The sequence below is a fragment of the Carcharhinus amblyrhynchos genome, chromosome 4, assembly GCF_965287045.1.
Source record: "Carcharhinus amblyrhynchos chromosome 4, sCarAmb.v2.hapA, whole genome shotgun sequence".
NCBI lineage: Eukaryota > Metazoa > Chordata > Chondrichthyes > Carcharhiniformes > Carcharhinidae > Carcharhinus > Carcharhinus amblyrhynchos.
In genome coordinates this window covers 137,298,650-137,587,007 of record NC_137327.1, presented here as the reverse complement: position 1 = coordinate 137,587,007, position 288,358 = coordinate 137,298,650, and the positions used below count along the sequence as shown (strand labels likewise).

Below are 288,358 nucleotides of genomic sequence, written 5' to 3'. Positions count from 1 at the left end.
AAGTTGGGGTGCATTTTGGTGATAGTGACCACAATTCGGTTACGTTCACCTTAGTGATGGAAAGGGATAGGCATGAACCTTGGGTCAGTAGTTTTAGCTGGGGGAAGGGTAATTATGAGGCTATTAGGAGAGAATTAGGAAGCATAGGTTGGACTAGGAGATTACAGGGACTAGGAACGTCTGAAATGTGGAGTTTTTTCAAGGAGCAGCTACTGCGAGCCCTTGATATGTATGTCCCTGTCAGGCAAGGAGGAATTGGTCGAGCAAGGGAACCGTGGTGCACTAGGAAAGTTGATTCGCTGGTTAAAAAGAAAAAGGAGGCTTATGTCCGGATGAGACTTGAGGGCTCAGGTAGTGCACTAGAAAGCTTTAGATTGGCTAGGAGGGAGTTAAAGAGAGAGTTAAGAAGGGCTAAAAGAGGACATGAGAAGACTTTGGCTGATAGGATTAAGGAGAATCCTAAGGCGTTCTATAGATATGTTAAGAACAAAAGGTTGGTTGGGGCAAGATTAGGGCCAGTTAGAAACAGCAGTCGGAATTTATGTGTGGAACCGGAAGAGATTGGAGAGGCATTGAACCAATATTTCTCTTTGGTGTTCACGCAGGGGGACATAAATGTAGCTGTGGAGAACACTGGGTTACAGGGTTGTAAACTGGACAGTATTGCAGTTGATAAGGAGGATGTGCTAATTATTCTTGAGGGTTTGAAAATAGATAAGTCCCCTGGGCCGGACGGGATTTACCCTAGGATTCTCTGGGAGGCAAGGGACGTGATTGCAGAGCCTCTGGCTCTGATCTTCAAGTTGTCGTTGGTCACCGGTATAGTGCCAGAAGATTGGAGGTTAGTGAATGTTGTCCCATTGTTTAAGAAGGGGAACAGAGGCTTCCCCGAGAATTATAGACCGGTGAGTCTTACTTCTGTTGTGGGCAAGGTTTTAGAAAAAATTATTAGGGATAGGATTTATGGTTATTTGGAGAGTAATGAATTGATTAGAGATCGTCAGCATGGTTTTGTAGCGGGTAGGTCGTGCCTTACTAACTTTATTGAGTTTTTTGAGAAAGTGACCAAAGAGGTGGATGGGGGTAAGGCAGTTGACGTGGTATATATGGACTTTAGTAAGGTGTTTGATAAGGTTCACCATCGAAGGCTTCTGCAGAAATTGCAGATGTATGGGATTGAGGGTGATCTAGGAAATTGGATTAGGAATTGGCTGGCGGATAGGAGACAGAGGGTGGTGGTTGATGGTAAGTATTCGACATGGAGTTCAGTTACGAGTGGTGTGCCTCAGGGATCTGTTTTGGGGCCACTGCTGTTTGTAATTTTTATAAATGATCTGGATGAGGGTATAGTTGGGTGGATTAGTAAATTTGCTGATGACACCAAAGTCGGAGGTGTGGTAGATAGTGAGGAAGGGTGTCTTAGTCTACAGGGAGACTTGGATAAGTTGCAGAGCTGGGCCGAGAGGTGGAGGATGGAGTTTAATGCGGAAAAGTGTGAGGTAATTCACTTTGGTAGGAATAACGGATGTGTAGAGTATAGGGTAGGACTCTGAATAGTGTGGATGAACAGAGGGATCTAGGTGTATGTGTACATAGATCCCTGAAAGTTGGGAATCAAGTAGATAGGGTTGTTAGGAAGGCATACGGTGTCTTGGCGTTTATTGGTAGGGGGATTGAATTTAGGAGCCGCAGCGTCATGTTGCAACTGTACACAACTCTGGTGCGGCCGCACTTGGAGTATTGTGTGCAGTTCTGGTCCCCACATTATAGGAAGGATGTGGAGGCTTTGGAGAGGGTGCAGAGGAGGTTTACCAGGATGTTGCCTGGTATGGAGGGGAGGTCCTATGAGGAGAGACTGAGGGATTTGAGGTTGTTTTCGTTAGAAAGAAGGCGGCTACGAGGGGACCTTATTGAAACATTTAAGATGATTAGAGGTTTAGATAGGGTGGATAGTGATAGCCTTTTTCCTCGGATGGAGAAAGCTAGCACGAGTGGGCATAGCTTTAAATTAAGGGGTGGTAGTTATAGGACGGATGTCAGGGGTAGGTTCTTTACCCAGAGGGTGGTGAGGGATTAGAATGCCCTGCCTGCTGCAGTTGTAAATGCGCCTAGTTTGGGGGCGTTTAAGAGATCCGTGGATAGGTTTATGGATGGTAAGGGTTTGGTTTAGGTTAGAGGGTCATTGTTTTTTAACTGGTCGGCGCAACATCGTGGGCCGAAGGGCCTGTTCTGCGCTGTAATGTTCTATGTTCTATGTTCTATGTAAGTTGCCCCTTAGTGTCATGGGGATTAGTATGGTAAATACATGGGGTTGCAGGGATAGGGCATGAGTGAAAATTAGATGGCGAGGCCTTAGAGGGTCAGGTTCAGCACTGTTCTCAGTATACTCTGATTCTGCATTGTTCTTGTAGATGGTCCAGTAAAGCTTCTGATCAATTATAAGCTCAGATTGTAAATGGTGAGTTTTTTTTATATTAATTCTTGGGACGTGGACATCACAGGCAAGGCTGCCGGCTACGGAACAATCTGGATTTCCTGGGAAATTTTCACCCATTGCAAGATGCTTCCAAAATAGCTTAACTCGGTCAGACTCACCTACACTGTGAGACTAGAATTACATAGGCATCAGACTGAAAGAAAGTGGCAGATTCCCTGCCAGTTTGCTGAGAATATTGGTGAACCAGTTAGGTTAAGAATCCAGAGGCCCAGGCTAACACTGTAAGGACACTGCTTCATATCCTACCATGGCAGCTGATAGAATTTACGTTCAATTAATAAATCTGGAATTGAAAGCTCGTTCCAGCAATGGTAACTATGAGACTATCATTGATTGTTGTAAAAAAAAACATCTGATTTACTAATGTCCTTTAGGGAAGGAAATCTGCCGTCCTTCCCCAGTCTGGCCTACATGTGACTCCAGAGCCCCAACAATGTGGTTGATTCATTAGTGCCCTCTGGGAATGGCTCAGGAAGCCATTCAGTGCAAAGCCAATTAGGGATGGGCAACAAATGTTGGCCTTGCCATTGACACCCGCATTCCATGAAGGAATATATAAACATCATTTGTTTTTCTAAGACAATCTGATAATTTCATGGGATTTACTGATTTGGTAAAAACTGAATTCAAATTCTCAAACTTTGAAGATGAGATTTGAACTCATGTATTTTGGTTCAGATTTCTGAATTACTAGTCCAGTAATGTAATCCCAACATTACTGCACCCATAGAGTTACTACTAAAGGTTAGGGTAGGGTAATTGGACCTTTTGTTGTTGGAGATTAAGGTAATTAAGAAGACACAGGACTTGCTTGCCTTCATTGGTTGGGGCATTGAGTACAAGAAATTATGTTGCAGCTATATAAAACCTTGGTTAGGCCACATCTGGAGTATTATGTACAGTTCCAGTTGCCACACTACCAGAAGGACATGGAAGCTTTGGAGACAGTGCAAAGAAGGTTCACCAGGATGTTGCCTGATCTCGAGAGTGTTGGCTATGAGGAGAGATTGAATGAACTAGGACTGTTTTCACTGGAAATCCAGAGGCTGAGGGGAGACCTGATAGAGGTCTACAAAATGAGGAGAGACACATAGACAGACTGGATAGTCAGAGGCTTTTTCCCAGGTTGGAGGTATCAATTATAAGAGAGTACAGGTTCAAGATGAGGGGGGGAATCTTTGAGGGAGATGTGTGGGGAAAGGTTTTTATGCAGAGTGGTGGATGGCTGGAATGCGCTTACAGAGGAGACGGTAGAAGCAGACACATCAGAACATTTAAGAGGCATCTGGATGGGTGCATGAATAGGGACGGAATAGAAGGATATGGATTGAGTAAGGACAGATTCTTTTTAGCTTAGGGCATCATGATTGGCATGGATTTGGAGGTCCGAAGGGCCTGTTCCTGTGCTGTACTTTTCGTTGTTCTTTGAGATGATTATCACTTGGTATTTTTGCAGCAGGCGGATGTGACTGGCCACACGTGGATGATGCCTTGGTCCTACAGTGGGCTGGTGTGGGCTGCATCATGTTGTATAGTGTTGCAAAGGAAGCTGAACATTTTTGGACCATCTGTGAATGGTTCCACTCCTACCAGAAGACTATTGTTAGTAGTAGAAGGTGGTGGACCCAGTGAACAATCCTAAGGAACTCAAACAATCAATTCATGTGACTGTGATAATAATTATTACCATCCGTCTTTGGGCTAGGTTTGACGTGAGCACCAAAGGAGTTTCTACCTGATCCCATTGACCTTATTATACAAGGGCTCCCTGACCTTTACTTGTGATGGAAACTGCCTTGGATTTTCACATCCAGGTTGAGCAGCAGGAGGAAGGTTCGCCACATGTGCCCACATGTGGTCCCATCCAGGCAGGAATTGAACAATTCCTTTGCTGGCTGAAACTTAGCTGCCAAAATAGAAAAAAAGTGAGAGTTTATATATCCTGTGAATGCACCATGCTCGCCTCCTTTCATTTAACATCAGCGGCTGATAGCTGCTGGACTGCTGAGCTATGTAACGCAGCCAGCAATCGGCCTCATTCCTTATATTTTATAGACCAAATGGCCATAAACGAACATGATGACCAGGCTACAGAAGGGGCCACGTGTTATCCTTGGGAGCGAGGGCAGAACACAAGTGTTGTATATGAGGACAGGCTAAGTCAGTTAAAATTATATTCATTGGAGAAGAGTGAGAGGGGATCTCATAAGAACTTATAAAATTCTTACAGGGTTAGACAGGGTGGATTCAGAAGGAATGTTCACCATAATGGGGGAGTCCAGAACTAGAGGCGATAACTTGAGGCTTTTAGGATTGAGGTAAGGAGAAATTTCTTCACCCAGAGAGTGGTGAATGTGTGGAATTCACTCCCACAGAAAATAGTTGAGGCCAAAGCGTTGCGTGATTTGATGAAGAAATTAGATCTAGCTCTTGTGGCTAAAGGAATCAAAGGGATATCCGGGATGAAGGGGGTATTTGGATATTGAGTTCGATGATCAGCCATGATCATTATGAATGGTGGAGCAGGCTCGAAGGGCTGAATGGCCTCCTCCTGCTTCTAGTTTCTATGTTTCTGTGTATGTAACTGTTGAGCTTAGGAATGAATGTTGAATAAGTGTTAAATGAGGTCCTTAATGTTGGTGATTTAAGGAATTCACAATATCCAACACATTTAATTTGTGTAAGGAGAAAAAGAGTCATGATTTTCCTACAACTCAAATGGAAATACTCCAGTCGATTGCACATCTTCAGAATTACAAGTCCCTGATATCAAGTGATTATTTTGGACCATCTTCCACTTCTCCCCTCCCCTGGAAAGAAGCACAATCACCCATAAAGCATTGGTAAGGTTAGTTACAGGTTAGAATTTGAAGCACGAGACATTATCCATGGTCTCGGCCTTTGGGCTAAGATGCAAATGAGATCAAGCCTTGGAGGAGGAGCTATGCCTACTCCAATCAGCTTGGATCGTGTAGATCAAGCCCAAGACAGGAGGTGAGAGCCCTGTCTTGTCAGCTTGGATCGGGAACGTCCCAACTTGTCAGCTTGGATTGGGAATGTCCCAACTTGTTGGGACTCTGAATCAGACTTGATTTGATTGGATTGGAATAAAAACAAAAATAAACAATTAAAGTATTGGTTGGGGGGGGGTGCAGAAATGCGGAGGACAACACACTTCGTATCTTCCCTTACGTTTAGGAGTCAGCCTCAAGGCAATTAAAAAGTAACTATTTGCATCTGTGTAATTAGTTCACTAACTGTTCTGAAACTGCTGGAAGTGCCAATGTACCTTAAATCAGCCGTTATATTAACATGCTGTGTACAATTTCCCAAAGCAGTCTGGGAGCAGACAATTCATATACGAGTTCTCCTTGCTGTGAATTATTCTGTGCTCCAGTTACACCAACAGGCCACAGCTAGACTTCCTGATTCTTGTAATTATTAGAGCAGAACGTCATAATACAGCAACAGGGAAAGTTCTAGTCTGCTGCTGGGGCTGCCTCTAACCATCAGCTTTGAAAGATTGAAATGTGATCATGCGTGATCAAGAGGCACTGGATGAGATGCAGTTAGTTCCCTTCGTGAAGCTGGAGGTTATGGTTCTGCAGAGCGTACTCCCTGTTAATAGTCTGGCCAATTGTCTCTCTCCTTGCTAACAGTTGGTTGGTGGGGTCAGTGTGCTGATGTGGCAGCTGGATAATGCAACCCTACATTGTCAACTAAATTTTCCACTTGACTAATTAACACAAACAGTGTGACATTGCTTGAACATAAGAACATAAGAAATAGGAGCAGGAGTAGGCCACCTAGCCCCTCGAGCCTGCCCCGCCATTCAATAAGATCATGGCTGATCTGAAGTGGATCAGTTCCACTTTCCCGCTTTCTCCCCATAACCCTTAATCCCCTTGCCTACCAAAAACCTATCTACCCGTGACTTAAATATATTTAGCGAGGCAGCCTCCACCACTTCAACAGGCAGAGAATTCCAGAGATTCACCACTCTTTGAGTGAAGAAGTTCCTCCTCAACTCCGTTCTAAACTGCCTTATCTTGAGGCTGTGCCCTCTAGTCCTGCTGTCCTTTCTGAGCAGGAAGAACCTCTCCACCTCTACCCTATACATCCCTTTCATCATCTTATATGTCTCAATGAGATCTCCCCCATCCTTCTAAACTCCAACGAGTACAAGCCTAGTTTATTCAGCCTCTCCTCATAGTTCAACCCCCTCAACTCTGGTATCAGCCTAGTAAACCTCCTTTGCACTCCCTCCAAGGCCAAAATCTCCTTGCGCAAGTGCGGCGACCAAAACTGCACACAGGACTCCAGCTGCGGCCTCACCAATGCCCTATACAGTTGCAGCAAGACCTCCCTACTTTTATATTCAATCCCCCTCGCTATGAAGGCCAGCATCCCATTTGCCTTCCTGACCACCTGCTGCACCTGCAAGCTGGGTTTTTGCGACTCATGCACAAGGACCCCCAGGTCCCTCTGTACCGTCGCCTGCTGCAGCTTTTTGCCCTGTAAGTAGTAGTCCTTCCTACTATTATTCCTGCCAAAGTGGATAACCTCACACTTGCCAACATTGTATTCCATCTGCCACAAGATCAGTTGGTGCTCCCCTGGAGATTATTTTCCTCATTTTGCTGCATTGAGCCAAGAAGGTAACATCCTGTCCGCCCCCGCACCCTCCCCCCCCGCACCCCCCGCCCCCACCACCACCCCCAGTTCCACCACCCCACTCCTGCAAAGAGCTGACAGTACCTTGGGGGATGATGCTCCCAAAAGTGCTGAATTGGTGGGAAAACTGTTCTGGATAATGAGTGTTTTCTCAGTGCAACTTCACTCTCGAATCTCTGTGCACTGCAGAGGCCACAATCGTGAATCTCATTAAAAACCCGGGGACGGGTCCTTGGGGCCAACTCGCACCGGAGTCTGACAGCACCGGACAGCACAGTGGCCCTGATCAGGGTCAGTTTCCCTGTTTGCTGGCCAACTCGATCACTGGTCAACCCGGGACCCCCATAGAGCTGTCCCTCCAGCACCCCCCCCCACAGTCTGATTGCTGCCCCCACAACAATTCCCGGGCCAGCCCTGACCCTCCCCACCCTGGAGCGCCCTGATTCGAGCACCGCCCCCTCCCCCTGCAGTGGTGATTCCTCCCACCCCCTCACCCCAGCAGACCACCTCCTTCTCCCTAAGCCCCACCCCAGCGTCAGATCTCCCCCGGGAGGCAGACATGCCTCTCACTGGAGGCAGGCCATCCCAGGCAGACCCAACCCTTCGCCCCCACCACCGCAGCCTAGCCCGATGGCTGCCCTCCCTCCAGGCCAGACCGATCCCCCATGCAACGTGGGCAGTGGGACCCTCCCACCCCCACCGATCACCCCTAGGCCCCCAGTGGGCAGTGCCAAGGTGCCTCCTGGGCATGGACACTTTGCCCTTTGGGCAATGCCAGGGGGCACAGGCTGGCACTGCCAAGGTGCCCATAGCCAGGCGGCACCACCTCGTGCTGCCCAACCCCCTGGGGAGCCCCGATTGCTCCTCCTTCATTCCGGTGGGCTTTCCTGTTAGTTCTCCGAACGTGGGGATTTAGTCTAAACCCTGCCAGAGTGAAGTACCCCATGGCGGGGTGGGAAATTCTATTGGGACTGGTAAGTTCCCATTAATGACATGCAAAACATACTTAAACTACATTAGAAAAAGATTCAATGGACTTACCTGTCTTCCCGAAACAGTTTCTAGTATGGGCTGGACTGCGACTGCTCTCCGGCTCTGGGAGGTGCGCATGTGTCCCTGGCTCATGGGCAAATGACAAAAAAAGGCGATTTTCCCGACTGGACCCACGAGGAAAGGTGCGGGTCTCAGTGGGAGAACCAGGACCTTGAACACTGCTGAGTCAGTGAATTAATGGAGAAAATAACAATTTCCGTTGGATATGACTGGGATTAAATGAAAAATTATTTACTCATCCTTCCAAGGACTTCAGAATCTCAATCTCAATCCATTTTGTTAAAAAAACATTTTTGTGCTCAATAATGGTTTTCGCACTAGGAAATGGATATTTAAGCGTTAGTGTCGGCATCATGCATCCCTTAGTCACAATGTGGCTATCTGACAAAACTCCTTTTATTCTGCACCTCCAACAACTTTTATTTATATTGCACCTTTAAGACATGAAAGCATCATATGTGTAAAACTAGATTTTAAAAGGTGTGGCGGGGTGGGGGCGGGGAGGAAGCGATCTTACTGACGCGTCACAACAGCCAATGGGCGGGGTGAGCTGGTAAGATTGTGTGAGAGGCGAAAAATTGGGTTCACGTCCAGTTTCTCACTTTTTGCGATCATACTGGCCCCAGATTCCCAGGAAGGTCGTGAGGCTGATTTTAATATTTCAATTTGAATTTGTATGTTATTAGTGAGCCTGTGATGGAATCATCCCGGCTGACTTGTCTTAATGGCTTCACCAGTGAAGGTCCTCACTGGAGAGGGTCACGTGTGATCTCCATCAATGGGGACTTGATGTGGTGACCTCACTGGTAGGACCGGAAGCCATTGAGGCCCCCCCCCACCTCGGGTGGTTGAGGCCAGAGGAGGAAGTGCCCTATGACCCCGGCAGTGGCAGCCTGGTACCTTGACACTGCCAGCCTGGCATTGCTCACTGAGCATTCTGGCACTGTCCATCAGGGATCAGCTGGGGTGGCGATTGACTGGGACGGAGAAGTGGGAGGTGATTGGTTGAGCTGAGGATGATGATGGTGAAATCAACCAGAAGTGGGTGCTATCCAGGGGAGAGGGGTGCCTGACAGATCTTTGAGTGCTGTGCAACAGAACAAAAAGATCTGCACATGTGCAATAGTGCGCACTAGTGTGAGCAGCTGGCTTTCTGTTGAGAATAGACTGTCCACTTCCTCTACTGGCAGGAATCAGATTGTGCATCACTTTTGTTTAAGATTTCATTTGTGGCCTCACCAAAAAAACAGATCTGAAACTTTCTTTGAATTTCCATTTCAGCACACCACCTCCCACTTCTCATTTTCCCAATTGTTCAGCATTTAGAAATTTTTTAGTAAAAATGCCCCACTGAGCCAAAGACAATGTGGAGATAAAGTTGATTTTTTTTATGCAATGATCAATGACACCCAGAAAAATCCTGCCTGGATGCGGAGAGGCTGTGGTTTTTTATTCATTCAGGGGATGCGGGCAACGTTGGCTGGGCCAACACTTATTGCCCAACCCTAATTGCCCTTGAACTGCGCGGCTCGCTCAGCCATTTCAGAGGGCATTTTTGAGAGTCAATCTCATTGCTGTGAGTCTGAAGTCACATATAGGCCAGACCAGGTAAGGATGGCAGATTTCCTTCCCTAAAGAACATCAGTGAATCAGATGGGTTTTTGTGACGTCGATAATGGTTTTGGCTGGAATTCTCTGCTGTTCACGCCAGTGGGATTCTCCTATCCTGCCAGCAGTGCAGCCCCGCCCACAGGTTTTGCGACGGCATGGGGTGACATCAGTAGGAAATCCTATTTCAGCACACCACCTCTATCGCCAGCAAACACGCAGCTGGGAGGCCAGAAAATCTCACCCTTTCCTGATCATCATTAAACTTTCGAATTCCAGATTTTCACTGAATTCAAATTTCACCATCTCTCGTGGTGTTTCCCCTTGTAGAAGAATCTAGAACTTGGGGTCACCATTTAAAAATAAGAGCTTGCCTGTTTTAAACTGAGATGAGGCAAAATCCTTTTTCTCAGAGGGTTGTAAGTCTTTCAGGAACTCTGTTCCTGAAAAGGTGAATTGAGCAAATTAAGGAATATTTTTAAGGCAGAGCTACATAGATGCTTGATTATCAAGGGGGTGAGAGGTTGTTGGATAAAGGTGGGATGCAGATTTGAGGCTACTATCAAATCATCCATGATCTTATTAAATGGCAGAGCAGGCTCGAAGGGCCAAATGGCCTACTCCTGCTCCTTTATCGTACATATATTCATATGTATATTACATAGTACAAAATGTTGTCAGAGATGCTGCACTTTATGACTTTCTGATGACATCTGAAATAGGTTTATCACAGGGTCTAGGAAAATGGCACTTAATTGTAGCATTCTTCAATTAAGTTAAACCATACCACAATTTATTTATATATAAATAAGAACATAACAACATAAGAAATAAGAGCAGGAGTAGGCTATCAAGCCCTTCGAGTCTGCCCCGCCATTCAATAAGATCATGGCTGATCTGAAGTGGATCAGTTCCACTTTCCCACTTTCTCCCCATAACCCTTAATTTCCCTGTCTATCAGAAACCTATCTGCCCGTGACTTAAATATATTCAGCGAGGCAGCCTCCACCACTTCAACGGGCAGAGAATTCCAGAGATTCACCACCCTTTGAGTGAACAAGTTCCTCCTCAACTCTGATCTAAACTGCCCCCACCTTATTTTGAGGCTGTGCCCTCTAGTTCTGCCTGAACTAGCCTGAATGTCTGTGAACTGCAGGTTATGGTCAGATTTGGCGATGACCATATAAAAGTGTAATAACTCCAGCAAAAATTTTAAAAACCATTGCTTTTGAGTAATATTGTGGCTATCCTGAATGGAGTTGGGCAAAAGGAAGGTTGAAAGAGAACTGACCAGTTAAACTCTGAAGAAACAGTTGTGTTTGAGGAATACCTGAGCCACTCAGTGAGGCAATCAAGGATTATGAGGACAAGTGGAGTTGAGGATTATTATATCAGAGCAGCCATGATCTCATTGAATGTTGGAGCAGATTCAATGGGCTCCTTCTGCTCCTATATCTGATGGTCTTATGGTTATTGCAGAACCAGAGCATCAGACTTCAGCTGGACGTAACTGCAAACAGGCACACATGTTTGTTCCCTTACCCAGTGATTCTGGTGCTTTGTTGCTATGGAGATGCTTTGCAACAGGGATTAGTCAAAATATTCAGGAGAATTGCTTATGATTAAGGAAGTCTTCCCATGGAAAATGAATGAGAGATGTCTGTCTGAGAACACTGGAATCCAGCTACCAGCCTCAGGAGAAATGGATCTATTGGCTCTCACAGTCACAACCTGATTGCTATGGGTCTCCTCCTGACCTTTAATTAAAATAAGTAACAACCAGATTGTTCTGATATAGGGAATAGATTTATTATAGCAAATACTATACTTGCAAGTACGTTTTTACACCTATAGAAACATATCAGGGTTTAGGAGAGCTAGGAGGGGGCATGAGAAGTCCTTCGCGGGTCAGATCAAGGAAAACCGCAAGGCTTTTTACTCTTATGTGAGAAATAAAAGAATGACCAGGGTGAGGTTAGGGCAGATCAAGGATTGTAGTGGGAGCTTGTGCTTGGAGTCAGAAGAGCTAGGTGAGGATTGAATGAATACTTTTCTTCAGTGCTCACTAAGGAGAGGGGCCATGTTTTTAAGGATGAGAGTGTGATACAGGCTGATAGGCTGGAGGAGGTAGATGTTCTGAGGGAAGATGTATTAGCAATTTGGAAAAGCCTGACGGCCGATAAGTCCCCTGGGCCAGATGGGAAATATCCTAGGATTCTTTGGGAAGCAAGGGAAGAGATTGCAGAGCATTTGGCTTTGATCTTTGGATCCTCACTGTCCATGGGGATAGTGCCTGGGGACTGGAGAGTGGCAAATGTTGTTCCTATGTTCGGAAATAGGAATGACCCTGTTAATTATAGGCTGGTTAGTCTTGCTTCGGTAGTCGGTAAGTTAATGGAAAAGGTCCTGAGGGACAGGATTTATGACCATTTGGAAAGATGTAGCTTAATCTGGGATAGTCAGCACAGATTTGTGAATGGTAAGTCTTGCCTCATAAATTTGATTGAATTCTTTGAGGAGGTAACTAAGTGTGTAGGTGAAGGTAGAGCAGGTGATGTCTCATACATGGGTTTTAGTAAGGCGTTTGATAAGGTTCCCCATAGTCGGCTCATGAGGAAAGTAAGAAGGTGTGGGATAGAGGGAAATTTGGCCGATTGGATAAGTAACTGGCTGTATCATAGAAGACAGAGAGTGGTGGTGGATGGAAAATTTTCAGACTGGAGACCAGTTACCAGCGGTGTGCCACAGGGATCAGTGCTGGGTCCTCTGCTATTTGTGATTTTTATCAATGACTTGGAGGAGGGGGCTGAAGGGTGGGTCAGTACATTTGCTGATGGCACCAAGATTGATGAAGTAGTGGATGAGGTAGAGGGCTGTTGTAGGCTGCAAAGAGACATTGATAAGATGCAGAGATGGGCTGAAAAATGGCAGTTAGAACATAGAACACTACAGCACAAACAGGCCCTTCGGCCCACGAGTTGCGCCGATCACATCAACACCTACCAATCCATAGACCTATCTATAACCCCCAATCCCATTAAATCCCATATACTCATCCAGAAGTCTTTTAAAAGACCCCAGCGAGTTCGCCTCCACCACCACTGACGGCAGCCGATTCCATTCACTCACCACCCTCTGAGTGAAAAACTTACCCCTAACATCACTTCTGTACTTTCCTCCCCGCACCTTAAATCTGTGTCCTCTCGTAGCAACCATTTCAACCTGGGGAAATAGCCTCTGAGAATCCACCCTATCTATTCCTCTCAACATTTTATAAACTTCTATCAGGTCGCCTCTCAACCTTCGTCTCTCCAGGGAAAAGAGTCCCAGTTCCCTCAACCTAACTTCATAAGGCATGCCTCCCAGTCCAGGCAACATCCTTGTAAATCTCCTCTGTACCCTTTCAATAGCTTCTACGTCCTTCCTATAGTGAGGCGACCAGAACTGCGCACAGTACTCCAAATGAGGCCTGACAAGGGTCTTATAAAGTTGCAGCATTACCTCCCGATTCCTAAACTCAATCCCTCGATTAATGAAGGCCAGTACACCATACGCTTTCTTGACCACATCCTCCACCTGCGAGGCCGATTTAAGAGTCCTGTGGACCCGGACCCCAAGATCCTTCTGCTCTTCAACACTACTAAGACTCCTGCCCTTGACAGTGTACTCGTTCATCCCGTTGGTTCTGCCAAAATGGACGACTACACATTTATCCGCGTTGAAGTCCATCTGCCACTTCTCCGCCCAGTCTTGCATCCTATTTATGTCCTGCTGCAACTTCTGACATCCTTCCAGACCATCCACAACATCACCGACCTTCGTGTCATCGGCGAACTTACTAACCCATCCCTCCACTTCCTCATCCAGGTCATTTATGAAAATGACAAACAGCAAGGGTCCTAGAACAGATCCCTGGGGCACTCTACTGGTGACTGACCTCCATTCAGAAAAAGACCCATCCACAACCACTCTCTGCCTTCTGCAGGCAAGCCAGTTCTGGATCCACAAGGCCAAAGCCCCTTGGACCCCATGCCCTCTCACCTTCTCAAGAAGTCTTGCATGGGGGACCTTATCAAACGCCTTGCTGAAGTCCATGTACACCACGTCCACTGCACTTCCTTCGTCAATGTGTTCAGTCACATTTTCGAAGAACTCAACTAGGCTCGTAAGGCACGACCTGCCCTTGACAAAACCATGCTGACAATTTCTGATCATGCCAAACCTCTCCAAATGCTCATAAATCTTGTCCCTCAGAAGCCTCTCCATCAGCTTACCAACCACTGAGGTCAGACTCACCGGTCGGTAATTTCCCGGGCTATCTCTGTTCCCTTTCTTGAAAATAAGAACCACATCCGCAATCCTCCAATCCTCCAGAACCTCTCCCGTCTCCATTGACGACACAAAGATCATCGCCAGGGGCTCTGCAATCACCTCCCTCACCTCCCACAGTAACCTGGGGTACATCCCATCTGGTCCTGGCGACTTATCTATCTTGATAGAATTCAAAAGTTCTAACACATCCTCTTCCTTAATATCCACATACTCAGTTGGAGTTTAACAGTGATAAGTGTGAGGTGATTCATTTTGGTAGGACAAATTTGAATGCAGATTACAGGGCCAATGGCAGGGTTCTGAGGAATGTGGAGGAACAGAGAGATCTTGGAGTTTATATCCATAGATTCTGAAGGTTGCCACTCAAGTGGATAGAGCCGTGAAGAAAGCTTATAGTGTGTTAGCGTTTATTAACAGGGGGTTTGAGTTTAAGAGCCGTGAGGTTATGTTTCAGCTGTACAGGACATTGGTGAGACCACATTTGGAATATTGTGTGCAGTTCTGGTCACCTCACTATAAGAAGGATGTGGAGGCATTGGAGAGAGTGCAGAGGAGATTTACCAGGATGCTGCCTGGTTTGGAGGGTAGGTTGAGGGAGCTGGGGCTTTTCTCTTTAGAGCCGAAGAGGATGAGAGGTGACTTAATAGAGGTTTATAAGATGACGAGGGGATATAAGAACATAAGAACATAAGAAATAGGAGCAGGAGTAGGCCATCTAGCCCTTCGAGCCTGCCCCGCCATTCAATAAGATCATGGCTGATCTGTTGTGGCTCAGTTCCACTTTCCCGCCCTCTCCCCATAACCCTTAATCCCCTCTCTTATCAAAAACCCATCAACCCGCGTCTTAAAAATATTTAGCGAGGCAGCCTCCACCACTTCAACGGGCAGAGAATTCCAGAGATTCACCACCCTTTGAGTGAAGAAGTTCCTCCTCAACTCCGTTCTAAACCGCCTCCCCTTTATCTTGAGGCTGTGCCCCCTAGTCCTACTGTCTTTTTTGAGCGGGAAGAGTCTCTCCACCTCTATCCTATCCATCCCATTCATCATCTTATACGTCTCAATGAGATCTCCCCTCATTCTTCTAAACTCTAACGAGTACAAGCCTAGTTTATTCAGCCTCTCCTCATAGCTCAATCCCCTCAACTCCGGTATCAGCCTAGTAAACCTCCTCTGCACTCCCTCCAGGGCCAAAATATCCTTGCGCAGGTGCGGCGCCCAAAACTGCACACAGTACTCCAGCTGCGGCCTCACCAATGCCCTATACAGCTGCAGCAAGACCTCCCTACTTTTATATTCAATCCCCCTCGCTATGAAGGCCAGCATCCCATTCGCCTTCCTGACCACCTGCTGCACCTGCAAGCTGGGTTTTTGCGACTCATGCACAAGGACCCCGAGGTCCCTCTGCACCGTCGCCTGCTGCAGTTTTAATAGATAGATAGATAGAGTGGACGTGCAGAGATTATTTCCTCAGGTGGATGTAACTGTTACTAGGGGGCATAACTATAAGGTTCGTGGTGGGAGATATAGGAGGGATGTCTGAGGTAGGTTCTTTACTCAGAGAACGGTTGAACTGCCTGCTGTGTTAGTGGAGTCAGACACTTTAGGAACATTCAAGTGGTTATTGGATAGGCACATGGAGCACACCAGAATGATAGGGAGTGGCATAGCTTGATCTTGGTTTCGGACAAAGCTGAGCACAAAATCGAGGGCCGAAGGGCCTTTACCATGCTGTACTGTTCTATGTTCTACATCAGCTTCATATTAAAAGAAAAGATAACAATGCTTTTACTTAACAATCACTGGAGGCCATCAATTAAGAGGCAGATTACATCTTGTTTTCTATTATTACAGGAATAATTATTGCCATTATGTGAATTTTCTGTTACCCTATGCCCAATAAGAAGTAGACAGAGCATAACAGGATATAATGCAACATAATGGGAACTAGCTAGAGATGATATTGCAAAAACCAGTGTTCAGTGTCTCCATCGTGTTACCAATGCCAGTATAATTGGTAAAAGATTCCTTATTTATGAAATATTCCAACGTATTTACAGGAGAGGATGGTAAATCAAAGGGAGCTTTCTCAGACTGCTTTCTGTAATCAGATAAAATTAACTTCTGAAAGAAAAGAATTATATATTTAAAAATGATTTCCACAATGTTTAAATGCTTGTTGTGTATACTCGTCCAGTACTATGTAGCCTTTTGCATAGTGTATTGGTCATCCAACTCGTGGAAAATCTGCCAGCCCCTGTAATGTGGAGATTGTTATACGTGGAACCACAGGAAGTGGGTGAAATCCTCAATGAGTACTTTGTGTTGGTATTCACCAAGGAGAAGGACATGAAGGATGTTGAGCTCACGGATAGGTGTGTGAATGTTCTTGAGAACATCAATTTGTAACTGTGCAGGTCCACAGTTCCTTAAAAGTGGCAACACAGATGGCCAAGGTGATTCAGAAGGCATATGGCATGCTTGTCTTCATCAGCTGGGGCATTGAGTACAGGAGTTGGGAAATCATGTTGCAGCTATATATAGTCAAGGTTTGGCCTCATTTGGTATATCGCACACAGTCACCACATTATCAGAAGGACGTGGAAGCTTTGGTGAGAGGGCAAAAAAAGGTTCACCAGGGTGTTGCCTGGTCTCGAGGGTGTTCGCTACAAGTAGAAGTTGAATAAACTAGGATTGTTTTCACTGGAAAGGCAGAGGGTGCGGAGAGATCCGATAGAGGTCTACAAAATTATGAGAGGCATAGACAGGGTGGATAGTCAGAGTGGAAGCATCAATTACAGGAGGGCACAGACTTTAGGTGAGAGAGGGTAAGCTTAAGCGAGATGTGCAGGGGAAGTTTTTCATGCAGAAAGTGGTGGTTGCCTGGAACCTGCTGCCAGGATGTGGTGGAAGCAGGTACATTAACAACATTTAGGAGGTGTCTGGATGTGTACATGAATAGGGAGGAAATAGAGGGATACAGACCGAGTAAAGACAGAAGGTTTATTTTAGTTTGGGCATCATGATCCGCACAGACTGTGCTGTAATTTTCTTTGTTCTTTGTATTGGTTGTTAGTTTTACAATCACGTTAGCTGCAAAATCTGATGAACTGAATCAGCAGACACTCATCAGTGACTTAGGCCACAGTGTATCTGATGGGCTGTTATATACGTTCTGTAAATAGTCTGGCTCATTATGAATCAAAACATGAATCTCTGTGCTTGCACTTTTTAATTCACTTTTGGGATGTGAACATTGTTGATATGGTCAGCATTTATTCAGGAGGTGGTGCTGAGTCACCTTCTTAAACCACTGCAATTTGTAATTTATTTTTATTCATTTGTGGGCCATGGGCGCTGCTGACTGGCCAGCATTTATTGCCCGTCCCTGGTTTCCCTTGAGAAGGTGGTGGGGGTGAGCTGTCTTCCTGAAACGCTGCCGTTCACATGCTGTGGGTTGACCCACAATGCCATTAGAGAAGGAATTCTTGGAATTTGGCCCTGCGGTAGCAAAGCAACGGCGATATATTTCCAAGTCAGGTTGGTGAATGAACGATGGGGGAGGGAGTGAATGTTTCTGGTGGGGATGGGGTACCAATCCAGCAGGCTGCTCTATCCTGAATGGTGTTGAGCTTCTTGAGTCTTGCTGGAGCTACATACTTCCAGGTAGGTCAGAAGTGAGAGCCCTGGCTGATTGCTTATCTCCATAACTTTGGTAGTTGACTAAAATAGTTATTCATTATCCACCAGCCTGGATAGCGAGGGCTATTTGCCTCTGAGTTTATCTACTTTCCCAGAAGATTAAGGAAATTTGGCATATCGGCTATGACTCTCACCAACATTTACAGATGTACTACAGAAAGCATTCTTTCTGGTTGTGTCACAGCTTGGTCTGGGCTCCTGCTCTGCCCAAGACCACAAGAAACTGCAAAAGATCGTGAATGTAGCCCAATCCATCATGCAAACCAGCCTCCCATCATTGATTCTGTCTGCACTTCCCGCTGTCTCGGCAAAGCAGCAAGCATAATTAAAGACCCCCACGCACCCCGGACATTCTCTCTTCCAGCTTCTTCTGTTGGGAAAAAGATACAAAGTCTGAGGTCATGTACCAACCAACTCAAGAGCAGCTCCTTCCCTGCTGCCCTCAGTGTTTTGATTGGACCTACCTCGCATTAAGTTGATTCTCTACACCCTAGCTATGACTGTAACACCACATTCTTCACTCTCTCGTTTCCTTCTCTATGAACGGTATGCTCTGTCTGTATAGCACACAAGAAACAATAATTTTCACTGTGTGTTAATACGTGTGACAATAATGAATCAAAAATCACAGCCCGATAGAATCTGCTCATGTATACACAGCCTCACTCTGAACAGGGATGATTAAATAGAAATTAGGAGCAGCAGTTCTCACTAATTTCTTTTTACAACCTCCCTGATTTGGGGAATGTTGGAGGATAATTACAATCAAGACTGAGACATCAGCTGATTCAGCCCAGGGATCAAACCCAGGGTCGTTCTGGTCTGTTTATGAATCTGTTAACGGTGTTTTTCTTATGTTTGCACTTTTGCATCTTACAGTGACCTTTAAGAAAGATGTCACATCAAGGCAGTAAAATAACAAATGACACCTGCCTGTGGCTGTGTGCTGATTGCCAGTCACTGGCAGAACAACCTTAGTGACGTTTATTAAGAAGACGGTGAAACAATCACAGAAACAATTCATCTTGCTCACAGGGAACAGAACATTGATTTCTGTTTTTAGCTTCCATTGGTTCCGTGTTATAAAGTCTAAAACAAAACATGAAAAACAGTTTGCTCCCCAAACAGAAGGCATTTTAGTCATAATTAATTATTAATATTGTCATCTTATTGAGACACATTATGAGTTGTGTCACAATATGGCTATTTTCGCTATAATTTTATACTCTGCATTTCTGTCTTTGCATTTAAATGCCTTTGTTATTGTCCATCATCTCATTCTCCTGTAGTCATTTTCATTGAGCAAGGGTGTGTTGGGGGGGGGGATGGGGGGGTGATGGAGGGTGGGTGGAGTTGACCAAAAGATTCTAACTGCCGAATGAGTGTGAAAATGGGAGAATTTCAGATCCGTTCAAATGAAATCATACACCACTTAGTGCAAAATTTGGAGCACGATTTGATTCCTGCCAGTAGGAGGAGGGAGAGGGGTCTAAACTCACCAGAAAGCCGGCTGCTCCTACAGAGGGTGCAATCATGCATGCACAGACCTCCCCGCCCGATCAGCCGCCCACCCCCACCGGACATCACCCTCCACCCACTCCCAGTTGATTGCACAACACTCCGTCCTGGCTGATCCACCCCAACCACACCCTCCCTGCCCACCCCCCCCACCACCACAACAGCCCAATCGATCACTGCCCCAGCTGACCGCCGGTTGCAGATTGACTGGTAGCTTCCCACCCCAGCTGATTCCTGGTTGCAGAGTGTGCAGCTGCCCCCACCCACCACCCCTTAGGTCCCGGTGAGGACCCTCATCAGTAATGCTGATACGGTAAGTGAGCCTGGATAATTGTGTGCTGGGCTCACTAATAATATTTGAATCAACATTAACATTGATTTAAATATCGAAATCAGCCTCACAGAAATCCAGGCTCGGGTGGGCCCACAGGGGGCAAGAAACTGGGCGCGAACCCGGTTTTTTGCCTCTCCCGCGATCTTATCGGCTCACCCCACACATCGACATGCGGGATGAGCCAGTAAGATCACTCCCTTTACTTTCCCTCTGGTCTTTCAAACCGTGCACTTTTCCAGCTGAAATGACGTGCTGCCCACAATACATCACAACTACCATTTTAAAAGATTCTTTCATGGTATATGGATGTCGCTGGCTAGGCCAGTATTTATTGCCCATCACTAATTGCCCTTGAGAAGTTGGTATTGAACCACCTTCTTGACCTGTTGTAGCCCGTATGCTGAGGCAGACCCACAGTGTTTCTGGGGAAGGAGTTCCAGGATTTTGACTCTGACGGTGAAAGGATGGCGATGGTATTTCCAGGTGGTAGATCTGCTGCCCTTGTCCTTCTAGTGACAGGGGGTTTGGAAGGTGATGTCTAAGGAGCTTTGACTGGTAGAAGCTGTGCAAGAACAACCCAGGGTAACTGGCATAAAAGGCAAAAGACGTGGATGCTGGAAATCAGAAACTAAAACAGAAAATGCTGGATAAACTCAGCAGGACTGGCAGCAGCTGTGGAGAAAAACAGAGTGAATGTTTCAGATCTCTATAATCCTTCTACAGAACAGAAGCAATGTAGAAATGTACAGCATCATGTATTTGGAAGGTGGGTGGAGGAGTTGGGGCATAAAACAAGACCAGGCAAAAGGAGGAAAAGGAGATAATGACAATTATGTCCTGGACACAAGACAAAGGAGAGTGTTCATGGCGCCACTAATGGATGAAGCGGGCTAATGGTTCAAATGTGGACAAAAGAACTGAATTTCAGAGGTGAGGTGAAAGTGACTACCCTTAACATGGTGAATATGAGATCAAGGAACCCCAGAAAAATTGAAGCCAATGGGAATAGGGGAATCTGCCGATTGGCCAGAATCACATTTAGCAAAAAGGAAATGGGTTGTAGTCATTGGAGGCCAAACATCTCAGGACAACAGTTTCGCATCAGGAGTTCCTCGAGGCCTGTGACCAGTGGTGTGCCTCAGGGATCAGTGCTGGGCCTACTGTTATTTGTCATTTATATTACTGATTTGGATGAGAATGTAGGGACATGGTTAGTAAGTTTGCAGGTGACACCAAGATTGGTGGCATGGTGGACAGTGAGGAAGATTATCTCCAATTGCAGCAGGATCTCAAACAATTGGGCCAGTGGAATGACAAATGGCAGATGGAGTTTAATTTAGACAAATGCGAGGTAATGCATTTTGATAGATTGAACCATGGCAGGACTTACACAGTTAATGGTAGGGCATTAAGGAGAGTTACAGAATGAAGAGATTTAGGGGTACAGGTTCACAGCTCCTTGAAAGTGGAGTCACAGGTGGACAGAGTGGTGAAGAAGGCATTTGGCATATTTGGTTTTATTGGTCAGAACATTGAATACAGGAGTTGGAACGTTTTGTTGATGTTGGACATTGGTAAGGCCACACTTGGAATACTGTGTGCAATTCTGGTCACACTTTTATAGAAAGGGTATTATTAAACTAGAGAGAATGCAGAAAAGATTTACTAGGATGCTACTGAGTAATAAGGAGAGGCTGAATAGACTGGGACTTTTTTCTCAGAGGCTGAGGGGTGATCTTATAGAGGTCTATAAAATAATGAAGGGCACAGACAAGGTAGATAGTCAATATCTTTTCTCAAAGGTAGGGCGGTCTAAAACTAGAGGGCATAGGTTTAAGGTGAGAGGGAAGAGATACAAAAGTGTCCAGAGAGGCAATTTTTTCACAGGGGGTAGTGAGTGTCTGGAACAATCTGCCAGAGGTAGTAATAGAGGTGGGTACAATTTATCTTTTAAAAAGCATTTAGATAGTTACATGGGAACGATGGGTGTAGAGGGATATGGGCTAAATGTGAGCAATTGGGATTAGTTTAGGGCTTTTTTAAAAAAAAGGCAGCATGGACAAGTTGGGCCGAAGAGCCTGTTTCCATTCTGTAAACCCCTATGGCTCTATGAGTCTATAAGGTAGTTTTCTAGGCTGTGGTTCTGGTTATAATGCCTTCATTCTTTAACATGCCTGTCCAGAAAATGAGAAAAAGCTGACCAATATCTCTGAAATACTGGCAGCACAAATGCAACTCTAATTGTGTACTGAAATCTTTGGCAGAAAGCCTCCTGTCTCATCCAGTCGTGTAGCTACAGTCGCAGGATCAAACTCCCTGTTATCAAGACAAGGTTTGGCAGCAGAAGGGTTTTGTGGACAGAGAAAACTATAACTTTGACTATCTTAAATAATCCATTTTTATTCCTAGGTGTTGAAGGAAGCAGAGGTGGGTCAGGATTATCAACACAATGTCTTGGAGAGCAGGTCCTCAGTCCCAGCAAAAAATCGGATTTGGTTTTTAATACCTAAATGCATTGATTTGAAACGCTGGTGCCAATTGGAATGGATGGATGTAAAAACGAATTCAAAAGTCTTCCATAGATATGTATAAAAAGTAAGTGTTGAAAAGTGGACTGGGCCTAAAGGCTAAGGTATAAAATGAGTACTTTGCATTTTTGCTGAGGAAGACGGTGCTGCCAAAATCATAGTGAAGGACGAGGTACACGTTCCAACTTCCAGCTCTCCAAAATCTTCTGAAGATCAGACATCTTTGAAATATTCCTCTTCCGTTTGAAATTCAACTCAATGAAATGTGGACTTACTGTTCAAACACAAGGCAATTTGATAAGGTTCTAATTCTCGATGACGCGCTAATTAACAGTTTCATCATTTTGTTTTATAACGGTGTGTCAGTCTCGTTCCCGTGCTTCAGGTCCTTTAAAACGGAGATGAGGAAAAATTTCTTCAGCCAGAGAGTGGTGAATCTGCGGAACTCTTGGCCGCAGTGGCCAGATCGGGGGATTGAGTGTCTTTAAGACAGAGAAAGATCGATTCTTGATTAATGAAGGGGTCAGGGATTATGGGGAAAAGGCAGGAGAACGGGGATGAGAAAAATATCAGCCGTGATTGAATAGCGGAGCAGGCTCGATGGGCCGAGTGGCCTCATTCTGCTCCTATGTCTTAAGGTCTAAGATCTTAAGTCCACTGTAGTAGAGCTGGTCAATGAACTGACACATAAACCACCCTTTCTCCATGGCTAGGCTGCAGCACACTCGGGCCTGGTGAATCGTCAATGCTGAGCCTGATTCTATGCCACCCGCTAAGGTACAACATCCGAGATGGTGCTTGTGAACATCAGGTGGCTGTTCTGCTACGTCAGCTGATTTCGGCCTTCCTCCTGAAGCTGCTGTATTGGGCAGGTGGCATTTCTTGAGTATCTGAAAGCAGAAACTCAGAAGAGGAAGGATGGGTTATGTGGTGAGAAGAGGTTTGAGGCTACACTATTAGCAGCTTTGTTATGGCTGAGATGGGGGAGTGTGCAGTATATTTGGCTTCACTACTTCACAGGTCACACCATAAATGTGAATGTTTACTTCACTTACCAAAATGGCCATTTGTTTACCTTTGCTATAGCTAGACCTGGAATAAAAGTGACTTAAACCAGGCTTCTTTCAATAACCCCAGAATAATTGATTAATTAAACAAAAGGTTCTTTTTTAAGACAAGCTGCAAAACTGTTTAAAATACAATTTGTAATCCAGAAATGTAACATTTTATGCCTTTTAAAATCTCAACCTCACAGAAGTTGGCATAAGAGATGAAGTTCGAAAAGGTCTTGATGCTGTCGATTTGGTGGTCACAGTAGTGATGGGAAATCCTTTCCAAAGGATCTTTATTAAAACACTGTAGTTGTTGACTCTTACTTGTCACGGCTTTGCTTTCAAAAGGCAGATGAATTATACTGAAATGATCTTTTACTAGCGGAAGGTAAATACGTATTCTGGACTGCAAACAATATGGGGAGAGAGAGAAGCAATTTTCCTTCACAGCTTGTTCTCCAGACACACACACAGTTAAAAACAAAATGATCATTCAGAACTCATCCCATGTTTTTCAGCCTATCAGCAGGAGCTGAGGGCCTAGCAATAGCAGGTTATAAAAATTTTGACTCAAATAAACAAAGAATACTATTTATCTCTGCAGGTGTCTTGTTGGTCATTTAGTCGACGTCATGCGATTTCTCAGAAAAAGCTGCAGCTTGCTCATAAAGTGAACTTGTAACCTTTAAAAAAAAGCTCAGGCGTGTCCAAATAATTCAATATTCTTCTACTATTTTAAAGAAACATATAGTTATTGGAAATATGGGTTCCTAACACTTGTGCATTGTGCTTGTACATCAGGAGGGTGGGGATGAGGTGGGAGTTGAGAATGGCTATAAATTCATCATCCTCAGCAATGACAGATGCAGTGGGTTTACTCACAGCCAATACTCCAGGATGCAGCAAACTGTCCATTCTTTAGGCCTCAGGAGGAGCCGGTGTCCTTGCTCCCATCAGTTTGCTTTGCTCCTGCTGGGTTTGGGTCAACTTGTCCTGCAAGAAAGAGGGAAGAATGTCACTGACTTTATGTTGTTATGATCTTTCTGCCTCAGCTGAACAGTTAAAGGATTATGGAAGCAGCAGGGACAAGGATGTGAACTTGGTGTCATTGGAAGATTTGTGAAGGTGAAGCGGATCATCTGAAAGTTTGACTCAAGTCCTGAGTGCAAGGCACTGCAGATGGGTGACTGGTGGGGGTGTGGTGCATTGAGAAGTGTCCTGCATTGGGTAGGAGATGTGTGAAGATACAAGCACTAACCCTGTCCACCAGTGTGAGATCCTTCAGCATGTTGCAGCATTGCTCTTGGGTCCTCCTGTAAGGACCAGATTCCAGTTACCTTCAGAGGGTGACCCTTCAAGGCCTCATTGCTCCCCACGAAAACATAACCCTTTTTCCTCATGTTGGCTTCTACCACTGAGGCTCCACAGCATTGCACCTGTGAACGTCATTGTGCTCTCTCTTTCTCGCTGTTTCAATTGTTCAGCTCCTATCTATTGCTAGCGTTAGCAGCTTCCTTCCAATGAGCGTCAATCTCCTTCAAGGTGGGAAGCTGTCTTTAAGTGGAGCAGGCTGGCTGCAGCCTTGTGTTACCAGAGCATGCTGCCTGGCACCCTGCCGAGCATTCAGATAACCAGTGGCACAGGCTCCACTTGGACCAAAGCACACAGCTTGCATGCTGCCTGCCCCAGTAGGATAATCAGTGCACTGCTCGTGTCTCGCGGCGGCCCCCCCGCCCAAAAATGGGCTGAATGGAATTTTAAATCCTTGGAATATGAGGAACAGGGAAAGACAATTAAACACAACAAGGCTGCCCCTTCTAAAAATGGAAAGCAAAATCGAGAAAATGCTGGAAATCTGAAGTGAAAGCATGGAATGCTGGGAGCACACAGCAGGTGAGTCAATATCTGTGCCCGTCCTGTCCCCCTCAGGTGATAAGTGACCTTCTGTGTCCAGCATTGACCACTCCGTCCCTTTTTAATCACAGCCAAAATGAGCAGCAGGGGCTGTCCAGGAGGGGATTGGGATGGGGAGGGGTCAGGGCTGGCTGGACAGGGGGAGCAGGAGATCAGTGGGGTGGGGTGGTGGGTGGGGCAGGGGGGACAAAGGAACTGGCCCGAGGAAGTCTGGGAAGCCAGCAATTGGGGGGTTCAGGAGGCCAGCAATCAGGGGTGTTTCGGGCTGGCCAGCGATTGGGGGGCCATTGCGCACGCACCTCTCCCTGCTCTGACAGACTGATGCATAATGTGGAGATGCTGGTGTTGGACTGGGGTAAACACAGTAAGAAGTCTCACAATACCAGGTGTTGTGATACTTCTTACTGGATTGAAACATGGAGGGTGTGGAGAGTCTGCAGAAGGATCTAGATAGGCTGGGCGAATGGGCCAGGAAATGGCAAATGGAATTCAATGTTGGCAAGTGCGAGGTGGTCCACTTTGGTAGGAAGAATGGTAGGAAGGACTATTACTTACGTGGCGAAAAACTGCAGCAGGCGACGGTGCAGAGGGACCTCGGGGTCCTTGTGCATGAGTTGCAAAAACCCAGCTTGCAGGTGCAGCAGGTGGTCAGGAAGGCGAATGGGATGCTGGCCTTCATAGCGAGGGGGATTGAATATAAAAGTAGGGAGGTCTTGCTGCAGCTGTATAGGGCATTGGTGAGGCCGCAGCTGGAGTACTGTGTGCAGTTTTGGGCGCCGCACCTGCGCAAGGATATTTTGGTCCTGGAGGGAGTGCAGAGGAGGTTTACTAGGCTGATACCGGAGTTGAGGGGATTGAGCTATGAGGAGAGGCTGAATAAACTAGGCTTGTACTCGTTAGAGTTTAGAAGAATGAGGGGAGATCTCATTGAGACGTATAAGATGATGAATGGGATGGATAGGATAGAGGTGGAGAGACTCTTCCCGCTCAAAAAAGACAGTAGGACTAGGGGGCACAGCCTCAAGATAAAGGGGAGGCGGTTTAGAACGGAGTTGAGGAGGAACTTCTTCACTCAAAGGGTAGTGAATCTCTGGAATTCTCTGCCCGTTGAAGTGGTGGAGGCTGCCTCGCTAAATATTTTTAAGAAGCGGGTTGATGGGTTCTTGATAAGCGAGGGGATTAAGGGTTATGGGGAGAGGGCGGGAAAGTGGAACTGAGCCACGACAGATCAGCCATGATCTTATTGAATGGCGGGGCAGGCTCGAAGGGCTAGATGGCCTACTCCTGCTCCTATTTCTTATGTTCTTATGTTCTTATACACAGGCGCCTGCTCAGCGTTAGGTTGTCGGTCTCTCGGGTGGGCATAGGTCCTGCCCCCCACTTACCAGAGTGAATCCCACTGAGGCATTCTTCAATGCTGTTTTTTTTGGGAGAATCCTGACCAGTGTCTTGTAACATGAGATCTGAAAGGGAAGCAATGTAAACCAAACCCGATGTAAGGGAATGTTGCTGTTGCTTGTTTATTTCCAGGGTGTGTCCCATCAATTTTCTCCCCTGAAGACAATGACCTACTCACTAGCAGCCCTGTGGTACCTTAACTTTGATGTGGGTATGCCGGCATTGGACTGGCGTAAACACAGTAAAAAGTCTGACAACACCAGGTTTTAGTCCAACCGATTTATTTGATAATAGACTCACAAGCTTTCGGGGTTAGCCCCTTCGTCAGGTAGACCATTCTTCACACGTGAGATTAGGCAAGCTATTACACATAACAAGGCACCAGAGATAAGCCCATCTCTGTTCTAATTTGTCACAGACACTGCTTGAATGTACCACCTTGGTCTGTTTTAGGTGACATTTTGAACAGGAGATGATCGCGTAAGAAGAATTTTCTCTCCAATTTTAACATCATTCCAATTAGGCAATTGATTGATTTCATTCATTATTTCTGACAGCAGTCTGAACAGAATTTTCCAGAGTTTGCAGGTCTGTAATGTTCCCCTTCTGGCCCTCCTGCCTGCCTCCAGATCATCTACACTATTATGGAGGATGCCATTACCGCATTTAAGGCCCTTAAGTAGGCAATTAGAACCTCACCTCCCCACTCCACCATGGGACCACCCACACTAACCAGGTCCTGGGCTGGTGGGCTTTGAATTTGGCGATTGCTTGTAGTCCTAACCCTGACCACTGCTGCCATTGGAGCTGATGGGACTACCCAGCTGCCAGGCATTTTCACAATGGAGGACTCTAGTGCTCTCCCAATAGGAACAGATAATACAGAGGTAATAGAAAGGAGGAACTTAGAACAATCGTCATCAGTAGAGAAATAGTACTCAACAAACTATTGGGATTAAAGGCAGGCAAGTCCCCATGATCTGATGATCTATATCTAGGAAGTGGCAGAGGAGATAGTGAATCCAGTGGTTATAATATTCCAAGCTTCGCTGGATGCTGAGATTAGAGTCAGTTGGGACTTCCCAACTTACATTGTTGAGGCTCATGTTCAAGGAATGACCATTTAGATATAATCACACTGAAATAATTCTGCAGAGGCCAGTGTCCCTTCACCAGATTCCTTTTATTTACAAAACTCTATTCCACTCCCAGAGTGCTTCAGGTACAAAGTCAGAATTTGGAGTGCCTGTGGACCTGACACTCCCAAATTTAAATACAATTCCGGCCTCAGGTGACGGTGTGGAGTTTGCACGTTCTCCTGATGATTGTATGCATTTCCTTCGGGTGCACCGGGTTCCACCCACAGTCTGACAGATGTGCTGCTGAGATGCATTGACCATGGTAAATTGCCCATTAGTATCCGGGGGGGGTTAGCAGGGTAAATATGTGGGGTTACATGGATAGGGGCTCAGTGGGATTGTGGTAAATGCAGACTCAATGGGCTGAATGGTCTCTTTCTGCTCTGGAGGGATTCTATGATTCTATAACAGTAGAACTATATAAAGCCCAATTTTTGCTATTGCACCATCCACCATATCATGCTTCCTGTACAACTTCCATTTTTAAAATTTGAATTTATTGGTTGCAGTTTTATAGATGTGTTAAAAGTAATAGCCAAAAACAACCTACTCTGGAAACACAGCTCCTAAATTACCTCATTGTCACATGAGGAAGTGTGTGTCACAGCTGGTACTGAGTCTCCCACGCAGTGGAGTATTACAATGCATGTTTTTATGTTCATATGTTAATTTGTCAGCACGATTTTATGAAGTAAATAAACCATTAGCAACAGACGCAACTGGTAATAATCCAATCCCATTGCCACAACAATCAATCACTTTGAATTTCTTAATTTACAAACCTGCTCATGAGAAGGGTGACAATTGTGCTTCGACTTGTTCTTTAGGCTTCAGGAGACTCTGGCTGGAATTTTACTGCTACGCCAGCCTCTGAATTGAGGCGGACACGGATGGCAGAATGCAATTTTCCGTTGGCCTCGAGCAGGATTTTACGAGTCTCGACCAAGCGAAGTCATAAAATACTGGCCTCTGACCAGACTGAATAAACTTCTAATTTTGCATGCTCCCCCCTGTATCGATGAGTTACTGTTTAAGAAAGTTAAAAGATTGTTCCACTTTACAGAATTTGCATAAAGCATTTGGACAGATTTCATCTTAACAAAATGAGTGGCAGCTAGTCTGAATTAGCTCTGATGTCACTGAGCTGAAAGGCCAATGAAACTGGCATGAGCCTGTGGCAATCTTTTCAATGATTCAATACTCAATACAACATCACTCTGGTAAATGCACACACCAGTTACATGCATTCTATGATGCGGAGATTTCGGTGTTGGACTGGGGTGGGCACAGTAAGAAGTCTCATAACAGATTTATTTGGAACCACGAGCTTTCGGAGCACTGCTGTTTCACTCACCTGGTGAAGAAGCAGTATTCCGCAAGCTCGTGATTCCAAATAAACCTGTTGGACTTCAACCCGGTGTTGTGAGGCTTCTTACATATATTCTAGTATATGCTGAATAGAATCCTTCCACTTTAGGCTCTGCAAGGAGGCTTGTAAATGAAAAGTAGATAATAAAAATAAGAATTTTGGGGGGTTGGGGGGGAGTGGAGAGATAGTGATTCCCACTGTGGGTGGGTTGGTTGACAAGTGTAACCTTGTAGTGCTCAGCTCATTGTATACGTAGCTGTGAGGAGATCATCTGCTAACCTGTCCTCCCTTCTTTGGCCATCCTCCATATAACCTGCACTACCACCACCTGATCTCAAGCTTAGACTGGCATTTATGGACTCTCCCTAAAGAGGACCAGGCAACAACATCTCACCCTTACTCAGGGAAGAAGTCTACCCGGGGCACATTAGTTATGTGAAATGTGGACATTTTAATTTCTTGCTGGTGGGGAACTTAATTTGGAGGTGGAACTTTGAGTTGGCCTTGCAATAAACATGGATGACCTGCTAATGCATACAAAAGGAGGTCCTGAGATTGTTTGTCGGGAAGTTGAGCTCGCCTTTAGCCTGCCTTCAAGATCCCAAGAATTTAATTACTAGAGTTCATTCTGCCATTGGGAAATGGATTTCTGGCCTCCTGCTAAATTAAACTGTCCCCCAACCACCAGGCTTCCCACTGCTGCTGGGACCAGAAGGTTCTACCCATTGGCCCTGAATTCTCTTGTTTTACAGTGTCATTACACTGAAAAAATTAAAGAAGCTTGTGCTTAGTGCAAGATGCTGCCAATATGATGTTTCCCTATTAGTCTTGGACATTCTAGTTCCTGCAGAGATTATTTGCATTGGACCACCACTCCCTGAAGATGCTGTGACCAGGAATTTCCTGTTTTAATGCCACAGACCGCACTGGCAACTTAAAAGCTTTGCAAACACAGCCACTCCTCCAGCCATCAGATTCAGGAGAAAGTGACGGGTTTGGGAGATTTGAGATCCCCCCCCCCCACACCCGCAACCCTACTCCCACCCACCTCCCCACCCAACACAAACATTACTTCCAGCTTCAGAAATATTTCCTTGAATCACAGTTGAACTCAGTTGCCACAGGCCAGCCTGAGTTGCCATGGGTTTTCTGACAGTCACCATGTCATGCCTGCTGCCTCCCATAGAGATGGTGTAAACCTGCTGTTCCTCACATTTGGAACATGGAATGTGATACTCAGAGCCACCATCTGTCTAATTCTGCAGTGTCTGGCTTTTGCGTTGCTGGGTCTAGAACTTGCTGTAATATAAACCCGGAAAGCACATTCATGTTTTTTAAAAGCAGAATTTACTTGACTTCAGCACTGTATGGTGTCGATCCATAAAATACTGAGGTAATAAAGGTTCTAAATTGGTTTTCATCAGTAAGGCAACAAAATCAGGGGACACATAGGCTGCACCTGACAACATAACAGGTGAATCATACCCAAAATGTGTACTGTTGGGGGGGTCGGGGGAGTGTGGGGAATGGAATGCAGCAACTACTGGACTCATCTTTATTCCCTGAGTAGCTTCATTTATAAAGGGTAAGCATGAACTGGATGGTGTTGTAAGGTGTTGGTGGATCTTAGTGAAGTCTTTGTAACCTTAGGTAGGTTAATTGTATGCATGTTATGGTGTATTATGTTCAATTGAAGCATTCGAGAAGGCATTAGCTGATTATTTGAATAGAAACAATGTACAGGGGTCCAGGGAAAAGGCAAGAGAATGGCACTAAGTTATAATGCTCGTTTGGAGAGACAATGTAGACATAATGGGCCAAATGGACTCTTTCTGCACTGTGCCAACTCTATGATTCTGATTCTGTATTTATTAACTGCAAGAGCTATATAATACATATGAAGGGTTCAAGCTAGGAACTGTTTCCATGCTTGCTGCGTAGACAGCTCTGTACAACATTGGACTGACCTGTAGGTGTGGGTTGTGTGCTCTTTTTCACCACTGCCTGGGTGATATTGTACTCTGTCCCATGTTAATCCAGTATGTGCCAGAACCTTATACTACAGCTGGGTGTAACATCCAACTGTTGAGCACATACCCATAAACGAGAACATGTAACATCATAAAGCACAGGCCTTAATGGCTTCTGGCTATTTAAAAAGGTCCACAAGTCACACTTAATTTGTGCTGCTATCATGACCAAAAAACTGCCCCAGCTAATATCTACCCCAATTTGAACTCTTTAAAATATATGTATTCAGACTTGAAATACTTTTCTGATGAGGGAAACCCAACTTCAAGAATGCAGGTTGCATACAACAATGGCATTATTTGCTTTATTCTTTCTGAAGATGTGGGCAATATTAACAAGGCAACATTAGCAATGGAATTATGGAATCATAGAATAATTACAGAAGGAGGACATTTGGCTTTTCGAGCCCATACTGGCTCTCAGCAAGAGAAATTTAACTAGTCCCACTCCCTAGTCCTTTCCTCACAGCTCGTAAGCTTTCTCTAACAAGGTCACATGTAAACCAGCCCAAGCAGACATGCAGGTTCTCTCTTGAAGAGCATAAATGAAGCATTTAAAAAAGAATGCAACGGCTCAGCAGTTTGCATTGTTCTTCAATATCATAAAGTTTTAAACGTTTACAGTTTATTTATTAGTGTCACAAGTAGGCTTACATTAATACTGCAATGAAGTTACTGTAAAAATCCCCTAACTTACCACGGTGGGATTTGAGCTACCACATATCTGTGATGCCTTCCAATTCAAGCCATAATACAACTCCTTTCCAGGAGGGTGGGTAAAAGTGCTGAACTTTGTGTTAATGTTGGGCCTGAGGTTTTGTTTCTGGCCTGTATTTGATTTGATGCTCAAGTAATGTGAAGCATGTGCATTAAATTTACAATGCCTACAAAGTAGGATGTGTATGAAACAAACATGTAGATGAAATTGTCCCATGTAAGCATACACCTAGGTAAAGCCTGAAGGAGTATGCATGAAAATGTATAATTCCAATGAGATACTCAGGGGCAATCTTACCAAAAATATTCTAAGTGCCAAACAAGCATGAAAACAGGAGAGAAACGTGCCCATTTTTTAGGTGTGCTCTTAGACACAATCTTATGCAGCATAGAGAAAAAAAAGCAAAGTGTGATTCATGCCAGTAGGGGGAGTGGAAGCAGTCTATTCACACCAGGAAGTTGGCTGATGAATGTTAGAGGGCACCATTCCACATGTGCCTTTGGTCATACTATGAGATTTGTCACTCCCCCTGCCCCTTGGATATTGCTCCCCACCTCTACTCCCCGACTGCTGGATACCCCGGCTAATTGCTGCCCCAATATGCCCCCTGGACTCCTGCCACCCCGACTGATCCCCAGTTGCAGAGTGTGTAGCTCTCTGCCTCCCCTTAGGCCCTACCTATTTCAGGCCTCACATCCTGCCCCTTGGTTGTGCCCACTAGCCAATGGGCAGTGCCAGATTGCCTGGTGGGCAGTGGCAGATTGGCAGTGCCAAGGTGCCAGACTGGCACCACCAGGATCCCAGGCTGGCAGCACAGGCTGGCGCCAACCAAAGGGGCATTGACCCCCCTCCCCCCAACCCTGACCATCCTGAGGCTTCAATGGCCTCCGATCCCACAGGTGAGGACATCGTGTCTGGTCCCCATTGCTGGGCATCAGGTGTGGTCCTTCAGCATATCACTTCACAGCACCTGCAGTATTGCAACGGGTGAGAAACTGGGCGAGAAGCAATCTTAACATCTCAGCACGCTGATCGAGCTGTGTGACGAGCTGGTAAGCTCCCCCCCACCCCCACACAGTCTGGTGCAGTCACAAATAGTGCTTGATCTGTGTTTTAAGTGAAACTTGTGTTCCCAGTACCCAGAAAATGACAGCTGATGGCTTCAATCAAAAGCAGCGTTTGCATTGCCAACCTTATTCCACTGAGGAAATCAGACAGCAATCTCAAGAGTATGCTTCATCAGTAAAAGTAAAAAGAAAAACTATTTGGACAGCTTTAAAACTATGAAATATTAACCAATATGCCACATGGAAATGTATTTGACTTATAAATTTCAAATGACATTTAGGGTTAGTGCCAAAAACTGACACAGATCTGGCTCAGGCATACTGCTGCACTCTTAAACTTGATATAATTTATTAAAATTTTTTTTCTCTTGAGATCGAATTTTATGTTTTTGGGAAATACATAAGAGGAAAGAAAATGTTTAAAAAGTTGCCAGATTGTTAATAGCAGCACGAAGGCTGTTTAAAAAAAACTGGCAGAATATTACAGATCTCATAAATCTTTCGAGATAGGTTAGTTTGAAACATCACGGGAAATTAGGAAAAGGCAGACGTGTCAAATTAATTCTTCACATCAGAATACTGGACAAAACCTAGCCTTGAGTGACTCCGATGTATAATTGATGGACAATTTACCGCACAGCTGCTTTGAGGAAATGCAAAGCATTAAGTGTCGGCCAAGCTGCTACCCCGATTGCATAGAACCCAACATTCTCAATAACATTTGTTGGAATAGGGGAGCCTTGGTTTAATAGTTTAAGCCTTTTGATTTGATTTGATGTATTATTGTCACATGTTTTACCACCCAGTGAAAGGTATGGTTTCTTACATGTTATACAGACAAAGCATACTGTTCGTAGAGAAGGAAACGAGAGAGTGCAGAATGTGTTGTTACAGAATTAAGGTTTAGAAGCATAGAACAAGAGCAAAAGAAAGAATTAGAAGGTATGCTGGGCACAGCTTGCAAGACGTCGCCTCACTCCAGCCTCATAGGCATGGAGCTTGTATCCAAAGTCTTGAGAATTTTCAATGAGAAAGTTTCCAGCTCAGAAAGAGGCCACTTAACCAACGTGTCCACACCAGATTAAAACTAAATTTAAAAAAACATTTTTTATTGGATTTTTCGTATGGTGTGCCTTGCCTTCCCACTATGTAAGGAGTTGCCTGCCCCACTGTCCCTTAATGCACAAGGAGCATTAGTAGGACTTCTGCCTCTCACTCAAGAGGAAGTCCACCTCAGAGTACATCCAGCAATTCAGTTGGCTGGCATCACGTGGTCCCTGCACCACCAGAAGCTGTGGTGGATGGGACCAAGACTACAAGCAGATGCCAAAGTCCAAGTTCTGGGAATCCAGGACCAGGCATGTATTTGGGGTCTCAGGGTGGGGTAGGGAGGTTAAAATAACTCAGCAGCCTTGTGTCCCTTCACCAGATTCCCTATTCTTACTAATTTATCTCCACTCCTAAGAGTACTTTAGGTATGAAGTCAGAATCTGGAGAGCCAGTAGCCCTGACACTCCTCATTATCTACACAGATGAGACTCCCTGATTGAGCAGGCGATCATTACCTCAATCAGGCAGCACATATTCCAAGAGGGCCTTAATGGCCTCATTGAGGTCATTACAGAGGTGAGGCCAGGTGGATTGAGACAGGGTAGAAGATTGCAGGGGTGCTGAGAAGAGGTCAGTGGGGAGGGAGGAACTGCATGGGCTGGTCCTTTTTGGGAGTTAGGGGAGGTTGCCCAATGTTAAAAAGTGACTGTTGGTGGAGCCCCCTGTCTCACCTGCCCCCCAGCCCCCTCTGCCCTTCCTCCCATTGCCTGAGGCCTGAACAGTGTTACATTTTGGGATTCCTCCTTGCCCCTGAGCTCCTCCTATCAGCCTGAAAGTTGAAGCTGAGCAGGGAATGGCCCTTTAGCGCTTGATAATTGCTCAATTAAGGGGCTCAATTGGAGCAAGGGTGGATTGTTAGGCCTAGGCTTCACTTGTCCCAGTATAAAATTACAGAGAGGTTCAGTGGGCAAGAACCTAGTGGAAAGATCATCTCAGAAAGTTTTTGGCCAAGCCCAGCTTGCAAAATCATCGACAGAGAATGTAAGATTATGCCCTTGAACTCATATGGAATCAGCACTTAGGCACTGATTTTACCGGTGCGCCCCCAGGCGAGGCTCGCAGAACAGCATTCGCCATTGGCCTTGGGCGCGATCTTATGAGCCTCGGGTGGGGGGGTGGGGGCGCATGCCGGTAAAATTCTGGCCTCAGTGTCAGCATCAAGTATTTCCAGGTTAAAGATATCGTGCTAAAGTTTTCCTGCGGCAGTAATGTGTTTCAGTCCAACGTTGGAAGAGAAATCTATTATATCGTCTTACCTAGAACTTACATAACCAAAATGCCGTTTGGCTCAAATGAGCTTGTGTTTCTGCTTCACAATCGCCCACACCCACCCTATTCCATTTAATCTTAACAGGATATCCTCCTATTGCTTTCTCCCTCATCTACCACGCTAGTTTTGCCCATTGAATGCATTTATTCTATTTTTCTCCACTCCCCCATGCATAACGTTTCCATTAACCAGCTGTCCTTATGAACTGTCTGGGCAAGATTGTGAGTTTTATTACAATCTGTGCTGATCTGAACCTCATGTATGTAAAAGTGCAGTTTTTGTGAATCATAACCAATCATGATTCAGCCTTTTAACTGCAGGAAGTGAGGGGAATTGGGGGAAGTAGGCTGAATTTTTTTTTTATGATTCTTTTGCCAAATTTGTTGCCCGTAGTATATATAAATGATTTGGAGGAAAATGGAGCTGGCCTGATTAATAAGTTCGCAGATGACACAAAAATTGGTGGAGTTGCGGAGAGTGAAAAGGATTGTCGGAGAATATAGCAAGATATAGACTTTTGGAGACTTGTGCGGAGAAATGGCAGGTGGAGTTTAATCCAGACAAGTGTGAGATAATGAATTTTGGAAGGTCTAATGAACATAGGAATTATACTGTAAATGTAGCACCCTTAAGAGTATTGACAAGCAGAGAGATCTGGATATACATGTCCACCGATCACTGAAAATGGAAACGCAGGTTGATAAGATAGTCAAGAAGGCATGCTGCATGCTTGCCTTCATCAGTCAGGCATTGAGTATAAACATTCACAGGCCATGCTGTAGCTGTACAGAACGTTAGTTAGGCCTCATTTAGAATATTGTGTACAACCCTGGTCGCCACGCTCCCAGAAGGATGTGGATGCTTTGGAGACAGTACAGAAGAGGTTTCCCAGGATGTTGCCCAGTCTGGAGGGTATTAGCTATGAGGAGAGGTTGGATAAAAGTAACAGGTGGAATTTTCCCATCCCACTCACCATGGGAACCATAGTGGGTGGGACAGAATATTTGCCGGACAATGCAAAGGTCATAAGAACATAAGAAATAGGAGCAGGAGTAGGCCATCTAGCCCTTCAAGCCTGCCCCGCCATTCAATAAGATCATGGCTGATCTGAAGTGGATCAGTTCCACTTTCCCGCTTTCTCCCCATAACCCTTAATTCCCCTGTCTATCAGAAACCTATCTACCTGTGACTTAAATATATTCAGCGAGGTAGCCTCCACCACTTCAACGGGCAGAGAATTCCAGAGATTCACCACCCTTTGAGTGAAGAAGTTCCTCCTCAACTCTGATCTAAACTGCCCCCCCGCTTTATCTTGAGGCTGTGCCCTCTAGTCCTGCTATCCTTTCTAAGCGGAAGAATCTCTCTACCTCTACCCTATCCATCCCCTTCATTATCTTATACGTCTCTACAAGATCCCCCCTCAGCCTTCTAAACTCCAATGAGTACAGACCTAGTCTATTTAGTCTCTCTTCATAGTCCAACCCCCTCATCTCTGGTATCAGCCTAGTGAACCTCCTCTGCACAGTACTCCAGCTGCGGCCTCACCAGTACCCTGTACAGTTGCAGCAAGACCTCCCTGCTTTTATATTCTAATCCCCTCGCTATGAAGGCCAACATCCCATTCACCTTCTTGATCACCTGCTGCACCTGCAGACTGGGTTTTTGCGACTCGTGCACAAGGACCCCCAGGTCCCTCTGCACTGTAGCATGTTGCAGCTTTTTGTCTTTTAAATAATAATCCCTCCTACTATTATTTCTTCCAAAGTGGATAACCTCACACGTGCTAACGTTATACTCCATCTGCCAGGTCCTCGCCCACTCACTCAGCCTATCCAGATCCAGAGGTCCATTGACCTCGAGCAGGATTTTCCAATCTTGGGACGAATACGGCTGGAAGATTCCACCCAATATATCAATATGATTGGATAGGATTTACTTGAGGATGGTGTTTCCAATTCTCCTTAAATAAGGGGGTGGTCCCAGGACATTTGCAAACGTTTCACCTTCATTTAAAATATGATTTGTAGAGCTCCAGACCGGACTCTGGTTGCCTCCAGATGTGCCAACTTATTAGATTATTTACCCTATCTCCTGAGAAATCTAGCAGAAGAAGGTGTCCTTGCAGCCCTAGAGGTGAGTCACTCCAACTTTAAAAAGACTATTTCAAGAACACATTACTCTGGAGCAGAAAAGCCGGTGGAAACCTAAGCTCAGTCAGGATCTCTGCTTTTTTGACATCAGGCTGTTTCTATCGTCTGCGTGCCAAGTGAAGAAGAACTGTGCCACTCAGAATGGAACATGGTGGCAATGCAGTGCAGTATTTAAACAATTTGCTCGTAATTAAAGATAACTGGACAAATTGGGAATTAGATTTCTCATTATGAGGTATTTTGTGGACTCACAAAGTTATCATGAATACTGAATGGCAGTGGTGTTATTCCAAGGCAATATTAGAATGTAGCGTGCTCCAAAATTTGTGAATAAGTAATGGACATTGGCTTCGTGGCTACGGAGAATTTTGTACAAAATGCTACACTTCAGATAGAATTTTGTCATCAAGATCTGGGATACTTTATTCCAACCCCCTCGATACTACCTCATGGTATAAAAACAGATCCAGCTGAGAGCCTGGGCAGAGTTTTCACACGGGCTATGGGAGCCTGATGACCAAATGGGAGCCACACTTACTGAAAGAAGACCAGGCTGATTGGCCCAATCACAGGGCAGCCCCACTGGGAGAGGCGGGCGCTGCTGAGGCAGGTCATCACCACAAGGATGCCTCAAGATGGGGACTCTCTAAGAAAGATTAATATAAATGAAAATCCCCAAGGTGCCAAGTTGGTGGGACCCTCAGCGGAGGGAGAAACCCCTTAAACACAAGGATTAGTGATGTGGAGCTTTATTCGATATTGTGAGCCCTGATGTTCCTATTTCCAGCTTTGGTCCTTATTCTGTACAATAAGCCCTGATGTCTCTACTTTCAGCCATGCTCTCATGCCCCCCCCCCCAACACTCCCCAATACCTCAACTGCCTCCCCAGGCCAGGCCACCCCACAGTGGGGTCATCTCCCAGAGCTGGAGGCCTCCCTATACAGTAGGAGGGCTCACTCTGCCACTGACAAAATGTTGGCAAGGCTGGAAAATGATCTCCAATTGGGCTTTTAAGTGAGTTACAAAAACAAAATACTCCAAACGCTGGAAATCTGATACAAAAACATAAAATGTTGGAAATACTCAGCAGGTCAGACAGCAAGTGTTACAAACCCAGCACATTTCTGTTTTCTTGAGCTCTGATGAAAGTTCATCATCAGGTTGTCCAGATCATTCTCTGGTTGGGTTTTGGGGTGGGGAGCGGGAGAAGAGAGGCCCGATCATTTTCTGGTAAAGGGGGAGGGGGGGGGCGCAGGTGGGTCAGATGTATCTCTGGTGGATGGGGTGAGGGAGGACAGATTGCTCTTCAGTGATGGGGTGGGGGGTGGTGGGAGAAGGACAGATTGTTGTCTGGTGGGGGATGCGGAGGCCCAAACTTTCTTTGGTGGTGGGTGGCAGACAGAGACAGGGGGGGTCTGCTGACACTCTGTGGACGATCGGTGGGAGGGAAGGGAGTCAGAGGGTCGGGATAGGTCTGGGTCGTGGGGTGGATGGGTGGGTGGATAAGGGGGACAGTCATGTTGTCGGGCTGGGGGTGATGTCTGTGGGGACCATCACTCCCGCTTTTCACTCCTGGACCGCATTATCCATTTTTTGCAGCCCGGGAGTGATGTGACAGCGGTGCGATTTTCAAATTTTTTTCTAACTGCGTATGCACAGTTTAAAGCTCCAATCATTTCGGGCTCGATAAGCCCAGCCCACGGTGTGATTGACTCGCAATTTTCTTTTCCACCTGAAAGCAGATTTCCAAGTCAGATCCGAATTGTGCCCACATTCAGCACTTAGAAAGAAAATGGTAAAATTAGACCCATTGGGTTTATCCATTTCTGGGATTAATTATTATTCATTGGTGTTGACAAAAATGAGCTTTTTTTATCTGCCTTTCATCTCAAAGTATCTTTCATAAAAAATAACTTTGAGGTTAGATATTCCTTTAAAAGAGAATCCTTGGATCTAACATTCCCCACCCAACAATGCTTTACTATAGATGTATGATCTAAAGTCACAAAACTAAAGTGTCAATTACACAACAGTTTATTTATTTATTAGTGCCACAAGTAGGCTTATATTAACACTGCAGTGAAGTTACTGTGAAAATTCCCTAGTTGCTACACTCCAGCACCTGTTCGGGTAACTGAGGGAGAATTTAGCATGGCCAATGCATCTAACCAGCATGTCTTCCAGATCATGGGAGGAAACCAGAGCACCTGAAGGAAACCCACAGAGATATGGGGAGAACCTGCAGACTCCTCACAAACAGTGACTCAAGCAGGAATCGAACCTGGGTCCCTGGCACTGTGAGACAGCAGTGCTAAGCACAGTGTCACCTTACCTCCTTCCATCCTGTCCTTCAGCTCGAGAAATTATCAGTCTATCAAAGCTAAAAACTGAAGGAGTTCCACAGTTCTGAAGTCCCAGAAAAGAACAATAAGAAGAGGGGGATGTAAAAGGAGTGGGGGAGTTGCACTACTGGTTAAGGAGAATATCACAGCTGTACTCCAGGAGGACATCTCGGAGGGCTCATACAGCGAGGCAGTATGGGTAGAGCTCAGGAATAGGAAAGGTGTGGTCACAGTGTTGGGGGTTTACTATAGGCTGCCCAACTGCCAGCAGGAGATTGAGGAACAGATATGTAGGCAAATTTTGGCAAGGTGTAAAAGCAACAGGGTTGTTATGGTGGGAGATTTTAATTTCCCCTTTATTGACTGGGACTCACTTAGTACTAGGGGCGTGGATGGGGCAGAGTTTGTAAGGAGCATTCGAGAGGGCTTCCTGAAACAGTATGTTGATAGTCCAAGTAGGGAAAGGGCCATACTGGACCTGGTATTGGGGAATGAGCCCAGCCAGGTGGTCGATGTTTCAGTAGGGGAGCAGTTCGGGAATAGTGACCGCAATTCAGTAGGCTTTAAGGTACTGATGGAGAAAGATAACTGTAGACCTTAAGTTAAGGTGCTAAATTGGGGGAAGGCTAATTGCAACAATATTAGGCAGGAACTGAAGAATGTAGATTGGGGGCAGATGTTTGAAGGCAAATCAACATCTGGATTGTGGGAGGCTTTCAAGTGTAAGTTGATAGGGATTCAGGACTGGCACATTCCTGTAAGGATGAAAGATGAGTATGGCAACTTTTGGGCATCTTGGATAATGAGAGATATTGTGAACCTAGTCAAAGAGAAAAAGGAAGCATTTGTCAGATCTAGGAGGCTGGGAACACACGAAGCAAGTGTGGAATACAAGAAAAGTAGAAAGAAACTTAAGCAAGGAGTAAGAAGAGCTAAAAGGGGTCATGAAAAATAATGAAGGAAAATCCCAAGGGTTTTTATACGTATATAAAGAGCAAGACGGTAGCCAGGGAGAAGGTTGGCCCACTCAAGGACAAGGGAGGGAATCTATGCATGGAGCCAGAAAAAATGGGCGAGGTATTAAATGAGTACTTTGTGTCAGTATTCACCAAAGAGAAGAACTTGGTGGATGATGAGTCTGGGAAAGGATGTGTAGATAGTTTGAGTCATGTTGAGATCAAAAAGGAGGAAGTATTGGGGTTCTTGAGAAATATTAAAGTAAACAAGTCCCCAGGGCCTGATGGGATATACTCCAGAATACTGAGAGAGGCAAGAGAGGAAATTGCTGGGGCCTTGAGAGAGATCTTTGTAACCTCATTGGCCACACAGGAAATTCCAGAGATTGGAGAATAGTCAATGTTGTTCCTTTGTTTAAGAAGGGTAGCAAGAATTATCCAGGTAATTATAGGCCAGTGAGCCTTACATCGGTGGTAGGGAAATATTGGAGAGGATTCTTCGAGACAGGATTTACTCCCATTTGAAAATAAGTGGACATATTAATGAGAGGCAACATGGTTTTGTGAAGGGGAGGTCGTGCCTCACGAACTTGATTGAGTTTTTCGAGGAAGTGGCGAAGATGATTGATGAGGTTAGGGCAGTGGATGTTGTCTACATGGAGTTCAGTAAGGCCTTTGACAAGGTCCCTCATGGCAGACTGGTGCAGAAGGTGAAGTTGCATGGGATTAGGGGTGAGCTGGCAAGGGGGATACAAAACTGGCTTGGTCATAGAGGACAGAGGGTAGCAGTGGAAGGGTGCGTTTCTGAATGGAGGGCTGTGACAAGTGATGGTCCTCAGGGATCAGTGCTGGGACCTTTGCTGTTTGTAATATATATTAGTAATTTGGAGGAAAATGTAACTGGATTGATTAGTAAGTTTGCGGACGACACAAAGGTTGGTGGATTTGCGGATAGCGATGAGGACCATCAGAGGATGCAGTAGGATATAGATCAGTTGGAGACATAGAACATAGAACATAGAACACTACAGCACAAACAGGCCCTTCGGCCCACAAGTTGCGCCGATCACATCAACACCTACCAATCTATAGACCTATCTATAACCCCCAACCCCATAAAACCCCATATACTCATCCAGAAGTCTTTTAAAAGACCCCAGCGAGTTTGCCTCCACCACCACTGACGGCAGCCGATTCCATTCACTCACCACCCTCTGAGTGAAAAACTTACCCCTAACATCACTTCTGTACTTTCCTCCCCGCACCTTAAATCTGTGTCCTCTCGTAGCGACCATTTCAACCCGGGGAAATAGCCTCTGAGAATCCACCCTATCTATTCCTCTCAACATTTTATAAACTTCTATCAGGTCGCCTCTCAACCTTCGTCTCTCCAGGGAAAAGAGACCCAGCTCCCTCAACCTAACTTCATAAGGCATGCCTCCCAGTCCAGGCAACATCCTTGTAAATCTCCTCTGTACCCTTTCAATAGCTTCTACGTCTTTCCTATAGTGAGGCGACCAGAACTGCGCACAGTACTCCAAATGAGGCCTGACAAGGGTCTTATAAGGGTCTATGACTTGGGTGGAGAGATGGCAAATCGAGTTTAATCCAGACAAATGTAAGGTAATATATTTTGGAAGTCTAATTCAGATAGGAAATATACAGTAAATGGCAGAATTCTTATGAGTATTGATAGGCAAAGGGATCTGGGTGTACAGGTACACAGATCACTGAAAGTGGCAACGCAGGTGGAGAAGGTAGTCAAGAAGGTTTACGGCATGCTTGCTTTCATCGGCCAGGGCAGTAAGTTTAAAAATTGGCAAGTCATGTTGTAGTTTCATAGAGCCTTAGTTAGGCCGCACTTAGAATATAGTGTTCAATTCTGGTCGCCACACTACCAGAAGGATGTGGAGGCTTTGGAGAGGGTAAAGAAAAGATTTATCAGGATGTTGCTTGGTACAGAGGGCATTAGCTATGAGGAGAGATTGGAGAAACATGGTTTGTTCTCACAAGAGCAACGGAGGTTGAGGGGAGACCTGATAGAAGTCTACAAGGTTATGGGAGGCATCGACAGAGTGGATAGTCAGAAGCTTTTCTCCAGGGTGGAAGAGCCTAGTACTAGGGGGTACAGGTTTAAGGTGCGAGGGGCAATGTTTAAAGCAGATGTACGAGACAGACTTTTTACACAGAGAGTAGTGGGTGCCTGGAACCATTGCTGGTGGGGCGGGCAGTAGAAGCAGATACGATGGTGACTTTTAAGGGGTGTCTTGACAAGTACATGAATAGGATGAAAATAGAGGGGTATGGTCCCCGGAAGGGTAGGGGGTTTTAGTTCAATCAGGCAGCATGGTTGGTGCAGGCTTGGAGGGCCGAAGGGCCTGTTCCTGTGCTGTAATTTTCTTTGTTCTTTGTGCTTTGTCTCACAGCACCAGGTTAAAGTCCAACAAGTTTATTTAGTATCACAAGTTTTTGGACGCTGCTGTTTCATCAGGTGAGTGGAGTGAGGCAGCAGTGCTCACTCTGTGCCACCGTGCCATCCTACGGAACTCAACTATAGATTGCAGTGTCAGATTGTTTTTGAAACGTTTCTGTGTTCATCCATTGGTGAGAAATTAAACATTTATAACTGTTATTTTTTTTAGCTGTTACGTCGCCTACCAATGGCACAAAATGGAGTCTGAAATGCGCATCCGCATTTTTGGTGGTACTTGTGCCAGATGTCTACTTGGTAATTCTGTTCACGCTCACACCCAACAGCCATTGGCAGCACTGACCGATTGTGACATCAATCAATGTCTGACGGTGATCTCACGCCATGCTGGCATTTTCTAAATTCAATACTCCAGCTTTCACCCTGTCTTAACACTGCATCACTGAACCCCGTGATAAATAGCACGAGAAACCCTCGACCTCATTTCATGTGAAGACCACCTATTTCCACCAAATCCTGCTGCTGAAAATCTCAACTATGCCTTGACACTTGACTTGAGTATTCTAACACACTCCTGACTGGGATCCCATTTTCTATCCTCTATAAACTTGAGGTCTTTGAAAACACTGCTGCCAATGTCTTGCCTTGAACCATCTTCCTTTCGCCCATTATCCCCGTACTCACTAACCTACATAGGAGATTGGTCAAACAGAGTATTGTTTTTAAAATTCTAATCTGTTATTTTGAATCCATCCATGACCTCATCCTCCATCTCTCTGTAACCTCTTTCAACTTCGTAACCCTTCAAGATACCTGCACTCCTCTAATTTTGGCCTGTTCTGCATTGATGTAGAGATGCCAGCGTCGGACTGGGGTAAACACAATAAGAAGTCTCACAACACCAGGTTAGAATCCAACCAGTTTATTTGATAGTAATCTTCCAAGCTTTCAGAAACGCTGTTCCTTCGTCAGGTGTGTGGAACGTTCTGATCAGAGAAGCGCATATAAAGTCACACACAATTTATAGAATACTGATTAGAATGCAAGTCTTTACAGCTAACCTGCTATTCAAGTCTTAAAGAAGCAGACAATGTGAGTGGAGATAATATTAGCATAGGTTAAACACAGGACAGTAAGTGAGATTTTACAAGCCCAGGCAAGTCACGGGGGTTACAGATAGTGCGACATGAACCCAAGATCCCTGTTGAGACCATCCTCATGTGTGCGGAACTTGGCTATCAGTCTCTGTTCAGCGACTCTGCGCTGTCGTGTGTCGTGAAGGCCGCCTTGGAGAATGCTTACCTGAAGATCAGAGACTGAATGCCCGTGACCGCTGAAGTGTTCGCCAACACGAAGGGAACAGTCTTGCCTGGTACTTGTCGAGCGATGTTCATTCATCCGTTGTCGTAGCGTCTGCATCGTCTCCCCAATGTACCATGCTTCGGGACATCCTTTCCTGCAGTGTATTAGCTAGACAACGTTCTCCAAGGTGGCCTTCATGACACACGACAGTGCATCTTTGGACTGCAGGAGGAAATCAGAGCACCCGAAGGAAACCCATACAAACAAGCGGAGAACGTGCAAGTTCCACGCAGTCGGTCACCCGAGGCTGGAATTGAGCCTCGGTCCCTAGCACTATGAGGCAGTAGTGCTAACTATTGTGCCACTGTTCTACCCCAATCGTATTCCTTTTAAGATCATGTCCATGACCTTCCCCATCATCGGATCTGACCAAATGCCTTTTTACACCTGAGAGGTTGTAATATGTACAGTAACAACCTGGGAAATGTGCAAGATACTCACATCAGCCTGTGGTTTGGCTTTGTCCTGAATTAGGAGATGTGATACAGTGTTGATGTTGGCATATCATCCAGATCTGCTGTATTTAATCTCGTAATTACATGCTGATTAGACGAGCGACTATCTCTGCGAATGACTCAGCTGGAGACGGTATTCCATTGTATGGACCAAAGATCGTTGTTAAAGGCCTGTGGTCTGTTAACAAGGTAAATTGTTTTCTATGCTGATAGTGATGAAATCTTTTGATTCCAAAAATTGGGTGTCATTTTGTTTAGTGTTTGCCAACATTCTCCAAGTGAAAGCCATTGATCATTCATCTCTATTTGACATTATACAAAAGGCAGCTGCATCCACCTCATTGGGTGATGTGTCACATGTGAGCTGTATTTTTAAATTAGGTTTGAAATGAACTGAGTCTTCTGATTTCATGCATATTTTTGACTTCATTATATGCCTTTTCACAGTCTTTTGTCCAAGTCCATTGTTGGTTTGCAGGTAATAATGCATGGAGTGGGTTTGATATGGTAGTGAGAGCTGGAATAAATTTTCCACAGTGATTGATGAGTTCAAAAAGGATTTCAGTTGTGATATATTCTGTGGTCTAGGTGCATCTATAATGATAATCATCATCTTCAGTTCTTTGTGGAGTGCATCCTTATCAACCATACGGTCTAGATAACTTATGATAACTTGAAAAATTTGCATTTTTTTATGTGAAGATTTTGCTTCTCTAGACACCGCAGTGTTGCTTCTAAGTTCTGTAAATAAAGCAAAGTTTATTTATTAGTGTCATAAGTGGGCTTACATTAACACTGCAATGAAGTTACTGTGAAAAACCCCGAGTCACCACACACCAGTGCCTCTTCGGGTACATTGAGGGAGAATTTAGCACAGCCTATGCATCTAACCAGCACGTGTTTCGGACTGTGGGGGGAAACTGGAGTAGCCTGAGGGAACCTACGCCGGCACAGAGAGAGAGAGCGCAGACTCAGCACAGACAGTGACCCAAGTCAGGGATCAAACCCGGGACCCTGGCACTGTTAGCAGCGCTCATCAAATGCTCCTTTACATCTCGGCCTGTGATTAAAATGTTATACAAATAATACTGGACACTGTTAAGGCCACTTAGGGTTTGGTTCATTGATTTTGGAATAAGGCCAGTGCCAATGTTATTCTGAACAATAGATGTTTGTATCAGAACAACCCTTTGTGAGTAACAATCGTAAGAAGTGGTTGTGACTCAGTTTCCACCTTCATTTGGAGGTATGCTTGGGAAAGTCCATTTCATTGAACTGTTTATCACCAGAAATTACAGAGAATTGGTCCTCAATTAATGGTAAGAGTTTCTGGTCAATACATAGCACTGAATTTATTGTTGTTTCAAAGTCACCGTAAATTCTTACCGAACCATCTAATGACAGAAACATTTGGAGTTGCCCAATTGCTCGTGGTTATGGACTTGATTATTCCTTCTTTGATTAATATTTCAATTTGCACTTCAATTTTAAGCTTGATAGCGAAAGGCACAGTTCTTGCCTTTAAGCATTTTATGGTGCTATCAGTCATGCCTCGACTCCAATCATTTCCCCTAAAGTAATTTCAAACACCTTCTTGCATTTTTCTAAAAATCTCTGCAATGTGTTTTTTTCCAACAATCAATTAGATGGTACAGTGGCACTGTAGTTAGTACTGCTGCCTCGCAGCGCCAGAGACCCGGGTTTGATTCCTAGCTTGGGTCATTGTCTATGAGGAGTCTGCACATTCTCCCCATGTCTGCATGAGTTTCTTCCGGGTGCTCCGGTTTCCTCCCACAGTCTGAATGACATGCTAGTGAGGTGCAATGGCCATGCTAAATTCTGCCTCAGTGTACCTGAACAGGTGCTGGAGTGTGACAACTCGGGGATTTTCACAGTAATTTCATTGCAGTGATACTGTAAGCCTACTTGTGACGCCAATAAATAAAAACTAAAAGGACTAAAAACTAATTAGATGCCAAATTAGATTGATTTTGTTTAACTACGCTCTTCTGAAAAGTACAGAGAAATTTCCTTTCACAATGTGTAATGGCAATTTTTCAGATTACTCTTTGTTTCAACTTGCACCTTTATATAACCTTGCACAGACCCTACCTGTTCCGTGTAATTCCTTGGAATTATATGAGAAGACTTTAACGGTGTGCTCCAGAGCTTTTGTTGATATTAATTTGCGAAAATAAGAGACACAGTGGCTCCCATATCTACTTCCATTGTAATTTTGTTCCCAATCAATTTTGGACGGACCCAAAATCTTTGTGTATCGCCTTAGTTCTTTGATTTCTGTAGACATCATGTTTTCTTGAGAATCTTCATTGTCTTTGGTTATTCTAAAGGCTTTTTGTGTAGATTTGTGTGTGTTCTTGTGTTTACCCCTCTTCAAGGTTTGAGAATTCCGTCTGGTCCAACAGGCCTTGGTTATGTGACCTTTCTTGCCACAATTATGACATTTGTTTTCTTGACACCAGCATTCCTGTGAACAGTGCCCCACCTGAGTACATCTATAGCAGGCTTATGTGTGTCTTGTACATTTTGACACTAGCTCTGATTTGGGGAGCTTCTTTATCAGCCAGTTTCATGGACACTGCAACCTCAACAGCAAGTTTCAGTGTTGAAGAGCTTTCAATGAGCCATTGTCTTTTAATTGCTTCATTTCAAAGTCCACAAACAAGTCTGTCCCGCAGAACGTCTTTGAGGGTCACAACAAACTTCCAACTCTTTTCTAAGACAACAAACTGTAGAATATTTTCACCCTCTTCTTGACTCCATCGATGAAACCTGAATCTCTCCTCTACAATTAAAGGGTGAGAACTGTTCTTCATGTCAATTCCTTGTAAGTGTTTGTACCAGGTTTGGCAGGATTAACAAAACTTAATAATAGTGAAGATTTTCCATCCTATTACACTCAGGAAAGTTGCTACTTTAATTTCATCCAGTATTCTGTTTACAGCAAGTTAATACTGAAATCTCTCTTTGTAGGTACCCCATGACTCCGCATTCTCAATCAATGATTCCATAGTTTCACCTTTTCCTTTCATCGCTGTCACCTTCTCTTCAAGTTGGAGTACTTTCTTTAACTTTTCCTCCCCTTGAATTTCTTTTCTCTTCCATTTTAATTGGAATTATTTCTGTTGTTATTCCTTTAAGAATTTTCTTGGCTGGACTGCCATTTTAAGACTTTTTTTCTTTTGCAAGTACCAATCTGCATTGAAACCAAGAGATTTCAGCTTTAATTCTGCTTAATTTTGGTTAAAATTGCATTATTTATTTTCTTTTTTGAGAAGTTGCATTTCAAAAACAGGTTTCTTTCTCTCTTACTGAGTTGGAGGACCTGGCGCTACAGCCCATCACCTCCGAAGGTGCTCAGCTGGAAAAGATTCCCTAGCTAGGAGTATAACATCAAGGGTCGGAGTCTTAGCAGTGTAGAGGCTCAGAAGGACCTTGGAGTCTGGGTCTATAGGACTCTTAAATCGGTCTTGCAGGTGGGGGATGTGGTCAAGAAGGCGTATGGTGTACTGGCCTTCATTAATCGAGGGATTGAGTTTAGGAGTCGGGAGGTAATGCTGCAACTTTATAAGACCCTAGTCAGACCCCACTTGGAGTACTGTGCGCAGTTCTGGTAGCCTCATTACAAGAAAGATGTGGAAGCTATTGTAAGGGTGCAGAGGAGATTTACAAGGATGTTGCCTGGATTGGGAGGCATGCCTTATGAAGATAGGTTGAGGGAGCTCGGTCTTTTCTCCCTGGAGAGATGAAGGATGAGAGGCGACCTGATAGAAGTATATAAGATGTTGAGAGGTGTAGATCGGGTGGATTCTCAGAGGCTATTTCCCAGGGCTGAAATGGTCGCTATGAGAGGACACAGGTTTAAGGTGCTGGGGAGTAGGTACAGAGGAGATGTCAGGGGTAAGTTTTTCACTCAGAGGGTGGTGGGTGAGTGAAGTTGGCTGCCGTTGGTGGTGGTGGAGGCGAACTCGTTGGGGTCTTTTAAAAAACTTCTGGATGGGTACATGGGATTTAATGGGATTGAGGGTTATAGATAGGTTTAGTAGGTAGGGATATGATCAGCGCAACTTGTGGGCCGAAGGGCCTGTTTGTGTTCTATATCCCATGTTCTACGTTCTAGCTTCAGTAAGTAAACTTGTTTTTACACAGCTTACTCCCTTACTTTCACACTTTGCTTGTTTTGGGGGATTTTGTGCCCACCAATTGTTTTAATCACCAAGTATTACCATTGATGCTCTGGCTGAAAATTGTTTTCCATTCTCACCAGTGACTCTCCGACTGCTCCTGAGGTCACGGTTGAGTCAAAAGAAATGAGGGAATAGTCCAGAGTGCTTCTCGTCAACTTTAAAATGAACGTACAGCCTTAGCAAAGGATGAAAATCCATTTCCAATGGTCAGATTTACTGCACTTCAATCAATGGTGGAGTATCCTTGTGTTGGAAAACACACCTCATTGCCAGTTTTGTCTAAAACTGGTCTTTGGCGATGACCTTGCTGAAAAACACTCTCTTGCTGTTTTGTACTAAAATGGTCAGCTCACTTCAACAGCAAAGATAAAAGGCTGCCACACATTGGGTTAATGAACCAGTTCTTGGAGCTTTATTAAGTGGGTGTTGCTCGCTTACAGTCAGTTAAGTTTATTTATTAGTCACAAGTAAGGCTCACATTAACACTGCAATGAAGTTACTGTGAATTTCCCCGTAACAAAGAACAGTCCAGCACAGGAACAGGCCCTTCAGCCCTCAATCATGTTTACCTATCTAAACCATCCACTTATATCCCTTTATTCCCCATTTGTTCATGTGCCTATCAAGAGAAGTCAAGGGAAAGAGAGGGAAAATCTACCAGGCCTCTGACAATGTCACCATGTAATCATGTGACACACTACACAGTGACGAATTGGTTTACAATTCATAACATTTACCCTCAAGGACTGTGGAGGCTCAATAAATTAACGTGTTCAAGGTAGAGGTTGAAAGATTTTTGGGTATTAAGGGAATGAAGGAATATGGGGATAGGATGGAAAGTGGAATTGGTTTAGAAGCTCAGCCCATGATCCTATTTAATGGCAGGGCAGACCAGCTGAGCTCTATGGCTGACTGCTGCTCCTATTTCTTATGTTCTTACGTATTCAATCCCATTGGAGCTCCAGACAAAATTTGCTGTGTTTTGTGCTCCAAGATCTGCCAGTGCAAAAAGGTACCTCTGAAAACACCCACACAGGCATTTACTTAAAACGATTATTTCCCACTGTAAACAAGACCACAGAATGTCTCAAGGACAAATACTTCCCATTGATTTCATTTGATACAACATTCAAAGCATATTAGTCTCTGAAGCTTCAGACACTGTGTTATGTGATAGCTGCGTCATTCAGTTAGTGCGTTTTAATCAAATTCATTAAACAGTGCTTTCACTTTTCAGTGGATCAAATGCTTTAAGAGAGGTCTGAATATGGTGTGCAACACACATGAGAGGCCCGATATTTAATAGAAGATGGAGCAATAACTGCAAAGGACCAGACAAAATTAGACTAGTGGCTTTTTGCTTCTTTTTGACAAAACCCAGCTGTAATTTTCTTCACAGCGGGTTTGCAGTGTCCAGCGTAAAACCAGCACAAACAAAATAAGGTGATCTGGGAAATCAGATATCGAGTTGCAGATTCCCTTGTGCCACAACATTTTAATCTCACCCAGTAATGACAATGGATCTGTACAAGAATTCTGTTCACGTTGACTGAATGCAGCATAAGCCTTCCTAGCGATGGTACAAGCAGACTTACAGCACAATTGGTTCCTGAAAACTGCACTGAGTTGAAGTGTCATCAGCCTGAACTGATTTTCCCAGAGGAACAATGGGGGATCGGTTCCCGAACCAAGGCTGACAATCACTCATGGGGCACCCAGGAGTGTTAAATGCCCACAACTGTTGCTGTGTCAAGTTGCTGAGGTGATATTGATGCTTGAATGCCTTAATACAAGTTCCACGGTTAGTCTGGAGGATATAATGAAGCCATCAATCACTGTCAGTTGTCTGTTTAACCTTGAACACTTGTGAGTCCGAACACATATTAAATACAATTTAAATGTATCAATGCATTACAATTGCAATAGTTGAGCCAAAAAAAATTAACTGAATAACACTCTCATCTTCAGCCTAATAAAGACAGGTTGTCCTATCCAGTCACACAGACAGGCGACGCAGAATGTCCAATGTGCATGTATGAATATGCTAGCATGGTGTCATAAAGTCAAAACCAACATTGTAAAATTGAAATGGGGTGTCCATTTATAAATATAATTTGTGCCATTCATCATAGCTCGAATGCGATAAAATCGAATGCCACCAGGATATACTTATCGCTTTACATCCTCTGGAGACCCACAAGAAAACAGTGAAGAGTACAGAATCGCAGCTTGCTCAACATGCTGCAGTTAGACAGGAATATAGACCCAGTGGGCTACGGAGCAAAAACTCTTCCAAAAATCACAGAAAAAGGGCAGCGGTTTTTTTTTAACTGAATTGTGAACAGATAGGTTGAGGGTAAAGGGGAGTTGTTGCAATCACAAAGTGGTTTTCCAACATTTTCAAAAGCAGTTCAGGATCAGGAGACGTGCCAGGAGCTGCTCCAGGCGCATCTAAATCCATCCCGGCTTCCTCCCGAGGTTCCCTCCATCACACACGCCAGTTTTCTATGAATTTGATTCAGTCCACGTGAAATCATGGAACAGCTGCAGGTGTAGGTTAATTTGCAAAGTCCTCAGCCCTGACAATATCCCGATACTATTGCTGAAAGCCTGTTAAGAGCTAACTGTGGCCCCTAGCCAAGCTGTTCCACTATAGCTCCAACATTGGCATCTATCTGACACTGTAGAACATTGCCCAGGTGTATCCTGTCTATAAAATGTAAGACAAATCCAATCTGGCTTGTTACCACCCCTTCAGTCTCCTTTCAATCAGCAACAAAGGGAATGAAGGTGAAGACTGGCCAGCAGCTAGGACAGTTCAGTCCCTACTCTGACTGAAGTCTGCGTAACAGAAACCAAAGTCCAATTTGGCATAGCCAATATTAAACTCAAAACCTCCGGTATTGCCAGTGGTGAATGTGCTGCTTATAATGTTGTTGGATCTGCAGGTAAGTTTTGGCCCTCCTCACCCAATTACTGCAACATTATGGCAACTCCCAAAGCTTTTCTATCTTCCTAGCTTTGTCAGTCGCAGCTTGAAGCAGAAACACCTCAGGGTCCACAAGAGACTTGTGAACTGAAAATCTCCCCAAATTGCAAAAGCAGCAATGGCCCAAAACAGACCTGTCATTTTGTATGGGCAATAGAAACTTATAACATCCTAACAGAGTTAGACAGGGTGGATTCAGAAAGAATGTTCCCAGTGGTGGGGGAAGTCCAGAACTAGGGGTCATAGTTTGAGGATGAGGGGTAAACCTTTTAGGACTGAAGCCAGGAGAAATTTCTTCACCCAGAGGGTGGGGAACGTGAAATTGACTGCCACAGAATGTAATTGAGGCCAAAACGTTGTGTGATTTCAAGAAGAAATTAAATATAGCTCCTGGGGGTAAAGGGATCAAGGGATATGGAGGGAAAGGAAAATTGAATTTGGTGATCAGCCCTGATCAAAATGAATGGAGGAGCAGACTCGAAGGGCTGAATCCTGCTTCTAGTTTCTTTGTTTCTATATTCTCGTCAGTGCTCAGGGGTGAGTGTGTGTGTGTGTGTATGAGAGAGACTATACATGTGTGTGTATGTGTGTGTGTGAGAGTGTATATGTGTATGCGTGTGTGCATATGTGTGTGTGTTTATGAGAGAGACTATACATGTGTGTATGTATATGTGTGTGTGTGTGTATATGTGTTTGCATGTATATATATATATGTGTGTGTATATGTGTGCATATGTGTGTGTGTATGTATGTGTGAATTTGAATGAGTGTGTGTGTGTGCGTGTATGTATATATGTGTACGTGTATGTGTGTGTGCATATGTGTGTGTGTATGTGTGAGTGTGAATTTGAATGTGTGTGTATGTGTGTGTGTGTGCATTTGAGTGTTTGCTTGAGTGTATGTTTGACTGTGTGTGTGTGTGTGTGTGTGTGTGTTTGAGTGTGTCTGCGTGTGTGTGCATGTGTGTGTGTGAGGTTTACGGGGGATTTGTTGCTTTTCTTCTGCCAAAATTGTTCCTGCGAATCAGAGGGAAAGTCACTGGCAGTTCAGTGTCACACAGCTCCACAGAATGAACCTGCAGCCACTGTGTCTGTGTGAGTATTTGTGTGTGTGTGTGAGTGTGAGTGAGAATGTGTGTGTTCGTGCACAGAAATATAAACAGGACCATGCCTGGCGAATAGCAGCATGCAGGTATCATTTCGTTTGGACTGGGGGATGTGGATTGAATGTGTTCTGATTGTGAGGTCAGGGCCTGATTTTCCCACTTGTTCCTGTTACCAGTGAACATGTAAAGAATCATATCACTGCCTCTCTTCATTAACATCTCAGCTTACAGGACAATTCATTATAAACACATGTCTCCATTAAACCTCTCCCAAATACACCAATAGTGTGACTGCAGTTCTGGTGCTTTGACAGCTTGGTTTCAATGTTTGAATATCATTTTGACTGCTCGTCTCAGCCTTGAGATGTCGGCAGTGAGGGTGCGGTACCTCTGCTTGATGGGGAGGGGGAGAATCTGCACAGGCTGTGCATGCTAATTGCCAGCTGAACCAACTATACAATGAGATCAGTTTGAATAGGACTGTCCCTCGTCACAGAGCCTTTTACATTTGTAACCAAGTTAATAATTGAATTTTAAGGTGTGAAGTGAGCTGGTTATGTAATCACAGTGATTGGCTGTGGTTGAGGCTACCTGATTCATTGGTCCAAGAGCGTCACCAGCAGGCATTCAGTGGCACTGCGGGCTTAGTGCAATTCAAGAACAAGAAACGCGAGCAAATGAGGTGAAGGAAGTCTTCACACAACATGTAACAGGCTTTTAAACAGATCCGTGCTTTTGCAGAATGTTGTAAATTGAAGCTTTATGGATATGTTATTTTGGATGGCTTCCCTTGCACTGTTACCTCTGGTGTCCCACAAGGAATCTCCCCTGGCTTCCTCCTATTTCTCATCTGCATGTTGTGCTTTGGCAACATCTGATAACACAGCATCAGTTTTCACCTGCACACTCACCCAGGTCTGCCTCACCACTAACTCCCTCGGTAGCTCCATTGTTGCCGTACCTTTGGCATCCAGGGAGGCTGAACCTACTGTTTTCAGTCCCTGTCACTGACCCTGTTCTCCCGCCACCGACTTCATTCCTCTCCTTGGTAACTGCCTGAGGGTGAACCAGGCTATTTGCAGCCTTCGTGTCATATTTGACCCCGAGACGTGGCACAGTGGTCAGCACTGCTGCCTCACAGTGCCAGAGACCCGGGTTCAATTCCAGCCATATGTGACTGTCTGTGTTGAGTTTGCATGTTAGAACCATAGAACTCATAGAACCCTACAGTGCAGAAAGAGGCCCTTCGGCCCATCGAGTCTGCACCGAACACAATCCCACCCAGGCCCTACCCCCATATCCCTACATATTATACCCACTAATCCCTCTAATCTACGCATCCTTGGATACTAAGGGACAATACTAAGGAGGCTTATGTTCGGATGAGATTTGAGGGCTCAGGTAGTGCACTAGAAAACTTTAGATTGGCTAGGAGGGAGTTGAAGAGGGAGTTAAGAAGGGCTAAAAGAGGACATGAGAAGACTTTGGCTGATAGGATTAAGGAGAATCCTAAGGCGTTCTATAGGTATGTCAGGAACAGAAGGTTGGTCAGGGCAAGATTAGGGCCAGTTACAGACAGCAGAGGGAAGTTGTGTGTGGAACCGGAGGAGATTGGAGAAGCATTGAACCAATATTTCTCTTCGGTGTTCACGCAGGGGGACATGAATATAGCTGAGGAGGACACTGGGTTGCAGGGGTGTAAAATAGACAGTATTACGGTTGATAAGGGAGATGTGCTGGATATTCTTGAGGGGCTGAAAATAGATAAGTCCCCTGGTCCGGATGGGATCTACCCTAGGATTCTCTGGGAGGCTAGAGAGGTGATTGCAGAGCCTCTGGCTCTGATCTTCAGGTCGTCATTGGTCTCTGGTGTAGTCCCGGAGGATCGGAGGATAGCGAATGTTGTCCCATTGTTTAAGAAGGGGAACAGAGACTTTGCCGGGAATTATAGACCGGTGAGTCTTACTTCTGTTGTGGGCAAGGTTTTAGAAAAAATTATTAGGGATAGGATTTATAGTTATTTGGAGTGTAATGAATTGATTAGAAATAGTCAGCATGGTTTTGTAGCGGGTAGGTCGTGCCTTACTAACCTTATTGAGTTTTTTGAGAAGGTGACCAAAGAGGTGGATGGGGGCAAGGCAGTTGACGTGGTATATATGGATTTTAGTAAGGCGTTCGATAAGGTTCACCATGGTAGGCTTCTGCAGAAAATGCAGATGTATGGGATTGTGGGTAATCTAAGAAGTTGGATCAGGAATTGGCTATCAGATAGGAGACAGAGGGTGGTGGTTGATGGTAAATATTCATCATGGAGTTCGGTTACGAGTGGTGTGCCTCAGGGATCTGTTTTGGGGCCACTGTTGTTTGTAATCTTTATTAATGATCTGGATGAGGGTATAGTTGGGTGGATTAGTAAATTTGCTGATGACACCAAAGTCGGAGGTGTGGTAGATTGTGAGGAAGGGTGTCATAGTCTGCAGGGAGACTTAGATAGGTTGCAGAGCTGGGCCGAGAGGTGGCGGATGGAATTTAATGCGGAGAAGTGTGAGGTAATTCACTTTGGTAGGAGCAACAGATGTGTCGAGTATAGGGCTAACGGGAGGACTTTGAATAGTGTGGATGAACAGAGGGATCTAGGTGTATGTGTACATAGATCCCTGAAAGTTGGGAATCAAGTAGATAAGGTTGTTAAGAAGGCGTACGGTGTCTTGGCGTTTATTGGTAGGGGGATTGAATTTAGGAGTCGCAGCGTCATGTTGCAACTGTACACTACTCTGGTGCGGCCGCACTTGGAGTACTGTGTGCAGTTCTGGTCCCCACATTACAAGAAGGATGTGGAGGCTTTGGAGAGGGTGCAGAGGAGGTTTACTAGGATGTTGCCTGGTATGGTGGGGAGGTCCTATGAGGAGAGACTGAGGGATTTGAGGTTGTTTTCGTTGGAAAGAAGGCGGCTAAGAGGGGATCTTATTGAAACATATAAGATGATTAGAGGTTTAGATAGGGTGGATAGTGATAGCCTTTTTCCTCGGATGGAGAAAGCTAGCACGAGGGGGCATGGCTTTAAATTAAGGGGGGGTAGCTACAGGACGGATGTCAGGGGTAGGTTCTTTACCCAGCGGGTGGTGAGGGATTGGAATGCCCTGCCTGCTGCAGTTGTAAATGCGCCTAGTTTGGGGGCGTTTAAGAGATCTATGGATAGGTTTATGGACGAAAAGGGATTGGTATAGGCTAGTGGGTCATTGTTTTTGTAACTGGTCGGCGCAACTTCGTGGGCTGAAGGGCCTGTTCTGCGCTGTAATGTTCTATGTTCTAATTTCTTAGCATGGACCAATCAGCCTAACCCGCACATCTTTGGACTGTGGGAGGAAACCGGAGCACCCGGAGGAAACCCACGCAGACACGAGGAGAACGTGCAAACTCCACACAGACAGTGACCCAAGCCGGGAATTGAACCCAGGACCCTGGAGTTGTGAAGCAGCAGTGCTAACTACTGTGCTACCGTGCCGCCCTCATAGTATAATCATAGACTCATAGTTTCCTTACAAGGGGGCCATTCAGCCCATCGAGTCTGCACTGACCACAATCCCACCCAGGTCCTATCCCTGTGACCCCACATATTTACCCTACTAATCCCCCTGACACTAGGGCTCCCTGTGTCTGTGTGGGTTTCCTCCGGGCGCTCTGGTTTCCTCCTACAGTCCAATGATGTGCAGGTTAGATGGACTGGCCATGCTAAATTGCTTCTATAGCATAGGCTAAAAGGATTAGCGGGGTAAATATATGGGGTTGCTGGGATAAGGCCTGGGTGGAATGCTGTTTCGGAGAGTCAGTGCAGACTTGATGGGCCAAATGGCCTCTTTGATTTGATTTATTATTGTCACGTGTATTAGTATACAGTGAAAAGTATCGTTCCATGCGTAATATACAGTCAAAGCATACATTCATAGAGAAGGAAAGAAGAGAATACAGATTGTAGTGTCACAGTCATAGCTAGTGTGCAGAGAAAGAGCCACTTAATACAAGTGCAAGGTAGCTCCATTCAAAAGTTTGATGGCCTCAGGATCGCCAAATCTGTAAGAGACTGAAGTAAAACATTGTTAGAGAAGTTGCTTTGCTCCAGCACCATCTTGGCTTTTTAACTCCTTCTGCACTGTCGGGATTCTATAAGATGCGCTTCTAAGCAGATACCAAAAGCTTGGTAGCAAAGATATAGATGAGCATTCATCACAGATAAGCTAAGGTGGGAGTGAATTCAGGCGATACTAAAGATGGTCTTTGTGATAGTGTGGATGTGTGTTTACATACAAGATGTCCGAGGTAGATTCTTTATTCAGAAAGTGGTTGGGGTGTGGAATACACTGCCTGCTGTGATAGTGGAGTCGGACACTTTAGGAACTTTCAAGCGGTTATTGGATAGGCACATGGAACACGCCAGAATGATAGGGAGCGGGATAGCTTGATCTTGGGTTTGGACATAGCTTGGCACAACATCGAGGGCCGAAGGGCCTGTACTGTGCTGTACTATTCTATGTTTCTATGTAAACACACATCCACACTATCACAAAGACCATCTTTAGTATTGTCTGATTTCACTCCTGCCTTAGCTTATCTGTGATGAATCCTCATCTATGTTTTCTCTACCAAGCTTTTGGTATCTGCTCCAATATCTCCCTGCGTAACTCGGTGTTTTTCTTTGTACTGCTGCTGTGATATACCCTGGGACATATATTGCCTTCAAAACACTATGTAAATACACTATATAGAAATTGATAGCTATAGTGTTTGCACATGCCTTTTTTTGGTACTAATGTAATTGTTTCTTTTGCCAATGGTTTGTGTGTGAATAGGATTGGTGGGGAACCGGTATAACATCACAAGAGACCTTGTAGAGTTTGGGTTTATCAGGCTTTCCAGCAGATGGTAAAGGTTGTAATCCCCTGCCAAATAATCTGACCTGTTCTTTGGAGCTAATCTGGCGTTAATATGTTAAATCAATCAAAACTGGTCAAGAAGGCATGGGGTTAATGCATCAGGGTATATCACAAAGGCACCATTCAGGAGATTTCAACATTACGTTGAATTTCTAAGAAAAACAGCAAGACTTCTGAACTGGAAAATCAACTGATTTGTCAAATCTACAAAAAAACAATAGTCCTACCTCAAGTGATACAGAAGTCTGAGCTCATGTACCAACTGACTCAAAAACAGTTTCTTCCCCGCTGCCATAAGACTTTTGAATGGACTTACCTTATATTAAGTTGATCTTTCTCTACACTCTAGCTATGACTGTAACACTACATTCTGCACCCTCCCCTTTCTTTCTCTATGTATGGTTTGCTTTGTCTAGAAACAATACTTTTCACCTGTATACCGATACGTGTGACAATAATAAATCAAATCAAATCAAACCTTGGATTTTACCTGTTCAGCGCAGACTGTGCATTGGAAGAGATGGGTATGTTTCATGTCAGATGGAACAGTTTTGATAGTGCAAGATCTGCCTCGTCTACTCAGCCTCTGCGGCTGCTGTGCAATCCCTGGAAGTGGCACTTGAATGAACTTGTTTGTGTTTTGGGTGCAAGGTCGATCGTGCAGTAACCAGCTGCCCCGCTGGATCTATTAATGCCGCCCTTGATGGATTGGATACACACCACTGATTGTAAGCCCTTGCCTGGAGAAATTATGCCTTTGGTAAATGCTTCCTGCAGCTGAGAGAATGAATGAATTGGCTGCAGACCCCAGTGTGACATTTGATCTGGATGATACAACGTAGTTCAGCTGACAGAAGGTCACCCTCTGTACTGAGGTCAAACCAATTGTCTCTCTCAGTATTCCAGGAGCGTTCCCTGCAATCAGCTGCTTACCCCCTGACGTATCAACTCTCCCCTAATAACCTGGCCAAGGACCAATGGAAAGTCATTGGACGGGTGATTGACAGACTGAAGTATGCCAGCTGCTGGTGGGAGTCAAACTCATTAAATCGACATAAAGCAAGCATCTCAATTATTATTCCTCTGCATTATTGTGAGACCACCACCTCATTATTAAAACACAGGGAATCAAATTGCAAAGAGATACTTCACCAGCTGGATTGTTAAATAAGGACACTGCACCCCATGACCCTTTATTTCAAAGAAGGAGCCTCCTCAGTTGGATGCTATTAAACATCAAACAATCACAAAGTATTATTATTAGCATTACCACACTTTTCATTTGCTGTTGCAAATGAATGCACATACACTGAGATGACGAGAAATTTGTAGGAATGTTACACTGGTTCAGGAACCATGCACGTTTCAGGGGGATTTTTCTATATTCATGATGAAATGTAATAGAAAATTTCTTCAAACCTGATGAAAATTGTGTGAGCCGATATAAATCATTACTTGTTTGGATTCCCGTGACAGTGGAAGCCCAGTTGACCTCGCTGAAGGGATTTGATTCTGCTTTGAGCTAAGATAGTGAGTGCTGGCAGGCTATTTAACTACAGAAAGAGTCACAGCTGAGACCACTTAAGTCTTCTCCCACACAGCCCGATACAAGGCATAGCCCCGTCAGAAAGGGATCAAAGACATTTATCTCCCGGTTTCGTATTCTCCTGAAGGGTCGCTGTTGAAAACACGAACACAAACCTGTCTTTCAGTTTAAAGTTATTAGTGTCACCAACAGGCTTACATTAACACTGCAATGAAGTTACAGTGAAAATCCCCTGGTTGCCGTACTCCGGCACCTGTTTGGGTACACTGAGGGAGAATTTAACATGGCCAATGCACCTAAGCAGAACATCTTTCAGACTGTGGGAGGAAACTGGAACACCCGGAGGAAACCCACGCAGACACGGGGAAAATGTGCAAACTCCACTCAGACAGTGACCCAAGCCAGGAATCGAACCTGGGTCCCTGGCACTCTGAGGCAGCAGTGCTAACCACATACCACCATGCTACCCACGCAAATGCAGTGCATTTCTGGTACTTTGTTTTATGTTTGCATTTTTTTAAGAAGTTAATTGCAATGATTCATTCTTCTCTCCCGACCTGACATTTTCTCCTGTCTCAGGACAACAATTTTATTTCAGCCCTCTGAGATTCTTTCATAACTTATCAAGAGAGCTCATCAATGTAATGGTCATTTGTGGCCAGCTTTATACTGCGTGCGTGCATACTGGGAACTGGATTTATTGCTTCCATACACATTTCATATAAAATTATTCTGACTGACAGGGAACCTTTCATGCTATCAGATCCTGGGCTTGGATTCAAATCTATATCCCAGAATCATAAAAAAAACTCCTGCATGATTTGATTGAGTCACTGGAGTATGTCGAGTGGAACTGGACAGTTGTTGTTAGGCGTGGAAACAATGAGGTGTGGTGGGAGCTGTAAATAGGCAGTCTTGGTGGTAACTGAGATGTGCAATTTGGAACTTAGACGGGGTCATAAAGCAAATTTCCTCCTCCAGGTGTTCCGGTTTCCTCCCACAGTCCAAAGACGTGTGAGTTAGGTGGATTGGGCATGCTAAATTGTCCCAGGATGCATAGGTTAATGAGATTAGCAGAGAAAGTATATGGGATTACGGGGAAAGGGCCTGGGTGGGATTGTTGTCGGCGCAGACTCTCTTCACTGTGGAGATTCTAAACAAAAAATTTGATATTTCATACTGTTCTGGTTTAGCCGGGGTGGAATGCCGGGCAAGATTGCTGAATTTTACCCTGAATCAAACAGGATATTTCAGCAGATCTGGCAGCATCTGTGGAGAGAGAAACAGTTAGTTGTTAGTGTCTATATGAATCTTTTCAGAGTTCTAAAGCAAAGTCATACAGACCCGAACCATTAACTCTGTTTCTTTCTCTACAGATCTTGCCAGACCAGCTGAGTTTACCCAGCGTTTTCTGTTTTGAGCTCAGATTTCCAGCACCCGCAGAGTTAAAATAGGAGTTAAAATGGGCATGGAACTGGGAGCATGCAAGGATCTTAGAATGGGAAAGAAGGTTGATGCTGAGGGCAGCTGGGTTCAGGATGTACATTTTGAGAAAAGGGGATGTGACATTAGCCAATGGCAGATGGACAGAGTCTAAAGAAATAGTTCCATTTATGGTGGAAGCCAATATTGGGTCATGATCTCTAATGGGTGGCATGCTGGCACAGTGGTTAGAAATGCTGTCTCACAGCTTCAGGGACCTGGGTTCAATTCTTGGCTTGAGTGACTGTGTGGAGTTTGCACATTCTCTCCGTGACTGCGTGAGATTCCTCTGGGTGCTCCGGTTTCCTCCCACAGTTCAAAGATGTGTGGATTAGAGGGACTGGCCATGCTAAATTACCCCTGAGTGTCAGGGGGATTAGTGGAGTAAATGGATGGTATTGCAGGGAAAGGGCCTGGGTGGGGTTGTTGTCAGTGCAGGCTCGATAGGCCAAATGGCCTCCTTCTGCAATGTAGGGATTCTATTCTATGAAGGAGAGGGAATTATATGGTGCGGAGCCAGCACTGAGTGGAGATCGATGGCGTAGGAGATGCAGGTGGGCTTGATGAGTGTAAGGAAAGTGTAAGAGGAGCAGAGGGATTTGATGGGATGGAAAAAAACAGCCAATCCACTGGTCCGCCCCCACACCAAACTGTCATGTAATCCCCCGGGAGATAGTGGAAAATAGATAAAAAATCATTTTGAAAATTCTTCTCTGAAATTGTGACCTCCCCCAACAGTCAGAGAAAAATACAGGGAGATATACAGAATAGTCTCCACTTGCCTGCATGAGTGCAACTCCAACAACAGGAGAGAAGCTTGATGCATTCAGGACAAAGCAGCTCTGCCTTATTGGTATCCCATCTTCCAACTCCCTCTAACAGTGATGCACAGGGATAGCAGTGTGTACCATCGACCATCAGTACTGATGTACGGCAGGAACTCACCAAGTCTCCTTAGGCAGCACCTTCCAAACCCACAACCACTACCATCTAGAATCACAAGGGCGTTAGCTGTATGGAAACACCGGCCCCTGCAGGTTCCCCTCCAAGTTACACACCATCGATATTGCTGTTTGTTTGCTGTAAAATCCGAGAACTCCCTTCCTTATAGGATGGGGGGCCTTTTGACAATGGATGGACTGCTGTGGTTCAAGAAAGCAGCTCACCGCCATCTTCTCAAAGGCAATTCAGGATGGGCAGTAAATGCTGGCCTCACCAGCGATGCCCACATCCCATGAAATAATAAAATAAAGAAGTCAGTGTGTTGGAATGATGACAAGGAACGAGAGGGTGGAGGCATTTGCCAACTAATTGTCTGCAGAATTTCTGAATGCCCACCTGCACATTAAACGACATTGAAGGCTCAGTAAGATCAGTGCTTTGGACTTTAACTCTTCTAATACTCCTGACCGAAATTCTGATCTTAATTCTTTTCAAACAAGAGTGTTTAAATTGGCTCAAACCATGCCCAGGGTTTATGCACCCACTTACAGTTAGTTCTTCCAGGTGTGTGACCGCACTACACTGATCCCTGCCTTGGCAACAAATTCTAAAACCTCCTTAAAATCCTTACTCTTCTGATGCTGATGCTCCCCTAATACCCTCTCTCTTCTCAACGGAATGGCTGGCGGTGGCAGGTGAAAGGGCGGATGGCATTGGGGGTGTGATCGAGGAAACGGGTGAAAAGCACTGAGCGATAAGCTGGGAAACCTCGGGCTGCATTGGACTTTAAGAGACAGAACGGGAAGGAAAGCCTGGGGGTTTCCTGGGAGTTTTATTGAATTCTTCACAGTATAATTACAATCTTTGGGCATGAATGGGGAGATATGGGATTCTTGGTGTGAATCAAACAATGGGCCATAAACCTGGCCAAGCAGTGGAACATAGAGAGTGATATACATGGTTATGTGAGACCAGGAAGTTGGCATGGCACGGTGGCACAGTGGTTAGCACTGCTGCCTCACAGCACCAGGGATCCAGGTTCAATTCCCAGCTAGGGTCACTGACTGTGTGGAGTTTGTATGTTCTCTTTACGGGTTTCCTCTGGGTGATCTGGTTTCTTCCCATATCCTGAAAGACGTGCTGGTTAAGTGCATTGACCCAAACAGGTGCTGAAGTGTGGCGACTAGGGGAATTTCACAGTAACTTCATTGCAGTGTTAGTGTAAAGTATATTCATTAGTCACAAATATGGCTTACATTAACATGCAATGGAGTTACTGTGAAATATTCCTAGTTGCCACAGTCTGGTACCTGTTTGGTCAATGCATCTAAGCAGCATGTCTTTCAGAATGTAGGAGGAAAGCGGAGCACCTGGAGGAAAGTGGGGCAGCACGGTAGCACAGTGGTTAGCACTGCTACTTCACAGCTCCAGGGACCTGGGTTCAATTCCTGGCCTTGGGTCACTGTCTGTGTGGAGTTTGCACATTCTCCTCATGTCAGTGTGGGTTTCTCCTGCGTGCTCCGGTTTCCTCCCACAGTCCAAAGATGTGCAGGTTAGGTTGATTGGACGTGCTAAAGTTGCCCCTTACTATCCTGAGATGCGTAGGCTAGAGGGATTAGCAGGTAAATGTGTGGGGATAGGGCCTGGATGGGATTGTGGTCAGTGCAGACTCGATGGGCCAGATGGCCTGTTTCTGCACTGTAGGGTTTCTGTGACGAAACCCATGCAGACACAGGGAGAACATGCAAACTCCACACAGAAAGTGACCCAAGCTGGGAATCGAACCCGGGTCCCTGGTGCTATGGAGCAGCAGTGCTAACCACTGTGCTACTGTGCCATCTCTCCCCCCTGCCACTTACAAATAATGCAAGCCTAACTTGTGACGGATAAATAAACTTTAAACGATGTTTGTTGACCCAGAGGCTCTTTGAGTGGTGCCAATCTGCATGTTATTTGTCGGAGAGCAAAAGAGAATTGCTGGAGTGATCAAAAGATGCGGGGCAGGACGGGGATTGTTGGGATTTAGCCCTTCTTTCCCCTGAATTGTTGAATTTTGTGTGTTTATTGTGTAACAAAAAAATTCTGTCGGGGTGTGAACCGTCATGTCAGTTGCCGTTTAATTCTGATGACCTCCCTAGGAATCTTTTTCGGAAGGATGCCTGTGAAATATATTTTGTGCAGGTGGTATCTGCCATGCGTGGTACAAAAATGAATTGTAAAGAGAACGAATAAAAAGCCCGCTGACATGTTTTAGTGAGATTCGCCACATGAAAAGCAAAGCCGGGGGTTGGGTTGGGGAGGTGGGGGGGTGCGGGGGGAGGTTGTCTGAAATATTGTTGTAAAGTGGCCACAGTGTGGCAGGATTGATTCACCCAATCTCTGTAAAGAGCGCGATAGAAGCTTGCTTCCTGTGTCCCTGGCTGGAATCCAGGTCTCTTGATTTACAACGAGGCTGGAAGAGCCATGAAAAGAATGATATCATCTTGTCCTGAGGTGAACTTTCATCTTTGACCTGATGCAAACAATGCTTTTTTTTTCGAAAAAGCAAACGGCTGGTATTGAAAAAGAATACAGGGCACACACAGGGAATGAAGTACAGTGTAGGGATGAATGATTAAACAGCAAAGCAGCACCTCCTTCCGATATCTAAACTAAGACAAATGCCACACAACAGCATGTAATCTACTCTAGGTGATGGTTGAATGGATTTTTGTCTGTGTGTTCAACCACAGCTCACCAAGCATAAATTTGTTTGCATTATGAATTGTGATAGGGTTATGCAGAGTTATTATAAAATGTATAGCCTGAGAAGGAGTTGTGAATGGGGATAATGCTCCTGCTGACCTGAAGGTATCTTCAGCACTATCGCTGTGTAATGCCACTCGATGTCCCTCGAAGGAGTTCTTTCTTGCTTGTACACTGATGAAGATTATCCTAGTGCTGTGTGTCAGTGCTGTCACTTCAAGCGACACATGTATTCAGCAGCCTGTTTCACGCAGAGGAAGATGTCATAAAGATTCTAGTACTAACAGTAAGTGCATGGCTGAGGTGACGTCAACTTTAAACCTGACACCCTCTTCCCTAAAGTGTGAGTGGAGCAGAAGCGATAACGTGATCTGCTGGGTTGCCTGTGTAATGTGTGGAGGCTTCCACAGCACTGCCTAATGCAAAAGAGCTCCGCATCAATACTCAAAGCACAGAAAGAGGATATTCAGCCCATTGTGCCTGTGTTGGCTCTTTGAAAGATCTATCCAATTAGTTCCATTTTCCTGCTCTTTCCCCATAGCACTGCAGAATTCTTCCCTTCCAGTATTTACATTTGTATCGTTCTGACATTGGTTCCTCTGCCAACTCTGGGGTTAGTTCCTACAATAAGAAAACCATGACAGTGCAGACCATCTGCAGTCCTTTTTCTCCCAGGAGGATCTGCAACCTCTTAAAGTGACTGTGGAGATCTCGTACTCTGACAAAGGGTCATCCAGTCTCGAAATGTTGGCTCTATTCTTGCTCCACAGATGCTGTCAGAACGGCTGAGTTTCTTCAGCATTTTCCGTTTTTGTTTCAGATTCAAGCATTTGCTGTATTTTGCCTTGATCAGTGGAGTTCTCATGTCCATCAGAGAGCTGCACCCAGTGGTTGGGCTGTTCATCATTGGAAACACTGTAGCAGGGCTACTAAACACTAGTGCCAACCACTGAACATCTCTGTGGCTCAGGGCTCCATGCCCACAATGAACATCATCGCAGTGTGCCTGGGTCAGGAGCAGTGTAAATTACAGAAGACAAACTACAAGTCCAATCCTCATGGCAAATAATGACTTTACTCATGTCTAGCATTTAAACCCTTGTGTCTTTAATTATCGAAACAAGTAAAGTTTCTCACCAGAGTCGTACGCTATACAGAATCAAAATGAATCACCAGATATAAAGATCCTTTGTAGTCTCTTCTGTTTGAGCATTACTCCAAAGACACGAGGACAAAACACTGCTCACAGTAATAAGGTATTTGCATCCTCTTTAAGTGTGAGAAGACTTTCAAGAAGGCTGGTGGGTTATTAGAAAATCGGAAGTGGTTACTATGATATGTTGGCCTTACAGATTAGAAAAGAATATGTCCACCACACAAAAATGATTTTGAAAGACAAAAGATATCCATGTTAAATTCAGTATCGCAGTAGTCCTGAAATACAGTGTTGTTTTTATAAAAATGCCCTTTTATTCATGTGTTTTGGCCGTGAAAAGTGTGTATCACTGGTCCAGATATTTACCCTCTGAATAGAAACCTTTACACCATAATCCGATAAAAAAGAATGCGAAGGAGGCTCCTTTGTTTAAGGTAATGCAGATACAAAAATAATGGAGAATTCTCCCTGTTGCAATTTTGCAATTGTATCGGTAGATGGCAAAGGGCTTAGTGCTAATCATAGCAGGTGGACATCTGAGAGTCCCACTGCATTCAACATTTAAAAAAATAGCAGCACGAGAGAGCCTAATTAACATCAGTGTAAATATCCATCGCAGGACAGGCTGAAAGATAGGTTATTTTTAATATTCCTTCAATACTGTACAGTTTCATATGAGCATAACAAACCACAAAACAATAGCATATTCCCTATTAAGCTCACTCCTTCCCCAGAACATGGATAATTTGCTTCACTGGAGATTGTAGCTTACCGATATAACCTGAGAGAAACGGTTATGAATTTTCCTTGATTCTATGTACGTCATGAGTTGGATTGACGCCCACAGTTCACATGATTCACATCTGGCCAGTTTCCTCACACAGATGATTTTTCAATGATTTTAACAATGCAGAAGAATCTTTTAATGGCAATCTTTGGCCACATTTGGTGCTTGGGCCTCCAAACCTATTCTAAAACTGACATTTCCACTACCTTTGTCCTCAGGGCCAAGGTTAAATAAGAATGTCTGTAAAAGCTAGGCGCTGATCCCCTTGCTACACTTGCACTTTTTGCCTGGAATAACCTGTAAAATCACAGGAAGTACATTCTTAAAAACCAAATTTAATTGCCACATATCTGATTTGTAAACCTCCTTTACAATCCTACTTTAATTTCTATGAATTAGTTACAAGCGGCTGAAATGCTGTGTATTTAATACTCTTCTAGAGACAGCAGAAGAATGTAGGAGATAAATAAGCTACAATTCATGATGAATGGAGTTGGTGGAGCCTCCGCAAGTCAGGTATCTTATCTGAAACCTTTGGGTTGATTGCTTTTCAGATTTCAGATTATTTCAGTTTTTTGCCACCGCATATAGTCCTAGGCCTACTTACAGAACACTGAACAAAGCCTAGGCTAGCTATAGACCAGAGTGAATAAAATGGCTAGAGAAGTAAGATGAACCATGGAATAATAACTACAGGGTGTGGTCAGTGAAGTTCGTGTCAGCTTGCTCACAGACTTCCCTCACTAAGGAATGATGAGGTTCCAAGAAGTGGCTATTTTGAATGTGTTTGGACTTCAGATTTACAGATAAAAGATACTGCACTCACATCACAAGGGATATGGAAGTCGCAGTGCAATTTTAATTAGTTCCTTGAATAAAATGCAAGGTTTAGATGAACAATGAAAACCCACTTCAGAGCAAGTTGGAACACTCTTAAGTGTTCAGAATTAGGTTTAAGTTTATTTATTAGTCTCATAAGTAGGCTTATATTAACACTGCAAGAGGTTACTGTGAAAATCCCTTAGTCACCATACTCTGACACTCTGTTTGGGTACATTGAGGGAAAATTTAGCATGGGCAATGCACCTAATCGGTGCATCTTTCTGACTGTGGGAGGAAACCAGAGCACCCGGAGGAAATCCATACAGACACGGGGAGAACGTGCTAACTCCACACAGACAGTGACCCGAGCCAGGAATTGAACTCACGTCCCTGGCATTGTGATACAGCAATGCTAACCACTGTGCCATCATGCCACCCATAAAGCTGCCTAATAAACAGGAGACACAAAAGTAACGGGTTAGGTTTGTTTCCCCAGTCTGCACAGAGTTTGCTGACCTTAGTCTGAAGAATGTTACAGCTGACTTCAGTGCCCTTGAGCTAGAAAATTTTCAAATCAGCAAGAATTTATACAGCTGACTCTTCTCCGGAGATTATTACTGCTTTATTCTTTATTACTGCTGAAAAACAGGCTTGTGGATGCCAAATGAAAGCAGGATTGAACTAGGCTGTGATGACCACCCTCCTCCCCACAAAATGTCACAAGTACTAAGGTTATCCATTTTGACTCGTGTGTTTTGCAGATGCCTTGAGGATGTACTGGAGGGCTCTTAGATGTTGGTGTCAGCTACGGCTCATTTGGTATCACTGTCAGCCCTGAGTCCCAAGGCTCTGGGTTGAAGTCCCACCCCAGGGCTGAGCACAAAAATCAAGGCACAAGTAAGTTCAAAGAACAAAGAACAACCCAGCACGGGAAAGAGGCCCTTCGGCCCAACGAGCCCGCGCTGCCGCATCCTCCTACACCTACCCTGCCCTGTGTGTTCCCTCTATGTGAGGGAGTGTTGCACTGTTAGTGATGCCATCTTCCGGATGAGATGCTAACTGGGGCCTAATCTATCATCTTGAGCGGATGTAAATTATCTCAAGGGAGTTCTCAGTTCCCTGGCCAATACTTATCCCTTCATCAACATCATAAAAGCATTTTCTAGCCATTATTATATTGCTGTTTGTGGGAGCTTGCTGTGTGAAAATTGAGTGCCATGCCTCTACATTACAACGATGGCTACACTTCAAAGACTTCTTGATCAATTGGGCCAGTGGGCTGATGAATGACAGATGGAGTTTAATTTAGATAAATGCGAGGTGATGCATTTTGGTAGATTGAACCAGGGCAGGACTCACTCAGTTAATGGTAGGGCGTTGGGGAGAGTTACAGAACAAAGAGATTTAGGGGTACAGGTTCCTAGCTCCTTGAAAGTGGAGTCACAGGTGGACAGGGTGGTGACGAAGGCATTCGGCATGCTTGGTTTCATCGGTCAGAACATTGAATACAGGAGTTGGGACGTCTTGTTGAAGTTGTACAAGACATTGGTAAGGCCACACTTGAAATACTGTGTACAGTTCTGGTCATCCTATTATATATAGGATGTTTTTAAACTAGAAAGAGTGCAGAAAAGATTTACTAGGATGCTAGCAGGACTTGATGGTTTGAGCTATAAGGAGAGGCTGGATAGACTGGGACTTCATTCTCTGGAGCGTAGGAAGCTGAGGAGTGATCTTATAGAGGTCTATAAAATAATGAGGGGCACAGATCAGCGAGATAGTCAATATCTTTTCCCAAAGGTAGGGGAATCTAAAACTAGAGGTCATAGGTTTAAGGTGAGAGGGGAGAGATACAAAAGGGTCCAGAGGGGCAATTTTTTTCACACAGAGGGTGGTGAGTGTCTGGAACAAGCTGTCAGAGGTAGTAGCAGAGGCGGGTACAGTTTTGTCTTTTAAAAAGCATTTAAACAGTTACAGGAATAAGAGCGGTATAAAGGGATATGAGCCAAACATGGGCAATTGGGACTGGTTTAATGGTAAAAACTGAGTGGCATTGACAAGTTGGGCTGAAGGGCTTGTTTCCATGTTGTAAACCTCAATGACTCTATGACTATGACTTCATTGGCTGTAAAGCACTTGAGACATTAGTTGGTTGAAAAAATGGTGATATTAATGCAAGTCTTTCTCATTCTTAACCCAAGGAGCTAAATCCCAACAGGGTTGGGCAACAGAGGGTAGAAAAATAAATGGGAAGTTTACAAGAAAAGGAAAGATATCAAAGAAACAGACATTGTGAATGCACATAAACTCTCTCCAAAGCTCTGGTGATTTGCTTTGAATGCTGTGGTTCATTGATCAGTATTTTATTTTACATTTCTATAGGATGTAATTTGCTTTCAAAGTGGAAAATCTGGGACTCTCGCCCTCAAAGGCTGTTGAACGTAAGTCGAATAAAAACACCAAAACTGAAATTGATAGATCGCTTTCAAAGCAAAATTCTTCTGACGCTGGAATCCAAAACAAAAACAGAAAATGTTGGATGATTTCAGCAGGTCTGACAGCATCTGTGGAGAGGGATTAGAACTTTGATGAAGGGTCATCCTGACTCGAAACGTTGGCTCTATTCTCTCTCCAGAAATGCTGTCAGACCTGCCGAGATTTTCCAGCATCTTCTGTTGATAGATTTTTTTGTTAGGCCTAGATGTTAAGGGTTATGCAATCAAGGCAGATAGATGAAGTTCAGATTCAGATCAGCAATGGTCAAATTGAATGGCTCATAACAGGATTGAGGGCCTGATTGGCCTTACGTTTCAGATTCTTTTGCGCTTAATGACATTGCAGCAGCAACACTAACACTGGGGGTATTTGATTCAGCGGAGAATCCATTTATTATCGGGACCTTTGCTTTACCAGAATCCAATTCTATTTAGCGTTGAATAAGTTTACGCAACTTTTAAAGCTGATTTCTACCCGATTTGATGAAAATGGGAAGCCAGGCGGAATGGGGTAAATATACAAAGAAGTTGCTGTTGTCTTTGATCAGAGTCATTGCCTTCTGGTCAAACTCTGTGGCTCACTATGGGGGATTTTATAATTTTCCATGTTGAGTCCTGGATTCTGCGGTTCCATTGTTTCTGTGATGACGCATAATCTACACCGGAATGGACCCAAAACAGTGCAGATACAAAATCTACCACTTAACCTGCAATGTGGAATTTGCCTGATATATTGTCAAAGTGTGGTTAGATATCATCCAACATTGGGTCAGCTCCAACCGCTGATTGTTAATACAAAGAGATCAATGTGATATCCTGGAACAGCAACAAAAAAAAGATTCTGTCCATGAATAAACACTTGCTCATTCAAGATAATATAGTCTTTTGGGAACAGAATGCTTTTATTATCTAAATATTGTTATTACTGGGCAGCACGATGGCACAGTGGTTAGCACTGCTGCCTCACAACACCAGGGACCTGGGTTCAATTCCGGCCTCGGGTCACTGTCTGTGTGGAGATTGCACGTTCTCCCCATGTCTGCGTGGGTTTCCTCCAGGTGCTCCAGTTTCCTCCCACATTCCAAAAATGTGCGGATTAGGTTGATTGATCAGGGTAAATTGTCCCTTGATGTCAGGGGGATAAGCAGGGTAAATATGTGGGGTTACAGGGATATGGCCTGGCAAGGATTGTGGTCGGTGCAGGCTGGATGGGCTGAATGGCCTCCTTCTGCGCTGTAGGAATTCTATGATTCTATAATTATTTAGGGAAGATGGTTGTGATAATCTCATTGAACTAGTAATCCAGAGGCCCAGGCGGATGCTCTGGGGTCATGTGTTCAAACCCCACCATGGTATCTTGTAGAACTTAAGTTCAATTAATAAATCTGAAATATAAAGCTAATCCCAGTAACAGTGACCATGGAGCTACCAGGAATTATTGTAAAAACCTATCTGGTTCACTGATGCCCTTCATGGAAGGAAAGCTGCCATCGTTACGTGGTCTGGCCTCCATGACAGCAGATCCACAACAATGTGGTCGACACTTTAACCGCTCTCTCAGCTTGTGGGAAATTAGGGATGAGAAACAAATGCTGGTTTTGGTCAGTGATGCCCATGTTCCATGAAAGAATAAATAACATTTAGGCAAATGCTTTCTGTTCAATAAAAGGAAATTATTTCAAGTCACCTGCCATTATGTCAAGTTTTACTTCTTAATCGCTGCTCTGCAACCAATTGATACGCAGGTAAAGAAACAGCTTTTGAATCTATTGGTATGGATGCTACCATCAAAGGATTCGAATGATTAAGATATGTCACCAGCAAATCACCTGCTGGTTCGAAGCTAGCAATTAAGTAATTAAATGAATGCACTCTGGCAACTTTGTGTACATTATCGACCAGCTTCAAGTTCTCTCTCAATCCTGTACACGCAGTCCTGAGATTCCAGCTTGCCGATTCCAGAGATGGAATCTTCTTTTCTTATTGTTCTGTTGTTTGCCTGGAGCAATGGATTCTTTTCACTTGTTGAGCATCCACTGAGGCAACTCAGCATGTTACCTGTTGGAGTGGGGACTGCCTGCCGTGAGGTGGGCAGTGGCTGACCCAGTGGAACACAATGGTCCAGCCCACCATAGCATCTGTTCTCTAAGCTAGTCAAGTTTGGCTCATCACTCCTATCTGCTGTCTCCCATGCTGTGTTCATGCTATGCAGCAAGATTGGAGTACCTTCATCAGGGCGCAAACCTGGGCAAATTTTACAGACGCTTTGCGCTACCTATATTTCGGAGTTGACAGTCTTCTTCTCGAGTTCCTCAGGTGAGTTCAAAGCAATGCAATGCACTATGTTTGGCAACAGCTGGATTGCAAGAGTTTCTGGAAAAATCATGGAATTTCTATATGTGCAGAAGGAAGCCATTTGGTCCATCAAGCCTGTACCAACAACAATTCTAACCAGCCCTATCCCTGTGACCCCACGTATTTACCCTGCTAATCTCCCTGACACTAAGGGGCAGTTTATCATGGCTAATCAACCTAACCTACACTCTTTGTAAAGATGGCATATCCAGACCGAGGATCCACTCCAGATCTTTATCAGGGTTTTATTCCCTTAGTCTTCATCTCTTCTGAGCTATCCACATGGAGCACTTTGTCCATAGCCAGCAGATTGGTTCAAGAATGCAAGGACGTGTCCACATGCTGCTGTTTAGAAGGGATTCACTTTTCTTCACACTCCAGACATTTATTTTTCTTGCTTCAATTTCTTCCTTCTGGGATTTTTTATGTTCCTTGAACTATGGTCTAGCTCCTAAGAAGCAGCTTAATCTTCATGATTTATTATTCTTTCATGGTATTTGAGCATCGCTGGCTATGCCAGCATTTATTACCTATCACTAATTGACCCTGAGAAGATGGTGGTGAGCCACCTTCTTGAATCGCTGCAGTCCATGTGTTGTAGGTAAATCCGCACTGCAGGAAGGGTTGCAAGATTTTGATCCAGTGAAAATTAAAAAAATATTTTTTAAAGTTTATTTATTATTGTCAAAAGTTGGCTTCCATTAACACTGCAATGAAGTTACTGTGAAAATACCCTAGTCACCACAATCCAACACCTTTTCGGGTACACTGAGGGAAAATTTGACATGGCCAATGCACCTAACCAGCATGTCTTTCAGACTATGGGGGAAAACTAGAGCACCTGGGGGAAACCCATGCAGACATGGGAAGAATGTGCAAACTCTGCTCAGACAGTCACCCATGCTTGCCCTGTGAGGCAGCAGTGCTGACCACTGTGCCACCGTGCCACTCTATGATGTAGCTCCAAGTCAGGATGATGTATGATTTGGAGGGAAACTTGTAAGTGGTAGTGTCTGTGTTGTCCTTGTTCTTCAAGGTGGCAGAGGTCAAGGGTTTGGCAAGTACTCAAAGTAAATGACAAGTTGCTCCCACTGTGAATTGGGGGGAGTAAATAATTAAGATGGTGAATGAGGTACCAGTCAAGTGGGCTGCTTTGTCCTGAATGCTGTCCAACTTCCTGAGTGTTGATGGAACTGCATTCATCCAGGCAAGTGGAGTGTACTCCATTACAATTCTGATTTGTGCTTTATAGCTGGTGGAGATGCTTCTGATAGACGGAAAGGGAATTACTCTCCACAGAATTCCCAATCGCTGACCTGCTCTTGTAGCCACAGTATTTATACAACTGGTCCAGTTACATTCCAGCTCAGTATTAATCCTCAAGATATTGGTGATTCAACGATGGGTGTGCCATTGATATCAAGATGATTCGGTTCTCTCTTGTTGGAGATGATCATTGCCTGGCACTTAGGTGTCACAATTGCTGTTGGTCACTTATCAGCCCAAGTGGGAATATTGTCCACGTCTTGCTTCATCTGGTCACGGACTCTTTCAGAATCCGAGGAGTTATAAATGGTAATCCACACCCTACTGTCATTAGCAAATTTCCCAATTTCTTATATGATGGTGGAGGGAAGGTTTTGATGAAGCAACTGAAGATGATTGCACATCAGCGATGGAGGGAGTTAATGATTGTGACTGGGATACCAATCATGTAGGCTGCTTTGTCCTGGATGGTATTGAGCTGCTTCTGTTTTTGCAGCTGCACGCATCCAAGCAAACGGAGGGGATTCCACAACACTGCTGACTCGTGCCTTGTAAATGGTGGACAGGCTTCGGGGAGTCAGGAGGTGAATTACTTGCCAGATGATTCCTAGCTTTTGAACTGCTCTTGTAGCCGCAATATTTATATCGTTAGTTCAGTTCAGATTCTGGTTAACGGTAACCCACCAGGATGTTACTAGTGGGGGATTCAGCAATGGCAATGCCATTGAATGTCAAGGGGCGATGGTTAAATTCCCTCTGGTTGAAGATGATCATTGCCTGAGTTATTTACTGCAAAACAAGTCAAAGGACTAATTACTACGAATGTAAATAGCAATTACATAATGTCAAAAGTACTTTATACTAATCTCTTTGGTTTCCACAGGAGAAGGTATATATGTATTGTTTGCTACTGGATTGCTTACATGGCTCTTGAATTTTAAAACACAATTGAATAAATAACTATTTAAGTATAGGATTGAGGTTGTAGGAGCTAACTATACAGGAAATTGACTACTCTATATTAAAACCCTACTACAGTGAATGGGAGCTCATGTGTTAGGCGGTTGGACAAAACTGAAGAATAGACATTTGGAATTGAAAGATATCCAGAATTTTAATTGATTATTTTTGGAGTTCAAGTAGTATTTATGCAGAATGTTCTCTTAGGACATTGAATAGAGTCCATAAAAGTCGCCACAGTCCCAGATAGCCATAGGCTGCTCTGCCCTTTAAGGAGGAGAGCTGGCTGGTGGTGATTTAACCTAAGGATCATCACATCTCAAGGGGTGGGGGGTGGGCATGGTGGGGGGTGGGGTGGGGTACAAGGTTGAGAAGGCAGGGCCTTCATGATATCTCAGGCAGGAATTGTACCCGTATGTTGGTATCACTCTGCATCATGAACCAGCCATCCAGCCAATTGATAGGGAAGATGAGTAGAAGGAGAACAGTAACAATGTAAAGACAGAGTCCTACAAAGCAGCACCTCTTCTGTAATTTCCCTCAGGTTCCCATGAAGGAATCAGGCCTCATCCTGTTGAGCTAAGTTAGATAAGAGCTCCCAATGGCTCAAATTAAAAATTCTCACCCTCATATTTAAATCCCTTTCTATCTCCATCGCCCCCTTCCCCCTGAAATCCTCCTCAACTCGATGTTTTTGTTAATGTGATCCCTTGTGTATTGTCCCATTATTGATAACATGCCTTCATCTCAATAGATCCACACCCACTAAAATCCTCTATTCCTTCAAATCTCTCCCCTCCTTTAAAACCATCCTAAATTCTCATCTCTTTCACTCAGTGTTTGAGCACCTCTCTTAATATCTCCCTCTTTGCCTTAGTGTCCATCGTCTATGTTGGTTGGCCTTCCCTTGCATTTAATATGTTGTGTGATGATCTAATGAAGATTGAGAGATCAGGGGATCAAGGGATATGGAGCTGAGGTACGCATCAGTCTTGATCTAATTGGTTGGTAGAACAGGTTTGAGGAGCTGAATGGCCCATTTATATTCCTACTAAGGCATTTTATAAACGTAGGTTGTTGACTGAAGCTAGAAGAAACTGCACTTCCTTTTGAAAATCTCATTTCCTGTTCTCACAGGGTGTCAATTTTCCAATTATAAATCCCTACATTCTCTGTTATGGAAAGACTATTCATATCCTCCTGCCAGTTGTGATGCTGTAGAAGCTCTATCTTGCACTAAAAGGAAACTGCCACTCAACAACCAAATCTTCTTTTGCTTCACAGATTGTCCAGGTTTTGCTACATATCTGTAAATAACTAATAGTATTATACAAAAATACAACCAGAATGTATGACTTTTAAAAATGGGCTGAATTATATCTGTGCACCATGGTCCAATAATTGCCCTCTTCCCCTGTTTTGTCTAAATACAACACTTTGGTTTTGACTTCTTGGGCGGGATTTGGATGGGGCAGGCTCAAGGGGCTAGATGGCCTGCCCCTGCTCCTATTTCTTATGTTCTTATGATTTTATGGCCTCACTTGTGCGAAACTGTAAATTCCTGGCCGAGGTCAATGGATGTTTCCATTGTCCGCTCCTTGTCCGCTCCAATTCTATGGTGGGCAAGACAGTGCTTAGGTGTAAGACCATGGGAACCTGACCCTACAGGCAGCACAGTAGCACAGTGGTCAGCACTGCTGCCTCAAAGCACCAGGGGCCCGTGGTCAATTCCTGGCTTGGGTCACTATCTGTGTGGAGTTTGCACATTCTCCCCATGTCTGCCTGGGTTTCCTGCAAGTGCTCTGGTTTCCTCCTGCAGTCCAAAGATGTTGATTGGCCAGTACTGAATTGCCCCTTAGTGTCAAGGAGGCTGGCAGGGTAAGTATGTGTTTGTTAGGTGCATCGGCCATGCTAAATTCTCCCTCACTGTACCCAAACAGACTCGGATTATGGCAACTAGGGGATTTTTACAGCAACTTAATTGCCCTGTGAATGTAAGCCTACTTGTGACACTTATAAATAAACTTTAAACATGCTCACATGCAAGGCTGAAGTCAGAATTGAAATGAAAAGGAAACAAACCTTGCATTTATATTTCTGCACTGTAGGGTTTCTATTCTGTGGTTTCTTTAATAAGCTCGTGATGTCCCAAAGTATTTATGCAATGTGTCCACTGATGTAAAATGGAACGCACAGCAGATAATTTGCACACAGCATGCTTCCACAAACAGCAGAGTGATACTGACCTATTTGTTAGTTGAGGGATTTGTATTGATCAAGATGAATTCCCCTGCTAGATTTCAAAAATAACGCCATGGCTTCTTTAGCATCCACCTCAAGAGGGTAGGCTTTGTCTCATTCCAACATCTCATTTGATAGAGGGAACCTCACCCAGCACTGCACTGAAATGGTCACCTAGGTTGCTGCAGCTTTGGGAACACATGATCCTCTAACTCAGAGGTAACAGTGCTGCCACTACAATGGACAATCTGACATCGACTATTTTAAGGGAGCTGTTGATGCATTTATTTAAGTAGAGCAGTGAGCTATTTGAACCTAGAGGACCTGGGTGTGCAGGTCCACAGATCCTTAAAGGTGGCAACACAGATGGAGAAGGTGGTGAAGAAGGCATATGGCATGCTTGCCTTTATAGGACAGGGCGTAGAATATAAAAGTTGGCGTATGATGTTGCAGCTATATAGAACATTGGTTAGGCCACATTTGGAATACTGCGTCCAGTTCTGGTCACCACACTACCGGAAGGACGTGGAGGCTTTGGAGAGAGTGCAGAAAAGGTTTACCAGGATGTTACCTGGTATGGAGGGTCTTAGCTATAAAGAGAGATTGGGTAAACTGGAGTTGTTCTCCCTGGAAAGATGGGGGATGAGAGACGCCCTAATGGAGGTGTATAAAATTATGAACATAAGAACATAAGAAATAGGAGCAGGAGTAGGCCAACTAGCCCTTCGAGCCTGCCCCGCCATTCAATAAGATCATAGCTGATCTGTCTTGGCTGAGTTCCACATTCCCGCCATCTCCCCATAACCCTTAATCCCCTCTCTTATCAAAAACCCATCAACCTGCGTCTTAAAAATATTTAGCGAGGTAGCCTCCACCACTTCAACGGGCAGAGAATTCCAGAGATTCACCACCCTTTGAGTGAAGAAGTTCCTCCTCAACTCCGTTCTAAACCGCCCCCCCTTTACCTTGAGGCTGTGCCCCCTAGTCCTACTATCCTTTCTGAGCGGGAAGAGTCTCTCCACCTCTATCCTATCCATCCCATTCATCATCTTATATGTCTTAATGAGATCTCCCCTCATTCTTCTAAACTCTAACGAGTACAAGCCTAATTTATTCAGTCTCTCCTCATAGCTCAACCCCCTCAACTCCGGCATCAGCCTAGTAAACCTCCTCTGCACTCCCTCCAAGGCCAAAATATCCTTGCGTAAGTACGGCGCCCAAAACTGCACACAGTACTCCAGCTGCGGCCTCACCAGTGCCCTATACAGCCGCAGCAAGACCTCCCTACTTTTATATTCAATCCCCCTCACTATGAAGGCCAGCATCCCATTCGCCTTCCTGACCACCTGCTGCACCTGCAAGCTGGGTTTTTGCGACTCATGCACAAGGACCCCGAGGTCCCTCTGCACCGTCGCCTGCTGCAGTTTTTCGCCACGTAAGTAATAATCCTTCCTACCATTATTCCTACCAAAGTGGACCACCTCACACTTGCCAACATTAAATTCCATCTGCCATTTCCTGGCCCATTCGCCCAGCCTATCTAGATCCTCCTGTAGACTCTCACCACCCTCCGCACAATTTGCCTTTCCACCAATTTTGGTGTCATCAGCAAATTTCGACACCCTACACTCAGTTCCCTCCTCCAGATCATCTATATAAATGGTAAATAGCTGAGGCCCCAGCACTGACCCCTGGGCCACTCCACTAGTCACCATCCGCCAATCCAAATAGCACCCATTGACCCCTACTCTCTGCTTCCTATTGGACAACCAGTCCTCTATCCACGCTAACACCCTACCCCCAACTCCATGCCCCCTTACCTTCTGCAATAACCTCTTGTGAGGTACCTTGTCAAACGCCTTCTGAAAATCAAGAAAGACCACATCCACCGGCTCTCCTCTATCCACCGCCCTAGACACATCCTCATAGAACTCCAGTAAATTTGTCAGACACGACTATAGGGTGAACAGCGGGAAACTTTTTCCCAGGTCAGAGGTGACAAGGGGTCACAAGTTCAAGGTGAGGTGGGCAAAGTTTAACACAGATGTCAGAGGGATGTATTTTACACAGAGGGTGGTAGGGGCCTGGAATGTACTGCCAAGCAAGGTGGTTGAGGCAGACACGCTGGGATCGTTTAAGACTTATCTAGATAGCCACATGAACAGACTGGGAATAGAGGGATACAAACGAATGGTCTAGTTGGAAGCATGAGCGGTGCAGGCTTGGAGGGCCGAAGGGCCTGTTTCCTGTGCTGTATTATTCTTTGTTCCTTGGGCATAAAAATTGATACAAATACGTTGAATGTTTGCTGCCACACCAACGAAGTTTGTAACCAACTGTATATTGCTTAGAGAATGACAATGGTCATAATAGTCAGTGAGAGTTGACTCTCTCTGTCTCCCATTAGTCAGGTAATTGAAGAATATTTGACTCTAGTTCTAAGTGGAGTATTTCCAACTAATATGCTAAAGTTTAATAAAACCATTTCCAGATGATCCAACACACTTTCTACAAGAGCACTTAAGAGACCCCAGTCTGGTTCATCAATTCCACTCAATGTTCTTTATCTTGACTCCTTTACTGTGGCCTCCAAAAGTGGTTCAAACCATATTTCGTCGACAAGTTGAAATTCATGTTGCATTTTTGATCTGAACTCTCTACAGTTTAAGAGGCCTTGTACTGGGGTGACACAACTGCATGCTTACATTGTTCTGCTATCATGAGGCTGGATAAGGAACAAAGCTTGGCTGTGCCCGACAGGGAATGGCCGAGGAGTTTGAAATGACTCTCCGCCTCATGAGACTGTCCTGGAACACAGCAACCAGCTGCTGTGACTGAGGCTTTGCCAGAACCCAAATGGGAGCTGATTCTGCAGCAGGTTGCCCCAGTTCAGGACAGAAGCATCTACACCCTGGCTGCAACTTACGTCGATAAAGAGAACGTGGAAGTTTTAGCTCCTGCTTCTGTTGTGCTGAAATGATGAGATTTACTGACATTGAAAGCAATTATTTAAAATCCATTCTTCTGAGGGTCTGGGCCGACTGTAATTTCACCCCTTAGTAATGGAGGGTTAGATCAATAGTCATTTCAGGGTGAGAGCAAAAGCTATTACATTCCATTCTGTGACTTGGAACGTGGCTTGTATAATTCTGGAAATCACCTCAAAGAAATTTGCCTCAAATGATGACATCAAGAAACACGAGGTAACAAAACCAGCGGTTTAAACAAAAGTACAAAGTAGGTGGGAAGAAGGATTAAGTATCGCACTGATAGAGAGGGTTGTCTTATAAAAACATCAGAACATATTTTAATAAACTGGTTAATGTTGGGCCAACAAATTGTTCAGAAAATGCACGCACAATGACACTCGTAACTTCATTCAGGGACAGAATTGTGTATATATATATATGTATAAATATCAATCTCCATGAGATTGAGTGCAGGCCCCTTTTAGGGCCCCGTTGGTTGAAACTAAAAGCAGAAAAAATCTCCCCTCCCTTTTTGCTGCAGAGGTTTTTTTTATCAGATATTAAACAGGAGAGAAGGAGCCCCTTTCTCTGAGCAAATCAAACATTGCTACAGCTTCCTTTCTGACTGTGATAATGTAACTCTGTTTGAAATATAAAAACAAAGGTGCAGAATCTTGGCCCATGCTGGGCTGATGGTTTGGACGGGGGTCACACCTGCATTACAATGAGTGTGGAGTCGCCGCAGAATCCCAAACCTTTGGTCCCCAGTCTTCCCTTTCTGCTGACTACAGGACTTCTCCAGGGTCCCAAAGCCCATCGGATCATCGCTGGAAATTACAGCTCAAAGCAAACACTAGGGTCAGAATGTAAATCTGGGAAAAGTAGGGGCGGGTGGATGACACTTGGTGCTGTCATTTTTCCTTTTCTTAAATAACTGAAATGTCCATATCGTGAATTTACCTCAAGCTGAGCAAATCCAGATGTGTGTGAACACATGTACATGTACAGTACCACTCTGCATTTGGAAAGCGTTGTAGGAGCTATGAGGTGGAGCTGTCACCAAACAAACTGACTGGACAAAAACTCCTCCCATTCGCTGAGATTTATGCGAATAAACTTGCCATTGATATGTCACTGGGTAAATATTTGTAATTTTTTAAAAAAGTTTTTTTGTTAATGTCACAAGTAGGCTTACATTAACAATTCAATGAAGTTACTGTGAAAATCCCCTAGTCGCCACACTCTAGTGCCTGTTCAGGTACACCGAGGGAGAACTTAGCACGGTCAAAGCACCTAACCAGCACGTCTAAATATTTGTAAATGTGGTGGAAAACTGCCTCATGTGTCATTGGCAAAGGGCCAGTAGTCATTTGAAGACCATATTGTCCTGTTACAGCCTCGGATCATTGACATGAAACAGGGAAATGCAAGGTGCAGTCTTTGGGTGGGGAAGTGGTGGTGAAATCAGAACCTATGTCACTGCCTGTGAATATTTTCAATAAGGGAAAACCTTTTACCTTAAAGTGTCTAGTAAACAAGTAATAAAAACTATTGTCTACATGTCACTATAGATAATCAAGGACCCTACGCATCCCGGACACTCTCTCTTCCATAGGGAAAAAGATACAAAAATCTGAGGTACCAACTGACTCAAGAACAACTTCTTCCCAGCTGCCATCAGACTTTTGAATGGATCTACCATATATTAAGCTGATCTTTTTCTACACGTTAACTGTGACTGCAACAATACATTTTGCACGGTCTCCTTTCCTTCTCTCCTATGTGCTCAATGAACGGTATACTCTGTCTGCAAGGGGATTAAGGGTTATGGGGAGAGGGCGGGAATGTGGAACTGAGCCACGACAGATCAGCCATGATCTTATTGAATGGCGGGGCAGGCTCGAAGAGCTAGATGGCCTACTCCTGCTCCTATTTCTTATGTTCTTAAGTTCTTATAGCCTGCAAGAAACAACACCTTTCCTTGTATCCCAATACCTGTGACAATAATAAACCAAATCAAAAAAAAGTAATTTCATGTGGAGCACCTTGAAATGTTCTGAGGTGTGTTAATGCCTTTCTTTTGGGGCTGTATGGTGGCACAGTGGTTAGCATTGCTGCCTCACAGTGCCAGGGACCTGGGTTGGGTCACTGTCTGTGCAGAGTCTGCACATTCTCCCTGTGTCTGCGTGGGTTTCCTCCGAGTGCTCTGGTTTCCTCCCACAGTCCGAAAGATGTGCTGGTTAGGTACATTGACCATGCTAAATTCTCCCTCAGTGCACCCAAACAGGAGTGTGGTGGCTAGGGGATTTTCACAGTAACTTCATTGCAGTGTTAGCATGAGCTTACTTATGGCACTAATAAAATAAATTCTTTTTCAAATATCAGCAACGGTCCCTTCGTGTCGAAACCGAACTCAACAGGATTTATTGTGGTCCGAAAGAAATATGATTATTCTCCGAGAACATCATTCACCAGCTGTCTGGAGTTGTTAGAATGAGCTCGCATTATACAATCTCACGAAGCAACAATGAATCCAGTGTGTAAACTGGCAGAATTGGTGTTCCAATTGCTTTTTGACAACAAATAAAATGTTTTTCACTTTTCATTCACAGGGGGGACGAGGTCTCCCTGGGTACACTCGTTGGCTGGTTTGGGTAGATGTAGGGGAGGGAAAGGACGCTGACTCGCACTAGGACCCGAGGAATCCAACGTTTCCACAGTGGTGGGTCTGGCTAGCCCGAGTGCAGACAACAAAAGCAGACTGGGATTGTCTTTCTCTCTGCATCCACACCCTGTCCACACTGCACACAAATTGGTGAGTTGCTCCTTTGCTTAAGTTAAAAAAGAAACCGGAGAAATAAACAAAAAGAAAGCCGCAGTCTGGTATCTATCTCTCTATATAGATACCCGTGCACAATTCTTTGTAGCACTTTTATCGAGCTTGGCGTTCTGCAGTAAGATATTGACTCGCTGTGAATTGAGAAATGATTTATCTCAGTGTCTCTGCAATTGATATATGGAGACGGTGGGATTTCTCTTGTACATTTCGTGTTCGTTCCCACTCGCCTGGTATATTCTCACCTTAAAGTAGTCATTCCTTAGCATTTTTTCGGGATTTCTGGACAGGAGTTAACATTTCCAATCCAACCAATTGGAAATACATATTGCAGATTGAAATGAATAGACAATGGTGCCTTTCCTTCAAGTGGATCGCTACACTTTGTATATTTTTTTTCCCCATTGAATGTGAATTTGTATCTAAACCTAGGGATCTTTCACAGCGAGCTTTACATTTCTGTTCTTTAACCGTGCGGTGGTTTAATACATCGCTGTAATGAATTCCCTTTGTTAAGATGCCTTTGACAGTAACAGTTCAGAGGGCTTTTTTTTCTCTAACTGATTCTGGCTCCTTTGTTAACAAGTGTTTAATGTGAGCCTTCCGTGCGATGTGTCCAGTTTTACCTTTTTTTTCTCTTTTCCGAGTCGTTTATGAATAAATGAATACATTTTATTGGTAAACCGTTATATTAGATACACAGTACATAGCAAGAGAGAAGCCCCTCCCCAGAAATCGTTACCTTAAGGCATGGGGTCAGGGATAAATTGCCGCTTGTGTTTTAATGTGTGACTGAGAAAGGTACAAAAGGTTGGTTTTGGTGATTTTTTTGTCCCCTTTTTCCTTTAGAAAGAATTGTGTTCTAGTGTTGGGTCACTTTTGAGGATCACTTGCGGTTGGAGCCGGAATGAGCACATTTTGAATTTTTTTTTAAATGGAGGCTGTCACTTGGGTAGATTTTGCTCCATTCTCTGAGGCAATGTCACACGGATTTGGTTCAGCACAGCTCTCTGTTTCCACACTGCCTAACCTACCAATTCCCCTCTCCATTTCCAGTCTCGGAAACAGCACCTTCTGCTGCACCAACCTGACATTTCCACTTCACACAACAGCTTAGTCTCAAGGCAGACCTGAAAAATCCGCTATTACCAAGCTGTATGTGTGTGTGTGTGTGTGTGTAATGATACTGGCTGGACTTATCTAAACCCCCCCCTCACTTCTGAACCCACTCAGGTGTCACAAGGGAAAGGACTTTCTCCCCATGAACATGACCTGGTCATGTAGTCATGCCCACAGGACGGAATGAAAGCTTGCCTTTGGAATGAGGAAGTTTGCATTGAAACCATGTTTTTTTTTTCCCCCTGTGGGCTACACGAACAATGCATAGAAATAGTGCTACGGGTTGATTTGTATTGCTTGATGGATCATTAACAACAACTTGGGTTGTAATTTACTGGAAGCTCAACTGAGAGTGGGTGTGACCCCCACAAACCAAGCAATCCCCCACCCCATTCAATCTCTAACCTATATCGCAGCACCAATTAACATCAATGTTGCCAATCTAGAGAGAGGTTAATATCAACTAAATTTCCTGCTCTCATGTCAGTTGGATGTTGAGGGAATGGAGGAACACCTTTTTAATGGCATCCCATCAATTTATTAGCATGTCCATTCTCTAGGCAGAGATAGATGTTGACCACTGAGGTACCAGCGCAACCCATGGATCAATCCATGCTTTTAGGACAGGAGGAAAAAAATCAGTGGAATTCCAAGTGACATCTACATGTATTCAGCACCGATATCCAATCCCTGTCAATGTCCAGTGTATCACTGCTCAACATATGGTTCTGTTAAATGGAAGTTGGTTAAAGGAACATTGGTGCATTTAGTCCAAAGATGGGTAGCATGGTGGCACAGTGGTTAGCACTGCTGCCTCGCAGTACCAGGGATCCAGGTTCAATTCCAGCCTTAGGTGACGGTGTGGAGTTTGCACATTCTCCCTTTGTCTGTGTGGCTTTCCTCTGGGTGTTCCAGTTTCCTCCCACAATCCAAAAATGTATAGATTAAGTTCATTGGCCATGGTCAATTGCCCCTTGGTATCAAGGAGATTAGTAGGGTAAATAGGTAGGATTACAGGGAAAGGACCTGGGTGGGATTGTTGTTGGTGCAGACTCAAATGGCCAAATGGCCTCTTTCTGCACTATAGGGATTCTATGATATGCAGGTTAGGAGGATTGGCCACGTTAAATCACCACATACTCACAAGGGATGTATAGGTTGGTGGATTGGCCATGTAAAATGTTCTTTTGGAAAGTCAGTGCAGGCTTGATGGGCCAAATGGCCTCCTTCTACAATGTAGAAATGTTATGGTTAGTGAGTGAGTCTAGAAGAGGCCTAGGCTATTTTCGTCATAATGACATTACACTGAAGTGATTATACTGCGTCTGTGGCTATCAAATCATTAGATGAACTCATCAGTCCTTTGTTTCCTATGTTCACTTTGTAAGTACTAGCTTGGCTCGGTAATGGAATTCTTATCTCTGATTGACTTTGAGGGCTGAACCTGTAAACTAGAGAGACACTTCCTTCTGGTGCTGAAGGGATTCAGTATTATTGGTGATGCTATTGTTGGATAGTCTGTTCAAGTGGATGTAAAATAAGGGAGTTCTCCTGCTTCGTCTCTAAATGATTGTTATCAAAGGCAAATTAATGGCATTCATATCAGCTTGATATATATATCAGTTCATTCAAATTGGCTGTCATGTTTGCCTATATAACTATAGTGACTGGACACCACAAATAATTAGTTGAATGTATAGTGAGTTGAAATGTACATTATGCCCTTGGGACCATACAATAAATGAAAGTCCATTTGTTTTCAAAGTGGATTGCTGTAATGTTCCAATTTCATGAAATTGTATTCACATGAGGGCAAATTAATCTCATGGGGAAAAGAAGCTCTTAAAGGAGATTGTAGGGTAGGGGTAAACACTGGGAATTGTGATTGTGCATCCTGAATTGAACTGATTTCTACCCATTCAGTTCACTAATGATATGTATATTTAAAGAATTCCGTTTTGCTGATTTATGTCTAGCTATTTCAGTAACCAATTGGTTTGGGTGTTTTATTGTGGATAACATTGGTGGAAATGTGATTAATGTGCTTATGGTCCGTTTACCGACTGATTACGGGTTGTCCAAACTTCCTTAGTGTCTGAAAAAGCAGTCACTGCACTCAGAGATCACAAATTCAATTTTCTGATTTCATCTATATGTTAAAAACATGTTTCAACAGAAATTTCCTATTTAATCTGGCACTAGCTATTAATGAATGATCTCAGCACTAAATGAGCTTGTACAGGATAGAACAAAACTTTACTTTTTAAAAAAATTAGAACATTTTATAAAATTAAAGGGCTTTTAAATGTCATTAAATGTAGGCTCCTATAGAAAATTAGGCAGAAGATAAGCTCTCAAAAGCTTTTCTTTGTGAACTTTAATTTTGTTGAGTTAGTCCACCACTGGCAAATGGAATGCTTTCTCAAGTCAGAAATTGAGTACTGGATATAATAGAGCTTGATGCAATGCTGAGCAAAGCTCCCTCTACTGTATGCCAACAATGTGGTTCATTAGAAATCGACTGCTCCAGTGTAATATTTCCATTTCTAAGACTAGACTCCTGTGGTCTTTGAGAAAGGTTGCCAAACCTTTTTGCATGGAAGGAACATATACAATGTGGGGATAAAAATGGTGCCAGTGCTCCCTCCCCAACTTCAATACATATTCCCAGCAAATTAAAAATGTCTACTTAAATCAGAATTATGAACCAATTATTGGAGAAGTATTCTGTGCTTTAGACTTTTTAGCTGCCAAGGATTTTCTTGATTTTCACAAACTCTTGCTGTGCGTGAACTTGAGCCTTATGTCTATTGCAGGTTTGTTTGATCTTCAATTCTGACCAATTAACCGAAGTATGTTCCAAGATAAAGAGCTGGATTTCGGCCATTTTGACGAAAGGGACAAGACACGTTACTCAAAGGGTTCAAGGATGAATGGCTTACCCAGCCCCACACACAGTGCTCATTGCAGTTTCTACCGCACCCGAACCTTGCAGGCCCTGACCACTGAGAAGAAAGCCAAGAAGGTCCGCTTCTACCGCAATGGGGATCGGTACTTCAAGGGCATCGTGTATGCAATATCTGCCGATCGCTTCCGTTCCTTTGATGCTCTGCTGGCAGACCTGACCCGAACCCTTTCCGATAATGTGAACTTGCCACAGGGAGTTCGCATCATCTTTTCCATTGATGGGATTGGGAAGATTACCAGCCTTGATGAACTGGAAGAAGGTTAGTACCTCAGTGTAAAAGCAGAACTCATCTCCCCTTGTTTTGTACAATGCTGTTCTGTTTAGCTACTTAAGGGAATATTGCTGGATAACTGATAGTTTCTTATTCAGAAACATTTTATTCCGACGTAACAATGCAATTTATGATGGGTAAGTTGAGATCTGAGGGTCATGTGATCTAGTTTTGTTTAGGTTTGCATAAATTACGCATATAATCTAATTGTCTGACCAGTTTAAAAGGGAGGATTGTCGTAACTTGGTTGAGTTGTGACACAATAAAGCTTCTTTGTAATTTCTGGAATTTTGACTATTCTTCTGTATCCTAGTATTAAAACCATTTCTATCCCTACCCCATGCTTTCTTTGCACCAGTGCTGAAATTCCTAATAAAGTACCAAAAATGCCATTGGTTCGCTGATGTCTGTTTGCTAAAATTTCCACTTTTGTATTGATTATCAATGTACAATGGATTTTGATTAACAAGTTCAATTTTTGTACAAGGGTTATCATGTATTATTATCTGCATAATTACATGTTTAGCATTTACTTTAGTAACATCATTTCAATCTTGGTAGTTGTATTGCCAATTTCACACAAATTGTAAGTAGCGAGTTCCAAGTGATCATTGATCGAGTCTCCCTCATGAACTTGCCGTTGGATAAGGTAGCAGGAAAAATAAGTCAACCGATTGAATTGTGTAATTTATTCCTAAAATGTTGGGTTCGTGAAAGACTTTAGAATTTGCTTTTTCTCCATCTATATTGGGGTGGGATTGTACATTATTTTTAAATTGCTATTTTAAAGGGTTCCAAAGAGCAATTCTTGAGGCAATGGGAAAGGGTAAAAGGTTTAAAAGAGGGACAGTCAGTGTTAAAGATAACCTGTCAGCCAGTTCCTCACCTTTGCTTTGTGTTTCCATTATCAACAGGACCAGAGTTGATCTGCAGTAGTGAGGATGACTCCCTTGGCTGCCTCTTGTCTGATACATGGGAACAGAATCCTGCGATCAGCAGAGTGTGAGCCCAGCATTGCATCATTTACCAGTGACTAGACTGGCACTACACACCAGCGGCAGCTGTGTAATAATTCCCTTCAACATGCAACTGTCCCACCACATTCCACACTATAAGGAACTGTGTTAGCGCAAATATTAATAGCTCTTCTGGCTAAAATTAGTTAGTTAAAATTCTGTGATTCAATAGTTCAAGTTACAATGAAGAATTTCCTAGGTGTAGCAAGTTTTGATAGAGGGAAAACAATATATTTACTGAGTAATTATGTCACAGATGAACTTCTTCATTAAGACTGAAGAGTGGGAATTAACCATTTCATAGTCTTAAATAGTTCAGTGGACCAGCCTTGAGGCTGTATGTAATCTTTTTGAATTTGATCTTGCCATTAGGCAACAAAGCCTCTAGGTGGGATTTTCCAGCTATCCCAAGGCCAGAAATTCCCGCCTGAGGTCAATGGACCTTTAAATTTTCCGCCAAATGTTCTGTCCTCACCCACTACGATTCCCTCAGCGGGTGGGACTGGCAAATTCCACCCATTCTTTCTGCCTCGTTTGATTTGGAGGTCTTGAATCAATCTTGCAGTGTAAAAATACCTTGTTTGTTTGTGTTTGTGTCTTCATGGTTGTATGCAAGCAAGGAAGAAAACAAAAAATGAACGTACAAACACACCAATTAGGAGCAGGAGTGGGCCACTTGGCCCCCCCCAAGCTCCCCAGTCATTCAATAAGATCATGGCTGATCTGATTGTGACCTCTACCCCACATTCCTGCTTACCACCAATAATCTTTTATCCTCTTGTTAATCAAGAATCTATCCATCTTTACCTTTAAAAACATTCAAAGACTTCTGCGTCCACTGCCTTTTGAGGAGGAGAATTCCAAAGACTCATGATCCTTTGAGAGAAAAAATTCTCCTCAAATCTGTCTCAACACAAGAAAAACAAGCAGGAGCCGATTTTTAAACTCAATACTCTGGCCGATGAAGGCAAGCATGCCGTATGCCTTCTTGACTACCTTCTCCGCCTGCATTGCCACTTTCAGTGACCTGTGTACCTGTACATCCAGATCCCTCTGCCTATAAATACTCTTAAGGGTTCTGCCATTTACTGTATATTTCCTGTATTAGATCTTCCAAAATGCATTACCTCACATTTGTCTGGATTAAACTCCATCTGCCATCTCTTTGCCCAAGTCTCCAACTGATCTATATCCTGCTGTATCCTCTGATGGTCCTCATCACTATCTGCAAATCCACCAACCTTTGTGTCATCCGCAAACTTACTAATCAAACAAATTATATTTTCCTTCAAATCATTTATATATATTACAAACAGCAATAGTCCCAGCACTGATCCCTGAGGAACACCACTTGTCACAGCCCTCCATTCAGAAGTGCACCCTCCTACTGCTACCCTGTCTTCTTTGACCGAGTCAGTTTTGTATCCACCTTACCAGTCCACCTCTGATCCCGTGCGACTTCACCTTCTGCACCAGTCTGCCACGAGGGACCTCGTCAGAGTCCTTACTGAAGTCCATGTGGACAACATCCACTGCTCGACCTTTATCAATCATCTTCACTACTTCCTTGAAAAACTCGATCAAGTTAGTGAGACATGACCTTCCCTTCTCAAAACCGCTTGATACCAGGGAAGGTAGTGGAAGCAGATACAATATAACCTTTAAGGGGCTTCTTGACAAATACATGAATAGGATGGGAATAGAGAGATATGGTCCCTGAAAGGCTAGTGGGTTTTAGTTCAGTCGGGCAGCTTGATTGATGCAGGCTTGGAAGGCCGAAAGGCCTGAGCCTGTGCTGTAATTTTCTTTGTTTTTTGAGTCAGTCACCAGGGCCTTCAAGCCTGCCCACCGTTCAATATGATCATGGCTGACCTACGCTGGTTCAACTCCTCTTCTCTGCCATTTCCCCATTGCTCTCTATTTCTTGATCTATCAAATATTTATCCACCTCCACTTTGAAAATTTCTAATGATCCAGCCTCTACCACCCTTTGAGGTAGAGAATTCCAGAGATTCAAGAAGGAATTCTATGACTCTACGCCCCTCTGTTTTAAATGACTGGCCCTTTATCTTATGGCTATGTTTCTTGTTTGAGACTCAGCTACTAATGAAAACATTTCACCATCAACCCTGTCAAACCCTTTAAAGATCCCACCACGGCAGACATTGGAATTTGAATTCAACAAAAAAAAATCTACCAATGACCGTAAACCATTGTCGATTGTCGGAAAAACCCATCTGGTTCACTGATGTCCTTTAGGGAAGGAAATCTGCTGTCCTTACCTGGTCTGGCCGATGTATGAATCCAGAGCCACAGCAATGTGGTTGATTCTCAACTGCACAAGGGCAACTAAGGATGGGCAATAAATGCTGGCCAACCAGCAATGCCCATGTCCCACTAATGAATATATTATTTGTCTGAATAAGCTCACTCCTCACTCTTCTAAACTCCAAAGAATACAAACCTAGACTGGACTGCTTCTAATGTTCCTATATTCTTTTATAGGTAAGAGGACCAAAACTGTACGCAGTATTCCAGGTGAGGCCTCACTAATGCCCTGTACAATTGCAACAAGACCGCTCTACTTTTAAACTCCAACCCCTCTGCTATAAAGTCCAAAATGCCATTTGTCTTCTTCACTACTTGTTGGACCTACCTGCTAGCTTTCTGTGATTCATGCATGAGAACACCTAGTTCCCTCTGTACCTCACTCACCTGCAGTTTCTCACCATTTTGATAATAATCTGCCTTTTGATTCCTCCTACCAAAGTGCATGAGCTCACACTTCCCCACATGAAACTCCATATGCCAGGATTTCGCCCAGTCATCCAATCTATCACTTATTTCATTGCAAAATCACAATGTCCTCATCACGACACGCGCTTCCACCTATCTTCATGTCATCGGCAAATTTGGAAACCTTACATTCTGTTCTTTCCCCCAGGTCATTAATGTAATTAGCGAACAATTGCAGGCCAAGAACTGATCCTTGCAGTAATCCACTTGTTACATCTTTCCAATCCAAAAAAGGACCCATTTATTCCAACTCTCTGTTTTCTATGTGACAGCCAGTTTTCAATCCATGCTAACAGACTTCTCCAGTTTTATGAGCTTTTACTTTATTCACCAACCTCTTATGCAGCACCTTGTCAAATGTCTTTTGGAAATCTAAAGACACTACATCTACAGGTTTCCCTCTATCTACTGTTCCTGTTACATCCTCAAAGAATTCAAGCAAATTTGTCAATTTTTTCATAAAACCATGTTGACTAGGTTTGTCTACATTCAGCTTTCCTAAAGGATTAGCTATTTCCTCTTTGATAAATGATATTAGCGTTTTGCCAGTAATAGATGTTAAGCTAACTGTCCTACAGTTTCCTGCCTCCTGCCTTTCTCCATTTTGAACAATTGTCTGTTTTCCAATCGTCTGGTACCCTCCCGGAATCTAGCAAGTTATGAAAAATTTGAACCAGTGGGTCCACTATCTCTGCAGCCACTTCCGTTAAAGCCATAGCATCCGTGTAGTTCAAGTCCTGGTGACTTGTCCACATTTATCATTCTCTGATACGCTATCCCTTGTGATTGGGATTTTTGTAAGTTCTGTCATGTTACTTGAGATGAGCTCATCTAATATCTTAGAAATATTTGCAATGTCTTCCATAGTGAAGACATGCAAAAAATTTATTTAGAATATCTGCCATTTCTTTGTTTGCTGTTATTAATTCACCAGCCTCATTCGATAGAGATCCCACATTTACCTTCACCGCCATTTCCTATATATCTATACCCATTGAAACTCTTACTGTTTGTTCTTATGCTGCATACAAGTTTTCTTTCAAAATTCATTTTCTCCCTTCTTATGAGTTTTTTTTGTCTTTTGTTGTTGGACGCTAAGAACTTCCCAGACCTTTGGTCTACCACTAATCCTTGCCACTTTGTATATTCTGCTTTTCAATTTAACATTATCCCTGACCTCCTTTGTTAACCATGGATTTTGCCTTCCTCATGGAATCTCTCTTTTTGATTGGGATAAACTCCTGCTGAGCATTTTGGACCATCTGTTTGAGTATCTGTCACTGCTGATTGACTGACCTGTATCATAAGTTGTTTACCCAGTTCACCTTAGACATAAGAACATAAGAAATAGGAGCAGGAGTAGGCCATCTAGCCCTTCGAGCCTGCCCCGCCATTCAATAAGACCATGGCTGATCTGTCGTGGCTCAGTTCCACATTCCCGCCCTCTCCCCATAACCCTTAATCCCCTCTCTTATCAAAAACCCATCAACCCGTGTCTTAAAAATATTTAGCGAGGCAGCCTCCACCACCTCAACGGGCAGAGAATTCCAGAGATTCACCACCCTTTGAGTGAAGAAGTTCCTCCTCAACTCTGTTCTAAACCGCCCCCCCTTTATCTTGAGGCTGTGCCCCCTAGTCCTACTGTCCTTTCTGAGCGGGAAGAGCCTCTCCACCTCTATCCTATCCATCCCATTCATCATCTTATACGTCTCAATGAGATCTCCCCTCATTCTTCTAAACTCTAACGAGTACAAGCCTAGTTTATTCAGCCTCTCCTCATAGCTCAACCCCCTCAACTCCGGCATCAGCCTAGTAAACCTCCTCTGCACTCCCTCCAAGGCCAAAATATCCCCCTCGTACCATAATAACTGCTCTTATCTAAGTTGAAGTCACTGGTTATGGATCTATGGAGATCACCCTCAAACTTTATCTGGAATTCTATCAGATTGTGGTCACTACCCTCTAAGGGGTCCTTAAGCACAAGATCCCTTACTAATCCTTTTTCATTATACAAACCAAATCTAAAATAGCCCATTACTGGGTAGGTCCCGCAATGCATTGCTCTGAAAAGCAATCCCTGATGCACTCCACAAATTCTCCTTCTGTGCTATCCTTGCCAGTTTTGTTTGTCCAATCAACATGCAAATTAAATTCTGCCATGATAATTGCAGATCTCTTTAATCATGCCCTTGATATTTCCCCATTGATGCTCTGACTGCTTGAGAGGTCTCATTTTGGGGGTCGTTGGCTATTCCCACTCTTGTCTTCCTTCCCCTACAGTTCATGATTTCAACCCAAACTGATTCCACATCACTATCCACTGCATTTATATCACGACTCATCACTGCTGTGAAACCTTCCTTGATTAATGATGCTGCCCCGTTTCCTTTTCCCTTTGGCCAGTTCTTCGGAACATTGTAGATCCAGGAATGTTGAGCACCCAGCCCTGGTCACTCTGCAACCATGTTTCAGTAATAGTTAATGCATCATACTCATATGTTGCAATCTGTGCTATCAACTCATCTATCTTGATGCAAGTGTTTATTGCATTTAGATAAAGAACATTTAGCTTTTGATTTTTAGCGGTTTACAACTCTAGATTTGCTTTGCGTTGCATAGTTTTGTTACATTTCCTGCTCCGGCCTGCAACACTTTGACAGTCATGTTCCCCTCACTATCCTGTGCCATTTCTCCATCATACACCCTGAATGTTAAACTTTCTGTTCTTGGAACCCCACCCCCTCCTAGTTAGGGCCATTGTATGAGTCCTTGGTGTAATATAATATTCATATGATCTTTCCCTACCTGTAGCTTTGTCTTGACTCAAACTGATCACCAACCTGCACACCTACCTTTAACTCTGACTTCCTAATTTTCCACACAACTGAAACCTCACCCCCATTCGTTAGTTTAAAGCTGTCTCTACTTCCGTAGTCTCCAAGAGTACTGGTCCCAGCTTGGTTCAGGTATAGGCTGTCCCAATGGTATAGTCCCCACTGTCCCCAGTACTGGTGCCAATGTCCCATGAACTGATACACACTTTTCCTACACCAGTCTTTGAGCCATGTATTCATCTCTCTAATTTTTATGTATCCTTGGCCAATTTGCCCATGGCTCGGGTAGTAATCCAGAGATTAGAACCACGGTGGTTCTGTTTTTTTAATTCATAGAATCCCTGCAGGGCAGAAGGAGGCCATTCAGGCCAGCGAGTCTGCACCAACCACAATCCCACCCAAACCCTATTCCCTAACCTCTCACGTTTACCCTGCTAATCCCCTGACACTGGGGTCAATTTAGCATGGCCAATCAACCTAACCCACACATCTTTGGAATGTGGGAGGAATCTGGAGCAACCAGAGGAAACCCATGCAGACATGGGGAGAATGTGCAAACTCCTCACAGAGAGTGACCCGAGGCTGGAATTGAACCCGGGTCCCTGGTGCTGTGAGGCAGCAGTGCTAACCACTGTGCTGCTCCATTATATACCCCTAATCATTAAACCTTCTGTTCTTGGAACCTGCTCTTCAGTTCCCAACTCCTGAAACTGCCTCCACAGAACCTCCCTCCTTGTTCTACCCTTGGTCAAATGAGTTACCCCATATTTTCAAACTGTGATCCCTAGTTCTGGATTCTCCCACAAGAAGAAGCATCCTTCCCGCAGCCATCCTGGCAATACCCCTCAGGATCTTAAAGGTTTCAATCAAGTTGCCTCTTACTCTTTGATTCACCCTCAGGATCTTAAAAGTTTTGATAATGTCACTCCTTACTCTCTTACATTCCAATGGATACAGGCTTAATCTCTCCAACCATTCCTCGTAAAACAGTCCATCAATTCCTGATATTAGTTTGGTAAACCAGGACACAGAAGTGGGCTGTTCAATGGTAATACAAGGAGCAAACACAAATACTGACTGACTAACTGATCAGAGACTATCTGAAACTCATTGTTCACTAAGTAATCTCACTATCAAATCAGTGATTTAAATGAGTTAAAACTCCACCATTAAGATGTGCAAGTTATTGTTACTCTCTCATTCATATAATTATCTTATTGATTGACTGCTGTTTTGTGTTGACTTTGGCTTCACTGAACATTTGTTAATTGACTGAAGTTCACAATAAGGGCTTGGTCATCAAAAGTTACAGCCCGTGCAGTGATACAGACAGTGAAAAGCATTGTGACCCTTCGTGTTAGAAATTTTATTGCATTTGGCATGATTTGCAGGGAGTATTGGCCTCGAGCCCAGCGACTACCTATTGCCAAGTCTTTGAAAATATCCGTTATTTTGGTACCATTTTCGTGTTAGAAAAATATATATGCTAGTTTCTCATAGATAAGATAAACAGGATATGAATTTCTCTACGGAACTGTGTAAGTAGTGTTAATTGGGTCTACATTAATAGCTCATTCTACATTAACTTCAGGTTGGCACGTTAGAATCCATGTGCAACATAGTTAGTATATTTTGTATATGCACAGGCGTCACTCCCCCCTGAAAATCTGAACACACTCATTGTCTCAGCAAAGCAGTCTATAAGTGCAGCTCTGGCATGAATAAGGTAGGATATAGAGATTGGGCAGGTACTGCTGGTCGGAATTGTAGCCTAAAGGAGAGAAGTTATGTTAAGTTAATGACCCCCCTCCCAAACCCACCATTTTCCATTTATTTAGTTTTGAATAAAATTGAGAGCGGAATGTGGGTAAAGCTGATAGCTTTGTAAGCGAGTATTTAATGGCATCTGTGTGAAACTCCTTGGCCCACATTCTGCATTAACTTGTCTGGCCTTCATCCTGCACTTGCTTATTTATGCGACAGCTAACCGCTTTGTTAATGATCTCATTATGAATTTATTTTCTTTGGAGACATGATTAAATTTACAGCCTTTGTTCTGCATTTAAACCTGGAAGCTACGAGTGCCTGAACTCAAGAGCCTGAAAAGGCTAGCCTTTTCATTAGGCAACTTTCCTCGCTGGCGGAGCGTTTTGATATGAGTTTGCTCTCGCTAAACAAGATGGATGATTATTCACATTTCATGCAGCAGTTAACAAGATTACACTTGGCCTTCAGTGAAGGCGACAAAATAAATAAGTCCTTAAGACAGTCAATTTAAAATTCCTCTGCTTCTGCTCCCCTAATTGGTTAGTGGGTACGTGCACCAGCTGTTTGGGTTGGAGGCTTACAGACCAGCAGGTTTGATCCCTTCCACTGTGTGGAATTAGCTGAGCTCAGCTGGTGTGGCAATAGTAGAGACATAGCCAAGTGAGGATTTGAGTATAGGAGTAGCGATGTCTTGCTGCAGTTATACAGGGCCTTGGTGAGGTCACACCTAGATTATTGTGTGCAGTTTTGGCCTCGTATTTTGAGGAAGGACATTCTTACTATTGAAAGAATCCAGCGAAGGTTCACCAGTCTGATTCCTGGAGTGGCAGGACTGACATATGAAGAGAGACTGGATCGCCTGGGCTTGTACTCACTGTAATTTAGAAGAATGGGAGGGGATCTTATTGAAACATGTAAAACCCTAATGAGACCAGACAGACTAGACGCGGGACAAATGTTCCCGATGTTGGGGAAATGCAGAACTAGGGGTCACAACCTAAGAATAAGAGGTAAGCCATTCAGGACTGAGACGTGAAGAACTTTTTCACTCTGAGAGTTGTGAACCTGTGGAAGCTGTTGGGGCCAGTTCATTAAATATGTTCAAGAGGGAGCTGGATGAAGCCCTTGCGGCTAAAGGGATCGGGGATATGAAGAGAAGCAGGAGTGGGATACCAAAAGTGCATGATCAGTCATGAATGGTGATGCATGATCTAAGGGCTGAATGGCCTGCTCCTGCACCTATTTTCTATGTTTCTATAATTGGTCACAGTGATTGTACCTGGAGAATCAAGAAAGACCAGTACAGGGATCGAACTCACGACCTTTAGAAAAATGGGTCAGGGTTCCTATTCCTCAGCTCTGACCATTAACGTATAGTTCTTGTTGTTAGAGCATCTTCAGACCCATTCTGTCTTTTTTACCCATTGGGGAGTAGTGGGGGAAGTGGCGGAAGGATTTCTGAGCTGATCATCAGCCCGTTGAACTCTCCTTTCGTGGTGAACAGGTCCTGGTGTTGGGCTCTAACATGGAGCCTCTGGTCCTGCAGTAGGGATGCTATCACTGTGCCACAAGGCCTCCCTGTTAACCTGCAATGAAATGCGCACACGTGTTTGAGGGGGGCAGGGGTGTACTTGGCTATACAAATCCCTATGATTGAGTAGCCTGTCACCAATAAGTGTCCAAGTTCAAAACAGGGAGAATAAATTCTAAAGTAAGATACCAGAGAGCAGCCAATAACTTTATCAGCAACTGTATCCCACATGAGCTGTTGTTTGAAGGGAGGGATAGGGATTGAAACAAAATGAAGACTTCATAGAATGTGAAAGTCATTGTATGCCAAGAACCATGGAGGTCTAACAGTTAACATATGAAACCTATGTGGTGTGTTTGACTCAAGAATGCAAGAGTACCAAACACCGGGTAATTTAAATTTTTTGCAGCTCTTTTTGCTGGCATCAGCTATTTCAGTTGTTACCTCCTACATTTCCTGAGTCCAGATTTGGTCTTTGCTGTACTAGTGTGTGTAAAGAACTAATAAAAAACACATGAAGCTGACAGATTCTGGCAAGATCCAGCCACCCTGTTTAAACAAATGGAATTGTTCACGTAACAAACGAGAATAAGCTTCAAAGTGGAACATGTCGGCAGTCGATCATTCTGTACTCGGAAGAGGACTTTCAGTAGACACATCAGAGGAGTCACAGGATTAGATGAATAATTGATAGGTCCCTGTGGTCAGCAATATAATCACTTTACAGACATGACTATTTCACAATGTGCGTACTTGTTCTTAAATAACAGCTTGAATTATTTCTCTTGTTACTCACTACGGCCCCACCCTTCCCCCACACCATGCATTTTCTGTTTTCTTCCTGTCCACAGCCACTCTTACCAACTTCACCTTCATCAGCCAGGAGAAATAGGCAATGAGGTCCCAAGCCTCTCTATTACTGCTGCCATTGTTTGAGCCACTAAAGCTTTGACAGCTGATAGCTCAGGCTGCGCAGAGTTAGCAACGCAAACCATCTTTTCTATTCTTCTTTTGTGAGGTCCTGTATCACTGTTGGAAACATGGGGCTCCCTCCATGCCTACTACAGTGGGATTGTTCTGAATCTGTCAGAATAAGCATTTTTCCACAGCTCCCTGATGACTCAGTGTATAATGTGCAAAACCAGTGTTGGACTGAACTACGCAGAAAAATCCCAGAGTCAGCCCTGCTGTTCTGTGTTAGTTGATCTCGACAGGAAGAACGATGGGATTCCTTCAGTTGATCTCCGTAATTCCAGGGCAAGGAAGAGGAAATATACAGCAGGAATTCTGGGCATGGTTGCTGCCTATTAACAACTCAAAGTTGCATAGGTGGAAGCATAGGATAAGATCACAATTAGGTTTGGCCATGGTACGTTAAGGACTAATGATCCCTAGGCACATAACGACCTAAATTTACATCTGAATCATGGATGTTAGATAGTGGCAGGCCCTGATTGAACTTTAAAGTAGCTCCAGATTGGAGGGGATAAAATAAACAACAGTATATAAAGTAGCACAAACATGTACATAGAACATAGAACACTACAGAACAAACAGGCCCTTCGGCCCACAAGTTGCGCCGATCACATCAATACCTACCAATCTATAGACCTATCTATAACCCCCAATCCCATTAAACCCCATATACTCATCCAGAAGTCTTTTAAAAGACCCCAGCGAGTTCGCCTCCACCACCGCTGACGGCAGCCGATTCCATTCACTCACCACCCTCTGAGTGAAAAACTTACCCCTAACATCACCTCTGTACTTGCTTCCCTGCACCTTAAATCTGTGTCCTCTCGTAGTGACCATTTCAGCCCTGGGAAATAGCCTCTGAGAATTCACCCTATCTATTCCTCTCAACATTTTATAAACCTCTATCAGGTCGCCTCTCAACCTTCGTCTCTCCAGAGAGAAGAGCCCCAGCTCCCTCAACCTATCCTCATAAGGCATGCCTCCCAATCCAGGCAACGTCCTTGCAAATCTCCTCTGTACCCTTTCAATAGCTTCTACGTCCTTCCTATAGTGAGGTGACCAGAACTGCGCACAGTACTCCAAGTGGGGCCTGACAAGGGACTTATAAAGTTGCAGCATTACCTCCCGACTCCTAAACTCAATCCCTCGATTAATGAAGGCCAGTACACCATACACCTTCTTGACCACATCCTCCACCTGCGAGGCCGATTTAGGAGTCCTATGGACCCGGACCCCAAGGTCCTTCTGCTCTTCAACACTACTAAGACTCCTGCCCTTGATAGTGTACTCGTTCATCCCATTGGTCCTGCCAAAATGGACCACCACACACTTACCCGCGTTGAAGTCCATCTGCCACTTCTCCGCCCAGTCTTGCATCCTATTTATGTCCTGCTGCAACTTCTGACATCCCTCCAGACCATCCACAACACCACCGACCTTCGTGTCATCGGCGAACTTACTAACCCATCCCTCCACTTCTTCATATAGGTCATTTATGAAAATGACAAACAGCAAGGGTCCTAGAACAGATCCCTGGGGCACTCCACTGGTGACTGACCTCCATGCCGAAAAAGACCCATCCACAACCACTCTCCGCCTTCTGCAGGCAAGCCAGTTCTGGATCCACAAGGCCAAAGCCCCTTTGACCCCATGCCCTCTCACCTTCTCAAGAAGTCTTGCATGGGGGACCTTATCAAATGCCTTGCTGAAGTCCATGTAAACCACGTCCACTGCACTTCCTTCGTCAATGTGTTCAGTCACATTTTCGAAGAACTCAACTAGGCTCATAAGGCACGACCTGCCCTTGACAAATCCATGCTGACTATTTCTGATCATGCCAAACCTCTCCAAATGCTCATAAATCTTGTCCCTCAGAAGCCTCTCCATCAGCTTACCAACCACTGAGGTCAGACTCACCGGTCGGTAATTTCCCGGGCTATCTCTGTTCCCTTTCTTGAAAATAGGAACCACATCCGCAATCCTCCAATCCTCCGGAACCTCTCCCGTCTCCATTGACGATGCAAAGATCATTGCCAGGAGCTCTGCAATCACCTCCCTCACCTCCCACAGTAACCTGGGGTACATCCCATCTGGTCCCGGCGACTTATCTATCTTGATAGAATTCAAAAGTTCTAACACATCCTCTTCCTTAATATCCACATACTCAATCTTTTCCATTTGCTGCAAACCTGTAGCAAAATCTCCCAGATCAGTTTCCACCGTGAATACTGAGGCAAAGTACTCATTAAGCACCTCTGCCATTTCTTCTGGTTCCACACAGACCTTTCCCCCTTCACCTTTTATAGGTCCTATCCCTTCTCTTCTCATCCTTTTACCTTTCACATATTTATAGAAGGCCTTGGGATTCTCCTTAATCTTACCCGCCAAGGCCTTCTCATGACCCCTTCTGGCTCTCCTAATTTCCCTTTTAAGCTCCTTTCTACAATCCTTATACTCCTCAAGATCCTTAACATCTCCTAGCTCCCTGAACCTTTTGTACACCTTCCTTTTCCTCCTGACTAGGTTCACCACAGCCTTCGTGCACCACGGTTCCCGCGACCTGCCAAAACCTCCTTGTCTCATCGGAATGTTGTCGTGCAGAGCTCCAGTCAAACATTCCTTGAATATCCGCCACCTTCCTTCTGTACTTTTCCCCAAGAACACCTCCTTCCAGTTTATTTGTCCAATTAACTTCCTGACTTCTTCGTATTTCCCCTTACTCCAGACAAACACCTTCCTAACCTGCCTGATCCTATCTCGTTCCAATGCAATTGTGAAGGAGATAGAATTATGATCACCATTCCCAAGATGCTCTCCTACCGAGAGATCCATCACCTGCCCTGGTTCATTCGCCAGTACCAGGTCAAGTACAGCCTCTCCTCTCGTAGGCTTATCCACATACTGTGTCAGGAAACCTTCCTGAACACACCTAACAAACTCCTCCCCATCCAAACCCCTTACCCTTGGGATATTCCAATCGATGTTTGGGAAATTGAAGTCCCCCATCACGACAACTCTGTTATTACTACATCTCTCTAGAATCTGTTTCCCTATCTGCACCTCAACTTCCCTGTCACTATTGGGCGGCCTGTAGAATACACCCAGCAAAGTTTTTGACCCTTTGCTGTTCCTAACTTCCACCCACAGAGACTCTGTAGATAGTCCCTCCACGGCATCCTCCTTCTCTGCAGCCATGACACTGTCCCTGATCAACAGTATTTGGAGAGACAGCCACTGTGGATTTCTGATGTTACTTTTCCTGATTTTCAGCAGCTCAATACTTATTTTACCTGCTTCCCACCTTTTCTCATTGGTCAATGGAAGGACCACATGAAGGACCACCCAATTGATGCCACTCCAAGTCTGGCCTTAACAGCGTTTTTTTTTCCCTCTGAATTTCTGACATGAAGATCTGGCCAACTTTCTTAAGTTTAAAACGGAAAGGATTTATTGAATTAAAAACCTGCCAGGTAAAGATATAAACATGTTTAAAAAGATAAATTCATGCCCAACTTTCGCAAGGCGTGCATACACACAAGCATGCAGGATTACAAGCTATGCTTTTTGATCCAAGTTAAAATTAAGTGATAAAAAGAGTTCACTGTTATGTGTCCTTTGCAGTAATTGGTGGCTGCGAAAGATTTTTTCCACGGTTATCTCAACATTCCAGGACTTGAAGTCCATTTAAAACTGCAATTGCCAGAGAGAATTTATTTTTAAAATTCAGTCCATCTTTTCCAGAGGTGGTTGATGTTTGTACATGATATTCCTGTTAATAGAAATTCACTATCTCTCTGTACTGGATTTTTATATCTGTAACAAAGATAGACTTGGGAGAGAAGGGGAGTGGGAGAATATCACTGCCCCAGTAGCATATTCTTCCAGGCTCCTCCTGTTTTAGCACTTGTGTGCTGTATTAAAAGAGATAGCAAAATTGGTTATTCTAGTCACCTGACTTTTCTCCCCATAATAATTAAAGAAGTATTTGCTTGGCTTACACCTGAACAGACTGTTGTCCCGTCACCTACAATGTCCCAGCCATTGGCTTGTGAATGATTCATTATCCACCTTGATGGGATAGCAAAAACACCTTTCCAGACAGATATTGTCCCGATAGACTCTCTATCCATGCTTGAGAGGTAGTTGCTGGAATTCAACCACTCTGCCTGCCATGGAATCGGAGTGGGCAAGGGGCGGACAATGGAAATGTCCATTGACCTCGGGTAGAATTTTCCAGCCTCAGGTCAAGCGAGGCCATTAAATCTCAGCATTGTAGAAATGCAAGTGTGAGATCCAGTATATTTTAGTAAATCTTATGAAGTAATTCTTGAGATCAGCAGGTGACTTGTGACAGCCAGCTGTCCTTGCTTACTTTGCGAAAGTTCTGTTTAACAGTTTGATCAGTCAGTGAAATTACAGATTACTACCACTAACTAGTCATAAAGTAGGTTTACCAGGCTGATTCCAGGCACTGATGTATGAGGAGAGATTGACTAGGTTAGCATTGTTTTCGCTGGAGTTCAGACAAATGAGAGGGAAACTCATTAAGACTTCTAAAGTTCTAACAGGACCAGACAAGGTAGATGTAGGGTGGGGGAATCCAGAGCTAGATGTCACAGTCTGAGGATTCAGGGTAGACTATTCAGGATGGAGGTGAGGAGACATTTCTTCCACCAAAATGTGGTGAGCCTGTGGAATTCATTATCACAGGGAGTAGTTGATGCCAAAACATTGAATATAAAAGGTGGCTAGATTTGGGGCAAATGGGATCAAAGGTTTTGGGAAAAAGCAGGATTAGACTATTGAGTTGGACGATCAGCCCTGATCGTAACGGATGGTGTAGCAGGCTCAAAGATCCAAATAGCTTCCTAACTTCTACGTTTCTATGTTATATCTCAAATCAAGAGAAAGAAATTGCAACTTATTACATGACCACCTCATTGCTGATTAGGCAAACAAAATAATCTAGGCAAAACATTTTCATTTCGGCAAGAATTTGTGCAATAGTCATGAATGGTGGAGCAGACTCGGTGGACCAGATGGGCTACTGCTGATCTATCTCTTACGTACTCATGTTATATTGTAGTATATTAAATAGATCAGCTCATTTGCATTTTGACTATTTTGGGGATGTAGTGTCATTAAATGATTCTGCTGGAGTCAGTGCCAAAGGCACAATACAGTTCTAAATGTTATTAATTAATTGCAGATGGGTACAAATGAGATTTCAGTTCAGAATTCAGCTCTTAAGTACGGGGTTACGTAAGACTTGTTTCAAAGTCCCAACTGGGATCAGATGCAGAAGAGAAGCAATTAAGTATCTGACACAGAAAGATATGCACACAGGTCATTCGTAAAATAACGAGTTGCTTTCATAATCCCAATGAGAAGTAAATCCAGTTGTACTCATTTTGCTTGGAACTTTCAGCCCTGGTCAGCTGATATGGATTTTGTTGATCGTTCCAAACAGCCATGTTTGACAAAATTAACTGTGCAAGGTGACATTTTCATGCAATAACCAAAACCAAGTACTGCAGATGCTTCAAATGTTAAATAAAACCAGAAAATGCTGCAAGTTCTCAGCAGGTCTGACAGTATCAATGACCTTAACTCAGTTTCATTCTCCACAGATGCTGCTAGATTTGCTGACTATTTCAGCGTTTTCAAGTTTTTATTTAAAATTTCCTCCCATATATGTTGCAAAGAACCTGAATGAATGAACCCTGAGCTACATAAAAGTAAATTTGGACTGGTCATGAATTCTGTGTCAATGTGACGCCGAGGCTGTTTGTAAGCCTGGTGGGTCATATCTAACACCACCTCCCTTTAGCTGCTTGCAACAGGCAGAGTTCTGGCTGCACTCAATCAGTCCATGCTTGCAGAAGACAGAATATTAGGCTTGGATTTTCACCAGAGCAGAAAACCTCTCTATGGTGGAAAAAATAGCACAAGTACCTGAAAATTGCGAGTCTTCCCCCTAAAAATAGCACTTAACATTTTGTGCATATGTGCTAGCCATTTAAATCATCAGAAGTTGGACTTTAGTAGCCCAGGGCATGTGAAACTGAAGTGTGCAGAGTAGACCCTGGTAAGAGCAAGCCTGAACTTTATGGATTTATTTGGATAACCTTTGGAGAGATAAGGTATCCTTTTGGATTTGGTGCTGGGACACATTTGGGGGAATGTCAGGTGCCCTTTGTGGGCGGTCAGGTACACCTGGGTGCGTTAAGGTGCCTTTCGGAATTGTTACAAGTAGGAATAAATGTGCGTTAAAAATGCATAACCTCATTCACTATCTAACTGTGAAACGGCAGGCACTCTGTGATAATGGATGGCAATGTAATCAATCGTGCAGCTGTAATTCAGGAATGGAAGCCTTCAGGCTTATGTTAACAGAGTGAAATAGCAGGCAATGTTTTTTTTGTTGAGTCCAGAAATCTTTTACAGCTTGTCTTTTTTTTACACCAATATTAGAAATTTTGGGTATTTGCCATACTCTCTTGATCAGTTGTGAAATGTGGACTGTGACATTATTCAGCTGATTCATTCAGTGTGCCAGCTTCAATAACAATTTTTACACAGCCATACTGGGTCTTAGGCCTTCTTTAATCCAGACCTGGTCATATCAAGTATTAAACTAAAACCCAAGCAGCTAATGCAAACAGTATGAAACATTTTTTTCTGGGTTTCTTTCTGTTGCGGATTTGACCATGCACATTTCTTTCTGTTTAGGGGAGAGCTATGTTTGCTCATCACATGACATCTTCAAAAAGGTGGATTACACCAAGAATGTGAATCCCAACTGGTCAGTGAATGTCAAAGCCTCTGCTACCCAGAAAGTGCCACAGTCCCTGGCCAGTGCCAAGCACATGACTGAGGTCAAAGAAACCAAGGACTTTGTCCGTCCTAAGCTAGTGACTGTGATACGGAGTGGAGTTAAGCCACGGAAAGCGGTGCGAGTTCTGCTCAACAAGAAAACAGCACACTCCTTTGAGCAAGTTCTTACTGACATCACTGAGGCCATCAAGCTGGAGACTGGGGTCGTGAAGAAGCTGTACACTTTGGATGGCAAGCAGGTGAGTCTCACTGTTCCATCAACAATCAGCCAGTATGAGGTGAGCTATAGAGCCTGAATGGGTGCTATATTGAAATAACCTGGTCAGTTGGTGGACGAAATCTGACCTTCGTTTTGTTGACTGCCTTATTCTCGATTTTCCACTGCAAAAAATACATTGGTGTGGTTTTGTTATTCTGACAGACCACTTGTCTTTAAAAGTCTTGTAGCACTAATCCTATAAATCAGGGCATTATAAAAGCCTCTTGCGACAGATCAGTGAATGAGTGAATACCTTCAAAACCCTCTTAGAGAAATCAATCTAACAGTGCACATGGGAAATAATGTAGCATCTGATCCAAGAACTTGCGGTCAGCAGCACTAATTGATTGCATTGGTTTGTGCAGTGAGACTCTTGAAGGTGTTCTTATGAATAATTGTCTGAGAACCTCTAAAGAGTTTCATAGAATTTCTACAGTGCAGAAGAAGGCCATTTGGTCCATCAGGTCTGCACCATCTCTTACGCAGGCCCTATCCCTGTAATCACACACTTATCCTGCTAATCCCATATCTATATCTTGGGACACTAAGGGGCAAATTAATATGGCCAGTCTACCTAATCTGCACATGGGACGAAACCGGAGCACTCCGAGGAAACCCACACAGACACAGGGAGAGCATGTAAATTCCAGTTTGAAGTGATGATGAGTTACATGAACGCATGACTCTATCTATCAACTTCTGAAAGGTCCCATGTGGGGCAGACAGTCAAATTGTGCAGCATTTTTTTTTAAAGTAAATTCAATTGGAATGTTGTGCAATAAATGACAGTGTCTGTTGTATGGGGCAGAGAGGCTCTTGAATGGCTATATAAAAGATACGTGAGGGAATCTGTAGGATTTCCACAGGAATGACAAGATACAACAAACATGTGATTGCAAAGAAATGGACCACCAATGGAGAAGATAATGCTGCAGGTGAGGACAATCCCCAGTGTCTACTCACATTTGATACATGTTATTGATCTTGCTTCTAATTTTAAACTTTTGTATATGAATGTGTATGTAAAGCCATGTGCCTTGTTTCTATTTCTTGCACATTTCTCCAAGCCTCGCACCTAAAAGCACGGCTGGTACACTGCTTCTCGTCTCTGACAATGCTAATCACCAGGAGATTATAAGATCTGATGATGACGTAATCACCCTCTGATAAACTATTGCACGTACACACTTTGCATACGTCCCAACTATTGGTCAATTATGTCTGGGGACAATTTAACTTAACAGTTGCGATTAAGCTGCAGACATCTCAATCAGACAAGAGTAATAATTTCATATCAAACGGACACTGCTAACCGACATTACCAAGATATGCTATTTATTACCACCATTCCTGAATATAGGATTACAATGAGTGGAACCCACTCAGTTTTGTCCTTGACTTTACATTCAAAGTTTATATTGAGATGTGTGGTGTCATTGCCAGCAGTTGAGGCTATTTCAAGATGACAAGTACAATAAGAAAGGATAAAGCAAAATACGGCAGATGCTGGAATCTGAACCAATCTGAAAATGCTGGAGAAACTCCGTGGATCTGACAGCATCTGTGGAGAGAGAAGAGACCTATTGTTTTGAGTCAGGAAGACCCTTTGTCAGAGCTCTGACGAAGGGCCATCCCGAGTTAAAACACTGGCTCTATTCTTTCTCCACAGATGCTGTCAGATCCGCTAAGTTTCTCCAGCATTCACAATAAGAAAGGATACCTGGTTTCACAGTGAAGTTAGTTATATTTTACTGACCTCACATTTTGACTTGCTCATCAATTTGAAGGTAAACGTTCTTCGTATTTCTCACCACATCAACTTGGTTTGGGGACCTGATCTCAGGCCTGACCTCATTGCCAGCTGTGTAGAAACACCCCAGGGATGACACCTCTGAGTATTCCTTCCCTCCCTGTGAGGCTGATCACCTCCCGGTAGTGACATGGCTGAAATGGGGAGCTTAGTGTCCTGGAGAAATCAAAACTACATATACCTCATGTCTACACTCCAGTCAAAAATATCTACCTGAAGTTTGAAGACTGGTTTAATCACCAGACTAGCCGTGTGCTATTTACTGCCAATATAATGACCACAAGCAACAGGAAAAATGAGAAGTTCTTCAGTATAAATCAGGTACGCCACTTCCTTTTCTTCCGTTTGTCATTGGGATTTTTCAGTTAACACACAAACTTGGGCAGGGACACTAGAAAATTTGCCATGTCTGAGAAACGTCGTTCCCAATGAAGGTTCCTTTCAGAATAATGGGATTCTGTGACTGAAACTTGAGAGAGCAGGATTTTCTGTTATTGTAAAATGCAGATAGACCTCAGGTGAAGATCTGTAACTCCAGCATCTTGTTTGAAATGACTGTTTGTTTAAGTGAAGGAAGATACCATCTTTGCTGCTGTTCGAACCCTTTTAACACAATTCCGTGCATAAATTTTGGGGAATGGAGGGCCAGCTCCAGTAATGTAGGCTGCGATTAAATTACTGTCACAACACAGGAAGCATGGCTGCCATCCTTCTGAGTATAACAAAGTAAAAAAGTAGATTGGCCAATTGAAACTCCCTCCATTCAAGCTGAAGAAGCTGTGATAATCAGTGGAATTCAGAGTGTTATGTGCAAGATGTCACTGTTTTACAATGCCTTATTTCTCGCTTGTAAGCATGTAATTTGAGGATGCAGCACTATCATTACAGATACCAAAGCTTTTCATTTTGACACAAAATAGCTTTTGCCAAAGTATCTAAAATTCCAGTTTAGCATCATAGGAGGGTGGGGGCAGGGGGGAGAGGGGCCCTCAGATCATTGCCAGACTTTCTCACTTAGAATTAAAAACCTATTTAAATCATCCTACTCATTTTCCACAAAATCTGCTGTCGTGATCTGAGCTGCAGAAATTATGCAAGTCCATGACTCCTGGAAAGATCTCAGATGTTCTGAGGAGCACAAAGATTAGGGGTAAGTTAATTAAGGACATGCTTTGTGGTACCATTTATTAATGCCAGAAAAGATCTTTATATGACTCAGGAAAAAATATTCATGTGCTTCCTATTTCTTGTGATGCCATTCACATTTGCTGACCGCATTAATGTTGTTTCTGCTGTTGTGTAAGTCACTCCCTGTGTTTAGAAAACAGAAACATCCTTTGAAGTGCGATGTATGCACCAGATTTTATGGTAACTCTACCACAGTGCCATTAAAGCAGGTTTGCAGACAAGGACTGATTGGGAGTGTTAAACTGTACATTTGTTATGTCTCATGCAATGGGCGTTTACTCGTCACTGGGAATGATGTGTCTAAAAAGAGCAAACAGGAGATTTTGAGTGCACCATTAAAATGCTCACAATCTTTGTCTGTGTTTCGTATTCACCAATCATGATGTCCTGCATGGAACACTGTTGCAGAACAAGTTATTGGATCATGTAGAGAGAAATGATCTCACAAGTAGGATGGGGAGAATGGTGATGAGCTGAAACAGCATTTTAAAATATTACCTAATGATGGATTGAAAGATTCACATGCGAACTGGAGCTTTTTTCTTACCCCACGCATTTGTGCAATATCCCAATTGCTCACTAATATTCTAATCTTTAGAGTAACAGACAATCATTTCTCTTTACTATAATTGGAGCAGTTTGGTTCAATGTTCTATGGTGATTTTTTAACACTGCAAAGAATACTTTCACAGGTCTCCTCAGTAACAGGGTAACTGCTTTATGGATAAGTTGAAATAACTATTAGAACTACCTGTGTGTGTTTATTGCCTCAATGATTAATAGCTCCTTACATGAGAAAAAGAGGGTTGATATGGAAGGGGACATATATCTGGACTGCAAAAGTACAAGAATGTCATGTTTAATAATTCCCAAGAAAAAATATTCACACAATATTTTGGCTATGTTGCCAAGAGCGTCTGAGATGATACAAACTGTTTTGTCTATAATGTTAATGGGGTAATAGATGAAAAAAATTTCAGCCCTAGATAGAATGCTGGCAATTATTCTCAGTGGAAAATCTAACTTCTCATTTGCTTCAAAGTACTCAGATTTCCATTGTAGATAGCCAATATAATACAATGTGGGATGAGCAGTGAGGTACATGTGGTAATAGAGGGGGAGAGAGTGTGTGGGGAGTGGTGATGCTTGGGTGTGGTAAGGCAAGGCTGATGTTGCTGGCATATCTTGAGGAAGTGTGTCTGAAGTATGGGGGGGCCTTTGCTAAAGTAGTACAAATGGAACATGTGCTGAATATGTTCTTCGCAAGCACCAGGAACTGATCCTTTTCTGTTAAGGTTAGACCAAAATGTAATGTTGAATGAGCGTGAAGAAATGGTAGTGTTATTTTCCGGATGAAATAGTGGACTGAGGTTTTCCCTGTCTGTTCAGGTAAATATAAAAGATGCTATACCGCTATTTAAAGAAAACAAGGAGTTCTTGCTGAATCGTAGTCAACATTTATCTCTTCACAGATACCCCACTAAATTTTAAGTTTATTTATTAGTGTCGTAAGTAGGCTTGCATAAACACTGCAATGAACTTACTGTGAAAATCCCCTAGTTGCCACATTCCGACACCTGTTCGGGTTACACTGAGGGAGAATTTAGCATGACCACTGCACCTAACCGGCATGACATTTCGGACTGTGGAAAGAAAGTGGAGCACCTGGTGGAAACCCACACAAACGCAGGGCGAACATGCAGACTCCACACAGACAGTGACCCAAGCTGGGAATCGAACCCAGGTCCATGGCGCTGTGAGGCAGCAGAGCTAACCACTGTGCCACCCTGCTGCCCGTATGAACCAACTATCTGGTCATTATGTAATTTGTTGCTTTTGGGACTTCATACATAAAGTGACAGACAGGTTTTCTAACTAAACAACTGTGACTAAGTGTTCAAAGCAATTCATTGCAGGTGAAGCACTTTGGGGTATGTCAAGGATGTGAAAAACCCTGCATTAATGTAAATCTATTTGTTATTCCTTCACATTAGCAGTAATTAGCCTGATTATATTTTCAACAAATTAAAATAAAGCTAGTTTACTGTTCAAACTTCCTACATTTTTCATCAGACTGAAATACTATTAGTAATGATGACAACGTTTTAGTGCTGATGTATGATTAGCTGATTCGATAACTCTCCTTAATCAGATTTGAATCCTGCCATGGCAGATGGTGGAATTTGAATCCAATAAAAAAAATCTGGAATTAAGAATCTACCAAGAAGAGTGAAACCAGGAGAGGCTGAATAAACTAGGCTTGTACTCGTTAGAGTTTAGAAGAATGAGGGGAGATCTCATTGAGACGTATAAGATGATGAATGGGATGGATAGGATAGAGGTGGAGAGACTCTTCCCGCTCAGAAAGGACAGTAGGACTAGGGGGCACAGCCTCAAGATAAAGGGGGGCGGTTTAGAATGGAGTTGAGGAGGAACTTCTTCACTCAAAGGGTGGTGAATCTCTGGAATTCTCTGCCCGTTGAGGTGGTGGAGGCTGCCTCGCTAAATATTTTTAAGACGCGGGTTGATGGGTTTTTGATAAGCGAGGGGATTGAGGGTTATGGGGAGAGGGCGGGAATGTGGAACTGAGCCACGACAGATCAGCCATGATCTTATTGAATGGCGGGGCAGGCTCGAAGGGCTAGATGGCCTACTCCTGCTCCTATTTCTTATGTTCTTATGTTCATTGTCGATTGTTGGAAAAACCCATCTGGTTCACTAATGCCCTCTAGGGAAGGAAATCTGCCTTCCTTACCTGGTCTGGCCTTCATGTGACTTCAGAGCCTCAGCAACATGGTTGACTTTCAACTGTCCTCCAAGGGCAACCAAGGATGGGCAATAAATGCCAGTCAGCCAATGGGATCCATGTCCCACAAATGAATTAAAAAAAATTTGGCAGACCCTTGCTGTGGGAGGAAGAAGAACTGTATTTTTTCTATTTCCTCCAATCATAAGTGATGCCTAAGTATAGTTAAATGCAGATTACAACATCATTTATTTGTACTGAAAAGGATAAAGATCTCGTGATTTATGATGTCACCTGATTCCCATTCACTTAACCGTGTTGCCAGCAATGGTACTTCCAACTTTGGCTGTCAGGTAAGGTGCAGCAGATAGGAAAAATAATGATAAAACATTCAAAACAGCTTGATATAATAGCACACATTTGTAGGCAAACTTTCCTCAGGTGATCAAATATTTCTTCAAATTCTGTAAAGTAAAGCTGACAGATCCCCTGGGGTATTCCTCCCAGTATCCTTCATTCATCAGAGGTCCTGCTTTGCACCTTCCCTAAGTTTGTTTGGAAGAAAATGAAATGGAGAAAGGGCCCAGTTTTTTCTTTGTATTATAATGCTGCATTAAGATTGCAATTCAGTTCATGCACACGACCAGTTGCTCCTGATCCATCACTCACTCTGCGAGGACTATTTTCCAATTCTAAAGACAAAATGAACGTATTCCTCTTGCTAAACTTGTTGTCAAATCAAATTTTCGGAGAAGCGTATAGCCCACAAGAGGCTTGAATCAGAATCAAGCATTTCTATAGCATCATTAGCATAATAAAACATTCCAAAACATTTCACAGAAGCATTCATGAAGCACATAAGGAATTAGTATAGCTGACCAAAAGCTTGGTCAAAAAGATAGGTTTCAGAGAAAGAATGGAAGAAAGTGAGGGAGAGAGGCAGATGGTTCTAGAGTGGGAATTCCAGATGTTAAAAGTCTTGGTAGCTGAAGGCATGATCACCAATGGTAGAGCAATTAAAATCAGGACTGTTCAAGAGGCCAGAATTCAAGGAATGTGACTATCTCAGAAGATTGTGGATTGGAGGAGATTACAGAGTGAGGGTAGGGGCAAGGCAATGGAGAGAATTAACACCAGCATGAGAATTTAAAAATCAAAAGTTTTGCTTTACTGGGAGCCACGATAGGTTGGTGAACACAGGGGTAATGAGTGAATGGGCCTTGATGCGAGTTAGGATGTAGGCAGCACAAGTTTTGGATAACTTCAAGCTCTGAGGATAAAGGTTCTAGAACCTGGCCAATGAATATAATCTCCACATGGGTGAAGTTATGTAAAACTCCACATATTCAATGTCAACACATAGCTGAGTGCTATCAGCAATTTGGTCGATTTGTAAAATGGCTTTTAAATAAAGTTATGCTTGTGACAAGAGTGATGGTACAAATTGGGAGAATTAAAGACAATATAATTTGAATTGTCTTTTGAAGAGACCAGTTCTTTAAAAAAAAAATCATGTTGTAAGTTGTGAAAGACAGGAAAATTGAAGGGATGGAGGATCAGCAATGTACAGTAATCCTGAAACTCCCCAGGAAACAATCCTATCTATCTATAGACATCCAGCAGAAGATAAAGGTAGTGCCCCCCGTCTTCTGCAATGACTATCCTCCTCAGAAAATATTGTCAAATGATTTAGCGAATGTCTAAAGAGTATAAGAGTAGAGAAATGTTGCTACAATTGTATCGGATGTTGGTGAGACCACATCTGGAGGGTTGTGTCCAGTTTTGGTCTTCGTATTTGAGGAAGGATGTGACAACATTGGTGGCAGTTCAGAAGAGGTTCACCAGATTGATTCTGAGATGAAAGGGTTGATGTATAGTGAAAGACTAAACAGTTTGGGCTTGTACTCGCTGGAGTTCAGAAGGATGAGAGGGGATCTGATGGAGGTATATAAAATTTTAAAAGGGATTGATGAAGTAAATATAGATCAAATGTTTCCTCTTATATAAGTGCTTTAGTCGGGGTATAAGTGCTTTAGCCGGAGTAGAGAAGGAGGTAGAAGGGGGGGTGGAGTAGCATTATTGGTCAAGGACTATATCACAGTGTCAGAGAGGAAGTTTAATGAGGACTTGTCTGTTGAGGTAGTATGGGCAGAAATTAGAAATAGGAGAGGAGAGGTCACCCTGTTGGGAGTCTTTTATAGACCTCCAAAAAGTTCTAGAGAGGTTGAGGAAAGGATTGCAGAGACGATCCTGGTTAGGAGTGAAAGTAATAGGGTAATTGTTATGGGGGATTTTAACTTTACTAACATTGATTGGAATAGCTATAGCTCTAGCTCGTTAGAGGGGTCAGTTTTTGTTCAAAGTGTGCAGGAAGGTTTTTTAACTCAATATGTAGATAGGCCAACTAGAGGTGAGGCTATATTGGACTTGGTGCTGGGAAATGAGCCAGACCAGGTGCTAGACTTGGAAGTTGGTGTGCTTTTTGGTGATAGTGACCACAATTCGGTTACGTTCACCTTAGTGATGGAAAGGGATAGGCATGAACCTCGGGTCAGTAGTTTTAGCTGGGGGAAGGGTAATTATGAGGCCATTAGGAGAGAATTAGGAAGCATTGGTTGGACTAGGAGGTTACAGGGACTAGGAACGTCTGAAATGTGGAGTTTTTTCAAGGAGCAGCTACTGTGGGTCTGTGATAGGTATGTCCCTGTCAGGCAAGGAGGAATTGGTAGGGCTAGGGAACCGTGGTGCACAAAAAAAGTTGATTTGTTGGTTAGGAAGAAGAAGGAGGCTTATGTTCGGATGAGGCTTGAGGGCTCGGGTAGTGCAGTAGAAAGCTTTAGATTGGCTAGGAGGGAGTTGAAGAGGGAGTTAAGAAGGGCTAGAAGAGGGCATGAGATGACTTTGGCTGATAGGATTAAGCAGAATCCTAAGGCGTTCTATAGGTATGTTAAGAATAGAAGGTTGGTCAGGGCAAGATTAGGGCCAGTTACAGACAGTAGGGGGAAGTTGTGTGTGGAACCGGAAGAGATTGGAGAGGCATTGAACCATTATTTCTCTTCGGTGTTCACGCAGGACGATATGAATGTAGCTGAGGAGGTCACTGGGGTGAAGGGGTGTAAAATAGAAAGTATTGTAGTTGATACAGAGGATGTGTTGGATATTCTAGATGGGTTGAAAATAGATAAGTCCCCTGGTCCAGACGGGATTTACCCTAGGATTCTATGGGGGGCAAGAGAGGTGATTGCAGAGCCACTGGCTCTGATCTTCAGGTCGTCGTTGGTCTCTGGTATAGTACCGGAAGATTGGAGGACAGCGAATGTTGTCCCATTGTTTAAGAAGGGGAGCAGAGACTTCCCTGGGAATTATAGACCAGTGAGTCTTACTTCTGTAGTGGGCAAGGTTTTAGAAAGAATTATTAGGGATAGGATTTATAGTTATTTGGAGAGTAATGAATTGATTAGAGATAGTCAGCATGGTTTTGTAGCGGGAAGGTCGTGCCTTACTAACCTTATTGAGTTCTTTGAGAAGGTGACCAAAGAGGTGGATAGGGGTAAGGCAGTAGATGTGGTATATATGGATTTTAGTAAGGCGTTTGATAAGGTTCACCATGGTAAGCTTCTGCAGAAAATGCAGATGTATGGGATTGGTGGTAATTTAGGTACTTGGATCAGGAATTGGTTAGCAGATAGGAGACAGAGGGTGGTGGTTGATGGTAATTATTCATCATGGAGTTCGGTTACGAGTGGTGTGCCTCAGGGATCTGTTTTGGGGCCACTGCTGTTCGTAATCTTTATTAATGATCTGGATGAGGGTATAGTTGGGTGGATTAGTAAGTTTGCTGATGACACCAAAGTCGGAGGTGTGGTAGATTGTGAGGAAGGGTGTCGAAGTTTGCAGGGTGACTTGGACAGGTTGCAGAGCTGGGCCGCGAGGTGGCGGATGGAGTTTAATGCGGAGAAGTGTGAGGTAATCCATTTCGGTAGGAATAACAGATGTGTTGAGTATAGGGCTAACGGGAGGACTTTGAATAGAGTGGAGGAGCAGAGGGATCTAGGTGTATGTGTACATAGATCCCTGAAAGTTGGGAATCAAGTAGATAAGGTTGTTAAGAAGGCGTACGGTGTCTTGGCGTTTATTGGTAGGGGGATTGAATTTAGGAGTCGCAGCGTCATGTTGCAACTGTACACAACTCTGGTGCGGCCGCACTTGGAGTACTGTGTGCAGTTCTGGTCCCCACATTACAGGAAGGATGTGGAGGCTTTGGAGAGGGTGCAGAGGAGGTTTACCAGGATGTTGCCTGGTATGCAGGGGAGGTCCTATGAGGAGAGACTGAGGGATTTGGGGTTGTTTTCACTGGAAAGAAGGCGGCTAAGAGGGGATCTTATAGAAACATATAAGATGATTAGAGGTTTAGATAGGGTGGATGGTGATAGCCTGTTTCCTCGGATGGAGAAATCTAGCACGAGGGGACATGGCTTTAAATTAAGTGGGGGTAGTTATAGGACGGATGTCAGGGGCAGGTTCTTTACCCAGAGGGTGGTGAGGGACTGGAATGCCCTGCCTGCTGCAGTTGTAAATGCGCCTAGTTTGGGGGCGTTTAAGAGATTGGTGGATAGGTTTATGGACGAAAAGGGATTGGTTTAGATTAGTGGGTCAATGTTTTTTTTTAAAAATAAGACTGGTCGGCGCAACATTGTGGGCCGAAGGGCCTGTTCCGCGCTGTAATGTTCTATGTTCTATGTTCTATGTTCTATGTTCTTATGGGGCAATCTAGAACAAAAGGTCACAGGTGTAGGTTGAGAGGCAATATATTTAAAATGAGATGAGGAGAAACTATTTCTTGCAGAGGGTGGTGAATTTGTGGAACTTGCTGCCCTTGTGGTGGAGTCTGAGTTGTTGAATGGTTTCAAGAAGGAGATGGATCTATTTCTGATTAAAAAAACAGATTCAAGGGATATGGGGAACAGGTGGGGAGGTGGATTTGAGACCAGGGAGAGATCAGCAATGATCTGATCGAATGGCATGGAACAGGCTCAAAGGGCTGAATTTGCCTACTCCTGCTCCTAATTCCTATGTTCTCATGTAAAATCATCTATTACTGCTCCCACAAAGATACCCTTCACAGCTAAATTTAGGTGGTGAACACTGGGGCAGGATTTTTCACCACTAGGATATCATGTTCCCGTTTGATCTTTTTTCCACATGTCTTCTATTGATGCACAGTTTCTGGGAAGGGTGATATAGCGTTAACCATGACTGCAGATTCTCCATTACCTTTAGCCTAGGGTTACAGGGAACAATTGCAGTATTGGCTGTATCAGCCTGAAATGATTGAATTGGAGACCTTCCTAACTTGTATGGTTCCGTACTGCATCTGATGACGCATTTACCCACTAACTCCTTTGAAGAATTTGCTAGTGTCCTATTTAAATAAGGCGACTTTTGAGTTATGCATTAGATGCAGAATTAAAGGAATATTTTAAGTACAGTTTTGCCTTGAACAAAAGTGACATGAACAGAAAAATGCAACTTAATGATTGGGAACAACCATCAGATTAGATAAGTAGTAATTATTTTGCTTGTAATGAACATTTCAATCCGTTTTATGCTGCATTTGGGTAAAAGGAATAATTAACATGCAAGAAAGGAGTTTGAACCTCAATTAACACACTTTCCTAATAGATCATATGTGATTTTGGGGTGATATTTTTACATCTATTTTTAAGTAAACTATTTTGTTTTATTCATAGCTCAAGATACATAATCTATCCATAGTTTGATACATTCTCCTCTATCTTTATAAGAAAGTATATTTTACTGAATGATACAATAACCTCTGAAAACTATTTAATTTGATTTATTATTGTCACATGTATTAACATAGTGTTATATTGTTTCGTGCACGCCATACAGACAAAGCATACCGTTCATAGAGAAGGAAAGGAGAGGGTGCAGAATGTAGTATTACAGCCCTAGCTAGAGAGAAGGATCAACTCAATGCAAGGTCGGTCCATTCAGAAGTCCGATGGCAGCAGGGAAGAAGCTGTTCTTGGGTCGGTTGGTACGTGACCTCAGACTTTTGCATCTTTTTCCCAACGGAAGAAGATGGAATAGAGAATGTCCAGGGTGTGTGGGAGAGATCCATATAATTACTCACGTCTCCATTGCCACATTCAGTATTTGGAACTGTTGGTTGGAAGTAGTCTGGGAGGAGATAACTGTACAACTCTCCTGGTGTAGTGTCACACTGGGGACGTGATTAGATGATCCCAAGCTACATCATTACAGTGACAAACTTTTGTAATGTACATTAGTGGGGGGAGGAGGGAAGAGGATGTAATGCAGTAAGTAGTCTCACAACACTAGGTTGAAGTCCAAGAAGTTTATTTGGTAGAACAAGCTTTTGGAGCGCTGCCCCTTCACCAGGTGAGTGGAGAGTTGGGTTCACAAACAGAGTATATATAGACACAGGCTCAGTTGCAAGATAATGGTTGGAATGTGAGTCTTAACAGGTAATCAAGTCTTTACAGGTACAGACAATGTGAGTGAGGAGAGGGATAATCACAGGTTAAAGAAATGTGAATTGTCTCAAGCCAGGACTGTTAGTGAGATTTTGCAAACCCAGGCCAAATGGTGGGGATTACAGGTAGTGTGACATGAACCTAAGATCCTGGTTGAGGCTGCCTTTTGTGTGTGCAGAACCTGGCTATCAGTTTCTGCTTACGATTCTGCATTGTTGCCTGTTAAGATTTGTATTCCTACCATTATCTTGTAATTGAGTCTGTGTCTATGTATACCCTGTTTGTGAACCCAATTCTCCATTTACCTGATGAAGGAGCAATGTTCCAAAAGCTTGTGCTACCAAATAAACCTGTTGGACTTCAACCTGGTGCTGTGAGATTCCTTACCATGCCTGCCCCAGTCCAATGCTGGCATCTCTACATCATGGTGTAAATACAATGGTTTCATTTAAATAGTTGTTTGAAACAGTAGTGTGGTGTGCCTACGAGTCACCAGTCAGTGTTCTGGTCATGGAATTATTCAGTACAATATGCTTTGTCTTTAGGAATTACAAAGTAATTCTTTTCTAGGCAGTTTCACAGACTAGGTCTTGAGTGTATTAATTATCTTGAATATGGCAGTACAATTTGCTATTCCTTAAAATTACATGAGATAGGAATTTGGGTGATACAAATATATGTAATTAAGGTCATTAGTTACTGATGGCAGCTGTGCATCTTCAAACCTTCTATCATCCAAGCTTCTAGTATTGTCTCATGTACACATTTGACCTCAAGAAGCTTCTTACTCATGTCAGAATATACCCTGTCAATATAATTACTATGATCTATGAGGGAGGCAATGGTGTAGTGGAATTGTCATTGGACTAATAATCCAGAGACTCTGGGACCAGGGTTCAAATTTTGCCATGGCAGATGGTGAAACTTAAGCTCCATAAAAATCTGGAATTAAAAGTCTAATGATGCCCATGAAACCACCTAATTTAGTCAAATCCTTTTGGGAAGGAAATCTGCCATCCTTACCTGATCTGGCTATGTGACAACATATAGAACCTCTGGAAGGGATGGGCAATAAATTCTGACTGTCCCTTAAAAAATAATTTTAAAATATGACCATCCACAAAGGATGCCAATGAAGAGTTATTTGGGTAAGTGTGTCATGTGACTCATAGAACATTAATCCCTTCACTACAAACTATCTGTGTTGTGACCCTGATGACTATTACATCACTAATTTTCCACACAGTTTTCAGAAAAAGTTAAGGTAGATACATTTGCTGTTTGTTATTTGCAATAACATAATAACCTTCTGTTTAGGAATGCAATATAGATTAAATGCAATAAAAAAACAGGTTGCTTATGGACAGAAGGAGAAATTGTGCACAATATTCATATTCTCCATCTAGGAGGCCTGACTATCTTTATTTCACAAAAGCTGTGTTTAACTTGGGCTTGCAGCACTGACTTTGGTAGAAGCACAGCGGGTTTCAGAAGTGCTGCAACCCAACCAAATTGGCCTTGACCTTTGGAGACAGAGCAGTGGGTTGGCAACATAAATGTGGCTCCTGGAGACAATCGGTAAACAAACTTTGCCCTTCAATCTTTATTCACAAGCGACTGATTTGTTTTATTGACTTTTGGTTTGTTTGAAACTTCCCCAAACTGCAAGAATGTGGAGCAATCAGAACGTTGTTACAAACATTAAAGCGCTCTAAATGCTTGTAATTACATAGCACTTTATCAATTGCATGGAGGCTCTCAAAGCTCTTCACGTAGCTCATCACTTCGAAACACTGGGATTGCTAAGTTGATGAACAATAGTTTGAGGGCAGCTGGTTTCAAGTTGTTGATGTTATAGATTCTGACAGCCTACACAAGTGGTTTTGTATTATTAAAGCACTATTGAAGAGGGATAGTAGACCTCCATCCAGTGCAAAGAATAGAGTGTAGTAGTGTGATTGTTCTCACAATGGTTTTGTTGTGGCTGCTGCCTTTTTGCACATCAATGATTAAACTCAAATTTGAAGATTGCCAGGGACAATAGAGTTCTTGACATGGGAAATGCCTTCTTTCACCAGTTCACATGGGCGAGAATAGGATCAGGGCAGTTAAAAGAGCCATAGCTTGACCAGGTATTTTTGATGTAAATGCATTGAAAACCTTAGCATTGATGAGCTATATTCCAAATTCTGTGATGCAGGAATAAAAGTAATGGAATGTATTTTAAAGAGTTTTGCTACAATAGCTCACAATTAGCATGCATTCTCTTGAGTTAAGAAGATGAAGAGGTAATATGACCAATAAAATGATTCAATTGGCTAGATACAGAGAAATAATTTCCTTTGATTTTCAAGTGGAAATCTGCAATTGTTTCTCTGAAAAGGCTGAAGATGCTGCCCTAATTAAACCTTCCTAGACTGAGATCAGTAAGGTTTGTCAGAAAAGCTTTTGAAGGTTTATGGAATAAAGGTGGGTACAGATCTGCCTTAATCTAATCGAGTGGCAGAGCAGGTTCAAGAGAATGAATGGCCTGTTCCTTTCTTTGTGTGTGTGCCCCAAATTACTGCTTCAAAGGAACTGCTTTACACAGCCCTTGCATTGCAATACAGCAATAACTTCATTTACACAGTGCCTTGAATGTAGTATAATGTCCCAAGGTGCTCCATAGAGTGGGGTTACTAAACAACAAGCTGCAGAAAAATGCATTAAGACAGGTGACTGAAATCTTGGTCAAAGCAGTTGACTTTAAGAGGTGCTGTAAAGGAAGAGAATGAACTACCTACCCTGTCCGTGATGTTTTTGCAATCAGTTTGCTGACTATTTTCTCAATGTCCGAGTAGACAGCAGTAAAACCTAATTTCAGATTAGTGCTAACCCTGATCTTGGGGGAAGCCAAAGACATGTCTCTGTCCTATTTCTAAGAGGCCCAGGGTGGTCTAAATATGCAAGGGCTTCAATGCTTGCATTCTCTTCCAGTTTTGCTGTGCTCCATTCTATTCTGTGCCTTTTTATCCTGCAGTCTTGAGATTTTGTTGGTTTAGCAAGTGCAAACAGTGAGATATTGGCCACTTCATTGTCTACACTTGCTAAACCATTGTCTGGAATTCCTTACCTAACAACATTGTGGGAGTAAAGGTAAAGTGTCGTAGTCCCAGATGACCATAGGCTGCTCTCCCCTTTGAGGAGGATATCTGATTAGTGTACCTCACCATACAGACTGCTTCAAGAAGAAGACCCATTACCACCTCTATAACAACCAAGAATAGGCAAGAAATATTAACCTTAACAGCAGTGCCCATATCCTGAGGAAACAATGTCTCTCAAGCCGGACTGCACGGTATGGATTTTAATTTATTTTTAAAGCAGTTCCCCAGGTCACAAGTTTGTGCCTTGCTGATTTGCAATGTTTTCTTGGCATCGAAAGTTGTACCTTAACAGATTTCTTCAAGTCACTTACCTTCCCCATGTTGCATGTAAGTGCTTCGAGAACTGGACATAGCATTTACTCCTAAACTTGCGGTGGTGACTTTTAAGTAAATGCCCTCCTACGACATCCAGGCCAGTTATCTTTTCTCTCACTGCTCTGAAGAAGCATTTTCATTGCTCGGTCACACATAAGATGATACTAAATAAATAGGTTTTTAATGTTTTTAATCACATCTTTCTTGATTTTCAGAAGGCGTTTGACAAGGTACCTCACAAGAGGTTATTGCAGAAGGTCAGGGGACATGGAGCTGGGGGTAGGGTGTTAGCGTGGATAGAGGATTGGCTGTCAAATAGGAGGCAGAGAGTGGGGGTCAATGGGTGCTATTCGGATTGGCGGTTGGTGACTATTGGAGTGCCCCAGGGGTCAGTGCTGGGGCCTCAGCTATTTACCATTTATATAGATGATCTGGAGGAGGGAACCGAGTGTAGGGTGTCGAAATTTGCTGATGACACCAAGATTGGTGGAACGGCAAATTGTGTGGAGGGTGTGGAGAGTCTGCAGAAGGATCTAGATAGGCTGGGCGAATGGGCCAGGAACTGGCAAATGGAATTTAATGTTGGCAAATGTGAGGTGGTCCACTTTGGTAGGAATAATGGTAGGAAGGACTGTTACTTACGTGGCGAAAAACTGCAGCATGCGACGGTGCAGAGGGACCTCGGGGTCCTTGTGCATGAGTCACAAAAACCCAGCCTGCAGGTGCAGCAGGTGGTCAGGAAGGTGAATGGGATGCTGGCCTTCATAGCAAGGGGGATTGAATATAAAAGTAGGGAGGTCTTGCTACAGCTGTATAGGGCACTGGTGAGGCCGCAGCTGGAGTACTGTGTGCAGTTTTGGTCACCGCACTTACGCAAGGATATTTTGGCCTTGGAGGGAGTGCAGAGGAGGTTTACTAGGCTGATTCCGGAGTTGAGGGAGTTGAACTATGAGGAGAGGCTGAATAAACTAGGCTTGTACTCGTTAGAGTTTAGAAGAATGAGGGGAGATCTCATTGAGACGTATAAGATGTTGAATGGGATGGATAGGATAGAGGTGGAGAGGCTCTTCCTGCTCAGAAAGGACAGTAGGACTAGGGGGCACAGCCTCAGGATAAAGGGGGGGGGGTGGTTTAGAATGGAGTTGAGGAGGAACTTCTTCACTCAAAGGGTGGTGAATCTCTGGAATTCTCTGCCCGTTGAAGTGGTGGAGGCTGCCTCGCTCAATATTTTTAAGACGCGGGTTGATAGGTTTTTGATAGGCAGGGGGATTAAGGGTTATGGGGAGAGGGCGGGAATGTGGAACTGAGCCACGACAGATCAGCCATGATCTTATTGAATGGCGGGGCAGGCTCGAGGGGCTAGATGGCCTACTCCTGCTCCTATTTCTTATGTTCTTATGCTCCCCATTTTAAGTGGTTTCCAAACAATATTTTTCAACAATTTGGGGTTGACATGAGGATAAAAATTCTCCCCAAAACTTTTGGTAACCTCTTTGTGACCCCTGAATAGCGCACAAACAACAGTTTCCAGGCCATAAATCTGAATGCAGTAAGAAGTCTCACAACACCAGGTTAAAGTCCAACAGGTTTATTTGGAATCTGCTAGACTTCAATCTGATGTTGAGACTTCTTACTGTGCCCAACTCAGTCCAATGCTGCCATCTCCACATCATAAATCTGAATGGAGGTGATCAACAGTTTCATTTTGAACGATGTGCAAATAGTAAAAAGGGAATATGTCCGTGAGTAACCAGCACTATGAGAAGACACAGGAAATGAAACCTCATTATTCTAATCATAAGATCTTTACTTTTTGCTCCTGTGGATACTCCTGGATTCTTGTCTGTACAGGAAACATGAGTTTTAGTAACATTAATAATATTTAATTGGAAATTAATGTTCTTTCTCCGCAGAACTGTGTATATTTAATCAACAAGCTCATTTAACAATGATTCATCTCATAAATGCTGAAGGAGATCAGTCTTTGAGATTCAGTAATAGTGCTGTGATTAGATTAGACCTCTGGCTATGCTGCTCATGTGTGTTCTGTACGTCGCAGACAACTTTCAGACCAGAGATTTTGTCTAAATCTTCTGCCTTGAAAGATTCCACATAGTCCACCTGTGAATGACAGTATTCATGATGTTGGATTTCTTTATCGCTGCCTGTGATTCATCCCTGAATGCACAATATAGTCAATAAATACATTTATTCCAAGGATAGAGACCACAACAATCAGATAAAAAAGTTCACATGAATTTTCATAGTTGAATGGTCATGTCTAACTCTTAATTTTCCTGGTAGATTTCTTTTTGTTTTCTCTTCAGGAAACAGTGCTGCTGTGTAGCTCATTGTGTCCCTGTAACACCTTGAGACCTTGATTTAATGTCTTACTGAAAGGTAAATTTAAATGAATACTACCTTTGCCCACCAGCGGCTGATGTATTTTAGTTCCAAGTTTATGGTCACTTTCTTTTGAGCGATTATTGAGGTAGTGTCACTGAAACTGAATGGATTACCACCTCATAGAGCCCCTACAGTGCGGATGGATGCCATTCAGCCCATCTGCACAGACAACAATCCCACCCAGGCCTTATTCCTATCGAGTTATTCTTAATTCCTTTCCATGGTTGATAACAGAGCCAGTGAGCAGTGATATTTACTGCCACAGACAGACTCACCAACCAATTTGTACAGGCAGCAGTGTAACTTTACAGTGTCAGGCACAATAAACAACACCCCCCCCCCCATCACCTTCACCCTCACACACAGCCCAGGGGAAGACCCATGAGTTACAACAGTCTCACACATGTAGCACTTGTTATGGTTCAGGTCAGAAACTCAAGTATTTTATGAAGCTCACTTGGATCATAAGTTTTGCACTTTGAACTTGGCTAGGGTGAGAATGATATGGTTCGTCTCAGATATGATTCAAATGACGGTCTGGGGAGCTTTTATCAAACAGAATTTATTTAAGAATACAGTTAACATATATAGTAAGAAAATTAGCAGTAACTTTTATCAATTACAAACAAAAGCAAAACAGCCACAATAATGTATAACCCTTAACAAATATATCTAAAATATTCCAGTCAAACAATAACTTCCCATAGACAAAAACACCTTTTCCACAGGTTTAACACAGTAAAGACTAATGCCCACGTGATACAGGAACTGAGTCCTTTGGTTGGAGAATTGAAACCCTGACGTCACAGCCTTATAACTTCTAGCAGCTCTCCGGATACGCGCAGAATAGTTTGAAGTCAGGACAACTTCCCAGAACACCAGGGAGAGACTCTGATCAAGCAGCCAACAGCAGATTGTCTTCTCCAGAAAGGGAAGAAACTTTGATTTCAACTAACTAGCAGAATTTCCAAAAACCAGAGAGAGAGAGAAACACTTGTCTTCTCAACTAAATTGCTGCCAGTCAAAACAAAAAAAATGAAATCTTAAAATATCAAAATAAATTTTTGAACAGTAAAGGAATTAAGGGTTATGGTGAGCGGGCGGGTAAGTGGAGCTGAGTCCACAAAAAGATCAGCCATGATCTTATTGAATGGCGGAGCAGGCTCGAGGGGCCCGATGGCCGACTCCTGCTCCTAGTTCTTATGTTCTAATGTTCACATTTCAACTTGCATTGCTTTGAAAGAGGCCTCCATTGACAGCTTTATATTTCTACTCAAGCTCCTGTTGGTCGTTTTTATTTACATTTCCCTCCATTGATCCGAACAGCGATACTTGTGAAGATTCTAAGCCTGATTGACAGTTATGGTTTCTTCAAAAGCAATAAGTGGCCAGGTCAGTATTTATTGACCATTCTTAATTGCCCTTCAGATGCACATATGCAACAAAAAATAAAATACTTGTGTATCTATGGCACCTTCTTGACGTCCGGGTGGTGGTTTGCAGCCAGTGAAGAACTTTTGAAGTGTAGCCACTGTTCTAATGTATGAAATGTGGTAGCCAACGTGTGCACAGCAAACTCCCACAAACATTAATGTGATATTGACCAGGTTATCTCATGTTGTTTGAGGGATAAATAGGTCCTTTAGCATTTGGAGAGAGGGAACAGGTTACTGATGTTTCAGTTTCTGATGAAGAGCACATACATGCATACATTTCTACACTTTCCAACGCCCCTACTTGCTCTGGAGGCGAAGGAAATTTGGCATGTCTGTTACAAGTCTCACCAACTTTTGCAGAGAAAGCATCCTTTCTTGTTGCAACACAGCTTGGCATGGCTCCTGCTCTGTCCAAGACCACAAGAAATTACAAAGGGTTGTGAATGAAACCCAGTTCATTACACAAACCAACTTTCTATCCATTGAATCCGTCTGCACTTCTCGCTACCCCAGAAAAGCAGCCAGCATAATCAAGGACCCTATGCATCCTGGACGACTTCCCTTTCACCTTCTTCCATTGGGAAAAAGATATAAAAGTCTGAGGCCTCATATCAACTGACTCAAGAACAACTTCTTCCCTTCTGCCATCAGACTTTTGAATGACTCTACCTTATATTAAGTTGATTTTTCTCTAGCCCCCGGCTATGACTGTAACACAATATTCACGCTCTCTCCTTTCCTTCTCTATGAACTTTGTGCTTTGTCCGTATAGTGTGCAAGAAGCAACATTTTTCACTGTATACTAATACATGTGACAATAATAAATCAAATCAACTTTGCAGATGGTGACCAGCCTCCTGTGCATTTCCAGCATTTTCTGTTGAAATATTTTAAATAAAACCAGCTTTGCGAGAAATGTGAAACACAAGTTTTCATTTGAAAAGATGCCAGGTGACTCTTGGGTTAGTGTAACTGGGGATTGTGGATTTAATTTGTTGGCAGCAGCCCATTTGTGAAGCAGAATGGATCTGTGCCTTTCACTGTTGTGATACAATGCTTGCCTTCAAACAACCGCACAACCTCAAACAGACCATTGTCTGCAGCAAACTACCCAGCCTTCAGGAGAACAATGACCACGGCACCACACAACCCTGCCACAGCAACCTCTGCAAGACATGCCGGATCATCGACACGGATGCCATCATCTCACATGAGAACACCATCCACCAAGTACACGGTACATACTCTTGTAAATCGGCCAATGTTGTCTACCTGATATGCTACAGGAAAGGATGTCCTGAGGCATGGTACATTGGGGAGACCATGCAGACACCACAATAACGAATGAATGAACACTGCTCGACAATCACCAGGCAAGCGTGTTCTCTTCCTGTTGGCGAACACTTCAGCGGTCACGGGCATTCAGTCTCTGATCTTCGGATAAACATTCTCCAAGGTGGCTTTCATGACACATGACAGCGCAAAGTCACTGAGCAGAAACTAGTATCCAAGTTCCGCACACATGAGGACGGCCTCACCCGGGATCTTGGGTTCATGTCACACTATCTGTAACCCCCGTGACTTGCAAAATCTCACTGACTTCCCTGTCTGGAAACAATACACATCTTTTTAACCTGTGCTTAATGCTCCCTCCACTCACATTGTCTGTACCTTTAAGACTTGATAAGCTGTAAAGATTCACATTCCAATCATTATTCGTGTAAATTGAGTTTTTGTCTTCATATGCCCTGTTTGTGATCAGAACTCCCACCCACCTGATGAAGGAACAGCCAGTTCCGAAAGCTAGTGGTGTTTGCTACCAAATAAACCTGTTGGACTTTAACCTGGTGTAGTGAGACTTCTCACTGTGATACGATGAGACTTCTTACTGTGATACAATGCATCAGAACTTTGCTGCTCACCTTTATCAAAGGTATTCAAAATATCTTTGAACTGTAAGATTCACTTCCATGCAGCTCTCCTTAAATAATAAACAATCTTGAACTCTGGTCTTTCAGATTATCGTGTTTTTACATGTCTAACATTTGCAGAACGAATTCATTACATATTTCTCTTACATTAGAGAATCCCTGCAGTGCAAAAAGAGGCCATTTGGCCCATTGAGTCTGCACCGACGCTCTGAAAGAGCATCCCACACAGGCCCTCTCCTCCACCCTATCCCACACATTTGCCATGGCTAATCCACCTAATTGCCCATTGTTGTACTGTGGGAGGCAATTGGAGCACCAGGAGAAACACATACAGACTGTCTGTGTGGAGACTGTCACCCAAGCTGGGAATCGAACCCAGATCGCTGGCTTTCTGAGACAGCAGTGCTAACCATTGTACCACTGTGCCATCCATCTTTGGACTAAATGTGCCAATGTTCCTTGAACTAACTTCCATTTAGCAGAACCGTATATTGAACAGTGAATACACTGGATATTGACAGGGATTGGTATCGGTGCTGAACACCTGAATTCTCCTTGTGCTAACCGCTGTGCCCCTTGCTGTCTGTCTTTTGAATCTTAGAATTGTAAACACAGAAGGGGAGGGGGGTATTTACCCATTACTGTGTCACTTCCCTGCAGCAAATATGCATTTGCTGTGGTTTGATTCCGCTGCTGTTTTTGTTCCTCATCATAGTTTTCTTTTCACAAACAATTTTAAGCTTCTTTCATTATTTCTGCGAAACATTTAATATAACGATCCTCTGCATGAAAACAACCTTCCTGAGGTCTCTGATCGATCTTGTGACGGTTACAGAACATGAACCATCAACCAATAGAGATCATTTTCCCCTACGAATCTTCTTGGAACATTTTCATGATTTTGTGCAACGCTATCAAGTTTTCTCTTAAAATGCTTGTTCCAATTTTTAGTTTCTGCAATCTCTCCTTATAACCAAAGCCTCTCAACCTTGGTACCATCTTGACCAATCTCTTCCATCCCCTCGCCATGACCTTAACCACTTGCTGTGAAGTGTTCTGCTCAAAATTGGACACAACTGGCGAGATTCTCTGGCCTCCCAGCTGGGCCTTGCGTGCCGGTGGGAGGTGATGTTTATTTGTTGGTGGCAGGATTCTCCGGTCCCACTGCTGTCAATGGCAATTCCCATTGATATTACCCCAAGCCAGCGGGAAACCCATGGCATGCAACACTGCCGGGACTGGAGAATCCCACCAGTGTAAACAGCTGGAGAATTCCAGTCAACATTCTAATATCAGCCTAAACATTTTTTAGGTATTTTTAAAATTTGTGTTTCATGCCACATTTGTAAAACCTAGATCCCATTTGTCTTTCCATATCACAGCAACTCATTTTTCTAATTTTGATGACTTATGACTCTGAACACCTATTTTTCTTCTTTTTGACAATTTACCAACTTTCACAATTTGGTGTGTAGTCTTTTTCATATGTTCATAAGATATAGGAACAGAATTAGACCATTTGGCCCATTCAGTCATTACTGGTATTCAGTCATGGTTGATATGCTCCTCATCCCCATTTTCCTGCCTTCTCCCCATAACCCTTCAACCCATTACCAATTAAAAATCTGTCTTAACTCCTCATATTTACTCATTGTCCCAGCATCCACTGCACTTTGGAGTGGTGAATGCTACAGATTCACAACCCTTTGGGAGAAGTAGTTTCTCTTCAACTCCGTTTTAAATTTGCTCCCCCTTATCCTAAGACTTTGAACTCTCATCCTAAAATGCCTCAAGAGGAAGCATCTGCTTCACGCTTACTTCATCCATACCTTTTATCACCTTGTACACCTCAATTTGATCTCCTCTCATTCTTCTAAATTCCAGAGAGTATAGGCCTAAACTGTTCAATCTCTCTTCATACTTCTTCCTTGTTCTTGCACTCAAAATTTAACACCTCTCGCTGCTATCCTTCGTTCACCATTGTTTTTCTCAGTGACGGTCAGTTTTGTTATGTCTAGTTATGACCTCTAGAAGTTTAGGTGCTAAGCTAGGTTGAACTGTCTGCAGTCAGGTCCCCAAAGTTTCTGTGCAAAGAAATTTTGCTGGGTTTGTGTGGACTACATAACATTGAAGATATAATTAATACCTTTATGAATAGCTTACTTTTCTTCAGAAGAATCTAATTACAAACATTTGAAGGAAACACATTAATTATTCAACAGCTATGAAAATGGACAATACCTCAACAATGCTTAAAGTTTTGTAAAATACATTTTAGAAGCCTCCCAGTATTGAGCAGCTGCTGTGTTGAACATATTCTCCTCTCCAATCACTGTCTATAATGTTGATTATGAAATCCGATACTAAATTATGGGCAGATCAAAGACCACATATTGCTGCGATAGATGTACAGCTTATATTAAAATTAAGCTGCTTCCTTTGAAAGGAAATTTGATTTCTGCAGAGACTTGTGCCACTGCAGTGGTTCACTTTGAAGGTCTCTTTCTGATCTCGGCAGTGTTAAACAGTTAAAACGTTCCTGCCCTCCGGAGGGGAGGAGAACAAAAATGTCCATTAGCGCAGAGAGGCAACCAACAATGCAAACAAATTGCTTAGCTATATTGCCAAAACACTAGAAAATCCAACCCGGGAAGTTCTCTAGTGAAGAAATGTACGATGGTGGTAGCGAGAAGCTGAGAGACGTATGGATTTGATTTGCTTTGATTTATTATTGCCACGTATTAGTATACAGTTTCTTGCGCGCTATACAAATAAAGCATATTGTTCATAGAGAAGGAAAAGAGAGAGTGCAGAATGTAGTGTTACAGTCGTAGCTAAGGTGTAGACAAAGATTAACTTAGTGCAAGGTAAGTCCATTCAAAAGTCTGACGACAGCAGGGAAGAAGCTGTTCTTAAGTCAGTTGATACATAAGAACAAAAGAACTAGGAGCAGGAGTCGGCCATCTGGCCCCTCGAGTCTGCTCCACCATTCAATAAGATCATGGCTGATCTTTTTGTGGACTCGGCTCTACTTACCCACCCGCTCACCATAACCCTTAATTTCTTTACTGTTCAAAAATTTATCTATCCTTGCCTTAAAAACACTCAATGAGGTAGCCTCAACTGCTTCACTGGGCAGGGAATTCCACAGATTCACAACCCATTGGGTGAAAAGGTTCCTCCCCAACTTAGTCTTAAATCTGCTTCTCATTTTGAGGCCATGTCCCCTAGTTTTAGTTTCACCCGCCAGTGGGAACAACTGCTTCTATCTATCTATTCCTTTCATAATCTTATATGTTTCTATAAGATCGCCCCTCATTCTTCTGAATACCAATGAGTATAGCCCCCATTTACTCAGTCTCTCCTCATAAGCCAATCCACTCAACTCTGGAATCAACCTAGTGAATCTCCTCTGCACCCCCTCCAGTGCCAGTATATCCTTTCTCAAGTAAGGAGACCAAAACTGTACACAGTACTCCAGGTGTGGCCTCACCAGCACCTTATACAGCTGCAATATAATCTCCATCCCTCTCACAATGAAGGACGAAATTCCATTTGCTGCCTTAATTACCCGCTGCATCTGCAAACCAACTCCTTGTGATTTCTACGTGACCTCAGACTTTTGTATCTTTTTCCTGAATGGAAGAGAGAATGTCTGGAGTGTGTGGGTTTCTTAATTATGCTGGCTGCTTTGCCAAGGGAAGAGGAAATGTAGATAGGGTCAATGGATGGGAGGCTGGTTTGTGTGAAGTCTACCGAAACATTTCAGATCAGGGGCAGCAATTCTCCCAGAAACATTCTATGTGTCAAATTCATGTAAAGACTGGAGTAAATTCTGCTGGTTTTTTTAAAGGGATTATGAAAATTAATCTCCCACCCTCTGTGATGAAGCGTGAGCGTGAATCATGCTGAAGATCTGAGGTCAGGGTCTCATCCCGATGGAGAGGGTGGCAGCATAGCGCTGAGTGGGTCACTGCACATGCACCAATCTGTCAGCATTGAGATCGGTGCATGCGCAATAGCCCCACACTGCTAACCACCCGATCACTGGCCAGCCTCATGACTCCGCATCGCTATCCCTCAGAGGGAGAGAGGCTAGTGAGCCTGGAGACTTCAGTCCTGGGCCCGCTAATGAAATTAAAATGAACATTAGGATAATTTATACAACCGCGCGCCAGAAGTTGGCGCGGAGCTGACGACGCTGGAAATCCGATGGCCAGAGACACGTGGAGGCCATGGTGCCCAGTGGGAAGCCTGCTAGAGGGTTTCCGCTTAAGATTCCTGGCCAGGAGAATCCCCCCTTCTGCCTCCCCCACCCCAACTCCAGAACTGAAGGAAGGGGATGGAAAAGATTCCTTGTAAACGTGAATGAGATGTTAAATGAACACAGGAAAGGGCATTACCTAGGCCAGGTTCTTTGTTTGCCTTTTGAGCTGAAGATGATCTTATTCATGACCTGGGGTATTTGGTAGAGTTCTGGTTGGTACACTGGGGGATTGGTTAGCTCAGTTGACTAGCTGGTTAGTTTGTGATGCTGGTGATGAGGGTGTTGGATTTGTGGAACTCGCTGCCCCACAGCACGGTGGAGTCTGAGTCGTTGAACGGTCTCGAGAAGTAGATGGATATATTTTTCATACCAAAAGGGATAAGGGGACATGAGAAACAGGTGGGGAAGTGGATCTGAGACCAGGGAGAGATCAGCCCTATGGTCTGATATTCAAAAGCCATAATGGAACAGCCAAACTGAGCTTCTTTATGCATTTTGTAATGAACTGAATCAGCTGCTGATACTGACCATGCATCCAGTTAGACCGTGGATCTAATGCAAGACCTCCTTGAATGTCTTGTTGAATAAGACCTTCATATTTCCTCTTGTGAAGGGAGACTAAATGAGCTTGCATTCATGTAGAACATCCCAAAGCACTTCACAATTAGGCTTTAAATCCTAATCACTATGGTGATGTAGGTCAATGTGACACGTAATTTGTGCACTGACAATCTGTGAAGACATAACTGACCAAATTATCTGTTTGAGTGTATTTAATTTGGAAGAAATATTGACAGAAAGCAGCCTAGTACTTGAATAGTTCTGTCCAATATGAGAGTTCATTCAGAGGCTCAGTTTGATGAATCACTGCACCTACCATGACCAAATAAAACATGTTACTGTTGGTTGAAGTTGGCTTTGCAGGCCACATCCCCCAGGTAATTTTCCAGGGGCAGGCTGTCACCTGAATGATCGCTCACACATTGGAGCTGTGTCGTCAAGCTATGCAACTGAGGCTCCAATCAAGAGTCATTGGGCGGAATTTTACCAGCACGTCCACTCAAGGTTCAGACAATCCCGCCCGAGGCCGAGGGAGAATGCCGTTCTCCGAGCCTTGTCCGCCCTGGAATTGGGGTGGGTGTGCCGGGAAAATTCCGGCCAACGTCTCACGCTTTCAAACCTTTCCTGTATCAAATGGGCCCCTCACTGATGTCCTGGAGCCATTGTCTTCTCCTCTCAAATCCTCAAGGACAGAACCACAAACGAATGAAATGAATCAAGTGTCTGGACCATTTCTGGGTTCCAACCCAGCTGATACAGAATGTCTGCAATGGCATCATAATAGACAATTAGGAAATTGCATCCACATTCACCGCAATCTTGGCCACAGTTAATCGAATGGCCTACATTCTGATGTACTACAGCTCTGGGCACCCTTGTTTTTTAAACTATTGCCTGGTCACTTTGAGCTTCCTTTATGCTTCCCTATCTCCCTCAGCAGCCTCACCTCTCATGTTTGAGATGCCAACCATTGGGTTCTCTCATCAAGCCTTCAAAGCCCCACCTACTGTCTTAATTCTATTGTGATTGGCTTCTTCATTTCCTGACATGTGTAAGATGCTATGAAGACATTTGGCACTAGTTGGATTGGGACCAGAAGTGGTCTAGACACTTGATTATTTCACACATTTGAAAGCTTCTGCCCAATGTCTTGTTCAAAGGACATAACCTCCAACAGATCAGCACTCCCTCAATGCTGCCCAGATTGTGGGGTGGATTTAATGGTAATAGCGGGGCTTTCGTCACCAAACTTGCCACCCTCCTCAGGATGGCCATCCTCCTCTAATCAAGGCAGCTGCCGTACACATAGAAAGCTGGCAGCTCAGCAGCGCCACCCGGAGAGCTGGCCATTGCTGAGGCTGCACCTGGAGGAAGTGAGTACAGCAATGAAGTGTGTCCTCACATCCAGGTAAATAAGGCCTTGGGTCGCTGAGCCCATTCAGGCAGGACTTGGCAAAGTGGGAGAGGTGGGGTTGGTAAGGTCAAGCCGCACCTGGATGTGTGTTGCCATTGTGAGTGCGGGGGGGGGGAAGGGGATCCCTTCAAGGTGCCCAAAAAGGAGTCCCACCTTCCACCCACCCACCCTGGGAGGTCATCAGGCATTACTGAACAGTCTTCCCACAGGATAGAGAACCACGCCCCACCCCCAGCCCCACAACCTGGTAAAATATCAATGGGGGAATACAGAGCACTTTAGTTGGCCAACTTAATTGGCTCAATTAGACTCTGTACAGGAAAGCTATTTGCTGCCACTGGCAAAATGGCATTCATCCGCTGCCTTCCCACATTGCCAGCATTCCTGCCTCTCTACTGATCTGAAAGGCTGGTAAAATCTAGCCCTAATGTGCTCAGGTTTCAGTTTCTGTAGATTTTGCTTTTGAAGCTTAAATTATACTTTCAGATTTATAGCTTTGAATGGATGGAGTAGAATTTTCAATATCAGACATATTGAAATGCATCGAAATGGAAAGTTCTCCAAATTGAGCTCTTCATTTCGATTCTTTTTGACATCTTTCGGTACTTTTATTCCAATCAAAAAACCCAATTCATGATTCCCATGCGAGGGACAAACAAGATCTAAGTTGATAGATGACACATTGCATCCACTCCCGAGCTTGATCTCAGCTTCATCTTAGCCAAAAGTCCGACATGGCTTTGAAAGATTGCATCAGGTAAAGCCTTGGTTTAACCTCATGGACTAACCTGACCCTTTACTCTAAACTTGCCTGGGCAAACTATCATCACAGGCTTCGGCACACCCCCAGTGCAATGGGTTAGTCCTCGTCAACGGGGAGAACCAACCTGCCTGACCATTGGCTGTCCCCTGCCAATTAAGTATTTCGATTGTGCCAACAAATACGTGAGACCCAGTGGTTGGGCCCTCAAGTTGCATGTTTGAAGGGCTTCTGCATTGTCAGAAGGCTACTTGAGGGTCATCAATGTGTGGTACCTTAACCAGGAATGGTACATGGCATAAAACACAAATAACTGAATAAACGGCACGTAAATATAGGAAGCCTGAATGGGGTTATCCAAATGTAACATTCTGTCCTTCTAAAGTTAAAGGCAGAATCTAAAGGTTTTGCACAATTTAATATCTTTTGATTTTACCTTTGTTTTTCCTTTTCCAAACCTCTTCCCTCTAGAGAAAGTTCTGATTTCCCCCGGGTATTGTTGCTGAACTGGGAGCAGTTTAGATCTGACCTGAGCCCTTCCTGTCTGCATTGAGCATTAGCAGTATTCAGTGTCACTAAATAACATTCAGGATTGATTGATTTTTTTTTTGCTTATCTCTCTTGCTATTGTTTTGGGGTTGGGTGGGGGGGAGGTGTTGCAGCTGAAGTGTGTCGCGGTCACTGTCACTGCTGTGATCAGCCAACTCAGCACAAAGTGGCGATGGAGCTGAGCTTACACACACACCACATGGTGCAATTTCTTTACTCTGCCAGAATGCTGATGTAGGATCAGACTTTTGAGCAGCTTGTGTGTTACATTAAAGAACAATGGTAACGTAATGAAAATAAGCCTCCCCTGGTTAAGTCACGGGGATGACCAGGACAAACCAGCATTCCATCATGTTATTTATGTGCCTTGAGACAATGGAGGAATGATCAGGATATTCTGGGAAATGGTAAGCCATTCTTTCCTTCGTAGTCATCCTGGCCAAATAGTCGAAACTCTGCAGCTGGTCAGTGCTGTTGCCACCAAAGAAAACAGCTGGTTACTAAAATCGGGGAGAGGGAGCGAGATTAATCAGTGGAGGTTCTGCTCACTTGTCACTGGGAGGTAAGGGGGCAGAGATGAATATTTGACACCTGCCGACATGTCCTGAAACACAGCTGTGCTCATTCTATCACAATTACTTATTCCAGTCATTAACAGGACGCCTTTTCTTGGCTGTGACCTCTTATTCAGAGTGGTTTTTTTTTTCTTATCTGTCTGATGCTAGGGCTGATGGCTTTGTTCTTGCCATTTAGCTGGTTCAGTTGCTACCCCTGAATATCAGTAAGTTGCTGAATGTGGCACTATTAAACTCTGTTGAAGTGCTTCATAATCTGCCATTTAAAAGAAGCTTAAACAGAGGGTTGGAAGTGGACGCAGTTTTGTTTCAATTCGCTCCAGATAATCTTGTAACCGTTTGTTGGAGGATTTTCCCAGGTTCTTCCTCCCGGAGCCAATTTGGCTAATTTTCAAGCATGGTACTGCTGCACGTTTAGAACAAGGGCGGCGTTTAGAAGCATTTTTGTTTCAGCAGGATTGAGACAGACGGGGCCCTCCCTCGCTGTCTCCCTCACTCACTCATCACTCTCTGTCGCTTGCATTTCCCTGCGCCACCATCCACCACCCCCCCACCCCCCCCCCCCCCCGCACCTCCACCCCCCCAACTTCCATCTCCTGCATCTGATTTTCTTCTAACTGAACGCAGACTGTCAGCTTGTTGCTAGGAGACAGCATCTGCAGCACAAAGAGCTCAAACTGAGTAAGGTCAACAATGACAGCCTTGCTAGCAGTGTATATTTGTCTCTGTGTCTGCAGGCAACCCTCTCCTTCCCCCTGCACATTCCCCAAATTTAAAAATGTTTGGAATTAAAAGTGGAAAAGACTCACTTGCATGCTGGAAACATTGGGAAATAATTACTCGAAGACAAGGTACTTTAAGACTTTGACCTCCCTCCGCACCCCCACCTTGCTATTATTGCTGTGGACCCTGTAGTCTATATTATTTTGGAGGGTGAAATGTGTGTGTAATTGAATCCAGTTGCACAATTCAAACTATGAATTATGTTCCAGCAGGTTTACTGACTAGTTCCAAAATGTGTTATTGTTCATTCACGTTTGGGATATTACCAGATTTGAGTTCACATTGTCATGATGAAACCGAGAATTGCAGATTTGCTTCTTTAAGATTCATTTGTTCAGTAGCTGAATTTTGGTACAATTCAGAACCGGGCTGTCTTATTGATGGAGGCATTGAGGTACAGAATCAGAGGGGTTTGCAATGCAGCAAACATAACTGAGCAAGCTCTTTGCAACATCAGCCCAAAACTAATCCAACTTCCTCTATAGTGCACAACTAAATTTATTCCTCTATGGTACTCCTTACTAGTAGTTCCATAATAGATTTAATCTTCAAATTAACTAAAGGACTTGTTTCTGATATTTAAAACAAAATCTATTTGGTCAAGTATTTGAAACTGTTCAAATGCCCAGTGGATAAGACATAAAGGGACATTATTGTGACAACCAGCTATATGTCAGTTTGATTTAATTGTTAGCATTTTCACCTCAGGTCATTGTGGGTTCAAGCTCATTCTAAAAGGCTGAAATTTTAATTTTAAGTGACACTCTAATATGGTACTGAGGTGATCCAGCTTTGCTGAGAGTAATTCCCATTGCATACAAGCTTCTCGCATTTGTTACTTCTGGTGGTTTCAACACACTTGCCACAGTTCAGGGAGAATCTTGATCAATAGTCCTCTTTCCTTTAGGATCAAAGGTTATGGAGAGAAAGCAGGATTAGGCCATTGAGTTGGACGATCAGCCGTGAATGGCAGAGCAGGCTCGAAGGGCCAAATGGCCTCCTCCTACTCCTATCTTCTATGTTTCTACAAAGTCAAAAAACAAGTAGGCAGCCTTTTATCTGATAGTTTAGGGAGCATCACCAAAATGGCAGCTACTTTTGCTTGTGTACAAATTGGTGCATGTCAAAACAATTTCAAATAAAATGGCACAACGTAATTTTGTCACAAATCTCTGATCCTCTTTTATCTTCCCTTTATAAATAAGACCTTTCTTCATGTTTTTTGGAATATTCGCTGGCCCTACCATCGACCAGTCATGCTATCAATTCACCGGTCAGTGTGTGTGGGGTTCTCTGACCTTGTTTGCTCCCGTTCCGCTGCCAGTGAGAATCTGGCGCTCAGCCAGAGCTCCATTCGCCGTAACGGCACCGGATAATCCCGATCGCAGATGAGGTCGGAGGTTTCTGGAGTATATGCGCTCAGTGTTTTTTTAAAAAATGTACAATTGAATACCAAAGGGCATCGAGCCAAGAATTCCCACTTCACAATCTTATAGGCTGCTAAACGTTGGTAAAAGGGTCCCCTGGGAAGTGTTGGATCTGCCAGTTTCCTCCTGTGGTTTTGAATGGAGTGGAGAGTGCTTCTCCGGTTACTTGTATACTGGAAGCAGCATAGATTACCCTGCCATAAAATATGATGTATTATACAGCACCACTTAATAACATCTGATAGTAAGGTTTCCTGCTATTAATATGATGAAACTCCAGCACCAAAGCAGAAGATCTTTTTCAGAGAAATTGATTTTTTTTTTCAATTCCACCATGCTATTAAAGGAGAAGAATACTTATTGAGGCAGCTGCAAATCTATGGGTTTGAAATGACCTTAATCACTAAGACTTAATTCAAGTCAGTAACGAAGCAAAATACGCTGGAAATTCATAGTAGTCCTGTCAGCGTTCAAAGGAGCAAAGATAGATTAGCGTTTTCATCTTCAACATTTTCATGGGCAGCACAGTGGCACTGGTAGCACGGAGGTTAGCACTGCTGCCTCACAGCGCCAGGGACCCGTGTTCGATTTCCAGCTTGGGTCACTGTCTGTGTGGAGTTTGCACATTCTCCCCGTGTCTGCGTGGGTTTAATAAGAACAAAAATAAGAACTAGGAGCAGGAGTCGGCCATCTGGCCCCTCAAGCCTGCTCCACCATTCAATAAGATCATGGCTGATCTTTTCATGGACTCAGCTCCACTTACCCGCCTGCTCACCATAACCTTTAATTCCTTTACTGTTCAAAAATTTATCTATCCTTGCCTTAAAAACATTCAATGAGGGAGCCTCAACTGCTTCACTGGGCAGGGAATTCCACAGATTCACAACCCTTTGTGTGAAGAAGTTCCTCCTCAACTCAGTCCTAAACCTGCTTCCACTTATTTTGAGGCTATGCCCCCTAGTTCTAGTTTCACCCACCAGTGGAAACATCTTCCCTGCTTTTATCTTATCGATTCCCTTCATAATCTTATATGTTTCTATAAGATCTCCCCTCATTCTTCTGAATTCTAATGTCTACAGCCCCAGTCTACTCAGTCTCTCCTCATAATCCAACTCTCTCACCTCTGGAATCAACCTAGTGAATCTCCTCTGCACCCCCTCCAGTGCCAGTATATCCTTTCTCAAGTAAGGAGACCAAAACTGTACACAGTACTCCAGGTGTGGCCTCACCAGCACTTTATACAGCTGCAACATTTTCTCAGGCGGATGTAGCTGTTACTATGGGGCTTAACTATAAGGTTCATGGTGGGAGATATTGGAGGGATGTCCAAGGTAGGTTTTTTACTCAGAGTGGTTGGGGTGTGGAATGCACTGCCTGTTGTGATAGTGGAGTCGGACACTTTAGGAACTTTCAAGCGGTTATTGGATAGGCACATGGAGCACTCCAGAGTGATAGGGAGTGGGATAGCTTGATCTTGGGTTAGGACATCGAGGGCCGAGGGGCCTATACAATGTTGTACTGTTCTATGTTCTATGTTCTAACATAATCTCGCTGTTTTTAAACTCCATCCCTCTATGACAGGTGATCTGGACACTAGAAATTTGAGGCTCTTAACCATTTCTACTTCATCCCCATAGATGTAGACAGGGGCATATCCTCCACTATATGACATGGAGAAGACACTGTTTGGTTTAGGGCACATGTTTGTTTCATGTGCCCATTTATTTGAAGGGTTTTTAATAAAGGGCATACAAACTTGCTTTGAACAAGGGGATTAATAAATGATCTTATAAAATCGTTGTTTGCAGTCCGTCGATTTGAGAATGATGTCGACTCAAGATTGCAAGTTTCTGCTGCAGATCTTCCCATCGCTGAGCTGGCTGACTCTTGACCTGCAGATCTGTGGGCACATGGGCCAGGACATCCCACAAGGTCTTGGGATTCAGAGTGCAGGACATTCTTCCTTTCCTTTTCTTCTTTGCCATTCCTGTGCCTCATTATTAAAATGTTGGGATTCAAAGCATGATGCAACTTGATGGACAGATTGTAGCCGTTTTGAACAATAGGTGGAAACTCCTCCTAGTCATTAACGTCAATAACATTGTGCTTCAAGAAGATTTCCAGAGAGCCTTCAAAGTATTTTCTTTGCACTTCTCTATAATGCTGGCCAACTACTGCCCCCAGTGTCCCCCCCTCCCCAGTACTGACTGAATCTGGGTGATGCAATGGAGGCATTGCTGGTGAAATTCCTTAGCACTGTCCTGTGTCCCTGACACAAAATTCAGGTCTCACTGCAGTTTTCCGGATGTAATCATAGAATCCCCACTGTGCAGAAGGAGGTTGTTCAGCCCATTGAGCCTGCATCGACCACAATCCCACCCAGGCCCGATCCCCATAACACTATGCATTTACCCTGCTAATCCCCCTGACACTAAGGGGCAATTAGCATGGCCAATCCACCTAACCCGCACATCTTTGGACTGTGGGAGGAAACCCGAGCACCCGGAGGAGACCCACGGGGAGGTTGTGCAAATGCCACACAGAAGTGACCCAAGGCTGGAATTGAACCCAGGTCCCTGGTGCTGTGAGGTAGCAATGCTCACCACCGTGCCACCCCCCCCAACTGCTCTGTACACCGTGCCGCCCCCAACAACTTCCCTGATGACAACAACTGCTCTGTACAAGTTGTTGACCTGCAGAGGCCTTTGATTTTTAACCCACGTGGTTGTAGAAGACTGGGCCAATGCAACAGCTCACTGTTGGATCTCCTTGTCAATGCTGGCCTTTTGAAAGAGGTGGCTGCCAAGATACGGGAAATGCCTGATACATTCCAGAGTCGTTCTTTCAATATACATAGGAGTGACCAGGTGTGGGTTGTTTTAGAAACCTTTAAGGACAGGCTGAGTTGCTTGTATGTAGAATTGAAGAGATTGGTATGCAAATCTGTGCGGACTAGGCAACGATACTGTAGTCGGCTACAAGCTGTAGACCATGTTTATTCATGGTGGCCTGTTTAGTTTTGCCACAGGGGTGACTGAGGTTAAAAGGTTTTCCATCTAGGCGCTGACACCAGAGAACAGTTGATCTTTAATGAGGGGAACAGTAAGGGGGTCAGCACATAGTGTTACTTGAGCTCACTCTCAATTCCAAAGGGAACTGTTTAAGATCTCCCAGTAAGAAGCCTCACAACACCAGGTTAAAGTCCAGCAGGTTCATTTGGTAGCACAAACCACAAGCTTTCAGAGCGCTGCCCCTTCATCAGGTGAGTGGAAGTTCTGTTCATAAATAGGGCATATAATTTACAAAATAATGGTTGGAATGTGAGTTATAGGTAATCAAGTCTTAAAGGTATAGACAGTGTGAGTGGAGAGAGCGTTAAGCTCAGGTTAAAGAGATGTGTATTGTCTCCAGACAGGACAATTAGTGAGATTTTGCAAGCTCAGGCAAGTCATGGGGGTTACAGATAGTGTGACATGAACCCAAAATCCTTGTTGAGACCGTCCTCATGTGTGCGGAACTTGGCTATCAGTCTCTGCTCAGTGCACTGCGCTGTCGTGTGTCGTGAAGGCCACTTTGGACAATGCTTACCGGAAGATCAGAGGCCGAATGTCCGTGACTGCTGAAGTGTTCCCCAACAGGAAGAGAACAGTCTTGCCTGGTGATTGTTGAGCGGTGTTCATTCATCTGTTGTCGTAGCGTCTGCATGGACTCCCCAATGTACCATACCTTGGGACATCCTTTCCTGCAGTGTATCAGGCAGACAACATTGGCCGATTTGCAAGTATATGTACTGTATATCTGGTGGATGGTGTTTTCACTTGAGATGATGGCATCCGGGTCAATGATCTGACACATCTTGCAGAGGTTGCTGTGGCAGGGTTGTGTGGTGTCGTGGTCACTGTTCTCCTGAAGGCTGGGTAGTTTGCTGCGGATAATGGTCTATTTGACATTGTGCAGTTGTTTGAAGACAAGAAGTGGGGGTGTGGGGATGGCCTTGGTGAGATGTTCATCTTCATCAATGATATGTTGAAGGCTCTGGAGAAGATGTCGTAGCTTCTCTGCTCTGGGGAAGTACTGGACGACGAAGGGTACTCTGTCCGCCGTGTCTCATGTTTGTCTTCTGAGGAGGTTGGTGCGGTTTTTTGCTGTGGTGCGTTGGAACTGTCGATCGATGAGTCGAGCGCCATATCCTGTTCTTATGAGGGTATCTTTCAGCATCTGGAGGTGTCTGTCGCGATCCTCCTCATCTGAGCAGATCCCGTGTATACGGAGGGCTTGTCCGTAGGGGATGGCTTCTTTAACGTGTTTAGGGTGGAAGCTGGAGAATTGGAGCATCGTGAGGTTATCTGTGGGCTTGTGGTACAGTGAGGTGCTGAGGTGACCGTCCTTGATGAAGATGTGTGTGTCCAAGAATGCAACCGATTCCGGAGAGTAGCCCATGGTGAGTCTGATGGTGGGATGGAACTTGTTGATGTCATCATATAGTTGTTTCAGTGATTGTTCATCATGAGTTCAAAGGAAGAAAATGTCATCGATGTATCTGGTGTATAGGGTGGGTTGAAGGTTTTGTGCGGTGAAGAGGTCTTGTTTGAACCTGTGCATGAAGATGTTGGCATATTGAGGTGTGAATTTGGTCCCCGTGGCTGTTCCGTGTATCTGGATGAAGAACTGGTTGTTGAAGGTGAAGGCACTATGATCCAGGATGAAGCAGATGAGTTGTAAAATTGCATCTGTAGATTGGCAGTTGTCAGCGTTGAGTACTGAGGCAGTTGCAGCAATGCCATTGTGGTGGGAGATGCTGGCGTAGAGCGCCGAGACATCCATTGTGACGAATCAACGAACACTACTCGACAATCACCAGGCAAGAGTGTTCTCTTCCTTTTGGGGAACACTTCAGCGGTCACAGGCATTCGGTCTCTGATCTTCAAGTGAGCGTTCTCCTAGGCGGCCTTCATGACACACGACAGCGCAGAGTCGCTGAGCAGAGACTGATACAAGTTCCGCACACATGAGAACAACTTCCTTACGTTATCTATAACCCCAATAACTTGCCTGGGCTCGCAAAATCTCACTAACTGTCCTGGCTGGAGACAATACACACCTCTTTTTAACCTGTGCTTAACCCTCTGTCCACTCACATTGTCTGTACCTTTAAAACTTGATTACCTGTAAAGGCTCGCATTCCAACCATTATTTTGTAAATTGTGTTTGTGTCTTTATATGCTCTGTTTGTGAACAGAACTCCCACTCACCTGATGAAGGGGTAGCGTTCCGAAAGCTTGTGGTTTTTGCTACCAAATAAACCTGTTGGACTTTAACCTGGTGTTGTGAGACTTCTTACTGTGCTTACCCCAGTCCAACACCGGTATCTCCACGTCAGAACATCTCCCACTCAAGGTAGTTTCAGCCATGTCATCATGAAGAAATTGCAAGATTGTGAGGAAGTCTATTGGACCCCAAACCTTTGGAGCACAATCCACAAAGCCTCGTGATTTATTAAGAGGTAAATTGTTCAGGAAAGCAGGCTCGGGCAACAACTGAAACTAAACATGATAGGGAGACACCAGTGCAAACAAAGGCAGTTTTCAGACTAATGTAGCAAGCTCTTCAGAGAATGAGTGATCAGCATGTAGAATGGACTTTGGCGATAGGGAGATGGTTCAGTCTTTGTGAATGGAGTGAAGCGTTATTTGGCTTTATTTCTTTGCCACGATCTTAATGAAATGATGTTTGTTTGATTCTGCTCCTCAAGCAAGTGTGAAAAAGAACCTTATATTTTTATGTTGCGTAGTAACACATCCCGTAGCACTTCACAGGAGCACTGTAAAGCAACACCTGATTCCAAGCCACACAAGAAAATATTATTTCAGACGGCTAAAAGCTTAGCCAAAGAGGTAGGAGTGTCTCAAAGGAGGAAGGAGAGCGAAAGAGGCAATGAGATCGGGGATTTAGGGCCTAGACAGTTAAAGGCAAGCATGGCCACCAATGATGGAGCAGTAGCAGCTATTTGTGTGAAATAATCTATCACTTTGCCAAAAAGTAAGGAGGGGAAATAATTGTGTCACCACACCATCATCACTTTCCTCCCTCACCATTTTGGAACATGACCCAGATGGAAGGATTGCAGCCGTTTGCTGTATTGGGTACAGAAAAGGCTGATTTGGTTTGTTGCGCCGTGGTTGCTTCACTCATTCATTTAACCAGCTTAAAAAGCCAGCTGTACATTTCCGTCTAGAAGCGCACGGTGAAATATAATTCACACCAATCATGCCGACAGCATGATAAACTGACAGCTCATTCCTCTGGGATTATACGTCCTGATGTAGTGACATTCTAACGTACACCAAAGAAATTGCACTGAATTTTCACAGTGAATTCTCAAGGGTAACCAGTCAAATATTTCCAATTAAAACAGTCTTAAAAGAGTTACAGCCTACACAATGTTAATTTGGCAGTAAACATGAGGGTGGGACGCTGATGGTTGAGCTCCCATTATTTAACACTATTCATATTGTATCCTATAATGATTGTGGCAATTCAGTGTAACTTGACTGGGGGTTTTGCTCTCATCAGCAGCTTATGAAGATAGCTTTAATAGAAGTGCTATCTTTTCACCAGATAATTTTTGATGCAGTTTCTCATGCTTGTTTCTAGTTACCCTCATTGGCTCTCCAAGTGTCTTGTTATTGGACCAGCGCACACAACATGTTATGTTACGTTAGGTCGAAACGACTGGGTACTGAGAGTGCGCTGGAGGAATATAGAGAGAGTAGGAGGGAGCTAAAAAGGGGAATTAGAAGGGAGAAGAGAGGGCATGAAATGACTTTGGCTGGTAGGATTAAGGAGAATCCAAAGGCATTTTATTCCTATATTAGGAGCAAGAGAGTAGTTAGAGGGAAAATTGGTCCTCTTAGGGACAAAAGCGGGGAGTTATGTATTGAGTCGGAGGGAATGGGGGAGCTCCTGAATGAATACTTTGCGTCGGTATTCATAAAGGAGAGGGGTTCGGAATCATGCGGTCTGTTAGAGGGAGCTGAGGATCAGCTGCAGGAAATATCTATTACGAGGGAGGAAGTGCTAGGGCTTTTAGGTAGCGTAAGGACGGATAAAGCTCCGGGGCCTGATGGTATTTATCCCAGGCTGCTTAGGGAGGTGAAAGATGAAATTGCTGGGCCTCTGGCGCAAATCTTTGTCTCTTCTTTGGACACAGGTGAGGTCCCAGAAGACTGGAGGGTAGCAAATGTGGTACCGCTGTTCAAAAAAGGTAGTAGGGATAACCCTGGGAATTATAGGCCGGTGAGTTTGACATCGGTGGTAGGGAAATTAATGGAAAAAGTACTTAGGGGTAGGATGTATGAGCATTTGGAGCGTTGCGGTCTGACTGGGGATACGCAACATGGCTTTGTTAGAGGGAGGTCTTGCCTTACGAATCTGGTGGAATTCTTTGAGGAGGTGACAAAAACGGTTGACGATGGGCAAGCCGTTGATGTCATCTATATGGATTTCAGTAAGGTGTTTGACAAAGTCCCTCATGGTAGGCTGGTAGAAAAGGTTAAGGCGCATGGGATACGGGGTCAGGTAGCTAGGTGGATTGAGAACTGGCTGGGCAATAGGAGACAGAGGGTAGTTGTGGAGGGGACTTTGTCCAGCTGGAGGCCAGTGACCAGTGGTGTGCCGCAGGGCTCGGTACTGGGACCTCTCCTCTTTGTAGTCTACATAAATGACTTGGAAGAGAGCGTAGGTGGTGTGATCAGCAAGTTTGCTGATGACACCAAGATGGCAGGGTTGGCGGGTACGGAACTGGATTGTCAGGTGATACAACAGGATATAGATAGGTTGGTGCATTGGGCAGATAGGTGGCAGATGGAATTTAATCCTGACAAATGCGAGGTGATGCATTTTGGAAGGAATAATGTAGAGAGGAGCTATGTGATTAAAGGTAGACAAATTAGGAGTATAGAAACACAGAGGGACCTGGGAGTGCAGGTTCACAAATCCATGAAGGTTGTGACACAAGTGGAGAATGTTGTCAGGAAGGCTTATGGAATGCTAGCCTTTATAGGAAGAGGTATAGAGTTTAAAAGCTGCCGTCTAATGCTTCAGTTGTATAGAACGTTGGTTAGACCGCATTTGGAGTACTGCGTCCAGTTCTGGTCACCTTACTACCGGAAGGACGTGGAGGCTCTGGAAAGGGTGCAGAGGAGGTTTACCAGGATGTTGCCTGGCATGGAGGGGTTGGGTTACGAGGAGAGATTGGAGAAACTGGGACTGTTCTCTTTGGAAAGACGGAGATTGAGGGGTGACATGATAGAGGTATATAAGATAGTGAAGGGAATAGACAGGGTCAATAGTGAGAGACTGCTCCCTAGATTGGTTACGAATACAAGAGGACATGATTTAAGGGTGAGGGGGGAGAGGTATAATTTGGATATGAGAGGAAGGTTCTTTACGCAGAGAGTAGTGGGGGTATGGAACGCGCTACCGAGTGGGGTGGTGGAGGCGGGAACGTTGGACTCGTTTAAGGTTCAGTTAGATAGGCACATGAGTGAAACGAGGATGGAGGGTTATGGTAGGGGTTATTGAATAAGGGTTAGAACCTCGGGAGATACCGGAAAGGCAGGCTTGTGATTAACGTTTTTGTCTTTTCACTCCGCAGGTGGAGGTCCACCTCGTTGTCAAACGAGGGGCATGCACACGGTGGGTCGTGCGTGGGCTGCTCTTGGAGGTTCCGGGAGTGGCCTAGTACTTCGTGTCGGTGTGTGTGCTTGATCCTGGACCGGTAGACGGGCGCCGCAACAGCTCGGTGACTAGCACTGCTAGCTGTGCAGATACATGGATTTGGGCCTGTGTCTGTGGGAGTTTGTGCATTCTCCCTGTGGTTGCATGGGTTTCCTCCGGGCGCTCCGGTTTCCTCCCACACCCCAAAGATGTGCTGATTGGTTTTACCAAATTGACACTATTCTCCCCTGAATCTGGCTAAGTCAGGGGTTCTATTTGTAGATACGCAGGGTAGAATAGGTGTAGGGTGATGCGGCGGCGCGGGCTTGTTGGGCCGAAGGGCCTGTTTCCCGTGCTGGGTTGTTCTTTGTTGTTGTTTAACATGGTGGTGTTGAACCTCAAAGTGACTTGCAATTTCAGAAAATTTCCATTGTAAATTTCCCAGTTGTATTTGTATTGTGAATGCCACTTTGCCAGTGCTAAATATTGCCAGCCTTGGCCAAAGTTAATCAAAACTGCTGAGAAAACTCAGTTGAGGGCTTGACTGTGTGTTGGAACCCTTGTGTGTGGCACATAACATTGTAGGATATGAGCTGACACATGGGAAGGAGTCTCCTATCTTGGCCGTATCTCTGTGTAGGAGAACTAAGCAGAGAACAGTTGCAACCCCATGAAGAGAAGAAGAAAGAGAATAATTTGTGCTGTTTGTGTACGGGGCGGCACAGTGGCACAGTAGTTAGTACCACTGCCGCACAGCTCCAGGGACCTGCATTTGATCCCTGGCTTGGGTCACTGTCTGTGTGGAGTTTGCACATTCTCCCCATGTCTGCAAGGGTTTCCTCTGGGTGCTGCAGTTTCCTCCCACTGTCCAAAAATGTGCGGGTTTGCCGTGTTCAATTGCCCCTTAGTGTCCCAGGATGCGTAGGTTAGAGTGATTAGTGGGGTAGAACAAGAGGGTAGCCAGGGCGAGGGTTGGTCCTTAAAGATAAGGGAAGGAATCTATGCGTGGAGCCAGAGGAAATGGACGAGGTATTAAATGAGTACTTTGCATCAGTATTCATCAAAGAGAAGGACTTGGTGAATGATGAGTCTGGAAAAGGATGTGTAGATAGTTTGAGTCGTGTTGAGATCAAAAAGGAGGTATTGGGGTTCTTGAGAAATATTAAAGTGGACAAGTCCCCAGGGGCTGATGGGATATATCCCAGAATACTGAGAGAGGCAAGAGAGGAAATTGCGGGGGCCTTGAGAGAAATCTTTGTATCTTCACGGGCTACAGGAGAGGTACACTCAGTAAGAAGTCTCACAACACCAGGTTAAAGTCCAACAGATTTATTTGGTAGCAAATGCCACTAGCTTTCGAGGCTTTGTCCCTTTGTCAGGTGACTCACCTCTAACCTGGTATTGTGAGACTTCTTACTGTGTTAACCCCAGTCCAACGCCGGCATCTCCACAATATGACTACAGGGGAGGTCCCAGAGGATTGGCAAATAGCCAATGTTGTTCCTTTGTATAAGAAGGGTAGCCAGAATAATCCAGGTAATTACAGGCCAGTGAGCCTGTAATTTCCAGTGGCAGGGAAATTATTGGTGAGGATTCTTCGAGACAGGATTTATTCCCACTTGGAAATAACTGGACGTATTAGTGAGAGGCAACATGGTTTAGTGAAGGGGAGGTCATACCTCACAAACTTGATCGAGTTTTTTGAGGAAGTGATGAAGATGATTGATGAGTGTAGGACAGCGGATGTTGTCTACATCGACTTCAGTAAGATCCAATGGGCCAAATGACCTCCTTCTGCAATGTAGGGTCTCTATGTTTGTAGAGCTCTTGGACCCCAGTATCAGAACATGTTGGCATTCACCCTCACTACTGGGGAACCCATCGTGCAGAGGGACTGTTACTCATAAAAGAAGATGGATTTTGCTGCCCAGATTTTGATTTGCATCCCTTTTTTTTAAATGGAAAATTCTTTTATATTTCTGTACTTTTATTACTGAGTTCTTCCTCCTCCAGAGATATGCACAGTCCCATAATACATGGAAATCATTTGATCCTGGATGCCCATAACTTGGAGGTAATTCTCTTCCAAGGAAATTTGGTTTGATAATCCTCAATTTATTGTCACTGGGGAAGATTTGAATCTCATTGATATTTTGAGTTGATAGGAATAGACGGGGGGTTTGTGAGAGTATGGTAGTGAGGCTTGTGGGTTCAGTGGCCAGCTGTTTAAATAAATGTACATAATGTTAGTTGGTCTTGAATCAGTTTATCGTGGTGACTTGTAGGAACTGGCATTAGGAGAATCCAATACTTCTATATTGGTTCAAATAAAAAAAACTGATGGTGTTATATTCATTCCTGTGTAGCAGGAAAAGACAGGCAACCTGTCCCAAATATCCGTTAGTGCCACTGGGATTATGTGGTTGACATAGCTACAATTCCTAGAAAGTCAATCAGGCCTCCAACTCCACCCACCCTGCCCTCCCATGCAAGAGAGAGAGAGAGAGAGACAGAAATACTTGGTTAATATTTAGCTCATGCTTGGCCATTGGGTGGAGGATTGAATTATTAGTTTGAGTGTGTATATTTACTCTTGTCAGATACTTATCATTCAATTGCTATTTGTAATATTCTACATTGGATATGAACATCAGAATGCATGGATAAGAAAAGCTTCAAGATGGTTGAACTGGGAGTTGAAGAATTTTACATTGGTTTTTAGTTGACTGAAATCCCATAATCTACTGTGTGCTGTCGGATATTTATATTTTTAACAATTATTTTATTGAAACATAACATTTCTTCAGTCAATGATAAAGAGCAATAAGTGTGAAATTAGGGGCAGAGTTTTCCCAGGGTGGGTTCTGAGACAGGGCTGGGGGAAGAGAGTGTAAAATTGAATGGACAGAAATTCCTCTGGGAATCCGCCCCTCCCCCCCCACCCACCCACCAAACCCAGATGCAGTTTCATGTTTGAGTAGCAGAATTCCCGCCAGGGTGGGAAACTCCCCACGTTCCTGCATCCTTCGTGGCGCTTAGCCTCAAAATGGGAGAAGTAACTTCTCACAAAAATTGAAACCGGTATCCGGGGGTGATTTTAAAGGTTGTAATCAGAACCTCAGCTCCTCGGGTTACAGTGAATATTAACTGTCAGACCTTTGTTTTTATGGTCTAAGTTGTCATCTTGATCCCTTGATTTAACTGACTGGCAATTCTTTTCAAGCATCTATTGTTCTCCACTCAATGATACTTTGAGTAGATGGACAATAATGTATTCAAGACTTAATCTGATACTAGTTGATAGAAGACTCTCTCTTGTTTTTGTAATTATCAACACTGCGGATAATGCTTTCTTTTTTCTTCAATTCAGAATTGTCCATTACAGCGATCATGTCGGTGGCTGTAATGTGATCTTATGTCTACAGCCAAACTAGTGGAGATTGAGATTCCCTTTCTGAATAGGCTGTCCCAGAACATTACCTGCTTGATCGCTCCCTAACTGCTGCTGACTGTTTCCCTTTAGATGCGTGTTGAGTGCGACACAATTGAGTTGCGGTACAGTAATAAATACCTCTTGTAAATGACGGTCTACGCATGAGCCGAGTCTAATTGAAGACAATGAAAGCATTAATTATTGCATTTAAATTGAGCTGTCACCTCGATACTATTCAGACAGAAAAATGCATTATCATTAAAGAACCTTGAGGGAGAGATAATTGCTGGAGCAAAAAATAAGCATTGTTACAAAAACGTGAATGATTCGTTAAAACATCATGTCCATTTTAAATGCTCCAGCTTTACTTGGTCGATTGTTTGATTGACACGGCTTTGGAAATGCATAATATGAAATAATTGAGAGAAGCTATTGGATATATATTTAAACGGCAGAAGAAATACTTAACTATCAGAAGATTATTTTGAACCCATAATTTTATTCTTAGGATAAAACCATTAATTAAGGTGTTGGATTCAAGTAGGCTTTAGCATAGGGCGGTGGTGAAATGAAGAACCCCTCAGGATCTGAGTGTTTTATTCACAATACTATACACTTGCACGCAACTTAATGTCATTGCCTGTTTGCAAGGGGGTGATTTTGGTTCAATCACATTGACAGATTTGCTTCACTCTTCTGAGAAACTGGTTGCTACTTTTGACTAAACTCAAGACCTGATCAGAATATTTCTTTAAATGGTTTTCTATTCGATAGATTGGCTCAATATCAAAATGAATTCTGATTTCTGGACCCCCTTCTGAAGCATCAGCTGGAATTTTACATTCCGGACGTGGGTCCCATCCACTGGTTGGAGAACCAGTGATTTGAGTTGATTTGATTTATTATTGTTATGTGTATAAGCACACAGTGAAAAGTATTGTTTCTTGCGAGCTATATAGACTAAACATACTATACATAAGGAAGAAAAGAGAGGATACTGACTGTGGTGTTACAGTCATAGCTAGGGTGTAGAGAAAGATCAACTTAGTACGAGGTAGGTCCATTCAAAAGTCTAATGGCAGCAGGGGAGAAGCTGTTTTTAAGTCAGTTGGTACATGATGTCAGACTTTTATATCTTTTTTCTGACAAAAGGTGGAAGAAAGTGTGCCTGGGGTGCGTGGGATCCTTAATTATACTGGTTGCTTTTTGGAGGCAGCAGGAAGTGTAGACAGTGTCAGTGGATGGGAGACTGGTTTGCACGATGGACTGGGCTTCCTGTGGTAGATTCCTGTGGTACTGGGCAGAGCAAGGGCCATACCAAGCTGTGATACAACCAGAAAGAATGCGTTCTATAGTGCATCTGTAAAAGTTGGTGAGAGTTGTAGCGAATATTCCAAATTTCCTTAGTCCTCTGAGAAAGCAGAGGCGCTTTCTTCACTATAGCATTAAGAAGAGATCAGGACAGGTTGTTGGTGATCCGTCCCCGTTGATGTAGACAGGGAAATGCCATCCCGTATGCAATACGTGGAAACACAGGTTACTTCTCTTGGGAAGACCTCTGGCCAATGTCAGGCCTCCCTCACGATTTAGGATCCCAATCCTACCTGGCAAGAACTATCAGGCATTTGGAGGCTGGCAGCTGTCCAGCGCGCGCAGCCCACCTGGGAGTGATGCCTGCTATTGTTAGTGCTACAGGGTCATCACCAAGGATCATTGCTGGGCCCCTAGATTCAGGTAAGTGGAGTTGCAGGGATGGGTTTGCAGGAGAGGGGAAACACAGGGTTGAAGACCAGGGCAGGGGTGTGGTTTTCAAAGGCCACCCTAGTTCTCAATCTTAAATCTCTCTGTCAGGCACCTGGTGCCCAATCATGAGGGATCACTTCCGTCCTGGTAGGCCACTGGCAAGCCCAAAAGGTTGGTTGGATGTTTTTAGGGTGACACAGGTGAACCTTGCTACTCCCATTTAATCGGCCCCAATAGGCCCCATCTCCCCCGGTATGCAAGCCCCCAGCTCCCTCCCCCTGCAAGCCCTGCCCCCATGGCAATGTGTGGTGTCTGGTGGACATTGCCAAGATGCTTGATGGGCAGTGCCAGGATGCCAGGCTGGCACTGCAAAGAGGGACCCTCTTTGACCCTGAACTTCGGCAGGGGCCTCAGTGGTCCCTTCCCCCACCTGAGGGGTGAGGACACCTCTTCCCTGTTTGTGGGGAACAACTGTAAACATTGCTGGTGGGAACCACTCCTGGTGGAGTGGGGGTTAGAGATGCTAACAGCCTGGAGAACTTCATTCCAAGCCAGCTATTCATATGGAAATGTTCATTTCTATATGATAATCGGCTCTGCTTCGATTTCCAGCACGGAGTTGATTACGCTAAACAAAACCGCCTCGGAGATTCGCGAATGGTCGGATGCCAGTCGTGGATCTTGCAAAAGGCCTCCAGCTGTTGTCTTCTGACCCGCTGTGCTGCTGGAGCAGTGCTTTAGGCTGGGGGAATCGCGGTCCACATGTTTAGCTCTGATATCAAATAGATTCACTTTGGCTCCTATGTTACACTTTTATACATGGTGCAAACCTGGTTTGAAGGTCAGAATGTTCCAGATTCGCTGGAACTCTCCTTCCTGATGAGAGTCTCTGTGGTGTCAAGTTGGTTTCAGGCTCTATTTGCCTCAGTGTGAAGCCATAGCAATCGTAATGTGAAAGAACATTTAATCATCATGATCTGAAGAAGGTTCAGATGTCTCATTTACTGCTTGATTGAAAGTTCCATCTCATGAGACTTAATACCCTTCAGCTCTGTGAAAAAGCTTGAGCTTTTTATCATATATATTAATAACCTGGATCAAGGAATGGAGAGTGGTATATCCAAGTTTGCAGATAACACAAAGTGAGGAGGTATAGTTGAGTGGATGGTAGAAAGAAGTTACGGAAAAAGTTGGACAGGATAAGTGAGTGAGCAAAATTATGATAGATGGAGTTCAATATAGAGAATTGTGAAGTTATCCACTTTGAACCTGAGAAAGACAAATTGGATTATTTTCTTGGGACTAAGAGACGAGAAGCTGTGGAAGTGTAAGTCACTAAATACCAGTGCCCAGGTAATCTTAGAATCCCTACACTGCAGAAGGAAGCCATTCAGCCCATCGAGTCTGCTGAAACTCTCTGAGAGACCATCTCACTCAGGCACTATCCTCGGAACCTCATGTATTTACCCCACGAATCCCTCTAACCTACACATCATTGGACGCTAAGGGGCAATTTAGCATGGCCAATCCACCTAAACTGTACATCTCTGGACTGTGGGAGGAAACTGGAGCACCTGGAGGAAACCCACGCAGACACAGGAAGAACATGCAAACTCCATACTGACAGTCATCCATTATATTGTAATGGATTATATTAAGAAGTTGAACAATGTTGCCCTGCAGATCGCTGCTTTGTTGCCCAGGGGACTGCCGAGTTCCACTTCCAGTTCCTTTTGGTGGAAAATGATCCTATGGCCTGATCTGATTGGTTTTGGGTTATAGGTCCCTGTGAATCTATGGCTCACTCATTGCCACAGCACTTGTGAGAAGTGGATGATGGATGACTGAAGATAGAAAGATGATGAACATGGCTTGCATGTGAACTAGATTACAGTGAGAGAGAGAGAGATGTGCATTGTCAGCATCACTTCTCTCATCCTGACCTATCTTGGTCCAGTGGCAAGACAAATCGAAATGGCTGGAGATGGATTGGAATGCAGTGAGCAACCATAAGACCCTAAGAAATGGGAACAAGAGTAGGTCACTCAGTCCCTCGAACCTGCTCCATCATTCAATTGGATCATGGCCAGTCCAACATTCCTCACATCCACTTTTCTGCTCTTCCCCCTTAACCCTTGATTCCTTTACTGATCACCAACTACCTATCTCAGCCTTAAATATAGACAAGGACTCTGTTCCCACAGCTCTCTGTGGTGAGGAGTTCCAATGACTCACAACCCTCAGAGAGAGGAAATTCCTCACCTCATTAGCATCCTTTTATTCTGAGACTACGCCTTTGGTGCTGGACTCACCAGGGCATCTTTCTGGTGTCTTGTCCTGCTCAGTGTACTTCCACAAAATGGCGCTGACCCGCCTTTGACACCGTTGGATCTCAGATTGACTTCATCCATCACGTTTGCCAAAATCAGCCTTTGTGTGCCGGAGAAGACAAATCCCAAAGTCGATGAGGGTAGGAGACCCAATAGCTCCCCTCACCCGTCAAAGTGGTTTAAAGGGGTATGGGTGCTGCCTCCAGCTAACAGCTACTCAGAGTCAAGGCTGAGAGATGGTGAAGATGAAGATCAGTACAGGACCAGCCACTCGAGAGCCCACCTGCGGGAGGTGCGACCTCGCCCCTCCCCTTTCCAACACATTTCAATTATAAAGAGTTTCTGGTAGATCCCATCGGGAATACTGCATTCAGGATTGGGCACTTCACTTCTGAAAATACATAATTACTGTGGGGAGGGGGCAGTGCTGGGTGAGCAGCACAGATTCACCAAAATAGTACCAGGAATTAGTTATGCATCAATTTGGCTAATATTACCTTGATTTCAGGAGGTTGATAGATGATCCAATTGAAGGGTTTTAAAAAGTGAAGAGATTCAATAGAGTAGATACAAAAAATTGTTTTCTCGGGTTGGGGGGTGTCCAAACGGGGCATTATTAGGTCAGCACGGTGGTGCAGTGGTTAGCACTGTTGCCTCACAGCGCCAGGGACCCGGGTTCAATCCCAGCCTTGCCTATCTATGTGGAGTTTGCACATTCTCCTCGTGTCTGAGCGGGTTTCCACCATGTGCTCCAGTTTCCTCCCACAGTCCAAAGATGTGCAGGTTAGGTGCGTTGGCTGTGCTAAATTGCCCTTTAGTGTCCCAAGCTGTGTAGGTTAGGGGGATTAGCGGGGTAAATACGTGAGGCTTGGTTGGGATTGTTGGTGCAGGGTCAATGGGCTGAATGGTTTCCTTCTGCATTGTACGGATTCTTTGATTATTTGAAATTAGAGCTGAGTGACTGAGGAGTGAAATCACAAAGCACGCCTTGAAACAATAAGTAGCAGATACTTGGAATCTGCTCCCCTAAAAGGCATGTCTTTATTGAAATTTTCAAGGATGTGATAGATTTTAGTTGGATGAGGGCATCAAGAGAGATTGAATTCTCGGGGCTGATTGTTTGGAAAGAGAGGGCTTTTCTAAGACGAAATGAATGATTTACAAAACAATGTAGGGTTTACAGGATTGAATGTGCAATGTAAATAAAATCCTCCTCCCCACAGTTTTTGCTTCAGTTTTAAAAAATTGTCTTTATAATCGATAAAATGTGTTTAATCTCTCGATATTCAGGAGTCCTTCGTCTTCCCAATCGTCTAGCACTGCACAGGGTTTGACACCACAGCTGCCTTCAGGGACTTTTGTCTCGACCATTTATCTTTAGCTTGGCTGGGGAACTATAAAAACCATCGGGACGTTGCAAAAAGAATAATTGCGAATGTTTGCGGCGCTGCTGGCATGATGCAATATGCAGCATTTTCCCTGCAGACATATAATGGTGTTTCAGCAGTTTAAGATTATTAACTTAATATCAAACAAAATACGATATTAGATAGGGAATTTGTCATTCTTGTCAATGAGATGCGATTAGCCTCAGTTTGATTTCCCAACCGTCACATGCTCACTCTCACCAGACGACCGGCCCCCCCCCCCCGCTCAAAACTTTGTGAATAAATTGTGCTGCTTGTTTGGTGGGGCCCTCGTGTGTACGTGTGCTGCCTCAGATCAAGAGTCCGCTGTTCTGAAATTGGAGACATGTCTGATTGCAGGGCAGCAATGAAACCACGCAAGGCAGTTCAGCCACATTATGAACGATTACCCTTTGTGAAACGGCTACAAAAAAAAGTCTAATTGATCCTTAACGAGCTCCCTGTGTCACCTTTTGTGCAAAAATGCAGATATGACGCCAGTTGAATTGAGCCCTAACTGAATACGGTCAGATGATGTCAGGAGAGTCTGAATGCAGGGGATGGATCAGTGGGGAACTGGCAGATTCCTCCCCCAACTACAACTAATTCTACCTCAACCCAGCACTGGTTTGGCTTTGGAAGCTGATCTTTAGAATTCAGAATATCCTGATCATGGAACAGAGCGAGAGATCTCTGGTTGAATATGATTTTATTCATTATTGTGATATGTATTGGGATACAATGAAAAGTATTGTTTCTTGCACTATGTAGAATAAAATATACCACTCATAGAACACATAGGGAAGTAGGGAGGAGAGGGTGCAGAATGTGGTGTTACAGTCACAGCTAGGGTGGAGAGAAATATGTAATTAATATAAGGTAGGTCCATTCAAATGTCTGATGCAGCAGGGAAGAAGCTGTTCTTGAGTCGGTTGGTACATGATCTCAGACTTTTGTATCTTTTTCCAAACGGAAGACGGTGGAAGAGAGAATGTACGGGGTCCTTGATTATGCTGGCTGCTTTTCCGAGACAGCAAGATGTAGTGACAGGATCAGTGGTTGGGAGGCTGATTTGTGTGATGGATTTGGCTACATTCATGACCCTTTGTAGTTTCTTGCTGTCCCAGTCGGAGCAAGAGCCCTACCAAGCTGTGATACCTCACACTATCTGAATAATGAAGTAACAGACTGACCAACGTGCAGTCAGCCTGCCGTATTCTGTCAAGACCAAAGCCAGGCATGATGGGAAAGGCACAAATCAATGGGTGGATGGAACCTTGTTCCAGTTTGGAGATTTACTTTGCTAAGATGGAAGTTCATCAAAATGTTAATTGTCTTGGCAATTAATGATGCTGTGACTCAAGTCAGAGCAAAAGTAACAACAAAATTATTTTTATTTAAAGGAGAAACAGATTTCTTGCATTAAACAAAATTCCAGTCATCCCACAGAAGCACTAGATCATCAATATCAAAACCAACCCTACATGTACTTACAGTTGTGCATTCTTTGTGGTTTTGAGCAAGCTTCCAATGGGAAAAAGTAGGCATTTTGAAAAGTATTCTTTGGGTAGGATTCAATTTCCCAAATTATTCTGAATTGCTTGCACTGAGTAGATAAGACCGGTTGAGAATGTACGAGGACTTTGGCCCACGAATCAGCACTTTGTGGCATTTTTGCAGCTAACCATATAGAAATATTTTGATGCAAAAAGTGGGGCAGGAATGGAATAATAAAAGACGTTTGTACATGATTAAATCATGATGTGGAGATGCCAGTGTTTGGACTGGGGTAAACACAGTGAGAAGTCTCACAGCACCAGGTTAAAATCCAACAGGTTTATTTGGTAGCGCAAGCCACAAGCTTTCAGAACACTGCCCCTTCATCAGGTAAGTGGGATTTCAATTCACAAACAGGGCATATAAAGACACAAACTCAATTTATAAAATAATGGTTGGAATGCAAGTCTTTACAGGTAATCAAATCTTAAAGATAGAGACAATGTGAGTGGAGAGAGCGTTAAGCATAGGTTAAAGAGATGTGTATTGTCTCCAGACAGGACAGTTAGTGAGATTTTGTAAGCCCAGGCAAGACGTGTGGGTTACAGATAGTGCGACATGAACCCAGGATCCTTGTTGAGGCCATCCTCATGTGTGCAGAACTTGGCTATCAGTCTCTGCTCAGCGACTCTGCATTGTCATGTGTCATGAAGGCCGCCTTGGAGAATGCTTACCCGAAGATCAGAGGCTGAACGCCCATGACCACTGAAGTGTTCCCTAACAGGAAGAGAACAGTCTTGCCTGGTGATCGTCGAGCAGTGTTCATTCATCCATTGTTGTAGCGTCTGCACGGTCTCCCCAATGTACCATGCCTCGGACAAGACAATGGATCAAGACCTTTTGATCTGGATCTTCAGAGCCCCCTCCAAGCTCTCATCCCATGTTTTCCCCGTGTATATTGGAGATCTCCATGGCCTCCCAAAGATGCACAAGGTCAACACACCGGGCCGTCCCATCATATTGGGCAATGGGACCCTGTGCAAGAACCTCTCCAGCTACGTCGAGGGCATCCTGAAACCCATTGTATAAAGAAACCCCAGCTTGTAACACTACGGGCTTCCTACAGAAACTCAGCACAGATAGAGCAGTTGAACCAGGAGCACTCCTCGTCACAGTGGATGTCTTGGCACTCTACACCAGCATCCCCACGACGATGGCATTGCTGCAACTGTCTCAGTACTCAACGCCAATCTCCAGATGCAATTTTACAACTCATCTGCTTCATCCTGGACCACAATGTCTTCACCTTCAACAACCAGTTCTTCATCCAGACACACAGAAGAGCTATGGGGACCAAATTTGCATCTCAATATGCCAACATCTTCATACAAGGCTTGAACAAGACTCTTCACTGCACATGACCTTCAACTGATGCTATACACTAGATACATCGATGACATTTTCTTCCTTTGGACTCATGGTGAACAATCACTGAAACAACTATATGATGACATCAACAAGTTCCATCCCACCATCAGACTCACCATGGACTACTCTCCGGAATTGGTTGCACCCTTGGTCACACGCATCTCCATCAAGGATGGTCACCTCAGCACTTCACTGTACTGCAAGCCCACAGATAACCTCACGATGCTCCACTTCTCCAATTTCCACCCTAAACATGTTAAAGAAGCCATCCCCTACTGACAAGCCCTCCGTATACACAGGATCTGCTCAGATGATGAGGATCGCAACGGACACCTCCAGATGTTGAAAGATGCCCTCATAAGAACAGGATATAGCGCTCGACTCATCGATCGACAGTTCCGATGCACCACAGCAAAAAACCGCACCAACCTCCTCAGAAGACAAACACGGGACACGGTGGACAGAGTACCCTTCGTCATCCAGTACTTCCCCGGAGCGGAGAAGCTACAACATGTTCTCTGGAGCCTTCAACATATCAACAATGAAGGTGAACATCTCACCAAGGCCGTGCCCACACCCCCACTTCTTGCTTTCAAATAACCACACAATCTCAAATAGACCACTGCAGCAAACTACCCAGTTTTCAGGAGAACAGTGACCACGACACCACACAACCCTGCCACAGCAACCTCTGCAAGATGTGCCGGATCATTGACACAGATGCCATCGTCTCCTCATGTGAGAACACCATCCACCAGGTACATGGTACATACTCTTGCAACTCGGTCAACGTTGTCTACCTGATACGCTGCAGGAAAGGATGTCCCGAGGCATGGTACATTGGGGAAACCATGCAGACACTATGACAACGGATGAATGAACACTGCTCGACAATCACTAGGCAAGAATCTTAGCTGGGTTAGCCAAGGGAGCCCATTCTCCCGTAGGTCAGGGAGGTAGAAAAATGAGGCAGGGTTCATGCTTTTGATTGCTGTTCAATGGCCTCTGTATGTTTGCGTGTCAGGTGAGGACAGGCTCACTGAAAAGATGCTGTTAACTACACTGGAAGGCATGCAATGCTTGATTTTTCTGTTGCCAAGCCCAACTTTGGTAGCCTGACTCTTGCCCTCATTAAGATCAGTTAACTCTCTATAGATCAGGATTAAAACCCGAGACTTTCCTCAACTGGATAGAAAGAGAAAAACAAAACTGCTCTAAATCTTGAATAAGTAGAGAAGATTTGAAATCAGCCTATGTCAACAGGTAGAAGGAAAAGAGACAGGGTAAGTATTTGGGTACCAACTCTACTTTTGAGTCATAAGAACATAAGAACATAAGAAATAGGAGCAGGAGTAGGCCATCTGGCCCTTCGAGCCTGCCCCGCCATTCAATAAGATCATGGCTGATCTGTCGTGGCTCAGTTCCACTTTCCCGCCCTCTCCCCATAACCCTTAATCCCCTCTCTTATCAAAAACCCATCAACCCGCTTCTTAAAAATATTTAGCGAGGCAGCCTCCACCACTTCAACGGGCAGAGAATTCCAGAGATTCACCACCCTTTGAGTGAAGAAGTTCCTCCTCAACTCCGTTCTGAACCGCCCCCCCTTTATCTTGAGGCTGTGCCCCCTAGTCCTACTGTCTTTTTTGAGCGGGAAGAGTCTTTCCACCTCTATCCTATCCATCCCATTCATCATCTTATACGTCTCAATGAGATCTCCCCTCATTCTTCTAAACTCTAACGAGTACAAGCCTAGTTTATTCAGCCTCTCCTCATAGCTCAACCCCCTCAACTCCGGTATCAGCCTAGTAAACCTCCTCTGCACTCCCTCCAAGGCCAAAATATCCTTGCGCAGGTGCGGCGCCCAAAACTGCACACAGTACTCCAGCTGCGGCCTCACCAATGCCCTATACAGCTGCAGCAAGACCTCCCTACTTTTATATTCAATCCCCCTCGCTATGAAGGCCAGCATCCCATTCGCCTTCCTGACCACCTGCTGCACCTGCAGGCTGGGTTTTTGCGACTCATGCACAAGGACCCCGAGGTCCCTCTGCACCGTCGCCTGCTGCAGTTTTTCGCCACGTAAGTAATAGTCCTTCCTACCATTCTTCCTACCAAAGTGGACCACCTCACACTTGCCAACATTAAATTCCATTTGCCATTTCCTGGCCCATTCGCCCAGCCTATCTAGATCCTTCTGCAGACTCTCCACACCCTCCGCACACAAGAGTTATTCCTGCTGTTTTAAGAAAGGCCACATAAAACACATGGAATTGCAGGTAATGTCTTGAGATGGATAGAAAGCTTGTTGCAGATAGGAAGCAAAGGGTTGGCATAAATGGGTCTTTTTTGTCAGCGTTCGATGGGATTCCACAGGGATCTGTGCTAGGGCCCCAATTGTTCATATATCTGAATGATTTGGAAGAGGGAACTGAATGTATTATCTCCAAATTTGCAAATGTACAAAGTTGGGTGGGAGGGTGAGCTGTGAGGAGGATGCAGAGATGCTTCAGCATGATTTGGACAGGCTGAGTGTGTGGGCATATTCATGGCGGATTCAGTATGATGTCGATAAATGTGAGATATACTTTGGTGGCAATAATAGGAAGACAGATTATTACTAGCTGTTGTTAGTAATACAGATCATTATACATCCATAGGATGTAGGCATCATTGGCAAGGCTAGTATTAGAAATCATAGAACCCCTACAGTGCAGAAAGAGGCCATTTGGCCCATCAAGTCTTCACCGACCACAATCCCACCCAGGCCCTGTGCCCGTGGCCCCGTGCATTTACCCTTGCTAGTCCCCCTGACACTAAGGGGCAATTTAGCATGGCCAATTAGCCTAACCCGCATATCTTTGGACTGTGGGAGGAAGCCAGAGCACCCAGAGGAAACCCACACAGACACAGGGGAGAATGTGCAAGCTCCACACAGACAGTGACCCAAGCTGGGAATCGAACCCAGGTCCCTGGAGCTGTGAAGCAGCAGTGCTAACCACTGTGCTACTGTGCTGCCCCATGGTAGCACAGTGGTTAGCACTGATAATGAGTATTTATTACCCAGGAGAAGCTATGAGGCTGGGCTAGCACTTAATATAAAAAAGGATAGCAAGAGTTTTTATAAATATATAAAAAGGAAGAGGCTGGCTAGGGTGAACGTTGGTCCTTTAGAGGATGAGAAAGGGGAGCTAGTGGTAGGGGATGGGGATATGGCTAAGGTCTTGAATAACTTTTTTGTTTCTGTCTTCACGGAGGAGGACGTGAATAATTTGCCGGGTGTTAGCGATGGAAAGGTGGTAGGAATGGAGGGTCTTAATGACATTACTGTTACTAGAGAGGTGGTGCTCGACAGACTGGAGGGGCTGATTGTGGACAAGTCCCCAGGACCGGATGGAATGCATCCGAGGGTTCTGAAAGAAATGGCGGAGGTGATAGTGGATGCCTTGGTGGTTATTTTCCAGACGTCGCTGGATTCCGGGGAAGTGCCGGAAGATTGGAAAACGGCTAATGTTACGCCGTTGTTTAAGAAGGGTGCCAGGCAAAAGGCGGGGAATTATAGGCCGGTTAGTTTAACGTCTGTGGTAGGTAAAATGTTAGAATCCGTCATTAAGGAGGAAATTGCGAGGCATCTTGAAGGGAATTGCTTGATAGGGCGGACGCAACACGGTTTCATTAAAGGGAAGTTGTGTCTGACAAATTTACTGGAGTTCTATGAGGATGTGTCTAGGGCAGTGGATAGAGGAGAGCCGGTGGATGTGGTCTTTCTGGATTTTCAGAAGGCGTTTGACAAGGTACCTCACAAGAGGTTATTGCAGAAGGTCAGGGGACATGGAGTTGGGGGTAGGGTGTTAGCGTGGATAGAGGATTGGTTGTCAAATAGGAGGCAGAGAGTGGGGGTCAATGGGTGCTATTCGGATTGGCGGTTGGTGACTAGTGGGGTGCCCCAGGGGTCGGTGCTGGGGCCTCAGCTATTTACCATTTATATAGATGATCTGGAGGAGGGAACCGAGTGCAGGGTGTCGAAATTTGCTGATGACACCAAGATTGGGGGAAAGGCAAATTGTGCGGAGGGTGTGGAGAGTCTGCAGAAGGATCTAGATAGGCTGGGCGAATGGGCCAGGAAATGGCAAATGGAATTTAATGTTGGCAAGTGTGAGGTGGTCCACTTTGGTAGGAAGAATGGTAGGAAGGACTATTACTTACGTGGTGAAAAACTGCAGCAGGCGACGGTGCAGAGGGACCTCGGGGTCCTTGTGCATGAGTCGCAAAAACCCAGCTTGCAGGTGCAGCAGGTGGTCAGGAAGGCGAATGGGATGCTGGCCTTCATAGCGAGGGGGATTGAATATAAAAGTAGGGAGGTCTTGCTGCAGCTGTATAGGGCATTGGTGAGGCTGCAGCTGGAGTACTGTGTGCAGTTTTGGGCGCCACACCTGCGCAAGGATATTTTGGCCCTGGAGGGAGTGCAGAGGAGGTTTACTAGGCTGATACCGGAGTTGAGGGGATTGAGCTATGAGGAGAGGCTGAATAAACTAGGCTTGTACTCGTTAGAGTTTAGAAGAATGAGGGGAGATCTCATTGAGACGTATAAGATGATGAATGGGATGGATAGGATAGAGGTGGAGAGACTCTTCCCGCTCAAAAAAGACAGTAGGACTAGGGGGCACAGCCTCAAGATAAAGGGGAGGCGGTTTAGAACGGAGTTGAGGAGGAACTTCTTCACTCAAAGGGTGGTGAATCTCTGGAATTCTCTGCCCGTTGAAGTGGTGGAGGCTGCCTCGCTAAATATTTTTAAGAAGCGGGCTGATGGGTTCTTGATAAGAGAGGGGATTAAGGGTTATGGGGAGAGGGCGGGAAAGTGGAACTGAGCAGCGACAGATCAGCCATGATCTTACTGAATGGCGGGGCAGGCTCGAAGGGCTAGATGGCCTACTCCTGCTCCTATTTCTTATGTTCTTATGTTCTTATGTTCTTATTCTTGTTTTGCCTTGAGAAGATGGCAGTGAGCAACTTTCTTCAATGTAGCCCATCACACAAACCAGCCTCCCCTCCATTGACTCCGTGTACACTTGCCACTGCCTTGGGAAAGCAACCAGCATAATTGAGGACCCCACACACACAGGACATATTTTCTCTACCTCCTTCCATTGGGAAATAGATACAGAAGTCTGAGAGTACGTATCAACCGACTCAAGAACAGCTTCTTCCCTGCTGCCAACAGATTTCTGAATGAGCCTGCCTTATATTAAGTTGATCTTTCTCTACATCCTAGCTATGACCGTAACACTACATTCTGCATTCTCTCCTTTTCTTCTTTCCTATGTACTCTATGAATGATATGCTTTGCTTGTATAGCTCGCAAGAAACAATACTCCTCACTGTATCCCAATACATCTGACAATAAGAAATCAATTCAACTGCTGCATCCCTTTGTCATGGTAGTTTATTAAAAGTGGGAAAAATGTAATCACTGGCACGCCATTCCTGGTTCTGTGTCGGGTATCAGTGCCCACACAAATCCTTTGGCATTGGGCATTTAAAACACATGAAACTGTGTGGCTGGGGAGAAGGACCGGTTTCCATTGGTGGATCCGTCCAAAAGGTGACAGTTCCGCAGATCCAGGTGGGTTATAAGCAGAGCCGTCTGGACAAGCAGGGGAGCTCATCATAGTCATAGTTTCCACGTACGCCTCCATTCATTCTACAGTTCAGTAATTTTGTTTCTGCAATCCTGGATTAGAGGGAATGAGCTATAAGGAGAGGCTGGACAAACTAGGGTTACTTTTTCTGGAATAGCAGAGCCTGAGGGGAGACCTGATGACAGTCTATAAAATTATGAGAGGACTGATGGTCAGAATCTTTTGCCCAGAATTGAAATGTCTAACACTTGGGCCACCCACTTGAGGTGAGAGAGGGGGAAAGTTCAAAGCAGATGTGAGGGGCAAGTTTTTTACAGAGAGAGTGGTGGGTGGCTGGAACACACTTCCATGGGTGGTGCAGGCAGTTACAATATAGGCATTTAAAGGGCTGTCAGTTAAGCACATGAATATGCAAGGAATAGAGGGATAAGGACCAAGGCAGGCAGAAGGGATTATGTTATTTTGGCGTCGTGTTCAGCAGAACATCGTGGGCTGAAGAGCCTGTTCCAGTGCTGTACTGTTCCATGTACTTGAATAGGTGTAAATTGAACATAAGAACATAAGAAATAGGAGCAGGAGTAGGCCAACTAGCCCTTCGAGCCTGCCCCACCATTCAATAAGATCATGGCTGATCTGTCGTGGCTCAGTTCCACATTCCCGCCCTCTCCCCATAACCCTTAATCCCCTCTCTCATCAAAAACCCATCAACCCGCGTCTTAAAAATATTTAGCGAGGCAGCCTCCACCACTTCAACGGGCAGAGAATTCCAGAGATTCACCACCCTTTGAGTGAAGAAGTTCCTCCTCAACTCTGTTCTAAACCGCCCCCCCTTTATCTTGAGGCTATGCCCCCTAGTCCTACTATCCTTTCTGAGCGGGAAGAGTCTCTCCACCTCTATCCTATCCATCCCGTTCATCATCTTATACGTCTCAATGAGATCTCCCCTCATTCTTCTAAACTCTAACGAGTACAAGCCTAATCTATTCAGCCTCTCCTCATAGCTCAACCCCCTCAACTCCGGCATCAGCCTAGTAAACCTCCTCTGCACTCCCTCCAAGGCTAAAATATCCTTGCGTAAGTATGGCGCCCAAAACTGCACACAGTACTCCAGCTGCAGCCTCACCAATGCCCTATACAGCCGCAGCAAGACCTCCCTACTTTTATATTCAATCCCCCTCGCGATGAAGGCCAGCATCCCATTCGCCTTCCTGACCACCTGCTGCACCTGCAAGCTGGGTTTTTGCGACTCATGCACAAGGACCCCGAGGTCCCTCTGCACCGTCACCTGTTGCAGTTTTTCTCCACGTAAGTAATAATCCTTCCTACCATTATTCCTACCAAAGGTGGATACTCAGCAAGACCTTGGTGTCCTTGTGCATGAGTCACTGAAAGTAGGCGCACAGGTACAGCAGGCAGTAAAGAAGGCAAATGGTATGTTGACCTTCACAGTGAGAAGATTTGAGTACAGGTATAAGGGTGTTTTGCTGCAATTGTACAGCGCGTTGGTGAGGCCACACCTGGAGTATTGTGTGCAGTTTTGATATCCTTATCTGAGGAAGGATGTCCTTGCTATAGAGGGAGTACAGTGAAGATTTATCAGGCTGATTCCTGGGATGGCAGATCTCTCATATGGAGAGAGACTGAGTCAGTTAGGATTATATTCACTGGAGTTTAGAAGAGTGAAAGGGGATCTCATAGAAACTTATAAAATTGCATCAGGGTTAGACAGGGTAGATTCAGAGAGAACGTTCCCAATGGCGGGAGAGTCCAGAACTAGGGGTCACAGTTTGAGGATAAGGGGCAAACCTTTTAGAACTGAGATGTGGTTCTCACTAAGGGTGGTGAATATGTGGAATTCACTAACACGGAATATAGTTGAGGCCAAAACGTTGTCTGATTTCAAAAATAAATTAGATGTAGCTCTAAGAGCAAAAGGGATCAAGGGATACGGGTGGGGGGAAGGGGGGATCAGGATATTGAATTTGATGATCAGCCATGATCAAAATGAATGGTGGAGCAGACTCGAAGGGCCGAATGGCCTCCTCCTACTTCTAGTTTACTGAAAAAAAATCCATCTTATTTCCATTTAATGGATGTTGATAGATCTGCTGTGTGTTTCCAGCATTCCCTGGTTTGTGTGATTGAGTATGAGAGTTGTTGGTCTGTTTACTGAATGAACGATGAAGGGCAATGTGGTTAAATGAATTCCACGAGACAGATGTGGAACTTCAGAGGAGCTTTAATGAAAATAAATGGTTTTATTACCCAACAGTGAGCCAAGTTGTAGTTTTGGTGTGTTAAGGGAGTTGAAGAGTAGAAACAAAACTCAAAGTGGGAACCATTCCAACTCAGAAGTAGGAAGCAAATTCCAGGAAGACTTTTAAGGGGGTTTAGATTGATAAGCTACGTGAATGTGATAGCAGGTTTCATGGCTGGTCTATTCTGATTTAGCTAACCTCTATCATAGGAACACTGGATATTCTACAGTTGGCCTGAATAACTGATGGCTGGAGTAGAAAAAAATCAGACAGGGTTCTATAGCTGATTACAGTGTGTAAACCTTTGCTGTAACAATATGTATGTTGATATTGAGTGAAACAGAAAGGAATCTCACAACACCAGCTTAAAGTCCAACAAGTTTATTTGTAGCAAACACCCCAAGCTTTCGGAACACGTTATTCCTTCATCAGGTGGCTGGAACTCCCAGCTTGGGGTGTTTACTACAAATAATCTTGTTGGACTTTAAGCTGGTGTTGTGCGATTTCTTTCTGTTTTACCCCAGTCCAGCGCTGGCATCTCCACATCATGACTACCTTTGATATTGAGTGAAGGCAGTCTTGGGCTTAGTTGTGTTGTCTAATCTTCTTCACCTGGAGTGAGTATTCTGGCCTTCCTAATGTTCAGAATTAAAGACCTGATGATGACTATGGCCTTTTTTAATTCATTCATGGGAAGTGGGCATCACTGGCTGGACCCAGCATTTATTACCCATCCTTAACTGTCCTCCATTTCAGAGGGCATTTTTAAGAGTCAACTACTTTGTTATGGTGTGTAGGCCTGACCAGGCAAAGACAGCAGATTTCCTTTCCAAAAGGACAGTAGTGAATCAGATGGATAATTACAACAATGGTTTTGAGGTCCCTTTAAGATTTTTGCAGATTCTGGGTTTGTTTTTATTGAATTCAAATTTCACCATCTCCCAAGGTGGGATTTGAACCCAGGTCCCCAGATCTTGCCTTGGGGCTCTGGGTTACTAGTCTAGTGATGATACCACTATGCCACTGCCTCTCCCGATGTTTTTCAGAGGGAGAAGGAAATACAGTGCCAAGAAAAGCAACTTTTAGAAGCAGCTTGCCACCTATTGAGGAAAGTACCCTTGGCAGCAAGGGATCAATAGATGGGATGAGAAACCTATTTTCAAATATTGACTGACTTGCTGTACTTCAAGTTTACAAAAGTGAGATATCCGTACTTCTCCGATTGTCACCTCTTGGACATTCCCAATTTTAAACAGTCCACCGTTGGTCACTGTGTTTTTTGCTGCATAGATCCTAAACTCTGGAATGCTCTCCCTAAGCCTCTCTGCCTTCCTACTTCTCTTTGCCTCTTTAAAATACCCACTCTTTCATCTGTCCTAATATATCCGTATGGAGCTCAGTGTTAAATTTTGTTTGATAATGCCCCTGTGGAGTGCCTTAGGAGGTTTTACCATATTGAAGGTACTGTATAAACACAAGTTGTTTTTATTTGCTAGCATCTGGAAGTTGTACATATTTATGTCGGAATATCACTGACAGATTTATCAGTGGTTACAAATGTGTCCTTGGGCTTTAGCTTTATTTATAGTACAGCAGTTCATTTTTAAGCCTTATTTATGTAATTGTTTAACAGGCTGAATGCAACAGACTACATGAATGCTGTTCAAGAACTGGGATTCCTCTGGGTGCTCCGGTTTCCTCTGTTAATCCAAAAATGTGCAAGTTAGGCGAATTGGCCATGCTAAATTGCCCAGTGTCCCAAAGTGTGTAGGTTAGATGGATTAGCCATGGGGAATGTGTGGGATTGCAGGGATGGGGAAGGGGAGAGGGGCCTGAGTAAGTTACTCTGTTGGCGAGTTGGTGCATACTCGATGGGCCGAATGGCCTCTTCTGCACTGTAGGAATTCTATGATTCACTGTTTTTAATAATTTCTACTGTTTCCTCCTAGCCTACCTCGGCTCCAGTTCCAGGGACACTCTCTACATCTCACTCAAACCATTGTTATTTGTATGTAAGTCTTGACAGGGACTATTAGCAAATCATTCAGCATTGGAGGTTCAGTAACCAGTACTTTGCACTGCCTGTATTTAAACAGGCACTTCTAGCATAAATCATTAATGGTGAGGCAAGTGGAAGTCCTTCCCCTTCATGGTCCCTGAATGCAGTGCCAGTTGTTGCATCCTTACTCCTCTCCTTATGTAACTCAGTGGCAGTGACACCATTTGTATTCCTCCCCACCCAGAGTTAACCAGTTGAGACCAGTTAACTTAAGCAGAGAAAAATGATCACTCATTGGAAAGCTTGGTAAGCTGGCAGGAAAACTTGTCCCAGTTCTCTTCCAAGATGCGCTGATTCCTGAGGCAGCTAACTATGGAAGCTTTGCTGCTGTGTTGGTATTGAGAAGGTTTGTGCAGATCAGCTGGATTGGCCATGCTAAACTGCCCCTTTCTTGTCCAAAGATGTGAAGGCTAGGTGGATTTTGCTGTGGTGAATGTGTAGGAATAGGTGGAGGGGAGGACCTGGATAAGATACTCTTTGGAGAGTTGGTGCAGGCTCAATGGACTGAATGGCCTACTTCTGCACTGGAGGCAGTCTGTGGTTCTATGTCCGCTGTGCATTTCAACCCCTGGTTACCTTGTTGAACAGCTATATGTTTTATCATGTGCTACAGATCTTAACCATGAGAATATCAATGTTCAGCAGTCGGTTTAGCTGACATCTTTTCTTTACAGAAAGAAAAGGTTTGGTAGACTCTCCGTCTACCTGGCTGCTGCCATTTCCGAATGCTAGAATTCTGAATATTAGTTGAAAACACCGCTTATTTTGATAATGGTTATATTTCAGAAATAAATGAGGGTATTGCTGCAATTATTTTTCAGGAAATAATAAAGAAGATTAGGCTTTGGCTCCTTTAATATTACAGTACAGGTATATTTGTGTCTTTGAAATCAAAATGAGTTTATCAGTTCACTAAATTTCTGGTGTCTGTAGTACAGATGGTTAGTGTGATATAGCTTTACTTTTAGGTACAGTGACAGCTTCACCTGTGACTTTTGTGTGAAAATTCAATTGGTGCAATAACAGGGTAGAGATTTGTACATCCGATCATATGGAGCGAATGCTAAAATTATTTTGATTGTTAAATCCTAATTCCAACCTCGGGATGCACGTATTTAAACCCCTTTTTAAGGAGCTGTTTATGGTGCTGAAAATATGATTTATTTTAGCAGTTAATTCCAGTGATATTGACACTGAGAAGTAATTGCTTTCTTTGATCAAGTCACTGTGAGCTTCCTGTGGATTCTATTAGTTATGTGAGAGAGTAGATGTGAGGAAGGAATGATCAGCCTCGCTGCTTCCATATTCTCACCTTTTGACAGATTGTGTGGCGTACAACCTACCCTAATATCTGCTCAATACCAAGATCCAATCAAACCCCAACATTCTTTGTGTTACAATTGCCTTTCTGCCACAAAGCGGTATTGCAGAGAGGGAGCTTGGGGGTTTGGCAGCAATGTGGGGAGTGGGAGAGGACTGCGGTATCTTTGGTAAATCCTAAAACCTAGAAACACTATGATGAGGTAGTAGGACAATCTGCAGCATTCAGGGTGAAAGGTCCAAGGGGATGGTAACATTGAGAAGGGTACCAGCATCCAGAGCCAAAAGATGGTGGGGAGCGAGGTGTTGGGGGGGGGGGGGGTGGAGGTGGGGGAGCAGGGGTGGGAGCAGTGGTAGCAGGGCTTCCTTAGGCTGTCATTGATGAGGAGAAGAATTGAATGTCCACTTGTTTTGGAGAGTGTTTGTAGTAGCATTGAAAGAAAGTGATCTAACTAGGTTTGAGGCATGTCATAGTCCGTATGGAGTTATCCATTGTTCCAAGTCCTGGAACACAGGCATGAGTGGTTGTGTCAGAATATAGAAGGGGGCCCACAGATCTAGGAGAGAGCTACAAAACCTTAAAATCCTCGAAAGGTGACTGTAGTGTCTGGAATCACCAAGGCACAACTGTTGGGCTTCCTTTGGGGGTGGCTTGTAGTGGGGAACAGTGGAATGCTGTGGGCTGAGGGGGCATGCTAGAGATGGTGTAACAATACTTATAGAGTTTGGGATAAGAGAGGTGATTGGGTCAGTATTAGACAAGTGGCCCACCTCTTACAGTCCTCAAGTTCACGGTACTCTAGAGGCACCATTCTGCAGGTTTAGTTTGAAACCTAAGCTATTTAAATAGTGTAGATACAAAAGCAGCTCAGAGACCGGAGCGAGATTCTCTGGCCTGCCTATGGCCTGTTTTTCAGTGGTGGAGTCAGCTTGCTATTGGTTGCTGGTGGGATCTTCCTGTCCCGCCGATGTCTATGGCGTTTTGCATGGCTGGCCCACCGTCCCGCCGGTGAACCTACCACACAAGGTTCATCTTCAGCGGGACTGTCAGATCCCACCAGCGGGAAGGGTCGGAAAATCCCACCCCCAAAATTCTGCAGCTAGTAACTTACCTCCTGACCCCCCAGAGCTTGTCCACCAACTGCAGGGAGAAACCTGGAGGTTGGGACCGTCCAGGATAAAGCAGCCTGCTTCATCAGCACTCCATCTACCACCTTATGTGTTCACTCAATCCACCGCCCAACACAGAGCGACAGCCATGTTTTCCATTTACAAGATGCATCGCAGCAAGTTACCAAGCTGTTCCTAAACTGTGACCTCTTCCACCTCGACAGCTGGGACTGCCGTCACCTGACACTTTCCCTCCAAGCTGCATAACATCCTGCCTTGGAGCTACATCACCATATAGCACCATATGGACTGCAACGGTTCAAAAAAATGGCTCACCATCATCTTTCCAAGGGAAATCAGGGCTGACAACAGATGTTGACCTTACCAGAGATGTTCACACCCTAATTCTGGATTTTAAACATGATGATTAATCAGTAAGTTTAAGTGTGTGAGACAAACGTGATTTCAGTAAGTAAGGAGGCAGCACGGTGGCGCAGTGATTAGCACTGCTGCCTCACAGCGCGAGGGACTCAGGTTCAGTTCTGGCCTCAGGTCATTGTCTGTGTGGAGTCTGCACATTCTCCCCATGTCTGCGTGGATTTGCTCCGGGTGCTTTCGTTTCCTCCCACAGTCCAAAGATGTGTGGGTTAAGTTGATTGGCCATGCTAAATTAACCCTGGTGTCAGGGGGATTATCAGGGTAAACATGAAGGTTTATGGGAATAGGGTCTGGTGGGATTCTGGTCGGTGCAGATTTGATGCACTACACTCTTTCTGTACTGCAGGGATCCTATGAAGTGGTATACTCACAAGAAGTCCTAGCTTGCTGTACACAAAAAAAAAATCAGCATATTGCTTTCAGAAGATACTTTATTCATTTTTAAAATCTGCGTATCACTACAAGAAATTGCATGATTAAGATAAATAATTTCACAACAATTTACTGAGTTATCACAACCAACCAGATAATTAAAAGTTTTATTTTGTATACGTTTAACTGTGATTCTCAGCAAAATATGTTTATTGCCCAGTGCTGCCTTCACTGCTAAATTTGTTTTAAGGAGACTGTGTGTGGTCACATTCTACAAGATATTTAATTAATGCAGCTTTCCAATGCTTAAACTTGATTGAAAGTAGTCAGAACTGTAGCACTTTTCACAACCACCCAAAACATCTCTAAGCGCTTTACATCCAATGACATAACTTTGAAGCTTAACTATTTTAACGAAGGGATTGTGAATTTGCACCCAGTAAGCTGCAACAAACAGAATTACATACGATATTGCCCAGAGTATGGTTGATTGAGGAATGATTATTAGACAGGACACTGGGAATGGCTTCCCTGCTCTTCTTTGGAATAGTGCCACAGGGTCATTTACATCCACCTGAGAGAGCTGAGAAGCCCTCGGCTTACCATCTCATCCATCAACAGTGCAGCACATCATCAGTACTACAGTAGGGTGTCTGCCTGGGTAGTCCCCTGGACTGTGACTTGAATGCACAACTTTCTTACTCAGAGGCAAGAGGGGCTATCAACTGAGGGAAGCATGTTCCACATTGGACGAATCTTCTCGACGCCACGGAGGGGGTTGGGTATCAAGGTGAGACTGGACTGTTTTTCAGAGAAATACACAGATTTAACAGAACAATGTGTTCATCCCGCTTCCCAGAGAGAATTCAGCACTGGCAGAGGCTACCTGCTCAGCAGTGACCGGTTTTTTTCAAAGTTCATAATTAAATGTCCGTTTGCAGGCTGATTGCGGCTGAGATTTGAGAGCCAGGGTAACAGTCATGGTTTACTGATGGCTGGACCAGGAATTTGCGAGGCCTCCTGTTTCAACCCCTTCTACGGAGCCTTGCACCAGTGCGGTTACTCCCAGCTGCCCTGTGGAGGAGTTCTCCCCTCTCCCTGGAGGGGCCTTGCGGCTGCGATACAGCTCATTTTATGAAACTTTGAATTTCTTCAGAGGGCACATCAAGGTGGAGGTGCTATTGTATTCTGTCTGTGACACTGACTACCTCTCTCTGTGGGACTGCCAACTTTCCAAAGCTGTAGGCCTTCTGTTTGGGTCTGCAGCCTCCTGTTAACCTTAATTGGACAGTGGACCTAGTCACAGCCCTTAATCTGCCACCTTTGGGAAGATCTCCCTAGTCCAGTGCCCTGACACTCAGTCAAGGTGGGATCGAGATCTGAAGGGGGTCCCGACTCAAACTCATATCCTAAGAGCTGAAGGTTCTGTCCATTTATTGATTGGGTAATGAAATCATTTGTCCCTGCACAAGAGAATAGGTTTGAGTGACAGATTGTATAGGTATGGAATTTAGGCAAAATTATAGTTATTATTAGGCTTGAAAGAATTCCTTATTTCTCTGTGAAAACTGGCAAAAGGAATGACATGATGGAAATAATATAAAAACATTGAATATCAATATAAAATTAGAAAATTGTGGGGAAGTTTAGAGCTTTCAGAAGATTTATATTCAAGTGGCATTGAATTGAAAACAATTTTTAAAAATTGGTAATCTGTGTTTGTGAACGTTTTTTTGTTCATGTTTGTATATCAATATTTCCCTTATGCTGCTGACTAACACCGTCATATACCTGAAGCTGCCCGTGTGTAATGTTGAATATTGACCCAGGGGTCACGGGTAGCGTGTCTGCCTCTGGGGGAAGGGCAGTATAGTGACTGCTCAGGTGGTTCTCTGCTCCCTGAGTGGCCTCATTTAGAACGTCTTTTCCCCGATATGGTGTAACCTCTTCATTTTCAGTGCTGCTTAATCATCTCGCTGTGATGGGTCAGCCTGATTTTGTTTGAACATGTTGTCTGATGTTGCACCAATGAAGTGTGACAGGATGGAAAAAAAAACATGCAGTTTAATTTGAACACTTGTCCTTTCTTATTCCATGGTTCATTGCTTGCTCAAATATCCCAAGATTTGCCACTGCCTAGTTCCTGTTCTGAAACTGCCAGAGTCTGGCAAAGATAGTCAGTAATCATGCACAGTCTAGCACCTAGCATCTTAACGGGCTAAGTGTCTTACCTGATTGCAGCAATGGGGGGGGGGGTTTGATAATTGTTGCGCTGCTCTGCTATATTTTCTTGGAAATGTTGAATTTAGTTTGCTACGGATGTTATAACCCGAGGGGACTAGTTTCAGTGGCACTTCAAAGTGAATTGATTGAGCTCTCGAGAAAGACTGGTACCATATTATTAGCAGAAGTATCATCATTTTGAGAGCGTCAGATGCATTACCATGTGACAGCATTTACAGTGTTGTAAGCTGTTTACAGTGCTCGCACTGTTCAAAGCAAGGGTTGGGGTGTGCTCCTGATTTGGCAACCAGACCTGTGCAGTGGGGAGATGCAGTTTCACGGCTGAAATTTGCACACGTTTTGATGTTCTGGGGAAATGCTGAGCGAGGCTAGTGATGTGAGTCAACACCTGACTTTTTTTGGTTTCGGTGGGGAAGGCATCCCTGCTGACCCTGACAGGCCCGCTGCCATTTTACATTCAGATGAGTGTTGATTGGCGGTAGTTGGGACTTCCATCTGCCTTGGAGAGATGACACCAATCATATTGGCTGACAGCTGTCATTCCTCCCAGGCACTGGCTGGAAGAGACACTATAACACCATGCGTGGAACTAAGTGTAGGAAGCTGGTATGAAGATAACTGGCAGTGGTCCCAGGGAAGGGGCATTACGGAATGGAGTGGGGGGGGGGGAATTGGTTAATCAGGCATAGACTGAAGGTGGGAGGGAGGTCTGGAAGTGTGTAATGTGTGAGAGCAGGGCATTCCTCATTGGTCAGAAGGGGGCTTCTGATGGAGGTGTCCTCATCACCCCGTTCCTACCTGAGATGGAGGACAGTGCATCTTTTCTATTTCTCATCCTCGGTTACCCAGCGCCTGCCAGCCTGAGAATTGAGGCTGGGTGGGAAGAGACCCTTTACTGCCCAGTAAGTAGCCACTTAAGGGCCTTAATAGGGTCAGCAGTGTGAGTCCTGTCTGCCTGCCTCAGTGTCAAATCAAACCTGGGTTGGGGCTGGCAGGATCCCGGAGAGAATATCATCCGTGCAATTCTGTGCTGCCTCCATCTCAGAACCTGTTGATTAGGGGTTGGTGTTGGGGGTGGCAGAGCATAAAATTCAAGCCATGGTCATTGTGGAATCCCCATCTTCCTCGTTCAAAATTGTGTCAATGGAGCCTGGGAGCAAGTACAAAAAGATGACATATATTCAGGATCAGGGATCTGCTGAATTAGAATTGTTTTCATTTAATGAGTGGCAAGAAGTAAGAAGAGCCCAAGTTAAGCGTGTTCACTCCAGTAAGCTAATGTAAGTTGACTCTACAATTCCTTTCTTGTTGACTATTTCACATCACGATGTTCACTCTGCAATGAATTCCATCTGGACTTAACCCCAGTGTAACGTTTTAGTGTAAGTGTCTTTCAGGAAGGATAAATTGCTTTGAAAACTACCCATCCGGAAATATCTGGATATTCTATTTGACCACATCCTCCGGGTTTGCACGGTCCTGCTGATTCCAGCCAAATGGTATCTATAACTCCTTTGTAAATCCTTTGCAATTCACACATTCTAAAATAAACATCTATCAGGGCATAAAAAGTGATGGAACTGGGTTGGCCCTTTAGCTTCATGGATAAGAATAGCCATAACTTTTAAACTGCTGTGGTTATTTGTTGCATTGAGCTAGGAGCTTTAGCAAAAGGCCCAGTGAAAAAAAAACACATTTGCAACCCTAAGGGATCAATTGACTGAAGCGTGTAAACTAGCAGACTAGCAAACTGCAACAGCAAAAGGCTCTCCAGCTGCCATTGTGGGATTTGGATGCTCCATTAGCTCTGCATATTTCTAGGAGTCATGAAAAAAAAAGTCAGTTTTACTGAATATGATACTGCAAATGGTCCTGTACTAAGCAGAAACAGGGCACAATAATTTACGAGGGTTTAAAAGCTAACAGGAGGTCAAAATTAGGGAACAACTGCAAACTCTGTTGGGACTTCATCGGCCTGGAGCATGGGTGCCCACATGGCCCAGTAATAGTCTCCACATTTGCTTTACTCATGCATCCATATAGAACATAGAACATTATAGCGCAGTACAGGCCCTTCGGCCCTCGATGTTGCGCCGACCAGTGGAACCAATCTAATGACCCTCCAACCTAAACTATTCCAATGTTATCCGTATGCCTATCCACTGACCATTTGAATGCCCTTAAAGTTGGCGAGTCCATTACTGCTGCAGACAGGGCATTCCACACCCTTACTACCCTCTGAGTAAAGAACCTACCTCTGACATCCGTCCTATAATTACCATCCCTCAATTTAAAGCTATGTCCCCTCGTGTTAGCCATCACCATCTGAGGAAAAAGGCTCTCACTATCCACCCTATCTAACCCTCTGATCATCTTGTATGCCTCAATTAGGTCACCTCATAACCTTCTTTTCTCTAACGAAAATAACCTCAAGTCCCTCAGCCTTCCCTCATAAGACCTTCCCACCATACCAGGCAACATCCTGGTAAACCTCCTCTGCACCCTTTCCAATGCCTCCACATCTTTCTTATAACGTGTCAACCAGAACTGTACCCAATACTCCAAGTGCGGCCGCACCAGAGTTTTGTACAGTTGCAACATGACCTCACGGCCCTGAAATTCAATCCCTCTACCAGCGGGAATCCCTATATCAGCGGGAATGAGGACTCTCAATGCTGAGAGTTCTTTTGTCACGTGTGGTTAGCACTGCCGCCCACAATGCCACAGACCCGGGTTTGATTCTGTGCAGAGTCTGCACATTCTTCCCGTGTCCGTGTGGGTTTCCTCTGGGTTCTCCGGTTTCTTCCCCACAATCTGAAAGACGTGCTGGTTAGGTGCATTGGCCATGCTAAATTCTCCCTCGGTGTACCCGAACAGGTGCTGGAGTGTGGCGACTCGGGTATTTTCACAGGAACTTCATTGCAGTATTAATGTCAGCCTAATTGTGACACTAATAAATAAACTTTATTAAAACTGGTTGCAACAACGCAGGTTGGTACACCGAGGAAAAAGGAGTGTACTAACTTTGTCCTGTCACAACTGGGCCAAGTCAAGGACTGAACCCGGAAGGTGATGGACACTTCTTTAAAATAAAGATAAATGGTCCTTTTACTGAGGTCAGATGTGCACTACAGCTGCCAAAGGTCTACTTTTTGTGGCTCTTCCTTAAGCTTTGTGAGCACTTGACATGAGGCATGGCATTAAATGGCCAGCAATGTGCCTTATTTGAGATCAAGGACCTGGGGACGGGAATCCTGTGCCCTGTAAGAAAAGCAGAAGCTCCTTATTGCCGTCAGTGGCACTGGGTGGTAGCTGCCACCAGTGTACTCGCCAGACGCCCAGAATCAGCCCAAAGATGTGCAGGTTAGGTGGACTGGCCATGGTAAATAGACGGGGTTATGGGGATAGGGCAGAGGGGTGGACCTGCGTAAAATGCTCTTCCACAAATCAGTGCAAACTCGTGGGCTGAATGGCTTCTATCTGCACTGTAGGGCTTCTATCATTGCTGCTCACATGTTTTCTAGGCTTTAACTCTTGTCAGATTATCAAGTGTAAACAACTTTTGAACTTTTAGCTTAAATATCTTTGTGACTTAATCAGCATCTAATGATATGGTTATACAGGTATCTGGTATACAATCTTTTATCTTAGGCAACCAGGTATCTGCACATCTGGAAACTCTTCACCATTATTTGCAGGGTTCTAAACCAAGGGACGGAGAGTATCTGTTGTGCCTAAGGTGAAGTGCATTCTCTCTGTACAGGGAAACATCCCACAATTCTAGCGAGTTTAGATGGCGTTTCGTAAAGCCTTGAGTTAGGGAATCTACTGAATCATAGAAACTCTCCAGGGCAGAAGGAGAGTCTGCCCTGACAACAATCCCACCCCAGGCTCTATCCCCACAACTGCACACATTTACCCCGGTAATCCCTCTAACCTACACACCCTGGGACACTATGGGCAATTTAGCATGGCCAATCAACCCCACCAGCGCATCTTTGGATTGTGGGAGAAAACTGGAGCACCCAGAGGAAACCCACGCAGACACAGGGAGAACGTGCAAACCCCACGCAGACCCAAGCCAGGAATCGAACCCACGTCACTGGAGCTGTGAGGCAGCAGTGCTAACCACTGTGCCGGTAAATGTTTCATGTGACTCTAGTGAGCGGTGTCGATGAATACCTTCATAGCTGAGTTGGACAAGTTTTTCACCTGTAAGGAGTCAAGGATTCTGGATGGCAGACAGAAAAGTGGAGTTAAAGCCACAATCGGATCAGCTACGATCTTATTGAATGGCAGAGCAGGTTTGAGGAACAAATGGCCTACTCCTGCTCCTATTCCTTATGTTCTTATTTGAATAGAATTAAGCTTTCCAAAGCATTGAAACCACCCAGCCTTCTTGTTGGGCAGAATTTGAAGCAGTCACATGACTCTCATCACAACTCATTTTATCTTAAAGAGACAGTTCCAAAATACACAAATCCCAAAAAGATTATATCTCTAATGCAAACCTTGCTTTTCTTTCCCCCTCAGTTTGCTGAATCAGATCACAAATCAACTCATAAAAACTTTGGACGTGATCCTACCGGCTGTTTGTAACCACTGTCCTGCTGCAGTGAGGTCGGAGAATTTGGTACCCAGCCAAATCTCCATTCACTGCAATGGAATGGGAAAATCTGACTGGCGTGAACAGTGGTAACACTCCGGCTTTTAGTTTTATTTTCCAGTTCAAGGACGGGCATAGTATTAGGCAATGAGTGGTGATCTTTTCAATTATTTTGGTAAAGTTATTGATGTTTCTCTTCATGTAGACTCACATCTACAATTTGACCATATTACTATTTCCTTCACTCAAAACATTAGGACTTGCACCCATTGATTTTCAGGGAAGACGTTCTAAGAATCATAGAGTCCCTGCAGTGCAGAAGGAGGCCATTCAGCCCATCGAGTCTGCACCGGTAACAATCCCACCCAGGCCCTATCCCCATAATCCCAAGTATTTACCCTGCTAATTCCCCTGACACTAAGGGGCAATTTAGCATGACCAATCCATCTAACCCGCACATCTTTGGACTGTGGGAGGAAATTTGGAGAAAGTTGGTTTGTTCTCACTGGAACGACAGAGGTTGAGGGGCGACCTGATAGAAGCCTACAAGATTACGAGGGGCATGGACAGAGTGGGTAGTCAGAAGCTTTTTCCCTGAGTGGAAGAATCAGTTACTAGGGGGCACATGTTTAAGGTGCGAGAGGCAAGGTTTAAAGGAGATGTACGAGGCAGATTTTTTACACAGAGAGTAGTGGGTGCCTGGAACTTGTTGCCGGGGGAGGTAGTGGAAGTGGATATGGTAGCGACTTTTAAGGGGCATCTTGACAAGGACATGAATAGGATGGGAATAGAGGGATATGGTCCCCGGAAGGGTAGGGGGTTTTAGTTGTCGGGCAGCATGGTTGGTGCAGGCTTGGAGGGCCGAAGGGCCTGTTCCTCTGCTGTAATTTTCTTTGTTCTTTGTTCTTTGAAACTGGAGCACCTGGAGGAAGCCCATGCAGACATGGGGAGAATGTGCAAACTCTGCCAGACAGTCACCCAAGCCGGGAAGTGAACCCGGGTCCCTGACACTGAAGACATAGAATTTTGGCGGAGTAATGTAGAGCAATGTGTTACTTGTGAGGTAGATGTTGAATAAGCCGCTGGCCTATTATTTAATGATTTCATTCGATGACCAAGTTAAGTGACACATGTGATGATTGTGGTATTTTATGATAATAATGAAGGTGAATTCTAATCAAACTACACCCTTGATTTACCATGAGAAAGTGCCGCAGAGGTCCAAAGACGCTGTAATTCATGACTAATGTGGAATTTTGCGATATTTCTGTGTTAGCTCGCGGCTGAGGAAACAGTAAGAATTTGTCCTTTTTGACTTAAATGCTAAATATGGATGTGTGGGAAAATCAGCCACATGTAGCTATTAAACTACACATGTGAGGCAGAATTTAATCAAGGTAACGGGAGCCCTCCTTGCTGGCTGGAGAGCCTCTCATTGCTTCCTTTAGGGAAAGTCTGTCATATCAGGTGGTAGGCACTTTAATAGCCAGCCACGTACCTTATCCAAGACCAAGGACCGTGAAGATGGGAGAGAGCTGTCAGAGAAGCAGAGGCCAGCGTCTCCTCATTGGCATCAGTGGTACGGGTAGTAGCTGCCACCAGTACACTCACCAGAGGCCCAGTATCAGCCAAGGATCCCGGTCACAGGTGAGTGAGGGTGGGGTGAAAGTCATGGAGCGGGGCTTCGCTGACTGGGATGGGTGGGGGAGGTGGGGACGCGGTGGAAGGAGGGTTTGGATGAAAAGGTGGATCTCCATCAGTGGATTTCCATCCCCAGGGTCCTGGATCCTGGGCAAAGCCTGTTTCTGGCCACTTAAGTGTCTAATTGGTGGCCCCTTCCCAAAAGAAGCGATGAGGGTCTCCCGCTGGCTCGCCATCCGGCAGCTGAGACACATGTTAAGTGGATTAAATTCTGCCCATTATTTCATCATTTTATTCTAAAATCTGTGCAGAGTGTGACTGAAGTGAAGCCACCATCCTTGCCAGACACACTTGCCAATGGTGATAATTGTGGGAAAACGATGGCTTTCTGTTTGAGTCTCATTTTTATTTGCCCTGTTCAAGAAACAATTAAACAGCCGCCGTCTCCAAACGATCTCCGCAGCCACTGCAGTTCCCTCGACTGATACTGCAGCACTGCCGAGCCAATCAGATCTGTCTTCTATATCCACTGCACCATTGTCTAAATCAATTATTCCTCAATGTATGTCTGTCCAGTATCCTTACGTCTGTCCAGTATCCTTATGTCTGCCAAGTCTTTTATTTTCTTCTGCTTCATCCCTGCCACTGCTTATTCTCGTTACTTCACTTAGCCTCCATTTTTCCTTTTATTTAATCTCCATTCCGATGACCCCATCCTCCCTCTTTCTCTCCTAGTCCAAATATCAGTTGGCTGGGTTGAGTCTATGTTATGGCCACATACTTATGGTTATGACCGATTTCTTTTAATCCTGGAATTTGAATTGGGGAGCCGTCCGTCATATTGTGCCACTTCTACCAAAGTATCCAGAGCGTTGAGTCATTTTCTTACAATTACACTTCAACTTGCTCTGTCCTCCAAGCATCATCCACTTCATTGTGTTGCTCCATCATTTTGGCATTTTTCACAATCATACACGCTTGACAACATTTGATTCCTCTTGATAAATACAAAAATCAACCCTGTCTTATTGCTGCCTTCGGAATAACCTGGGCGGCTGAGTGGTCAGCAATGCTGAGTCACACCGCCAGGGACCCGATTTTGATTTCCAGCATGGGTCGTTGTGAGGAGTCTGCATGTCCTCCCCCCACTCTGTGTCTGTATGGGTTTCCTCTGGGTTCCTCCCACAGTCCGAAGGACGTGTTGGTTAGGTGCATTGGCCACGCTAAATTTTCCCTCAGTGTACCTGAACAGGCACCGGAGTGTGGCAACTAGGGGATTTTCACAATAACTTCATTGCAGTGTTAATGCAAGCCTATTTATGACAATAATAACTAACCTGTTTCCTACGTGCTTTTAAACTACTTGTAGAAAGTAAGGTGCCTGTGGATTGGGAAAGGTTGTTATTTCAGTTTGCTTAAAATCCTGTAATTTAATAATACATTGACTTGGCAGTGGCTTAAAAGCATCAGAAATTATCCAATGTGGCTGCAGTTCCCATATTTTACTGCTCTCCTGCGGTGCTTCCAGACCACAGGCTAAAGATAATTCAATTAGCAATAATACTTGTGTGGACCACAGTATTACAAATAGAAAGTGAAGCCTTTAGTGTGGGGCAATATAAAATTTGCATAAAGGATGAGAAAGAATGGAAGGCTGAAATAGCTGTTAATGATCAGTATTAATTGTACGTTATTTATGCATAGATGAACACTACCATAGACTGACCACCTCCAGCTCCGTAACATTGCCTCTCCTAATTTCATCACTTTTGTCCTTTTTTTACTGTGCTACAAAGTGCCTCCTTATGACTCTGTGGGATATGGGCCAAACGCGGGCGATTGCGACTGGCTTAGTGGTTAAAAAAACAGGCAGCGTGGACAAGTTGGGCCGAAGGTCCTGTTTCCATGATGTACATCTCTATGACTCTATGATTTGTGATATTTCTCTATGTGAATGGTACTGTATAAATACTGGTTGTTATTGTTTTAATTCTATTTAAACTACTTTAAAATCCATGGGAAGAGATAAGGTTAAATGGTTGGTAAGCTGATGGAGAGGCTTCTGAGGGACAAGATTTACGAACATTTGGAGAGGTTTGACATGATCAGGAATAGTCAGCATGGATTTGTCAAGGGCAGGTCGTGCCTTACAAGCCTAGTTGAGTTCTTCGATAATGTGACTGAACACATTGACGAAGGAAGTGCCGTGGACGTAGTGTACATGGACTTCAGCAAGGCGTTTGATAAGGTCCCCCATGCAAGACTTCTTGAGAAGGTGAGAGGGCATAGGATCCAAGGGCCTTTGGCCTTGTGGATCCAGAACTGGCTTGCCTGCAGAAGGCAGAGAGTGGTTGTGGATGGGGCTTTTTCTGAATGGAGGTCAGTCACCAGCGGAGTGCCTCAAGGATCTGTTCTGGGACCCTTGTTGTTTGTCATTTTCATAAATGACCTGGATGAGGAAGTGGAGGGATGGGTAAGTAAGTTCGCTGATGACACGAAGGTTGGTGGTGTTGTGGATGATCTGGAAGGATGGCAAAAGTTGCAGCAGGACATAGATAGGATGCAGGACTGGGCGGAGAAGTGGCAGATGGACTTCAACGCGGATAAATGTGTAGTCGTCCATTTTGGCAGAACCAACGGGATGAACGAGTACACTATCAAGGGCAGAAGTCTGAGTAGTGTTGAGGAGCAGAGGGATCTTGGGGTCCGGGTCCACAGGACTCTTAAATCGGCCTCGCAGGTGGAGGAGGTGGTCAAGAAGGCGTATGGTGTACTGGCCTTCATTAATCGAGGGATTGAGTTTAGGAGTCGGGAGGTAATGCTGGAACTTTATAAGACCCTTGTCAGGCCTCATTTGGAGTATTGTGCGCAGTTCTGGTCGCCTCACTATAGGAAAGATGTAGAAGCTATTGAGAGGGTGCAGAGGAGATTTACAAGGATGTTGCCTGGACTGGGAGGCATGCCTTATGAAGTTAGGTTGAGGGAGCTGGGACTCTTTTCCCTGGAGAGACGAAGGTTGAGAGGCGACCTGATAGAAGTTTACAAAATGTTGAGAGGAATAGATAGGGTGGACTCTCAGAGGCTATTTCCCCGGTTTGAAATGGTCGCTACGAGAGGACACAGATTTAAGGTGCGGGGAGGGAGGTTCAGAAGTGATGTTAGGGGTAAGTTTTTCACTCAGAGGGTGGTGAGTGAATGGAATCGGCTGCCGTCAGTGGTGGTGGAGGCGAACTCGCTGGGGTCTTTTAAAAGACTTCTGGATGAGTATATGGGGTTTAATGAGATTGAGGGTTATAGATAGGTCTGTAGGTAGGTAGGTGATGTGATCGGCGCAACTTGTGGGCCGAAGGGCCTGTTTGTGCTGTAGTGTTCTATGTTCTATGTTCTATGTTTAATGAAATCCACCATACATTCAAAATAAATGTTAAATGGAATTAACTGGCAACTTTAGTTGGCGACTTATAACCTGGTTGTGGTCTAATGTGGCTTTGGAAGCCTCACCTTGTCTAAATTCAGCCCACAATGAAGTTTATTCCAGCCAACTTGGATTATTGCTGGTGCCAAGTCCTATTGCTGGATAATGTGTTTTGGTCAACGTCTTTGGAAGTTGATTTTGTTTTTCAAAAAAAATCTGATCTTTTGACACTTTGGGCTTTGTAAAGTGTAATAACTATTGTTCTTGCCAAAATTTGATGCATTTTGTAAAACCTTATTCTTAATCTGCTTTTGTATCCAGTGACATGAGATAAAACAGTGGCCGCCACCCATCAAAATACATTTCCATTCACTCCACAAAGGGGGAGTCTGCTATAGCACTTGGGGCAAATGGGATCAAAGGTTATGGGGGAAAGCAGGATTAGGCTATTGAGTTGGACGATTAGTCATGATCATAATGAATGGCTGAGCAGGCTTGAAAGGCCAAATGGCCTTCTCCTATCTTCTATGTTTCTATTTGATTGTTATGAGTTTATTTTATATTCTCTCTATTCTAAAATGTCTTATTTTCTCATTTGAGAGAAAGCAAAGCAAGAACCTTAATTGAAATATGAATTTTATGACATTATGATGTTACAATACATCTACATTTTATTTTGCTGTTAAATACTTATGTCCAGTAGGTCTGTGAAGTGTTCTACTTATTACTGGCATTGTATAGTTTATATGAAACCCTACTGGAGACTGATAGAGGTTTACAGCATAGAAACAGACCATTTGACCCAACTTGTCCATTCTGCTCCTTTGTTTTTAACCACTAAGCTAGTCCCAATTGTCTGCAATTGGGCCATCTCCCTCTATAGCCATCTTACCCAAGTAACTGTCTAAACACTTTTTTAAAGACAAAATTGTACCCACCTCTACTAATAGGTCAATAAATTGTCCATATATGTCTACATGTAGGGTAAAAGATCTGAAGATTATCAACTTATGCCTCAGATACCTTGCCTTTATTTTCATGCAGAATTGGAGGTGAAAATTAATGCTTCATAATGCATTGCGTACTATTTCTTCCGTGCATCTGCTGAAACATCACACGTTCGCAGAGGAGATAACTCTCAAATTGTTGGGCCTTAATTCTTGGCAATATTCTGATATGTATACCAGTTATTGCCAAGTTCTGTTTTGCTTCCTACCAGCTCGGTAGTAGTTCATCAGTAAAGCCTGGCTTGTTTGTCACGGACTATTCTCAGTAAGAACCTTCTCTCACATAGACATTAATCTATTTTATGTTTTCTGTCTGAAGTGTTGTCAATGAATTGCTTTCCATCAGCCTCAAGAGGATTAATAAATGGTTTATCCTAAAAATTTCTCTAATACCGTCTGATTGGATTCAGTAGTTGGAATTTTTTAGACACTCCAATTTCAATTGTCATCACAAAACACTAACCCTAATTCCTAACTGGCATCCTAATACTAACCTTAATACTGTGGATTTGACCAGAGGAAGAGGTTACAATTATCAGAGTTTTTCTGTATGTCTAGCTTTACTGTTTAGATACTCATCTCACATTGTTTGGCATCGTTCCACATCAGCCAACAATGACTGACTCACAACTCCCATGGGTTTTCTCTTCCATGGATCACATTTCTACTGCTTTATTCAGTTCTTTTTCTGTGGTGGCTTTCTTTGCCCCACCTTGGTGAAAAGAAACTGATGTCCCTTCTACCTTGTCCTACTTCGGAGCTGGTACAAAACTTCTTGAAGGCCCAGCCAGTTTTGCCGCTAAACTGCACAGACCAAGAAAACCCCCTCTTTGATTCCTGTGGTGCATGGCGTTGGCTGATTTACTGAAGATGATAATCAAGGGCCAGTCATCCTCAGCGCCCTTGAGGGAGAAATAATCCAGTGACTTCATCTCGAAATGAGCCGTGAAGGTCATCAGTTGAGAACAGTGCTGGTGTCAGCAGCATCCTGCCCCCTCCCCACAATGTCCCCGGACCGGGCATGATTGAGTATCCTGCCCTTATTCAGTCTCTTCCCTCACATGTGAACAATAGCTGGTACTGGTTGGCATGGCATCCATCATGACTGTGTCCTACAGGAAGAGGGGAGCATAAAGTGAAAAATCGTATTTACAGAATACAATTTCTGAGGTTAAGGCAGATTTGTACCTGTTATTCTGGGCCTTGTTGGTGAGGGAGCAAGCAGAGGAAATCTATGGCAACCAATGAATACAGTAAATATTACTATTCAAGAATGATGTATGCCACAGAAATTAACTATATTGTGTACACATCCGCGTGAGAGCCCCTTTAAAACTTCCTTCCAAAAAATGCAACAATGTTGCTGAGTTTTGGAACTTAAATACAAATTTCCAAGGAATTCTATTGTTAATAAACTAGAGCGCTAATTTACAGCTAATTTATTCTGCCCCGCTAAGCTCCTAGCATGCCTTGTTTCAAAATGCACTGTGCTCCCACAGTAAAACAGCAGAAGCCCAGGCTGCAAGCATGTGCCAATGACAGATGGTGATGTGGAGGTGTGAAATTGGTCATAAATGGAGGAGTGAGAGCCCAGGCTGGAGTGCAGCCAGTGGAGGTACAATCGATAGCGCAAGATGGGCAGTCACACTGGATCAAAGTCACGTGAACAATTTGCATGGTATTTACGAACCATTGACAAGGCCAGATGAATAATCAGCAAAAGAAAACCCCATGGGTTTGTAGATAATTGTGGGGAAATGACAAAATCTGTAATTAATTAGATCCATAATCAGCTTTAAACTGTGTAATAGTTTAAAATAAATCCTCTTTTGTTGAATGTAAATTATACAACATGGGCAGAGAAAATATTGCCGCAAGTATCTGCTGAAAGGTACCTGTGATTTTTTTTTTGTTTGTTTAAAGAAGTAAATTCAGCTGATCTACCGAATTATTCCTTGAAATTTTTCTTTTAAGCTGACAACCAGTAAGAGTTATAAATCAGCGAGAGCTATGAATCATACAGGTCACTTACAAAGTGAAAGATGCGCATTTTCAACACTATATTGGAGGGATATATCAGCACTGCATTATAATTCAGCATGCACATAGAAATGAACAGGAAAGCAATCTGAATTTCTGTCAAGGGTAAATTATATTCTGTTCTATTGCCTGGAATGCACCCATCACCCCAACCTGAGTGGGTTGATGCAGAAACGGTAGCCACGTTTAAGACTTTTCTCTTGATAGGCATATGAACAAACGGGGAATCGAGGGATTTTTAGCGGTTGGTCTAGATAGGACAACGTGACCGGTGCAGATGTGGAGGGCCGGAGAGCTTGTTCCTTGTTCTATTCAGTTTAAACGTAACAGTTGTCTGTATGAGACAAAGTTCAGTGCTCTAATGTATCTGTGCTCCGAAGAAGTAATTACTGAAACTAGTGTCTCGTTATCAGTTAACAATTCTGATTTTCAATTGTGTCAATATTTTTGTTGTTTGGAAAATCTGTAGGTTGTTACTGAGCACAACAGCAAAGGAGTTAAGAGGCTTTTAAGCATAAAATAAACTTCTTATTTACTTACTACTATTTATTCCAAATTAACTATCATTTTATCAACAAATGAACTTTCACTGGAATGATCCACCATTGTGATCTGAGCAATAAAACACAGTAATGAATGTTACTGCTTATTGTAGGAAAAAGCCCCAGATAATACCATTAGATGTTAATGTTGTGTAATCTCGGTATATTGGCTGTACCAGTCATTAATCCTTTTTGGTTTTTATTAGATTCGACTGCAGGATTGTAACTGTGAGAGGAAACAAAGAGTTATCTGATTTAATTGATCAATAATTCAAGATGTTTTGTAGTGGCAACGAGCGCACATTGATGTCTGGTTTGTGGGAAGACTGTTGTATTCCAGTCCTCCGAGGAGTTTGATTAACAACATAAACTCTTTCATTACAGAAGGATAACAATTGGCGTTGAATTAGATTTTCACCATCCTTTTGCCAAAGCGCAGTAGGGCCTGCAGACTTAATGATGACTTGCAGTTGTAGTCTAGGCAACTATCCTGCCCCTCAGGAATTTGTCTGCTTGCCTTTTTAAAATGTTTGTTCTGAATCCACCTGGAAGTGTTGCACAGTGAAAACAATTAAGAACACATCATGTTAGATCCACAGCAAACCCAGCAGAAAAAAATGAAAGGAGAAAAAGCCAATCAGGTTTACCGTCTTCGCAACTGATGTGTAGCGTGATGGCACAGTGGTTAGCACTGCTGCCTCACGGTGCCAGGGACCCGGGTTAGATTCCCGGCTTCGGTCTGTGTCAGTGCAGAACCTACACATTCTCCCTGTGTCTGCATAGGTTTCCCCTGGATGTTCTGGTTTCCTCCCACAGCCTGGAAGACGTGCTGGTTAGATGCAATGGCCATGCTAAATTCTCCCTCATTGTACCCAAACCAGCAGGAGTGTGGCAACTAGGAGATTTCCACAGTAACTTTGCAGTGTTAACGTAAGTCTACTTATGGCACTAATAAATAAATATTAAAAATCCACATTCTACTCAATCATGGGTACTTGTGACCCTGTTTAATCACCTCACAAAGGGCTTTACAACATGGAAACAGGTTCTTTGGCCCAATTTGTCCACACCGCCCAATTTTTACCATTAAGCTAGTCTCAATTGCCCATGTTTGGCCCATATCCCTCTATACCAATCTTACCCATGTAACTGTCTAAATACTTCTTAAAAGACAAAATTGTACCCGCCTCTACTACCACCTCTGGCAGCTTGTTCCAGACACTCACCACCCTCAGTGTGAAAAAAACTTGCCCCTCTGGACCCTTTTATATCTCTCACCTTAAACCCAAGACCTATAGTTTTAGATATCCCTACCTTTGGGAAAAGATTTTGACTATCTACCTTATCTCTGCCCCCTCATTATTGTATAGTCTTCTATAAGGTCAGCCTGAAGCCTCCTACACCCCAGAGGAAAAAGTCCCAGTCTACCCATCCTCTCCTTGTAACTTCATAAGAACATAAGAAACAGGAGCAGGAGTAGGCCATCTAGCCCTTCGAGCCTGCCCCACCATTCAATAAGATCATGGCTGATCTGAAGTGGATCAGTTCCACTTTCCTGCTTTCTCCCCATAACCCTTAATTCCCCTGTCTATCAGAAACCTATCTACCAGTGACTTAAATATATTCAGTGAGGTAGCCTCCGCCACTTCAATGGGCAGAGAATTCCAGAGATTCACCACCCTTTGAGAGAAGAAGTTCCTCCTCAACTCCGTTCTAAACTGCACCCCCCCCACCTTATTTTGAGGCTGTGCCCTCTAGCTCTGCTATCCTTTTTAAGCGGAAGATTCTCTCTACCTCTACGCTATCTAGCCCTTTCATTATCTTGTATATTATGTATACCCACACCCCAAAGATGTGCTCTTAGGCTGATTGGTTTTACCAAATTGACACTATTCTCCCCTGAATCTGGCTAAGTCAGGGGTTCTATTCGTAGACATGCAGGGTAGAATAGGTGTAGGGTGATGCGGCGGCGCGGGCTTGTTGGGCCGAAGGGCCTGTTTCCCGTGCTGGGTTGTTCTTTGTTCTTTGTTGTATGTACATCTTACATTATCTTGTAAGTCTCTATAAGATTCCCCCTCAGCCTTCTAAACTCTAATGAGTACAGACCCAGTCTATTCAAATGATAAAGTCCCAGCAGCATCCTAGTAAATCTTTTCTGCGCTCTTTCTAGTTTAATAATACCCTTTCTATAATTGGCGGACCAGAACTGTACACAGTATTCCAAGTGTGGCCTTACCAATACTTTGTACAACTTCAACAAGGTGTCCCAACTCCTGTATTCAGTGTTCTGACCAATGAAATCAAGCATGCTGAATGCCTTCTTCACCACTCTGTCCAGCTGTGACTGCACTTTCAAGGAGTATGAACATGTACCTCTAGATCCCTTTGTTCTATAACTCTCCCCAGAGCCCTACCATTAACTGAGCAAGTCCTGCCCTGGTTTGATCTACCAAAATGCATCACTTCGCATTTGTCAAAATTAAATTCCATCTGCCATTTGTCAGCCCACTGGCCCAATTGATCAAAATCCTGTTACAGAATCTCCCATTGAAAAAATGTGTAAAATGAGTTTGATTGTTAATGATGATGAGGCAGGACAACAGAACACTCACGCAGTCTTTCATTTCCACAATTCACCCTTGCTTTTCCGACTTTGACAGAAAATAATTCTCCCACCCCAAGTTTCTCAGTAGAGCAGGGATTTTTTTTCCCAATTGTTGATCTGAGTACTATTTCGCTAACATTTTCTCAAATCACATTCCTGAACAGATTCTTATCTCACTCCTTGTTCAATATATTAGTGAAACTGCTGGAAGAGAAAGCTATTCCAATCAGTGGAGTTGAATGTGACTAAATGTGAGGTTATTCATTTTGGTCAGAGGAATAAAAAGGCAACTTGTTATCTAAATGAAGAGAAATTTCAAAATGCTTTGGTGCACAAGGATCTGGGTGTTCTCCTGCATGAATCACAAAATTAATACACGAGCAGCAGGTAATAAGGAAGGCAAATGGAATTTGGCATTCATTGCTAATGGAATAGTGTATAAAAGCAGGCAAGTGTTGTTGCAACCATATAAGGCATTGGTAAGACCACATATGGAGTACTACACATAGTTGTGGTCACCTTAATGGAGGGAGGTTCTAAATGCATTAGGGGTGGTTCAGAGGAGGTTCACTAGGTTGTTCCACGAAGTTCAAGGGTAACTCTGGGGATGGCGAATAAATGCTAACCCAGCCAGTGAAGCCCACGTCTCATTATTGCAAAAAAAGAGCTGGGTAAAAGTTGGTGAAGGTGGTTTTCAGTGGCGACAGGCTAGAGGCCCCAGCAAGGCGGTGGGGCAGGGTAGACAGACCAGGGAGGGAGGAGAAATGAGGGGGAGGAGAGATAAAACCTTGAGGATAGGGTGAGGAGGGACCTTTTACTGAGACCCAGCCTCATCTGCCACCAACCAGTGAATTGAAAGCTTCTGGGGTGGACATTTACGTGGACCTTTCCCACTGCAGCTTAAATTCCTGTGGCTGCAGGATGATGGCCAGGAATTGGTCATTTAAACACTTCAATTGTCCTTCCACTGGTTTTAATAAAATTGCGGTGGAGACAGGGTTAGCAGGACAGGTGGGCGGGTGGCAGGCATGACACGAATGGCATTTCAGGGCATTCCTCCTGCAAGCAGCTCCTCTTCCCTCTCCCACCCAACCCCCAAAGGGGAGAGAAGTTAAATTCAGCCCCATGTTGCCGCTCTTGGAACTTTTTTAAGGGATGATTATTTTTAAAGAAGTAAAAAGTTGTGTAGAATTTCATTTTTGGCCATACCAATGAAGAATACAAGGTTAGAATATCATGATTAACTTAAACTGAAATTCCTTTGAGAACTTGATTGGGTAATTTTGGGGCATGATCATTTATATCCTGACAATTGCCCTCGTTTGCCTTTGCTAATGGACATCATTTTAGCGTCTACGTGTTTCACATTTGTCAACTCATCTACTATTCCTTACTCCGGCTGTATCATTATTTTCAAATTTTGCTTGTTCCTCGTTATTTCTCACCTTTTCACAACAGCTTGCTATGAGTAGTAGTTCTTGTGATATGGCACAGTGTGTTCCAAATCAAATCAGTAAACTGCAGTGGACAGTTGGGAACCTCAGGCAGAGAACACAGCCTTGTAGAATTCCTTTTTCTATTTATCACCACCTTCTGTTTCCTATTGCTGAGCTATTTTTCAGTGTAGCGCCATTAATGCCCTTAATTCTATGATGTTCAACTGTCGCATTGGTAACTTTACATTGCAACGAAATACAAAGACCTGCATTAGCCTGACAGATTGGTGGCTGCAGTAGAATTTGGTATGATCCATTATGAGACCTTGGGTGACTGTGTAGAGTTTGCACATTTCCTCCGTGTCTGCATGGGTTTTCTCCAGGTGCTCCAGTTCCCTTCCACACTCCAAAGATGTGCTAGTTAGGTGCATTGGCCATGTTAAATTGCCCCTTAGTGTCAGGTGGATTAACAGGGTAAATACGTGGGGTTACGAGGATAGGGCCCTGGTGGGATTGTTGTCGGTGCAGGCTCAACGGGCCGAATGGTCTCCTTCTGTACCGTAGGACTTTATGAGGTATAAAATAGTGATCACTGAGACAGTAAAATAGATCTAGGGGCCAAATGCTCCTCCACTAAAACAGAAAGATAAAAGAAAATTTAAATCCTCTGACCTGTTCATTTCAGCATGTAAATGAATAGATTAGTGTATAGAGTTGTTGGGAATGAGCTGTCGAGCTGAGCAATGTGGGTACAGATGTACAATTACTTCCTGCTTCTTGGGACAGGAGTTTATTTCCCATGGATCCAGCACCCTGATGTCAGGGCCAACTGAGGGTCACGTTTCCAGGAGCCAGACAGGCAGAGCTATTTCTCAGAGGCGCCCTCCAAATTACCTGACACTATGGTTCCCTTCATATTAAGGACAGTGAATGCATACCCACGACTGTCTATCACATCATAAGAAATAGGAGCAGGAATAGGCTGTTTAGCCTTGGAGTTGGCTCTGCCATTTAACAGAATCATTGCTGATCCAAAAATCCTCACGTCCCCTTTCCCTTTGATTCCCCGATGAAGAATCCATGATCTCTCTCTGCCTTAAATATACACAAGGACTTTGCCCCCACACCTCTCTGTGGCAAGGAGTTCCAAAGACTCACAACCCTCTGAGAAAAGAAATTCCTCCTTATCATAATCTTAACTTAGCGCCCCTTTATTCTGAGACTGCCCTCTGGTCCTAGACCCAGTCAGGCAGCCAACAGCCTGGCTAACCCTACTGGGAAAGGTGAGCATTGTCAAGTCAGGTAGGAGATGTTGACAGTGCCTCAACTTGGAAGCAAAAGAATAATTATTTAAGAGGGGCGGGAAGGCTCTTTGGATCAGAAAATCTGCTTGGATTGTTGGGGCTGCAGGGATGGCCTTTGATACCCACAGCCCCCTCTTTGGGGGATGGAGCCCCTCTCTCTGCCCCCAGCCAGGCGCAGGGAGGCGGCCTCCATTAAGCTGGCACGCTCCCTATGTAAGAAGTCTCACAACACCAGGTTAAAGTCCGACAGGTTTATTTGGTAGTAAACATCACTAGCGTTCAGGGTTTGCCCCTTTGTCAGGTCAAACCCCAAAAGCTAGTGGCGTTTACTACCAAATAAACCTGTTGAACTTTAACCTGGTGTTGTGAGACTTGTTACTATGTTTACCCCAGTCCAACACTGGCATCTCCACATCCTGCTCCCTATGGGGCAGGGAATGGGCTGCTTTGTCAGCAAGCCTGAAAAATGTTGGGTCTCTAATTATGTAAATTGGCTGTCCATCTCCCTGGTGCAGACAGTTGATCTGCATTTCTGCCTACCCCTGCGGAAACGTCCTCAGTGGCTGGAACTGCCCTGAAGCAGCCTCTCACTAGTTTCCCCAGCCTACAAGCTCATCATCCCAGGGCCAGATAAAGTCAAGATGTGGAGATGCCGGCATTGGACCAGGATAAACACAGTAAACACAGTAAGAAGTCTCACAACACCAGGTTAAACTGGTTGGACTTTAACCTGGTGTTGGCAGATAAAGTCAACCCATGGACTGGATACATTTTAACTTACAATTTGGTGGTATATGGTGAATGCTGCCTTGTTTGTGGCATCACTTCAGCAGCCCCCCCCCTTTCACAGATATTTGCTGAAATAATTTTCAAAAAGTATTCTTTATTATTTTCAGTCTGGGCACCATTTTGGATTGGAAGCCTGACAGTGGCGAGCGATTATAGTGTGGCGTGCTGTGAGTGTTTGTGTACAAGTAAGCAGACCTTGACACATCATACAAGGTCAGCACGTTTCCATAATTTTGTGACACTCTGGACAGGTTTCTCATGCCGTATACGGAGTGCCGGAAGGGTAATGGTGAAGGCCGTAAGCAATCACTGTGCTGCCGGCTCCCTTTTTGTGCTAACGTATCGTCAGCCACTCTGTGATTTTAATTGGCGTGACAACTGTCAAACGGTCTTGGGTCACAGCCAGTGTTACAAATTTACCCTGCACTTCTCAACATTTTCACTTTGGTAGATGCTGGATAGTTGATTGCCCTTTGGGATCACGGCTTGGACCATTTTCATATGGTTGATTTGGGTCTGGGCTCAGAAGGGATGGATGTTTATGGCATGAAATTGACAGTTAAAATACTATGGGCACAATTTTCCTGTCCCGTTGCGTTGGCCAAGTAGCGTAGCAGGATGGAAAATTTCAGTGAGAGACAAAAAAATGCTGATCTCGCTGGACATCCGGGCCCAGTGAGATCGCGATAGGTGAGAAATCTGGCGTGAACTTGATTTTTCACCCCTCTCACGATTTTACCGGCTCAACCCACCCACTGACCACTGGGACAAGAAGGTAGGGTCACCCCCATTAGAAATCTTTTGGGAAGTTTCTGCATGTTTATTTTTAGGTTTATGTTCCTGATATTTAAATATAACTTTATTTTAAGAGTCACAGGATGGGATTTTCTGGCCACGTTCACCCAAAGACCGGAAAATTCCACCATAAGTCAATGGACCTTTGCCTGGTCCTAGATGGCCCACTACCTATGGACGGAAAAATTTGCCTATGGAGTTTTACAACACAGAAGGAGGGCCATCGGCCCAGTGTGTCTGTGCTGTCCATCAAACATCTATCTATCCTCACCCCATTTTCCAGCACTTGGTCCATGGCCTTGTAGGTTATGACACTTCAAGCGCTCATCTAAATGTCTCTAAATGTTGTGAGGTGTGCTGCCTCTGCCACCCCCTCAGACAGTGAGTTCCAGATTCTTGATATCCTCTTTGTCCAAATACTCTGCTCCTCCTGCTTCTGTTGCTGCCAATGCAATGAAATATCAAGAAGATGTTTAATTTGCCTATAATCCATGTACTGCCTATTTTGTGCACCTGACCAGAATAATCTCTATCCACAGCATTGCCATCCTTAGATAATCAGACTCGGTGTGATAGAGCAATTATCCAGTTCTATATGTTTTTCCTAAAGTAAAGCGTTTAAAGTTTTTTTTTAAGAAGTTCTTTCCTCTGCACTGGGACAGTCACTTCCATAAAGTTAGCACCCTCCTGATTTTTTGTTGATGTACTCAGCATGAATTCTGCCTTTATAGTTCTGAAAGCTGCCCTTGGACTATTTTTGGCATATCCCTAGCCGAGTATTTCCATGACTATCTGGGAGACACTGTATTCTTGAAAGCTTTAGCCTGCTCTGTCCGGCAGCTTGCATTGATTTGAGAAAGTCAGTCATTTTCAGCAGTGCTAAGCTTGTCCCGCGAGAGACACTGAAGTTTCTCCTTAATCTCCTTTGAATTTTACATATGTGGTTCTTTCTGAAGGAACATGGGACAGCTAATTGTATTGGGAACAGAGAGACACAAGGCTGACATCCACTCAAAACAAGAGTGGTTGGTAACTATGCCATTGCGGCTTTTTCGGAATTCAGTCACGCAGCTCTTATTAAGGGCGGCACAGCGGTGAGCACTGCAGCCTCACAACGCCAGGGATCCTGGTCCAATTCCTGGCTTGGGTCACTGTCTGTGCAAAGTTTGCACGTTCTCCCTGTATCTGTGTGGGTTTTCTCTGCGTGCTGTAATTTCACCTGAAAGACATGCTGGTTAGATGCATTGGCCATGCTAAAATTCCCCCTCAGTGTACCCGAACAGGTGCTGGAGTGTGGCAACTAGAAGATTATCACAGTAACTTCATTGCAGTGTTAATATAAGCCTACTTGTTACATTAGTAGATAAACTTTACACTTTATTATGGGTTTCATTTTGTCATAATTGAAATATTTCTGCTGGCAGTAATGTGCTGGCAACGTAAGTAAAGTTTATTTTTTAGTCACGAGTAAAGCTTGCATCAATACTGCAATGAAGTTACTGAGAAACTCCCCCAGTCACCACACTCCAGCATCTGTTCAGGTCAATGCATCTAACCAGCATGTCTTTCAGAATGTGGGAGGAAACCGGAGCACCCAGAGGAAACCCACACAGACATGGGGAGAACGTGCAAACTCCGCACAGACAGTGATCCGAGGCCAGAATTGAAGCTGGGTCACTGGCGCTGTGAGGCAGTAGTGCTCACCACTGTGCCAACCCGTGGACAGAGAAACCTTTGAATAAACTGAGAGGGGGTAGGTTGAGGAGAACAGTGATCCTGTGTAATTTTTAAGAGGTGATACTTAAAAATCTTCTGTATTAATGAAGGGTTTAAAGCTGGGAAACAGAGGCTGAGCTGAGAAAACCTCTTCTGATCCATCATTTCAGTAACATGCGGAGCCCAGTACAAACCCACTGATCCACTCGGGCTAGTGCCGGGCTCAACTGACTGAGTCGTCAGCAGAATGTGCTGGTGGATTGTTGTCTCAGTGCTTAATTTTGAGCCCTGCTAAAGATGACTAACAAAGGCGATGAGGTCTTTGGAGCCTTGTTGCAGCTGCTGGCGTGGAAATGCTGCTGTATGTGTTTGTAACGGGGTGGGGGGGAGAGGAGTACACACTGAAACACTTTTTTGTTTGGGGCAAAACTTTGGAGTTGTACCAGCTGGGCTGATTAGACACCCCAAGGGTTTTCATTGCTGACTAATGTTGGGAAGGCAGAGATCCCATCCACACACACACATACACAGTGAAACACCCAGTGTAATGTGATTTCTGGCTGTGTGCCCAGCCCTATGTAAACCTCTCTGGTGCAGTGTTCAATCAGAGCACCATCTTTGTTTCGCTGTTTCCCCCAACCCCCCCAGCCCTTTATGGATAAAGGGATCCTTCCTTGAATACATGCAGCTGATTGTAAATAATTGCTGAGCGAAGCAGGGAAATTATCGATATCAAGGCCCCGTTCAGCTGCGGGTGTTTATTTAACCTCAGAGAGCGGTGGTAGCGAGTTTTCTAAATGAGAAGCACATTGCCTTCTCAGGAGAAACACGCTGGAATAAACATTCAAAGTTCTTTCCTGGAGGGACGCGGTACCTTATTTTAAAATTCAGGCCATGTATTCACTGCAGCTGTTTTACATAAAAGATTTATATTTTCTTGCTGCAATCAATAATTTTCATTTCCTTCCTCAGTTCTGTGATTTAACTGAATGGGATTGATGCTGATGGAATGATGTTCCGTAGGGAATTAATTGCACCAGAGGTCATTGGGGTCAAAACTTACTTTCTTTAGAGGATGGCTGTCATGATATATTAGTATAACTTTGGTTTTTTTTGCCCATTTTCTCTCCTCTGTCCTGATTCTCTCTGGTTCCACAGGCACTCTCCATTACCTCTTCTGAATGATCATTCTGAATGCATGAGGGCTGGGAGAGGTTTATTTGCACACAAGCATTTTCCAGTACGGAGAACCGGATAGTAATCGGGGACAGGGACGTGACAGAATCTTTCCTGTTCTTAGCCCAAGGTTGCTGAGGCGCCCGTGAGGATCTGTGGGTTAGGTGCCTTGGCCATGCTAAATTGCCCCTTAGTGTCCTGGGATGGGTAAATTAGAGGGATTAGTGGGGAAAATGTATGGGGTTATGGTGATAGGGCCTAGGTGGGATTGTTGCTGGTGCAGACTCGATGGACCAAATGGCCTCCTTCTGCACTGTAGGGTTTCTATGACTTCTATGGGAGGCAGTGGCACAATGGAATTGTGATGGGACTAGCAATCCAGAGAACCTGGGTAATGCTCTGGGGCCCTGGGTTCAAATCCCACTGTGGATGGTGAATTTTGAATTCAATAAAAATCTGGAATTAAAAGTCTAATGATAATCATGAAACCATTGTCATAAAAAAGACCATCTGGGTCAGTAATGTTTTCACTCCCCTTTAGGGAAGGAAATCTGCTGTCCTTACCTGGTCTGGTGTGCATGTGACTCCAGAGCCATAGGAATGTAGTTGACTCTGAAATAATGTAGCAAACTACTCAGTTGAAGACCAATTAGGGATGGGCAATAAGTGCTGGCCCACATCCCGTGAATGAATGAATGAGAAAAAAGTTGTAAGTACATAAACCACTTCCTCAGCTGAAGTCTAATTTAACACAAACCATGGGTTGACTTTTTTGGTCTGTATGGTTTTACTACCATACCACATAGTGCAAAGAATCCACAAACAACTGGGACATTTTAGAATAGAACATACCGCTGACAGGTCTTTGAATGGTGCAGTGAGCTTGGATTTTACCAACATTTTAACTGATAGCAGGAATGTTACTGCACTGTGCTCAGTGACACTCAAAGGATCAGTTGAAGTATCCCGATTGTGATGGGAAGTGAAGCTCACAGATAGCTTAAGAGTTTGAACTTGTAACGTACTGCTTTAATTGGAGATCCATCTATGTATGGAAGTCCGATGGTACATTTCAGCATTGGGATTGCTGTTGCTAAATGGGTGCTGGAATGCAGGACTGGAGATTGTGGTCAGAAGAACAGCACTCTCCAAACTTGAAGTCATCTCTGAGGAATGTTCAACCAAAATGTCTGCGCAAAGCAATCCCGGCAACAGTTTTGTCATGTAAACACCAGTGCAGATATGGGTCAAGAATATTATAGGGAGCAACATGATTTTGTCTTTTTTTTGGATAGAGGATCTCAGTGTTGAGCTTTGTTTTCACTAAGCTGTAAGATGTTGGCACCGGGAAGTTGAACAGTTTTCCACTCGTTCAATGAATTGTCTGCATTGGGCATTCCACCCAGGTAGGGAGTAGCATTAAGCTAAAATAGTTTTAAAACCTGGCACTTTGGGCAGCAAGGTGGCACGATGGTTTGCAGTGCTGCCTCACAGGGACCCAGGTTCAATTCCCAGCTTGGGTCATTGTCTGTGTGGAATCTGCACATTCTCCCTGTATCTGTGTGGGTTTCCTCCGGGTGCTCTGGTTTCCTCCCACAGTCCAAAGATGTGCTGTTTAGGTGCATAGGCCAGGTTAAAATTTCCCTCCGTGTACCCAAACAGATGCCGGAGTGTGGCGACTGGGGGATTTTCACAGTAAATTCAGTGTTAGTGTGAGCCTACCTGTGACATTAATAAATAAACTTTATCAAATAAAACTTTAACTTTTGAATCCTTTGGGAGAGAGTTCACCATCACTTGGTGAAGTGCAGATTTGACAGGCAGGCATTCACTTTTGCAGAGTGTTTCTTTCTCTGTCAACCACTGGAGACAACTTGGAGAAATGTTGACCCGATTCCGAGCTGCCTTTTTGTGCACACTGTTATGCCACTAAATATTACTGCTCTTACTGCACCATCTTCATTTCCTATACTGAGGTTTCTGAATGAAGAGTTATAGGTTTTGGTGCGGAGGACCTGTCAGGGCTGGCACTGAATAAAGCTTATTTCACCTGTTACCCATTCCGCTATCCAAGAGAAGATGTTTTCCACCTGGGCTGGATCCCTATCCAGGAAACCGGGCAACCAAGTTGCTGGGGCCATGTGACAAATTTGATTTGTTAACGTTCGTTTTATGTAGTATTCCTTTGATTCACTTTCACTGGCTAAACACAACACCCTCTCCAGCATATTATTTTATTACTGCTTTCAATCACTGTCTTTTTTTTGCGGCAATAAAATATTTTCTTTCTTTGATGCATTGAATAAAATATTGCCTTTGGGGAAAAAACTATAAAATGTCTTTTTTTTCACTTCTGTTAGTCTGTCTTTACAAACATAATTTGAGCAAACATTTTAGCCAGACCTTAGATCATCCATGGTATTATTAAATGACATCTTTATGAACTAGCTTTGTCTTGAAGGGATTTTGTGCTATATTGCATCTCCCAGTGAAAAACCGAGCGGTAGAAGGGACATGCGATTAAAGTGGTGCTACAAAATTAATGATGTCACTTTTTATATTACATACAATATATCTACAGTTATTTGTATTATATACAATTATCCCTAATACCCATAATATCGAGGGAGCTCAATAAAATAGTACATTCTTTTGATGTCAATTACAAGAGTCCTATATAACCCACACCTCATGTAATGTGGGAATGTTTAAGCCTGAACGTTAATGAAAATGATTATGTTTCTGTTTTGGTGTCTCCTCCTTTGTTCAGTCTGCTCTTGAGAACTCAGATCATGCACTGCGTGGGCTCAATGTTACCACAGCTTTGTTCTGGTCAGTAAGTCTAAACTCAGCTTTAGCAGATAGACTCTGCTGCTGAACTAGGTGAATATATTTTCCCCTTTAAAATGGCAGTGCCAGCGCAATTTGTAGTTACGTAAGTGAATAACTGGGACATGCATGGGCATCGGCACAGTGGTTGGCACCAGGGACCCGGGTCCAATTCTGAACTCGGGTGACTGTGTGGAGTTTGCACGTTCTCCCTGTGTCTGTGTGGGTTTCCTCTGGGTGCTCCGGTTTCCTCCCACATGCCAAGGATCTGCTGGTTAGGCGGATTGGCCAAACTAAATTGTTCCTTAGTATCAGGGGGAGTAGCAGTGAAAATACTTGTGGTAATGGGGATAGGCCTGGATGGGATTGTTGTCAGTGGAACCTAATGGGCCGAATGGCCTCTTTCTGTGCTGTAGGGATTCTCGGTTGGTCTCAAAAGCTTTGGATCAGGGGTGTAAAATCCTGCACACAGTCTTTAAAGCATCAAATCAATTTTTGGTGAATTAAGGTCTGGACCTTCTGTTTGAATAGTGACAGCAGCCCAAATTGAGAAGCCCTACACACCCCCATCCCGAACCTGGCTTCCACCGTGTTTGCAGGGGAGGGGAGGGAGAATGGTGGCAGGTTCTAAATTTCACATCCGCAGTTCATGGAACAGATGCCCAGATATATCAGCAGCTGCCTTCATTCTTGTGATTATAATGAGGGAAGTGTCTGAAATCTGGAATGAGCAGGTTAGACTCGGAAACAGGTTCAAACTTTGTGGCTTCATTTGGGATGCCAAAAAAACCCCTGCAGGCGGCCAATGGCGAGCCGCTTCCTCCACCAGAACTCACGCCATTGGGTTGGCCAGTGAGAGGGCAGGAAAATCGCACCCTCCAGTTGAGACTAAATGGCTAGTACCTGAATGTGCTGCTCTTTAAGCAGCTAGGGTTTTTGGCTGCCTCCCCAGCATGGACCTCTTTATCAATTCGGGCACTGGCCTGGAGGGTCATCTGGAGTTGAGTCGGAAGAACGCTACAATGTTCACCTATCTTTGTGTCGTTGGGCTATGCAGCTTTCATCTCATTAATGACTACAATGAATAGTTGAGACCCCAACACAGATTCTTGTGGGACATTGCTAGCCACATCCTGCCAACTGGAATACCTTCCCACCATCCTTACTCCCTTGTTTCCTCTATTCAACCAATTTCCTAACAGGTCAGTAATTTGGCTCCAATTCCATGGGCTTCAATGTGGATAACAGCCTCTTATGAGAGACTTTATTACATGCTTTCTGGAAATCCATGTAATTAACATCCGTAGACATTTGCCAGTCCATTACTTCAGTCAGCTCTTTGAAATATTCAAGCAGCTTTTGTCTGGAATAGCCAGTTATTTACAAATCCATGCTGGCTGTCTGAATAGCTGGAAATTTCCAACATGTTCAGTCACCCTGGCTGGAGTTTTACTGCCACACCTGCCCCAGAATCGGGCTGGGCGTGGCTGACAGAATGGAATTCTCCGCTGGCCTCAGACGTGATTTTATGAGCCTCGCCCGAGCAAGGTCATTAAATACCGGCTCCTATCTTTAATTAGAGACCCTAATAATTTCTCAACAACAGATGGCGACTAACTATGATTCCTTGGCCTCCCCCTGTCATTTTGCTTAAAAACAAACAAACGTGCGCTTTTAAAATCTAAATCAAGAGGAACGATTGCATGAACTTGGTCGTGTTCCCTGGAATTTAGGAGGTTAGGGGGTGTAATGTTCTAACTGTGCTAGGGGTTGCAGGTTTTAACAAAAAGGAAATATGTGATTTTGCACACATAGATTCAAACTAACAATAACAGATTTATTCTGGGAGCTCTGGCCTGATGTGGAAATGCTGGCGTTGGACTGGGGTAAACACAGTAAGAAGTCTGACAACACCAGGTTTAAGTCCAACCGGTTTATTTGATAGTAAACCCACAAGCTTTCATTCACCTGGCGAAGGGCAAACCCTGAAAGGTTGTGAGTTTACTATCAAATAAATTGGTTAGACTTAAACCTGGTGTTGTCAGACTTCTGGCTCTGCCCTGTACAGAGAACAAATTAGTGAATTTGGAAATTAAAACAGCAGCCTCTTCAGCACCCTAATGACATTGTATCAAATCATATGATCAGCTCTTCATGCAATCTGTAACCACTTCAATATATAATGGGGTAATTAAATCAAAGATTTCGAGATACGGTAAGGAGAACAGCTAAATTGGGAAATTATTTCTGTGGGTTGGGACATCTATGTGTAGGAGACACAGTCCAAAAATCAGAACCAGAGCACAGAAGTTAAATTTGGAAACACTTCTATACCAAATGGTACAAGGTTGGAACTTTATTCTGCAAATGAAAGTTGATGTGAGATCAGTTGCTAAATTTAAAATTGAGATTGATAGATTTTTGTTAACCAAAGGTATTAAAGGATTTGGGACAAAGGCCTAGTTATTTTACAAACCAATCACAATTGCATTGATGGAGGAATATGCTTGGGGTATTAAATGGTCTCCTTCTGTTCCTATGTTCATCTTTTTAGTTTGCGTCATTACGTCCAACTGACTGGTCAGTTAGTGCCCTGGACTATTAGTTGGTTCAGATGTTCAGGCTGATACCGGAGTTGAGGGGATTGAGCTATGAGGAGAGGCTGAATAAACTAGGCTTGTACTCGTTAGAGTTTAGAAGAATGAGGGGAGATCTCATTGAGACGTATAAGATGATGAATGGGATGGATAGGATAGAGGTGGAGAGACTCTTCCCGCTCAAAAAAGACAGTAGGACTAGGGGGCACAGCCTCAAGATAAAGGGGAGGCAGTTTAGAACGGAGTTGAGGAGGAACTTCTTCACTCAAAGGGTGGTGAATCTCTGGAATTCTCTGCCCGTTGAAGTGGTGGAGGCTGCCTCGCTAAATATTTTTAAGAAGCGGGTTGATGGGTTTTTGATAAGAGAAGGGATTAAGGGTTATGGGGAGAGGGCGGGAAAGTGGAACTGAGCCACGACAGATCAGCCATGATCTTATTGAATGGCGGGGCAGGCTCGAAGGGCTAGATGGCCTACTCCTGCTCCTATTTCTTATGTTCTTATGTTCTTATGTTGAATTATAGCAGCTGCCACAAAAGGTTTACAAACTGGCGGCACAGTGTCACAGTGGTTAGCACTGCTGCCGCACAGCGCCAGGGACCTGGGTTTTGATTCCTGGCTTGGCTCATTGTCTGTACAGAGTCTGCACTTTCTCCCCGTGAGTGCATATGTCTCCTCTGGTTTGTTCCCACAGTCCGAAAGATGTGTTGGTTAGATGCATTGGCCATGCTAAATTCTCCCTCAGTGTACCCAAACAGGTGCCAGAATGTGGCTTTTCACAATAACTTCATTGCCTACTTGTGACACTAATAAATAAACTTTAAAACCTCTGTTGTCAGGACTCATCTGAATTACCTCATTTAACCTCTATCCTCATGAGGAGAGTTTTTAAGTTACAGGTTCAAGTTTTTATGTTAAACCCAACATTTTACCAATTAGTTAATTTGCCTTTGGCATTTAGTTAATGAAAAAATTAAACGTAGTATGAAAAGCTCTGTTTTTATTAGGTAGAGATCAGTTCTGTCTAGTTGCTGGCTCTGGTGAAGGTGTTAGAAACTCTTACTGGAAGATGTGAAAGGAGGTTTGACTTCTTGATGGTGATTGCCTGTTTGTGGGTGAACAGGACACAAATACCAGCCCACCCTCTTGTGTCTCTGGTTTGTTAGAGGTGGATATAAGAAAGGCAAAATGACTTCACAGTAAGACAACATGGCAAGATGCTTTAGTAAAAAGTCTGACAACACCAGGTTTAAGTCCAACCGATTTATTTGATAATAAACTCACAAGCTTTCGAGGTTTCCCTCTTCTTCAGGTGAATGGAGAGTTCTGGCCTCAGTCAGAGCATATAAAGCACAGACAGTTTACAGATTACTGATTAGAGTGTGAATCTTTACACCTAACCTGCTGTTCAAGTCCTAACGTGGCCGATAATGTGTGTGGAAGGAGCACTGATCACAGGTTACAGAGATGTGTATTGTCTCCAGACACTACAGTAAGTGAGGTTTTGCTAACCCAGACAAGTCACAGGGGTTACAGATAGTGCGACATGAACCCAAGATCCCTGTTGAGACCGTCCTCATGTGTGTGGAACTTGGCTGTCAGTCTCTGCTCAGCGATTCTGCGCTGTCGTGTGTCGTGAAGGCCGCCTTGGAGAATGCTTACCCGAAGGTCAGAGGCTGAATGCCCGTGACCACTGAAGTGTTCGCCAGCAGGAAGGGAACAGTCTTGCCTGGTGATTGTCGAGCGATGTTCATTCATCTATTGTCGTAGCGTCTGCATGGTCTCCCCAATGTACCACGCTTCGGGACATCCTTTCTTGCAACGTATCAGGTAGACAACATTGGCCGAGTTGCAAGAGTATTTACCGTGTACCTGGTGGATGGTATTCTCACGTGTGATGATGGCATCCATGTCGATGATCCGGCATGTCTTGCAGAGGTTGCTGTGGCAGGGTTGTGTGGTATTGTGGTCACTGTTCTCTTGAAGACTGGGTAGTTTGCTGCGAACAATGGTCTGTTTGAGGTTGTGTGGTTGTCTGAAGGCAAGAAGTGGGGGTGTGGGGATGGCCCTGGCGAGATGTTCGTCTTCATCAATGATATGCTGAAGAGTCCGGAGAAGATGTCGTAGCTTCTCTGCTCCGAGTAAGTACTGGACGACGAAGGTCTCATAAGAACAGGATATGGTGCTCGACTCATAGATCAACAGTTCCGATGTGCCACAGCAAAAAACTGCACCGATCTCCTCAGAAGACAAACATGGGACACGGCGGACAGAGTACCCTTCGTCGTCCAGTACTTCCCCAGAACGGAGAAGCTACGATGTCTTCTCTGGAGTCTTCAACATATCATTGATGAAGATGAACATCTCGCCAGGGCCATCCCCACACCCCCACTTCTTGCCTTCAGACCATTGTTCGCAGCAAACTACCCAGCCTTCAGGAGAACAGTGACCACAATACCACACAACCCTGCCACAGCAACCTCTGCAAGACATGCCGGATCATCGACATGGATGACATCATCACACGTGAGAATACCATCCACCAGGTACACGGTAAATACTCCTGCAACTTGGCCAATGTTGTCTACCTGATACGTTGCAAGAAAGGATGTCCAGAAGCATGGTACATTGGGGAGACCATGCAGACACTACGACAACGGATGAATGAACATCGCTCAACAATCACCAGGCAAGACTGTTCCCTTCCTGTTGGCGAACACTTCAGTGGTCACGGGCATTCAGCCTCTGACCTTCGGGTAAGCATTCTCCAAGGCGGCCTTCACGACACACAACAGCGCAGAGTCGCTGAGCAGAGACTGATAGCCAAGTTCCACACACATGAGGACGGTCTCAACAGGGATCTTGGGTTCATGTTGCAGTATCTGTAACCCCCGTGACTTGCCTGGGTTTGCAAAACCTCACTTACTGTACTGTCTGGAGACAATACACATCTCTGTAACCTGTGATCAGTGCCCCTTCCACTCACATTATTGGCCACTTTAGGACTTGAACAGCAGGTTAGGTGTAAAGATTTGCATTCTAATCAGTAATCTGTAAACTGCCTGTGCTTTATATGCTCTGTCTGAGGCCAGAACTCTCCATTCACCTGACGAAGAGCTTAATCTCGAAAGCTTGTGAGTTTACTATCAAATAAATCGGTTGTACTTAAACCTGGTGTTGTCAGATTTTTTACTGTGTTTACCCCAGTCCAACGCCAGCATATCCACATCAAGATGCTTTAGGCCATTCTTGGGCAGTTTTTCTGAATCTTTCTGTGTATTTTAATGTTGCTAGCCTTTAGGCTTTCATCAGACAGCTAAAGATTTTTAAAATTTATTTATTCGTCACAAGTAAGGCTTACATTAACACTGCAATGAAATTACTGTGAAATTCCTCTAGTCGTCACAACCTCGCACCTGTTCGGTTAACTGAGGGAGAATTTAACATGGCCAATGCACCTAACCAGCATGTCTTTCAGACTGTGGGAGGAAACCAGAGCACCCGGAGGAAACCCACGCAGACACAGGGAGAATGTACAAACTCCACACAGACAGTGACCCAAGCCAGGAATCGAACCCGGGTCCCTGGCACTGTGAGGCGGCAATGCTAACCAATGTGCTACAGCGCCACCTGTCCTCCAGTTGTCCATCAGTATTATTTCTCTGCGTCCACGAGAATCCTGTGAACTGAACTGTTCAAAGAGGAAATCCTGCGGAGGGATGCCAGACAAACTAAGTTACATACTTTCTTTTTACCAGCTGCCTCAGTTTGGCAGGCATCGTGCAGGCTGTGTTTCACTATAGGAAGCTGTGTCAGCAGTGACTGTATGGTGAATAAACATTCTACTGGATGTTTCACCCCAATCATAGCATCTGATGGTTTGTGTTGTACTGTGTGTCAGAAGATATCACCGTATTGCCTGGTTGGGCGCACCTGCCAAGTTGTCACCAGACATTTCCGTGGATCCCAACACACTTACCTGCCAATGCCTGTGGGGAACTGACATCTTGTAGTTTAGATCCACAGGACAGTGGCCCATATGACAATAGAATATTCACAGTTGTTATTGAAGCATGGGGGAGTGAATATAAAGGCTAGCAGGTCTTCAAACCTCTTTTGAATCATACTTCCAATTTGACGAGTCAGGGTGGAACTGATAAAGGCGTTGAATACCAGTGTAAGTAACTTCTGCAGCACCATCACCTCAGCAAGCTTCTCCATCTTGTGCACCCAGATGCTAAACGACATGTAAGACTTCCCGCCTCCTTTGCTTTGCTGGGCTATTTCTTAATCTGCTTCCTCTTCCGGATTTGCCTCTTTTGGGATTTTCCAAAGGGAGTTTTAATCTCCCTTTTGCAACATTCCCCATTTTAACTGGCTGTATCGCTTTGAATTTGCCCTCGTGCAATGTTGCTCTCCTGCCACTAGTCTGCTCCCAAGACTCACTTGAGTCTGCACCAGATGCTGTGAATAATTATGCAAATCAGATTACATCTTGGCCTTTTAGTCACAAAATGTACCCGGAATCTCTTAGGTTGTAGAAGAAAATTAGCTCTTATGTCTGAACATTTGGAAGGGTAGGTTTACTGAGTGTTTTCACCAGAAGCAAGTTTTTAAAAAAATCATGAACAATGGATATGTCTACCGGTTGATGAGGTACTTTATTACAAGCAAGGACGTGAAAGTCAACCCTTCCAGACTGTTTTTTAAAAATAATTAATTCAGTATTTTTTGTTTCATTTTCAAAGCTGGATTGGTATTGGATGGGTACGTGAATAGGGAGGGCATAAGGAATACAGTCTGAGTAAGGGCAGAAGGTTTTTATTTATATTAGCTGGGACACCATGATCAGCACAGACTTGGAGGACCTGTTCCTAGTTCTTTGTTCTCTAAGGAGAGGTTACTGATGCAATGGTGAGAATTCACTGTTTGCAGTTAAAGGTTTTTAGGAAGAGCATTTGCTTTGCTGAGTTGGTTTAGTCAGGGCCTTGATGTTAAAAACTATAGGTTCTACCTTCCGCATAACTGGCCAATAGCAGAAAAAGAAGAACCAATAATTCTCTTTCTTTGTACTGCAACTGCGGTTAAGCATCCAAAATAGCTGTGGAAGTTTACTCACCGAAGCTCTTTGAGAGTTCAATAAAATAACATTTGTAAAAAGGCTATATAAACATAAGTTGTTGTTAGCAGAGTGCGAAAACCATATTTAGAGGTTGGATGTCACAAATCCAATTGTGAAAGATCAGGTGGAGGAAGTACAGCATTAGTAATAATATTGTGACCACCTCCATGTCCCATAACCAGACAAGGAGCAGGCGGCTGTTGGCATACGGTCCTGAATGTTCTACTTGCCAGATCTCGACAATACACAGGCCAGGAAGCTTTAATGGTCATCAGAATTTCATCTAACGGGCTATCAACTAACACACTTACCCTCTCTATGAGTGAATCATGTAAAAGGCATGAACATCTGAAACCTAAGGTCCAAGCTGACAGATATCATCACACTGTTAACATTTGCGAATACACATTAAGTGAAATAATCATACTCCATTTCCTTTTGAGCATTGTGCTGAGAATCTGCAGAAGGATCGAGATAGGCTGGGCGAATGGGCCAGGAACTGGCAAATGGAATTTAATGTTGGCAAGTGCGAGGTGGTCCACTTTGGTAGGAATAATGGTAGGAAGGATTATTATTTACGTGGAGAAAAACTGCAGCAGGCGACGGTGCAGAGGGACCTCGGGGTCCTTGTGCATGAGTCGCAAAAACCCAGCTTGCAGGTGCAGCAGGTGGTCAGGAAGGCGAATGGGATGCTGGCCTTCATAGCGAGGGGGATTGAATATAAAAGTAGGGAGGTCTTGCTGCGGCTGTATAGGGCATTGGTGAGGCCGCAGCTGGAGTACTGTGTGCAGTTTTGGGCGCCGTACTTACGCAAGGATATTTTGGCCTTGGAGGGAGTGCAGAGGAGGTTTACTAGGCTGATGCCGGAGTTGAGGGGGTTGAGCCATGAGGAGAGGCTGAATAAACTAGGCTTGTACTCGTTAGAGTTCAGAAGAATGAGGGGAGATCTCATTGAGACGTATAAGATGATGAATGGGATGGATAGGATAGAGGTGGAAAGACTCTTCCCGCTCAGAAAGGACAGTAGGACTAGGGGGGCACAGCCTCAAGATAAAGGGGGGGTGGTTTAGAACGGAGTTGAGGAAGAACTTCTTCACTCAAAGGGTGGTGAATCTCTGGAATTCTCTGCCCGTTGAAGTGGTGGAGGCTGCCTCGCTAAATATTTTTAAGACGTGGGTTGATGGGTTTTTGATAAGAGAGGGGATTAAGGGTTATGGGGAGAGGGTGGGAATGTGGAATTGAGCCACGACAGATCAGCCATGATCTTATTGAATGGCGGGGCAGGCTCGAAGGGCCAGATGGCCTACTCCTGCTCCTATTTCTTATGTTTTTATGTTCTTATTTATTTGCCATTGGTTATACAGGTCCAGTGTCTCAAATCTGGCTATCCGAAAACCAGACATTTTTATAAGCTGCTATACATCCCACTGGGGCAATGCAGTTAGGCACTGTATTGGTGCAGTGACACACTGGACTAGTTATCAGCTTCATGTACTGGTCTTTCCTCATGCTCCAATGGTTCAAGTCACCCTTGACCCCACCCAACCTGGCTTGTTCCAATCTGCTAATCCGATTGGTCTGTCTCTACCTCTTTTTCTTCAAATGTTATTTCCTCACTATATGTATTTTTTCAAACTTATTCATTTGATTTCACGTGTCTCCTATAAATTGAATTAAGGTTTTTTTATATACTGTAAATTAGCAAGGTCCAATATCCTTCATGGATTCAGTGCTGAGGTTACTGGTTATGAGATGCTGTACCTGTAACGGAATGGTAATATACCGTGGCAGCAGATACTATTTGAAGAACATCGCATGAAAGTGTACACCAAGGCGATATGGCCATAATTAGTTGATAAAAGTGTTTTGTTTCTTTTAACAGATGGCGTGAATAAGAGGCTGTTTGAAAGGCACTTGGAATTTCTGCCCAGTCTGCAATGTTTGTACCACTGATCATTTTATGGAACTTGTAACACAGATATAGGCCATTCAGCCCAATTTATCTGTACTTACGGTTATATTCTATATGAATCTACCCCCCTCTCAATTGCCTCATTCATCCTTTCATATTTCGACCAACCCTTCTCTTAAATGTGTCAATTATATCTCTCTACAGCTCCATATGGCAGTGAATTCCACATTCCCAACAGGTTTTCCTCATTAATGCATTCTTCTTTTACTCTGCCTTGGTTTTGCCATCTGCCGTACTAACTGCTGATCTGCACGTTAAGAGATATTCCAGAGTAATGTTAGGGAATGTGTATTATAGAAGAGGATTCTTCTGGAGTCACAGATGTCCTGTAATGCAAAGCTGACCCGATGGTTCCAGCTAGGTAGAGCTCTGCTTCGAGATACCTGTGAGAATTTTGAAATTATAGCATAAGCTTTATTTTTGTCTGTGGCTACATCTATCTGATCTGATTTGATTTGATTTATTATTGTCACGTGTTAGTATACAGTGAAAAGTATTGCTTTTTGCATACTATACAGCCAAAACATGCCATTCGTAGAGTACATAGGGGAGAAGGAAAGGAGAGAGTGTAGAATGTAGTGTTACAGTCATAGCTAGGGTGTAGAGAAAGATCAGCTTAATATGAGGTAGGTCCATTCATAGTCTGATGGCAGCAGAGAAGAAGCTGTTCCTTGAATCGTTTGGCACATGACCTCAGACTTTTGTATCTTTTTCCTGATGGAAGAAGATAAAAGAGCGAATGTCTGGGATGTGTGAGGTCCTTGATTAGCCTGTCTGAATACATGGCTGTGTTATGTTATTTTGGACTCCCTGGAGCCACCATTCCATTCTTCATTCCCTCCAAATAAAAATGGCACAGGCGATTTGTTTAAAAAGTTGCTGATCTGTCCGATCCTTTGCTGGTGGCCCATGTCCATGGTTACTTTTTAAATAATCTATTTGGGTCGTATATAGCCTACACAGCACTATAGAAGTGGGCTCAATTAGCAACAGAGGGGCAATCAATACTTTTCTAAGCCAACCATTTGACAGATCTGTGTTCCCCTCCCTGGTGTTCCTTTAGTTTGGAGACAAATTAATTTGTTGGCCTTTCTGAAGATAAGAGTTGTGACTATCTTGATAAATCTGTGAGCAGCAAATAAACCAAAACTGCAGATGCTGGAAGGAGCCTGACACATACAAAGTGAGGACCATCTTGCTTTGAACGTTACTGATAGAGCTGTATGTTGGAAAATGAATGCAGCGCTATCGTAAACTCCCAGCTAAACATATTTCTGTACATCTCTGCTGCCGTTGCAGACATTTGTTGCATGAAAAGAAAAGGAAGCAAATCACGTTTAAATGAAGAGTCGAGTTTTCTCATTACAGCCTTTCCAGTGTTCCAACAGAGAGATTAACTCCTCTCAACAATGCGTTACTGCACCTCCCTCCTTAAAGCCTGATCTGCCATGTTAATAGCTCTTCTGTGCAAACTGGGCATAGTTGGGCTCAAAGTAAAAATGTGCACTGCAGCAATTTCATTAGAGTTGGGAAATGCTGACCTCTGTAATACCACACTCCTAATATGGATGGGGTCCCCAGCACATTTCTTGTCAGCCTAATGCTTTACGCAAACAGCAATGTCAAAGCTCTGGGTTCCAAGATACTACATTGTAGCAGCATGCTGTTTTAATTATAGCATCTCATGGATTATTATAAAAAATCTACACCATCAACTAGATCAATGGGGATGATCTTATCAATTCGTCCCACCAGTCTATCATTGAGACAAGCTGATGAGATTAGGCGATTTTGTGCCTGGCTTTTTGCTTCTTGCATAATTACCAGCCCTGTTTTACCATCAAAATCAGCTTTGCACCTTTAATCATAATGGGGGCGATGCCCGGGGATGACAGTTGGCAGTGGGAGGGGACCTCCGCCGGAGAGGGGGGACAAGGGGTGTGGGGTGGGGGATTGGGAGCCCAGTAGAGGGAGCGATCGGCAGCAGATACCAATGTCCGTGGTAGGGGGAAATGACAGGAGATCTCCCAGTATACACTGAGATCAGGGCGCCTGTGCAGTGGAGCCCCTAGAGTTCAGCTGCCGGCTTCCTGGCAAGAAGACGGTCTGCCCCTCCCCCTTCTGGCGAGAATTGCCTTGTGGCTTTTTTTTTGACTGAGTGTCAGAAGGTTGGATTTTTCAATTCGTTGAAAGAACAAGTCTGAAACACTCCCATTTTCCCGCTCACTCAGCACTTAGAATGTTTTTGGTAAGACCGCTCCATTTGGATAAATGTAGTTCTCAATCAAATATAAGAAATCAGAGCAGGACTAGGCTTTTTGGTCCCTCCACTGCCATTTGATAGGATTATGGTAAATCAGGTCACTTTTCTGTCTACCACCTGTAGCCTTTGAGTCTCTTGTCAGGCAAAAATTTATGTAACTCAGTCTAAGAAACATTCAGTGACCCAGCCTCCTCTGCTCTCTCAAAAGAGAATACCACAGACTAAAGATCTTCTGAGAGAAAAAAATTCTCCTTATCTCCATTATAAATGGGAGATCCCTTATTTTTAAACTATATCCCCTTGTTCCATTCTCACCCTTAAGGGGAAAACATCCTTTCAGCGTCCACCCTGTCAAGTCCTCACAAGATCTTATATGCTGCAATAAGGTCACCTCTCATTCTTCTAAAATCCAATGGATGCAGGCCTAGCCTGACTAACTTTTCCTCATAAGACAATCCTTCATCCCAGGAATCAGTTGAGTGAATTGGTTCAAATTCCATTATATCCTTTTTTTCAATAAGTAGACCAAAACAGTACACAATACTCCAGATAGGGTCTCATGAATGCCCTGTACAGCTGTAGCAAAACTTTCTAGTTTTATTTCCATTCCCCATGCAATAAACAACAACAACCCATTTGCCCTCTTGATCACTTTCTGTGCCTGTATATTAACAGTTATGATTTATGTACACGGACACCATAATTCCTCGATATTGCAATCTCACTTCTTTAAAAGAAATGCTGATTTTTCTATTCCCCTGCCAACGTGAACAAGTTGACATTTTCCCATGTTCTCCTCAATCTGTCGATTTTTTTTTCCCATTCACTTAACATATCTATATCCCTTTGTAAACTCCTTTGTCCTCTTCACAACTTAACTCCCCTACCCATCATCAGCAAATTTAGCAATCATACATTCAGTGCTTTCATTCAACTCATTGACATAGATTGAAGAAAGCTGAGGCCTCCACAGTGATCCCTGCAGCACTCCACTCATTACATCTTGCCAAACTGTGAAAGACCTATTTATCAATGCTCTCTGCTTCCTGTTGGACAAGTTCCCCTTTATCCACATTGCTTATTACTTAAAAAGTAGAAGCAGGAGCCGGACCTTGGAGCCTGGTCCAACATTCATTTTGATCATGGCTCAGTATCGAATTCAATATCCTGATCTCCCCTTCCCCCCCATCGCCTTTGATGCCTTTAGCCCTAAGAGCGAAATCTAACTTCTTCTTGATATCAGACAATGTTTAGACCTCAAAGAACTCTACTAAATTAGTCATACATGATTCCCCTTTCACAAAACCATGTTGACTCAGCCTGATTCCGTTGAGATTTTCTAAGTTCTCTGCTATAACCTCCTTAATGATAGATTCTAGCCTTTTCACTGCACAAATGTTAAACCATCAGACCTGTAGTTTCCCGCTTTCTGCCTCCCTTTTTTGAACAGAGGATTTAAGTTCACAATTTTCCAACTGACAGGACCTTCCCAGAATCTGAGGAATTTGGGAAAATTAACACAATGCTTCTTTTAAAACCCTATGATGGTGTCCATGTGGACCTTGGGATTTGTCGGTCTTTTGTTGTAGCACTTTTCTTAGTACCCATTCCCTGGTGATTGTAATTTTGTGTTAAGTTCCTCCTTCCCTTTCATCTCCTGATTTACAGTGATTTCTGGGGTATTATTTGTGTCTTCCACAGTGGAGATAGACACAAAATGCGTCAGCCATTTCTTTATTGTCCCATTTTTGATTCCCCAGACTCACTCTGAGGGCCAGTGTCACTTTTGTTGCTTTGTCTTTTTAAACCTGTGTAAAAGCTCTTACTTTCTATTTTTATATTTCTAGCAAGCTTTCTTTCCTACTTTACGTTCTCCCTCTTTTTTTAAGTTGAGTTGCTGGTTTTCATATTCTGTTCAATCTTCTAACTTGCCACGAATCCTCACAGGATTGTACACTCTTTCTTTCAATTTGATACTATCTTTAACTTCCTTCTACAGCTCTGGATGATGTACCCGTTTAGTGGAGATTTTCTTTCTCATTAGGAGATACATTTGCTGAGTGTTATGTAATATATCCCTAAATGTTTCCCATGGCATCTCTCCTAACCTAACCCTTAACCTAATTTCCCAGTTCATTTAAGACAGTTCTGTCTTATATCTATCACTTTTCAAGTCAGACTGATCAGGAAGGGCTCAGGTTTGGTTCCCCAGTACGTAGCGTGTTAGCTAACTTCATGTGGGGCAACATGAGGGGACCTGTGATCAGCTCTGGACAAAAATACAAAAATCTGTAATAAGTCTTTGGAGGCAGAAGTCCTTTCACCAAAACCCCTTTATTTCCAATTCCAACAGCTATACGTAGAGTGCTATCAGCCAGCAGTCTACCTTCCGGAGTTCCACAGGAACTGACACTCCCAGTTCAATACAAGGAAAAGACTCCCTGATTCGCCCATCAATTGACTCCTTAACCAGGGAGCTCATATTCCTATAGGCCAACCTCAATGGCCTGATTGAAGTCATTATAGAATCCCAAGTTCTTTGTGCGCTATCCTGTATTCCTTTCTGGGATATGCATACATTAATTCTACATTAGTCAGGGCCTGCAGTGATGTGCCAATTTTAATCAGGGAATGGAAGAGAGAAAACTTTGGCCAAAACATGTTGCTGAGTAAAAAAATCCTGATGTTTTAAAATAATAGACATTCCAATGATTACTTCATTTAGAAATGCTTTCAGGCCATATTTAGGCTATACTTATCTAGCCCTTACATGCCACATTATTGCTTAGACATACAAATGCTGAGGATAAAGCTTGGCATTGGGTGTACTAAACCAACATTGAGAACTAATCCCAAAATACAGCTCAGTAATAATCTCTCATCAAAGCAGATTAGTATGGAAAGTGAAACAAAAGTAACATTTTGGGCAATTGGAAAAGTAGGGCCAATGATGACATTTTCTCGCAATTTTGTCTGTACTATTTTGCCCCAGTATCCTGTCCGGATAAGGATGTGTGATGGCTGCAGTAAATAGTGGATGCTTGGACTGTACAGAATCATGTCTAACCTCTTCTGGTAAAGCTACGATCAGGAAAATAAATTGGAAGGTATTAAAAGTCAGATCACATGGGAAGTGCGAATCAAAGTGTAAGATGGATAAACCTTTGACTCATACTTGTTTTGAGATGATGATTTTCATTGAAATTGCCATGATTAGAATATAAGAATAAGGAAGAGGTGCTTCAGTCTTACAATGCTTTGATCAGAGCTCATCAGCAGCACTGCCCAATTTTGGACACCAAACCTTTAGGAAAGATATATTGCTCTTGGAAGAAACAGCACAGAGATTCAATGAAATGATACCAGGGCTGAAAGAACTAAATTATGAAAACAGTTTACATAAACTTGGTTTGCATTCACTTAAATTTAAACAACTGAGGAGTGATCTGGTCGAACTGTTTAAAATGTTAAATTAATTGGCAGATAAGATAAAGAGAAGTTTACCTCCAGTTGGGAAGTCCAGAACAAGGAAATATAGACTTAAAATTAGAGGTAGGACATGTAAGAGTGAAACTAAGGAGTACCTTTTCATCCTCGGGGTAGAAAAAATCTGAAACTATGGCTTGAATTTTCGTAAGGGTGGAGAGCCTCACCATCATTACAAAACTGGCAGAGGAGGCTGAAATATGGAAGACCCTCATTTGAACAAAACACCTAACATTTTTGTGGGGAGGGGAATGGGGCTGGGTTGGGATTTGTGCATGCACGTTTCATGGAAACGGCTGTCCATATAAAACAGCAGGACCTCCAGTTATGTCTGATTTTAGTAAGCCAGGAATGGGAAAGTAGAAACAGGTTTAAGCTTTGCACAGTCCTAGGGAGAGATGGGGTACCTATTTAGAGAGGTGTGGTATCTGTTTGTACATGTTTCCAGGAAACCCCTGGGGCATGTAAGATGCCCTTTGGGTTTAATAATGGACATGAATGTGCGGCAGAAGTGTATTAACACTTATAAAGTATCAAGAGAGTTGTCATAAGTAACTAAAAAGCGAACATCAAAAGCAATTGAATGAAAGGGATTCAGTAGTTGAAGGAATATAAATATAGTGAATGGATTTTTATGAATCATCGTGCTTTTTAAAGGTGAAGTCTGGATTAGGGATTTAGAACTTTATTCTATTTGATCACAGCATGGTAAGGGCAAAGGATGCTGAGTGGGAGCATGAGTTGTGAGGGGTGACACGGTGGCACAATAGTTAGCACTGCTGTTTCACACGTCCAGGGACCAGGGTTCAATTCTGGCCTTGGGTCACTGTCTGTGTGGAATTTGCACATTCTCCCCGTGTCTGCAAGGGTTTCCACCGGGTGCTCCAGTTTTCTCCCAGAGTCCAAAAATTTGCAGGTTAGGTGGATTGGCCAGGCTAAGTTCCCCCTTAAATGTGTAGTTTAGATGGATTAGCCATGGGAGATGTGTGGGGTTACAGTTATAGGGTGGGAGAGAGGACCTGGGTAAAATACTCTGACAGAGTCAGTGCAGATTCAATGGGTTGAATGGCCTCTTCTGCACCATCGGAGTTTTATGGTTCTGTAATAATCCTGAGTTGTCACTAAGTTGGCTACAAAGGATCACGGGATGGGTAAAGTTCATAGGTTGGCGTAGGGGTTATGAGGAGCTATGGGATGGCATGGATAGGTCATGGGTTTTGCGAGGGGTGAGGGCTGTTATTTTTAAAACCTTGGACAAAGGGCTGGTGAACTGAGGCAGATCTTCTGTCCAGCCTGTCTCCACCTGCAGCCAGCGGTCTCCGCAGTGTTTCCAGGGCTGCCCACCAGGACACCCATTTTCACCAGCTCCCCCGCTCACCCTGGACCAAAAATCCGGCACTCGGGGCCACTTCCATGTGAAGCCAGGAATATCACCATCTCTGTACTTGACACAAGAGCGAGAAATCAGGGCTATCTCTCCTAAAAGTCTGCATTGCTTGCTTCAATTGAGATGTTCAGTACCAAAATTGATGGATTTTTATTATTCAAGGGTATTAAGGAAAATGGAGTAATGGTGAGTAAATGGAGCTACAGATCAGTCATCAACTAATTGAATTGCATGACCTAGACCTGTTCTGAAATCTGTACGATACGTCTTTGTCAAAACCACTTTTCAAACCTCCCAAGACCACAAATCTGAAAAAGGACAAGCTCATGAAATGCTGCTAAATTGCCTGGACTTTGTGCATTGCATTTGGAAAGCCTGATGTGGCTGATTCACAGAAGATAAAATCGAATATCTCTAACTGTACACACTAGTCACCCACTTCTAGCTTAACCGAACTCTTAAAATGCTTACTCCCCCCTCCACCCTACCACCACTTAATTGAGCAATCGCTATATCTCTTTCATGCAGGAGTGTATCAGTTCACAATCTGTACTTCTGGTTGAAGGATAAGAAGCTCGGTCAGATCTTTCAACTCTTGACTTCAATTTTAATTTCCTGCGATTGCCCAAGTTGTCACTATTGGACTGAACCATCAAAACACTGAAAAGAAAATTGTTTGTTGAAATGCCAAGTGCTCATTTCTGTGTTTTGTAAAAGAAAAATATTTTTTTAAACAACATCCGGATTTAAAACTTGCTTCGTTGCATCAAGTTATGGAAGTCTGAAGTCATTTATCTGATCAAAGAGGTCTTATTGTTGTCAGTTTTCTGAAACAGATAAATGAGATACTGTTTTTGATTTGATTTATTATTGTCACATGTATTAACACAGTGAAAAGTATAGTTTCTTGTGTGCTATACAGACAGAGCATATCATCCATAGAGGAGGAAATGAGCGAGTGCAGAATATAGTGTTACAGTCGTAGCTAGGGTGTAGAGAAAGATCAACGTAGTGCAAGGTAGGTCCAGTCAAAAGTCAAAAAAGCAACAGGGAAGAAGTCAGTTGTTACGTGACCTCAGGCTTTTATATCTTTTTCCCAGAGGAAGGAGGTGGAAGAGAGAATGTCTGAGGTGCTTGGGGTCCTTTAATTATGCTGTCTGCTTTGCCAAGGCAGCGGGGGGTATTAAGATGGCTCCAATCAAGTGCATTTGCATTAATTCCAGCGCAGAAGAATATTAAGAAGTCTTTAGTTACTGGACTTGCATAGAAAGGGCCGTGAGGTCTGATATGGGAGGATCAGTCACACTCTTTAAAGATAATTGCTGGGAGGAGCCTTTCTCCAGACTGGGCAAGCATAATGAGGAACGTAGGGGTTCAAAATGACTGGGAGTTGAAAAGCTACAATATGTATTTCATGCATTTTTTTCATATTATTTTCATTAAAAGAACGTTTTTGGGACTAGACTCAATATTTCCAGCTTGTGAAAGAAAGAAGGCACCAAGGATTCTGAACAATACATGATTTCTAGCGCTTAACAATGAATAGTAAGTATTGACCAGGGAATTTGACAAATATTTGACAGTAAATTGTAGCAATCATGTTGCAAGTCAATGGGATTTATTTTTACAGGTGAGATTGCTAAGATTAGATTAAATTCTTCAGACTGCAACCTGCCCAGTCTGATGATGATGATTCCAGACATATAGAACATAGAACATAGAACATAGAACATAGAACATAGAACATAGAACATTACAGCGCAGAACAGGCCCTTCGGCCCACGATGTTGCGCCGACCAGTTACAAAAACAATGACCCACTAGCCTATACCAATCCCTTTTCGTCCATAAACCTATCCAGAGATCTCTTAAACGCCCCCAAACTAGACGCATCTACAACTGCAGCAGGCAGGGCATTCCAATCCCTCACCACCCGCTGGGTAAAGAACCTACCCCTGACATCCGTCCTGTAGCTACCCCCCCTTAATTTAAAGTCATGCCCCCTCGTGCTAGCTTTCTCCATCCGAGGAAAAAGGCTATCACTATCCACCCTATCTAAACCCCTAATCATCTTATATGTTTCAATAAGATCCCCTCTTAGCCGCCTTCTTCCCAACGAAAACAACCCTAGATCCCTCAGTCTCTCCTCATAGGACCTCCCCACCATACCAGGCAACATCCTAGTAAACCTCCTCTGCACCCTCTCCAACGCCTCCACATCCTTCTTGTAATGCGGGGACCAGAACTGCACACAGTACTCCAAGTGCGGCCGCACTAGAGTAGTGTACAGTTGCAACATTACACTGCGACTCCTAAATTCAATCCCCCTACCAATAAACGCCAAGACACCGTACGCCTTCTTGACAACCTTATCTACTTGATTCCCAACTTTCAGGGATCTATGTACACACACACCTAGATCCCTCTGTTCATCCACACTATTCAAAGTCCTCCCGTTAGCCCTATACTCGACACATCTGTTGCTCCTACCAAAGTGAATTACCTCACACTTCTCCGCATTAAATTCCATCCGCCACCTCTCGGCCCAGCTCTGCAACCTATCTAAGTCTCCCTGCAGACTATGACACCCTTCCTCACAATCTACCACACCTCCAACTTTGGTGTCATCAGCAAATTTACTAATCCACCCAACTATACCCTCATCCAGATCATTAATAAAAATTACAAACAACAGTGGCCCCAAAACAGATCCCTGAGGCACACCACTCGTAACTGCACTCCATGATGAATATTTACCATCCACCACCACCCTCTGTCTCCTATCTGATAGCCAATTCCTGATCCAACTTCCTAGATTACCCACAATCCCATACATCTGCATTTTCTGCAGAAGCCTACCATGGTGAACCTTATCGAACGCCTTACTAAAATCCATGTATACCACGTCAACTGCCTTACCCCCATCCACCTCTTTGGTCACCTTCTCAAAAAACTCAATAAGGTTAGTAAGGCACGACCTACCTGCTACAAAACCATGCTGACTATTTCTAATCAATTCATTACACTCCAAATAACTATAAATCCTATCCCTAATAATTTTTTCTAAAACCTTGCCCACAACAGAAGTAAGACTCACCGGTCTATAATTCCCGGCAAAGTCTCTGTTCCCCTTCTTAAACAATGGGACAACATTCGCTATCCTCCAATCCTCCGGGACTACACCAGAGACCAATGACGACCTGAAGATCTGAGCCAGAGGCTCTGCAATCACCTCTCTAGCCTCCCAGAGAATCCTAGGGTAGATCCCATCCGGACCAGGGGACTTATCTATTTTCAGCCCCTCAAGAATTTCCAGCACATCCTCTTTATCAACCGTAATACTTTCTATTTTACACCCCTGCGACCCAATGTCCTCCTCAGCTATATTCATGTCCCCTTGCGTGAACACCGAAGAGAAATATTGGTTCAATACTTCTCCAATCTCTTCCGGTTCCACACACAACTTCCCCCTGCTGTCTGTAACAGGCTTATTTGATGCACAAACATTCAGGCTTAGCTACTAATGGCCTCAGGCTCCCCAAATCACACTGGTGTTGCCAATGGAAACTTACACTGCAATATTCTGCCAAGCTCATTTGTTTGTACCAGGACTTAACCCTGGCATGAAACTAGGGGGAGGCAGTGGCATAGTGGTATTGTCGCTGGACTAATAATCTAATGCCCTGGCAACCAGGGTTCAAATCCCACCAAGGCAAATGGTGAAATTTGAATTCAATAAAAAGCTGGAATGAAAAGTCTACTGATGAAATTATTATCAATTATCATTAAAAACCCAACTCGTTCACCAAAGTTCTTTCAGGAAGGAAATCTGTCATTCTTTGCTTGGTCTGGCCTCCATGTGACTTGAGACCCACAGCAATGTGGTTGAAACGGCCTAGCAAACCTCTCTATTCAAGCTCAATATGAACGAATAAAAAACAAACGTGCAAATCGAGTGGCAGTAACAGAGGCAACAGTGAGCGGATTGCTGGCTACTGCCTTGGCACCTCACTGTCAGACCTTCGTGCCTCTGCAGCTGCCTTGCTGTTGACCAGGAGAATGCCCATTGGGAAATCAGTGGCACAGTGGTTAGCACTGCTACCTCACACTGCCAGGATCTGGGTTTAATTCCGGCCTCAGGTCACTGTCTGTGTGGAGTTTGCACATTCTCCCCGTGTCTGCGTGGGTTTTCACTGGGTGTTCTGGCTTCCTCCCACAGTCCAAAGATTGACTGGCCATGCTAACTTGATCCTAGTGTCAGGGGATTAGCAGGGTAAATATGTTGGGTAATGGGAATAAGACCTGGGTGGGATTGTGATTGGTGCAGACTCGAGGGGCCGAATGGCCTCTTTCTGCACTGTAGTAATTCTGTGATCATCTGAAGAGCCTTGGGTGCAGTGAAGCTGATAATACTTTACTTGAGTGTAGGGGAGAATTCTTTATGCACGAGATATAAAATCAAGGCCAGAATCTCTGGGGTGGGGGGAGGGGGGGGGCATGTGGGGAGGGGGTCACACCTGACCCAGAAGCACAAGAAAGACCCGGAAGTACAGGATATTGCGCAAGAGCATCCTGACTGATCACATGCTCGTGAGATATTTTGGTTGGCGGGGATGTGGGAAGTTTGCCCACCAGAATCAAGCAGGTGCTTCAGCCCATTAAGGGGCCAATTAAAAACAAATCTACGCGGCCCGTCTACTTTTACATGGCAGTGGGTGGGGCTGATTGGCCGGCCAAGCTTTAAGTTCAGCCGCAGTTTCAATCCAGGGCAGGATGAAATGTCAGGGCTGAGGTGAGATTTAGAAAGATGTCTAGGGACTGAGGTTTGTGTTTCAGTGCGCTGCCTAGATGCAGCTTGCTGTGTTTTTATGTCGGGATTTAATTTTTACAAGTCTGCAGTTCCCTGAGACCGCTCCACAGTGACTGCCCCTTGAGGATGCCCTTTTCCAAGTGCTTGCCCTCCTTTGACCTCCCTGGCAGCGCTGAGCCTTTCCTCATGCGTGTTTCATGCTGGCTGCCCATTAATTGGCCAACGTAAAATTGTGTTCTGGGATCGGTGGCATTTCTCACCTGTTTCTAGGCCCACCAAGTGCGTGGGCCCAATGGGCACAAAATTTAGGCCCAGCTCTCTCACTGAGATGAGGTGATTTAAAACTGTGACTGTCTGCTGGCGCTTTATGAATGTAAAACAGGTAATTCATTCAAAAGAGAGAAGCCCCTTTCAGCAACAGAGGATTTTACAAGATATCTTTTGGAAATGCTATAAATGCCCATATTAATAAATGGTCCGATGCTGCCTTGTGTCACAGATAATTATACAGAGTGTTTCCAGGAAATTGGAATAGCAGAATCAATTTTGGAACCACTTCCTTAAAAAATAAACTGTTGGTGCACATTGAGTAAAATTACCAAAGTTGAACTGCTTACACTTTTTTTTTAGTTTTATTCAATCAAATCCAATCAAAGTCCAGTTCAAAGTCTCAACCAGTGAGACAATCCATATCTAAGCTGACAAGACAGGCTGGCTCTTCCTGTTTGGGCTCGGTCTACATGATCCAAGCTGATCGGAGCAAATATTGCACTCCCTCCAGTGCTTGATCTCATTTGCATCATAGCCAAAAGACCTTGATGTCATCGGGGGCCAAAGGGCCTGTACTGCGCTGTAATGTTCTATGTTTAAAAAAAATTGCTTCAAGCAAAACCTCAGCGTAACCTCATTGACTTCTATCTAGTGCAGGATGTCAATATTACACTTGATCTTAGGGGAAAGTGCTGAGTGCTAACATTGTTCTCATAGTGGTTGGTGAAGCCAGATTGAATCCCAACCTGTGGTTTCTTCAACCATGTCTGAATAACCCCCTCCACCTGTCTCTTTAGACACAGTGTTATGGTGAAAAACTCCCTTCTCTTTGACAAGCACGTTCTGAATGAGTTAAAGTATTTACCCTTCATGTGTGGCTAATTTGTCTGCAGCTTGAGGTGAAACATACAGCCAGCGTACACATCGCTCCCTCCAGGGAACTGCATGAGTCAGTGCCATGAGTGATATTGTAAATGCAATTATTCATTCAACTTGCTGATTTGTCTGTGACCTGCTTTCGAATGAATGCAGAGTAATGACAGATTTTTACTATGGCAGTGTCTCAACAGAATGATGTGGACTCAGTGGGCCCTATTTTACCAATGCTGGGCAGACTTGAAACTGGGAGTGTTTAGATCTGACTTTTAGATCCGTTCTCAGGCACCCCCGTACGCAGTCTGCCTGAAAAAATATCAACGAGTCTGAATCGTGCTGCACAAGTCTGTGGGCAGGGCTTAATGCGCCCGAAATCCTGCAGCTCTGATCAGCACCTCCAACTGCGCATGTGCAGATAAAATAGAATGCTGTTTCCCTGCCACATTGCTCCGAGGCCAGATAAATGCCTCCCCTTGCCCCTATTGACATTGATCCACCCCCGCCCCCAACTTTACTGACTCTCTTATCCCCCCACCTCCCCGCCACCCGGACTGATAGCTGACTCCTCCCCCCCACCCCACCCCCCACTGATCTCAGATACAGTGGCAGTGGATCCTCTACCTAACCCTAACCCTAACCCCCACCAATCTCAAGCAGAGAGCTGTCAGACACTAGGCATCTACCTCCTCACTAATCGGAGTGCCTGAATTGGACTTTTATGGAAACCATGTCTGTTTTGCGCCGATTCTGGATGGGCGAACGCGGTGGTAAAGGGGGAAGTGCTGGTAAAGTTAGGCGTACAATTCATTAAGTCAGTTTAAATGCATGCAAATGTATTTAAATGACCGTCATGCTGTTTTTGGGTGTGGTTCTGATCACGGCCATTTTCGGGCTTTGGTAAAGGGGGGAACCGGCACGGAGTCAGACACGGATTGCACTACTCACCTCACGCCTGACTTTACTAAGTTTTCACGCCTGAAAATTAGCACAAAGCGATGGTAAAATTGGGCCCAATGTTTAGACTTTTGATGTCCTTATTTGCTAGGATTTCCAAACTTGCATCACGTAGAGAAAGAGTTTGCATTTACATTGTTGATGCATTTTCATCAGGGGAACACTTTTGGAAGTACATTATTAAAGTAACACTGATAAAACTCAGCAGACAACCTGTGCAAAGACACAGCTCTCAGATAATGAGTGGCTAGATGCTTTACTTCTTTTAAAGTGCTACCTTCCATTACCGGTTCAGTCTGTGATATTACTTGAACTCATAACCTGGTTTGGATATCAGTGCTACAAACACATACTTGTAATGGGTTACAAAGGGTACAGCCATACACCTGATGAGAGTCTAAAGAATGCCATGACAGTTAAAGAAGCTTTTTGGCTTCACTGCTGGAGATTGCAGAATTGCAGAGCTACCCACTGTGAAAAGATTTTGGAACTGTCACATTACCAGCCTGGAATATTCATCCTTCAGCGATCGTGATTAGAAGCACAGCGTGAATTTTGTGATACTTACAAAATGTATAAAAATAGCTTTTTCTGCGGAGTGATGTATTAAATATGATCTCATTTCATTTGCTGCTGTAAAGTTTCTCAGCTTGAGTTTATCAAATGTTTTTTAATGACAACAATGTCCCTCGTCAGCCTCTATACTGACGAATGGGAACTCTTAGAGAAATTACTTACTCTTGGCTTAAACTTAATAATTGAACAGCAAAAAAAATTAAAGCATTGTGCAGAGGGCAATGGATTACAGCAAATCTCATCATGGTCTTGGGCAAATGAGAAATGAAGATCAGAATGCCCCTTCTCCCAGATTAGGATTATCTATAAATTTAACTAATTGATATTCAGTCTCCACTGTTCAACTCCTAATAGCTAGTTGGTGAAGGATGAAAACCAACGAATGTGAGGTAATGCATTTTGGAAGGCCTAATACAAATAGGAAATATACAGTAAATGGCAAAACTCTTAGGAATATTGATAGGCAGAGGGATCTGGGTGTACAGGTACACGTGTCACTGAAAGTGGCAATGCAGGTGGAGAAAGTAGTCAAGAAGGCATAAGGCATGCTTGCCTTCATTGGCCAGGGTATTAAGTTTAAAAATTGGCAAGTCGTGTTGCTGCTTTATAGAACTTTAGTTAGGCCACACTTGGAATATAGTGTTCAATTCTGGTCGCCACACTACCAAAGGCTTTAGAGGGTACAGAAAAGATTTACCAGGGTGTTGCCTGGTATGGAGGGCATTAGCTATAGAACATAGAACATAGAACATTACAGCGCAGAACAGGCCCTTCGGCCCACGATGTTGCGCCGACCAGTTACAAAAACAATGACCCACTAGCCTATACCAATCCCTTTTCGTCCATAAACCTATCCAGAGATCTATGAGGAGAGATTGGAGAAACTTGGTTTGTCCTCACTGGAGCGATGGAGGTTGAGAGGCGACCTGATAGAAGCCTACAAGATTATGAGAGGCACGGACAGAGTGGATAGTCAGAAGCTTTTTCCCAGGGTGGAAGAGTCAATTACTAGGGGGCACAGGTTTAAGGTGTGAGAGACAAGGTTTAAAGGAGATGTACAAGGCAAATTTCTTACACAGAGAGTAGTGGGTGCCTGGAACTCGTTGCCGGGGGAGGGAGTGGAAGCAAATACGGTAGTGATTTTTAAGGAGCATCTTGACAAATACATGAAGAGGACGGGAATAGAGGGATATCGTACCCGGAAGGGTAGGGGGTTTTAGTTAAGTTGGGCAGCATGGTTGGTGCAGACTTGGAGGGTTGAAGGGCCCGTTCCTGTGCTGTAATTTTCTTTGTTTTTTGTTCAAAGTCAGCCTTTACTCAATTTAGATTTATTCACAGAGTGAAATATTACAAGTATATAGCTCCTAACTCAAACACATCAGAACGCCGGTAAGTATCTCTTTCTGTGTATTCAAACATGGGTGGCACAGCAGCACAATGGCTTGCACTGCTGCCTCACAGTGCCAGGGACCTGGGTTCGATTCCCAGCTGAGGTCACTGTCTTTGTGGAGTCTGAACCTTCTCCCATGTCTGTATGGGTTTCCTCCAGGTGCTCCCGTTTCCTCTCTCAGTCCAAAGACGTGCTGATTAGGTGCATTGGCCGTGTTAAATTTGTTCTCAGTGTCCGAACAGTAACTTCACTGCAGTGTTAATGTAAGCCTACTTTTGACATTAATAAATCAACTTTGAACAATTCAAATTATGCTCTCTATCCACACATGGTTGACCACAACTGACATACAATAAACATCTACACCTGGTCTAGTAATGAATTGCGGAGCAGGCTTAAAGGGACAAATGGCCTCCTCCTGCTCCTATCTTCTATGTTTCTATATTTCTATGTAATCACATCCAACAGCAATTCCTTAGGAATTCCATTCAGTACATTTCTCATGCTTGACACCACTCATTGTTTCCTCAATTTTAGCCCACTGTTAGCCACCAGTCTCTTTGTACTTACCTTACTGTGTAGTTTTGAGATTAATTGAAAGTTTGCTCAGAGTCCAGTGACGCCACTGCAACAACAACTTGTATTTATGTAGGACCTTTGAAATCATCAGATTCTGCAAAGTGTTTCACAGAGGCATTATAAAATTACAGGCCTGTGAGCTTTCCATCAGTGGTGGGGAAATTATTGGAGAAGATTCTTAGCGACAGGACGCACTCACTTCTGGAAGAGAATAGGCTCATTAGTGATAGGCAGCATGGTTTTGTGAAGGGGAGGTCACGTCTCTCAAATTTGGTTTGAGTTGTTTCAGGAAGTGACAAGAAAAATTGACCAGGGCAGGGCAGTGGATGTTGTATACTTGGAATTTAGTAAAGCCCTCAATGAGGTTCCTCATGGCAGGCTGATACAGAAGGTGAAGTCATATGGGATCTGAGTTGAGCTGGTAAGATGGATTCAAAACTGGCTTGAGCGTGGAAAGCAGAGAGTAGCTGTGGAAGGATACTTTCCTAACTGGAGGTCTGTGACAAGCGGTGATCCACAAGGATCAGTGCTGGGGCCTCTGTTGTTTGTAATATGATTTGGACGAAAATGTAGGTATTCTCATTCGTAAATTTGCAGATGATACAAAAATTGGGGGAGTAGCAGATAGTAAGAGGATTGTCCACGGATACAGAGGATAAATCAGCTGGGGACCTGGGCTCAAAGATGGCAGATGGAATTTAACCTGGACAAACGTGAGGTGATGCGGATAGAAAGTATACAGTAAACGGTAAAGCCCTTAGAAATATTAGCATACAGAGGGATCTAGGCGTGCAGATCCACAGTTCCCTGAAGTTGGCAACTCAGGTGGATAAGGTGGTCAAGAAGGCATGTGGCATGCTGGCCTTCATCAGTCAGTGTGCTGAGTATAGGAATTGGAAAATCATGTTGCAGCTGTATAAAACATTGTTAGGCTGCATCTGGAGTGTTGGGTACAATTCTGGTCACCACACTACTGGAAGGATGTTGATGCATTGGAAAGGGTGCAGAAGAGATTTACCAGGATGTTGCCTGGTTTGGAGAATATGGACTATGAAGAAAGATTGAACGAACTTGGATCGTTTTCATTGGATCGTTGGAGGATGAGGGGGGACATGATCGAGGTTTACAAGATTATGACAAGCTTGGATAGAGTGGACAGTCAGAGTCTTTTTCCCCGGATCGTAGGGTCAATTACTCAGGGACATGGATTGAAAGTGAGGGGGAAAGTTTAAAAGAGATATAAGGGGCAAGTTTTTTTTACAGAGGGTGGTAAGTGCCTGGAACGCGCTGCCGGAGGAGGTGGTGAAAGCAGATTCTATAGCAATGTTCACGAGGCATCTGGATTTATACATGAATAGGCAGGGAATAGAGCAATATGGACCATGAAAAGGCAAGAAACTATTAGATTAATTACAATAAAGTTTTTAAACTAAAAGCAATCCACAGTTTTTAAATATGAAAATTAAAACATTTTCAGACCCAGGTCCGATTCCAGCCTTTGGTAACAATGACTATCTCCTTTTTGTTGACATTGAGGGAGAGATTATTGTTGCTGCACCAGTTCACCAGATTCTCTACCTGATTCCTGTACTCTGTCTCATCATTGTTTGAGATCCGACCCACTATGGTGGTGTCATCAGTAAACTTGGGAATCGAGTTGGAGGGGAATTTGCTACACAGTTATAGGTGTATAAGGAGTATAGTAGGGGGCTGAGGACACAGCCTTGTGGAGCATCGGTGTTGAGGATGATTGTGGAGGAGGCATTGTTCCCTATCCTTACTGATTGTGGTCTGTGAGTTAGGAAGTTCAGGATCCAGTCGCAGAGGGAGGTGCCGAGGCCCAGGCCACAGAGTTTGGAGATGAGCCTTGTGGGACTTGTGTTAACACCTTGTGTTAACAAGATTTACAAGCATTCGGAGAGGTTTAACATGATCAGAAATAGTCAGCATGGTTTTGTCAAGGGCAGGTCGTGCCTTACGAGCCTAGTTGAGTTCTTCGAAAATGTGACTGAACACATTGACGAAGAAAGTGCAGTGGACGTGGTGTACATGGACTTCAGCAAGGCGTTTGATAAGGTCCCCCATGCAAGACTTCTTAAGAAGGTGAGAGGGCATGGGATCCAAGGGGCTTTGGCCTTGTGGATCCAGAACTGGCTTGCCTGCAGAAGGCAGAGAGTGGTTGTGGATGGGTCTTTTTCTGCATGGAGGTCAGTCACCAGTGGAGTGCCCCAGGGATCTGTTCTAGGACCCTTGCTGTTTGTCATTTTCATAAATGACCTGGATGAGGAAGTGGAGGGATGGGTAAGTAAGTTCGCTGATGACACGAAGGTCAGTGGTGTTGTGGATGGTCTGGAAGGATGTCAGAAGTTGCAGCAGGACATAAATAGGATGCAGGACTGGGCGGAGAAGTGGCAGATGGACTTCAACGCGGATAAATGTGTAGTCGTCCATTTTGGCAGGACCAATGGGATGAACGAGTACACTATCAAGGGCAGGAGTCTTAGTAGTGTTGAAGAGCAGAAGGATCTTGGGGTCCGGGTCCACAAGACTCTTAAATCGGCCTCGCAGGTGGAGGATGTGGTCAAGAAGGCGTATGGTGTACTGGCCTTCATTAATCGAGGGATTGAGTTTAGGAATCGGGAGGTAATGCTGCAACTTTATAAGACCCTTCTCAGGCCTCATTTGGAGTACTGTGCGCAGTTCTGGTCGCCTCACTGTAGGAAGGACGTAGAAGCTATTGAAAGGGTGCAGAGGAGATTTACAAGGATGTTGCCTGGACTGGGAGGCATGCCTTATGAGGATAGGTTGAGGGAGCTGGGACTCTTCTCCCTGGAGAGACGAAGGTTGAGAGGCGACCTGATAGAAGTTTATAAAATGTTGAGAGGAATAGATAGGGTGGATTCTCAGAGGCTATTTCCCCGGGTTGAAATGGTCGCTACGAGAGGACACAGATTTAAGGTGCGGGGAGGGAGGTTCAGAAGTGATGTTAGGGGTAAGTTTTTCACTCAGAGGGTGGTGAGTGAATGGAATCGGCTGCCGTCAGTGGTGGTGGAGGCGAACTCGCTGGGGTTTTTTAAAAGACTTCTGGATGAGTATATGGGGTTTAATGGGATTGGGGGTTATAGATAGGTCTACAGATTGGTAGGTGTTGATGTGATCGGCGCAACTCGTGGGCCGAAGGGCCTGTTTGTACTGTAGTGTTCTATGTTCTATGTTCTATGTTAAAGGCTGAGCTGTAGTATATGAATAGGAGTCTGACATAGGTGTCCTTGTTATTTAGGTGTTCCAGGGTTGAGTTGAGGGCCAGGGAGATAGTGTCTGCTGCGGACCTGTTGCAATGATCGGTGAACCCAAGAGGATCCAGTCTGGGAGGCAGGAATTGATTTGTGCCATGTCTAAGCAGTTAATTTACTGGATTGGCACTGTTGTATGTCATGGGACATTTCAATATCTTCATGTCATTATCACTTCCGTAGAAAAGTAAAGGAGAATAGTCAGAGAGTGTCTGCCTCTGCTGAAACCCTGTTGTCCTCTACTTAATCACTACTTTCATAGAGATCCCCTTCGCATTGATCCCAATGATGTATCAGCAACTAACCAAATATTCAAATCAATTAATGAATCTGCTTCTTTGGAAATATGTACAAGGTGGACTTTTCTTTCCTGCTTGTTAACTTTTCCCTTCCCCTCTTGTGAAGTGGTTTGGGGCGTTATCTATTATGATTTGAATGGCTGGTATACAAGAGAGAATTTATACTTGTGGAGGAGTTTACAGTTTCTGATCTCGGGACAAATTGGCATGTGTAATGTGAAGAGGGAGGATAGAGTGGATAAAAATAAAGTCTTCAAATTTGGCTGGAAGAGTGAAACTCCCAATTGGAAGTTGAAGGTAGAAGGCAAAGAAGTGTTTTAATGGGAATTAAAACATTCCTACTATAAGCACACTTCAACTTTAATATGTCCAAATAATCTTAACTGTTTGCTGTGCAATGTCATACATAGCTCCTGAGGGATGCCAGACTATTTGTTTTGAGTTAAGTCTTTAGAATCTAGGTACAAAATGGTGATCTTTACAATTAATAATGATTAAATGTGATTTATTTTGTAACGACAGATACTAAGTGCAGGACGAGTGCGTTTGACATGTCAGCCAATAAATTAATCATGGCCAACCCCAGTTCTTGACATATGTGGAGATTGGTGAGCACAGAAGAAACAGCTTTACCTTTTGTTTCTCAAGTCAGTTCTAGTGACATGGTTAGACTTACAGACCAAATTAAATTAGATAATGGGGGAAAATCGGTTAAGATGCGCAGGGAATGGTGAATAAATTTCTGGTTTTAATTAGAGATTTACAATTAGGCTTGAGTTGCATGAAAGTGATAAAAGAGTCAAACCGTGCAGGACACTGCACCAATACAATCCAGGTTTTTATTTTAGCTTTATAATGAGGTTTGTGGATGATGTGGTAATAATCGGATAACACCCAACTGAACAAAGCAAAACAGCCGCTTTGGAAGGTCTCAGCTCGACAGTTTTATTTTTAAGACGACTCATCTTCACTGCAAAAAGGCAAATGTGTTTGGAGATATGGCAAAATTGTTTTTGAGTTGTGTGCGTTCATTATGGTTAATTAAGCCATCGAGTTGGCTGCAAGGTCAAGATAAATGGCTTATGTCTTCAGACACCGCCAATCTCCAGTTTACTGGCGCACATTTACACTTACACAAAGCCAGAATTACCTCTGATAAGGTTTGGTGTTAGGGACTCAGAGCTTTCTAATCCCTGAGCCTCATTTTAAACCTGCTCGCTGACAGCGCCTGTCTGAGCGAGGTGTCAGAGGAAAACACTGATAATTTATACCACACAAAAGTTCACCTCGAAATGAGATAAATGTTGGGATTGGCTGTCAGGCTGTCTGTTGGAGTTCCTGTGATTGAGCAATGCAATCAAGGCAGGGCAGTCCAAAGGCTTTCTTGAATAACCCAGAGGAAAAAATCCCAATCCTCCTGGCTCTTCAAGGAAAGTATAAAAATCTTAGTCACGCAATCAGCCTCCCATCCATTGACTCTGTCTACACTTCCCACTGCCTCAGCAAAGCTGCCAGCATAATCAGGGATCATGTGCACCCCAGACATTCTCTCTTCCACCTTCTTCTGTCGGGAAAAAAATGCAGAAGTCTGAGGTCACCTACCAACTGACTCAAGAACAGCTTCTTCCCTGCTGCTGTCAGACTTTAATGGATCTTTCTCTGCACCCTAGATCTGAGAGTAATACTACATTCTGCACTTTCTCCTTCTCTGTGAACGAGTTTCTTTGTATAACATGCAAGAAACAATACTTTTCATTGTATACTAATACATGTGACAATAATAAATCAAATCTAAATCTTTTGGCTCAATCTGCTTTGTCGATTACCTCACCTGGATACAATACAGAAAATGTATAAGTTTAAAAGGACCTTCCTGACTTTGGATAAATCCTTGCTGCTAGATCATTGTGGAAGGATGAAGTAATGACTGGTCAGCTCTCTGTGACTCTGGCCCATGCAAATGGTCTAAAGATTTTAACTGTCTGCACGTCCAGTTTCCATCAAGCGGAGCGTGTTAAAATGGCTCATGTGCAGAATTGCGATAACAGCAATTTTTCAGCAAATTGAAAGCATTGGCTGGAATTCTCTGGCCATTCACGCCCTGCTACCATCGGTGCCAGAGAGGACGGAGAGTTTGACCCTAAGCCAAGTCTGTTCACTGCAGCAGGATGGAAGAACCTCACTGGTGTGAATGGCCGGAGAATCCTGCCCATTGACTTGGAAGTCCCATGGCGGAGGCAAGCCCAGATGAACTTTTAACCACATTTACACACCAAACCCAGGAATAGGAATAATATACCATGGGTTTAGCTGGTAGCCTTCAGGATTTTAGGTCTTAAAATTAGGCTGCAGAGAGCCAGTTTTTAAAGTGATGGATGGCCTCCTGAGCATTCAACATGTTGGCCTGGAAAAGCGCACCCACTTCTGGCCAGAACCTGCCATATTGGATAAGGACCATTGAGGCAGCCTTTACCTTTGCCTGAAGCAGGATTTCATGGCCATTCCAAGAAAGGTTGATTTTGCCTGAGGTGATGAGCACCATTCCAAAACCAAAATACTGTGGGTAATGAAATCTGAAATAAAAACTGAAATTGCTGAGCAGATCAGGCAGCACACATCGAAACAGAAAGTCCCCAGATGCTTCCTGACCAGCTGCTAAGTATTTCCCATTTTTATTCCAGTGAACAGTGTAACTGGCTACATTCAGGGAGACCATCCTCACAGAACAACTGTTAGAGTGAAGGTAAATTACTTACCTGAATGTGGTGTAGAAAGAGCATTCTGCTTTACTCAGTTCCACATTAAATCCCTCCGCTGCTCCCAGTCCATTAGGTTTATTGGTGTTGCCAATTTTGGATCTGTTTCTGGAGCTTTCACTGCAGAACCTCTGGCCACCAACTGACTTGTTCCTGCCATTACGCATTCAACACATCTATCCTCAGGGTGCACTGACCCTTCCTTCCTTCCTTCCCAATCTTCCTCCTTCCGAAGATCCCTCAACCTGGCCCTGAGATCCCTCAACCTGGCCCTGAGATCCCTCGCCCAAGGTGCAAATCCAAAACTAGGCTGCCAACTATTACCGTTCCTCCCTCACCCTTTGAGGCCAACGTGTGCCACTGTGCCATCAACCTGAACCTCCACCACGTTAAAGGTCCTGCCTTCTCCCACAGCGCCATGAGGGATTGAGGCGTGAGGCCCAATATCCAGGGCCCCTCAGGCCTTACCGTTCATGCGCAGGTTAAGTACCCGACAGGAGGAGCTCCGGTATTCTTTGGGTAAGCAATTTGGGTTAGGAAAACGAACTTCCAATGAAACCGTTGACTTTTACCATTTTCCGAATCATAAATGGGAAAGTGCTTTGTGTTAAAATAGGGGTGACATTTCCAAATCAGCAGCATGAAGACCCCGTCCTTGGAATTGCTGGTAGATTCTTATCGTGACAGATTAAAGGGCTGAAGTTGAAGGATTGAGAGATTCTGACTAGGCTGGGCCGTTCACAGCTGCAGATTTAAATAAAGCGGACAGTTTTTTGCTAACAGGGCCTTTGCTTTTTTTAAGCTCTGGGCCAGTTGCGACAGCTGCTGTGGCCAAAATTCTTAACTGGATTGGTTTAGCGCTCAATTTATAGGATGATCTCAGCTCTTTTTTGTCTTTGCTTTCCACACCCCCCCCCCCCTTCCTTCCTTAACTCCCAAAGCAAAATAGAGTGTGAGCAGACACTACAATAGGTTCACTTATTAGCATATTACCAACATCCATTTACTACCAATGAAGGTGACCTACTTCTGCTCACATAAATTTTCACTTGCATTCAATTTATCATTTTAGTTCTGTTGAGAATCTAATTTACAGCCAAGTGTAATGTTTAATTGTCTCTGTGACAGGTATCTCACTTACTTGCGTGGTGTGGAAGCCTTTACAGCGTTAGCTGATAATTTCGTTCGTACATCATTGTCCCTGAGTTGGGGACAATCATTAAGCAGAATAAACAATGCAGACAGGTGCGAAAGCAGGAACGTTTGCTGCCCCTGTTCTTTGTGTACTGGTTGAACATTTATTAATTCCTTTCCAAAATCATACTTCTTCTGGTTTTTAAAAAATCATTCTGCTGCACTACCTTGCCAGCAATCGAGGTTTAATGTAAAACTGTGGAGTGCTTTGTAATCCAGCAAAAATAATCAGCGAATCATTACAGCACAGAAGGAGGCTATTCAGCCCATCGAATCTGCACCGATCCCAATCCCACCCAGACTCTATTCCCGTTACCCCATGTATTTATCCTGCTAATCCCCTGACGTTACGGTCAATTTAGTATGGCCAATCAACCTAATCCGCACATCTTTGGATTGTGGGAGGAAACTGGAGAAAACCTGCTTAGACCCAGGGAGAATGTGTAAACTCCACACACACAGTTACCCAAGGCCAGAATTGAACCTGTGTCCCAGGCGCTGAGAGGCAGCAGTGCTAACCACTGGACCAAGGCCAAGCTGGAGGGAAGGGTGGCAGTTTATTTTACAAAACAGGATCTGAGTTCTCATTTGGCTAGACGACAGGAAAAGGGAAATGTTCATCAGGGGGCTTGGCTAGGAGCACAGTTGACTGTCCATTGCAAAAGCAGGCATAGGAGCAGCTCGTGGAGGGCCTCTGCTGTCTGGCGACCACTCAACCCTCAGAGACCCCTCCCCTGCCATCACTCACCTGTGGCCGGGGTCCCTCGATGATGCTGGGCCTCGGGTCGCTGGATTACCTGCAGCAGCCACCACCTCACTGGTGGCGCTGCCAAGCGATGCACGAATTGGGCATGCCTTTCCAAGAGTTGGCAACATGGGGCGCTCGCTGACTCATCAGCTGGCAGCCATTGCCAACATTAAAATCTGCCCGTTTAGTTGGCCAGAACATTTTCAATGAGACTGTTTAACTTGTGTGCATTGGCCCCGATAGACTGCAGCAGATCAAGAAGACAGCTCACCACCACTTCCCCAAGGGCCATTAGGAATGGGCAGCAAATGCTGGCCTTGCCAACGATGCTCACATCCCATTGAAGAATTAAAATAAAGAGGGCTATGCTAATCTTTTCCTCAGACTACACTGTTACAGATACCTGCATCCTTTAAGCGCAAAGCACGTCCATGCTGTGATGGAAGCTGTCACCATGACAACTCACACTGTTGGTGTGGGAGCTCCTGGATTCCTGGCCCACTGTTGAAAATTGCTTCCAGGGAATCAAATCTCTCCTGCGTTCTGTCATGTGGAAGAAACTTAGGAGCAGCAATACTCGGGCCTCTGGAGCTTGACCGGGGCTCCACGGGGGAGGCATCTGCTGTTGTCAGGGTAACAATGCACTCCAGCCATGCCCAATGGCAGTGCTGTCCAACCTTCTATATGTCCTGGCACACTCATCAAAAAAATTGAGGCACATCTCCTATTTCCTCTGTCTTCTCTCCTGGCTCTGAACACCATTTTTAACTTTTTCCTGTCCTCTTGCCTGTTTTTGTAACCTCTCTCTGCTATTCTCGTTCTCCCCAGGGTCTTTGCATCTTTTTGAATTTTGCTTATTGTGTGGGCACATGGGACCTCTGTCTTCAGTTTTCTATGTCCCGTGGATCACACTCATGGCCCTGACCAATATTAAAAATCTAAGCCATGCATGTGTGGCCCTCACCCAGCCATCACTTGCGCAGGAGCTCAAGATTCGTCAGGTCTTGGAGATGCCTATCACAAGGGCTGCAGACAGAGGCTGGTTTTAGTTGAATTAAATGAATTTTGAATCACTTTGAATCTTTTTTCGCAGCACATTTTGGGAACCGCTACCCAATGGAGCCATTCAGTCAGCTGGGCCCAGACTGCTGCATGAATATATTCTGTGTCTGAGCCCTGAGTTCCAGACTGGAAGGGGGTTCATTTAAACAGCCCTGATTTCTCCTCTCACTAAAGCAAAAAGCTATGATCTGACTGAGTAGCTTGGCAGACTCGAAGGGCTGAATTTGCCAACTTCTGCACCTTGTTTCCTACGTTCCCAAAACACAGAAAAGGGATTTCGAACATTCACAACAAAAGAGGGATAAGGGAAAGAATAACGGGCTGCAGAGCAGGACCAGGATAAGAGTCACAGTTTTGCATAACACGGTGAAATGACAGCATGTGTCCTTAAAAAGAAAATCTGTGGAGTTGTTTCACGGGTGCCATTGAATACATGTAGGAAGGTTCTGAATTAAATGACCAGTTGTGTTCATGCGTATGTGGCATGTGTGGGTTCACGCGTGTGCTCGTGCCTCAAATACAGAGAGACAGAGAGAATGGGAAACAGATGTTTGGTGATTATAATGGAAACAGCAGTGACAGGAACCAGAACGCTGCAGGGTAATTCACCAGGAATATCCGTTTGCCATTTCCACCGTCAGGCTGGGTGCCGGAGATGTCAAATAACGGGATACTCTGGGTGGAGTTGGGCTCAGGGTTGAAGTGGTTTCTAGTTGACCTTTTAGATGGAATTATTGCCTTGGACAGCAGTCTCCTGATGCTTTTTGTAATAAGTACAGATGAAAATAGCAGAGCAAAGAGTGGTTACTTGAGAATGATTGCCAAGGCAATAATCTTCTTGGAGTTGGGCTCATGTCACAAGCCACAGGCACACAGTTTCACTCCTTTCCTCCTATAAAAGTATTTTACACCTTCCTGAAAGGTTGTTGGCTTTTGGTACCGTGCCCAAGAGCTATTGTTTTATTGCCTACAAGAATGTCAGCAGGCTAGTTGGCAAGAAAAGGCAGCACAGCTGAGCAGACATTGTGCTCAACCCGTAATCAGTTATGTATATGGACAGCAGGGCCACTTGTATAGCCGTGTTTTCTTCTCTCCTCCCCAGCCTGGGTAGGCTGAGGTCAAAATAGTGTCTCAGTGGCATAATAAACATCCAGAGACTGACTGACATCCATGGAGGGGGGGTTGGGGGAGGGGGCACAGTGATTAGCACTGCTGCCTCACAGCTCCAGTGACCCGGGTTCGATTCCTGACTTGGGTCACTCTGTGCAGAGTTTGCACATTCTCCCCATGTCTGCGTGGGTTTCCTCCCACAGTCTAAAGATGTGTGGGTTGGGTTGGATTGATTGGCCATGGTTAAGTTGCCCCTTAGTGTCAGGGGGTTAGTAGCATAAATAAGCAGGGTTAGGGCCTGGGTGGGATTGTGGTCCGTGCAGGCTTGATGGGCTGAGTGGCCTCCTTCCACATCTAAGGATTCTATGGATACATGATCCATGCTTGTATACTACCGGGCAATCTGTTCAGTTCATTTGCACTTGGAAGGCCTAAAAGAACTACACAGCAACGTTGACAGTTCTTGAATGTTATCCTAGTTTTTGTAGTTAAAGTGATATCTGCCAGATATGCTGTGATGTGATAGCAGATGGGACTGCAGAGAAAAAATTGAGTTTCTTGGCAGCGATGGCTTTCCAAGGTGCGACAATGCACCACCCAGTAAATGATCTCAGGTCTTGCAGAGCATGAAAAACTGTTATATTGCAGAAAAATGCACGCCAATGATAGGTGAGCACTACCATAGATACTTTGCTTGATTCATTGCAAGCTACTTTAGGTGCTTTGATGAAAAGCATCGCATTGAATCTTGGCCATCATGGCGCCATCTTACATTTCTATGTGAGATTTCAGGTCTGCATTCTCAACAGGGGTTAGCAATTTCTGATCGTTTCTTCTGGTATGGAATATGATTTAGCTTTTATCACCGACCACATTCAAGATCACGGCCATCTGGTCTGACTCCCTCTTATGTGCAGGGAGATAATTTTCTTTTCTCCACTAATAGTTGAGCTTTTAATGTTGCTGTCCCAAGTTGTGATCTTAGCCAGCTGTTCTCCATTTTCCAAGGGGAGAGGTTAGGAATTAAGGGGGGAAATTTTCCCATCCCGCCTGCCATGGGAATCACGGTGAGTCGGGGGTGGGGACCGGATCGTGCAAAGGCTCGCGGGTGGGATTTTCTGATTTTGAGGCGAGGATAGTTAGAAATTCCCACACTAAGTCTATCTTGTTTTAAAATTCCTCACACTCTTCGAGGTTAAGAGAGAAAAAGATAACGATAGATTCTCACAGGCGTGAAAGAATTGAGCTTCCTGATTGACTCATTCATGCTGTCTGTGTCTCTCACTCTCTGCTTTTCTAATCCCCAGTCCAAATTTTGGATAACAGAATATTGGCACATATTTCGTATGGCATCTGCTTTTCATTACTCTCAGAGTTTTGTTTAATGCAGTGCACAAGACTGAGCTGTAAGAACAAGGCTGAGTTAGGTCAATAGAATGGTGATTAACTTCTCCACTCCAGTGTGGGACATTCCAATTGTGACATGAGCAGCAACCCATCATTGGCTTTGTCTGAGTCAGTAATGTCAGTGGGGCAAGGCAGGCTTACCATCCAATTAAGGAGGACGGGCAGGTTCTCTGACCTGTGGGGCCAAATTGGAAGCTTTCCAGGACTGAGGGAGCTGGAGTCTGCTCTCGCAGGTAAGGGGGAGAGAGAGAGAGGGTGCGTCCATCTCCCCGTGCCTTCTCAGCATTTCCAAAATATTTGAAGTTAAGAAATGGTCATAGTTTCTGGACCCACCATCGTGGAGGGGTAACCTTTCCAACAGGCAGTCTACAACCACAGCTGTGACCAGCCAGTCAGCCGGGGGCCTCAAAGTCACATTGGAGCCCTACCTGCCCTCAGTCTGCTACCAAGAATCTGCCGTGCCCCCAGTACCACAGCAGGCCCACTGGAAACTCCTTGTCAGCCTCTGATCAGTGGCCTCAATTGGTCTTTTAATCAACTATTAAGCCACTTCTATTCTGCACCTCATTTGCCGTGGGGATGGTATCATAGAATCCCTACAGTGCAGAATAGTCCATTCAGCCCATCAATTCTCTGACAGAGCATCCCACCCAAGACCTCTTCCCCAAACTATCTCTGTAAACCCCCACACCTATCATGGTTAATCTATCTAACCTACACATCTTTGGACACTAAGGGGCAATTCAGCCTGGCCAATCTGCCCAACCTGGACATCTTTGGACTGTGGGAGGAAACTGGAGCACCCGGAGGAAACCCACACAGACACAGGGTGAATGTGCCGACTCTGCACAGTGACCAAGATGGGAATCGGACCCAGGTCCCTGGTGCTGTGAGGCAGCAGTGGTAACCACTGTGCCACCATACTTGTGAAGATTGCCTTTGCATGTTATTTTAGGCCAGTTTATCATTTCACAGCATATATTAAATGGAATAATTTTTCACAAGAGCATTGCTGATATTGCATGTTGTAACTCAGAGGAAGCCTTGACTCCGAAATTAATTTACTTTGTGCGATCTGATACTCTTCGTAAGTTGTGGAAAGAGCTTTAGAAGTTTCATTTTGAATGTTATTTGCAGGACATCATTGGCACATTATTTGAACCAATTCTCAATATTTACGGAAATGGTTACTTCACTGCTGGTGATTGTAGGATGTTCTTATTGTGGGTGGCACAGTGGTTAGTGCCGTTGCCTCACGGTGCCAGAGACCCAGATTCAATTCTGGCTTCAGGTGATTGTGTGGAGTTTGCACATCTGTAGTTTCTTCCCACATTCCAAAGATGTGCAGGTTCATTGGCCATGATAAATTGCCCCTCAGTGTCAAGGGGATTAGCAGGGCAAACGTGGGGTTATGGGAACAGGGCTTGGTGGGATTGTCAGTTCAGGCTTAATGGGTCAAAAGGCCTCCTTCTGTACTCTAGAGATTCTATAGATTGATGCCAGACCCTTATACTACAGTCCAGAATTAATGAAAAGTGCTACGTAAATAAAAGCTTTCCCCTTTTTTCATGGGGAAGCAATAAAGAAAAAGACAACAGTTTAATTTTAAGATGCCCTGATAACTAAACTTAATTTTGAAACTGAACAGGCCATTGAAGTATTACTCAGCTGGAGGATCTGTTATATGGGTCAAAGCGTATAGCTATATATCTACAAGTTCATGGTGCTGTCATGCAGTGAGTGAAAGACAAAAGGGTCGCAGCTCCTGTTTAACCCATTGAGTGCTGGACAATCTTGGCACATAGAAAATTATTGCTTCATGAACTCGCGCTGAATCTTTTGGCATTCGAGAAATGTTTATGACAGTTCTGCATTTTCAAAGATCATTGAATAGAGTTAATGATGAATTTAACACTGTGGAAAGAGCTTCAAAAGTCATTTTTTCTTCCGCACTTTAGATCTTTTAAGTCATTTATTTCCAGCTCACAGCTGTCACTTGTAGAACCACTCTGACCCTGGGTGACCTTGAATTCCCACTTTCACATGTTGACATTTTTGGAGTGGAAGCTTTCACCAGTTCACACTCCAACAACTTCCTCCTCTGTTATTTGAACACTTTAAAATGCAAATTAATTCCCTGTCACAGGTTTTCATTTTATGTGGTACTGCACTGTAGAACTGAACCGCATTAATTTAACTCCCTCCTTGTGCCTGATTCTTTTATTCTGGTTTGCATAAAAATTAATGCAGGTTCAATGTAATAGGAAGAGCAGCTTGTAATTCATTTACATATACTGAGCACTTTTCACCTGCGGGTACAGTCAGCCTGTATGGCTCTTTGTTCATTTGCATTTTGTTTTAAATACATTTCCTAACATTCATAGAACATAGAACATAGAACATTACAGCGCGGAACAGGCCCTTTGGCCCACAATGTTGCGCCGACCAGTCTTATTTTAAAAAAAACATTGACCCACTAATCTAAACCAATCCCTTTTCATCCATAAACCTATCCACGGATCTCTTAAACGCCCCCAAACTAGGCGCATTTACAACTGCAGCAGGCAGGGCATTCCAGTCCCTCACCACCCTCTGGGTAAAGAACCTGCCCCTGACATCCGTCCTATAACTACCCCCCCTTAATTTAAAGCCATGCCCCCTCGTGCTAGCTTTCTCCATCCGAGGAAACAGGCTGTCACCATCCACCCTATCTAAACCTCTAATCATCTTATATGTTTCTATAAGATCCCCTCTTAGCCGCCTTCTTTCCAGTGAAAACAACCCCAAATCCCTCAGTCTCTCCTCATAGGACCTCCCCTGCATACCAGGCAACATCCTGGTAAACCTCCTCTGCACCCTCTCCAAAGCCTCCACATCCTTCCTGTAATGTGGGGACCAGAACTGCACACAGTACTCCAAGTGCGGCTGCACCAGAGTTGTGTACAGTTGCAACATGACGCTGCGACTCCTAAATTCAATCCCCCTACCAATAAACGCCAAGACACCGTACGCCTTCTTAACAACCTTATCTACTTGAGTCCCAACTTTCAGGGATCTATGTACACATACACCTAGATCCCTCTGCTCCTCCACTCTATTCAAAGTCCTCCCGTTAGCCCTATACTCAACACATCTGTTATTCCTACCGAAATGGATTACCTCACACTTCTCCGCATTAAACTCCATCCGCCACCTCGCGGCCCAGCTCTGCAACCTGTCCAAATCACCCTGCAAACTTCGACACCCTTCCTCACAATCTACCACACCTCCGACTTTGGTGTCATCAGCAAACTTACTAATCCACCCAACTATACCCTCATCCAGATCATTAATAAAGATTACAAACAGCAGTGGCCCCAAAACAGATCCCTGAGGCACACCACTCGTAACCGAACTCCATGATGAATAATTACCATCAACCACCACCCTCTATCTCCTATCTGCTAACCAATTCCTGATCCAAGTACCTAAATTACCACCAATCCCATACATCTTCCTCTGTATACAATTCCATACAATTCCTCTGTACAATTCCTCTGTACTCCATACAATTCCTCTGTATTTAATGAAAATATTTTTTTGAAAGCTAATATTATTTTGGTCCACAGCTAGACTACAGGTATTGGAAAATGGAGAGTTGGTCACCCAGCTTTTATATCTAAGGGGAAGCAGGGAGAAGGAAAATGACTGGGGAACATTCTTGCTACCGCTGGCCCACCAGATATGCCCAGTGGGTGACCCGTGAGAGCTAATCAGGCATTTAACTGGGGCCTCCCTGGGATCAAGGGCTGTGGGAGCAGGAAGCCTGCCTGCTGAATAGCAGGTGCCGCTGGTGGTATTACACCCACTCGAGCTTCTGGATTAGAACAGACCCAGGCACGGGGGAAGTGGTGGCGGGGGGCATCCGTATCGTGAGGGTGTTATGTGGTAGGAATGAAGAGGGGGCTCAGCAGCAAGAGCATTTAGGAGTAACTCTCATCAGGTTCCCGCACCTGCCCCTTCCCAGTGTGGCCCTCGATCAGGCATTGAATATCTTCGAATGAGAGATTCCGCCCCCCCCGCCCTGCCCTGCCCTCCCCAGCTCCCTTAGAGCCCTTGAGCAATCCCGCCAAGGTTTACTTTCCGGATTGAACACATGGCCGCTGGGTGGCCAGTGGGATGCTGGCCCTTTAATGACCATTAATTGGCCGCTCCTTCAGTGAGCATTAATTGGCCATTTAAGAGTCTCGATTGGCAGCATCGACTTGTCAAGGACTTGATTGGGGCAATAGTGGGCGGGCAGCGAGGCCATCTCTGTCGCTGAACTCCCTATGGGAGGGCATTAAATCCCCACCCCTTGTGTGGATATCCTGATCTGTTTCTCTTACATAGAAACTTCAAGCAGGAATAGGCCACTCGGCCCTTCGAGCTTTCTCCACCATTCATCTTGATCATGGCTGATCATTGAATTCAATATCCCGATTTTCCCATCCTCCCTATCCCTCGATCCCTTTAGCCACAAGAGCTACATCTAATTTCTTGTTGAAGTCAGACAATGTTTTGGCCTCAACTACTTTCTGTGGGAGTGAATTCCACTTCCAGCAACTGATGCACGAGGACTCCAAGGTCTCGTTGAGCACCCACCTCTCTCAATTTACACCCATTCTTCCTATTATTGCTACCTAAGTGGATAACCTCAGATTAATCCACATTATACTGCACCTGCCATGCAGATGCCCACGCGCGTAGCTTGTCCAAATCATGCTGAAGCATCTCTGCATCCTGCTTACAGCTCACCCTCCCACCCAACTTTCTATCCTCTGAATATCAAAGGTATTCTCTTCTTACTCAACAAGTGCTGACTCTGTGGGTGAAATCTCCCTGTACTGTCAGCAGCTGGGAGTTTGGCAAGTGGGAAAACTTAACTTGGTATGAAACCAAAAATCAGTTTCCTGATGACAAGACGAACTTGAGCAATTATATTCTCAGGACTTTAAGGGCAGTCTGAGCATCCCATAGAACAATGCTGGGAAGCTCTTTGAAAATGCATTATCAAGTATTGCATGCTCATTAAAGACCAATCACCGGAATCAAGCTCTCCCTCCAAATTAAGTTCCCCTTTATGAGAAAATAGAATGTTTGTTTTTACGATTGCGTGTTAGTGGTGTGGGCCTGACGATGTCGACTCTGTCCATGATTAACAGTGAGTTGTTGCTGCACTGTCCTCCTTAGGGCCCCCTTAACCGGCAGCCAATGCTTGAGACTGGACGGCGGCAGTGTAACTTGTGTGGGGGATGAGCAAGGAAGGGTGGGGGGATTTGAGGGGAAGGGTGGAGCAGTGAGACAAAGGTGGAAAGGATGGTGTGGGCTGTACAAGTGCCCTTGATCTGTGGTGCCCTGACCTTCGATCCCATGAGGTGATGGTGACTTCCTGCCCACCCTTGCCACATGGATAATGAGCTGATCAGTGCAAGATGGCACGTGGTCAGCTGCCTCACTCCCCCAACTTTGACTTCCTCTCCCATCATCAAACTTGGACCCCAGAAGGGAAGAATGTGGCCCTCAGTTCTCACTGCATAGAACTAAAAAACCCGGTGCTTTCTGCGTCTCTGTTAGAATGTTATAGTACACAAACAGGTCAAATGTGTACAGGTGGCTTCTCCTTGTGGGAGGACAGCAGTTCCAGGAAATATTTTGAGGTTTGTTCAGTTTTCTTTTGAGGTTGAAGAATATTTATGCACTCTTTTTCCCAGAAATTTGAATTGCAGAGCTGGGATCAATGATGGAGTACCATGCAAATGGTCTGCGGGTGGAGTACGCTTGCATTAAATAATTTTCTTCCTCTTTTTGTTCTAACATACTAATAAATTCTTGTTTGTTTTTCTGCAGGTGTCATGTCTACAGGATTTCTTTGGTGACGATGATGTGTTCATTGCTTGCGGCCCAGAAAAGTTCCGATATGCCCAAGATGATTTTTCATTGGATGAGAATGGTAAGTATCTGAATGGATTAAGATGACAGCTATTGCATGAAGCAATATCAAGGCTTTTAGCGTTTTGCCTTGTGTTTGGAAGCAGCCCCAGATAGTTGCCGTGAAATGTTTTGCTGACTGACTGAAGTGAACTGAATTTCAGCCAATGTGGGAAGTCGTCCCCTGTGGAACACTGTTTTACACACACACACACACACACACACACACATGTGCACACACACACACACACACACACACACACACACGTGCACACACACACACACACACGTGCACACATGGCAGGAAATTGGTTGTTTTGTCACTCAGAAGCGTACTTCAGTTATTTGGGTGCAACCTCTTAAGAAGATTCAGATGGTCATGAATTAAGCAAAAGTATCATAAATGAGTTAGAAAGTAGTGTCCCTCACCAGTAAATGTTCCTTATAGAACTTCCAGAATATGATCCCTCCCAAGGAAACACAATTCTTTGCCCTCTTTATTCTCATTTTATGAAAATTCACCGAGTAACTAGAATAAGTGAATCAGAAGTTTAAATGTTCACATTGTCCTCTCCTCTGGTGTGAAGTCAGCGAGCTGTGCACACCTGCACCTTTCCACCTTGCTGCCGAGCCTTCCATCGGCAGTCACCTTTCTAAGTCACACTTTAAAATGTTGGAAGTCCTGTTGCTGCTGACCCAGACAGTGCAGACCAACTTGCGTGAAGACAGGAAAAGGGATGTCTGCTTCAACACTGTGCCTTCAGCATCGAGAGCAAATCCTGAGAAACTGGTCCAGTAAGTATTATGTCTTCAGTAACCGATCACGTCTATGTGCTTAATGCCTGTCTTTGCAATTACTTTCTCGTTCCAAATTCATCCCTGTTTTCCAATTCCGAGCATGTTCAACTGGCCCTGTCATCTCCTCCCTCTACCTTTTGTGCCGTCTGCCTTCTTGAAGCATCATCATGTTTTGCATTGAACTTCCGTCTTATCGTAATTTTATTATTTTTCAGCAGACTTTCTTCACACATAATTTTGACATTTTAAGTCTGAATCAATAATCTAATTATGAATTAAGGTATGTTATAGAATCATAGAGATATACAGAACAGAAACAGGTCCTTGGGCCTAACTTGTCCAAGCTGACCAGATTTCCTAAACTGAGCTATTTTCCTGCGTTTGGTCCATATTCCTCTAAACCTTTCCTATCCATGTACCTGTCCAAATCTTTAGATCGTAATCCTTACAACCTTTGAAGTCCTGATTGCTAGTTCCCTTCCTAGCTCCCTAAACTTTGATTGAAGTATCACACCCTCATTATATGTTGTATAGATCAATGTGGACCACAACCGTTGGCTGTTCATTCCCCCCTCGCGATGTTCTGCAGCCATTCAGTGGGAGGCAACATATCAGCCTGGATTCTCATATGTTGCTAAGGAAATGCTCATCTGTTTCAGTAACTATCAAACCCCCTCACCATTGTTTTTCCAGAGGCCTTGTGGTACAGTAGTAGCGACCCTACTTCTGGGCCAAGAAGCTCCGGGTTCAAGTCCAACGCCAGGACTTGTTGCTCACTATTACTGAAGGATGGAGCAAAAAGGGGAGTCTGACAGCACGCTCTGCACCTTCCCCCTCTCCTCCCCCTCCATTTCCCCACAAACCATGTCAGTTTCGAACCTACCATGCTGCACTCTGACCTGCCCTACAGCTGTATGGCATTGCCAGGTGGAAAACCGGGTGCCGAGCAAGACTTCCACCCCTCGCTGAGGCGGAGATCCCGCCCTCAGGAGAAATCCTGGCAACACCGGGAACCTGTCAACGGCAGCTGCTGGCACCACTGGAAATGAGGAAGATCTAAACCCATGGACCTCCAGAGTAGGTAAGTTCAGGATCTTGGGCCAGGAGGGTTAAGGTTAGGCGGAGGAGTGGTGGAGGTTGGATGGGGTGCTTGGTTTTAAAGGAGAGATCGGGGGTGAAGGAAGGAGGGTGTCTGACCTAAGTTGAGGCCTCACCTCGATTGGCCAGAGGCAGCCCCCAAAGAGTGACCCCACACTTCCCCACTTCCTTTCCGCCCTTTAAACATTTGAGTTTAAAAAACAGACTTCCCATCCTGCCTGCCTACATCAGATGTTTTGTGGCAGGGCAGTGTATTATCAGTTCGTTAACAAGCCTGTTTCACCCTTAATTATTCATTTAAATATGGCAAGCGGCTGCTAATTCTGGAGCCCACGCCCCCTCATATTATAGGAGACAACTTGAGGTGGAGGGAAGGTAGTGGGATGGGTGCCCACCCCAGATGGCAGGCACGCTCTGCATGGGCACAAAAAAATCAGCCCCTGGTCTTTAATCCATTATATGGTTTGGTTTTACTCTCCACCCCACCCCAACTCCCACCCATCCAATCTCCTTTAAGAAACTAATCTCATGATGTAAGGTTTCCCACAACTTCTGAATTAAAAAACAAAATAATCCATTTATGGAATGTGGGTGTCACTGGCTGGGTCAGCATTTATTGACCACCCTTATTGTGCTTGAGAAGGTGGTGGTGAGCTGCTTTCTTGAACCGCTGCAGTCCCTTTGGTGTAGTTACACCCATAGTGCAGTTAGGGATGGAACTCCAGTGACGCTGAAAAAATGACAATATATTTCCAAGTCAGGATGGTGAGAGACTCAGAGGGGAACTTGCAGGTAGTGACGTTTCCGGGTATCTGCTACTCTTCTAAATGGCAGTGGTCATCAGTTTGGAAGATGCCGTCTAAAGAAACTTGATGAGACCCTGCAGTGCATCTTGTAGATGATACACACTGCTGTCACTGTTTGTCTATGGTGCAGGGATGATGTCAAGCTTCTTGAGTGTTCTTCAAGCAGCACTGATCCAAGCAAGTGGAGGGTTTTCCGTTACACTCCCGACTTGTGCCTGGTGGCCAGGCTTTGGGAAGTCAGGAGGAGAGTTACTCACCACTTGATTCCCAGCTGCTGACTTGCTCTTCTAGCCACACTGGCTAGTCCAGTTCCGTTCCTGGTCACTGGTAACTCCCAGGATGCTGCTGGTGGGGGATTCAATGATGTGATGCCGTTGAATGTCAAGATACAAGCGTTAAATTTTCTCTTGTTGGAGATGGTCATTGCATTTTCAGCATCAGCTGAAGGCTATTTAATCATCTTATTGATAGATTTTGCTTTTCTAATGATTCAGGTAAGTTTAATAATGTATATTTAACCTCTTCAATAGTTCTTCAAGGTGCAAAAGGTACCTCTGCCGTGATATGGCAAGGTTTCCAACTAAAAATCATTTCTGTTTTCTGCACATTACACATCTTTTATTCATTTTATGTAAGATTTCACCTCAAGAAATAGTCTTGAAAATATACTTGCACTCAAGCAAGAAGAGATTAATGTAAATCTGATGATGGCTTGTCCAAAAGCAACATTTATGTTATGCTTCTAATGAGTTCCTCCTCCCACTTAGGGGATGATCATGTTAACTTTTTTGCCAATTTATTTTTCTTTGTAACCCCTTTCACTCACTGAAAGTACTAATTACTTGCTTGTTTGTGGCTCCACAAGTACCACTGCCTTGCTGAACTGACTTTTATTTACTTGAGTCTTGCCATTGTCCAATTTTGCGATGTTCATGATTCTAACATTCACGCATATCCAACCCAGTAGGAGCCAGTGACAGCGATGAGCCATAGGGAACCATTGGAAAGCTTTCTTTGACCCAACTCGGGGGCATTGGGAAGAGTTTAGCATTCCTACCATTTAACTCAGCTAGGGTTTGAACCTGCAAACTTTGTTGTCTGCCTTGTTAGCAAAGTTCAGTGATTTACTGAGGTGACAGAGGAATGGAAGAGGGGCTGGCAGTGGAAGACTCAGGTGGTGGCCAAAGTGGATGATACAGAATGGAGGTTAGACTGACTTTGGGATTGAGACAATACTAGGTCAGAAGCTCGATTTGAACACCAAGGTTTAACCTGGAAGATTGGCCTTGGAGAGGGATCGATTTGGTGAAAATGGTGCAAAGTTTTGAGCATAAAATGCCGACCTTGCACTTGTCATCATAACATGAGTTGAGTGTGACTTCTACTTTTCTCATAATGGCGTGTCAGCATTAGTTACTTCATTAGAAGGTAATCCAGGCCCAAGATTATCCTTACTATGTCAGAATGTATGCAGGGATTTTGAATTATGGCTCTCTGTAAAAGACCTGTTTCAGATCAGATTAGATAAAGGTAGGGAGGGAGCCCTGGGCTGAAAGAGGTAGATAGTGGATGACAGGAATATGAGTGAGAGCTTACTGCTGATTGGTCAAGTTGTTGTCTTTGTAATAAGTCAGAACACATTAACGTTCTTGCTGTTAATTGGTTGACTGTGTAGAATGGGTGGTAGTGTGTTTCTTGAGTAAGGGTAACCAGCTGACATGGGAAAGATTTCTGTCTTGGGAGATGACATAGAGTTGGTAGATCTCCTAAAGCTTCCCTGGCATATGTTGCATACCAAGGTGCAATGGATCAAATTTGACTGTTGGATATGGTGGTAATTAAGTTGAGCATGTTTGATAATAATATTGAGGCATAACGGAATTTCCAAGGAAATGTTTTAAGGTAACAACTGCTCTTTTCAGAGCAAAATCTTACATGGTGTAACCAAAATTCATCTTCCCCAGTGTTATCACCATGAAAACCTTCAAACATTTTTTGATCTCCAACTTTGATGTTCATGCTGTTGAGGGTGTTTTGTTTACTAAAATTGTCTATGCTTGAACCTGTTCGAACTCTTGACTTACACAAATTGGACAGGGGAATTGATGAAACCAGCCCTACTGGCATCGATATATGGCTACATTTTCTTTTTACTTAAGAAACCCCGGAGAGATAATTAGTTAAGTGGGAAAACAGTTAAGCTGATCCATGGATAACCAAACCAACCTCCACAAAGACTTGACTGAAGTACCATTGCTGTTCCACCTCCTCATGTTCATATGTTGTCCAGTAGATTTTACTTTTAAGAGTGCCTGCTGTTCATCACACAACCTATATGTTGTTTCTTTTTAAACAGTTGTGATCTCTAGCTCTCGAGAGCTTGGTGTTTCTTGACATCCTCCTCCTTCTGTTTCATTTAGGAAGGAAGTCGTTCCGCTGCACACACAAGCAGGATTCCATGATTAAGGCAAGGGACCAAAGGGATCAGGCCCAGAACAAGTGAGCCTTCTGCCCATCTTCTGCCTCCTGTACCCCACAGTTGGCCACCTTTCCAATTGTTGCTGCATTGGTTTGGGAGTCTGCAGGGGGAGGGACCTCTCTTTGTTGTGTGCTTTCAACTTTTCTGTTAATAGCTTACAAATAAATGTTCTTTGGCCACATGTTTCTGTGTGTTCTTTGCATAGCGACCTCCATTTAAGAAAGGAAAACCAGGGCTCTTCATTCCAGCCAATGGTGCTTTGAGGAGTTTTAAGCTTCTGACTCTGCAATTCTAATCACCTGAGGAATTTATTGAATTAATATTTCTTAAATGCTGCTTTGCTGAAAGCCGTCCCAGAACGTTATTTAATTACATTTTCAATGGTCAACACAATTTTTATTAAAAGTCTCTTTTACATTAAATCTAATTCATATCGCTGTTATTAATTTGTTCTACATCTCTGCTTGAATCTAAGTGAACTGGTGGGATGTACAAATCTTATGCCAATGTTGTTTGGATGAGTTTTTAACTCAGAGTCAAAATCCAGGCCGAACTGTCAATCATTCTCTTATTGGTGCAGTCATCACCTTGTGCCAACTTTAGTCATATCTTTTTTAGTACTAGGACAATAAATGACTGACAATGGAGCAAATCTGTGCTATTTAACCCATCGCATCAATACTTATTTAGAAATATCAGCTCCTTTGATCAGTGATGGTAGTCTCTACATATAAAAATTTCAAATCAAAAATCCAAATAATGTCAACCAGGGGTCATTTGCAAAACTAATCTGAATGGATTTGGAAATGACCTGAGAATCCCCCTACTTTGTGGAGTAGAGGTATCTGGGAGAATGGCACGGCACCTCGCCTGAGCATCCTGGGTTATGTGTTGGTTTTGGAGGTTAGAATCAACCTAGGTTCAGGCCTTATTGTTGCCTCGCTGTTCTTGGAGGAGGGTGCGTGAATTAGATGGTGAGTAAGGGCAACTTTCAGCCATGATTCACCTGAGGAAAAGGCAGCGCTCCGAAAGTTTGTGATTCCAAATAAACCTGTTGGACTCTAACCTGGTGTTGTGAGACTTTTTACTGTGTCCACCCCAATCCAATGCTGGCATCTGCACATCATGCCCTCCAATGTCAAATGGCCTGCTGACACTAACTAAATAGCCACTTTGAACATGGCACAAGACACCTCCAGCCACGAGGCGGCAGTAGAGAACATTTGCAGGGAAGATGTGGCTGTCTTTAGTACTCTTGGCACAGTTGCTCCATTGCCCAGGTTCCGTTGACCCCAGTTCACTGATTTTCTCCAAAGCAGGAGGAAAATTTGACAAGAAGAATATCACGTAGCACATAATTGTCAGCCCATTGAACAATACGGATGATTATTCTCAGAGATTATGGGATGCTGTGATTTTGCTAACCTTCTGAATTTGCAAGAAGGAACTTTGTTCTTCAGAGATTGTTAAAAGCCTGATTTCTGCAGCTTTTGTATCAGCAAAGAACTGGAATTTCATTGGGGCTACGGAAACCCTGCTTACCTGTGTAAAAGGGGGTTTCTGGTACTCCTGATGAAGTTACAGTGGCTGACTGATTGCGGTTCTGAGGAAATCTCCAGTCAAACACCCTGGCTATTGTAAAATACTTGAAGGATTACTTTCACATGTCACGTTTCCAGACATTACGAACTGATGCATCTTCAACTCTTCTCTCACAACTATGGAGCAAGTGTCACCATGCTGAAAAGTTGACGTGAACATGCCTTTTTTTCTATTATTGTTCAAATTCTCGGTCAGATACGTAATTTGTTAGCCTGCCTGTGTTTTCTTTACAGCAATACTGTGAAGTAAGTTCACAATCTCCAGATTTTGTTTTGGGCTAAAATCAAAATAGCGTAAACTTAAACAGTAAGGAAAATTGTTCCAGCGAAATTACAATGAAATAGCCAACTTTTCCTCAGAGTACAAAGCTGTATTTTCTGTCCAAACATTTTTCACACATTTTGGTACCTGTTAACAATCCCAAAAATGCAAACTATTAGCATTGAAGATAAACAAAACTTGAAGTGGAATAATTCTTGGATTACAAACCCTTCACATTTAATTGCAGTGACTGATTCTCACTTTTTTAAGCAAGTTGAACATAATTTGATATAATTGCCACGGCAGTTTTCTTGCTAAGAATACAAAGAAGTAATGCAACATTTGATGCAATGTTGTACAGAACCGCACCCCACAAAATAATGTGACAAACCTGACTTTGCACCGTAAGTGAGAGTCTGTTGTGGCACTAAGCTGGGGCGGCATGGTAGAACAGTGGTTAGCGCTACTGCCTCACAGCACCAGGGACCTGGGTTCAATTCTGGCCTCGGGTCACTGTCTGTGTGGAGTTTGCACATTCTCTGCGTGTCTGCGCGGGTTTTCTCCAGGTGCTCCAGTTTCCTCCCACAGTCCAAATATGTGTAGGTTAGCTGGATTGGCCGTGCTAAATTGACCCTGGTGTCAGGGGATTAGCAAGATAAACAGGTGGTGTTACAGGAATAGGGCCTGGGTGGGATTGTCGTCGGTGCTGACTTGATGGGCTGAATGGCCTCCTTCTGCACTGTAGGGATTCTGTGATAGATTTTATGTTCCATAATTCTTCGGGTAGGGTAAAGGCATCTTTGGCTATTTAAATACACACAGATTACTCTGATTACAAAATGAGGAAATAGGTCATAGGAGACCCATGATAACCAAATGTAAGAACATAAGGACTAGGAGCAGGAGTCGGCCATCTGGCCCCTCGAGCCTGCTCCATCATTCAATAAGATCATGGCTGATCTTTTTGTGGACCCAGCTCCACTTACCCGCCCGCTCACCATAACCCTTAATTCCTTTACTGTTCAAAAATTTATCTATCCTTGCCTTAAAAACATTCAATGAGGGAGCCTCAACTGCTTCACTGGGCAAGGAATTCCACAGATTCACAACGCTTTGTGTGAAGAAGTTCCTCCTCAACTCAGTCCTAAACCTGCTTCCCCTTATTTTAGGCCATGTCCCCTAGTTCCAGTTTCACCCTCCAGTGGAAACAACTTCCCTACTTCTATCTTATCTATTCCCTTCATAATCTTAAATGTTTCTATAAAGTCTCCCCTCATTCTTCTGAATTCCAATGAGTGTAGCCCCAGTCTACTCAGTCTTTCCTCATAATCCAACTCTCTCAACTCCAGAATCAACCTAGTGAATCTCCTCTGCACCCCCTCCAGTGCCAGTATATCCTTTCTCAAGTAAGGAGACCAAAACTGTACACAGTACTCCAGGTGAGGCCTCACCAGCACCTTACACAGCTGCAACATAACCTCGCTGTTTTTAAACTCCATCCCTCTAGCAATGAAGAACAAAGTTCCATTTGCCTTCTTAATTACCTGCTGCACTTGCAGACCATGTCCTTGAGATTCTTGCACAAGGACACCCAGGTCCCTCTGCACAGCAGCATGCTGCAATTTTTTACTATTTTAATAATAGTCTATTTTGCTGTTATTCCTACCAAAATGGATGATCTCACATTTACCAACAATGTACTCCATCTGCCAGACCCTCGCCCACTCACTTAGACTATCTATATCCCTTTGCAGACTTTAAGCATCTTCTGCACACTTCGTTCTTCCACCCACCTTAGTGTCATCTGTGAATTTTGACACACCACACTTGGTCCCCAATTTCAAATCATCTGTGTAAATTGTAAACAATTGCGGTCCCAACACTGATCCCTGAGGCACATCACTAGTCACTGATCATCAACCAGAAAAACATCCATTTACCCCCACTGTTAGTTAACCAATCATCTATCCATGCTAATACATTACCTGTAACACTGTGCACCTTTATCTTATGTAGCAGTCTTTGGTGCGGCACCTTGTCAAATACCTTCTGGAAATCCAGACACACCATATCCACAGATTCTCCATTTTCTACTGCACATTTAACGTTCTCAAAGAATTCCACCAAATTAGTCAAACATGACCTGCCCGTCATGAACCCATGCTGCGTCTTACCAATGGGACAATTTATATCCAGTAATGTAGTAAAAGGCTACATAATTAAGTTTCGATCTCCCTTTTAATGGAAAGAATAACCAAACCAGACAAAGTCCATAATGAAATCTTTACTGTACCATCTTGTGTAGTGGACTAGCCCAAAAGCCAACATTCAAAACTTAGATTTCATTTGAAATCCCTCTCGCACACTTTGCATATGTGATCATAAAGATTACTTTTATTTATTGTCCACTACATATAGCAGAGGAAATGATTATACATTGGAAATTATGTATAGGATTTAGCACAGGAACAAAATTGTCTTGTTAACTTAGAATGTCAATACGCCCAAAAGGAAATGAGAACGTGGGAAGCAAAGAAACTGAGGGGCCCACTTGCTACAAATGAAAGACTATTATTTGCTGAATACTCATTTTTATATAGAGTGACCAGCTCTTTAAAGAATACTAATGAATGTTTTCTCCAATTGTGTAGTTTTTTTAATATAAATTAACATGATGCAATTGAAACTACTTGGGAAACGAGCTCAGCCATTTCTAACCCAGAAATGATTCTCGACCTCTATCATTGTCACTTGATTTTATGTAAGGATCGGCTCTCAAGGATTTAATATTTCAATTCCAGAATGAGTAGCAGAACATGAACTTCCTAAATTGCCATACACCCTGGTGTGCTACTTTACAATTACATTGGTAATAAAAAATACAGTACCACCTCAGAGCTACTCAGGACATAACCATGGGGTGTTCTGTAAACTGAATCTCAATTAGTTTTGGAGCCACAGTTTTGGAAACTAGTACAGCAAAGCCTCTCTTTGTGGAGTCACTGTCATTTGATAAATGTTATTTTCCAGGACTTATCAACAAAATACTAAATTTCAGGCATTCAAAATTTGAGTAACAAAGTAATTGTTTTGTACAGAGAACTATCTGGGACTGAAATTTTAATTAAGGACTAGATTGAAATAAAAAAAATTAAAAGTGATGAAATATGGCATAAAGTAATGTTTTAATTCTAGTGTGTAAAAACAGTACGATTGAAACTGAGATTACCAGAACTGAGTTGACAGAGAGTTAATCTCCCAGAAAGGAAAGGAAGCATTAAAAAAAACTAGAGGAAATGGCTCAGAAGTTTGCCAGGTGTTATGATCTGTTAATTGTCTGATTAAAACTTTTGTACTCTCCAAGAGGTGCACAGAAGTCGGACGCTGGGAGGTTTTGATGTTGGTAAGTAAAGGATTCACTGGCGACAGATTTTCAGCAGCAGAAATGTTTGCAATGTTGTGGGATGAACAGAAAAGCTGATTACCAGAGAAGGGATTCATTGAAATATCGTTGAGTGCAGAAATCAATAGACACAATGACGTATGATGTAGCTGTGCCTTTTCCAACTTCCTTGTTCAGAAATGTGAATATTCAGCAGCAATATAGTGCATTGTACAATGCTGACTAGATCATTTGAGAGTTTATTCTTTCTTTTGTGCTATTTAGTTGCTCTCCTGTCTCTTTAATTAATTGTTGCTGTCTCTCTTCAAAGGATGCCAGTTCCCCTCTCTCGCTTGCTGTTGCCTTTTAAAAATTCAATCATTGATCTTTCTGTTTTCAATAGTCTTTGCTGCCACCTTTTTCCCTCAGTCCCTGCTGTCACCCCTTGTTTGAATTTGGCTGCTATTTCTCCCTTTCTTTCCTTTTTGCTACCCCCTCCTATTTCTATTACTTTTTGAATTGAAATAATAATGTGTCCTTTGCTCTTTCTTCCACTCTTGCTTAATAATAAACAAAGTGCAGATACAGCTGTTGCTGAGTTGTTCAGTTAACATCCTTGGTCTAACTTGTGAACTCTGAATGCATCTATTGGCTTGATTAGCCATATTTAGAAATGCAAAGAGAAGACAGGATTATTTTTAGCTGCAAAACTAGAAAGAGGTGATGACAGAAGTTTATTTATTAGTCTCACAAGTAGACTTACATTAACACCGCAACAAAATTACTGTGAAAATCCCCTAGCTGCCACACTCCAACGCCTGTTCGGGTACACTGAGGGAGAATTTAACATGGCTAATGCACCTAACCAGCACGCCTTTTAGACTGTGGGAGGAAACTGGAGCACTCGGAGGAAACCTACACAGACACTGGGGAGAACATGCACACTCTGCACAAACGGTGACCCAAGGGAATCGAATCCCTAGCGCTGAGGCAACAGTGCTATCCACTGTGCCACCATGCCGCCCCTAGAGAATAAAGATAAAATATGATAAATGTTTGTTACAATTACAAATGGCACGTTACTATCTAAGATCATAAGAATTAGGAGCAGGAATAGACCATTCATCCTTTCGAGCCTGCTCCTGCATTCAGCAAGATCATGGCTGACCTGGTTGTAGTATTAACTCCATTTTTCTGCAGCCCCTCCATAACCCTTGACTCTCTTGATCTGCCGTCAGTTTGCCTTCCTGCTATAGGAGCTGACATTCAAAAGCCAGCCGATAGTAACCAGCTCATGGATTCTACCACCCCTTCCTTTTAAGATACATCAAACATGTCATGAACCTGAAAGGGACAATTAGATTGAAGACCTTTCTTGATTGCTTATATATGTTTTATCTAAGGGAAAAATCCAATGCAGTTTAGCTTGTTTCTAATCCTATCGGCCCCAGGCACAACCTCTCAAACAGATTGTCTGAACTTCATGCACGAGTGGCCAAACATTTGAAAATGCTGCTCTCTGATGATTTGCCAGTAATACTCTACCAATTGCAAACTATAGTTCATGTTGAGGTCAGACAGTTTTATTTCAGTCTAGCAGTCATTTAGTTCCTCTGCTGCAGCCTATTTTGCAAAGCGCGCTGATGTAAACAGCAGCCCCTCATTAAAGCAGCCTCTGATTATACCACAATTTCTGCTGCAATATATATTCTTTATGGCTGCCTCTTTAATAGAGAAACCACATTAAACACCCTCCCTATAATGTGTTCCCCAGTGCAATTCTCTTTTTAATGCTGTGAAAAATGCCCTCACAGGGAGAATCTGGTTTGCAGTGTTTCAAATAAGAAACAGGTGAGCCAATCTTTTCCCAAATGAAGTCTGTATCGGATAACGGTTTAGTAGGAGGTCCAACAGGTAAGGCACATCCATGTTAACATTTGACAAATAAGAACTAACAATAATTGCACACATTTGCTAAAGAGAATTTCATCAAATTACATTCTTTATTTTCTTTGCCTTCCACCTCTTTCCTGATGGAACTGGCTCCACGCTGGACTATCGCTCTGTAGGTTGTAGTTGCTTCAAGATTTTCTCCCATTAGTCATTTATGAGCCTTGGCAGACAATGTGGCTGATGCTTACATGTGCATTCTTCCGGCAGATGCTGCTGACTAGGGATCCTGAGCAGGAACATGAGGTGGTTTAACAGCCCATAATCCAGGAGCCCTGTTGCTTAGGGTACAGTAGTACAGTGGTTAGCACTATTGCCTTACAGCACCAGACACCAAGGTTCAGTTCTGGCCTCAGTCCACTGTCTATGTGGAGATTGCATATTCTCCTTGTGTCTGCGTGGCTTTCCTCAGGGTGCTCCAGTTTCCTCCCACAGTCCAAAGACACATGAGTCAGGTTGATTGGCCATGATAAATTGCCCCTTGGTGTCGGGGGACTAGCTAAGGTAAATACATGGGGTTATGGGGATAGGGTTGGGTGGGATTGCGATTGATGCAGACTCGATGGGCTAAATGACTTCCTTCTGCACTGTAGGGTTCTGCGGTTCTAAGTGATGCACTTCCAATGAACATAGATTGAACCTGGGGTCTTCATAGAATCATAAAATTCCTACAGTGCAGAAAATGGCCATTCGGCCCACTGAACCTACACCAACAACAATCCCACCCAGGCCCTGTTCCCATAACTCCATATACATACACCCTGATAATCTCTCTGACACAAAGAGGCAATTTAGCATGACCAATCAACCAAACCCACACATCTTTGGAGTGTGGGAGAAAACCGGAGCACCCGGAGGAAACCCATGCAGACACAGGGTGGACACACAAACTCCACACAGACAGTGACCCAAGGCTGGAGTTGAACCCGGGTCCCTGGCACTCTGAGGCAACAGTGCCAGCCACTGTGCCGCCCTCTTCCCTAGTCTATTTCACTCAGGTATTCAGTAAATATATTAGCTGATGAATTGAAAATAAATTACGGGAAAAGAAAAACCTCCCTATTCCCTTTCAGTGCAATTTGCATCCATGCACTTTATTGGAAACAAAGCTCATGGGTAAGCTATAAAGCTTTCTCCATTTACAGCAACACCACTGCATTCCATGCCTGTGGGAGATGGGTTTGTCTTTGGTAGGTTGTCCTGTGTTATTCTCTTAACAGGCAAATCATTGCAGGTTATCATTGGGTGGCCATCAGTGATACATAATGGAACCAGGGAATTGTTACAACATAGAAGGAGGCTGTTTGGCCCATTTTATATGTGCTGGCTCTCTGAATGAGACATGCACCTAGTGTCGTTCCTCTTGCCTTCTCCCTGTATCTCTGCACATTCCCCCTTTAAAATCACAAACCACAATCTCCTGGTCCAAATTGACCTTATACTTTGATGTGGAAAATGACAAGTAGGCACGGACACAGACTAAATGGCAAAAGCAAGAAAGGAGCTGAACCTCGAAATAGACCCAACAAAATGGGAGAACTGTAGGATTCACTCAAACAGGGCTATTGATTCAATTTGTTTTAAAGAGTCCCAAACAAAGTTGTTTGCTTTCAAGGCATTCTCCGTAACTCTATAACAGCACAGTGGTTAACACTGCTGCTTGACAGCGCCAGGGACCCAGGTTCAATTCCGGCCTCGGGTGACTGTCTGTGTGGAGTTTGCACATTATCCCCATGTCTGTGTGGGTTTCGTGTGGGTGCCCCGGTTTGCTCCCACACTCCAAAGATATGTGGGTTAGGTTGATTGGCCATGCTAAATTACCCCATAGTGCCAGGGGGATTAGGAGGGTAAATATATCGGGTTATAGGGATAGGACCTGGATGAGATTGTTGTTGGTGCAGGCTTAATGGGCCAAATGGCCTCCTTCTGCACTGTTGGGGTTCTGTGATTCTGTCAACTTGGTGCACCAAGAAATGATGAACTGAGACCAGATTTCAAAGGATAAATGATGGGCGGTGTGGGGGAGAACAAATTCAGTGCTCATAAATGTAAGATGGTGATTAATGAACCAAGAGAGAATTCAGGACAAACTTCTTTACCCCATGAATAGTAAGAATGCAGAGCTCACTACCATGTGGGACAGTTGAGGTGTACAGCATAGTTGCATTGAAGAATAGCTAGGTAAGCATGAGGGAGAAAGGAATAGGATATGCTGATTATGTTAGGTGAAAAGGAGTGGGAGGAGATTCATGCGGGGCATTAATGTTGGCGTGGACCAATTGTGCTGTAAAGCTAAAAAAGTGAATAGCATCTTGGCTTTAGTACCTACTCACAGGCAAGTGAATACAAGTGCAGCCCAAGGAAGTAGCAAATGTGCCAAGGCTCAAAAGGTTTGCAGTTGTTCTCTGAGCTGTGTTATGAGAGCCGCTGTTAAATATTGGAAATGGAAAAAATAACTACATCTCAAATCACCACTTTCTGTATCCTGACATTAGGGTTTTTTTTTGCTTTGCATTTTTACGAACAACCTTTTAAAAATGTAAAATTTTTAATAAAGAGTGATAAAGAGTGGTGGCATCACACCAATTACTAAACACATTCCTTTAGGCTTCAAACAGTGACTCCAAACGAGAGACCACATATGATTTAACATGAAATTTATTAATAAACAGTACACAATCAATTAGGTCAAAAACTTTCACTTCAATGTGTGAACTTTTACATACATCAGAAAGAGTTCCAGGCAACAGCACTGTATGTGATAGAGCTCCCATTGCAAGTTGATCCTACCTCCAGATCTTTCTTTCAATTATTGTCATCTCCTGGGAAGCAATAGTTCAGGTGTAGAATTAAAAATCGCCTTGGGAAGGCTGCAGATTTGAAACCCCTGAACTAAATTTTTCCAAGTCATAATGAACTCTTGGCCATACCTAGGTCAGTCAGATAGCCACCTTGCAGTCTTCTGTGGCTATGCCTTCTTTTGCGATGTATCTAACATACAAAAATGGTACCGATAACCTCATGCCAAAGATCCAGTTAATAATTGCTCTACGAATTGATTCTCAGCCAGTGCTGTAACTTCTATAAATGAGACTCGGCAAAATAAGCAAATGCACCTCCGTTCTCAAACAGTACCTTCAACGCACAAACTTTTATTGCAGTTATAAATATAGAAATACACAACATGAGTGTTTAAGGTCTTCCAGGGAATCCAGCAAATTAGCCAGGAAGTAAGTCAGATTGGAAATGGTTAATTGTCAATCGTTATTATTTGTGAGAGGCTAATATTAAATGTGGCTCTTTTCTACTTTTAAAACAGAGTGCCGTGTGGTGAAAACAAACACTGGTGGTAAATCAGCTAATGCTTCACAAAGGTCCACAAGCAAAAGCTCTGGAGCATCTCGTCGTAGTAAGTCTCCTGCCGACTCTGGTAAGTGGAACCTGCTAATGCTTCGAGGGCCAAAGAGTTTGTCACAATACAGAAAAAATAAATGAATTAATATTAATTGATAAAGTGATTGCCCAAGCCGACATAAATTAGAACACAAAGGAATGTCCTTCTATTTCCAGATACATGCACCTCAATTCCTAACACAGGCAAAACAAAGTGTGTGGATAAATCACTCCACAGTTACAATATGTTCAGATGCAGCTTACAAAAAGGAGATTCCTTATGAATATTATTATTCATAATTGAAAATGTTTCTGTGTGATTCACGTGTTGATTGTTTCTCTGGTAAAATCTTTTAAGTGTGTGGGGAGGCTTGGACTAGTGCAGAGACAAAGTTTCATTAAGTGGCAATGTTTAAAGCATAACTTTGAAAATGGGATAATGATAATGTCAGTATCCTTCAGACTGGGCTGGCTTTTTCTATTATCTGGCATCTATCAGTGCTAAATTTAAAAATGACAATACTGGTTGCAATCTTGAATGTTTTAATGAATGGCCAGGCTGAGTAGCAGTATCTTCGAAAATATGTAGGGCCTGAAATTAAATGGGGCCTCTCCGTAACATTGGTGAGAGTCTGGGAGAAACTCTATGGAATTTCAGGATACAGCTATTGACCGCACAGTGGCTGGCACTGCAGCCTTATAGCGCCATGACTTGGGTTCAGTTCTGACCTTGGATGATTATGTGGAGTCTGCACATTCTCCCTGTGTCCGCTGGGTGCTCCGATTTCCTCTGCAGTCCAAGGATGTGCACATTAAATTGATTGGCCATGCTAAATTGCCCGTTAGTTGAGTAGGGTTATGGGGTAAGTTGGGGTAATGATCAGTGCAGACCCAATGGGCTGAATGGCCACATTTTGCACTGTAGGGATTCTATGGTTCTATCATTTAATAAACTACGCAGCTTTGGTAAAATTACTTTAGTCATGCCAAACTAACGACCTACATTTGCAATTGTAGCTTTTTTTTCACAAGTTAAACCAGTTTATATCCACAGTATCCTAGTACAATGAAAAATTAGGTGAGGAAAAAGAATGTCCCAAAGTGCTTTACAGCCAATGGAATATTTTTGAAATGGAGTTACTGTTGTCGGAAATGCAGCAGCCATTTCCACAGAGCAAGATCCCACAAACAGCAACATGGTAATCAAGTAATCTGTTCTAGTGAAGCTGGTTAAGATATAAACATTGAAGAGGCTGCCAGGAGAACAGGACCTTACATCAACCTTTTACATTAAAAGTGGGAAGGCTGACTCCACTTAATGTCTCGTCTGAAGGTGGCAACATCAAAATTCCATCTCTCCCTCCTTAATGCACCAAGATGCCTGACCAGATTTTGTGCTCAAGGCTCTGGAGCAGGATTTGATCATCCAACATTCTAACTCAGCAATGTAACCAAAAGCAAAGACTGCTCTCCTGATTCCTAACAAATTATTCTTCAAATCGAAATGATAGAAGTTTCCTATTTAATAGGCAAAATGGGTAATCAGTGGCTCTACTGATGTGCAAAAATCCCATTCCCCCCAAAGTCTATTAAATAACTAAAGGAATTCATCACAAACATTGGTAAAACAGTTGGGGTCCAGCTCAATAGTTTAGTTTCAACATTTAAGCCTGGTTTCCCTTCCCACCATCCAAAGAGTTAGTGGGGATGATTTAAACTGGCAACCTCAAGAAGATAGTAGTCATGATGTGGAGATGCTGGCGTCGGACTGGGGTAAACACAGTAAGAAGTCTCACAACACCAGGTTAAAGTCCAACAGGTTTATTTGGTAACAAACACCACTAGTTCCCCACTCACCTGACGAAGGAGTAGCGTTTGTTACCAAATTAACCTGGTGTTGTGAGACTTCTCACTGTGTTAATCACAAGAAGAAACAGAAGGCATCTCTCAAAAAATGTCCATAAGCAACAAAGACCTCAAGGAAGAGTCAACGCAAGACCTCCGAGGAGACAATGAAAGACCCCAAAACGTGGGCGCAGAAGACCCCAGAAGGGGGGCACTGAAGGACCTCAGAAAAAGGACAATGAAAGACACTAAATGACCAATGAAAAGCAGATAGAGAATTGCAGAATGGAAACAAGTCAACACTTCCTCAGAGACAAACTCGACTAACATGAAAGCAAAAAGGGTTTAGCCAAAGTTAAGACAAGCAGAAATGAAAGTTCCATTTGTGATGTGAATATGTCCAGCAAGAACATGATGGATTGCCCACAGAAATTAATTACTTCAAAAGAAATTATGGGTGGCACGATGGCACAGTGGTTTGCTGCCTCACAGTGCCAGGGACCTGGGTTCCATTCCTGGCTTGGGTCAGTGCCTGTGCAGAGTCTACACATTCTCCCCATGTCTGCATGGGTTTCCTCCGATTGCTCCGGTTTCCTCCCACATTCTGAAAGACGTGCTGGTTAGGTGAATTGACCCAAACACCGGACTGTGGCAATTAGGGGATTTTCACAGTAACTTCATTGCTGTGTCCATGTAAGCCTTACTTGTGACCAATAAATAAACTTCACTTTAAATTAGGAACTATTGAGCATAAAGGGGAAGCAACAAAGACAACAAGATGAAATGACTGACAGCAAACCTGAAAAAAAGATACAAAAATTTTCAAAATTAAATCAAGAAGGAAACATTAATGAGACAATGTAGAATAAACTGAACTCCATGAAAAAGGAACTAGAAAATGAAACAAGCCCAGTGAACAATGGAATCAGGAGAATCAGAGCTTGAAGAAGGGAAGCTTGACAATGAGAAACAATGAAGGGGTAAAAGAATTGAAATTGATAATTAATAATTGAGACAGAGAAAGAAGCTCACAATACAATTGCTGAAACAGTCGTGAATGGAAAAGCAGCAAGTCTGCGTGGAAGAGCTCCAGGCAAGACCATACTTGGAACTGTAAATAGTTTAAAAAAAAAACCAACTCAAGTACCTGGAGGCAAATTTTTCTGTTGTCCACCATGGGAATTGTAGCGGGCGTGGGGACGGACGATGCAAAGGTCTATTTGCCCCTGGGTGGGATTTTCCTGTTCTGGGGCGGTGCGTGTGGAAAATCTTGCACTTTGGCTGCGATTCTCCCGTCCTGCTGCCCTGATTGTTTTTTTAGCACAGCCGACCAGGAGATTCACGCGCTGGTCAAATCACACTATTCGTGCTTGGTGTCCGGCACTGAACGCTTCTCCCAGTGCCGGATTGCTAGCACCGTGAGCTCCGCGTTGGAAATTGGCGCAGAGCTGCATGAATTATGCAGCGGGCAGTTTAAATATCATTTAAATGGCATTAGCAGGCCCATGACTGAAGTCTCCGAGCCAACTAGCCCGCCTGCCCACCCCACCAGGTTGGATATTACACTTCAGCCGGGATTACTGTAGCTCCTAACTCCCCAGTAACAGGGTCTGCTGCTGGAGTGAAAGGGGGCAATCAAGGCCTGCCAGAGGGTCAGGCGGTAGGCAGAGGCACCCCCTGGGCATTGGCACCTTAGTAAGAAGTCTCACAACACCAGGTTAACGTCCAACAGGTTTACTTATAGCAAAAGCCTGGTGTTGTGAGACTTGTTGTGAGACTTCTTACTGTGTTTATCCCAGTCCAATGCCAGCCTCCCCACATCATTGGCACCTTGCCAGTGCCACCCTGAGCCCCCTGGCACTGCCCCAAGTGGCAAAGTGCCAATGCCCAGGGGGGACAATGGCACTGCCTGGGGTAGTGCCAAGGGAGCAGGGGGGAGGGGTGCAATAGGGGGGGCAGGACCTGTTGGGGGCAGGGCAATTGGTGGGTGTGGGGGGGGCGTCCCACTGCAATGAAGTTACTATGAAAATCCCCCAGTTGCCACACTCTGGCACCTGTTTGGGTACACTGAGAGAGAATTTAGCATGGTTGATGCACCTAACCAGCACATCTTTCAAACTGTGGGAGGAAACCGGAGCACCCAGAGGAAACCCACGCAGACACGGGGAAAATGTGCAATATCCACACAGACAGTGACCCAAGCTAGGAATCGAACCCGGGTCCTTGGCGTTGTGAGGCACCAGTGCTAACCACAGTGCCATCATTGTCCAACTCGTACGTAATGTTTAGTTTGAATTTAGGTCTGAGTAACTTGGCTATTGGAAAAAGAGTAAAAGGGGGGGTGGATGTGACAATTGTTCCTTTAAGGGAAACACAGGAGAAGAGGGTCACCTGGCTTGAGGACAATTGCGGCTGAGTGTGGTAATCACCCCAGAGGGTGGAGTTCTCTCTTGGGCGGAAGACAGTCTGGAGACATAGAACATAGAACACTACAGCACAAACAGGGCCTTCGGCCCACGAGTTGCGCCAATCACATCAACACCTACCAATCTATAAGCCTATCTATAACCCCCAATCCCATTAAACCCCATATACTCATCCAGAAGTCTTTTAAAAGACCCCAGTGAGTTCGCCTCCACCACCACTGACGGCAGCCGATTCCATTCACTCACCACCCTCTGAGTGAAAAACTTACCCCTAACATCACTTCTGTACTTTCCTCCCTGCACCTTAAATCTGTGTCCTCTCGTAGTGACCATTTCAACCCGGGGAAATAGCCTCTGAGAATCCACCCTATCTATTCCTCTCAACATTTTATAAACCTCTATCAGGTCGCCTCTCAACCTTCGTCTCTCCAGGGAGAAGAGTCCCAGCTCCCTCAACCTAACTTCATAAGGCATGTAGGGATTAGGATAGCCAATGGGCTGCTGATCTTTGTACAATTTTTTCTTGTGAATAAATATCTTTGGTGTTGCTGAGGAAGTCTGTGAGCGTGCTTCATCACATTGGCAATGGGGATACAATGGATTATTGATGACACTGCCTGTGGCCTGACACCTGTTAGTCTCCTGAAGACCCATAGAAGACATATAGGGACTGAGGCAGCCGCTGGGCTGCCGGCTTTTCCTTCTTAATAAATACATTTGGTGTTCCTGACTAAGTCTGAAAGTGTGTGTCATCCCAGAAGTCTTATCCAACCCCCTTTGCAAAATCACTGAGAGGTTGGGGATGCATAGGGAACCCTATTCCTTTAATTTCATGCTTACTCCCACCCTGACTGTCCTGGCTCGTAATCGTACACATATTCCCTTCACTGCAGTGCCAGCAGATCATAATTAGAAGTGTAAACTATGCGCATTAGCCCCAACCGTGCAAAATAGACAGGAGAAATGCATACACAAATAAATCACATATCCATTGATGCAAATGGCAATTAAATCCTCATTTAGTTGAGAAAAGGAGAGAAGCACTGCCCTGTAACAGCTGGAAATGACCCCGAAAACTCAACCAGATGATTTGGGCTTCAAGGCATTCTGTTCTACACAAATTCTTTTTCACTTCTCTTGAAGTCTCTCATCCTTAAATCTTTTTGTCAATGCACCCAAATTCCTGAGATTAAGCTTAGAGGAGCAGAGCTCTATTCCTGCATCCTTTGCATTACTGTTCGGGATACGTCCCCTACCATCCAGGTTGACCAATTGGAATTTTAGCTTCACCGATTGGATCTTTCAGATTTTCTTGCACCGTGATGACTTTTTAGAAAGTGGTTGCTGGTTAAACTGTTAAAATGTGTCCAATCAGCTGTAAACAGGCACAAGTAGAACAAGCAGTGGCTGCTGTAGGCTGAGGGTAACTTAACGAGCTGAATGTACAGTTATAGACTGGATCGGATAAAGGAAGTTAAATTATTCCGAGAGGTTCATGCTGAGCATGGTAGTCTGTTTAGCTGGAGCAATGTCAGAAAAGTTTCAAGTTTTGTGGGTTGATTTAATTAAACATTAGCAATCCTCATCCAAGTTTCTCTGAATGTAAATGTGCATCTGGTACTAACAATCAGCAGAACGGTGTAATTAAGGATTGAGAGTTTCCAAAGGTTGGAAATGACATGTGCATTCTGTTGTTGCCTTTCCTAATTATTTGGCATTTGATCTTGTGCAGGAACCTAAATGCTGGCCCCAGAGTAAACACACATCATCTCCTATTAAATCAAATCACTGGTTTTGCAGACAAATTCAGTGGTTGGAGATGGCCTTACTCTAACCATTTTGTAATTGAATTTGACCTTCAGCAGCCCGGGGTTCGGAGTGGTGAATGACAGCCACTGCACTGTAATTTTGTGCTCCGACAATGGCAGTTTCAAAGACAAAGGAATTGGTTGATGTATGAACCAGGAGCAATTTCAGAGCTGATAAGGGCCTGTCAGTCTCCTCCCAGAAGCAGACACTGTTCCTTTGAGTCATTAGCCGAGGAAATGTTTAATACCAGCAGATGTTCTTCAGTCGTGCCAATTGAATTTTCAAACTTGTGGATGTTCTAGCTGTAAAGTGGGGTCTGTAACTGATTTCTAATTGCATTTTCCCAATATTTTTAGCTGTGCATATCGGGTATGTTTTAGCTGGAAGTAAATCAGTGATGCCTTTGATCTCAGTGTAGCAGAATAGTTGATAGGCATGAATAGCATCCATATAAAATACTAGCTGCAGATTAGGAATCCAGAGATGGTTAAGAACAGAGAAACATAGAAACTAGAAGCAGGAATGAGTCACTCGGCTCTTCCAGCCTGCTCTGCCATTCATTTTGATCATGGCTAATCATCAAATTCAATATCCTGATCCCTCGCTTCTCTCCATATCCCTTGATCCCCTTAGCCCCAAGAGCTAAATCTAATTTCCTCTTGAAATCACATAACCTTTTGGCCTCAGTTACTTTTTGTGGTAGTGAATTCCAAAAATTCATCACCCTCTGGTTGAAGAAATTTCTCTCCTCAGTTCTAAAAGGTTTACCTTTTATCGTCATACTGCCCCCTAGTTCTGGACTCCTCCACCATTGGGAATCATTCAGAATCTACCCTGTCTAACCCTGTTAGAATTTTGTCAGTTTCTAGCTAGTTGGAGAAAGGCATTGTATAGTTAAGTTTCTGTTTGGTGGTGATCCCCAGGGTGTTGATGGCAAGTGACTCAGCAATGTTAATGCCATTGAATGTCCAGGCGAAATGGTTAAAATTATTGGAGATGGCCCTTACCAGGCACTTAGGCGGATGAATGCTACTCACCATTTATCAGCCTGAGCCTAACTGTAGTGCATGACTTCTCCTCCATCTTAAACAGACTCGAATATGCTTTAATAGGTTGATCACGGTATATTAATGTATTAATCTTAGAACAGAGTTGAGAAGGAACTTCTTCTCTCAGAGGGTAGTGAATCTCTGGAATTCTCTGCCCATTGAAGTGGTGGAGGCTACCTCGTTGAATATGTTTGAGTCGCAGGTAGATAGACTTCTGATCAATAAGGGAATTGAGAGTTATGGGGAGCAGGTGGGTAAGTGGAACTGAACTACTATCAGATCAGCCATGATCTTATTGAATGGCGGGGCAGGCTCGAGGGGCTAGGTGGCCGACTCCTGCTCCTATTCCTTGTGTTCTTATGTTAAACACAAACAACCTGCAAATAATTTTTACACAGTTCTGAAAATTTTTAAAGTTAATTCATGGGATGCAGATATCACCAAAACCAGCGTTTATTGTCAATCTCTATTTGTCCTTCAGGAGGTGGTGGAGAATTGTCTTTGAGAACCAGTGCAGTCCATGTAGTGTAATTATTCCCACCATGCTGTTACAGAGGAATTCCAAGAATTTGACACACATTTCCAAATTGGGATGCTTTGTAACTAAGAGGCGGTGATGTTCTGGGTGTCTACTATTCTTGTCCTTCTAAGTGGTGTGCTTAACAGGTTTGTGCAGCGCTGTCAAAAAAGCCTTGGTGAGTTGCTGCTGTGCATCCTGTATATGGTCAACACTGCAGGTAGTGTGCCCATGATGAAGGGAGTGGATATTTAGACTGGTGGAAGGGGTACCCATCAAACAAGCTGCTTTGTCCTGGATGATGTTGAGCTTCTTGAGCATTGTTGAAGCTGCACCCACCCAGGCAAGTGAAGACTATTCCACGACACTCCTGCCTTGTGATCTACAGATGGTGGAAAGGCTTTAGGGAGTCAGGAAGTGAATCACCCAGGAACACACAGCTTCTGACCTGTTCTTGTAGGCATGATGTTTATGTAGCTGATCCAGTTAAGTTTCTGTTTGGTGGTGATCCCCGGGATGTTGTTGGTAAGTGGCTCAGCAATTTTAATGCCATTGAATGTCCAGGCCAAGTAGTTAAGATTCTGTCAAATTGGAGATGGCCTTTGCCTGGCACTTTGGCATGAATGGAGGGGCAACTTGTTGGCACAGTGTTTAGCAATGCTGTCTCACAGCTCCAGGGACTTGGGTTTGATTCCTGACTTGGGTCACTGTGCGGAGTTTGCACATTCTCCCTATGCCTGCTTGATTTTTTTCTGGATGCTCTGGTTTGCTCCCACAGTCCAAAGATGTGCGGGTTAGGTTGATTGTCCATGCTAAATTGCCCCTTAGTGTCCCGGCATGCATAGGTTAGAGAGATTAGTGGGGCAAATAGCGGGTTACAGGATTAGGGTCTGGATGGAATTGTTGTCAGTGCAGACTTGATGGGCCAAATAACCTCCTTCTGTGAATGTTACTATTCTATGAATGAAGGTCATTGATGAAGCAGCTGAAGAAGGTTGGGCTCGGGTACTACCCTGAGGAACTCCTGCAGCGATACCCTGGAGCTAAATTGATGAACTTCCATTAATAACAACCATCCTCCTTTGTTCTAGGTTGACTCCACCCATTAGAGAGTTTGCCCCTGGTTCCATTGCCTTCAGTTTTATTGTGGCTTATTTGCCCATGTTTGCCAGCATCTCATATTGCCAAGGCAGTATGATCGGTAGGTAACATAGGGAGGTAAATTCAGGGATCCTGCTCTCCCACCTCTTCCTTTTCAGACAAGACAACTGAAGCTGTCCTTGCGTTCTGATCTTGAGGTCACAGTTGTAATTACTTTTCTGTTAATATAATTACACAGCACATAATAGGTTAGAATACTGTATCTAACTTGACAGCTTCATGGTTGAAATTTTTCATGCAAAGCTCTTGTCCATTCAGTAAAACACAAATTGCCATATAATTTGAGTGATGAATCACTTGCAGACAATTTGTCCTTTAATTATATAGTTAACATTTTGCAAAACCCACAAAACATAAACGCAGCTTTCCTGTTTTGGAAAGATCTAAAATATGCCCCAAAAATAATTTGTACATTGGGTTTTGCAGTCAACATTTCCCTTGTTTTTAAACCATTGATTTTCATGCAATCCGTCTGAACTTTTCACATTTTGCAGTACAAAGATTTTTCGGGTTGAAGCATGAGGGAAAAAGTCGGGGTTTTCCAGTTGTCTTTCGGTGTGTTTTCCAGCAACGGAGGCACATCACCATTGGCCACCATAGGATCTTCCAGTCCTGCCAAGGTCTATAGCATTTTGTATGGCTCGCCCACCCTGCCATGGCGGGGGTTGCCTTTGGCGGGATGGGAAAATCCTGCCAGCAGGAAGGGCTGGTAAATCCCGCCCTAACATGGCATCCCACTCCAACAAGTTCTAGCTCAATAAGAATATCATGAAACATAAACTAACAAAAGATAATTTCTTCAATAGTCAAAGTAGAATCTATTCTATTGTGAACTCGTCAGGAAATGCTTACTGACTCCCAAAATTAATAGGAGCTAAAATCTAACCCCATGTACCTTTATAACTGAGGCCTAGCCATTTGCTTACCACAAAAAATATTTACACGGTCCCAGCAGTTGTGGACTGTAGGATATTTAATTATGGCTTTTATCCATTATTGTTGCAGTGGCATGGCCAACAATCATCACCCAATTATAGAACACTACAGCACAAACAGGCCCTTCGGCCCACAAGTTGCACCGATCATATCCCTACCTACCAGGCCTACCTATAACCCTCAATCCCATTAAGTCCCATGTACATGCTGTAGAAAATGGTGGTTAGTCTTCTGCGTGCCGTACCCTGTAAGGTGAGCGTGCTGCCAAGGTGTAGTTAGGGAAGGGCTTCCAGGATTTGGAGCCGGTGAAGATGAAGGAACACTGGGATATGTCCAAGTCAGGTTGTTGTGCTACTTGGAGGTGATGCTGTTCCCACACGTCTTCTTCCCTTGTCCTTCTCGGTGCTGGATATCTTGGCTGGAATGTTCCCATCCTGCCCGCCATTTAGCAGGCGGGTTGTGGAGAATGTGAGATGCCGTTGCCGGTTGGGCGGGAATATCTGGCTTTTAGACAAGCGCAGTCGGAGTATTCTGCCTCTTGTGTTTCGGAAAACTTGCAACCTTGGTGAGTTGCTGCAGTGAATCCTGTAGATGGTGAGACCTGTATGGTATGCCAATAGTAGCAGGGGTGTATATTTAAACTAGCGGATTCTTGTTTGCGTAGAATTCAATGCCATTCCTAAGCAGACATATATCCAACTTATTTGGAGGAATGGATACAATGTCAACACTTTTTTCCAGGGAACTTTCCACAGATCCAGAGTTCAGAGAAAAGTAACATTTTGTCTGACACTCAGTGTTGGTTGTATCTTGCTAACTTTCATCCCATATCCTTCAGCTTTGCACTCAGTCTATCCTCAGTACTTAGCATTGGGTTTACAGCTTTACAAAACTTGGTCATGTATGCTCCCGTGGTAGAAAATGGCATCCTTTAGTCTGTCCCTGTTTTTGCCACACCTCTCCAATAGATGCCATGCTTTTGAGGATTGGGAAACTTTTTGTTTACAATTATTGTGCCCAGGTCAGTTTATTAAAAAAAAAACTTGCATATATATATAATGTCTTATTCTCATTCTGGACTTCAATACAAGTAATTTGAATGGAAGCTGTTATGTAAGAAAACTGGACAGTTCTGCATTCCTTTCCACCTATTGTAGAACTCTTTGCCACAGAAGGCTGTGGAGTTAGATAGTTCTTGATTAATACGGGCATGAGAAAAATATCAACCATGATTGAATGGCGAAGCAGACTTGATGGGCCAAGTGGTCTAATTCTGCTCAAATGTCTTATTGTTGGTGTCAGATACTTCCATATCAGGTGAGATACAGAGGTTCAGAGTGAGGTTCTCTAGGATGTAATGGCTGCTGGAGTTAAGAATAACACTTCTCCTACTGCAACAACATGGCACTTCACCACAGTAGCCCATCTTACAACTTCTCTCATATTTGCCTTTTTTTGGAGGAAATACTGAGGCGGCGAGGGTATATTCTGGGTGGGGACTTCAATATATATCACCAAGAGTGGCTTGGCAGTACCACTAAAGGTGGAGCTGGCCATATCCTAAAGGACATAGCGGCTAGACTAGGGGCAGAATTTTCCCATTGGACCTGCCACAGGAATTGTAGCGGGCAGGGCAGGGTTCTGCAAAGGTCTGTTGAGCTCGGGTGGGATTTTCCGGTCTTGGGGCGAGCGTGACCGGGAAGTCTTACCCTGGGTCTGAGGCAGGTGTGAGGCAACCAAAAAGAGGCAAAACCCTACCAGTCTACCATCCATTTGTCCAGAAAAGTATTGATAGGAGTGATCACCCCAAAGCCTCGGTGGAGATGAAGTCTCATGTGCACACTGAGCACACTCTTCGTGTTGTGTGACACCACCACCGTGCTAAATGGGATAGATTCGGAATAGATCTAGCAGCTCAAAACTGGGCATCCATGGGGCCCTGAGGTCCATCAGCAGTGGCAGAACTGTAATCAATCAGAATCTGTCACCTCATGATCTAACATATTCCTTCATCTGCCAACCTACCACAACCATCAAGCCGCAGAATTTCTCGACTTCAATGAAGAGTGCGGGGGGGCTGTCAGGGATGTACCAGGCATGCATAATAATGAGGTATTGACATGATGGAATTACAGCAGAGGACTACTTGCCATGCCAAAGAGCAGAAGAAGCATGCAATAGCCAGAGCTAAGCAACCTCAAAACCAATGGATCAGCTCAAAGCTCTGTAGAGACTGGGAATTCTGAGAGAGTAACTGTACCTCCTGAATCCCCAAAGCCTGTCCACCATCTCCAAAGACAGGTTAGGAGGTGATGGAAGACTCTCCACTTGCCTGGATGACATAAGGGGTTCAGCACCATCCAACCTGCTTAATTGGCACCCCATCCACCAAGTAAAACAATTGTTCCCTCCACCACCAATGCATTGTGGAAGCAGTCTGTAATATGTACAAGATGCACTGTAACAATTCATCACAGCTTCTTTGATAGCACCTTGCAAACTCGCAACCTGTACCATCTAGAAGGACAAGGACAGCAAATGCATGGGAACACCATCACCTGCAAGTTCCGCCCCTAAACACACACCATCCTGACTTGGAATAATATTGGCATTCCTTTACTGTCACTGGGTTAAAATCCTTAGTTGTGCCTGCACCTCATGGACTTCTACAATTCAAGAAGATGGTTCACCGCAATCTTCTCGGAGAGGGGGCTGTAATTAGGGATGGACCAGACATAGAACATAGAACATTACAGCGCAGAACAGGCCCTTCGGCCCACGATGTTGCGCCGACCAGTTTTTTTTTAAAAAAAACACTGACCCACTAATCTAAACCAATCCCTTTTCGTCCATAAACCTATCCATAGATCTCTTAAACGCCCCCATGTTGGCCTTATTAGCATTGCCTACGTCCCCTGAACAAATAAAAAAAAGTAGCGCAGAATAGTGATGAATTATGGACAGTCTTCTGATATAAACTGTGGGGTCCAGTTGGAATAGTCAAAGCCATTTTACACAGGTTGCTAATGGCCAACAGAAAGAGGAGACTTCAACTTCAGTTTTGAGTGGGTTGATGAGTAACTTCCAGAGATGAGTGTTCTCTTGGTTCTCCTCCTCTAAGTGTAACAAGAGCTCTTCAAGGCTGGATTGCATGGCAGCTGTGTCCTGGGGCAGTTCCAGTTGTAAGTGGGTGAACTCACTGCCTGCCTTTCCTTGGATGCCAATCCTCGAGTTGTTACCAATTTAAAAATTCACTTCCAATCACATATAAACTCTGTGCTCTGAGAGTAATTTCACCGCCAGTATTGTTCCCCTTCCACAGCACAATGACGTTTTTGATAATTTTGCAAAGTCAAACATGGTTTCCATTAAGTGTAACTTAATTATGCACTGCTAACAATTTTACAATGGACATTGTAAGTGTAATTTGTTGGTGTTTTGTACAAAATCTCTTGCTGTTAATGCACAGTGGAGGAAATGAAGAATTTCTGAACTTGATTAGTTTGCGGGAAAGCTGCTGACATTCTCAAATGTCTCGATTGTTTGGTTTTCCCTTCTCCTTTGTGAGCTCTATTTCACACTGGGCACACTTTTAAAGGCATTGGCAAGCCTTTCATACCTCATTCAGTCTTCAGGTGTTACCCTGAGAATCGAGTGTTGGGCTTTTTAGCTGGATAAGGGCATCCCACTCAGGTTTGACTGTGTCCTCATCAAAATCTCTCCTAAATAAACTTTCCAGGTGGGGTCACCGGATAGGATAGACAATATTAATCTGTCATGAAACAAAACAACCTACACAGCCTGAGAGGCAGTTATACTGATGTACTATTATCAGGAGTTACTGATAGCCCCACTACTAGTATATAGAGTAATTCAACTTCTGTTATGAGCAAGTTATATATTCATGGCAAACCTTTCGTACGTATGAGATAATATTTTAAAACCGAAATCTTAAACAGTTGGTTATTGCTACAAATTGGTTTTTACGTTGCACTTTGATATTTGTGTTACGTTGTAAGTTGGTACTTGGAGAACACGATGAGAAGCAGTTCCGTATTCTCATAACCACTACGTCAATGCAGTCACCTTCAGCCGACAAGGATCATGGTCTAAACATTCCACAAGCTGTGGAAAAGGAGATGTTGGATATGGGAAAGCATTAGGGAGGAAACAAATTCCACCTGGTAAATAGGGGCTGGATTTTCACAGAGTCGGAGAGATTCCAAAGAGCTATAAAAAATGACAACCGGTACCCAGTTTCAGGATTCCTGGTTCCAATCCCTACTTCCCCAATTTTCACCCACACGGGATATGAGTGTGAGACGGTGCTGGTTGCAAGCTCACATCCTGCACTCCCAACCTGGCCGGTTCCATTGCATCTCCTAGCCCTCTGCAGTTTTTGTGGGGTCGGGCCAATTTCTCCATGACTTGGTCATTCATAGATCCAAGTGGAATCGTGAACAAAAGTGTAGATAAGGGAACATTTTGAAAGGTAAGTTGAAAAGGTCTCACCCATGCCTTTTTGCCAACATGTGCCCCTTCACCCATATCCTCTATGCTAATTCTTCTGCGTGTCCCATCCTCCACAGCCCCACTTACCCTCTATTTCAACCTATCCCCCTCCAGCAACTTCCCATGGCTCTGCATGCCCTCCATGCCAACCTATGGCACTTTTAAGTCCATTCAGCCAGTATACAAGTTGTATAAATCCACTGAATCCGAGAGCAACAAAAGCATGTGTGAAGATTTAAAAAAAGTCATTTCTTCATAATTTTCTTTAAAAAAAACAATCGATTACAGATAAAGAATTGTCAAGCAAGCAAGCTTTTCCCTGGATGCAACTGTTTCAACAGAGTAATGGATATCTGGGGTCTCAGCGAATTCTCATTATGATTTTTTGGCTAAGAACCCAGTCATCCATTAGTCTGTTGAAACAGCTGTGTCCCAGGGACAACATTTCTTGATTGACAGCCTTTTCTCTCAGATCTATTCTGTCTGTCTGCACAATGTTTATTTACACAAGGTAAAGAAGTGTTAAATGCTCCTAATTTCAGCCACTGATACTTTAAAGGGTCTGGATGATTGACACTTTTATAGGACTGTAGTAAAAGCAATATCTTTTAAAAGAAAGTCAACAGCCATGGACAAATGATTATTTTTTTAAAACCCCTTTCAGACTACCATTTTCTACAAGATTCAGCAGTTCTATACAGGGTGCATATTAGGTGAACGGACATGGAAGTATCATAGTTGTTCTGGATAGTAGGATGGGCCATGTCAGGTGATGGAGGGTTATAGATTAGCATCGAGGCGATGAGATCCTTGGGGATGGGTGGATTGACATAAGTTGGCTCTGAGGGTTTGAGGGGCCACTGGAATTGGAGGGAACGAGGTGGCCTGGGTTAGCCTGGGTGGAGCATGGGAAGGTTTGGGAGAGGGTGGGAGTTGAGGGAGCGTCAGGTGCAAGGGGTAGAGATCTGTTTTTATTTTGTTTTATAGAGGTATTTTAACTGGAACAAATGCCTTTTAAATCGCCCTCCTCAGCAATCAGCAACCCTTTTGTCTGCTTCCAAATTCTTCCCGGAAATGGTGGGCCCCACTGCAGCGTGCTCCCGCTCCCCAGAATGAAAATCCCGCATTTGCCGGCCCTCTGTCCTACTTAGAGCTGGGAAATTTCCCACTTTCCCCCTCTTGGATTACAGTTCAGCCCAATGTGTCCTGCATCACCTATGCATCACCTAGATCACTCCAGCCTCCATTCCGAGAGGATACCACAGAACTACCAAAAGCAGCAGAGGTTTAAATAATGGGGAAATCAAAGCATTGCGTTTTGTTGTTAAGAAAACCCATTCAATGAGCTAGTGTGGCCTATACAAAGACCATATTATCCACCTTCTACATGTTGCCTTTTGTATGTGCTTTCAGCTAATGGAACCTCCAGCAGCCAGCTCTCCACTCCCAGGTCCAACAAGTCTCCAGTCTCAACACCCATCTCTACACCAACCAGTCCAGGCTGCCTTCGCAAGCACAAGGTAAGTCATTATTACAGCCCTCTTTTACTCTGCTAGAATGAATGATTTAATGGTCTGAACTGTAGGGAGTCTATGATTCAGCCGTTACGATTCTGAGTGGCAGAGAAGGTGTTGGGTTCTCACCCATGCCTCAATTGAAATCCTTAAGTGGGCAGAGGAATCCTTCAGCCAACGTGTAACCTGACAGGTTTGTACCTGCGGACAGGTGGTCAGTGAATGGGAAGTGGGGTGGCCGATACCTTCTGTCCAGGACCCCAGTACCAATTAGGTTCCCCTTCCACAGTTTCCTTTCCCTCCTGCTCTGCCCAGCATTACCCCATCCAACCTCTCACCAGGCCTTGGTCAGCCTGGGCCTGGTGTGATCCCGGACTTCTCTGGGTTCCGCTGCATCCATGGCGACTCGTCGTACCGAGCCTCCTGCAGTACCAGCATTGGCCACTGCTGTGAGTGGCACTGCTAGTACTGCAGAACTGACAGCCTCCAAATGGCTGGTGCTTCTATGAGGCAGGAAGATCAGCTGGATAACAGAGGAAGTCTTAACTCATGATAATGAAAGACCCATTGGCTGTAAAATTAAAGCAAAGTGAGCTGGCCAACTACAGTGGGCTTTGTTTCTGACATTTTGATTTGATTTATTATTGTCTCATGTATTGGGAAGCAGTGAAAAGTATTGCTTCTTGTATGTGACACAGGCAAAGCATACCATGCATAGAATACATTGGGAGAAGGAGAGGGTGGAGAATATAATGTTACTGTCATAGCTAGGGTATAGGGAAAGATCAACTTAATATATGATAAGTCTGCTCATAAGTCTGATGGCAGCAGGGAAGAAGCTGTTCTTGATTTGGTGACCTCAGACTTCTGTATCCTTTTCCCGATGGAAGAAGGTGGAAGAAAGTACGTCCAGGGTGCATGGCATTCTTAATTATGCTGGCGGATTTTCTGAGGCAATGGGAAGTGCAGACAGAATCAATGGATGGGAGGCTGGTTTGCATGATGGATTGGGCTACATACACAACCGTTTGTGGTTTCTTGCGGCCTTGGGCAGTGTAGGAGCCATACCAAGCTGTGACACAACCAGAAAGAATGCTTTCTATGGTGCATCTTCAGCAGGGATGCGAGATCCCACCCCCACCTTATAATCCAGCCCTTGAATAATGCTACCAAACTAAACTTAAAAATCTTTTTCGCCTTCTCTGTTGTATGGATTAATTTTAAATAAACATCAGTACTGATGAGATTGGGAAATTTGATTTTGAGGATATTTCAACTGTGGGGAAGCAGTATTTTCTTCAGTAGAAATCTAACAGCTGGAGGGTGTTCGATTGACATCAGCAGAAATATAGTCATTAACTCAGCAGGGCACATATATATTATAATTTCAAGTATACACCTCTGTACACTGCTCCTACTGTGAGTATAGCTTTCTTACTATTTATGGAATACTGGAGACTGAATACTTCCTTTGAAGAGAAACGCTGCATATTTTGAAATGTTTCAATGCTGGAAACATGAAATCTATGTGTAAAAGTCACAGAGCGGGAAAGAAAATGAGTAGGGACTAGGAACAAAGGAAATATAACAGTGAGATTTATACATATACCATTAGGAGCCAAACTGATGTCATTAATTGCTTGCACGTTTTACAAATAGATTTGAAGAATTAAATCCAACTGAGCTATTTATGGATTAAGAACATAAGAAATAGGAGCAGGAGTAGGCCATCTAGCCCTTCGAGCCTGCCCCGCCACTCAATAAGATCAGGGCTGATCTGAAGTGGATCAGTTCCACTTGCCTGCTTTCTCCCCATAACCCTTAATTCCCTTGTCAGTCAGAAATCTATCTACCTGTGACTTAAATATATTCAACAAGGTAGCTTTCACCACTTCAACGGGTAGAGAATTCCAGAGATTCACCACCCTTTGAGTGATTCACCACCCTTTGAGAAGTTCCTCCTCAACTCCGTTCTAAAGTGCCCCTCCCCCTTATTTTGAGACTGTGCCCTCTAGTTCTGTTTTCCTTTCTAAGCGGGAAGAATCTCTCTACCTCTACCCTATCTATTCCCTTCATTATCTTATATGTCTCTATAAGATCCCCCCTCAGCCTTCTAAACTCCAACGAGTACAGGCCCATTAGTATAGGGCCAATGTGCAATCAACTTAATACACCCAGATTAAGAGCGGGCAAATGTATTTTGGAAGTACTTAGCAAGTCAGGCAACATCTGTGGAGAGAAAAGCAAAGATCACAGAAGTAAAAATCAGGGGAGATGCAAATTCAGCACTGAACTCTTTATTGCACAAATTCAAAGTCACCCCTGGTGGGGTTTGCACAAATAGTTTTTGTATAAACCATATCTAAAGTCTTGTTCCTTCACCCTCTTTCCCCACTGCAGGACCTGTATCTGCCACTTTCCCTGGATGACTCGGACTCACTCGGTGACTCGATGTAAGTCGGCCGCGTGACGGAAGGCTGGGATTCTCCACCTGAACCAGTGAGACTTGGGAAAGAAATTCTGCCCAGTGTGCAGAGGTTCTTTAATCTTGGTGTTCACAAATTGCCAAAGTGGCACCAAAAGAGGAAATAAAAAAGAAATTGCCCTGTTTTTAACAGTTTGTCCTTCTCATGAGAAACCTAGTATCTTGGAATATCACTGCCTTTTCTAAACATCATCTAAAGCACTGTGAGAATATTTCATAATAACACAAGCAGGTCTCTTGTATACATCATTTGTTCTTTGAAACTTATGGTCCCTGGTTTTGTTTCTTTTTAATGGTGCTGTGTGATTTTTTTTCCGTTTCACTTTGATATTTGATGTGCAGTTATTCTATGCTTCATTTATAAATCTGTTCTTAGTTATTGAAAACCTCTGCCAGTTGTTTCTTTTTTAAGAAAACCCTCTGCTGCGCAGACATGTTTAACATCTGATTTGTTTAAAAAAGGAGAGATAGGAAAAAAAAACTCCAAAAAAAATCATGAAAGAAGACTCAAACCGTTTAGTTGAAAATGAAAATGACATTGATTTGAGAATGGGAACATAATTTGAGAAAAGGAAAAAGCATCTTCATAAGACGAAGGCATTAATTTTCTAAAAACTAAATTTGATCATATTTGTTTAATACTTTTTTTAGTAACAAAATGATTCTGATTCTTGCTTTATATGACATTTTGAATGGATAGAACTATTTAGGATTAGAGTGAGACAGCAAATTTACTAAGGAGAACAAGGTGTTCTTGCGCTTTTTTATTTGTGAATGTGTTCACTGTGCAATTATCCAAACCAGTTTATAAGTACTGAGTAGCATTAATAGATTACTTGTAAAACTTGGTGGTGAAGACAGATTTGATGGGGAAAAGGGAACATTGATTTGCCACTGGACTAGGATTAGCATGGAATAAACTTTGCCATGCATGAGACCCGTCGTTTGCTCTTTCTTGATTTATAAGGGAATAATTGCAGCCTAGTTTGATTTGGAGTGGCATTTAGCTTGCAGCCTGATGTTATTCTGATCTGGAATTCAACTCACAAAACTCTGTCACTTCTTTGGTTGCAGTAGCCAAGCTTAGAAGCTTCATAACAAGTATTTCTTCCACACTGTTGCCCTGGTCTGTTAGGGCTCCGCCAGCATTGTTCATAGAATCATAGCCCCATACAGTGCAGAAGGAAGCCATTCAGCCCATCGAGCATTGTGGCTCCTTCCCAGTCAGCATAATCTGTACTACCTTGGACTCCCGGTGCTGGGAGTTCCACCCCCTGGTTAACGTTACAGGTTGGAGTGTCAGTTAAGCAGTCACGTGCTTGGCAGTTATTTGAATATTGTGGCTCTGGGCCCACCTTCAGACCAGAAGCAGTCGTGATCGCTCGATGGAAGCCCTGGTGTTGCAGGTTAGCGTACTTGCCTGACAATCTTTTACCGGAGATATCCATGTGCCACAATACAAAAACTACTGCTAGTTGGCATGTCAAAGCATCTATCATTTAATACCCCTGCAAAATGAAGTTGTTGTATTACAAAAAATATTGTCAATTTGAATAATGGGTGATGGGTGGTGGGATAGTAAGGACTAGCATAATGCAGTTGGGTTCATAATTGTGAATTCTGCCCTCTCCTTGTATCTTAATCACTTGGAACTTGGTTAATAGTTGGGCCATTCCTTAATCAGTCAACATCCTTTGTCCTGTTTTAATGCCAGTTTAAATCACCAAACCCTGTGTAGTAATTCAGCAAGTTTCCATTCGTATTAAATGATATTTTGAGAACCGTATGAAGGCAGTCGCCAAGGGCAGCAGGGTGGCAAGAAGACACAGTGGTTAGCACTGCTGCCTCAGCACCAGGGCCCTGGGTTTGATTCCTGGCTCAGGTCACTGGCCATGCGGAGTCTGCCTGTGTCTGCATGGGGATTTCTTCCGGGTGCTCCAGTTCCCTCCACCAGTCTGAAAGATGCACTGGTTAGGTACATTGGCCATGCTAAATTCTCCCTCAGTTACCCGAACAGGCGCCGGAGTGTGGTGACTAGGGGATTTTCACAGTAAGTTCATTGCAGTGTTAATGTAAGTCTACTCATGACACTAATAAAAAAGCTTTGAGACAGTAATTCCTCATTCACACGGTACGGAAAATGTCTATATTGCTACATAATTAAAAAATTATATTCTTTAAGACTTGTGTTGCAGTTAGAGTTAACCCCACAAGGACAAAGGATTTTGAGGGTTTTCAGTCCCTAAGCAGTCATTCCACCCTGTCAAGCATGATTCTTTCTGAATTGCAAGTGTCCTGCAGAGTGATAATTGGACTCAAAGATTTCAGAATTTTAGCAATGGCTTTCTTCAGTTAGCTGGAGTTGTCAAAGCCCCATCTAAACTTTCTCTGCTTTTGCTTTTCTGAGGATTGGGAATAGGTATAAGGAAACTAACCTTTCCCCAGCAGGGAAGCCAAAGGGAGAAATTCAGTGGGAGTCTGAAGATCAGACCTTTGCTGTTCTGCTCGATGAGCCTCAGTGCTACAATATGCGAGGCCAACACATTGGACAGGATTTTCCTTGCGGGTTTTTGGACTGGATTGGTGGTCACATGGTCTTGCAGCCAGGAGGACAAAGCTAACCAGTTAGACGGACCCCTGCTGCTTACAGAAACCAGTCGGCCTATTGGTGTTAAATTTGCATTGCTTTGGGAGACAGGTGAACCACCCGTTATCATACCCTGCAGCAATGTAATAGTGGAACCCAGAGAACCAAACAGAAAGGAGTTTTAAAAATGTCACCCTATTTAAAGGAAAATACCTGATTTAAATCTCCTTATAGTTTTCAGTTTCCCAGCAAGGCCAATCAACATGTGTATTTTCTTGCTCAGTAACGGACTGGCACTCCTGGTACAAATTGCTCCTTTCAACATCTCCCAGAATCAGAGTTCCATTATCTGTGGATCTTCTTTCCAATACATTGAAGATGGCAAGTACACACGCTTTAATTTTGTGAACATGGTGATAGCTTTTCTGCAATCCTCAAAGGGTTAATTTTTTTTAAAAATCGATACAGATGCAGTCACAGAGTAGATGGTGCAAATTAATCTGCATTGTTCCAAATGAGGTATTAAGTTCTCAGTTTCAACTCCTTGGACCAGTCTTTCTAATCCTTTGGTATCATAGAGTCATAGAGGTTTACAGCATGGAAACGGGCCCTTCAGCCCAACTTGTCCATGCTGCCTTTTCTTTTAGCAACTAAACTAGTCCCAATTGCCAGCGCTTGGCCCATATCCCTCGATAGCCATCTTACGCATGTGATCATATGAACTCTGTGTTGGGTAACTCTGCAGATCGAAATGTGGCAACCTGTTCCATTAATAAAGGGAAGAAAAGTCAATAAGGAGGCTATTCCCGAACCCTCCAACACCTGTACAGAATAGCACCTGTATCAATTACGGAGAAACCTGGAATTCAGATCATGCTATTCTCCTAGCAGGGAGGAAGCATAACGACAAAGAATGCCTGTAAAATAAAGTTGTGAGGAAGTGGTGGGGTGGGGGCAGGGGGAAGGGGGAGAAAGAGTTGGTAGGGTTACAATAAAAAGAAGTTTAGTCGAGATGAGCTGAAGTCACATCAGATTAACTCTCAGTCCGACAAGCTAAACGCCACTCCATAAAAAGTAAACATAGTGCAAGATTAAGATTTGATTAAAGTTATTCAAACAATGGTCTCTCGTGCACTGGCAACCTGTAAGGCATAACAATGGTTCTTGGTGCAGATGGCCCACTTTGAATTGAATTACTTTCAGCACTCAAGGTATGTGTTGCTAATAAAAAGGCTATGTGTCTTTAATTGACCAAACTCTGCCTGAGTGCTTGTGTAGAGCTAAATCTAACATTAACGAGTGTATTTTAATGATATTATTTTGTGGAGCTGCTTCTGCTGGAAGTGGGACCACAGGGTCCTCTGGGTTGATCCCTGTGCACGCTGCGGGGTGAACCGAGAGCGCCTTGGAAATAAGTGAGCGTGTGAGAAGTTGAGCGTGAGCAGTTCTTCACAAGCCCCTGCTGCGCTGGGGCTTTCCCCTGAAGATACAGGCCAGCAGTCTGAACGGCACAGTGCTGGCCAGTATTGGCAGGTCATTGCTGAAAGCTTCACTAGCAACAAGTGGCTGCCACTGGTGGTCCTTGTCCTTCAGAGGGAGAAAAGTGAGAGCTCGTCTGGAGGCGGTGTCCTCTGCCCCCCCCGGGGAGGGGGGAATGATGAGTGAAACCACTTCATGAGGTGATGCCTCTGTCTGGTTGGAGCAAGGAATTCAATAACTCCACGAGGCAGTGTACAGCTTCTGTGAACTGCACCATTGGTAAATGACTAGATTGATAGTAATGCTAATCAGCAGTATTTATTTAACACCGAACCCTCTAAAAATACCATTACCTAAGACCGTGAGTGTATTACATTGGTATCTTTTATTTTTCATTGAATATTTTAACAATGGTGGCAGTTGATTTGTGAGTTTCTTTTGAAATGTGACAAAGGCTCACAGAAATTCTGAAGCCAGCCTCAGATTTGCATATCTGGTAAAAGGCCAGTCCAATAGGAAAACTGGCACTAACGCTTAAAATGTTACAAATTGAGACCATATCACAAAGGATTTAAGAAAAAAAAAGCCCATGATAATGGACTGACGCATTGCCTGCTATGCGCTGCATTCATTTTCCTTTTATCCGTGCACGTCATGGGCAGTGCAACCTGGGACTGTTAGCATTTCCATGGAAACAGATGGACTGTTTTCGTCGCCGTGCAACAGGAGTCGGCCAGGAATAAGTGGCACTATTCCCATAATTGGCTGCTAGTGTACGAGACAGCTGAGGTGAATGTAAAAGGAGCAGAAAGCAAAGTGAGTTCTGGATATGAGTCATCAGCAGAACTTGAGGCTGGAAATAAATTGGCAAGACTGAAATTGGTTAGGAGTGCTGACAATTGCAAACATATATTGGATCAGCATTGAGTCTGGTTAAGACTGATTATAGGATTACAATTTTGAATCTAGAGAAATGTATTGCTGAGCAACACCACTGTCCTCTATCATTACCTTGTCAGCCTACATGGCGACTCTGGCTTTGCTCTAAGTGTATTTATATTCCATTCCCATGAGTCAAAATGTAATATTCTGGATGTATCGAGTACACCGCTGAATTCTAATCCAACCCAAGTTGATGCGACAAAAGCCTCTCTCCTTTCTGCGTACTATAAATTATCTCACGCAAAATGATTCTGAATCCAGTTCTAGGTAAGATGAAATTGTCCCAAATTGATACTAAATTGTCAATTCTATTCAGTAGATCGACAAGGTTGGCCACGGTGCCAAATTCTCATTAGTATAGCCATAGGTGTCCTTCAGGGGTTTGCATTGATGCAGCTTGTTAGGGCAATGGGATTGAGCTTTACTCGGCATCTGACAGCACTGAATTTGTCCTGGCTGATTCTGACACTGCGTGCCTGAGGTGAAAATCCGTTTCTCAGCATTAACTTCACCTTGGATAGCAGACATACAAAATAACTCTGTCATATATGTGTACACACAGTAACTCAGCAAGTCCCTTTGAGAGACATGTTACATAGTGGTTTTTAACAAGATGGAACCACTAAAAAAAACTGGCCCTTCATCACTGGAACACTATCAATGTGAGCATGTTGTTTCCCCCTGAGAATAGGAGTGACACAGTGGTTAGCACTGCTGCCTCACAGCGCCAGGGACCCAGGTTCAATTCCGGCCTTGGGTAACGGCCTGTGTGGGGTTTGCACACTCTCCCTGTGTCTGTGTGGAATTCCTCTGGTGCTCTAGTTTCCTCCCACAGTCCAAAGATGTGAGGGTTAGGTGGACTGGCGATGCTAAATTGTTCCTTAGGGCCAGGGAGATTAGTAGGGTTACGGGTATATGGCCTAATTGGGGTTGTTATTGGGGCAAGCTTGTTAGGCTGAATGGTCTCTTTCCACCCTGTAAGGATTCTATTATTCTATAATTTTTTTTAAAAAATTTGATCATTGGAGCAAGATTATCTTTTTGGAATTGTCCCTACTAAGAGTGAGATTTTATTCAGAATGAACCACTTACACAGTCAGGAGTACGCTCATTTATAAGGCTTTCTAATCTTAACCCGGATGAAGCTGGTGAGGTGAAGCCAGGAAAATCCTGAACGTTTCCTCAATCTGGGTGATGGTGAGCAGGTCCGAAAGTGGCAACGTTAGAAACTTGGCAGCAGATTACTTGCCCGTCTATCTACTAATTAGGGGTCTCACTGCCTCATACTTCAATAACACTCAGTTATCCCATAAATGGAAATAGTTGGATTTACAAGCATGCCTGAAAATCTTGGGCTCCGAACAGGAATCTTCTGGCACTCAACTGTAGATAATTATCCAATAAATATGCCATAACGTCAGAAACAGTTGATCTTGTTCAGGAATGGCAGGGAGTGAACTGATGGCACAAAAAGGGATCAGAAACAAAGGTTAAAACTACAGTATGATATTTGAACAGCCACAGTTTCTGTTGTTTTTCTGAACTCTTTGAGACCCAATACGTGTCTGGTTTCTATGTAATCGCTCCCAACTATCAGCCATTATCTTTGCAGTTATTTGAACTCTATGGAATCATTCTAAGGTGTTCCCAGGTACCTACTGTACTGTTTAATTATTACCAGGTACACGGTATTCGATATGCAATCGTTTAAAAGTTCCACCCATTGTCAATAAAATTACCCCTGCTCTAAGGACTGTGAAGTACCTTTTGGTGGTTAATGACCGGCTGGACTCCACTCAATGGGTAGTGAGCAGTGGCAGGTAACTCGGTAATACATTTCTCCACACATCTACCATCAGAAAATTAACCAGAACGTCAATGCAATCCGTAGGATTTCCAAAAACCTTAAAGGTGCCAAAATTTGCTTTTGTGGGAAAAAAAATGCCTGCCATCAAGTTGAATATATAATGGAGCTAAGAGAAAGAGATGTTTCTTTTTAAAACATTAATTTCTGGATAGTTTGCTTGCTTGTATTTTCTATTACATCCATGCTATCATGCTGTAACCATGTGCATGTTTTCAGCCATTTTTACTGTCTGTGGTGAAAAGTGGGTTTGCTATTTTTGCTGCCTTTTTTTGTGAAATTCTAAATGTACATAAAATGTTTATTATTATTGACTTTTTAAACTTCTAGTGAGTAGGTGTAGTGGGAACTCTGTAATGTAGTTTTGCAAAAGTGCACACCAGTCAAGTTTTAATGATAGAAGTGTTTGCTTGTTAGGTTTAGGTGAGGATTGCAGGATCCATTTCCATTTGGCTTTGAGGTTACGGCGCAGTGATTTCAGTTTCTCTCTTGTGGCACATCTGACTTTCCCCTCACTGGCCTCTGTCCCTCGAATTTACTTCTACGCATCCCGCAAAAATAGAACTTAAAAAGTTGATGTTGTGAGCTAGTGTGAGAGAATTTGTTCTTTTTAACTTCAGTATAGTTTCTTGATGGAAAGCTGCGGCTGTTGGCAGTCACATCCAGAAGGTTGTTCAGTTTTTTTCACTACAAAATGCATCGATATCTTACCGTTGGAGATTATGGGTCCTTGTACGCCAGGCCAGATCGTTCCATTTCTGTCAGATTACTGTGAAAGAGAAACTATCAGTTTGCTTTGTAACTTCCTTTCTAACACTTGTAGTTTGAATTTGTATTCATTTCAATGTACATTTGCAAGATGTGTGTAATTTAAAAAAAATACATTTGATGGAAATCTTATTGCTGTGCGTGTGTCTTATTTACTCTCTAATGTAGTACATCTATAGTATAATATTCGAGCATGACACAATCATTCTTTTCCCCCTTTATTTGTGTGGCATGCTTTAAATGGGAGGGACCTGTGCCCAGGTTTTATCGAAATTTCAAACATCCCTAGATATGAATGAGGGAAGTTAGAACTGACTGGAAGGTCTTTAAGTTTATTTAGTTAGTGTCACAAGCAGGCTTACATTATCACTGCAATGAAGTTACTGTCAAATTCCCCCAGTTGCCACATTCTGGCACTGTTCAGGCACTCTGAGGGAGAATTTAGCATGGCCAATGCACCCAAACAGCATGTGGGCGGAAACTGAAGCAGTCAGAGGAAACCCACGCAGACATGGGGAGAACATGCAGACTCCACGCAGACAGTGACCCAAGCTGGGAATTGAACCTGAATCTCAGGCGCTGTGAGGCAGCAGCGCTAACCACTGTGCCACCATACCGCATGACACCACCCCCTCCCTCCCCCCACCCCAGCATCATGATGCCATTAATGATATTTAGCTCAGTAACTTCATTGCAGCGTTAATGTAAACCTACTTGCAACACTAATAAACAAAATAAACATAAAAACTTCATCGAGTTGGTGAAGATGCTATTAGTGAAAACTGGATGATATTTGAATGCTCTGCCTAAACCTGAAGGAGATAGTAATGATCTGTAAACAGCCTAGGCAACATTTGGAATAAATGAATGAGATTACTGACAATTAAAATGTGACAGGATTGAAAATGCAAAGATGGAACTCCAGCACAGATGGTGAAGAATACAAACGGGATGACAATGAGGTCTCCTTGTACAGAAATTTCAGCATGTATCATAAATTACAGCATGCTATCATGACAGTAGCTTTCACAAACAAAGCTTTTTCCTGCTCAGTGAGTGTGTGTGTGTGTGTGTGAAGCCCCAACCTAGCGCAGCTCATCATTCAGTTAGTTAGTTTCAACAAAAACGTGGCTCTACAACTGATAAAACAAACATTTTAGCGCTTCAGCTGAAGAAAGAAAAGAATATTGCCATCAATTATGATATATGAGCTATCACAATAATTCTGAATAGGCCATTCAGCCCTTTGAGTCTGCTCCACCAATCATTTTGACCGTAGCTGATCATCAAATTCAATATCCTAATCCCCCTCTTCCCTCCACAACGCTTGATCCCTTTTAGCCCCAAGAGCTGTATCTAATTTCTTCTTGAAATTACATGTCTGGGCCTCAACTACATCCTGTGGAAGTGAATTCCAGACATTAACTCTTGCTGGGTGTAGAAATTTTTCCTCATCTCAGTTCTAAAAGGTTTACTTATCCTCAAACTATGTCCAGTTCTGGACAACCCCCACCCCCTGCCCACCACCCCTCCCCACCTATGGCAACATTCTTTCCAAATCTACCCTGTCTAGAGTAGAATTTTATAACTTTCTGAGATCCGCTTTCACTCTTCTAAACTCCAGTGAATATAATCCTAACTGACTGAGTCTCTCTTCATATGAGACACCTACCAAGCCAGGAATCAGCCTGCTAAACCTTCGCTGGACTCCCTCTATAGCAAGGACATCATTCCTCAGAAAAGGACACCAAAACAGCGCACAATACACCAGATGTGGCCTCTCCAATGCCCTGTACAATTGCAGCAAAACATCCCTACACTCAAATCCTCTCGCTGTGAAGGCCAAAATTACATTTGCCTTCTTTACTGCCCACTGAACCTGCCTGCTTACTTTCAGTGACTGATGCACAAGGACTCCAAAGTCTCATTGAGTGTCCACCTCTCTTGATTTACTCCCATTCAAGGAAATAATCTGTCTTCCTAGTATTGTTACCAAAGTGGATAATCTCACATTTATCCACATTATTCTGCATCTGCCATGCAGATACCCACATACTCAGCCTATCCCACTCACGCTGAAGCCTCTCTGCATCCTCCTCATAGCTCACCCTCCCATCCAACTTTGTATCATCTGCAAATTTGGAGCTAATACATTCAGTTCCCTCTTATAAATCATTAATATAAAATGTGAACAGTTGGGACCTTAGTACAGAGGAACTTCACTAGACATTAACTGCCAATTATAAAAAGACCCTCTTATGCCAACTCTTCGCTTCCTATGTGCTAACCAGCTTTCTATCCACCTCAAAACATTACCTCCAATCCCATGTGCTTTAACCTTACATAGTGGTCTCGTATGTGAGACCTCATTGAAAGCCTTCTGAAAGTCTAAATAACACCCACTGGTTCTCCCTGGTTAACCCTACTAGTTACATGCTCAAAGAATTCCAATAGATTTGTCGAGCATGATTTCCCTTTTGTAAATCCATGCTGACTTTGTCTGATTATCCCACTGCCTTCCAGATGCTGAGTTATGAAATCCTTGATAAAAGACTCTAGCAACTTCCCCAGTACTGACGTTAGACTCACTGGTCTATAATTCTGTTTCCTTTCGATCTCCCTTTTTAAATAGCGGGCTTACATTCACTACCCTCCAATCTGTAGGAACCATTCCAGAGTCCAAAGAATTTTGAAAAATAACCACCAATGGATCTACTATTTCCAGGGCCACTTCCTCATGTACTCTGGGATGAAGATTATCAGGAGCTGGAGATTTAGGCATTTTAAATCACATCAATTTCCACAAAACCATTTCTCTACTAATGCTGATTTCCTTCTCACTAAAACATGTTTCTCTCAGCACTTCTCATACATTATTCATGTGTTCCTTTGTGAAGACTGAAGCAAAGTACAAATGTAATTCCTCAGCTATTTATTTATTCCTCATTATGAATTCTCCCATTTATGACTGTAAGGGGCCTACATTTGTTTTTGTCAATCTTTTTCTACATATCTGTAGAAACTTTTACCGTCAGTTTTGTTTTTGCCACTAGTTTACTTTCACAGTCTATTTTTTCCCTTCTCAATCAATCCTTTCGGTCCTCCTTTGTTGAATTTTAAACTTCTCCCAATCCTCAGGTCTATTGCTTTTTCTTGCCGGTGTGTGTGTTTCTTCCTTGAATCTGATACTATCTCTTGCATCAAACAGGAATAAACAATTTCTGGAGTTCACCTATTTGTGCTTTAAATGCCTGCCATTGCCTTTCAGGAATGTTTCCCAGTCCATCAATGCCAATCATGCCTCATACCATCATAGTTACCTTTACTGAAATGCAGGATCTTGGTCTCAGAATTAACTGCATCATTATCCAGCTTGACAAAGAATACTACCAAATGATCACATCAGAGCCCAGAGGAAATCTACACACAGTAAAAAGTCTGACAACACCAGGTTTTAGTCCAACCTATTTATTTGATAATATACTCCTGGTGTTGTCAGACTTTTTACTGTGTTTACGCCAGTCCAACGCCGGCATACCCACATCATGAAATCTACACAGACAGAGGGAGAATGCACAAAACTCCATACAGTCACCTAGGGCTGGAATCAAACCCAGGTCCCTGGCGCTGTGAGGACGCGGTGCTCGTCACTTAC

General features: G+C 43.9%; 1 protein-coding gene across 3 annotated transcripts; it reads left to right on the top strand.

Annotated features, from left to right (window-relative positions):
• The first annotated feature begins 82,632 nt into the window (after nt 1–82,632).
• LOC145342396 (neuronal migration protein doublecortin-like) lies at nt 82,633–280,584 on the top strand. 3 transcript variants are annotated; one of them, XM_080187950.1, is made up of 8 exons: nt 82,633–82,821; nt 86,778–87,188; nt 104,852–105,195; nt 242,960–243,062; nt 253,449–253,487; nt 258,736–258,846; nt 274,478–274,584; nt 276,979–280,584. In XM_080187950.1, exons 2-8 carry the CDS (start codon nt 86,816–86,818, stop codon nt 277,033–277,035), a joined length of 1,134 nt encoding a protein of 377 aa, XP_080044076.1. In that variant the 5' UTR covers nt 82,633–82,821; nt 86,778–86,815; the 3' UTR covers nt 277,036–280,584. The 3 variants fall into 3 exon arrangements, with proteins under 3 accessions (XP_080044076.1, XP_080044077.1, XP_080044078.1); XM_080187951.1 differs by lacking the exon at nt 253,449–253,487; XM_080187952.1 differs by lacking the exons at nt 253,449–253,487; nt 258,736–258,846; nt 274,478–274,584; nt 276,979–280,584 and adding an exon at nt 248,163–248,393.
• Nucleotides 280,585–288,358: the final 7,774 nt, after the last annotated feature.

What these genes read in the sequence shown, in the direction of transcription:
- LOC145342396 (XM_080187950.1), top strand. Translation starts at nt 86,816, where the DNA reads ATGTTCCAAGATAAAGAGCTGGATTTCGGCCATTTTGACGAAAGGGAC. An exon ending in CCTTGATGAACTGGAAGAAG is followed by an intron (nt 87,189 to 104,851) that starts GTTAGTACCTCA and finishes CTTTCTGTTTAG; the next exon opens with GGGAGAGCTATGTTTGCTCA. An exon ending in TAAGTCTCCTGCCGACTCTG is followed by an intron (nt 258,847 to 274,477) that starts GTAAGTGGAACC and finishes ATGTGCTTTCAG; the next exon opens with CTAATGGAACCTCCAGCAGC.